The sequence below is a fragment of the Ochotona curzoniae genome, unplaced genomic scaffold (genome assembly GCF_017591425.1).
Source record: "Ochotona curzoniae isolate NIBS_2020 unplaced genomic scaffold, NIBS_Ocur_1.0 contig_4838, whole genome shotgun sequence".
NCBI lineage: Eukaryota > Metazoa > Chordata > Mammalia > Lagomorpha > Ochotonidae > Ochotona > Ochotona curzoniae.
In genome coordinates this window covers 311,951-598,578 of record NW_024466399.1, presented here as the reverse complement: position 1 = coordinate 598,578, position 286,628 = coordinate 311,951, and the positions used below count along the sequence as shown (strand labels likewise).

The following is a 286,628-nucleotide window of genomic DNA, read 5'->3' as shown; positions in this document are numbered from 1 at the left end:
GCGCAACGGGCCGATACTATGCCGATCTGAAGCCAGGAGCCTCTTCAGGGTCTCCCATGTGGGTGCAGGGTCCCAAAGCTTTGGGCCGTCCTCAACTGCTTTCCCAGGCCACAGGCAGGGAGCTGGAAGGGAAGCGGGGCTGCCGGGATTAGAACCGGCGCCCATATGGGATCCCGGGCGTGCAAGGCGAGGGCCTTTAACCACTTGCGCCACCGCGCCGGGCCAAGAAATAAATCTTTTAAAAATAATTTAAAGTGAAGTAAAAATAAATAAAAATGTTTTTAACGTCAAAAATACTTTAAAATACTATAATAGAGTCAGCAACCTTAAGTTATATGATGATGGAATAGAAAAGGAAAGAATACAAAAATATTTGCATAACACATACATACAAACATAATCATAATAAAATAAGGAAGAAATATTCATGACAATTATAGTCCCAGCTAGATTCATCACGACCTATTTGAGCTATTCAACCTGTAGTCTCCTTACCTAAACTAAACTCCTCAATTAGCATCGCTGTCAACCTGGTAAGTGACCGAATCTTCAAGTTTTGGGCATTAGTAGCCATATCTGAATAGAATTGTAGTTTTTGTTGGCTTAATCATGGGTCATGTGTGATGGTTCATTTTAGACGTCAATCTGAATGGATTATGGGAGACTGAGAAAACTGGTGTGTGAGTCAGAAAGACCCTGGCTCCTTGCAGGCAGGCCCCATCCCATGAGCTGGGTCCAAGGGAACCTCAGAGGGGCCCTAGCTTCTTTGTTTCTTGACAATCTTTACATAGTTAATTAGGGTTAAAAAGGTTCAAGGGCTACAGGAAAGTGGGTAAGACTATTATTTCCATGTTGTTTCCTTCATGTATCTGAGGTAAAGGGGGATATTAAGGAAGAAGGCCCCACCCAGTTTCCCAACTACCCCAGGTCCCGGATGTGGGGCATGCTCTGAGATACTTGCTCAAATGGTTTTGATAGTTCACCAGTTATGAATTGCTGCCAATCTCACCACTCCACGCACGATAAGGTCATTAAAGAATCCATTGATTGACATAGTCCATCATAGAGTCTCCATTTGCCCAGTATTTTGCTGCCAACATATAGCTGAGGTGGTTGATTGACTTGTTCTGTCTTTTGTCTTTTCTTGGTTAGAGTTTTGAGTCTGGCATTTCGATTGGGGAGATCGCCAAAGAAACTTTATCTGAGGTGATCCCAGACCAGATTCTTGTGTGTACTAGCAAGTACAGGGCCTGGCACAGTCCATCACCCCATCAACTGGTGGTTGCAATTGCTGGGTCAGATCTGTTTCCAGCCCTGGAACCAAAGGGTGTTGCAGTCCAGCCTGGTTCTGCCCAGCACACACTCGGCCCTCACATAAACCAGTGGGAGCTGCAGCCTAGTCAGAGTGACCCACAATAACTCCCACCAGGCCTGCCCTGGTTTGCCAGTCTGTGTAGCAGACTAGTCCAATCTGTCCCACATCCCATTCGGCTCTCGTACATGTCAATGGGTATTAAAGCTTAGATCCATCTAACCAGCTCAACTATCCAGCCCTCACGGATGTTGTTGGGTGCCTCTCTGTCTAGCCACCCCAGCACCTGTACTGGTTTTCATGCCCTCCCATGGAAGTGGTAACCCAAGAGGGAGGAGCCAAGTATTTCCCTCCCAGGTCACTCCCACTCCCAGATTATGCACTCTCCAGGTGGTTCTGTGGTTTGATTTGACAGAATTAGCCCCCAGTGCCAGCTTCTGCCAGCTGATGCTGTGGCTAAGCCCCAACAATCCTCACCCACTCTAATTTTGTTTGTACCAGTAGGAATAATCAGCCGAGCCTGGCTTTTCCCTGATCTAGTCCACATGAGGCCCACAGTGTTGTAGCCCTGCTTAGTCTGCTCATGCTCTCCAGTGGGAGTAGATGTCCAGTAAGGGAAACCACCCCCCCATATTCCCCCTACTTGAGGCCCTGGCTTCTTACAAGCAGGCCCCATCCCATGTGCTGGGTCCCAGAGAACCTACACAAGTAGCAACTGAGCCAGCTGTGCCAGGACACCATGTACTGCCTCCCAGACAACCTTGTCTTGTTCCTACAGTGCACTCTCACCCAGCTGGTACTGTAAATGAATCTTGTAAAGGACATCCCACTGGTCTATCAAGCCAGCTGCTACAAGATGATGGGGAATAGGCTACACCCAGTGAACTCCATCTGCTGGGACCTATTGCCACATGAACTTTACTGTGAAGTGAGTTCGTTGATCAGACGCCATGCTGCGAGAACACCATGCTTGTGAATAAGGCATTCCGCAATCCCACAGATGGTACATTTTACGGAAGCAAGCCTGAAAAAACAAAAAACAAACAAACCAGAAGCAAGGCTGGCAGGGAAAACAAATCCAGATCCTGGGTAAATGTCTATTCACAGTAGAATGCAACACTGCAGCTTCCGTAATGGAAGCTATTTGATCAGGTAGCTGACTGATCTTCCTAGGGCACTGTTCCATATCAGGGGCTCAATACTGAGCTCTGCTTCTTAGGCATATCAGGTGCCCAGCAGTGGTTGTAGCCAGGCCAGCCTGGGTTGCAGGGGCAGAGTTTCCTGTTGCTGAGCCCATGGATCATCTCCCTTGCAACCCACATGGCCACAACGTTCATAAGCCCATTGGACAAAGATAACAGCTGCTTAGGTCAAAAGGCCAAGTTACCCACAGAAAGGGTCAGCCTATCCACTGTTCGTTAACATTCTCAGCAGGTGGCCCTGGGTCAGATGAAGCCCTCAGGCCGCCTGGCCACACACTCTGTGGTCTTGGAGGTGTGGGCTTACAGGCAGTCTTGGGGATGGCACAGGTAAGGGCAAGCAGAACGTAAGGGTTCATGTCCAGGTGAGAAATGACTACTGAGGGACATCTATGGACAAGGACACTGTACTTGCAGGTAGGCGAGGGGGTTGAGATCAAGCAGCTGGGAGGGGAAACCTGAGCTGTGGGAGTTAGCATCCACCATCACCAAATACCACCCACTGGCACACACTGAAGTTAAGGCTGGAGCGTTACCTGGCAGGGTTAGATCACAGGACCCACCCGTTAGAGTGGGAACAGGGGACAGATCATGCTAAGCTGGGCCATGACACTAGCCAGCCCATGAGAGAATCAGGTCTGGGTAGACTCTATGGGGGGTTGTATGGGTTCACCCCTGTGGAACAGCAATCTCTGCTGGCACAGGCAAAATCTGTGACTGGGAACAGGTCTGGTTGGGGAGCTAAGGGGATGCTCTGGCTGGGTTGGGGTTCCCATTGGTGGGCACAAGAGCCAAAATGGGGACAGCGGACCAGGCTGGACATGGCTGTAGTCTCTCTCAGCATGGATGTAAACAGCATCTGAGGAACACCCAACTCGGGTAGACTCTAGCACCATGTGGTAGCTGTGTCTGGGCATGGATCAGGTGTGGCTGGGCTGCAACACTCAACAGTATCAATTGGAATGGGTATGGGCCATGTGGGCAATGCCACTATTCCTGCCAGGACAAGAGGTGGACTAAGTCATCCCGGGCCAAGGACCCACTGGTATGTGCGAGATCTGCCACTGGGAGGAGACCTGGTAGAGGAACTTGGCGGAACTCCTTTGTTCTGAGACTGTCCCTGCAGGTAAATGCGAAAAACAAGGCAAAGGACCTTCCACATCAGGCCAGGTTACAGTACCTGCCAGCATATGTGTGCGTCAGGTCTGGGGGTAGGCCAGCTAGCCCAGTTTATAACATCTACTGGCAGATCTGAGAACCAGGATGAGGTGCAGGATAGGCCAAATAGGGCTGCTACACCAGCCAGTTCACATTAGGGCTGGGACTAGGGGCTGACTGGGCTGGGCTAGGCCAAAGCACCAACCAGCATGAGCTGGAACTGGGGGAAGGCTGGCCAAAGACAGACTGCAACACCTGCTGGTGGATGCCGAGGTGAGGTGAGCCATGCCAGTCTGGGCACGATGGGTGTCTCGTCCATGACCCCTGGGGTCTGGGGGTCCAGCAGGGCCCAGATTCTTGGGTCTGCCTGCATGGTGGGTGTCAGGTGACTGGCAGATGAGCCATGCCAGACTGAGCACAATAGATACCAGGTTCATGAGCCCTGGGGTGAGGGTTCAGTGGGGCCTGGGTCAGGTGGCTACGGAACCCATGACACTAGGAGAAGCTCACTGGTCACCCAATGTCATGCTTGTAAGGACCTGCTGTGTTTGCATGCAGGGGGCCTGGAGTCCCGTGTCCAAGAATGGAGGTCCTCCTGTGGAGTGCATGTGTCTCCTCAGAGCAATGGACAGCAGGCCCTGATTCACATAGAGGATATGGCAGTCCATTGGGGCATGCAGAGGACATCTGATGCCGTAGCAGAGAAAAGAGGGAAAAGTAGATAGCTCAACTACTCCAACCAAGTGTTGACTGCGAACATCTGGTTGAATGGAGACTAATGCCGACTATGTCAGCCAACGGAAGTTGGAAGAGTTTCTTCATCCTTGGATTGGTGAGATTGAGACACTTCAGTACTATCCAAACCATTTGGGAAGAACCCTTAGAGCGTGCACTACATTGAGACCCTGAGTTGGTATCAGGTGGCTGTTCCCCGTCCCCAGGTACTGGGGTGGTTGGAGGGCTGGGTATGGCTTCTCCACTTACCTCCCCCTTCCTCCCAGATACAGGAAGAAGAAATAGAAAATTTGGAAACAATTATTATACCCACTTTTTTCCTAACCTTTAATCCTTCTCATCTTGATCAACTATGTAAATAACATCAAATATTAAAATTCAATATTTGTATAAAAAAGAAATCAAAATCACACTATACCAAATTTTAGCCATTAGAATCGAAGAGAAATATAAAGTTACTGCCAGTGAAATATGGATAGTTTCTTATTTCATTTGTGTTGCTACTGTAAAATGCCTGAAATCACATAATTTATGAAGAATACAAATTGGGGCCAGTGTTCTGGCGCAGCAAGTTAAGCCACCCCATATATGAACATCGTTTGTGTCCTGGCTGCTCTGCTTCCTGATCATATCTGGGAGACAGAGGAAGATGGCACAAGTATGTGGGCACCTAAACCCACACGGGAGACTCAGACAGAGTTCCGGGTTCCTGCCTTTCTTTTTTTTTTTTTTTTTAAGATTTATTTTATTATTTTTATTGGAAAGGCAGATATACAGAGAGGAGAGAGAGAGGAAGATCTTCCATCCAATGATTCACTCCCCAAGTGAGCACAACGGCCGGTGCTATGCCGATCTGAAGCCAGGAGCCTCTTCCAGGTCTCCCACACGAGTGCAGGGTCCCAAAGCTTTGGGCCGTCCTCCACTGCTTTCCCAGGCCACAGGTAGGGAGCTGGATGGGAAGCGGGGCTGCCGGGATTAGAACCGGCGCCCAAATGGGATCCCGGGGCGTGCAAGGCGAGGACCTTAACCACTGTGCCATCACACTGGGCCCCAACTCTGCCTTTCAAATAGAAAATATAACTTCAAAGAAAAAGTAAAAATCTTCTGTATGTAGAGCACTCTTGAGTGAATCCACAAAGAAGATACACACAGCTTCTCATATTTTGCCCATTCAGTCTGTTCATATACCTCTAACACATACTTTCTCGTTACCAATTGTACAATCATGACCCTTGCAAGACCCTAATTTTCTTTTTTTTTTTTAAGATTTATTTATTTTTATTGCAAAGTCAGATATATAGACAGGAGGAGAGACAGAGAAGAAGATCTTCCGTCCAATGATTCACTCCCCAAGTGAGCGCAATGGCTGATGTTGCGCTGATCCAAAGCCAGGATCCAGGAACCTCTTCCGGGTCTCCCACACAGTGCAGGATGCCAAAGCATTGGGCCGTCCTCGACTGCCTTCCCAGAGTACAAGCAGGGAGCTGGATGGGAAGTGGGGCTGCCGGGATTAGAACCAGCATGCATATGGGATCCTGGCGCGTTCAAGGCGAGGACTTTAGCCACCAGGCCACACTGCCGGTTCTGACCCTAATTTTCCAATCAAATCATTGTCCATAGTCCAAGAATATAAGTATATAATTGCACATCTGGCCATTTTTTCTTCTAAGCACAATGATCAGTCTGGTGTTGTTTGGAGTTGTTCCGCCCTCCCGCAGGGACTCCCTACGGGGGCTCTAATGCTACAGCTCCCTGCTTGTGGACACACTGTCACACTGTACGGCACCACCTGCGGGCTGGAGTTCAGTCTTCCTCTGTCAACTTACAGGAAAACACCCATGAGTCTGCAGGTACAGGCTGACAGACAAACGGTAGAGCTTCCCAGAATGGTTAGCAGAGCTTCAGGGTCGCTTCTGCTCACTTAAGGGTTCCAGGTCAGCTGGGGACTTACACAGTGTATAACCACTTTCATTCGGTGACAGAGCGCTGGATCAGAAAACACTGAATCACCAAGTGCTCAAGTCTTGTGGAAATTTGATGATGCATGGCTAAATGGTCGTGGTCAAATGTGTGTCTCGGTATTAAGCCAAATGCTGCTTCACAAAAAGAGAATATTTATATTCAGAGGGTGGCAGGGCCTTGTTCTCCTGAGCCTACGCTGTGGCACACCTGTAGGGCCTGCCGATCAGCCTCCTTTTCGGCCACTGGCACTTGGAGCACTGGAGAATCCACTGGGTCATACAGCTCGATGACAAGACACCTTGCATAGCAGCCTGCACCTGCTCAAATCCCCCTTAAAACTAGCAGGTTTTTTGAACCTATGAGTACAATTCTTTTTACCTTACCCAAAAGGCAGAGAAACAGAGGGATGGCCAGAGAGCCATCTTCCATCCACTGGTAACTAATGTCCACCATAGCCAGGGCTAGGTTAGGCTGAATCCTGGAGCTCAGAATTGAGTTTGTGCCTCCCACGTGGATAGCAGGGATCCAAGTAGCTGAGCCATCATCTTCCACTTCCTAGGGTATGGGCTAGCAGGAAAGTGGATTAAAATGGAAAAACCAAGACTGAAACCAGACACTCTAAAATGGGATGTGATGCCCCAAGTTATACCTAACACCCAGACTAAAACAGCATTTTCATTCTTTTGGCAAATGGCCTGGAGTAGCATCCCCCAAAGACAAAAATGTGGGATACCTTCAAATTTCAGAGAGCCACTCTTGGATAAAGGAGGGTCCAGAAGCCACACTCATTCTTCACCTTAGAAGAGCTATATCTCTGATCAGGGAAAAGCAGGCTGGGCTGACTATTCCTACTGGTGCAAGCATAGATCAGAGTTGGTTGGGCTTTGCCCTGCAGCATCAGCTGGCAGAGGCTGGCACTGAGGGCTAATTCTGTCAAGTTAAACTGCAGAACACCCTGAGAGTGCAAGATCCGGGAGTGGGAGATGCCTGGGAGGGGAAAAGTGGGCACCTCCCTCTTGGGTTACCACTTCCACTGGAGAACATGAAAACCAGGACTAGGGCAGCTGTGGCTACACAGAACAGCACCCACCAGCATGTGTGTGGCCTGGAGAGTGGGGCTGGTTGGGTTGACCTAGGTTTCAATGCCCACTGACATGTATGAGAGCTGAATGGGATGTGGGAAAAACTGACCAGTCTGCTGTACATACTGGCAAGCACAGGAACCAGGGCAGGGGTTGCACCTGGTGGGGGTTACTGTGGGTGGCTCTGACTAGGCTGCAGCTCCCACTGGTTTGCATGAGGGCTGAGTGTGTGGTGGGCAGGATAAGGCTGGACTGCAACACTCGTTGGTTCGTGTGGAAGACAGGGCTGGAAACAGAACTGACCCAAAAATTGCAACCACCAGCATGCACAAAATCAGGACTGGGATCACCTCAGACAGAATTTCTTTGGGGATCCCTCCAACTGAACTGCTGATCTCAAAACCCCAACCATGAAGAGAAGTGCAGGTTCCATGGTCCGACCAGGGAGAGCATGCGTCAAAGCTGAGCCTCCTCAGAGGCTCAGACAGAGCAGTGGACAGCATATCCAGGTGCACACAGAGGATATGGCAGTCCATCAGAACCTGCAGAGGAGACCTAGTGTCACAACGGAGGAAGGAAGAAGACAAAACAAATCGATCATCTACCCCAGGTATGTGTTGGCAGTGAAGATCTGGGCAGATGGAGACTCTAAGGGGCATTATGACAGCCAGTGGATTCTGGAGAGATTTTATGGTGCTTGGAATGATGAGATTGGCAGCAATTCAGAAGTGTCAAACTGTCAAAACCACTTGAGCAGTGCCCTCGGAGCATGCCCTACATCAGGGACCCTGAATAGGATGGGAGGCTGGGTGGGGCTTCTCCCTTTATCTCCTCCCTTACTCCCTTTACAGGAGTATGAACAAATCTTACCAAGTTGCTGGGAAACAAACATTATGCACCATTCAGGAAATTCTGAATGAAAACACTGATTTTGAAGTCACACTGTGAAATTTGTGTCCAAAATCTTTGTTTAAAATAGATTGATTTCTTTACTTAGTACGTATTCGAAAGCCAGCATTACAGGGAGAATCAGAGGGAGGCAGTTCTTCCATCCGCTCCTTCACTCCAGCATCAGCGCCAAAGTAGAGCGACGTGCAGGTACCAGCTTCACCCTCCATACCACCACTCTGACCCCTGTGGCAAATATCTTAAAATTGGGGGCCTGGCATGGTAGTCTAATGACTAAAGCCCTCACTTTGCATGTGCCCGGATCACATATGGGTGCTGGTGTCTGTCCTGGCTGCTCCGCTTCCCATCCAGCTCTCTGCCTGTGCCCTGGGAAAGCAGTCAAGGATGGCCCAAAGCCTTGGGACCCTGCACCTGCATGGGAGACCTGGAAGTTTGTCCTGGCTCCTGGAGAGAGATCGGCTCAGTTTTGGCCATTGTGGCCAGTTTGGGAGTGAACCAGTAGATGGAAGAGCTTTCTGTCTCTCCTTTTCTCTGTAAATCTGACTTTCCAACAAGAAATAAATCTTTTTAAAAAATCTTAAAATTGAGTATATTTTGCAGCCATCAATTTGATCCAAGGGATTATAAATAAGGTCATCGGTCATTTCCCTAGAGATTCCTACTAAGTGATAATGATTGTAAGACTGTCACAGACATCACTTAATGAAACACCAAATCAAGGCGACCATCGGCGATGGATACTGAATGATTAGGAGAAAAGCAGCTGGGGAAACTTACAACGGATGGAGACTGACCACACCTAAATCCAATGATTGATCCTCACAACATAAGAGAACATTCAATATTACAACATCTCTTGTACATAGTTCCACTACCAAAATAAAGTTTCGAGAATAAAAAGAGAAACCTGAATATGATCATGCCTCTAGGCCTGTGATGGCTTGACGGGGATTCGTCTCTAAAACCCTGCAGCTGCTTGAGCTCCTAAATCTTACACATTAATGGACTAATGCTCGTGGCCAATGGATTAGGACAGAGGCTTGACCCAATTATTGAGCCCTAAGCTGAGGCCTTTGGAAAGCACCCTCGCCCAATCGTGGTGGCATTACCTGCAGAGGCACGTCAGAGCGAGGGAGAGAGCTTCCCGTGGGACTCTTGGCTTCCTACGCCTGTGTTCCACTTGCAGCAGCCAGACCAAAGTTACCTCATCTTAAAGGTAACCTTCAGCCTGGGAGCTGGATGACAACTTCTTTCTATCTGAGAAAGTGTCCCTATGGGACACAGGTAGGAGCGTTACCTGCTATACCACAATGCCCATCCAATGTAAAGAGTGAATTGACCAATAACAATACAAACGACAGGGGAGAGAACTGAAACGCAGCAGACTTTTACATGACAGAATCTGATTGTATTCATGTAAACTATCTCATTGGCAAAGATTTTAATTGTAATCCCTAAAGTAACACTGAGAAATACAGAGAAAATGGGGGACCAGCGCAATGGCTTAGCTGCCTAATCCTTCACCACCAAGTACCGGGATGCCATATGAGCACAGGTTTGTGTCCCAGCTGCTCCACTTCCCATCCAGCTCCGATTACGGCCTGGAAAAGCAACAAAGAATGACCCAGGTCCTTGGGCCACTGCAGCTGTGTGGGAAATCTGGAAGACGCTCCTGGCTTTGGATCAGCTCAGCTCCAATTGTTGTGGCCATTCGTGGAGTGAACTAGCGGATGAAAAGTCTTTCTCTATCTCTTTCTTTCTGTAGATCTGCCTTTCCAAGGAAAATAAATAATAGGGGCCCAGTGGCGTGGCCTGGTGGCTAAAAGTCTTCGCCTTGAACGCACCAGGATCCCATATGGGCACCAGTTCTAATCCCGGCAGCTCCACTTCCCATCCAACTCCCTGCTTGTGGCTTGGGAAAGCAGTCAAAGACGGCCCAAGCTTTGGGACCCTGCACCCATGTGGGAGACCCGGAGGAAGTTCCTGGCTCCTGGCTTTGGATCGGCATAGCATTGGCCGTTGCACTCACTTGGAGAGTGAATCATCGGATGGAAGATCTTCCTCTCTGTCTCTCCTCCTCTCTGTATATCTGGCTTTGTAATAAAAATTAAAAAAAAAAAAAGAAAATAAATAATAAGGCTTTTTAAAAGAAGAACTATACAGAAGATAAGAAAGAAATTTTATTTTTAAAGAATTATTGCTTTGAAAGACTTTGAAAGAGCAACAAAGAGAAAGGGCAAGCCAGGGAGCGTTCCCACCTGATGGCTCACTTCCCAGATGGCCATAACGGCTAGGGTTGGCCTAGGTTAACAGACTTGGACCATCTGCTGCTGCTTATCCAGGCATATGAGCAGTGAACTGGATTAGAAGTGGAGCAACAGGGCCCAGTGTGATGACCTAGAGGTTAAAGTCCTCCCCTTGAACGCCCTGGGATTCCATATGGGTGCCAGTTCTGTTCCTGGCAGCTCCGCTTCCCATCCAGCTCCCTGCTTGTGGCCTGGGAAAGCAGTTGAGCACAGCCCAAAGCCTTGGGACCCTGCACCCACGTGAGAGACCCGGAAGAGCTCCTGGCTCCTATCTTCAGATCAGCTCAGCTCCGGCTGTTGCGCTCACTTGGGGGGTGAATCATCGGACGGAAGATCTTCCTCTCTGTCTCTCCTCCTCTCTATGTCTGCCTTTCCTATAAAAATACATAAATAAATAAAAAATGTGGAGCAGCCAGGACTTGAACTGATGCCCATACAGAATGCTGATAGCACATATGGCAGCTTTACCAGCTATACCTCGGTGCCAAGTACCCCTGTTCAACTTCTAACTCAGCTCCTTGCCAATAGACAAGCAGCAAATGATTGACTAGGTGCTTGGAGCCCAGCGCCCACATGGGAGACACGGGAGAAGCTCCTGGCTCCTGGCTTCAGGAGTGAACCAGGGAAGAAAAGATCTCTGTCTCTTTTTCTGTCTCCCTCTGTAACTCTGCCTTTCAAACAAATAAATCTTAAATAATAAAGATTTTTTTTTAAAGAAAGTATATATGAAATTTCTTTCTCAACATCAGTTCAAATTCAAGATTCTTTAGTACACCATCAAACCAGCTCTTTCGCCTGTTTTTAAAGAAATTAGGGTATTAGAAATTTAATTTTATAATTAATTAATTTTTATATAAAATTTTATTTTGACATTCTTTACATAGTTAATTAGGGTAAGAAGGTTCAAGGGCTACAGGAAAGTGGATAATATTAGTATGTTTTCCATATTGTTACCTTCATGTTTAAAGGGGGGTATTAAGGGAGAAGGCCCACCCAATTTCCCACCCTCCCCAGGTCCCGGATGTAGGGCATGCTCTGAGGTTCTTGCTCAAGTGGTTTTGATAGTTCACCAGTTCTGAATTGCTGCCAATCTTGCCATTCCAAGCACTATGAGGGCTTTGAAAAATCCACTGATTGACATAGTCCATCATAGCTGAGATGGTTGGTTGACCTGTTCTGTCTTCTCTCTTTTCTTAGTTAGGGTTCTGAGTCCAGCATTTAGATTAGGAAGATCTCCAAAGAAACTTCTTGTATGTGCTAACAAGTACAGGGCCTGGCACCGTCCATCGCTCCAATCAGCTGGTGGTTGCAATTGCTGGGTTGGTTCTGTTTTCACTCCCGACTTCCACTGGAACCAATGGGTGTTGCAGTCCAGCCTGGTTCTGCCCAGCACATACTTGGCCCTCACATAAACCAGTGGGAGCTGCAGTCTAGTTGGAGCGACCCACAATAACCTCCACCAGGCCCACCCCCTACCCTGGTTTGCCAGTAAGTGTAGCAGTAATCCAGTCTGTCCCACACCCCATTCCACCCCAGCCGCTATCTTAGTTTTATGTCCTCCTGTGGAAGTGGCAGCCCAAGAGGGATGAGCCCACTATTTCCCTCCCAGGCCTCTCCCACTCCCAGATCCCAGCTGATGCTGCATCTAAGCCCAAACAACCCTCGCCCACTTTAATTTTGTTTGCACCAGTAGGAATAATCCGCCCAGCCTGGCTTTTCCCTGATCTAGTCCACATGAGGCGCACAGGTGTGGTAGCTCTGCCTAGTCTGGTGTGCCCCCATCCCAGCCCATGCTCTCCTGTGGAAGTAGCTGTCCTGCAAAGGAACCCTCCCTTATTCCCCTGCCGGCTCTGCCCACTTCCTTTCTTGTTCTGAGGCTGGTTGGGCGCTGCGGTACCTTCCGGTACAGGCAGCCTCACCTCGGCATTCCATAATGTGCACTAGTCTTTGTTGCGACCGAACCTGGGTCGACCCACACTGGTGCCTGGATTTGCCAGTGGATGACGTGGATAGATTCAGCCTGGTCTTGCCCCCACGTCTGCCAATTGTATGCCAGTGGGTATCTTTCCATGGCCTTTTCTGGGCTGTTTCCTATCATGTTTCTTGCGTTTACCTGCCGGGTCTGTGTCCTGCCAGAGGAGTTGCCCAGGCTCCTCCATCAGAACCTTTCCCAATGCCAGGTTTCACGCTTACCAGTGGGTCCATGAGCCAACCCTACTCAGTCCACCTCCTGTTTTAGCAGGAACTGTGGCTTTTCCTGACTGGCCTTCAACCCAATCTGGTTCTTGCTGTTGGATGTTCCAGCCCAGCCATGGCTTGTCCATACCCACATATGGCTCACACATGGCTCAGTAGGGGTTTGAGACCCTGCCTAGTCCATCCCACAGCTGCCCTGGTCCTCCAGAACACCAGGGGGTGTTGGGGTCCGGCCTGGTTTGGTGCATCCAGTCCCAGTCCACACTTGTGCCAAGGGAGACTGCAACTGTATCCAGATCAGAACGCAGCCCCCCTTCCAGGCCACGCACCTCTTGGTGGGAACCTCAACCCAGCTAGGGTTGTCTCCTTTGCTCCCTCAACTGGGTCTGTTCCCAGCCATAGATCACTTGCCTGCCAATGGATGCTCTGACTCAGCTTGGCACGGCCCCTCTCCTGTCCTGAACGCTGCCTTAGACACTGTGGCTTCGTGTCCCTGGCTCCCGCAGACCAGTAGGTACAAGAGCCTAGCTCGGCATGACCTCTGCTCCCTCCTGGTTTCTAGTTTTACTTGTGGGCTAAGGTTTGCTCAGTCGGGCCTGATCTACTCTGTTCCATTACCAGTTGACACATTGGCCAGCTGTTGGAGCTACTTTGCCCAGCTTGTCCGACTCAGGCCCGGGAAGCAGCTCGGCAAATGGCGGCTGTGCACATGGCAGCTGTCCGGGATCCAGGCATGAGACACCCCATCCTGAGACCCACCAGCTGCCAGGAGGCTGCTGGAAGCTTAAATAACCCAGGCCCAAGGTCGTGCCCCTCCCAAATCCCATTCACTGCCCCATGAAGGCGGCGGGTGGGTCCCAGACCTGCCCAGTCCCGGAGGCCTCCCCCCTCAGTCTACTCACCCCAAAGGAAGCAGCCCCCAGAACCCAGCAGGCCCGGGAAACAGCTCAGCACATGGTGGCTGTGCCCATGGCGGCTGTCCGGGATCCAGGCATGAGACGCCCCGTCCTGAGACCCACCATAATTAATTAATTTTTTTAAAGATTTGTTTTATTTTTTAATTGCAAAGTCAGATATACAGAGAGGAGGAGAGACAGAAAAGAAGATCATCCATCTGATGATTCACTCTCCAAACAGCCACAACGGCCAGTGCTGCACTGATCTGAAGCCAGGATCCTGGAGCTTCTTCCAGGTCTCCCACACAGGTTCAGGGTCCCAAGACTTTGTTCCATCCTCAACTGCTTTCCCAGGCCACAAGCAGGGAGCTGGCAGGGAAGTGGAGCTGCTGGGATTAGAACTGGTGCCCATATGGGATCCCGGCACGCTCAAGGCGAGGACTTCTCCTGTTAGGTCACTGCACCAGGTAGAATTAATTAATTTTTAAAAGATCTATTTATTTTTATTGAAAAGGCAGATATGCAGAGAGAAGGAAAGACAGAGAGAAAGAGCTCCCATTTGTTGATTCACTCCCAACAGGCCACAAGGGCCGGAGCTACACCCATCCAAAGCCAGGAGCCCAGAGTCTCTTCCGGGTCTCCTACATGGGTACAGGGTCCCACGTCTTTGGGCCGTCCTCGACTGCTTTCCCAGGCCACAAGCAGGGAGCTGGATGGGAAGCAGGGTGGCTGGGATTAGAAGCGTTACCTGTATGGATCCCTGGCACTTGCAGGTTGAGGACTTTAGCCATTAGGCTACCACGAGGGAGCCATAATTACATTTATAATCCAGTTAAGTCAGTCCTTTTTATGCTACTAAAGAAAATAGGGGGCCTGGTACAACGGCTCAGAGGCTAAATCCTCCCCTTGCAAGCACTGGGATCCCTTATGAGTGTTCTGAGCCTGGTTTGTGCCAATTCTGTGTTAACTACACCAGTGTGCCAGCGTAGCTGCCTAGTCTAATACATATTTTAAGATATATGGGGAAGGTGGGCAATGTCAGGCTGGGACATGCCACCCCAACCTCCCATGGAGTGGGGTGCTGTGGTTACCCTACAGCCCATCAGATGGGAACCAGCAGTCTCCCTACTAGGCCCAGTCCCCATTCTGGAGCTTATACTTTCTCAGGGGTTACTGCAGTCCAGCCTGACATGATTTGCCCCTGTTCTGGCACTTGCTAGCAGATGCAAAGCCCAGCCAGTTGGAACTTATCCTGGTCCTTGCGTGCGTCAGCGATACAAGGGCCTGGCTTAGCCTGCCACTCCCCAAAACCCAGCTCATATTCAGACAGGTGGCTACTGCAGTCCTGCCCAGCCCAGTCTCCCCCCAGTCCTGATTTTCATGTTCATCAGTGGGAAGAGTGGCCCAGCAGGGGCATTCCAGCTCTACCCCCACCAGGTTCACTCCTGGCTTGGAGTCTTGTGTGGGCGGGTCGGCGCTGTGACCCAGTCTGTGGCCCATCTTGCCTCAGCATTTGCTATCATGTGCTACAGACCGGTTTGGCCAGGCCTATCCTCAATCCCACCTTATCTGGCAGGTGCCGCAACTTAGCCCAGCTCACCAAACCCCCAGTCCTGGGCCTAATGTGAACTGGTAGTTATTGTGGCCCAACCCAGCCTGCCTGCACTCTGTCCTACCAGTGGGTGCTATCAACTGGCCCAGCCCTGCCTACTTTCATCCTAGCTCTCTCTAGTGGATGCTGCAGCCCAGTCCCATCCAGTCCACCCCCCAGACCCAGCTGTCATGTGAATCTGTCGGTGCCACAACCTAGCCCAACCCATCCCATGCCCATTTTGACTCTCAGATGCCAGCAGGTGCTGGAGCATGGTCCGATCTGGCTCATTCCCAGACCCAGCCACAAACATGCCAAGGGATGTTTTTTTTTTAAAGATTTATTTTTTTTTTATTTTTATTATTGGAAAGGCAGATATACAGAGAGGAGAGACAGAGAGGAAGATCTTCTGTCCAATAATTCACTCTCCAAGTGAGCGCAACGGCCGATGCTAAGCCGATCCAAAGCCAGGAGCCTCCTCTGGGTCCCCCTCGCGGGTGCAGGGTCCCAAAGCTTTGGGCTGTCCTCGGCTGCTTTCCTGGGCCACAGGCAGGGGACTGGATGGGAAGTGGGGCTGCCGGGATAAGATCCGGTGCCCATATGGGATCCCGGGCGTGCAAGGTGAGGACCTTAACCACTGTGCCACCGCACCAGGCCCAATACCTAGGGATGTTGTAGCCGTGTTCAGCCCGGTCTGCCTCCATTCCTAGGTCTTTTACTCACCAGTGTGATACACAGCCCAGCCAGAGGTGTCTCCTTAACTCCCTGTTCAGGACTGCTCCTAGCCACTAATCTTGCACATGCCGGCTGGTTGTTCTGACACGGTCTGCTATGGTCAACCCCCCATCTTGGTCCTTGCCACTGGATGCTACAGCCTGGCCTGGCCTTGCCTGGCCCACCCTAGTTCCAACATTCACCAGCAGATAATGCAACCCAGCCCTGCCCACTCCATCCCTGGCTTTCATGAAAACTGGTAGATGTGTTAGCCTAGCTCAGCATGGCCCACACCCCATCCTGAATCCCGCACATGCCACTGTGCTATGGTTTGGCCAGCCCACACACTTACTGACAAGCCTTGCCTGGCCTAACCCACACCCAGCATGACTCACACACTCACACACATCCAAACGGGGGAGTACCCCGAATTCCCCTACCAGGCCTACTCCCAGACTCAGAGCTCAAGTGTACCAGAGGGTGCTAGGACTTTACCCAACATAATTTGCCCCCCGAACCCCCAGTCTTGGCCTTTGTGTGTGCTGGTGGATGTTGCAAACCGACCCACTCCACACCCAATGCTTGAGTGTGTCTGCAAGTACAGCAGCCTGGACCAGTGTGGCCTGCTCCCAACCCCAGTTCCCATGAGTGTTGGAGGGGTCTATGGACATGTCTGGCTTGGCCCATCACCACCTCCATCTCAAGTAAACCAGCAGGTATTGCAGTCCCACAGAGGTGAGCTCACAAATTCCTTATGAAACCTTCCCGCAGATCTGGTCCTCTCACTTGCTGGTTAATGTCATGGCCCAGCGTAATGTGGCCCACTCTCTGCCTCCACATTCACTGGCGAGTTCTGTTGCCTAGCCTTACTAGGCAGGCCTCCCAAGCCATAACTTTTGTGTGCACCGGTGGGCAATGATCAATACCTACTAGCACAGCTCAGGTCTCCCATGAGGATAAGCATATGGTTCTGACTTCGAAAGTTCTTCCGGTTTCCCTCCTCCCATCCGCCCAGTCTCAGTTCCCCTTATTCAGCTGCAAGTGCATTGGGCTGGATGATGGAAGTCCCCCAGGAGTCACTCCTCACCTGTCACATACTCTCAGTGTTAGCCACACATCCCTATACCGCCTTCCCTGAGCAATTGGCAGCCCCCATGCCTGTGAGTGCACTGGGTCCTATGCCTGGTCCTCCAGCAGGTGGTATGCCAGCCCCAGGCCCTGCCCACCTGCCCCTAGACCCAAGTGCACATGCCAGCCTGAGACCCTCCCAACCTGCCCCCGGACCCAAGTGCACATGCCAGCCCCAGGCCCTGCCCACCTGCCCCCGGACCCAAATGCACCTGCCAGCCCCAGGCCCTGCCCACCTGCCCCCGGACCCAAGTGCACCTGCCAGCCCCAGGCCCTGCCCACCTGCCCCCGGACCCAAGTGCACCTGCCAGCCCCAGGCCCTGCCCACCTGCTCCCAGACCCAAGTGCACCTGCCAGCCCCAGGCCCTGTCCACCTGCTCCCGGACCCAAGTGCACCTGCCAGCCCCAGGCCCTGCCCACCTGCCCCTGGACCCAAGTGCACCTGCCAGCCCCAGGCCCTGCCCACCTGCCCCTGGACCCAAGTGCACCTGCCAGCCCCAGGCCCTACCCACCTGCCCCCGGACCCAAGTGCACACGCCGGTCCCCAGGTCTGGTCCTTATCCTTTTTCCTTTACTTACAAAAAAAAAAAAAAAAAAACCCGAAAACTTATTCATTTATCTATTTGTTTATTTGAAAGCTGGATTGACAGAGAGAAAGACACAGAAAAGAGAGCTTTCATTCACTGGTTCACTCCCCCTAATTGCCGTAATATCTCTTAGTGAGTCAGACTGAATCCAGGATCCAGAACTCCATCCAAGCTTCCCCACAGGTGGCAGGTCCCAATCACTTGGCCCATAGCCACCTCCTCCTCCTCCTTCTTCTTCTTTCTCTTCCCCTTTCCTTCCTCTTCCTCCTTGTCCTTTTTTCATAGCTTGCATCTTTCCCAGGCACATTATCTGGAAATTAAATTAGAAATAGAACTGGGGATTCAAACCTGTGCTCCAACTTGGTTTGCCAGTATGGTAAGTAGCGTCTTAGCCTACTCTGCCATAAAACCAGCTTGCTATTATTTCTTTTCAAAACAAGTAACCGATTTGTAAACTGCTGACCTGGGGAGACATTGTCCCCATAATCTTTTCACAAACACATCCATGAACTCTGTTAGATGATGGCCACCGACCGCCCGCCCGCTTGGTGGAATAATATCGGCAAGTTGTTCAGAGTTGAGATGGAAGCTTTATTGGAAAATCCGCTCCTGGGCCCCCTTCGCGCAGAGGGGAAGGAAGAGGGAAGCGAAAAGGACGTCTGAGGTACGTGTGGAGGAGTTTTATACCCATCTAGACACGTGGGAAGGCAAAGGGGCTGTCTGTGCCCCAACTATGCAAGGAATGTCCATTCAGGTGTGCCATTGGTCACCTGGAATCCCGCCAGGTAGGTGACATAACTGGCTCCTGTGGCCCCTCCTCCTGTTCCAGGCTGGAGCCTAAGAGATGTGGGGGCGGGGCAGACCAGACCCTAGTCTCCAGTGCCCTGGGCAGCCATCAAATTCGTCATGTTGCTGCTTTAATTGTAGTTGTTGTTCTAGAGGCTCTTTTCATTGATGCTGAGGTGGGCATTGTGGCACAGAAAATGAAGCTGGCTGGCACTTGCAACACGCACATCCGTTTATCCAGTCCCAGTGTTGCTGCTTCTGACCCAGGCTTCTCCTCATGCATGCTGGCAGTCAGTGAATGATGGCCCCATGGCGTAGCCGCCTGCCACTCCTGTGAAAGACCCAGATGGAGCTCCTGGCTCCTGCTGTCAGCCTGTCCCAACCCTGACTCCTGGGGGAACTTGTACATAGAGCCAATGGATGGGAGATCTCTCTCTCTTTCTCTTTCTCTCTCTCTCTCTGTTTCTTTATCTCTCTGTCTCTCTCTCTCTCTTGTTTTGCCTTCCAAGAAGATGGAAAAGACATATAAAGTAATTGAAGCCTTAACCTTCCCCAAACGTGACATTGGAGCCCTATTGTTGCAGGAATTTTGACTCCGAGTATGGCAGCAACCTCAAATTCTTGTCTCGCAGGAAAGAAGAATTTTCATGCGGACACAGTTTAGTTTTAAAGCAGGATTTATTAGAAAGGCTGAGAAGAGAAGACTCCCGTCCTAGCGATGGGAGGGGGTTTTGAGATAGAAAAGACCCTTACCTCCTGCCATAGTGGCAGGAGGAAAAGGACCCCAGCGCTCTGCCATAGTGGCAGGAAAATAAGAACCCTAGTCCTCTGCCATAGTGGCAGGAAGAGAAGAAGAACCCAAAAACCCTAGTCCTCTGCCATAGTGGCAGGAGAAGAATAAGCAAAACCCGTATCAATGGTGGGGAATGCACCTTTTAAAGGTTTCCCTCAAAGATGTTTCTCCATGAACAAAGAAAATTCCTAGTTTCCATGGTACCTGGCCTTGGGACAAAAGGCCACAGAGGTGCCAGACATAGGACATTCCAGGCCTTAGGCAGACGTGTATTACTTCTTCCTGCTCTCCTTTTAATGATAAAGAGATCTGCCTGAGGCCTTCCCACAGTGGTCGGAGGTAATGGCCGATACTTCTGGTGGGGAATTGATATGCTAATAGCACCCCTATCCCTTGGAAGAGATGTGCATCTGGTGAGTTCAAGACATGGTGGGGAAATTCTTTTACTCGGGGACCCAGAATACCCTAACTGCCTACTACCCACTCTAACTCCTCTCTCACTATTAGACTGATTGCATCACAAGATAGTAAAAGTTTATCTTGGTGCAAAATATTTTGCATAGTTTTCTCATGTATGCATTTCCCATGAACTTTTTTGAAGTTCTTTCACGTCTATTAACAAATCCCAAAGTACAGGAAGCATAAAGTGGCTAAACTGAATGGAGAAAATGTCAATTCTACAATTATATAGTGCTGGGGTCCGTGTGATGGGTGTGGAAGACAGGAAGGGGTGAAGGGTATTGTTCCATTGCAGGCAGGGCCACAAGGAACTTCCCGCTGTGTGGCAGGGCCCGGATGTCTCTACAACACCTGAATGCAGCTCCAACTCCCTTTGCATGGACACCTGACAACCCCGCTGAGATTTCTGTAATCTATTTGGGCATTGTCTGCCTCTGCGGAGTTACTGTTTGATATCAATGTGAGCTTGGAAGCTGATGTGGCTGATACCGTTTTTACCCAAAAAGCCTTTCATTATTGCTGTCACGGCTGCCCCCATTGACATTATGCTGATCAAGGATGCTAACTCCCCCTTTGACCATATGCTGATCAAGGGTGCTCTGTCCCCAGGTGTAGTGGGAACCTATTCTTTCCCTCCTTCTTTGATCTTTAGGCCCTGTCTTCTGAGATACATTTCCTCCCTTAGCTGATTCAAGACTAAGCTGTAGAATGAGGATTGTAGTAGGAATGTGTTACTGATTGATATGCGCCTTCTATGAGAACTTCCTGACCAGGGCGCCAGGATGGATAACAAATTGCAGAATTATCCTTAGAAACACCCACTTGACCATGAGGTAAAAAGCCTGAGCCAGAGTTTGACTAGTTCTGTATAAATAAAGTGGACAGCTTTATTGCATTATCCACAATGATCTTGGAATTGTAGTGGTCGTCTCTCTCTTTGCGCCTCATCCACGCACCCTTCTCGAGTTCCGAACTCAGCTGGAGCTGGACTCTGGCAATATAGCTGGAGGCCACAATATACCACCTTCAATAACTGATAAAATAACTACATAGGGAAATAGTAAGAAAACAGAGTGCTTATAAACACTGTAAGTCAACTATTTGCAATAGGCATATGCAAAGTACTCTACCTGTCAATGGCAGACTGCACCTTTTATCAAGGACGCATGGAATATTTTCCAGGTGGCATCGTATTGTTAAACTATAAAACGGGTCTTAGTAAATTCAGTCATGCGCAGTATCTTCTCTGAATATGCACATGAAATCAGAAATAAATAACAGGAAGGAAAAGTGAATGTCACCAGTGTTTGAAAATATCACACTGTTTGTTTTTTTAGTTTTATTTCTTTACTTGAGGAGGAGAGAAGGAGGAAAACATCGCCATGCACTGAGTCATTCCCCATATGCCCACGATGGCCAGGGCTGGACTCTAGCCAAAGCTAAATGCTGGGAACTCAACCCAGATCTCCTACATGGATGGCAAAAGCCCAATTACTTGAGCCATAACTGCTACCTTCAATCAGAAAAGAAGTCTTTTCCACAGATGGTGTGTCTGAGAAACTGGGTAGCCAAAGTCAAACGTATAAAGTTGAAGGTTTCCATTGCCTTATAACTTACACAAAGATGAAATGAAAATGGATCCAACACTGCATTTGAGAGCTAAAATTATAAAAATGTTTAGGAGAAAATGAAGGGACAAACCTTCACCCTCTTGGTTTTGGTGGTGATTTCTCTGATACAACTCCCACGTACAGTGAGCAAAAGAAAATTGGGGAGAGCTGGCACTGTGACTGAGCAGCTAAGCCACCACCTGTGATGCCAGATCTCATATGAGCTCCGGCTGCTCCTTTTCCAATCCAGTGCCTCACTGAGGCACCCAAAAGAGCAGTGCAAGACAACTCCGGGCTTGGGCCCCCAACACCCATGTAGGAGACATGGATAAAGTTCTAGTCTCCGGGAACAGCCCTAACCATTGTGGCCATTTGGAAGGCGTGAATCAGCCATTCAATCTCTCTCTCTCTTTCTCTCTCTTTTCTCTGCCTTTCAAATAAAATAAATCTTAAAGAAAAAAATAGGAGGCATGGGCCCAGCACGATGGCCTAGCAGCTGAAGTCCTCACCTTGAACGCGCTGGGATTCCATATGGGCACCAGCTCTAATCCCAAAAGTCCCACTTTCCCATCCAGCTCTCTGCTTGTGGCCTGGGAAAGCAGTTGAGCACGGCCCAAAGCCTTGGGATCATGCATCCGTGCGGGAGACCCAGAAGAAGCGCCAGGCTCCTGGCTTCAGACTGGCTCAGCACTGGCCATTGTGGCCACTTGCGGAGTGAATCAACAGATGGAAAATCTTCCTGTTTGTGTCTCCTCCTCTCTGCAGATCTGACTTTGCAATAAAAATAAATAAATCTTTAAAAAAAAAAAATCAGAGGCCACTGTCATGGCTCTTTCAGCGAATCTTCTACCTGCAAATGCCCACATCCCATATGGATGCGGGTTCATGTCCTAGCTGCTCCACTTCATATCCAACGCCCTGGTTGTGGCCTCAGAAGGGCAGCAGGGGATCGCATAAAGCCTTGGGACCCTGCACGTGTATGGGGGTTCCAACGCAGCTGCTGACTTCAGATTGACTCAACTCTACTTGTTGCAGCCATTTGGAGAGCGAACCAGTGGATGAAGAACACTTCTCTCTGCCGCTCCCTCTCTGTGAAAATCTATCTTTCCAACAGAAATGAATAATTCTTAAAAAAAAAAAATTTATCTAAAGAAAGATGAACAAATGACCAAAATACACTTAGGGATATTCACTAGCTCTAATCGTTAGGCACCTGCACATCAAAACCACGTGAGTTATCACCTTTCCCACATTAACGAGGTCACTGTAAGGACTTATTCCAATATCCCACCCTGGACCCTGCGCCATTCCTTCTTCCTCACAGCTCACAGAATTCGCGCCAGTCCAGCCATCCACCAATCAGACGTAACCTGGCATTCCACCTGAGAATCCCACCCCCAATCTCCCAGCCCCTTCCCCAACCCCGCCCACTCACCAATCATCCCCAGGCATTCACCTGCAGGCACCAATCCCCTGGGGCCTTGACCTCAATCCCTCCGAATCCCCGCCCCCCACACCTGGCAGACAAAAAAGGCCCCCAGGTGCGGTTCGCTCTCTTGCTCTCTCTCCTTGGTTCCTCTCCCCTGCTCTTCCTCTCTCTCCTCCTTCTTACCTCCCTTCCCTCCCCTTCCCTGTTCCTGCCCCACTCGGTTCTCTCTGTCTGTCTGTCTCTCTCTCTCTCTCCCCTTCCTTGCTCTCCCCCCTCCCCCTCCTCCCCCTTTCCCCTTCTCCTTCCCCTATTCCTGCCCCGCTGGAATAAACTTCCTCGTTGCGTCTGGTGTTTTCAGCTCACGGTAAAGAACCAGGTTGCGAGAATTAGCTGCGCGTAAAGTATCGTAATACCCTATGACCTAGAACTAGAACTCTTACATTCTTTTAAATAACTAACAGTCACTATTTTAAACGGGGGTGCAGCCGGTGGAGTAGTGAGGTTCCTGCTTCAGTCACCTGCGTCCCTTAGCAGGGCATCCGGGTTGCATTCTCGGCTCTAGCTTCTACCTGTAGCTTCGTGCTGATATGGACCCTGGGATGCAGTATCAACAGCTCCAGGGACTGGGTCTCGGCTACACGTGTGGGAGACCCGGACCAAGTCCCAGATTCAGCCTTCGCATAGTTCCAGCCATTACAGACATCTGAGGAGTGCATCAGTGGATGGGAGTTCTCTTTCTAATCTATCTCTCTGTCTCTCAAAGAAAAAAAAACTAGCTTTTACTACAACAATGAAACAAAAAGGAGGAGGTGCAAGTGTTAGCAAGGATGTAGGGAAATTGGAAATTTTCTTGCGCTGTCCCTGAAAATGTTACAACAATCATGGAAAACAGCACAGCGGTATTTTAATATGAAGGGTGGTTTTTTTCTGTTTGAATCACAAATTTATTTGAAGCTTCCATGATGATCTTGTGAAATATCGAGCCAAATAGTGACTGCAGTGAAGCAAAGGAACATATTCATAATATGAAGGCTTGAATGAAGCCAACATTAGTTACAGTTCCGGTAAGGAAGGAGCTCGTCACACCACCTAGAGGTCACACAGGGAAACACAGTCAGTGAGGAGAAAGTGGGAAACCAAAGCCAAAGCCTTCTGTAGGATTTCCGTGGAAAGGAGAGGCAGGGGAAGCAGGATTTCCCCAGGAGCAAGGGCGTAGATTGTTCTTTGAGGCCTGGCCATTGGTTCTGGGGTTAGGTGGAGGAATAGGACCCAGGAACTTGAGGGTGTGCTGAGAGGTGGTTGGACTGTGGGATCTGCATGGGCTGCCCTTTATATGAGAAGCATATGGGCAAGCGCCTCTGGCATCTTTAGGAAGATTGGGCTTTCCGGCATCAAGAATACCTTGTCATTCAAGGTTAAAAAAATTTTTAAGATTTATTTTTTAATTTTTATTTTATTACAAAGTCAGTTTTACAGAGAGGAGAGATAGAGAGGAAGATCTTCCTCTGAGCCAATCCAAAACCAGGAGCCTTTTCCAGGTCTCCCACGCAGGTGCAGGGTCCCAAAACTTTGGCCGTCCTCGACTGCTTTCCCGGGCCACAAGCAGGGAGCTGGATGGGAAGTGGAGCAGCCGGGGTTAGAACCGGTGCCCATATGGGATCCAGGCGGGTTCTAGGCAAGGACTTTAGCCGTTAGAATTCTAAGAACTTCTCAGCGTTAGGGCACATTAGTTGCTCACAGGGAAAGCAGGGATTACTTCATTTTGAATCACGTCTATTCTTGCTTGATTTTAAAAAAAAGTATGTCGCTCTTCCTATGCAATTATGGTGCTTCGTCCCGAGGCGATGTTTTTCAGGTGTGTGGTTATCAGGAATTGTGAAGTCTGGCCCAACCTGCTTTTCTCGCTGTAGGTTCTGCTCCTTACAGCTGCCCTGAGCTGCAGCCACTTTCATCTCTGAAGCTGAGCTCACGCAGCCCTCACGGTCCAACTCTCTTGCCCCCTTCTCCTTGGAGACTTGAAAAGTCCTACCCCCACAGCCTGTGCGTAGCTAATGGTAAATTCTTTAGATTCCCTGTCTTTGTTCAACTTCTTCTGTTATAAGAAAAAAATCTGAAATTAAGTAACTTAGAAAGAAAAGAGTGTTGGGGCTGGTGGAACGGTGTAGGAAGTTAAGCCTCTGCCTGCAGTGCCAGCGCCTTGTGTGGGTGCGAGTTCAAATCCTGGCTACTCTGCTTCTAATCTAGCAAGCAGAAGTCCGTGTGTCCTTGCCCAGATGGGAGACCTGGAGGAAGCGGCTGGCTTTAAACCAGCCTAGCTCTGGCCATTGGAGCTATTTGGGAAGTGAGCCAATAGTTAAAAAGATTTCTGTTTCTCTCTCTCTTCAATTCTGTCTTTGAAATAAAATAAATCTTTAAAAAGATAATAAATAAAAGAGATTTGTTGAAGTGATGTGTGTGGCAGAGCAATTCCAGAGAGGTACCAAAGATACCTACACTAAACCCACCTAAGTGGTGAATAGTCAGGTGGCTGTTGAGTCCTAGGTAAGCTGGAACTCTTGCAAGCCCTGCAACACACTGATGCCTTCATAAGTGCCCACGTCCAAGGATGCCATCGTGTTTCATCTGGGACCAAGCGAGTGGTGACGCATGGTTATTTGGATATGAAAGTCCATGTTGGGAATGGTGTGGCCTGTGGCATTGGCATCCTGTAAGGGCACTGGTTCAAGTCCTGGGTATTCCACTTCCTGATCCAGCTCCCTGCTTACAGGGAGTCAACTGAGGATGACTCAAGACCTTGGGTCCCTGAACCCACGTGAGAGACCCAGAGGTCGCTGCTGGCTCATAGCTTCGCGTCAGCTCAGCTCTGGCCATTGCAGACATTTGGGAAGTAAATCAACAGATGGAAGATTCTCTCTCTCTCTCCTCTCTGCAACTGACTCTCAAAAGAAAATATAATAACTCTTTGACAATAATAATAACATATTAAATAAAACGGCATGTTGAGGTGCCATAGAATTCCCAGACAGCTTCCAGTCCCCAGCTTATTATGTAAGGGGTCGGGGGCAGGAGGAGCGCCCTCTTGTGTCCATGCCTGACTTGGTTGAGCGTGCTGCTCAGGCTTTTCCCCCCCTCTCTCTTTTGGCTTACCCACTATCCCAACCGTACACACTGTGGCTTTCCTGAGCACAGGTGTTTTTCTTGTGCCACGTTAAGATGCCTCTGCCTATGATTGGCATTGCCAAGTGATTTCAGATGCTCAGCCTGGCTTCACAGGGTGGCACATCTGAGACTCACTTTCCAGTAGGGTACACCTCCTAAATAAAGATTCTATCGCCTTAGCACGTACCCACTGCAGGCCAAGCCTCCGGTGCGTGAGCCTCCGGTGCGTAAGCCTCTGGCTTGCAAACCCCATCCAAATCACAACTCTGCTGTGTATATGTGCTTTAAACTTCTCTTGTTACTTTTGGCACTTTAGTTGTGATTCCCCAAGCCCTAGCAAATGCTCTGTTTTTCAATAACTTGTCGGTGTGGTATCTTCGAAGTCACCAAACGCTAAAGTCTGAAAACCACCTGTTCTCTGAGCTGGCTCCTGGGCTCTGCACAGACCGGCCTGGTCCCATCCCACAGCCTCTGTGCTCCGAGCAGAGAGACCTAGGATTCCTTGAATTCACTTCCACCGTTGTGTTTAACAGCACTAAATGCACTAGCCACAGGAACCCGGCAAGAAAGACACAAAAAGAGTTCTAGGAGGCATGTAAGAGAGTGAAATCAAACTTTCCAGAATTGAAGAAAATCTTTGTAAAGTGTATATCTGATCAAGGGTTGAAATTCAGTACATGTGGGCTGGCCTTGTGGTACAGCAGAGAAAGCTCCTACTGTAACACATTACCCCATGCAGGCACTGGCTCAAGTCCAGGCTCCACTTGCCGTCCAGCTCCCTGCCTGTGGCCTGGGAAGGCAGTGAGGACGGCCCTAAGCCTTGGGACCCCGCACCCATGTGGGAGACCTGGAGGAGGTTCCTGGCTCCTGGCTTCGGATCGGCTCAGCTGCGGCTGTTGCAGTCACTTGGGGAGTGAATCATCAGACGGAAGATCTTCCTCTCTGTCTCTCCTCCACTCTATATATCTGATTTTGCAATTTAAAAAAAAAAAGAAAAATAAGTCTTTAAAGAAAGGAGCAGCTGAGACATGAATCAGCTTGCATTTAACCTTACTACAGAACTATATTTTTCAAAAATATTGCTAGATTACATAGTAGCTGCATATGTCGTTTTGAGCTGTAACATGTTGGTACATGTGTATGCTGTAAATGACCACAGCATTCAAAATCGGATCTTCTAGGAGCTTTGAAACACACAGAACATTATTTTTGATTATACTCACCCTGCTGCATAATACCAAAACTGACCCCCTTATTTCACTTGCCAATTCCTACCCTCCCCAGCCTGTTGTAGTTGCTGTTTTACTGGCAACTTCTTATTTCTTGATTTATTTATTATAAATTTCTTTTAGTCTTGATGTTGTTTGCATAGTTATACTTCAAATAAGATAAATCATTTTTAAAAATGTAACTTTGTAATTGACACTTAATACTTTTATTTGAGGGATATCATAAATTGATACATGTATATAATATACAATGAACAAGTCAGAATAATCAGTATTTGTCTTTTAAATAGTATATATATATTTAAAGAATATGCGTTCTATGTGTTGGGGACCTCCAAACTTCTCAAATTATTTTGAAATCAGTAACTGGCCCCTGTGGCTATGGTGACCCTACTGTGCTACAGAACATTGGAACACTGCCCTTTCTGAGTGTCTCACGCAGCAAAGAGGAGCTGGCATTACCAGGGCAGCCTGCATCCCTGCCTCTGCTACAGCCCTGCCTATATTGCGCGAATTCTCGAGAACCAGTGCCGGACCAGTGCCGGGCAGAATTAACCAGCATGGCTTCTGGCTCCCATGCGGTGCAGGGTCCCAAGGCTTTGGGCCGTCCTTCACTGCTTTCCCAGGCCACAAGCAGGGAGCTGGATGGGAAGTGGAGCTGCCAGGATTAGAACCGGCGCCCATATGGGATCCCTGGCGCATTCAAGGCGAGGACTTGAGCCACTAGACGACGCCACTGGGCCCTGGAGTACCTGGTTTTGATACCTAGCTCTTGTTCCTGACTCCAGCTTCCTGATAATGTAGACCCTGAAAGGCAGTGGTGAGAGCAAAAGTGGCTGAGTTTGCATCAGCAATAGGATACATCTGCATGGAGTGCTCAGTTCCTGGCTTTGTCCCTGACCACTGCGGTCTCTCTCTGCCCCCTCAAAGACAATTTACATTAGCAAAAAGAAGGGGCTGCCCAGGAAAGTGTTATCCTGCTGGGAGAAAAGCAGCAAATAGCTGGCAGGCGTCCTGGGCCTGGTTAATGCCAAATTTGTGTATGCAAAATTCTTTCTTTCTTTCTTTCTTTCTTTCTTTCTCTCTCTCTTTCTTTCTTTCTTTCTTTCTCTGTCTGTCTCTTTCTTTCCTTTTCAGATATGTAAGGAAGGTAGGGAATGCTGGGCCAAAACACCCCAGGGCAGGAACATGCAGAATGCTTGGCGAAGTGGGTTGGGGGTCTAAATTAGAGTGGGTGTTCGAGGGCAGGTTTGATAGGGAAGGGGCTACTTCTGGGGTCTTCCATGGACCAGGTTACTGTACTTGCTGCTGGAAGGCAAGGGAGCTGAGACAGAGTGATTTAGAGGCAGAAAACCAGAAGGCATGTCTGGGTCAGGCCAAGGCACTCACCCACATGGGAGACTCACTGCCCGTTGGCGTTCACAAGTGCTGGGGTGGGACATGTCACGCTGGGCTGAAGCTCATATCAGAATGCGCAAAAACCGGATCTGGGGGCAGCTTCTATAAGGGAATTTTAGGCCTGTCTCTGTGGACCTGCAGCACCCTCCTGTTTTTGCACATGGCTTGAGGCAAGCTGGGCCACATATCTCACCTGCCAAAACCTACCTGACACATGCAGGAGCTGGGGTTGGAAGGAGGCGGGGTGAGGCCAGGCCGCAGCACCCTTTTGCACATGCAAAGGCCAGGTCTAAAGGCAGACCATGACAGGCAGGGCTGTTATACCTGCCAGCATTTGTGGGAACTAGGGCTGGGACCAGGCCTGGGAAGAGAACCTGGGGAACTTCACTGCTTGGCTGCAGCTCCCATTGAGGCACAAAGAGTCAGGGCTGGGGGAAGGCAAGGATGCAGCACGTATGTGCTGGGCCTGGGGATGGGCCAGGTGGGCCAGGTCATAGCACCTGCTGGTACATACAAGAGCTGGGACAGAGTGTATGCCATGCCCAGTTGGGCTAGGCTGCAACACCTGCCAGTGACAGCAGGTGGACCCACCAGCACATGCAAGACCCAAGACCTGGTAGGGGAACTCTGGGGATCCCCCTGCTGTGCTACACCTCCTAATGATATGTGTGAGAGCCAGGACTGAGGGCACACCAAGCTGGGCAAGGCCGTAGCACCCACTGACGTGCATGCCAGCAGGGTCTGTGGATGGGCCAGACTGGGTTAGGCTGCAGTACCTGCTGCCACTCCAAGAGCCAGAATGGGTGTTAGACATGCTGGACTAGGCCACGGCACCTGCTGGATCACGTGAGAGCTGGGTCCGAGGATGGGCTGGGCTGTAGCATCTATTGTAAGAGTCAGATGAGGAAGTGCATGTGCACCATCTGGTCCACCTGGATCGTGAGCATGGCCGAGCAGTTGCTGTGGGCAACTCAGGGGTGGGTACAGCCCTCATGGGGCACCATGGGATGGTTGGACTCCTTCAACGCTGCCACCCAGGGACCTGCTAGTGAGGACTGCAACACAGAGGACACTCCTGATGCGCTTGGGCCTTTTTCTCATTGAACAAACCTTAAGGCTAACAGCTGTGAAACTGGGGAAGGCAGGCCAGAATTGAACAGTAAGGTATTGGAGAGTGGTAGCTGATTGAGAAACTGTAAGGAGGCAGACCCAGAGATGCGTGGAAAACACTAAGATATTTGGAATCCAGAGCTTTTGTGAAGACTTGGCAGAGGTGGCAGACACTTTGGACAAGATGACTGAGTCAACTTGTGCAGGCACAGAACCTGGCACCAGACCCTCACTCTGGAGAAGGCCTTCCGGGGTTGCCACTCGGAGGAGCAAAGCTGAAAAGTGTGTTTGCCAAGCATGACCTGGAGAAGATGGCACCCATGGGCATGAACCCTCTGTCAGGTGCCAGCTGGGGTGCAGCCTGGCACCGTGGCATTAGGAAGGCTAGACAGCTACAGACTCCGTGGCCACACCATTGGACTCGCCCAGGCGGAAGTGGCTGTAGAGCCCTCAGAAGTCGGTTCACGGGTCATTGAGGAACTGTTCCTATGGCTTCTGTCCAAATATGTTTACAAAAATGGGACTCTGATGACTTTCAATCCAAAATCCTTGTAACTGTCTTTTCAACGAAACATTCTTTCCTGGTGGACCTTGTCACGGAACTTGTATAGTATCCTGGTTTTTTGTTTGTTTGGGAGTTGTTTTAACATGTGGGTACCAAGAAGATAAAACTTGGTAATTGTAAGCTTAGATCATTTGGGTTGATATATATATACATGTTTTAGTTCCTTGCCAAAAAAAAAAAAAAAAAAAAAAGCTGAAATGGGTGCAGGCCATTTAGACTAGGCCACAGCACCCACCAGTGTGTGCCAGGACTCAGGGTTGGCCATGTCAGTCTGGGCATAACACCCACCGAAACATGCAAAATTGGGGGCTAGGAATGAGCCTGGTAAGGGAACTTGGGGACTCTCCTGCACAGCACAGCTCCCGTGGGTGAACATGAGAGCCAAGGCAAGGAGCAGGATAGACCAGGCTGGGCTGCAGCAGCCACTATTGTATGTGTGAGCCAGGTCTGGGAGCATCCGGGCAAGATCGGCCCACCACACACACTGCCATGAGCGAGAGCCAAAACAGGTACTGTTCAAGCCAGGTGGGACTGCAGCATCCACCCGTTCACATGAGGGCTGGGAGAGAGTTAGCCTGGGCTATGCCACTATACCTACTGGTGAAAGCTGGGCTGAGGCATACTGGGCTAAGCCAGGGTGTGGCACCTGCTGACAAACGCAGAGACTGTGAGCGGGCCATCTCAATCTGGGCCTGGTGGGGGAACTTTGGGCACTTCCCAAATGGGCCAGCGCCTCCACTGTTGAGCGTGAGAGTTGGGACTGGGGGTGGACCAGACTGAACAAGGCAGCAGCACCTGTCAGTACCCATGAGGGCCAGGTCTTGGGGCAGGGTGGGCTGAGCTAAGTCACAGCACCCATGGGCGTGCTCGAGAGCCTGATGGGATGCAGGCTAGGCTGAAGCAGAGGTTGGTATGTGCAAAGCCGTGGCTGCGGTGCTGACCTGGTAGAGTTTACTGGGGATCACCCCAACCAGGCAGCAGTACCCACCGGTGTGCGTGAGGACTGGATCTGTGCTAGGCTGGCTGGACTGGGCCACAGCACCCATTGCTTTGTGGGAGATATGGAACTGGTACAAAACTGACCAGGTGGCTTATAATCACTGTTTTGTATGTTGGCTGGGGCATGTGACAGATCGCAAACTGACGCTACAAGACTGGCTGGCACATAGTTTGTGATCACCCCAGGCAAGGTCTTTGGAGGGGACTCCCAAATTAGGCTACTGGACTCAGACTCTGAGCATAGGGAAAATCGCAGGACGTGTGTGGTCTCATCTCGGAGTGCCTGCATCGGACCAAGCCTCCTTAGTTGTGGATGCCTGTGCTGTGGACAGCATGCCAGACGCATCCGTGACAGCCATTTCATCTAGACCAGCAGGGGGCAGTAACGCCTCAGCAGAGGACTCAAAGCAGGTTAGCTAATTCGGACGCAGGTTGCAGTCTGTGGGTGGAAACACTAAGGTGAACTCCGGCAACCAACGCAACCTTGGAAAGATTTTCTCAACCCTGAAGGAAAGAAACCAACAATTTGTCAGAACTATCAACCCACTCAAGTAACACCCTCGGAACACTCTTCCCCCATATCGGGGTCGCTAAGGCATCATCAAATGACTGTCCCCCAGCCTCGGGCACTGGTGGAGTTTGACAGTGATTAACAGGCCCTCCTATTCCTCCCCTGAAGGCACATGAGAAAAATGAATGAATGAAAAAAAAAAGGAACAACTGTCCCCCCCATCCCCCACCCTCCTCCGTACCTGGCCCTCCACACCTTAACCAAAGCCCCACATGGGTATGTATCCCTCTCAACTCTGGAAACAATATTTTAAAAACAAGAAAGGAAGAAAGAAAGAAAGGAAGAAAGAAAGAAAGAAAGAAAGAAAGGAAGGAAGGAAGGAAGGAAGGAAGGAAGGAAGGAAGAAAGAAAGAAAGAAAGAAAGAAAGAAAGAAAGAAAGAAAGAAAGAAAGAAAGAAAGAAAGAAAAAGAGAAACAAAGAAAGGAAAGAGTAGGGGGCTGGGCACTGTGGCTTCCCAGTTTCTGTCAATGGTGCCGGCATCCCATGTGGATTCCTGTTTGGGTCCCACCTGCTCTACTTCCAATGCCGCTCCCTGCTAGTAAGCCTGGGGAAGTAGTGAAGGATGGCCTGGGGCCTTGGGCCCCGGCACCCACATGGGAGACCTGGAAACCTCCAGTCCTGTTGCCTCGGACTGGTCCCGTTCCAACAATTGTGGCCATCCGAGGAGTGATCTGATAGATGGAAAATCCCTCTCTCCTGTAAATCTGCCTTTCAAAGGGAAAAGAAACAGAAGCAGACACAGGGAAAGAACAAAGGAAGAAGAAAGAGAGAACAAGAGAACGAGAGAAAGAAAGAGAGAGAGAAAGAAAGGAAGAAAGAAAGACGGAAGGAAGGAAGGAAAGAAACAGGGAGGGAGGGAGGAAGAGAGCTCAGCGTGGTGGCCTAGCAGCTAAAGTCTTTGCCTTGAACACTCCAGGATCCCATATAAGCACAGGTTCGTGTCCTGGCAGCTCCACTTCCCATCCAGCTCCCTGCTTGTGGCCTGGGAAAGCAGTCAAGGATGGTCCAAAGTCTTGGGACCTTGCACCCATATGGGAGACCTGGAGGAAGTTCCTGGCTCCTGGCTCCAGATTGGCTCAGCACCGGCCGTTGTGCTCACTTGGGGAGTGAATCATTGAATGGAAGATCTTTCTCTTTGTCTCTCCTCCTCTCTGTATATCTGACTTTGCAATAAAAATAAAATAAATCTTTTAAAAAAGAGGAAAAGAAAAGCTAAATTGGATAAAGATGATCAGGGTTGTGAAAGTTATTATTACTGTGCTATCAGTAACAGTATTATTTACTAGAAAGGCAGAGACATAGTGGGACAAACAGATGCAAATAGAAAGACAGGCACAATGAGAAGGCTCATGCTCCCCAGTTCACTTCGGATATGCCCGAGATGGCCAGGACCGGGCAGGGATTGGAGCCAGAAGCAAGGAATCCATGCTGGGTCTCCCACACTATCGCTTCTGCTTCCCAGGGGCTATACCGGTAGGATCCTGGGAATCTAATCAGATACTCTGACATGGTGCATCGATCAACACCCTTTATTGTAAAGATCTATTTATTTTTATTTGAAAGGCAGATTTACAGAGAGAACAAGAGACAAATCTTTCATGCACCGGTTCAAATGACCCCAACAGCCAGAGCTGAACTGATCTACAGCCAGGAGCTTCTTCCAGCTCTCCCATGTTAGGTGTAAAGGCCCAAGGGCCAGCCTCTGCTGCCCTCCCAGGCTATAAGCAGGGAGCCGAGCGGCAAGTGGAGTGACTGCAACGTGAGCCGCTGCCCACATGGGATGCTGGTGCTTCAGGTGGAGGGTTAGGTTGCTAAGCCACTGTGCCAGCCCCTAAACCAAGCTCTTAATCACAAGGCTAAACTCTCATGCCAGAAAGTGATTTGTAAATAGATAATAGGGTTTCTGCTTTGGATATAATTATAGTTGTACAACAATGCAATAGTAACTAATGCTATTGCATCACATACAAGTGATGCAAATTTAAATTTTCATGTTAAATGCATTTTACTACTTTAAAACATATTTTTATTAAAAAAAAATTTATTTGGAAGGCAGGGTCAGAGAGAGAGAGAGAGAGAGAGAGAGAGCGCAAGGGCTTCTGCCCATTGGTTCACTCGCCAAGGCTCAAGAGAGCCAGGGCTGGTCAGACCAAGTGCAGGAGCCTAGAATGGATTCCTTTAGGTCACCGTGGCGGAGGCCCAGTGCTTTAGCACTGCCCCCCAGGGCGTGCATTAGCAGGAAGTTGGACCGGAAGTGAAGGCAGACGTCAATCCCAGATGCTCCGACATGGGTCGTGGGCACCTCCACCAGGGCTCTAGTCGGCTGTGTCTCAGTAGCTGTCCCTGTCATTCTTACCGAGTAGGGAATAGAAGGTCATATCAGAGAAGTCATCACGGGTTACCGTAATGGCATAGCAGACGGGTTAGCTTCAAGCACAGAAATGCGTTTTCTCACCGTTGTGAAGGCCTCAAGTCCAAGGTAAAGACACCTTCCGGGTGGATGTGTCCAGCGGCCCCTTTTCCTGCAGAGCCTGCATGTTTCTGCTGTCCCGGACATGACCGCTTCTCCGTGTGTCCTGGAGGAAAGAGAGCCCTCTCAGGACTCAGGAGCACCAGTTCCATCGGAGTAGACACAGCCTTTAGCACCCCACTGCCTGTGTAACCTCGTTGCTTCCCCAGAGGCCCTAGCTCCTTCCCCGGGGCACTTGGCTGGCTGTCAGGACGTCACCGTCTTCATTTTGCAGGTGCGTGACACAACGCAGTCCCTAATATGTATCCTAGCTTTAAAGAGTTGTGCAATGTTGTTATAATTGTTGATTGTGCTGCAATGAATGTGGGAGTGCACGTTGCTCGCTCGTGTGTATGCAGCAGTTCTGTGGGATATTCCCAGGAGTGGGATTGCTGGGTCATAGGGTAGGTGAATTTGCAGGTGCCTCAGTATGCTCCAAACCAACTTGCATAGTGGCTGCACCAGTCTGCAGTCCCACCAGCAGTGGAGTAGCGTATCCTTCCCAGACATCCTTGCCAGCAGGTGTTAATACTAGTTTTCTCACTGGGGTTAAATGGAACCCTAGTGCAGTTTGTATTTGAATTTCCCTTATTGCTAGGGAGCTTAAGCATTTTTTCATGCCTGTTAGCCACTGGGATTTGTTCCTTTGAGAAATGTCTGCTCTGGCCCGGCGCCATGGCCTAGTGGTTAAGGTCCCTGCCTTGAACGCGCCAGTATCCCACATGGGCACTGCTTCGTGTCCCAGCTGCTCCACTTCCCATCCAGCTCCCTGCTTGTGGCCTGGGAAAGCAGTCAAGGACGGCCCAAAGCCTTGGGACCCTGCACCCATGTGGGAGACCCGGAAGAGCTTCCTGGCTCCTGGCTTCGGATCGGCATAGCATCGGCTGTTGCGCTCACTTGGGGAGTGAATCATCGGATGGAAGATCTTCCTCTCTGTCTCTCCCCTCTGTATATCTGACTTTGTAATAAAAATAAACAGATCTTTATAAAAAAAAAAAAAAGAGGTTGACTTTTTCCCCTGAGTTCATTTTGTTCTCTTGTCAAAGATGAGATGGCTGTGCATACGTGGGCTTTCTTCTGGGATTACTGCATAAAGAAATTGTGATACATCGACCCTGTGGAATACTATCCAGCTGTTAAAAAGAGTGAAATGCTACTGTTTACAACCAAATAGTCACAGCTGGAGACCATTATGCTCAGTGAAATGAGCCAATCCCAAAAGAACAAATATTCTATGTTTGCCCTACTATAAGACAACCTCCATTGAGAATGCAAAAGAAAAACTAAGGGAACAAACATATACTTGTTTCTTTTTCATTTTTTTATTATATTTTTGACAATCCTTGTTGGGGCACTGACAATTTCCTGCCCTGTGATTGGCCCTTTGCCCTGATTGGTGCGCCTTGGTGATCTTTAAGCTGATTGGGCAGGACTGACATATGAGCCGGAGGCTGGGCAGGGGAGGAGCTTGAGCGTAACGGAATTAACGGCCAAAACAGTTTTTAACGGAAGATCGGAATAAAGCACCTCTGAGACTCTCTCCAGTGTCGGGTGATTTCTTCCGCGGGACGGGAGACACCAATAAATCCTTACATAGTTAATTGGGGTAAGAAGGTTCAAGGGCTATAGGAAAGTGGGTAAGACTATTATTTCCATATTGTTTCCTTCATGTATCTTAGATAAAGGGGGATATTAAGGAAGAAGGCCCACCCAGTCTCCCACCCCAGGTCCCGGATGTGGGGTATGCTCTGAGATTCTTGCTCAAGTGGTTTTGATAGTTCACCAGTTATGAATCGCTGCCAATCTCACCACTCCAAGCACGATGAAGTCATTGAAGAATCCATTGATTGACATAGTCCATCACAGAGTCTCCATTTGCCCAGTTTTTCACTGCCAAAATACAGCTGAGGTGGTTGGTTGACCTGTTCTGTCCTCTGTCTTTTCTTGGTTAGGGTTCTGAGTCCAGCATTTCAACTGGGGAGATCGCCAAAGAAACTTCGTCTGAGGTGTTCCCAGACCAGGTTCTTGTATGTACTAGCAGGCACAGGGCCCAGTACAGTCTATTGCCCTGATCAGCTGGTGGTTGCAATTGCTGGGTTGGTTCTGTTTTCAGTCCCAACTTCCACTGGAACCAATGGGTGTTGCAGTCCAGCCTGGTTCTGCCCAGCACACACTCGGCCCTCACATAAACCAGTGGGAGTTGCAGCCTAGTCAGAGCCACACACAATAACCCCCACCAGGCCCGCCTCCTTCCCTGGTTTGCCAGTCTGTGTAGCAGACTGGTCCAGTCTATCCCACATTCCATTTGACTCTTGTACATGTCAATGGGTATAACAAACATATACTTGTAATCTCAAAAAGGATGTAATGGAGACCAGAGTACCAGGAATCAAAGAAATTCGACGGAATTAATCTCTACAACTGAATAAAAGTAGATCCCCAATAAAACTTCTAAACATACCTAGACAACAGAATATTAAACTTTGTAACATTGCGCATGCCAACAGTGTCATGACCCATGTAGAGAGCAGAGAGCTGGGGTGTGTATCACACATAATATACATGTATAATGCTAATTCTACTTTTAAAAGATTTATCTGCAAGACAGAGTTATAGATAGGTGGATAGAGACAGAAAGAGATGTATTTTCATCTGCTGGTTCTCTCCTCATGAGCTATAATAGTAGAGGCAGGGTCCAACTGGAGCCAGGAGCAAAATACACCATGCAGATCTCCCAGGTGGGTATAGCAGGGGTCCAAGTATATGGGTCTTTTTTCATTGCCTTCTCCAGCGCTCCACAGCTAGATTGGAAATGGAGTAGCCAGGACTTGAACCGGCACTCCGATTCGGGTTGAACCAGAGCTGTGATGGGGATCCAGCACTGCAGATTGGATCCAGTTGGGACTTGGAGTGGGCCAGGCTAGGCAGTGCTCCAGCAAGGATCAGCACATATGTGCACTGGGTCTGTAGACGAGCCACGCTGGGTCAGCCCATAGCACCTGCCAGCTCATGCAGGAGCTAGGGTGAGATATGGGCCGTGATGGTCTAGACAGCCACATCCAGCAGTGAGAGTTGGGACTCAGGCCAGGCCAGACAAGGCTACAGCATCTGCTGGCAAGTGCTGTGACTGGGGGCAGGCCATGCCAAGTTATGTCCAAGCACCTGCAAGCATGCCCAAGGTCCAGGGCAGGCTCTATCAGGCTGGGCCGCACATATATCAGTACACATATGTCAGGCTGCAGCATCTGTTAGCAAGTGCCGAGACTGAGTGTAGGACCCACAGATACATGTAAACTCCAGGGCTGGGAGTGACTCTGATAGAGGAACTTAGGGAACTCCCCTATTAGGCCACAGCTCCTGTTGGTGAACGTGAGAGCTGAGGTTCGGAGCAGCCCAGGTCTGGCCAGACAACAGTATCCCTTAGCCAGTTAGATTAGGCTGCCATACCCACTGGCACATGCAAAAGCCACAATGGGTGCAGGTCAGCCAGGCTTTATCAGAATAATTACTGGTGAGAACCAGGGCTTGGTGCAAGTAATGTCAAGCTGGACCACAGTATGCCTTGGCAAGTGCAGGATCCGGGACTGGAGATAGGGCCTGGTAGGGGAACTGTGGCCATGCCCCTGTCGGCTGCAGCTCCTGAGCCAGGGCTGGGGGCAGGCCAGGTTGGTTAGGGCATAGATGAGGGCCGGGTCTGGAGGTGAGGCAGGCTGAGCTAAGCCATAGCACTCAGGGTTGCGCGCAAGAGCAAGGTGAGACACAGCACAAAGCAGACTAACACACAGCATACGTCAGCACATGCCCAGATCAGGGCTGGGGACAGGCCAGGGAGGCCAGGCCAGGGAGGCCATGATACCCACTGGTTTGTGTGAAAACCAGTCTGTGGGAGATAGGGATGCAGGCAGAACTGAGCAGGTAGCTGTATCCACCAGTATACCCACTGACTGGTGCAGGTGACGCACTGAACCTGGCACTGCACTGTTGACTCGTGCAAGAGTAAGTCAGATCGGGCCCGGTGCGGTGGCACAAGTGGTTAAGGTCCTCGCCTTGCACGCCCGGGATCCCATATGGGCGCCGGTTCTAATCCCGGCAGCCCCGCTTCCCTTCCAGCTCCCTGCCTGTGGCCTGGGAAAGCAGTCAAGGATGGCCCAAAGCTTTGGGACCCTGCATCCGCTTGGGGGACCCGGAAGAGGCTCCTGGCTTCGGATCGGCATAGCATCGGCCGTTGCACTCACTTGGGGAGTGAATCATCAAACAGAAGATCTTCCTCTCTGTCTCTCCTCTCTGTATATCTGCCTTTCCAATAAGCAAAAATAATAAAAATAAATCTTTAAAAAAAAGAGAGAGTAAGTCAGATCATCCTAGGAAGGGTTTCTTGAGGGACTCCCCAGCTAGACCACTGGACTCAAATCTTGGCCAAAGAGGAATCCACAAGGTATGGGTCTGACCTTGGAGTACACGTATCAAGGGTGGGCCTCCTCAGCTCCTGATGCCTGGGAAAGCATATACACATGTGCATGGCAGACATGGCAGCCAGCCCATCTAGCCAAGCAGTGGATAGCAGCTGCCCAATCAGAGGATGGAAGATTGAAGCAGTTGCTCTCCAGGCCAAGCTAGCAGCAAGTGTCTGGGTGTGTAGAGACTATTAACAAACAGACCTTGGAAGGATTCTTTCAACACTGCATCAATGAAACTGACAACATCTCAGAACTATCCAATCTGCTCAAATACCACCCTCAGAGCATGCTTCCCCACCTTGGCCTCTTTAAGGCATCCGTGACTGTCTCCCCTCCCCGGGTGCTGGTGTAGCTCCAGAAGTTCAGCTTCGCATCAAGCTGGTATGCACCCGGGAGGCAGTGTTACTGAGCATCCAGTCCTTGTTTTAACAGTGCTGAATCAACCTGGAAAGTGTACAATCTGGGAGTGAGAGACCTGGGAGGGAAATAGTGGGTTTCCCCCTCTTGGGTTACCACTCCCACGGGAGGGCACGAGAACTAGGACAGGGGCTGGGGTGGCTAGACAGAGAGGCACTCAACCACACCCATGAAGGTTTGACTGTTGAGCTGGTTAGGTGGATCCAAGCTTCAATGCCATTTGCCATGTACGAGAGCCAGGGGGGATGTGGGACAGATTGGACTGGTCTGCCACACAGACTGGCAAACCAGGGTAGGGGGTGGGCCTGGTGGGGGTTATTGGGGGTCGCTCTCACCAGGATGCAGCTCCCACTGGTTTAGGTGAGGGCCAAGTATGCACTGGGCAGAACCATTCTACTCTGCAAGGTCTGTCTGGGGCCTTTTGCTGCAAGTTCACCAATTTTGTCCCCCAAATGAGCCAGATGCAGACTCTTAGAAGCTCAGGAGCCGTTACTCACCAGCCTGGTGGACTGTCCCCTATCAGCACAAGTGGGATAGGAGAGACAGCCCGGCAGGCTGCAGTTGCCAACATTGGCACCATGTGGTGAAGAGGAAACTGGCAGGAATTCTCATCCTGTCCCCCCCCCCCAAGGCTGGACACTCTCCCCCGGGGGTTGGTCTGGGGGTCTTGTCAGATGCACCGGAACCCCCCAAGCTCTGAACTGGTCAACTGCTGATACAAGTGCTGATAAACACACAGAAGACCTGTGTCTGGGTCTGGGCAGTCAGGAGAAACTTTGTAGCTGAGTGCTAATCTGAGGATAAAGGGGAGGTTGACTACAACAGCCAGGCACCGTAAGACTGTTACTATCTTACTGTGTCTCCATAATCTTTCTTGTTCTTTATGAGTCCTGTGTCAAACAGGATGTGACTTTCAAAGGCTCTGCCAAACAAAGAAAAATTCGATCCCATCCCAGAAGGAGAGATTTTTCTTGAGCTATATGCTCTGACCTTGCAAGGGTCAAGTTATGCACATGTTAGAATATTGTAGAGGGTCCAGCTTGGCCGTCACCATTTCCTGTTGTCTGGGTTGCTGAGCATGCGACTAATGGCAAGTTAGGGGCAGTCAGGTGCAAATCGCACTGTAGGTCTGACAGCAGCGCATTTTATCCCTCTGGAAATCAACGTGGTTCTTTGAGAAACCTGAGAAAAGTTTCACAGGCAGCTACAAAGTATTAACTTAGCTTGGATCCGAAAGAGGTGAAGATTATCCAGTGTTTCATTCATCAGAATGAAGCCCATCCTTTTTACTCTATTACAATGAATTCAAGTCTTCTGGCCAGGTTACTTTGCCACTTCAGCTAGCTTTGCCAAGGCCAGTCTCTGGAATTCTCTAATAAATGTTATTATCTCCTGAATGTAACAGACGCTTCAGTTAGTTACAAGATCAGTTGTTAGCTTTTGTTCAGCAGGAATATCAAGAGGAAAAGAGAGATGTATTTGGCATGGGTACAGCAGCGAGTCGTGCTCGAGCAGCAGGACCCCCACCCCCACACGAAATGGCACATCTGGATTGACACATCTGGCCTCCTGGCTTTGCCCTAGCTTCAGACTTGCTGATTGAGACTGAATAATAAACCAGAAAATGGAAGGACTACCTGCCCCTGTATCTTTCTTTACCTTGAAAATAAATAAATAAATGAGATGAAATGAAAGACATCTCAGTGGCTCTCATTTGCTGTTACTGACCGAATAATGGACATCAAATAGAAACGGTCCTAATTCTGGGGATCTTCAAATATTTCCTTACATGGTAAAGATTTGTGAATGGTAAGCAAAGGGTTTTGATTAGGAAGAGCATGGAATAATCGGGTTGGGCCCTAAGTACAATCACAGAAGGACAGATTTGACTCACCAAGCAGGCTAAGGATGATGTGTCTCTGCCAAGGCGATTCAGTCCAGGGAATTAATTTTGGAGGGACTCTGGGGCTACAACAGAATAAACTTCTAAGGCCTCGCAATTTCTTAGGATCAGAAGTCAAGGCATGGGTCCAGCACAGTAGCCTACTGGCTAAAGTCCTTGCCTTGCATGCACCAGGATGCCATATGGGCGCCGGTTCTAATCCCGGCAGCTCCACTTCCCAGCCAGCTCCCTGCTTGTGGCCTGGGAAAGCAGTCGAGGATGGCCCAAAGCTTTGGGACCCTGCACCTGTGTGGGAGATCTGGAAGAAGCTCCTGGCTCCTGGCTTTGGATCAGCATAGCACCGACCGTTCCGCTCACTTGGGAGTGACTTTCCAATAAAAATAAATAAATCTTTTTTAAATGTTTTTTTAAAAAGTCAAGGAAGGCATAGCTTTATTGGATCTGGTACTTCAGAGCTTTATAAAGCTGTAATTAATGTGTTGACCAGGCTATGGTCACATCTGGAGGCTAACTGGGAATGGATCTACTTGCAGGCTCATTAAGAGGCTGACAGTCCTTGAGGCTGGATGACAAGGCCCCGATCCTTTACCGGCTGGCAGTAATTAATGCCAAATCTCACTTGCATTGTCACATCACTTTCTCCTTTTGTATTCTTTATTAGGACACTAGTCATTGGATTTAAGACCTACCATATTTCGGAATAAACTTAATTGTATCAGCAAAAGCCCTTTCTCCAACAAAATATCATTTTCACAGGTTCTGGGTTGCTGTATCTTTTGAGGTATCCTTCAACCCACTATAAGTAATGTATATAAGCTACATATGGGTGATGACATATATATCTTTCTACATGATTCATGCAATGTGTCCTTTCTGAGCCTTTATTTTATACATATGTGCATACATTAACATAAATATACATATATGAATATATAAGGATGTCTGCGTAACTCTTAATTCTTACTGTGCAGAATTTAAAGATAATGATAAAATCTACCTGAGTCTTGCTTTTTATTGTCATTATGTGAGAGCAATTTTAAACACGGTCAGTGTTACACTGCTTCTCCTCTCAAAATGTATTTTGATGGTCTCGGTTCTAAATAACAATTGCAGATACTGTTCAGTATTAACAAAATTTTGTTCCAAATTAACTTGCTTTATTTCTTACTACTTACTTACCATTAACTTTTTCTTAGAATTTCAGAAATTCTATAGGTATGATAAAGATTCAAAGTTAGACTGCCTTGGGTCTTGCGTAGTGGCCTATCAGCTAAAGTCCTCGCCTTGAACACACCCCGGGATCTCATATGGGCGCCGGTTCTAATCCTGGCTGCCCCACTTCCCATCCAGTTCCCTGCTTGTGGCCTGGGAAAGCAGTCGAGGACGGCCCAAAGCATTGGGACCCTGCACCCATGTGGGAGACCTGGAGGAAGTTCCTGGCTCCTGGCTTTGGATTGGCATAGCATCGGCCTTTGCGCTCACTTGGGGAGTGAATCATCGGACAGAAGATCTTCCTCTCTGTCTCTCCTCCTCTCTGTATATCTGACTTTCCAATAAATAAATAAATCTTAAAAAAAAAAAAAAACTGGACAGTTTTCCCAGCAAAGCGTGGACAGCAAGTAACTGGGTGAATTGGCTCTAAGGTTGACTGTCAGCCAACGGACCTTAGCAGGATTTCCTCCTCCTTGGAGCAACAGAGTCAACAGCATTTCAGAGCTAAAGAAGCCCTTTTAGCAGTGCCCTCAGAATATGCTCCACCCTGGGGACCTTGGAATATCGGTGGCTGACCCCCACCCTAGGGCAGTGATGTGGCTGGGCTGGTGGGAGCGTCCCTCTCCCCATTTTCCCCGGATACATGAACAAAAGGAGATTGAAAATGGTTGTCTTACTGATTTTCCTCCATTCCTCTGCCCTCCCCACTCTCATCAGTGGTCCACATGAGCATGCATCCTTAACTATGCAAACATCACCAAAACTTATAAAAACTATAAATTTGTTAGGAGAAAAAGACCAAGTGTGATACCTGAACTGTAGTCTTGTTAATCTTTCAAGCCATGAGCCAAATAAGCTTTTTTTTTTTTTTTTAATTGGAAAGTCAGATATACAGAGAGGAGGAGAGATAGAGAGGAAGATCTGCCATCCGATGATTCACTCCCCAAGTGAGCGCAACGGCCAGTGCTGCTCCGATCCAAGGCCAGAAGCCAGGAACCTCCTCCAGGTGTCCCACGCTGGTGCAGGATCCCAAAGCCTTGGGCCATCCTCGACAGCTTTCCCAGGCCACAAGCAGGGATCTGGATGGGAAGTGGAGCAGCCGGGATTAGAAGCAGTGCCCATATGGGATTCTGGCGCATTCAAGGTGAGGACTTTAGCCGCTTGGCCACGCCGCCGGGCCCCAAATAAGCTTTTTAAATCTGTTAAAATCTATTTTTACTTGAGATCCAGATTTTACAGAGAAAAAGAGAGACACAGAGAGATCTTCCATCTGCAGGCTCCTCCGCAAATGCCTGCAACAGCTAGAACTGAGCTGACCCAAAGCCAGGAGCTCCTTCCAGGCCTCACAGGATTGCAGGACTTGAGCCATCCTCTGCTGCTTTCCCAGGCCTTAAACAGGGAGCTGGACCAGAAGTGGAGTGGTCAGGACAAGGACTATAGCACCCATATAGGTGCTGGCCTGTCAGGTGGAGGATTAGTTTGCTAGGCCACTGTGTTAACCCCAAGCCAAGTAAACTTCAAAAATTTTTTTTCGCTTAAAAAATTTTAAAAGATCTATTTATTTTACTTGAAAGTCAGAGTCCTGGACAGAGAGAGAGAAAGAGAGAGACAAAGAGAGTGACTTTATCTGCTGGTTCTCACCAGATGACTGCAGAGGCCAGAGTAGCAGAGAGCCTGGTGCCTCCTCTAGGTCTCCCATGAGTGTATAGTGGCCCAAAGCCTTGAGCCATCCTCTACTGCCTTCCCAGGCCACTGGTAGGGACATGGATTGGAAGTGAAGCAGCCAAGAATCCTACAGGTGCCCATATGCAATGTCAGGACTGCAGACAGAGGATCGGCATACTATGCCATCGCACTTCTCTCTCTCTCTCTCTCTCTCTCTCTCTCTCTCTCTCTCTCTCTCTCTCTCTTCTCCTTTAGTAGCTCACTCTCCAAATGCAAGCAACAAGCATGGCTAGGCTAGGCTAGGCCTGCCCAAAGCCAGGAGCTCCTCATTCTGAGTCTCCCACGTGAGCGGCAGCGAGCCAGAAACTCGAGTTAACAAATGCTGCCTGCCACGGTGGGGAGGAATCAGGGCAAAATTTGCAAACCCGGGTTAATCTAGCATGATACAAGGCTTCCTACTCTGGACCCAAATAAATGTCTATAATCTCTAACTGACTGGGTATTTTGTTACAGAAGCAGGCCGTAGGCTAAGGACCACTTGAAATAATGGCAGCAGACTTCAGAATTGTGATTGATAAACGAATCTGCCTTTATGTGGGAAAACAAATGTCAAATTCTTACTCTTGGAATGGTAACAGATGTGGCTTCAGAAAACCCACGACATACGGCCTCAAGGCCTAACATTTAGTGTCTTTGACAAACTACATTTTCCTGTAGGAGGATTTTAAAACTTCAGCGTGCCTCTGGCTCTGTACTCATACTCGCTTAACGTGAAGTCTCACTCTAATTCACTGTTGTCAGGAAGACACTGCTACTACTTATTTTCAAATAATAACTAAGGATTTTAAAAAACGTGGGCGACTGGTAATTTCCATGAAATAACGATGGTACTATATAACATAAACAAGCCATTCATCAATACAGGACACATTTATCTTCGATGGCTTACGCCTAGTTTTTATTGAATAAACATGTGATTTTGTGATCTCTCAAAGTAGTAAAAAGAGCAACCTTCTTTTTAATGTCATCTTAGGTGAATTTCTAAGTCATGTGACCGACCTCAAAGTTTATCCACTTAGCAGGCCAACATCCCCACTTGCAATGCCACGAATAACCGCCAGGCAGTGACCAAAGACGCGTCACTGGCACCTTTACGCGGAGTCTTGGAAGTCTCCCTCACCAAGGTGCACCGCACAGACAAGAAAAGGCAAGGACCCGGAGCCTGGGTCCTCTCCCCTCGGGACACTGGCTCAGCGCAGGGGCCTGGGTGGCCGACCCGATGGATGGAGCGAGGGCAGCAGGGAAGGCTCCATCCACCGTTGAGGGCCAGCATTTACGTCCAGGGAGGCCGGGCAGAGAGAGGACCTCGGCGCTAAGGGCACCCCGGGCACGTCCCGGTCCCCTGAGCGGCGGGAGCCCCGCTCCTGGCAAGTCAGCTCCGTCCATTTTGGTTGACGGAGGCGGGGAGGTTGGGATCTGGCCTGCGTCACTTGGCCCGCTCAGCAGGGCGGTCCCTTGGCCCAACGATATAAGAATCTAGCGCGGGACGATTGGGACCAAGTTTTTCTGCCTCCCGGAAGCTAGGATGTCAAAGGGGCCTGAGTTTGCACAGCAGTTGGGACAAAATGGAGGACGTCTTCTCCCGCTGCGGCCATGTCGGGAGGGCGATGGGGGCCTGTCCTCTAGGGGGGAGAGGTGGAGGAGGAGGTGTCCCCACGGCCCTCGGAACGGTCAGAAGAGCCCTTAACCCGCGGCCAGGGGCTTCAGGGGACGGAACAGGGAGCATCCTGAGGAATCTTCTGGCAGTTTGTGGGAGCCGCGTTTGTGGCCCGGCCGTTCCAAGTCTGGACAAGTGCCACTGCCGGCCGTGTCAGCCCCTCAGTCTGTCCCGGGGCACCCCGACCCTCAGAAGCCGAGCCTCGGACCACAGACGCCGGGCTGCCGACCCTGGCGGCCCCCGTGAGCGGCTGTGAGGGCGGCCGGCCGACGCGGACCGGAGGCGCAGGGCCGGGCGGGCGGCCCGGGCCGACGGACAGACTTTCGGACCCCGTAGGGGAGGAAGGGGGCGGGGCGCGGTCCTGAAAGACGGCCGCTTCAGCCAATGACGGTGCCCGGCCCGCCTCGGCCCGCCTTCCCGGTTCCCCAATGAACGCGTGAGCGGCGTCGCCTCCGGTGCAGTCTCGAGGCTAACCCCGGCAGTTGTGCGAGTTGGCGAAGGCGGCGCCGGACCGCAGCCGGGACCGGGTAAGGTTTCCGTTCCTCGCCGGGAACCTCCTCGGGACGCGGGCTGAGTCCTCTCCCCGGCTGCGGGCTGCGTCCTCTCCCCGGCTGCGGGCTGCGTCCTCGCCCCGGCTTCGGGCGTTGCGCTCCGGCCGCGAGGGCTTCGGGCGTTGCGCTCCGGCCGCGAGCTGCGTCCTCTCCCCGGCTGCGGGCTGCGTCCTCGCCCCGGCTGCGGGCGTTGCGCTCCGGCCGCGAGCTGCGTCCTCTCCCCGGCCTCGGGCGTTGCGCTCCGGCCGCGAGCTGCGTCCTCTCCCCGGCCTCGGGCGTTGCGCTCCGGCCGCGAGCGGCGGGGTTCGCCCGGCGGCCACCGGCCGTTGAGTCTGGCCTGCGGCGGTGGAGGTGGGGACGCCGGCCGGGGGTCGCCCTTCTCGGGGCTGCGCGCCCAGGCCGGCGGGACGGCGAGGACTGCTCTCTCTCTCTGTGGTCCGTCCTGTCCCCCTCGGGTTTCTTCCTCCGCGTTGCATTTCTCAACTTATTTGAGCGAGTTTCTAATGGCGGACTTGGAGAACTTCGCTGGTTTGTTGGGGAGAGAGGGCCCATGACCACTGCTGGGGCAGATACGTGGCCGGCGGTGTTGGGAGCCTTCCTCATCATTGACTTTGGGTCCAGAGGACAGAGAGGGTGCTGATCCGGCGAATTTAGCAAGAAATCCGCATCCTGGCTGGCATCGAAGCTACTCTGCCCTTCTCCCCGCCTCCCCAGGCTGGCTCACACACCCACTTCCATCCAGTGGTTGGAAGAAACAGATTCCGCGTTCTCTCCTCGTTGCACTACCTGTAGTTTTTTGGGCTTTTGAACATTGTGTCTCCTCGGCCTTGACGTTGGAGGATAGAACCGCTCTTAAGAAACTCCCTAACCTGTTACCCTTTTGCCTCCTCCCTCTGGCGGTGAGGAGTTGCTGCTGAGTCCGGTTGGTTGTAACTTAATCGTCTTCCACTAGAACCGGGATTCTCCTCCACCGATCTGGTGAAACTTGAGCAGAGATAAGAAAGCTTCTTCCTCGTGAGTCTCCCCGCTTGCTCTGCTTCTCCCTTTATTACACGTACTGCGACAGCGGGGGAGCGGGGATGTGGCTGCGGGATTAAATCATAGGAATTCGTGGGAAGTCGGTGGGAACAGGTGTTGGCAAAACTTAACCTGAGCTCCATTTCAAGTGCTTTGTATATAACGTTTTTTTTTTCCAGTGCAAAAAAAAAAATTGCTAGATAACACATTGTTTCAAGGTTGAGTAAGAGCAGACTTTTTTTTTTTTTTTTTACTTTTAACGTGATTGCCTTACTTTTGGGGAAAACTTTTTTATGTACCTTTCTAACCAGCCTTACTAGTTTGTCATTCCTGATGGTAAGATTGACACCTATTCTATTTGTAGTGACAGCTGATACTGCCACTGTTAGTAATTTTTTATTCCTCCTGAAGTGTCATCTATGTGTTCATTTTTATACAATACAAATGCGAATTTTTTAAAAGATCGATTTCTTTTTACTGCAAAGTCAGATTTACAGCGAGGAAGATCTTCCGTCCAATGATTCATCCCCGAAGTGACTGCAGTGGTCAGAGCTGAGCCGATCCGAAGCCAGGAGTCAGGAACCTCTGCCAGATCTCCCATGGGTGCAGGTCCCAAGACTTTGGACTATCCTCGACTGCTTTCCCAGGCCACAAGCAAGGAACTGAACCGGTACCCTTGTGGGATCTCAGTGGGTTCAAGGTGAGGAGTTTTAGCTGCTAGGCCACAGCGCTGGGCTCTAAATGCTAATTTTTGTCGGTTACTTAGTTAAAGATTTTCACAGTAGTCTTTAAATCTGTAATATGTATTTAGCAGAATTACAGAGAGATTTCCTGTCTGGTTCACTTACCAGTTGGGAGCGTCTAGGAGCTTCCTGCAGTCTCGCATTGTGAGCACAGAGACCCATACACTTGGGCCCTGTTCCACTGCTTTTCTTTTTTTTTTTCTAAATGAGTTTTTTAAGTGTTTGTTTATTATTTTTTAAAGACTTATTTATTTATTGAAAAGTCAGATCTACAGAGAGGAGAAGAGACAGAGAGGAAGATCTTCGGGCCAATGATTCACTCCCCAAGTGAGCGCAACGGCCGATGCTATGCCGATCCGAAGCCGGGAGCCTCTTCCAGTTCTCCCACACGGGTGCAGGGTCCCAAGTTTGGGCCGTCCTCGACTGCTTTCCCAGGCCACAGGCAGGGAGCTGGATGGGAAGCGGGGCTGCCGGGATTAGAACCGGCGCCCATATGGGATCCTGGTGTGTTCAAGGCGAGGACTTTAGCTGCTAGGCCACCATGCCACCAGGCCCTGTTCCACTGCTTTTCGCAGGCCGTTAGCAGGGAGCTGGATGAGGAGTGGAGCAGCTGGGGAAGAACCTCAGTGTTCTCTGCTTTTGTGATTTCTGCCTTATTTGCTTGGCTGGGGGCTGTGTGAACTCCAGGCCTGACAGTCTGTGTGACACCCGACAGGGCACCTGGCAGGTCACACAGGCAGAGCACTCCTCAGGAAGGAGGCCCCTGGTGTTAGATAAGACCCACTGCCCTACAGCCATCAGTTTGTACGTTTTGAAAGCTGCTTGCTTCTAACCCACCAATAGAAGCCTGCCAACTTGGTCTTTTTGAAAGTTAACAGTTAAACTGACCAATCATGACTGTATAATTGTGTGGAATTGGCCTGAAATGTATAAAACTCTGAGCTGTTGAACCTCAGGCCCTCCTTTTTTTCCCCCTGGACCTTCTGCCCCTTCTGCTGCAGTTTTTCTTGCTTTGGCCACCTTGGTGGCTGCAGTGGCTGCTACGGCTCCCCCGTCCTGCTGGGCTGGGAGCCTAGGTTAGTTTTAAATAAACTTCCTTTATGCATTTGCATTGACTTCAGACTCCTGATGATTTTCTGGGGACCGCCAACTCCCAGCACAGCACTGGAACAGGAGCGCCTTTGGAATTCTGTAGGATATTGGGTTTTGCTCCTTTGATAGAACAGTTTTCCATCGCTCATCAAAAGGAACCTTGTGGGCCCTGTGCGGTAGCTTAGTTGCTAAAGTCCTCGCCTTGCACACCCCAGAATTCCATAGGGGCACTTTTCAATTCCCAGCAGCTCCACTATTCATCCAGCTCCATGCCTGGGGCCCCGGGAAAGCAGAGGACAGCCCAAAGCCTTTGAGGCCCTGCACCCGTGTGGGAAACCCGGAAGAGGTTCCTGGCTCCTGGCTTCTGATTGGCTCAGCTCCACCTGTCCCACCTATTTGAGGGAGGGAACCAGTGGACAGAAGATCTTTTTCTCTGTCTCTCCTTCTTTCTGTATATCTGCCTTTTGAATAAAAAATAAGTATTTGTTTAACAAGCCTTGTGATTCTCTCCCGTGCTAGAATTCCTGCCTTCCCACTGTCTGCCAATTTACTTGCTGTTTTTCTTCTACTTCCTACCCAGCATGCCTCGTTAGTTAAGCTTAGGACAGGGTCTCAATTGTAGATGAAGGAGCTGAGTGTGTGAGGACAGGAGGCTTATCAGGAGCTGAGAACACCTAGTGCAACGGTTTATCCTGGAACAACCTAGTCCCAATTGTTTCCCTCCATCCTAGGTTAGGAAGGGGGCCTCCCCAACCCCAAGGCCATCCCCCCATCTCCCTTCCTTCAGGTTGGCTCAGTGGCTCTTCCCTTTGGGCCCTCTTCAAGTTTAATTAACATAGGAAAACTAGCCCTGGAGACTCCAAGTTCCACCCAAGACAGTGATTAACAAAAGCTTGCATATCCTGGCCTTTGTAATAAGTGCTATGCTGCACTGGTTTTTTGGGATATGAAAGTGTGTGGCATCCTAAAAGCCTTGATGATGGCCACTGTGTAGTTTAATAAAATAATTTCTCCATTAAATCTTCTCATTGTCTAATCGATCAGCGCTGACAGTAGATTTCTATGTCTAGCTTTTAGGAGTGGATATTGTATCATGTGAGCAATTTTTAAAAAGATTTATTTATGTTTGTTACCAAATCACATATACAGAGAGGAGGAGAGACAGAGAGGAAGATCTTCCATCCGATGATTCACTCCCCAAGTGAGAGCTATGGTCAGTGCTGCTACGATTCAAAGCCAGGATCTTCCTCCAAGTCTCTCACATGGGTGCAGGGTCCCAAGGCTTTGGGCCGTACTCAACTGCTTTCCCAGGCCACAAGCAGGGAGCTGGATGGGAAGTGGAGCTGCCAGGATTAGAACCGGCGCCCATATGGGATCCCCGCACATTGAAGGCGAGGACTTTAGTCACTAGGCCACCGCGCCGGGCCCCGTGAGCAATTTTTGTAGGATATCTGAAGTGGTGATAGTTCGTGTTCACTGGTAGAAATTGAATGACAGGGTGTGTGTTTCCTCAGCCGTATGATGTGCCTGCACAGGAAGTGACAGCTAGTGCAGGCTAAAGACGGACAGGCCAGAATTTCCCTCGGCTGTTACTCCTTACAAAAGGCATCTCCTTACTATTATGGAAAATATTCTCTGTACTTTATAAATGAGTAATATCTTCCCAAGATAAGAATATGAACATTAAAGAAGAGTCTAGGTCGTCTGGCCCAGTAGTTAAGACACTTCGTTTGCAGTCGTGGCGTCCTGCCTCTGGCTGCTGAGGGCAGCTGCTTGTGGCCCTTGGGTGACGGCACTTGTGGCTCTAGTGATGCGTTCATGCCAGTCATAGGGAAGACCTGGGTGACCCCCGGCTCCTGGCCTGCTGCCTGGGCCTTAGGACAACCAGCAGGGGAAATATGTGGTCACCCTTTCTTTGTGCCTCTCACTTTTTTTAATTTGGAAGTCAGAGTTAGAAGGATAGAAAGAGAAATATAGAGACATTGTCCATTTTCTGGTTTGTTCCCCAAATGGCTACAACTTTTGGGCCCAGACAAGCCAGAGCCAGGAGCTTCATGTGGGTCTCCTATGTGGGTGCGGGTGCCCAGCACTGGGACCATGTTCTGCCTTCCCGGTCCCTGTAGGCAGCTGAGTCACTGCATCAGAAATGGAAAAGCACATACAAAACCAGTGCCTGTGTCAGATACCTGCATGGCTGATAACTGCTCACTTCCTGGTGCCACAGGATCAGCTGACGCTAACATTTAAAAATACATGTAATGGGCCCGGCGCAGTGACCTAGCGGCTGAAGTCCTCACCTTGCACGCCCGGGATTCCATGTGGGCACCGGTTCTAATCCCGGCGGCCCCACTTCCCATCCAGCTCCCTGCCTGTGGCCTGGGAAAGCAGTTGAGGACGGCCCAAAGCTTTGGGACCCTGCACCCGCGTGGGAGACCCAGAAGAGGCTATGGGTTCCTGGCTTCGGATTGGCTCAGCTCCAGCTGTTGCAGCCACTTTGGGAGTGAAGCAAAGGATAGAAGATCTTTGGCTCTCCTTCCCTTTGTAAATCTTCTGATACACACCCTGATAACGGCTCAGGTGTTTGGGGCCTGCTGCCCACTGGGGAGACCTGAGGACTCCTGACTCTTGTTTTCAGCCTGGCCTGGTGCTGGCCATCTGGGGAATAAGCCAGCAGCCAGATCTCTTTGTGTCTTTCCCTCTCTGTCACTCTTTCAAAATGAGAACAAATCTATAAAAAAAAGCTATTAATGTGCGATTAGAAAACAGGAAGCGTGAGTAAGCATTTTACCTTTGTGCTCTGCTCTAGGGAGATGCTTGGTTCACTCGACTGGAAACTCAAGGCTTGGTCCCTTTAGGCCTCCTCTTTCTGATTCTCAGTTCCAGAGGCTGACGCCCAAGAAGGAAGATCCTCAGCCTTGAAGTAAGTTTCTGCATGGCAAGGGATGCATGTAGTATGCATTCTGTTGGTGCCTGGGGAACCCAGGCCAATAGTCATGTCTGGATTAATGACAGAGACACACTGAGAGATGTGTCATTAGGCAGTCGGTTGTGCTAGCAGCACGGGGTGCAGTTAAACAAGCTTAGTTGCCGTAGCCTGTTAATGGAATTGAGAGAGAATGCACGTGAACATGAGGTGCTTGTCCACAGCTGGCCTCACAGGGCGTTCTGTTACTCAGTGCTTGTTTTTTCTAGAAGGTGAAGACGGACACCAAAATTACCACAAAAAGTGTCTGTCAGAGCCAATCCAATCTGACGCTAGGAGCCAGGAGCCTGGAGCTCTGTCCGGGTCTCCCACACGGGTCAGGGTCCCAAGGCTTTGGGCGGTCCTCCACTGCTTTCCCAGGCCACAAGCAGGGAGCTGGATGGGGAGTAGAGCAGCTGGAACTGGAATTGGATTCAGTGTCACATCTCAGCAGTACAGTGAGCCGTACTTTAAGGTGGTCCTTGGATTCTTTGTGTATGTGTGTATGACTTTATAAATTTTTATTTTTATTGCAAAAGCAGAATTAGAGCGAGGAAAAGCAGAGATCTTGCATCTGCTGGTTAATTGCCCTGATGTCCCCCACAGCTGGAGTTGAGCCACTCTGAAGCCAGGAGCCAGGAACTTCTCCCATATGAATGCAGGAGCCCCAGCTCTTAAGCTCCCTCTGCTGCCTTCTCAGGCCATTAGCAGGAAGTTAGATTGCAAGTGGAGCAGCTGGGACTCGTGGACGCAGGCCATGAAGAGGCTTAACTTGCTAAGCCGCAGCGCTGGCCCCACATTCTTTTTTTCTTAATGAAATCGCCTTTGTTGAATGTTGGTTTTATTATTTTAGTTTATGCTGTTCTGAGTAGGGGTGAACTAATTGAATTTATTTTCCACATTAATTGCATAAAATATAGTAACTAAAAATATCCTGCAGTTTGATCTTACGAGTTTGAATGAAGTAACCGTGGACACTTGAGCATGTTTCCTCTGAATCTTGAAGACTTAGGCTGGTGCTGTGGCATTGTGGTGTAAGTCTCCACCTGTAACGCTGGCTTTCAAGTAAAATTAATCTATAAGAAATCTTGAAGACTTTTTTAAAAATGGTTATTTGAAAGGCAGATTCACAGAAAGATTTCCATCTACTGGTTCACTCCCCAAATGGCTGCAGCAGCTGGAATTGAACAGATCTGAAGCTAGGAGCCAGGAGCTTTTTCCGGGTCTCCTGTGGGGCTCCCAAGTTCCAAGAACCTGGCCCATGCTCTGCTGCCTTCCCAGGCCGAAGCCAGGGACCTGTGGAACGGCTAGGTCCTGAATCAGCATCTACAGGGGATGCCTGCGCTTGCACGTGGTCGATTAGTCAATCATTGTGCCAGGCCCTCAAAAATGTTTTTATCTCTACATTTTTATTTCCTTTTTAAAAATTAGAGAAAGATCTCCAATCTGCTGGTTCACTCCCATGTGACCACAACAGCTAGCACTGTGCACCAGGACCCCAGAATGCCACCTGGTTTCTTCCATACGGTGGCAGGATTCCAAATATTTGAGCCATCATCTCTTGTCAGCCAGTGTGCGTTAATAAGAAGCTGGATCACAAGTGGAGAGACTCGACTCGAATGGCGGCTGAAACTCCTGGCCCTGACCCGCCTAGAGGTTCTTCTCCTACAATGTTAATTTTCCTACGAACTCTAGTGATCTTGGCATCTGCTTCTGAGTGTTGTGTTCTGAGTCACGTCTGGCACAGTGACTGGGATGCTGCTTGGGATGCGTGGGCCTGGAGTGCCTGGCTTGCATCCTGCTCTTCCTTGGATTCCAGCTTTGCTGATGCAGACCTGGGAGGTGGAGGCACCAGCTCAGGTGGGAGCTGCAGTGTGTGCCTGGGTCCCCAGCGCCTGGTGCATCTCCAGCTGTGGTGGGCATTTGCGCAGTGAACCCACAGTTGCTAATTGCTTTCTTTCTGTGTCTTTCAATTAAATGCTAATTAACTGTTTGCATTTTTAGGTTTCTTAAATACTGTGTCTGGTGGATCCTCTCAAACATTATATATTAATGTATGGTAAGTACATAAAAATATTGCATTGGGAAGAGTGATGGTGAATTGAGGACCTCGGTAACAGCATTGTGGGCAGCCAATTAAGCCAGCACTTGGGGTTCCTGCCTCACTGAGGCTTATCTGAGGCTTAGGCTTCACTTTCCTCACCTATCAGGTTGGAGTAAATTAAAGCATTAAAGCAAATGCTATAAATCGAATAGGCTTTTTTTTTTTTAAGTACTATTAGAGATCACATAAAGAGTTTTCATTAATCTTCAAAGAAATTTTAAAAATGAGGAGTATCAGTGTTTTCTCTAAAAGTTAAGTAATAGATTACATTCAAATTTTTTTTTTTATAAATCTTTTTTAAAGATTTATTTTTATTATTATTTTTTCATTGGAAAGGTGGATATACAGAGAGGAGAGACAGAGAGGAAGATCTTCCGTCCGATGATTCACTCCCCAAGTGAGCGCAACGGCCGATACTATGCCGATCCGAAGCCAGGAGCCTCTTCCGGGTCTCCCACACGGGTGCAGGGTCCCAGAGCTTTGGGCCGTCCTCGACTGCTTTCCTGGGCCACAGGCAGGGAGCTGGATGGGAAGCGGGGCTGCCGGGATTAGAACCGGCGCCCATATGGGATCCCGGGCGTGCAAGGCGAGGACCTTTAACCACTTGCGCTACCGCGCCGGGCCCTACATTCAAATTTTTAAAGTTTATTTATATCTTTGTAGTAAAATACCAAAAACTGTATACTAGAATATTTTTTTGTTTTCCTGCCTCTCACAGACTGCTGCTGTGCTGGGAAGCACGGCCATGGCATCCGGTCTCCTGGACGCAGGAAGTGCATTTGGTGGCTCGGCTAATTCTTTAGTTAGCAGATGCTCGTCAGTGGAAGACAACGATGATGATGTTGTGTTTGTTGAATCTGTACAACCTCCCTCCATTTCTGCTGCAGCAGTAGCTGATGAAAGAGACTGTATATTTACATCATCAAAAAATGAACATCCGCAAGACAATTATTCCATAAACGTTCCTTCCTCAAGAAATTTTGCCTCTGTAAAGAGAAATATTTGTGAGACAATTGTCATTGAGGATGAAGAGGACTTACTAGAAACACCTGAAGGGAAAGAGAAACAGTCTTGCAGTTTTACTGAATGGGATATATCTGGAGCTAAAAACAGAACCCAAGATTCGGATTCCTCCACTTCCAGACTTTCAAGAAGTAAGGTAAATGCAGGAATGGGTGATAGTGCTGGCCCTACTGAAGCGACTCTGTTCCATCTGACCTAATGTTACTGCCTTAGAAACAGGTGTGTGGTCTGTGAATGCTGGGCGAGATATAAACTTAATGATTACCCGTATGTCACATCACTGCAGAACACCAACTTGGGCGATGTCTCTGACGGACTGCAGTCAAGTCATTTCGGTGTTAACATACAAACATACACCCCGACTTTAACTTCACAGACCAAGACTGGAGTAGGATCTTTTAATCCTGCTAGGATGCATGTGGCAGGAGATGTGTTTCAGAATGGGGAGTCTGCCTCTCACCACAATCCTGGTAAGCAGTAAGTGAAACCATTTCCCTTTTGTCTCAAGAAAATATGAGTATTTTCTGGACTCATCACTTTTATGTATATGTGAGATATTTAATAGCCCTTGCTATTCCTATTAAGAGAGAATATTTTATTTAATAAAACCTTGTCTGCATAGTCTCCAAAAGTGGGGGAATTTATTTTGCCCAGTGATTTGCATCTAGCGTTTTTTTCATTGGAAACTCCCAGAGCTATTCTCAGTAGCCTTGTTTACGCTAATGTTAACATTATAAGATTAAAGAATAACCCTTGAGTTAAAATAATAAATGTGAAAATCATTGAATTTTATTTCATACATAAATATGTAGCTTGATATTTTCAAATTTTCTTCTTCTATAAAGAAGTTACAGAGGGTAAGGGAGAGAGAGACGGAATTTCCCATGTGCTGACTCACTGCCCAAATGGCCATCCAGGATGCTGCTGCTGCAAGTGGAGGATTAGCCTACTATGCCACTTCACTGCCTCTAACTTTTGCTTTCTAAAGATTTACTTTTGGATTGTTTACCTGATTTTGGTTGTAAGACAGCAACTTAATGCTTGATTTTAAAATTGAAAATTCTTGCCTTAAAATCACAGAACTCTATTTTAAAACTGTCTGTAGATACTTTTGTTCTGGTAAATTATAACAAGTAAAATATTAGTAGTTGCCTCTTACAGCTTTCTCGACTTCGGTGTGATTTTGAGGTGGCTTTTGTTGTTATTACACCATTACATGGATAGGTCTTTAAACTCATGCTTGGGATTCCACCTCTTCTATCGGAGTGCGTGTGATTGACTTGAGTCTCAACTTCTGACTCGGCTCCCTACTGCTGTGCCTGCGAGGCGACAGGAACAGCCCAGGGACTTGGACCCCTGCTACCCACTTTGAAACATCAAGTCAAGTTTAGGGATCCTGGTATTACCATGATGGAAGATAAAAGATATTTATCTCTCCCTCTTCTTTTTTTAAAGATTTATTTATCTTTATTACAAAGTTAGATGTACATAGAGGAGGAGAGACAGAGAGGAAAAAGATCTTCCATCCGTTGACTCACTCCCCAAGTGGCTGCAACAGCCAATGCTGTGCCAACCCAAAGCCAGGAGCCTGGAGCCTCCGCTAGGTCTCCCGCGCAGGTGCTGGATCCCAAAGCTCTGGGCCATCCTCAACTGCTTTCCCAGGCCACAAGCAAGGAGCTGGATGGGAAGTGGGGCTTCCGGGATTAGAACCAGTGCCCACATGGAATTTCACCTTGATCCAGATGAAGCCATTAGACTACTGCACCAGGCCCTATCTCTCTCTCTCCTAAAAGCGTGATCATGCTAAAGCTTAAATGAAATGATGATTAAAAAAAAAAGTTATTTATTTGTATTAGAAAGTAAGATAGACAGAGAGGAGGGGAGACAGAGGAGAATGATCTTGTGTCCACTGGTTCACGCCCCAAGCGGCCACAATGACCAAAACTGAGCCTATCCAAAGCCGCCTATGCCAGGGGCTTCTTCCAGGGGCTCCCAGGCAGGTGCAGGGTCCCAAGACTTTGGATATCTTTCACTGCTCTCCCAGGCAGCAAGCAGAGAGCTGGATCAGAAGTGGAGCAGCCAGGACATGGTTTGCCACCCATATCTGATCCCGGTGCTTTTAAGGCAAGGATTAACCAATTAAACCATTGAACTGAGGCCTCTTTGTTTTTGTTTTAAGATTTATTTTTATTGGAAAGGCAGATTTATGGAGAAACAGAGAGAAAAATATCTTCCATCAGTTGGTTCACTTCCCAGATGGCCATAATGGCCAGAGCTAGGCTGGTCAGGGGCCAAGTGCCTGTTCTGAGACTCCCGCACAGGTGCAGGGTGCCAAGGCCTTGGACGCCCTTTCACTGCTTTCCCAGGCTGCAAGCAGGGACTGGATTGGAAGTGAAGCAGTCAGGACACATATGGGATGCTCAGGACGGTGGAATGTTAGCCTGTTGAGCCATGCCGCCCCCCACTTCTGAGATTTTATTAAAAATATAATTTTAGAACTTTTTTTAATATTCAGTTTGGTGTACATTTGTTTTATTTAATCCAAATACTGGTATTTTGCGGGCCCAGCGACGTGGCTTAGAGGCTGAAGTCCTCACCTTGAATCCACCGGGATCACATATGGATGCCGGTTCTAATCCCAGCAGCTCCACTTCCCATCCAGCTCCCTTCTTGTGGCCTGGGAAAGCAGTCAAGGACGGTCCAAGGCCTTGGGACCCTGCACCCATGTGGGAGACCCGGAAAAGGTTTCTGGCTCTTGGCTTCAGATCGGCGCAGCACTGGCTGTTGTGCTCACTTGGGGAGTGAATCATCGGATGGAAGATCTTCCTCTCTGTCTCTCCTCCTCTCTGTATATCTGACTTTGTAATAAAAAGGAATAAATCTTTATTAAAAATAACAAATATTGGTATTTTGCATTATTTTAAAAGCGTAAGATTTGAATGAGGTGCCCATTCCTTCTCCTTTTTTTTTTTTTTTAAAGATTTATTTTTATTATTTTTTTATTGGAAAGGCGGATATACAGAGAGGAGAGACAGAGAGGAAGATCTTCCGTCCGATGATTCACTCCCCAAGTGAGCGCAACGGGCCGATGCTATGCCGATCCAAAGCCAGGAGCCTCTTCCGGGTCTCCCGTGTGGGTGCAGGGTCCCAAAGCTTTGGGCCGTCCTCGACTGCTTTCCCAGGCCACAAGCAGGGAGCTGGAAGGGAAGCGGGGCTGCCGGGATTAGAACCGGCGCCCATATGGGATCCCGGGCGTGCAAGGCGAGGACCTTTAACCACTTGTGCCACCGCGCCGGGCCCTCCTTCTCCTTTTTTTTAAAAAGCATTCCCATGGTTTTTCATTTTTAGAAACTCTATACAGTAAATATCTGACTTTTTTGTTATTTCCAGAAAGTATTACTCAGTGATTGTATTCTCAAGTTTCCCTGTAAAAAATCCACAGATTATTTGTTTGTTTACATCCACAGATGATAACTATATTAGCAAATCTGGGGAAGGTTGTATTTGTCAGTTCAGCTGTTGCCTGGGACCCAGGTTCCACCTGGGGTGTGGAGGACTGAGGCCCCCTGCCGTCCTGCTTCCTGCCCCACACAGGGAAACCCTGCAGGACTTCCTGGCTCCTGGCTTCAGGCTGCCCCTGTGTTGGCTACTAAGGGTCTTTTAGGAGGACTCTCCTCTCTTTCTGTTCTTCTGCCTTTCCAATAAATAAAAATGAAGAAATACTTATAAAAATTAAGCTTTAATGAATGTTCAAAGCATGTATGTTATAGGAATTATCCATTGTGATGACATGAATGACATATTTACTGAAAAATAGCTTATTTTAAGATTTATTCATTTTTATTACAAAGTCAGATATACTCCCCAAGTGGCTGCAATGGCTGGTGCTGTGTCGATCCGGAGCCAGGAGCCAGAAGCCAGGAACTTCCTTCTGGGTCTAACATGCAGGTGCAGGGTCCCAAAGCATTGGGCCATCCTCCACTGCTTTCCCAGGCCACAAGGAGGGAGCTGGATGGGAAGTGGAGCTGCCAGGATTAGAACCAGCATCCATATGGGATCCCGGTGTGTTCAAGGCGAGGACTTTGGCTGCTAGGTCACACTGCTGGGCCCAGGTGGTGAATAATCTTGAACTGAAAAATTAAGGCATAGTAGGTGAAAAATTACCAGTTTCTGTACAGTTTTTGCATGACTTACACACTTGCCAAAAATTATAAAATCTGGCCTTACATAGATCTATCATTGGAGAAGGTAGCACTATTTTACTATTCTGTTTAAGCAGTTATGCATACACTTTTGAGTAGCAACAAAATTACACAATATTTAAGATGTTTTAGAAAGTGCAGTGTTAAGCATGCAGTTGCAGAAACTTTTGTAGTTTATTGAAAACCCACTTGAATGGATTTCTTACTTTTGTATGCTTCAGTAACATGGAACACTGACTATTTGGCAAACACTAGCTCGCTTAGTTCTTCAGACCTTCCAAATGTCCGTAGTTGTTGGCAGAAGTTCTGCTTTCTGTGCGTGCGCTCTCGGTGCCAGCCACAGGCGTTGGGGCGTGAGCCAGCAGAGCAGCTCTGCGTGCGCCTCCCGCCTCTCCAATAAATACATGAGGCTCAGAACATGCTCCTTTTAACCATTTCCTGAATGTGAGTTACTTGTTGCTTGTTTCGAAGTGCTGTTCTTATGTGCTTGCATAAGCATGAATTTCATGAGCTCTTTAAAGCGTTTTTATATTCTACAAAATATTTATACATTTTTAAGATCATCCCTGTTTATGGGTTACTTTGTATATTTATAAAAAATACGTAGCATATGATGAAACAAATTCCTGGCTGGAATTAAGACTGACAGCCGTGCTTATATTTCTCTTACACTCTACTTGCAAGGCCTTTGTCAATAATCCAGAATGAACACAGATTTTGATCTACAGATGCCCTGAATAGCCAAGGCCGGATAACGTGAAACCAGAAGGCAGGGGTTCAGTCCGGCTGTCCCCTGCGGGTTGCAGGATTGTAGTCACTGAATCATCACTGCTGCTTCTTCCCAGGGACTTCATTAGGGAGTCAGCTGGAAATGTGTGTCAGCCCATTGACTGGGATGAGGGACTTCCGTGTCTTTACCGCCAGGTTAAACACCTGCTCCATGAGCAGATGCTTTTCCATATGAAAATTTGGTGTCAATAGGAATGAAACTTTAAGCAATATTCTGTTCTAGGTACTACTCTGCCAGTTTCGCTCAGATTATGGATAAAGTACTGTTACCACAAGTATTTGAAAAACAGTTTTGAGGCCTGGCACCATAATCTAGTGATTAAATCCTGGCCTTGCACGCCCAGGATCCCACCTGGGCACTGTTCGTGTCCTGGCTGCTCCACTTCCTGTCCAGCTCCCTGCTGTGGCCTGGAAAGCAGTTGAGGCCCAAAGCCTTGGGACTCTGCATCTGTTTGGGAGACCTGGAAGAAGCTCCTGGCTTTGGATTGGCTCAGCTCTGGCCATTGTAGCCACTTGGGGAGTGAACCATCAGACGGAAGATCTTCCTCTCTGTCTCTCCTCCTCTCTGTATTTCTGCCTCTCCAATAAAAATAAACCTTTAAACAAAAAACAATCTATACATTTTAATTGTAGATGGCACAACTGATGAAAGCATGAGTGAATAGAAGATTTATTACAGAAGATTATATGGACTGGATGATATAAAGCCAATAGGCTGATAGATACAAAAGAGTGTATAGGATGGGGCCCAGCACGGTGGCACAGTGGTTAAGGTCCTCGCCTTGCACACCCGGGATCCCATATGGGCGCCGGTTCTAATCCCGGCAGCCCCGCTTCCCATCCAGCTCCCTGCTTGTGGCCTGGGAAAGCAGTGGAGGACGGCCCGAGGCTTTGGGACCCTGCACCCGCGTGGGAGACCTGGAGGAAGTTCCTGGCTCCGGATCGACACAGCACCGGCCATTGCGCTCACTTGGGCAGTGAATCATATTTGTGGACCTAGGTTTGATAGCAGCTCTGGGTCCCAGCCACCTTTGGCCAACGCAGACCCTGGCAGCCGCAGTCACAGTGCGTGTAACGGCAGTCCTGCTACTCACATGGAACACTTGGAGTGGTTTTTATTTTTAAAAACTCTTTGTTTTTTTCAAGATTTATTTATTTTTATTGGAGAGTCAGTTCTGCAAAGATAAGGAAAGATAGAAAGATCTTCCATCCACTGGCTCACTCCCCAACTGGCCACACTGGCGGGAGCTTCTCGGTCTCCCACACTGTCACAGGGTCCCAAGGCTTTGGGCCGTCCTCGACTGCTCTCCCAGGCCACAAGCCGGGAGCTGCATGGGAAGTGGAGCTGCCAGGACATGAACCGACACCCAAATGGGATTCTGGCACATGCAGGAAAAGGACTTTGGCCACTAGGCTACCATGCCAGGCTCTCCAAACTCCTGGTTTAAGCTAATTTTCTACATGAACTATTGCAGGCATTTGAGTTATGAACCAATAGATATCACTTTATTATCTCGTAAAAAAATGTAGCCTATATATATATAAATCCCAATCAGAACAAACTAAAGATCATTACAGAAATCATGGAAATTTGAAGCAGTCCAAATGTCTGTGAATGATAAAATGAAGTACTCAACAGCAGTGAAAAAGGGTAGTATCCGTACACTTTGGGTAGAGCCTGCGGACAGCGTGGAGTTGAGGAAGCGTACAGAAGGACTCCACATCTGTGAGGTTGGAAGTGAGACAAAACGGAACAGACCTCTTGCAAGAGGTTCAGCTTCCACTGGCAGTGTTGGCATCCCATAGAGGGTGCCAAGTTCTCATCCACTCTGCTTCCAGTCTAGTTTCCTGCTCGTGTTTCTAGAAAAAGCAGATGATCGCCTGAGTGACTGAATAATAACAGGTTCTAATAATAGTTCTAGTAATAATAATAGTTCTAAGGTGGATCTTGGAAATTTTTTTTTTCTTGAATCTATTTGAAAGTCGGAGATAGAAAGTTCACACCCAGTACCAACCGGGTTGAACCTAGATAAATCTGGGAACCCGACACTCAGTGCAGGTGTCCCACGTGGTGGCAGAGATCAAAGAACTGAGACATTTCCTCTTGCCTCCTAGATTTTTCCTGCGTTAGCACGATGCTGATTCAGACAACCCAGACACTTCCGGGTAGGAACTGGCATCGTAATCCTCGTATCAAACACCTTTTCTGAGGTGTGTGTGTCTCCTCTCTTTAAATCTGACTCTCCAATAATAGTAAATAAACGTTATAATTTTAACCCAGAAGAAGCTCCTGGCTTGGGATTGGCTCAGCTCCAACCATTGCTGCCACTTCCTCTATGTCTTTCCTCTAAATCTTAAAAAAAAAAAAAAAAAAAAGATATTTAATGTGGAAACATTAATAGCCTCATAAAAATTTTTGGCAACTTTAAAATTAGTAAAAATGCTCTCAGTGAAAAGAGGAAATATCTGCTTTATTGTGTTTGGACCAAAGCTAACATGAAAAAATATATAGATTTCTATAATTATACATTATACGTATATTAAACATTCCATCTTTTTAAGTGTGAATAGGTCCATGAAGCTGTGAAATGCTTTTAGATCTTCTGTATTAAAAGCAATGGCAGGGTCCCAGCGGTGTGGCCTAGCAGCTAAAGTCCTTACCTTGAACGCGCCGGGATCCCATATGGGCACAGGTTCTAATCCCGGCATCTCCACTTCCCATCCAGCTCCCTGCTTGTGGCCTGGGAAAGCAGTCGAGGATGGCCCAAGGCCTTGGTACCCTGCACCCACATGGGAGTCCTGGAGGAGGTTCCTGGATCCTGGCTTTGGATTAGCATAGCATTGACCATTGCAGCCACTTGGGGAGTGAATCATCAGACAGAAGATCTTCCTCTCTGTCTCCCCTCTCTGTATATCCGCCTTTCCAATAAATAAATAATAAAAATAAATCTTAAAAAAAATAGCAATGGTAGATTTTATATACATTTGCTGTTTTCTGCTATTTATTAAATACAGTTTTGTACAATGATACAAAGAAAGTTTAATCATAGAATATAACTTTCTATTTACTTGTGGATGAATGTATGCTTTTTGTTTTCTTTGGGGGTAGTTATTTTAGTTGAAAAGGAAGATTTATACAGAGAAGGAGAGACAGAAAGAAACCTTTTATCCCCTGGTTCACTCCCCAAGTAGCCACAATAGTCAGAACTGAGCCAATCTGAAGCCAGGAGCCAGGAGCTTCTTCTGAACCCCCACGTGGGTGCAAGGTCCCAAGATTTGGTCATTCCACTGTGTTTCAGTGCCACAAGCAAGGAGCTGGATGGGAAGTAGAGTAGCTGGGACAAAAACTGGTGTCCATATGGGATCCCAGTGTGTGCAAGGCCAGGATTTAGCCACTGAGCCATCACACCAGGTCACTTTTTATTTTCTTTCAAATAATTTTGTATTCTTCTGGAATAGTTCCAAAGAAGGAAGAAAGGGATATTTTTGTTTGATTGGTTTGTGTATGAGTGTGTGTGTGTAAGATTTATTGTTATCGAATGTCAGATCAGATTATGGAGAGAAGGAGAATCAGAAAGAAAGTTCTTTCATCCACTGGCTCACCCCCCAAATGGCTGCAATGTCCACAGTTAAGCTGATCTGAAGGTACGAGCCAGGACTTTCTTCTGGTCACCCCGCAGGTGCAAGGTGCCAATGCTTTGGCATCCTCTGCTGCCTATCCATGCCACAAGCAGGAAGCAGGATGGGAAGTGCATCAGCCAGGGCTCAGTGGGATCCTGGCATTTACAAAGTGAGCATTCAGCCATTGAGGTGTTGCACTGGACCCAGAGACACGCATTTATTAAACACTCTTTCTGAATACTTGCTGAGAAAATCAATTTACTTAAATGTACTTGAGCATGTTCCTGAATGCATTCAGGAGAATTAAAAAAGTATTTTTTTTGTCATTTGTTTCTATTTTGCCTATAAATAAAATAATCTGAAGTAGGACAAAGAAGGTTAGACGTAGTAGCTGGTAATTCAGTAATAAATATAATTAAATGTTTTAGTGCAGATGGTATGTTACCAGGTCTTTGGGTTACTGACAGAACAAGGCGTCTTGGTAAAGATAAAAGCTATTGGGGAAAGAAGACAAAATAATTCTGTACCTTAGGCCTTGTTTCTGAAGGTTCCTCCATCCTGAGACTTGGTTAGAAGTATACGCAGGATTCCTACATGATCGCCTATGCACTGTGCATGCTACTGCTCATTCCATTTTGAAGCTAACGCTATAGCAATGTATGAGGATTGTACTTTTAAATCGGTGTCTGTAATGTTATATTTTCATTGACTGGGGTTGGTTGTAGAACAATTTAAAGCGTAAATGTCTAAAGTTTCTAGAAGGGAAGTATACTAATGTCTATGGCCTTTTTTAAAGTTTTTTTTCTTAAGATTTATGAATTTTTTATTGGAAAGTTAGATTTACAGAGAGGAGGACAGGTGGAGAGAAAGATCTGTCCAAGTTCACTCTCCAAGTGGTGCACTGAGCTGATCTGTAGCTGGAAGCCAGGAGCTTCTTCCAGGTCTCCAATATGGGCTCAGGGTCCCAAGGCTTTGGGCCGTCCTCCACTGCTCTCCCAGGTCACAAACAGGCAGCTGGATGGGTAGCAGGTCCGCTGGGACACAAACAGATACGCATATGGGATCCAGACGTGTGCAAGGGGAGGATTTAGCCACTACACTGCCGTGCTGTGGCCCTCTGCAATCATTTTGAGACACAAACCACAAGTCGAAAAAAATGGTGAACTAAGGCGTTGGATGCCCGTTCAAGTCCTGGGTACTCCACTTTGGATCGCACTCCTTGCCAGTGGCATGGGATAAGCATCCACTTATAATTGTCCAAGCTTCTGGACCCCCAGCACCTTTGTCGCAGTGTCAGGATCAGGCTGGGGTAGTGACCATTCAGGCAGTACAATAGCAGATCAAGGATCTCTCTCTCACCCTACCTTCCTAAAGAAACGAATGTAGTATATTTGTGGTGTCTGGGACTCGGAGACACATGTGGAGTTTGGCGTTGCACCGTTTCCGAAGCTGCCGTCTTGTTGTTGGTTTAGTGGGGTGTTGAGTCGTTTAAGATACACCTGGGGTTGGGATTGTTCCTCCAGGCTGTCTGACCTTAACCATGCTGAAGATAGCCAAGTGCCTTGTTGGTCTCTTAACTCTTAAATGAAAAGTGAAGCTATTTTTCTGTTATATTTTTGAGTTGCTCCATGACTTTTTCTTGTGTGTTTCATTTTTAAGATTCATGGATCTCCCAATCAGCCTCATTTCCATGTAATCAGAAACAGCCAGGGGTGGATTCTTTATCACCAGTGGCCTTACTTGCTAAACAGAATTTCCTGCCGTCAGCCCAACAACTTAATGCACCAGCTAAAATTATTTGTGCAAACTGCAAAATTGCTTTGCAGAAGGGACAGACAGCTTACCAGCGAAAAGGATCAGCTCACCTCTTTTGTTCTACCACCTGCCTTTCATCCTTCTCTCACAAACCGTGTCGAAAGTCACGAAAAGTTATGTGTAAAAAGTAAGCAGTACATTTCATCATTTCTGCACGTGGTCAAGTGTGAGCAGCATAAATCAGTGTTCTTAACTGTAACTGGGAGCTGGAAAAGTTCATGGGTAGAATTGCTAACAGATATGTCTTGAAGTATTTGAGCTTAAGTTATCAGAATAGGATCTGTTGCCTCCCCGGTACCTCGTTGTGGCGCGGAAGCAGACCACTGGTGTGGGAGCCAGTAGCCCCTTCTGCGACACTGCTCTGACTCCCCCACAACCTTTCCTATCGTGTGTCTTAGCTACCAGCATTTTAAGAAATATAGCAGAGTCCTTTTACTTCTGAATTTAGTCCTTACATATTAAGTAGGAATTTGTGGCAATGAAGCCAGAAGTAGATTTTGCTTCATTCAAACTGTAGTTGGTTACTATGATTAAATATTAAGGCAGTGAAAAAATGTAGATCATTGTTCTCATACTGACTTAAAATTCAGTTACTCAAGACACTGTATACGACTTATGTTTCAGAAATGGACCTACGACGAACGCTGCTATTGTTATTCCCGTGGAATCAAGCCAATGCTTTGGAGAATTTTCTGGTCCGTCCTCTTTGTCTCCCTACGAAGATGGCCAAGATCCCAGAAAAGGAGTTTTTAATAAGTCGAGATGTACAATCTGTAGCAAATTAACAGAGGTCTGGATTCGCGTCTATGTTATTACTGTGTACACTAATGCATAATTTTAAGTTCAAATATCTAAGTCTACATAATACAAGGGTCCAGGATCGTTTTAAATTTTGGCTTTGAAAGGAATGCTCAAATATGGTAGTAGGGCTTTTCTTTTAAGATTGGTTTGTTTATTTGAAAGTACAGTTACAAAGAGAGAGACAGAGCTTCCATCAACTGCTTCACTCCCTGAATGGCCACAGTGGCCAGAGCTGCGCCAACCCAAAGCCAGTAACCTGGAGTATCTTCCAGGTCTCCCACATGGATTTAGGAGCCCAAGCACTTGGGCCATCTGCTACTGTTGCTTTCCCAGGCACACTAGCAGGGAGCTGGGTCAGAAGTGGAGCAACCAGGACTTGAAACTCTGGTGCCCTCATGGGATGTCAGCTTTAGCTACTCTGCCACAGTGTTGGCAGTAGTTCTAAGGTATATTTAGTTCTTAATAGTAATGCTAAATTAACATGTGATTTCAGGCAGGACATAAGAAACAACAGATCCTGAAGAGAGTGAATATATGCTGTTGGCTTAATTTGGTGATATTGTAATCTTTGCAGCTGCTACTAGAGGGAGAAACAGGAATACAGACAGTCCTTCCTTTCCACAGTCCTTGTTACCTAGATTTTATATTGGTTACCCCCAGAGTCTTACAAGTCAACTTCATGATTTTATCTTAGTTATCACATTGAAGAGCTCTTTTATTGTGGATACGCACATACCATTCTGGGTAATATTGACTTCTTTGGAATCTCACCAATCTTCAAGGGCATTACATTTTGTCTTATTTAATTTTAAGTGATTTGAAAGAGAGGCTTGTGGCCCGGCGGCGTGACCTAGCGGCTAAAGTCCTCACCTTGAACGCACCGGGATCCCATATGGGTGCCGGTTCTAATCCCAGCAGCTCCACTTCCCATCCAGCTCCCTGCCCTGCTTGTGGCCTGGGAAAGCAGTCGAGGACGGCCCAAAGCCTTGGGACTCTGCACCCACACGGGAGACCTGGAGGAAGAGGTTCCTGGCACCTGGCTTCAGATCGGCATAGCATCGGCCGTTGTGCTCACTTGGGCAGTGAATCATCGGACGGAAGATCTTCCTCCCTCTCTGTCTCTCCTCTCTGTATATCTGCCTTTCCAATAAAAATAAATAAATCTTGAAAGAAAGAGAGAGAAAGAGAGGCTTACCAGAAGAGGGAACAAGGAAAAAGTGATCTTCCATACACTGGTTCACTTCCCAAATACATGACTGCTCTGTCCAGGGCTGGGCCAGGCTGAAGCCAGAGCCTGAATTTCCAGGCAGGCCTTCTGCCTGAATAGCAGGGGGTCAGCCATTGGCCCATTTGCTGCTTTCCCAGGAGCGTTACCAGGGGGCTGGATGAGGAGTCAAACAGCCAACAGTTGACTTGCTCTCCTAGGAGACGCTGATGTCACAGCTGGCAGCTAAGCCCATTGGTCCACTGTATCAGCTCCAGAGAATGGACTGCGAGGCTACAAATTTCCGCTTCATCTCTTTTAAGCAGTTCATAACAGAACTTCCAGTTCATTTCTTCTGTTCTTAAATGTGTTTTCTCCATTGAGATGCTATTGGGAAACCTGGTTTCTTGTACAGAGCAGTGACTGACTGCTTTACTCGTCTGGTTCATTTCGTTAGTAAGTTCTGATTTTTATTCTAGATTCGCCATGAAGTCAGCGTTAATAATATAACGCATAAGCTGTGCAGCAACGACTGCTTTGATAAGTACAGACTGGCCAATGGTCTCCTGATGAACTGCTGTGAGCAGTGTGGAGAGTATTTGCCCAGGAAAGCTTCAGGAACCAGCATCCTAACTATCCGAGATCAGCAGAAAAAATTTTGCTGCCAAAGTTGTGTTAACGAATACCAGCAGGTAATTCTTTTTTATTACCTTGAATTGACTGAGCACACAATAGCCTTACCCTGTAGACTTGCCACAATGTCTTGGGACCTTGTTCAGCTAGTTCCGTTTTGTCATTCTGTCGTTTAGCCGGCTTGTCTGTTGCTGTAAATAATTTTTGTTGTGAATGTTGACTCTTTGCCCAAGTTAGGAATTTTTCTTTACCCTTTTGCACTCCCACTAGCAACCTGATAGTTCTGATTTTGGTGTCGTGCTGCCATGATGCTCATTGTGGTTCTAGTCAATGTCCCTGGTAACTAATGTTTCGTCATTCAAAAAATTTACATTTTCAAATTGTTGGCCCACTTCTAAAAACTACAGTTTAATACTTAGTTGCAGAAATTCTCGTTATGTTCTGGATATATATCTTTTGTAAATAAATGTCTTTAGAAAGTTTTTTCTCAGAATTCCTTTTCTCAATGTTTTTGAAAATGCAACATTTTTTATTTTGAAAATTGTGTTTCATTGCTTGCTTCTTTTAAAATTTGTTGGAGAACCAGAACTTTGATCTGTCGGTTCACTCCTCAGATGCTTCCCACAGGTGAGACTAGGAGAAAAGCTGGCAGGAACCTAGGTCTCTCGGGGGGCTTTAAGGAACCCACTCATTACGGGCTAAGAGAGCTAACTTGGGAATCTGACCCAAGACTCCACTGTACTACAGCGGTGTCTTAGCTACTAGGCTAAGCATCTGCACCTGTTTGGTTCTTTTCAAATGTTAGGTTCAGAGGCATAATGATGAGAAGAGAGCTTGCGTTGGCTAGTGCATACCTCAGATGCCTGCAGCAGTAAACAGCCAGGGCGGAGCCAGGAGAAACCAGGATCCTGGACCTGCATCGGGTATGGAAAGAATCCGTCATGTGCCCAGGCATGCCAGCAGAAGGCTGAGGGATGCTGCAGAGGCTTGATCCCAACCACTGTAGTGGGCCATGCTGGCATCCCAATTGGTTTTTTGTTTTTTTGGTTTTTTTTTTTAAGATTGATTTATTTTTGGAAAGGCAGATATACAGAGAGGAGGAGACGGAGAGGAAGATCTTCCGTCCGATGGTTCACTGACCAAGTGACCGCAACAGCTGGAGCTGAGCCAATCCAAAGCTAGGAGCTAGGAGCTCTTTTGGGTCTCCCACACAGGTGCAGGGTCCCATGGCTTTAGGCCGTCCTCACTGCTTTCCCAGGCCACAAGCAGGGAGCTTGTGGGGCAAGGGAAGCAGGGAAGTGGGGCAGCTGGGAAAAGAATTAGCAGCCATATGGGATGACGGCGCGTGCAAGGTGAGGACTTTAACTGCTACGCTGTCGTGCCGGGCCCCCAATTGGTTCTTAACCCCCTGCATCCATAACACCTACTATAAGGCTCATGTTCTCTTTTTCTTTTTTCTTTTTTTCTTTTGTTTTTATTGGAAAGGCAGATATGCAGAGAGACAGAGACAAAGATCTGCCATCCACTGGTTCACTCTCCAAGTCACTGCAACAGCTGGAGCTGAGCCAATCCGAAGCTAGAAACCAGGAGCTTCTTCTGGGTCTCCCACGCAGGTACAGGGTCACAAGACTTTGGTCATCCTCTGTTGTGGAGCTGGTTTGGAAATGGAGCAACCGGGGCATGAACCAGCACCCACATGAGATCCCATCAGAAGTGGAATTGTGGAGTAGTCCAGACTCACCAGGCACTGATGAAGCGGGCTCATAGCCCAGGCAGTAGTTTAATCTGGGTCACAGCACTGGCCCCATTGTCACAGATTATCAAATCATCTACCAATTGTGATGAATAAAGTGTTAATGAATACCTGAATTAGGAGATTTCTCCATTTTTTTATGTGTGTCTCTGCCTAGCCAGACACACAAATTGCAGAGATTGTTACAGAAATTTCATCTTGGGCCCCACGTGGTAGCCTAGCAAGTCCTCACCTTGAACGTGCTGGGATGCTATATAGGCCCTGATTCTAATCCTGGTGTCCCCCGCTTCCCATCTGGCTCCCTGCTTGTCGCCTGGGAAAGCAGTGGAGGATGGCCCAAAGCCTTGGGACCCTGCACCAGCTCCGGAGGCCCAGAAGAAGCTCCAGGCTCCTGGCTTCAGATTGACTCAGTTCCAACCACAGCGGCTACCTGGGGAGTGCATCAGTGGACAGAAGATTTTCCTCTCTGTCTCTTCTCCTCTCTATATATCTCACTTTCCAATAAAAATAAATTAATTACGGCCCGGCACGGTGGCGCAAGTGGTTAAGGTCCTCGCCTTGCACGCCCGGGATCCCATATGGGCGCCGGTTCTAATCCCAGCAGCTCCACTTCCCATCCAGCTCCCTGCCTGTGGCCCGGGAAAGCAGTCGAGGACGGCCCAAAGCTTTGGGACCCTGCACCTGCGTGGGAGACCCGGAAGAGGCTCCTGGCTTCAGATCGGCATGGCATCGACCGTTGCGCTCACTTGGGGAGTGAATCATTGGACGGAAGATCTTCCTCTCTGTCTCTCCTCTCTGTATATCCGCCTTTCTAATGAAAAAATAATAAAAAATAAATCTTTTTAAAAAAAAAAAAACATAAATAAATTAATTAAAAAAAAATTTCATCTTTGCTGTTAAATGTCAAAGATTTTTTTTTTAGCTTTGTTTATTTAAAGGGAGGAGTAACAAATTCAGTTATTCCATCGTCTGGTTTAGTACCCACAACAGCCAGTGCTGAGCCGGACTGAAACCAAATTTTGGAATTCAGTTCCTGACTTTGACGCAGGTGGAAGGGCCCAGGTACTTGGGCCATTGTTTCCTGTCTTCCCTTACACAGAGCACAGAAATAGGAAGGATTGAGTCATTCAGATTTAATTAACATCTCTGCAATTCAGCACAAACTTAAAATACCTTCATCACTACAAAAATAAATTCCGTACTATTGATAATTACTCCCCATTTCTTCCCTCCAGTCCTCACTACAGAAAGTCGTAGGCAGCTGTTGATCCGCCTCTGCGAATTTGCCCAGTCTGAGTAGTTTCATAACTAGAACCGTATGATATGTGGCACTTTGTAAATGCATGTATCACCGTTTACAAGCTTTCATCTTGGGGCCAGCACGGTGGCACTGCAGGCTGGTCCTCTCTGGCTCCAGCATCCCATATGGGCTCTGGTTCGTGTCCCAGCTGCCCCACTTCCCATCCAGCTCCCTGCTATGGCCTGAAAAGTCAGCAGAGGAACGGCCGCTTGGGAGACCAGCAGAAGCTCTTGACTTCCAGCCTCAGATCAGCTGAGCTGTGGTTGTTGAAACCATTTGAGGAGTGAACAAGCAAATGAAAGATCCCTCTCTGCCTCTCTCTGTAAAATCTGCCTTTTGGGCCTGGCGGCGTGGCCTAACGGCTATCTTGAACGCGCCAGGGATCCCATATGGGTGCCGGTTCTAATCCCAGCAGCTCCACTTCCCATCCAACTCCCTGCTTGTGGACTGGGGAGGCAGTCAAGGACGGCCCAAGGCTTTGGGACCCTGCACCCTTGTCGGATACCGGGAGGAGGTTCCTGGCTCCTGGCTTTGGATCTGCATAGCATCGGCTGTTGTGCTCACTTGGGGAGTGAATCATTGGACGGAAGATCTTCCTCTCTGTCTCTTCTCCTCTCTGTATATCTGACTTTCCAATAAATAAGTAAATCTTAAAAAAAAAATCTGCCTTTCAAATAAAAATAGACCAATCTTTAAAAATAAATAAAATAATATCAGTATAACATCCCGCTGTATGGACAATGAATTATTTCAACCTTTTTGACCATTATTAGTGATGTTGCAATGAACATTTTTATATAAGTCTCTGTGTGACTATGTGTTCTAATTCCTCTGGAGTATATATTCCTCTTTGAGTGGAATGCATTGATGTTGTGAGTTGATGTTTTTGATTTTTTTATTTTTTTTTCAAACTGTATTTACTTTGAGAGGCACAGTGACAAATCTTCCATACCCTAGTTTGCTCCTCCAGTGCTTTCTGCAGCCAGGGCTGGGCTGGAGTAAAGCCAGGAATTCCATCTGAGTCTTCAGGTGGGTAACGGTGACCCAAGTCCTTGGGCTCATTCACTGCTGTCCCAAGGGGGCAGAGGGAACGAGGAGGAGCTGGGCCGTCTGCGTCCCGATTCAGGATGTGGCATCCACAGCCACAGCTTCACCCTGTGTGGCCATCGCGCTGGCCCCTCACTTGTTCCTGTTTGCTGATGTGTCCGTTGAGTATTTATATGTGCCTTTTAACGTTCTTCTGTCTCCTTGAAAGGCAAAGAGAGACAGGGGCAGGATCTTGTACCAGTTATTTCATTTCACAGATAGCCATGATAACCGTAGCTGGCCCCAGGAAGGAGTCGAGCACAAGCTCAGGGCCAGCACAGGTTCAGCTGCTCCCTGGGATATGGGTCTTGCAGCCACCCGGGAAGTGAACCAGCAGATGGAAGACCTCTCTGTCTCTTCCTTTCTCCATACATTTTTCAAATAAATAAATGACTCTTAGGGAAAAAAATAGCTTTGAATTTCTCGTTGGATGTCAGGGACCCCAGTGCTTGAGCCATGGTTTGTTGCTTCCCTAAGTGTTCATTAACAGAAAACTAGAAGTTTGAGACCCGAACTCAGGCACTCTAAGTAATATGACAATATTTTAACTATTACGCAAACAACTACCCCATGTGAATTCATTTTTTTTTAGCAATCACAGAATGAAATTGTAATCTATCTTATTTCTTCTCAGATGGTGGAAACAAAACCAAAACTGTTCTCAGCATCAGATAACAGAAAAAGGAATGCTGTTGGAGATGAAGAAGAAGAGGGAAAATCATATGGATCTTCAAATATGCTTTTGGAAGCATCAAGGGAAATCATAGCAGAGAAAAGGGAAAAGACCTGCGAGCCACAGGCCTCGGCGGCGTGCAGCACCGGTCCGTTTCTACTCCTGCCGAGTGTGGCTCCAACCTCCCTGTTAACCAGGGTGGGTAGGATCCAAGAGCAGCTGGAAGACTCGGTCACAGCAGGCTTGCTCTGTGCAGACTCGGTCACGGCAGGCTTGCTCTGTGCAGACTCGGTCACGGCAGGCTTGCTCTGTGCAGACCCCGGCACGTGGCCTCGAGTTTTAAGTGCTAAACAACGAGATACTCTTGTTGAAAATGATCTGCCTCAAGTAAGAAATTTTAACTTTCCAAAAGATAATACAGGGAGGAAGTTTTCAGAAACCTACTATACACGAATTCTTCCGAATGGTGAGAAAACCACTAGACCCTGGTTGCTTTATTCAACCTCAAAGGATTCTGTCTTTTGTCTACATTGCAAACTCTTTGGGGAAGGAAAAAATAGGCTGAGAAATGAACATGGATGCAAGGACTGGCAGCATTTATCACATATTCTGAGTAAACATGAAGAAAGCGAGATGCACATCAATAATAGTGTTAAGTATTCACAATTAAAATCTGACTTAAGAAAAGGTAAGACTGTTGAAGCTCAGGAACCCAGCTTATGTGGGGATGAAACGGGTGACGGTGTGCTGCTGGTGTGTATGTAAACATACTTGATTTCTGATGACAAACACTGAGAAAAAGGTTGTATGGTGACAGTAAATATTGCGAGCTATTCAGAAATACTTGGAACATTTCATTAACAGTACACTTAAAAGCAAGTCATTAGTAAAGAATATTCCAGATTTACTGGTCAATATTGCAGATTGTACCAAAGGCAACTTTTCTCTATCACTTCATGCCTTTTTATTTTGAAAAAAAAAAAAAGAAAAGAAAAGGGCAGAGTGAGCTTGTGGCTGTGGCTTCCCGCTCACGGTGGCTTTGGGAACCAGGGATTGGCCAGGCTGAAGCCAGGAACCTGAGTCTGCACCTGGGCCTCCCGCACGTTAACCTGGAGCAAGGAGAGGGGCCGGGGTTTCAGACCAGCACATCCAAAAAAAAGCAGCCACCTGCATGCCACGATATCTGTCCCATACCTTGTGAAAAATGGTCATTTAAAAACTGCCACTTGGCGGATTTGGTTAGTACCACATTGAAACAGGCAGGAATGACATACCAACTTGAATAAGACATTTAGGTAAACGAGGCTAGCCAACTTTATCAAGAAAAAGCAGTTCAAGGACAGAAATGGGATCTGAACAGAAAGGTTAAACCAAATACATGAGGTTTCTTTAGTGCTTTTTACAAAGCAGCGTTGCTATACTGAACAAGGTGGTTAACTTGCATTTGGTGGTTTTAATCTTTTTGTTTTAATTTATAAGTGTTTCAGTTCGAATTGTATGAGAACTATAGCGATAAAGAATATATTCATATATTTTTATGTTGGTACAAATATAATAAATATTTAAATAAAAAAATGTTAAGTTACCCTCCGAGTATTTTTTTTTTAAGATTTATTTGTTATTACAAAATAAGATATACAGAGAGGAGAGACAGCGAGGAAGACCTTCCGTCTGATGATTCACTCTCAAAGTGACCGCAACAGCCAGTGCTGCGCCGATCCAAAGCCAGGAGCCAGGAACTTCCTCCAGGTCTCCCATGTGGGTACAGGGTCCCAAAGCTTTGGGCCGTCCTCGACTGCTTTCCCAGGCCACAAGCAGGGAGTTGGATGGGAAGTGGAGCTGCTGGGATTAGAACTGGTGCCAGTATGGTATCCCTGGCGCATTCAAGGCGAGGACTTTAGCCACTAGGCCATGCCACTGGGCCCAAACCAATGAATTTTAAGGTAGCACAGCATGAAAAGTGGATTGCTACAAAAATATAAACATGTGTGTCACCTGGCAGGAATGCAAAAGATTTTCACAAAGCTCATGACAAATGTGTTACAAAAAAACTATTCATGCTCCCACAATTTTTTTTTTAAGATCTGTTTATTTGTATTGGAAAGGCGGAGAGACAGAGAGGAGGATCTTGTATTGCAATGATTCACTCCCCATGAGGATGCAAGGGTTGAAGCTGAGCCGATCCGATCTGAATCCAGGAGGAAGAAACTTCTGGGTCTCCCCCATGCAGGTGCAGGGTCCCAGGGCTTTGGGCCATCTTTAACTGCTTTCCCAGGCCACAGAGAGCTGGATGGGAAGTGGAGCAACTGGAATATAAACTGGCACCTGCATGGAATCCCAGGCTTGTGCAAGGTGAGGACTTTAGCCACTAGGCCCTGCATTATTTTTCTTAAAAAATTATTTTTCTTGAGCAAAGGCAGACCTTGGTTCCACACAATGCCACCATCGTGCATTGGGAGGGACCCAGGGGAGTCCAACGTTGGGGCCTGCTGGGAGCACCCAAACCAGGTTTGACTCAATGCTTGGGGTCCTAGCCACTGCCACAGCTGCCATTTGTGAACGAGTCCTGATCTTTCAGATGCCCAACGCATAAATTGGCACTGTTCTCTGCCCACTAGCTGCCCCGGGGCCAGCTCGGGGGTCTTGGGGTATGGTATTGCTGCGTTAGGGATGTCCGTGAATGAGGCCACTGTGCGTGTTGGTGAGGAATCAATCCTGAGGGACTCCCAACAACAGGGTAACTTTACTTGCAGGTAAGTGAGGGGATGAGACCTGGTGGTCTGGAGGAGGGGAGGCTGGACTATCTGTATAGGTCAGATTGATGCACCAGCCTACGTGTGAGTCCGGTGTAGGGCTTGTTATCACCGAACAATGCTGACCACCGCATGCCAGTCCACACAACAGCTAGGGCTGGGGATCTGTCCAGCAAAGCTAGATCCCGGTACGTGACAGAGTGTCAGATCAGGTGACACATCAGGCAGAGCCTAACCAGCACACAAGAGAGACCTGCCCAGACTGTTCTTGGTCCCTGTACCCATGAGTGATGGTAGGTTGCATGGTCACACCTAGCTCAGCTCATCACCACCCCAACTCTTGAGCTAACCAGCAGGTCTTGTATTTCCACAGGGTTGGACAGCACCTGCATGTGCATCCTAAAGCAGGGTGTTCCCGGACTTCAATGTTCACCATCTCATACAAAGCCAAGATGGAAGGGGAGACTATGCCAGACACTGGCCTGAAACCCGCTGGCATGTATGAGATCGGGGTTTGGGAGTGGGTCAAGTTGGGGAACTTAGAAAACCCCTAGTGGGTCATAACTCTAATGATCACATGGTCCAGGCCTGCGGGTTGGGCAATCTGGGCAAAGTAGCTACAACTTTTGGCTAATGTGTGAGTTGGTTATGGAAAAGGGGCAGACTGGAAAGGACCAAGCAAACCTTAGTTCAGAAGCAAGAACAGAAATCAGGCTGGAGCACAGGTCATGCCAAACTAGGCTCTTACACCTACTGATTTGCATGAGCCAGGAATAGACTGAGCAGGGGCAGGCAGGTCATGCCAGGCTACAGCATCTAAGGCAAAGAACAAAACAACTGAGGGGCTATAGCAAGCTGGGTCAGAGCAACCACTGGGCGTGTGCACAATCTATGGCTGGGAACAGGACTGGTTGGGGAGCTTGACACCCTGGCTAGGTTGGGGTTCCCACTGGTGAGTGTGGGGACTGGAGTGGGAGCTGTGTTCTGCTCTGGATATGGCTGCAATGTTCCTAAGCACAATATGGATCGGGGCTGGATGCACCGAGCTTAGCTAGACTCTGCACCATCTTGGTGCTCTGGAGGACCAGGGTAGATGTAGAACAGACTAGGCTAGGTCTCTTCCCCTACTGAGCCATGTGTGAGCCCTATGTGGGTATGGACAAGCCATGGCTGGGCTGAAACATCCAACAGGAAGAACCAGAATGGGTTGAAGGCCAGTCAAGAAAGGCATCTGTTCCTGCCAGGACTGAAACTGGACTAGGTAGGGCTGGTCCAAACACCTACCCGTGTACATAAATGTAACACTGGGAGAGGTTCTAATGGAGGAGCTTTGGGAAACTCCATGATAGGGAGCAGCCCAGCCCAGGCCACGGAATGGTACTGACCGGCATACATTTGGCACAGGTCAGGGACAGAGCAGGCTGAATAGTTCACATCATCCCCTGGCAAATCTGAGCACGAGAATGGAGTGTGGGGTTGGGCCAGGCTCGGTCACAGTACACACCAGTACACATTATGGCTGGGCTCGGCTAGGCTGTAACCCCCACCACTGGGAGCTGGAATTAGCAGTGGGCCAGACCAGCCCAGGTCAGGGCTACAGCACCCACTGGCAAATGCCAAAGCAAGGAGGGCATGGCAAACCTGGCTGTAGCACCCAACCAGCACACATGAAAACCGGGGGGAGGGGTGAAAGGGCAAAATGGTTGGGGTAATGTGGAAGGCTCCCCTTGCTGGACAGCCACGCCCGTTGGAGAGCATGAGTTGGAATGGGGGCAGATCAGACCAGGCAGGGCTACAGCACCTGTGGGCCTCATGTGAGCTAAATCAGGAGAAAGCTAGTACATAAGTTAGAGTGAGGTTGGGCTTTGCTGCAGCATCAGCTGGCAGAGGCTGGCACTGAGGGCTAATTCTGTCAAGTTAAACTGCAGAACACCCTGAGAGTGCAAGATCCAGGAGTGGGAGTGGACCCATTAGTGAAATAGTGGGCACCTCCCTCTTGGGTTACCACTCCCACTGGAGAACATTAAAACCAGGACTGGGGCAGCGGTGGCTACACAGAACAGTACCCACCAGCATGTGTGTGGCCTGGAGAGTGGGGCTGGTTGGGTTGACCTAGGTTTCAATGCCCACTGACATGTATGAGAGCTGAATGGGATGTGGGACAAACTGACCAGTCTGCTGTACATACTGGCAAGCACAGGAACCAGGGCAGGGGTTGCACCTGGTGGGGGTTACTGTGGATGGCTCTGACTAGGCTGCAGCTCCCACTGGTTTGCATGAGGGCTGAGTGTGTGTGTGGTGGGCAGGATGAGGCTGGGTTCCAACACTCGTTGGTTCATGTGGAAAACAAGGCTGGAAACAGAAATGACCCCCAAAAAATGCACAAAATCAGGACTGGGATCACCTCAGACAAAATTTCTTCAGGGATCCCTCCAACTGAACTGCTGATCTCAAAACCCCAACCATCAAGAGAAGTGCAGGTCCCATGGTCCGACCACGGAGAGCATGTGTCAAAGCTGAGCCTCCTCAGAGGCTCAGACAGAGCAGTGGACAGCATATCCAGGTGCACACAGAGGATATGGCAGTCCATCAGAACCTGCAGAGGAGACCTAGTGTCACAACGGAGGAAGGAAGACAGAACAAATCGATCATCTACCCCAGGTATGTGTTGGCAGTGAAGATCTGGGCAGATGGAGACTCTAAGGGGCATTATGACAGCCAGTGGATTCTGGAGAGATTTCATTGTGCTTGGAATGACGAGACTGGCAGCAATTCAGAAGTGCTGAATTATCAAAGCCACATCAGCAGTGCCCTTGGAGGATACCCCAGGTTGTGAACCCTGAGACGAGGTTGGAGGCTGGGTGGAGCTTCTCCCTTTATCCTTTATCTCCCAAATACACAAAGAAAAAAAAAAAAGGAGAAAATGTGGAAACAATGGTCTTACTCACTTTCCTGTAGCCCTTGACTCTTTGTGTCCTAATTAACTATGTAAAGATTATCAAAATAAAATAATAATTAAAAAAATATTTTGGGGGGCTTAGCACAATATACTAGTGGGTAAAGTCCTTGTCTTGCATGCACCAGGATCCCATAAAAATGCCAGTTCTTGTCCCAGCTATTCACTTGTATTTAACTACTTGCTTATGGGCTGGGAAAGCAGTTGAAGATGGCCTTACCCTATTCTGCCATCTTGATTCTCCCTATGTCACAAAATTAATTTCTTTCCTTTTCAGTGTTTTTTTTTTTTTAAATTGTTTGTTTCTGTTTTCTATTTTTTCAACTTTCTACTGCCAAACCAGAAATCAAATCCCGTTTTAATTATTTTGATTTTTTTCATTTTTTAAAATATTTTTGACAGTCTTTACATAGTTAATTAGGGTAAGAAGGTTCAAGGGCTATAGGAAAGTGGGTAAGATTATTATTTCCTTATTGTTTCCTTCATGTGTCTGAGGTAAAGAGGGATATTGAGGAAGAAGGCCCACCCAGTTTCCCACCCGCCCCAGGTCCCGGATGTGGGGCATGCTCTGAGATACTTGCTCAAGTGGTTTTGATAGTTCACCAGTTATGAATCGCTACCAATCTCACCACTCCAAGCACTATGAGGTCATTAAAGAATCCATTGATTGACATAGTCCATCATAGAGTCTCCGTTTGCCCGGTATTTCGCTGCCAACATATAGCTGAGGTGGTTGATTGACTTGTTCTGTCTTTTGTCTTTTCATGGTTAGGGTTCTGAGTCCGGCATTTTGATTGGGGAGATCCCCAAAGGAACTTTGTCTGAGGTGAACCCAGACCAGATTCTTGTATGTACTAGCGAGTACAGGGCCCAGCACAGTCCATTGCCCCAATCAGCTGGTGGTTGTGATCGCTGGGTTGGTTCTGTTTTCAGCTCCGACTTCCACTGGAACCAATGGGTGTTGCAGTCCAGCCTGGTTCTGCCCAGCACACACTCGGCCCTCACATAAACCAATGGGAGCTGCAGCCTAGTCAGAGTGACCCACAAAACCCCTATCAGGTTTGCCAGCATGTGTAGCAGACTAGTCCAGTCTGTCCAACATTCCATTCGTCTTTCATACATGTCAGTGGGTATTAAAGCCTAGTTCCATCTAACCAGCTCAACTATCCAGCTCTCACGGATGTTGTTGGGTGTCTCTCTATCTAGCCACCCCAGCCCCTGTCCTAGTTTTCATGCCCTCCCATGGAAGTGGTAACCCAAGAAGGAGGAGTCCACTATTTCCCTCCCAGGTCACTCCCACTCCCAGATTATGCACTCTCCAGGTAGTTTTGTGGTTTGACTTGGCAGAATTAGCCCCTAGTGCCAGCTTCTGCCAGCTGATGCTGTGGCTAAGCCCCAACAACCCTCACCCACTCTAATTCTGTTTGCACCAGTAGGAATAATCAGTCCAGCCTGGCTTTTCCCTGATCTTGTCCACATGAGGCCCACAGGTGTTGTAGCCCTGCTTAGTCTGGTCTGCCCCCATCCCAGCGCATGCTCTTCAGTGGGAGTAGCTAGCTGTTCAGCAAAAGAACCACACCTTATTCCCATGCCAGCTCTGTCCCCTCCCTTCCTGGTTCTCACGTGTGCTGGTTGGGTGCTGAGGTCACTTCTGGCACAGGCAACCTCATTTTGGCATCCATATTGTGCACTGGTTTTTGTCACGACTGAACCTGGCTCGACCCACATTCTGTTCCAGTGCTCGGATTTGCCGGTGGATGACGTGAACTGATGCAGCCTGGTCTGCCCCCGACCCATGGCAAATGTATGCCAGTGGGTAACTTTCCATGGCCTGTTCTGGGCTGTTTCCTATCATGTTTCTTGCACTTACCACTTACCTGCCAGGTCTGTGTCCTGCCAGAGGAGTTGCCCAGGCTCCTCCATCAGAACCTCTCCCAATGGCAGATTTTGCACATACCATTCGGTTTATGAGCCAGCCCTACTCAGTCCACCTCCTGTCCTAGCAGGTACAGTGGCTTTTCCTGACTGGCCTTCAACCCATTCCGGTTCTTCCTGTTGGATGTTTCAGCCCAGCCATGGCTCGTCCATACCCACATATGGCTCAGACATGGCTCAGTAGTTTAGACCTAGCCTAGTCCATCTCACATCTACCCTGGTCCTCCAGGACACCAGAGGGTGTTGGAGTCTGGCCTGGCTGAGTGCATCCAGTCCCATTCCACACTTGTCCCAAGGGAGACTACAACTGTATCCTGATCAGAACGCAACCCCCATTCCAGCCCAGTTAGGGTGTCCCCTTAGCTCCCCAGTCAGGTCTGTTCCAAGCCATAGATCACGCGCATGCCAGTGGTTGCTCTGACCAGAGAAGGTCTCCCCTAGAAGCCGCTGAACTTATCTGGACCAATAAGATGCTAGACTCTATGCTAGGTATATGCTTGCAATGATGGAATCTCATCTGAACTTGAGCTGTGGTTATGCAGCAACTTGGAGGAATCCACCATGTGCGAAGGGTTATGGGAGAGGTGGGGGGAATCCCATTGCCTATAAAACTGTATCACATAATACAATGTTATTAACAATAAAAAAGGATTTATTTATTTTTATTACAGAGTCAGAAATACAGAAAGGAGAAGAGGCAGAGAGGAACATCTTCTGTCCGATCATTCACTCCCCAAGTTAGTGTAACGGCGGAAGCTGGGAACCAGGAACCTCTTCCGGGTCTCCCACATGGGTACAGGGTCCCAAAGCATTGGGCCGTCCTGACTGCTTTCCCAGGCCACAAGCAGGGAGCTGGATGGGAAGTGAAGCTGCCAGGATTAGAACTGGCACCTATATGGGATCCTGGTGTGTTCAAGGCAGGACTTTAGCCGCCAGGTCACACCCCTGGGCCCATTCATTGGGAATCTTTAGGATTGATTCACATCCCAGAAGTACAGTGGGTTCAACCTGGAGCTGCATAAGCAGCGATTCAAAGAACCAAACCCCAGAGCTCCTGCCAGGCGGCCAGCAGGCAGAACCTGGCGTCAAATGGCTGCACTGGCTGCCCGTTGACAGCTCACCATGTGTACGTGGTGGCTGGAGTCAGGGATCCCAGCATAGAGAAGCCCTGGCCTGAGGCCCACCAGCAGCAAGGAGGCTGCAGGAAGTTTAAACTGCCAGGCCCAAGGTCGTGCCCCTCCCCAATCCCATCCACTGCTCAGTGATGATGGCGGGTGGGCCCTGGCCCTGCCCAGTCATGGAAACCTCCCCCCCTTGGTTTACTCACCCTGAAGGGAGCAACCTGCGAGCCCAGGGACAGCTTACCACATGCACGCGGTTGCTGGAGCCACAGATCCCAGCATGAAGATGCCCTGTCCTGAGACCCCCAGAAATCAAATCCTATAGATTGTTGGTAAAGATTATTTTCCTTCAATTAAACTTCTTGTTGCCATTCCCTCTATTGCTTAGGACCAAGTCAAAACATATCTTCCCTGCCCTTTGACCGTAATATTCCATCTCTGCTCTTTCTCCTTGGTTTCTCTTTCTGTGAGCTGCAGACTATCCACCATTCCAGATTCAGCTTCTTCAAAAAGGCAATCTTCTGCTTTAATACTTCCATCGCCTCAGTGTTAGCTGTTAGGGATTCCATGAAAAAAAAAAACTGCCACAATTAAACACTAAATATTTATTTCTTCACAGTGTTGCAAGTGTCAAGCCCTGTTTATAACGATGTTAATATCAGTTATGGCCCAGACTCATCACCTCATTAATGTCAGTTACTTCTACATAGCGACTGTTTCCACATGCTCTCATCTTCTTTGGTATCGGAAATTAGAGGCTTCTACATGTGAAGTGTGAGGGCTGAAGTAGAAGGGGATTCAAAGCAGGGAGGTCATAGTTCTTAGTAACTGGTGGCTACCCAGTGGTAATGGGTTGGTTTAGAACGTTTGTATTTAGGATATATTTTGAATGTAGTAGAGCTAATGGGATTTCCCTTAGTTTGATGGTTTGAGGATGTGAACCATTCATGAAGGGAGCCGAGGGGAATAGGATATGGCTTCTGGTCAAGAAGCTTGCTTTGATTATATTCAGTAGCCTATTTCAGTTCCTTTTTGCTTTCACTGGTGGAGTGGCAGCAGCCAAAATGAAGTTCAATGCCTTTGTGACTTCAAACTGAAGCAAGAACGGAAAAACTCATTTCAATGTCATTTCCACAGCTGTAGGAAGATTATGCCTATGTGTCTTTGCAAAAAGCTGAGACAGAAGCACAACATGCAATCCATGCCTACCAAAGGGGTGACGAAGTACAAGCTGTGCGTGGACACATCACAGGCCAGCCAGTTGGCAATCCAGGTTTATAGGAAGAAATACATCACCAGCAGTGAACAGATACACAGAGAGAAGGCCAATGGCCAAAGGCCAATGGTGGCTACCCATGTGAGCAGTCATGCAACAAGGTGGCTACCAGTAGGCTACAACTGGATGAAGACCAGGAACACATTCTTTTTTTAAAATTTTTTTCTTTTCAAAGGATTTTATTTATTTTTTATAGCCCAATTGCAGAGAGAGAAAGAGGGAGAGAGATAGAGAGAAAAGACTGAGAGAGCTTCTATCTGCTGGTTCAATCTTCTATTGTCTACAAGGGCTGCCTGACCAAAATCAGGAAGCAGGAACTGCTCCTGGGTCTCCCCAGGTGGATGCAGAGGCCCAAGTGCTTGAGCCAGCTTCCTCTGCTTTTCCAAGTGCCTTAACAGAAAGCTTGATTGGAAGTGGAGCAGTTGGGACTCAAAACCTTGTCTATATGGGATGCTGGACTACAAGTGGAAGCTTAAGCTACCTTGCCATGGTGTTCCCCTGAACTGGGAATTTTCATCCAAAGAGGGAGGGGGCAGCGGTCTTAATATTGTGAGGGACCAGGAGGAATGTCACATGGTCCATCCTTTAGCTCCTTTCCTGTAAGATGTGGTGGAAAACCATGCACTTCCGAAGAGGAGTACAGCTACAATTTTGCTTTTTCTAAAATGAAACATGTTGAACTTCTAAACAATGTTTCTTCTATCAATAGTTCATGGATTTTTTGTATTGCAGAGTATTTCTGTATTGCCTTTATTATTTGTTCATTATTCAATTGGAGGAGATTTGGTTTGTTTCCTTTTTGTTGATTGTAAATAAAGCCTCTATGAACATTTGTATAGAAGTTTTCAAAATTCAATTTAAAGACTGAGAGACAGAGACACCCCACTCATTGGTGCATTCCCCAGACCCCCACATCGGTCAGCTAGTGCTGGGCCAGGCTGGAGTGGCAACCGGAAACTCAGTGCAGGCCTCTCTTGTGGCTATCAGAAACCCATCATGGAAATTATAATTGCTGCCCCGAATCTATTAGCAGAAGCTGGTGTCGGGAGTCAAAGCATGATATGGAAGATGTGGCATATTCATATTAATTAAAAAAAAAACTTATTTGTTCACTGTCCAGCAGCGATTGATTTGGTGCACGAAGCCTATAATAACATTCGTGGCGTGGACCTCCGTGATGGTCACATAGCCAGAAGCTTATTGCCAGGATCAGACTTGTAAAAGACAGGCCGGCATGGTGTCCTAGTGGCTAACGTCCTTGCCTTGCATGTGCCAGGATCCCATATGGGCCCCGCTTGGGAAGTGAATTGTCAGATGGAAGACCTCTCTGTCACTCCTTGAAGGGTGTCAAGTAGACATCGGGGGAGGGGGCTCCGATCCCTTTACATTTCAACAGCCAGAGACAGATCCCAAATGCATAATCAGCAAGTCCTTTATCTCACCCTGTGGACCAGGAAGTTTCCTGTCCATTCATCTCCATATCAACATCTCCCAGGCCTTCCAGAAGAGCTTCAATTAGCTTTTTGGCAAAAGATTCAACATGTCTTCCCACATATTTGAAAGGGAGAGTTATGGAGAAGGTGAGAGAGAGAGGCCTCCCATCTGCTGGTTCACTGTCCAAGTGGCTGCAGTGGCCAGAGCTTGGGGCAGCTGAAAGTAGCTGGGAACTTCATCCAGGTCTCCCACCTGAATGCAGGGGTATGGGCATTCAGCTCAACCTTTGCTGCTTCCCTAGATGCACTCAAAGGGAACTGGACAGGAAGCAGAGCAGGTGGGACTTGAACTGTTGGCCACAGGAGAAGTTGGTTTTGCTGGGGGTGCCCGGACCTGCTGAGCCACAATGCAGTGGGTAGACGTGGGCATCTCACCCATATGGATATTTTTCCTGAGTGTGCTGTTTCACTCAGATTTAGAATGGGGTTACTGTTGTCAAGCATGGAAAGGTTCAGCTGTATGAGAAACTGCAACGTTTTGCAATGTCATCATGAGTTCTTTGTCATATGTAGAAAATTCACAGCATGCCAGGACACGAATGGGACACGGTGGAATGGTTGAGATGAACACTGGCCTGCAAATCGCAAATGTTTACTTCTTGTGTCTTCATAGAAAATGTTTGGTGATCTTTGCTGTAAGTTTTTGGCGAATGGAAGTTCATGATCTGGTCGTATTAATTTTATAAGCAATTTTGCTCTCTCTCAAGTCAATAATCATCAGCACAATTCTTTTTTTTTTAATTTTTATTTAAATTTTTTTTTTAATTTTGACAATCCTTATATATTTAATTAGGGTAAAAAAGGTTCAAGGGCTATAGGGAAGTGGGCAAGACCATCACTTCCATACCGCTTCCTTCATGTATCTGAGGTAAAGGGGGATATAGAGGAAGAAGCCCCACCCAGTTTCCCACTCACCCTAAGTCCCGGGTGTGGGGCATGCTCTGAGATACTCAATCAAGTGGTTCCAATAGTTCACCATTCCAGCACAATTCTTTTATAGAATTGGATAACCTAGGACCCAGCCCTGAGTCCATCCTAAGCCAGTAGTCAGGAATTGCCTCTGGGTCTCCCATATGGGTGCCCTAGGCTAACGTCCTTGCCTTGCATGCACAGGGTTCCCATATGGGTGCTGTTTCATGTCCCAGCTGCTCCACTTCCCATCTCCCTGCGTGTGGCCTGGGAAAGCAGTGGAGGATGGCCCAAAGCCTTAGGACCCTGCGCCCACATGGGAGACCTGGAAGAGGCTCCTGGCTTCGGATCAGCTCAACTCTTGCCGTTGCAGCCACTCTGGGAGTGTGCAAGTGGATGGCAGATGTTTTTTTCCCTTCTCTCTGTAAATCTGCCTTTCCAATAAAAATAAAGAATTTTTTTAAAAAGCTGGATTACTCAGCAGCTGCATTAAAAAACCCTGCTGTTGATACAGGAAAGGCTTTTACATTAACTGGGAAATACGCTATTGAATAGCACATATTAAATACAAAAATGCTCACGTTTTGCCGTAGTCTGTGATCATTGGTGTTGATGCTTAAGGGCCTAGACGTGATCCTGAAGTCTTGGCACGCCGCGCTGCCTTCGGCATACGCCCCGCCCCGGAAGTGCGTCGGGAAGCCGGGAGCGAGGCTGCAGGGCGCCGCGCCGAGGCCTGGCGACGCGCAGCCCGTGCGCACGCGCACACGGCGCCCCGGCGCGGCCCGGGAGGAGGGGCGGGGCCCGGGCCGGCGTCTCGCCTTCCAACTGCAGCTGGCGGCGGCGCCATTTTGAACGTGCGGCTCCCGCGGGCGTGAGTCACCGGAGGTCGTCTCGGTCCTCTCCTCGCTCGCGTGCCCAGCTCTATGTAGAGTCGTCCACGCCCCGAGAGCGAGGCCCGCCACCGGTATCTGAGGCGAACGCGTTGAGATGATGCTAAGGGGCAACCTGAAGCAAGTGCGCATTGAGAAAAACCCTGCCCGCCTTCGCGCCCTCGAGTCGGCGGCGGGAGAGACGGAGCTCGCGCCGGCCATGGCGCTGACGCTGGCCGGGGAGTCGGCGCCGGCCTCCGCCGCGGCCGCCGACGACCACCCCGAGGAGGAGGTGGGCTTCACCATCGACATCAAGAGCTTCCTCAAGCCGGGCGAGAAGACGTACACGCAGCGCTGTCGCCTGTTCGTGGGCAACCTGCCCACCGACATCACGGAGGAGGACTTCAAGCGTCTGTTCGAGCGCTATGGCGAGCCCAGCGAGGTCTTCATCAACCGCGACCGCGGCTTCGGTTTCATCCGCCTGGTAAGGCTGGCGGGCGGCCGAACAAAGGGGCGGCCGACGGCTCGGACCCCATCTTGGGTCTGGCCGCATGTTCCCCCGTGGGCGTGGGGGGCCAGCGTCCCGATCGGCTCCCTGCAAGGCTTTCCTGGGTCGGGAACCCCATTCTCTGCCCTTCCCGGCCCGGCCCCGCGGGGGTCCCTCTGCAGGCAGAGCTCGCCCCTGCTTCTCCGGGTCGAGGGAAGATGGTCTCCTGCCACCGGGGGCTTTGTGCCTCCTGCCCGCTGCTCGTCCACGCGGGGAGCGGACGCCGTGCCCCGTGGTTTTTGCAGTGTGTGAGCCTTGAGGAGGGGGTTCACACTCAGCAGCCAAGGCCAGCTCTGTTGGGGTTCCTCGGCGCGAATTCATCATTGTCGTCAACGCTGCAGGGGCATCCTTCCCCAGCCGTCCTCTCTCGCTCAGAGCGGGCCTGTTCTCTGTGGTTTTGGTGGTCGTTGCGCACAGGCAGCTTTTCTTACCGTCCCTTGAACTTTCTTTTTTTTTTTTTTTAAAGATTTATTTTTATTATTTTTTCATTGGAAAGGCGGATATACAGAGAGGAGAGACAGAGAGGAAGATCTTCCGTCCGATGATTCACTCCCCAAGTGAGCCGCAACGGGCCGATGCTATGCCGATCCGAAGCCAGGAGCCTCTTCCGGGTCTCCCACACGGGTGCAGGTTCCCAAAGCCTTGGGCCGTCCTCCACTGCTTTCCCGGGCCACAGGCAGGGAGCTGGAAGGGAAGCAGGGCTGCCGGGATTAGAACCAGCGCCTATATGGGATCCCGGGCGTGCAAGGGGAGGACCTTTAACACTTGCGCCACCGCGCCGGGCTTTCAAAATCGAATTTGGGCTGTGTGTGGACAGCGCCAAGTCTTTCATAGGAGAGACGGTTGTGATTTTGTTTTTGTTTTTTTTTTTTAACAGACCCACCTCTGAACGTCCAACTGGGGTTAGTGAAACATAAGGACTTCTCCTTAAAATTCAAGTGAAATAATCACTGCACTTTGAAGACGTAATTACAGATAATGTACTTAGTACAGCTTGTAGAACTAGAGAAAACTTGTGTACATGCAAAAATTATCTTAAGGAAATTAGGTTTTTCACAGTGAAGGAACTTTGGGTAAACTTGCCAAAAGGATGTTATGTAACATGCCCATCATGCTTGGCCCCTGGCACCATCTTACTCCGTGCTGAAATGGGTATTTCTGCAGGCACAAGAATGAAGGGGCCGTACGGACCTCTTTAAAAAGCCTTTTGCTTGAAAACAAACCGGAGAACAAACCCATTGAGGAGAGGAAGGCTTTTCCTTATCTTTCAGGCTGCTGCGGTGACACTTGCCTTGGTTGGCACACCCCGGGTGTCCTGTGGAGCTTGCTGTCAAGATGGAATGGTTTTTCCTTTGTAAACATGGCTGGATGAAGTTGTGTGATGTGTTATGTATCCATTCTTTAAATAGGCATGTGACAGAGACCACTGGTAGTGTTGGATAGCACGGCTCAATTGTGGTTAAAAAAAAAAAAACAAACCGGTGACACTAGCAAATGAGAGATGAGAAAGGCCGCCCCCCTGTCTTGTGCTCCCCCCCATTCGCACTCCAAATGCTCTGTGTAGCAATGTTACAAGTTTGTTACAAAATTTGACTATCTGGGGGAATATTGCAGTTTGATTTCAGCTCTGAACCAGGTCAATTTTAAAATGCATCAAATATTTTTTTACTTAGACAACTCGATACATACTTGATCTAAATATAAATATTGGTATAGTGGCTTCAGTGACTGGATGTATTATGCTTGCTTTAAAATATCAGTGTAATTTTATCTGATTTACATTTTTGGAAAGAACTTTGGATAAGCTTTTAAATGCAGTACATTTTCTTAATAGTTGTGGGTTTTCTGCTTAATTCATGGGGTGAAATAAATTGATACTGTGTGGAGTCAGTAATAGTTATGTATTGGTTGGGAAAAGATACTAAGTGGCTGTTCATGTAAGATCCTAATGGGAGGTGGTACAGTGGCTCAGGAGGCTAGTCCTTCACCAGTGGGTGTCAGGCCACCAGTTCTAGTGCCCGTTGCTCCACTTTCAGCACGGCTCTCTGCTTGTGGCCTGGGAGGAACAGTGGGGGATGACCCACTTCCTTGGGACACTGCACCCACATGGGCAATCTGGGGGACCCTATTGGCTCCTGACTTCAGGTCAGCTTAGCTCCAGCTGTTGCAGCTACTTGGCGAGTGGACCAGTGGATGAAAGATCTTTCTCTGTGTTTCTCCTTCTCTCTGTAAATCTGCCTTTCAATAAAAATAAACTGTTTATTTTTAAAGATTTATTTGTTTTTATTGGAAAGGCAGATATAGAGAGAGAAGGAGAGACAGAGAGAAAGATCTTCTGTCCACTGGTTCACTCGTCAAGTGACCATAACAGCCAGAGCTGAGCTGATTTGAAGCCAGGAGCTTCTTCCAGGTCTCCCAAGCAGGTGCAGGGTCCCAAGGCTTTGGGCCGTGCTTTATTGGGACACAGGTAGGGATGGGAAGTGGAACAGCTGGGAGAGAAACTGAGCTGGTGCCTTCATGGGATCCTGGCACCTGCAGGGTGAGGATTTGGCCACTGAGACAGGACTGAGACTTTTTTTTTAAGATCACAGTTCATATTGTGAACTTCTGTTAAATTAAGGATAAAGTAGCCTGCGTGTGCATTTTCAACACATTTTACTATGGACTTTAGATTAAAGTTAAACTAACTGAAAAGTTGTACTTTTCTTTTAGAGATCTATTTCTTTTATTTGAAAGGCGGATTGCGGAGAGCAGGACAGACAGGATCCTCCTCTCACTTGGTCACCCTCCATTGACCTCAGTGACTGCAGCTGAGTCCATCCCAAGCCAGGAGTCAGGAACTTCCCCTGGGTCTCCCATGTGGGTGCCAAGGCCCTGAGCCGTCCTCCAGTGCTTTCCAAGGCCACGGGCAGGGAGCTGGATCAGAAGTGGAGCAGTCAAGACTGGAGGCGCCCATATGGGAAGCGGTTGAATACATTTTAAAATTAGTTCAATATAGTTAAACCGGTCTCAGTTTGTGTTGAATTATTTTCTGCTTTTGGTTTACTAAACTGTGTATCTGTAAGGGTAATTCACAAAGAGGTGGTCCATGTCCAGCCGTTTCAGATCTCTTAGTCTGTGTAGGCCGCTGAAATTGTGGACCCTGGGTCTCTAACATCTTCTCATTTAATCTGTTCACTGAGAATCTACAAGTGGCCTGGGAAAGCAGCGGAGCCTGACCCCAGTCCTTGGACCCCTGAACCCCAGTGGAGACTTGAAAGAAGCCCCAGGCTCCTGGTGTGAGATTGTTTTCAGTTGCAGCTATTGTGGCCATTTGGGGAAAGAAGCAGCATGTTGATTTCCTTTTGTTATTTTTACATATTTTTGTCTTTGTGAGAAGCAGAGACGGAAGTGTTCTGCTTGCCTCTGCACTCCCAAGGTGCCTGCAACAGCAGCTTGGGTCTGGCAAACCAACCCAGAGCCTAGGACTCTGTTGAGGTATGCTGTGGCCCATGGGGAGCCAAGCCTCTGTGCCACCAGGGGCTGCCTTCCTGATGCATTATCAGGAAGCTGGAGTGGAAGCAGAGTGACCTAGAACTGGTGTGAGTTTGGAAATCAGAGTTACGGAGAGAGAAGGGGAGAGACAGCAGGCTGCATATGGGATCCCGGTGTGTGCAAGGCAAGGACCTTAACTGACACGCTATCATGCTGGGCCCAAAATTTAATATATCTTTAACATTTTTTCATGTCATTAGATTCTCTTGTTAACATGGAACATTTCACAATATGGATATATTGATAGTTATTTAATACATTTTTATTAATTGACTTGAAGCTTAATTACGGTTGTAGCAACAGATTTTATTTGAATTCTTTTTCATTCTGTGGTTCTTTAGGCTCATGATTTTCCCTTCCACTCTGTCTTGTCCCCTCCTTCCCAGTGGATTTCGTTGTATTCATTAACTTAGCAGCTTTGTAGTGGGCAATTTTAATTAGCTGGATAATAAAACATTTTCGGGGTTTTTTGTAAGATTTATTTTATTTTTATTACAAAGTCAGATATATAGAGAGAGGAGGAGAGACAGAAAGGAAGTTCTTCCATCCAACGATTCTCTCCCCTAGTGTCCGCAATGGCTGGTGTTGCACCATTCCGAAGCCATGAGCCAGGAGCTTCCTCTGGGTATCCCACACGGTTGCAGTGTCCCAAGGCTTTGAGCTGTCCCCAACTGCTTTCCCAGGCCACATGCAGAGAGGTGGATGGGAAGTTGAGCTTCCACGATTAGAACTGGCGCCCATATGGGATGACGGCGCATTCAAGGTGAGGACTTGGGCTGCTAGGCCACTGTGCCAGGTCCAAATGCATGCATCATTTGTTTAGTTCAAACTCTTGTGATTTATAGAGCGTTGTCATCTAACTATACCTCATCTATTTCAAGTTTTACTTGACAGTGTTTTTTCAGATTTGAGTAAGAGAGAGAAGTCATAAGCGAACACATGCTTTCGGCCATTAGTTCACCCCTTAGTTACCCAAAACAGCTGCAGGTGGGACCTCAGCCGCTGCCTCCCCAGCGTCCACATGAGTGGGAGGTTTAATCAGGAGCTGGAGCTGGGGACCGGGTGTGGAGCTATAGACATTTGAAGCATGAGACCAAATACCCACCCTGTACTAAGAACTTTTTTTGTTTCATTTTTAAAAATTTATTTTTTTTTTGGGCCCAGCACCATGGCGCAGTGGTTAAGGTCCTCGCCTTGCACGCCCGGGATCCCATATGGGCGCCGGTTCTAATCCCGGCAGCCCCACTTCCCTTCCAGCTCCCTGCCTGTGGCCCGGGAAAGCAGTCGAGGATAGCCCAAAGCCTTGGGACCCTGCACCCACATGGGAGACCTGGAAGAGGTTCCTGGCTCCTGGCTTTGGATGGACTCAGCTCCAGCCGTTGCAGCCGCTTGGAGAGTGAACCATCGGACGGAAGATCTTCCTCTCCGTTTCTCCTCCTCTCTGTATATCTGACTTTGTAATAAAAATAAATACATCTTTAAAAAAATGATATGAAAGAAAAAGGGGAAGTCTAGATTCATTAAAAAAAAAAAAAACAAGAAAACCAGGAGCCTCCTCTGGCTCTCCCACATGGTGCCAGGCCAAGGGCAGAGCTGGAAGCTGAGCAGCCATGGCTAGAATAGTATGGGATTCTGGAGGCAGAGGATCGGCCTGTTGAGTCCCTGCGCTGGCTCCCCAGAGTCTTAGGAGTCCCAGCCGGAAATCTTCCTTGCAGGGTTGTTGCATTGTATGATGTATTGCCTAGGAAAGTGCTCTTCTTTATAGGTGTTTAAATAGTATGCTGTGCTACTACTCGGAGTTAAGGGTAATAAAGGCACGATTTTGAATATATCTGGAAGTGTTAACTTATTTTATCTTTGCAAAATATAGTGGTATAGATGAATATTCACAAGGTGTCCTGAGCACTTTAGGGATTGTGTAAGGAACTTCTTGACCTCGAACCATTTTTCTTAAGGTAGTATACTTGTGGTTAACCAACATGTGCCTCTGAAGCTTCTCTCCTCCCTGGAGAGTGCCCACAACGCAGTGGGAAAGTATGTGACTATTAAGTTTATGTGTTGTTGTCATTTACATGCTGGTAGTAGATATCAAGTTTGAATTCCAGTGGGGGGAAGTTACCTGTGATCTCGGCATTGGATGTATTTTCTAGTTGCAGATGTCCGTGTGCTTTGTTTATTCTGTTGCAAGTCAGAGGTAGAGAGGACGGAGGTCTGCTGTTGGCCGTAGGCTGGGAAGTGCAGCGGCTGGGATCTGAATCCCTGTGGCTGTATGGGACGACTGGGCTGCAGGTGGAGACTTGGCCGTGTGCTCAACTTCCATCAGTATCAGGGAGAGGCATCCATGTTGTGGCACAGTGGCTTAACCCATTCTTTACAGTGTGGCATCCTGTGTGAGTGTGATGATTCCAGTCTTAGCTGCTCCCATCTGCTCTAGCTTTCTGCTGTGCCTGGGAGGGAAGTGGGAGTAGATCAAGCACTTGGGCCTAGCCACCACTGTGGGATTCCCACACGGGAGCCTGACCCAGACCTGGCTTTGTGTGGCGATATAGGTGGTAAAACGAGTTTGGAATATTCACCCCACCTGCATCTCTCTTTCTGCCCTTCAAACAAATAAATAAACAGATAAATCTTTTTTTTTTTTAAGATTTATTTTATTTTGATTACAAAGTCAGATGTACATAGAGGAGGAGAGACAGAGAGGAAGGTCTTCCTTCCACTGATTCATTCCCCAAGTGAGTGCAACGGCCGGTGCTGTGCGGATCTGGAGCCAGGACCCAGGAACCCCTTCCAGGTCTCCCACGCAGGTGCAGGGTCCCGAGGCTTTGGGCTGTCCTCAACTGCTTTCCCAGGCCACAACTCCTTTCCCAGGGAGCTGGATGGGAAGTGGAGCAGTTGGGACATGAACTGGCACATTCAAGGCACATCCCGGCACATTCAAGGAGAGATTTAGCTGCTAGGCTGCCACCCCTGGGGTGGGACCTGGGGTGGGACTTTTAATAAAAAGATGTTGTGACAGACCATTAGTCATTTCCTAAAGTCACTTAGCTCTCAGTAGAAGCAAACGACTATTTTATATTTTTGTGCTGCTGTCATATTTACAAAATGTTTTTTCCTCCTGAAAAGGAATCCAGAACACTGGCTGAGATTGCCAAAGCAGAGCTGGACGGCACCATTTTGAAGAGCCGGCCTCTCCGAATTCGGTTTGCTACACACGGAGCAGCCCTGACTGTCAAGAATCTTTCTCCGGTTGTTTCCAACGAGCTTCTCGAACAAGCGTTTTCCCAGTTTGGTCCAGTTGAGAAAGCTGTTGTGGTCGTGGACGACCGTGGAAGAGCTACTGGAAAAGGTTTTGTAGAATTCGCTGCAAAACCGCCTGCGCGGAAGGCTTTGGAGAGATGTGGAGACGGGGCGTTCCTGCTGACCACGTAAGTGTTAAGCTCTGGGCCTCCCCTGCCTGGCCACACACGCACTTGCCTCTGCTGTAGAATTCTACCTTTCCTTGCACTTCATACTGTTTTGGCGTATGGTAACTATGTATCGAGTGACTATTCAATATAAATAAGGAATTTTTGTGTAATGCTAGAGTCAGCTTTCTTCAAATATTCATAATTAAAATTTCAGCAATGTTTTATGATTTTCACTTAAGGGACATTGATAAATCTTGTTATTTAAAAATGCACTAAAATTTTGTTTTCTTTGTGGCAGAGAGGGACATAGAGCAGCCAGGACACACACTCGCACCGTGTGCGAAGCCTGTGCTGCAGGGTAGAGGGCATTAGTCACTTGAGCCAGAACAGAAATTTTCATCAGCTTTATTTATTTAAACATCTTGTGTGTATAAATTTCCATGTACCTTAATAAATGTCCTACTGTGCACTAGTCAGGAACACTTCTGTCATCCACTTACTCAAATATTTGATTATATTTAATTTTCCTTATCTGAGATAGCTAGTGATCTGTATACTACTGTAGATTACCTTTTGTTAACTAGTATTAAAGAAAGTATTTGTTGTTTTGTGTCTGGTTTATACATTTTTATTTTTCTAGATTCACTTACTTGAAAGGCAGGGTTGGGTAAAGGGAGGGTATACCTTCCTCTGAACAGGTTCAGTCCAGGTCTTCCACATGGCGGCAGCAGCCAAGGACGTGGGCTGCATCCTTTGCTTTTGGGTGCATTCATTAGCGGGAAGCTGGCCAGAGGGTTGGAGTAGCCAGCTAGGATTCAAAGCTAGGCTTAACCCACTGTGCTGCAATACTGCTGGCTGTGTGATTTGTTTTGCGTAACATAGTATTTTTGAATGGTATCATTCAAAGATTGGTATCATTCTGAGAACCGTATTTTGTTTTTGTGGCTGAGTCTGATTCCATTGTGTAGACATAATAGTTTGCCCAATGGTTTATATATGTAAATACTATTTTAGTTATTTTCAACTATTGGCTGTTGTGACTAAAGCTATTTGAACATTTGTAGAAGGCTCCTTGTGAGTATTATGTTTTTGTCTAGTTTGGGTAAATTACTGTGTGTTGAACTTTATAAGAAACTACCAAATTGATTTTCCAAAGTAGCTATGCCAGGAGTTGCTGAGAGATATTTAGTTGCTCCATATTCTCACCACATTTGATGTTTTTAGTCTCATAGTGGTGTAACTTTTACTCTCCTGGTGACTGATTTTTTTTTTTTTTTTTATAAATGCTTGATACTATTTGCTCAATTTTAAATTTTGGGTGCTTTCGATTTCTCACTGAAAAATCTATGTGCATGTATCTATTTCCTAGTCTGTAGCTTGCTTTTTAACTGTCTGAGTTAGAGCAGTTTTAGTTTGTTTTGTCTGCACTCACTGGCAAGGTACCGTGGCCTAGCCCTAGTGGTCACATCGATTCTGGCTCTCATTGATAGGTCCTGCAGCCTAGCCCAGCCTGGTCCACCCTCAGACCAGGCTGTTACGTGAACTGGTAGGAGCCATGGCCTAGCCTGGCTTGTCCCTCATCTGCTTTGACTTTTGTGAGGACCAGTGGGTGCTGCAGCCATGCTCAGCCCTGGCTCTCACACTGCTCAGGGTGCAGCTGCAGCCTAGCAGGGAGTCCCCAGAGTTCCCCCACCAGGCCTGTTCCCAGCCCTGGGTCTTGCACATGCTGATGGGTACTTAAGTCCTACTTCAGTCTAGCCAGGAATGGCCCACCTGCAGTCTCAGCTGTCACTGGCTGGTGTGCAGCCTAGCCCAGGTGGGTGTGGTCCATTCCCTGTCCTGGCTCTTTGCACACCAGCAGGTGCTGCAGTCCTGCTTGACCTGGGCTGTCTTCAGTCCTGGCCTTTGTATGTGTCAGTATGTGCTGAAGCTTGGCCCAGCCAACCTCCCTCCCATCCCTGGCTCATGTGTGTTCCACCGTTCAGGCTGAGTGAGCCCATCACCACCCCGAGTTCTCCATGCAAAACAGCAGGTGCTGCATTCCCACAGAGGTGAACCCACAATTGCTCTACAGAATCTGACCCCAGGGCCCGGCGCGGTGGCACAAGTGGTTAAAGGTCCTTGCCTTGCACGCCTGGGATCCCATATGGGCACCGGTTCTAATCCCGGCAGCCCCACTTCCCTTCCAGCTCCCTGCCTGTGGCCTGGGAAAGCAGTCGAGGACGGCCCAAAGCTTTGGGAACCTGCACCCGCGTGGGAGACCCAGAGGAGGCTCCTGGTTTCAGATCGGCATAGCATCGGCCCGTTGCGCTCACTTGGGGAGTGAATCATCGGATGGAGGATCTTCCTCTCTGTCTCTCCTCTCTGTGTATCTGCCTTTCCAATAAAAAAAATAATAATAGAAATAAATCTTTAAAAAAAAAAAAAGAAAATATGACATGAATTTACCCAAACTTATATTACTTAAAAAAAAAAAAAAGAATCTGATCCCACATCTGATTCTGTCTGTTTGGTGGGTGCTGCTGCCCCAGCATTCATGGATGGTACTGCAGCCTAGCCCAGCCAGGCATAAGCCCGCCCCCAGTCCCGTGTCCCCCCCCCCCCCCAGCTGTTATGTGACTCATTGGAGGGCAGACGGTGCTGTTTAGCCCAGCCCAGGTGTTCCATGTGGATGGGTGCCTTGGCCTGTCCCAGACATGTCCTCCGGTACCCCTCTATAACCCACTCTGTCTTCGCTTCCTTGCTTTTCTGTGAGAGCAGTGGTCCAGTTTCTGGAAGACCCCAGAAGTCATTCTTCCCTTGTCAAACAAGACCTCAGCTACTCCCACTCCACTCCCCAGACCCCCTTTCTTGGGCCATCTGTAACCACCTACCCAACCTGGGGGCTGGATGGCATGTCCTAGCCTGGAGTTGCCCACCTTCCCCATGTATCTTTAAAATAAAGCAGCTGTGCTAGCACCCTGGTGCGGTGTGCACAAATGTGGTGTTAACCACGCTGTTGGCTGCTTTGCTCCTAGCAGTGTGAAACTTGCTGAGGTGCCTACAGCTGGGATGGGGGGAGTTTTAGTTTTATTAAGTACCTTTCTTCAATTTTATTTCAGTTTTTGCTTTTTTTGTCTTGGCTGAAATTTTGCCTAACTTAAGTTTTCTACCTTTTTTTTTTAGCTTCGTTTTGGGGAAAATTTTATACTTGCGTGTTTATAAAAGTGATTCATCTTAAGGATGAAGTGTACTGAAAATCTATTTTTTTCATGTAGATAGCTAGTTTTAGCATATTAATAGAAAATATGATTTCTGATATTGCCTTTGCATATTTGTCAACTATCTGGGGGAAAAAAATCAGTCACCCTACATTGTGTTACATTGATGATTATATTTCCAATTACAGTTAAAATTATGTAACTCGAAAACTTTGAAATGAGATACTATGCTTCCAGTTTGGTTTACATATGTGTTTGAAAGGGAGAGGCGCCTTTTAGCTGCTGGTTCAGGGCTCAGATGGCCACAGTGGCCAGAGCTAGGCCGTGCGGGGCTGGTCGTTAGGGCTCGAACCACATGGGTTCAAGGACCCAAACACTTGAGTAGAAGTGGGACTGCTGGCACTTGAATTGGTGTCATTGTGGGATGTCAGACAGGGGCTTAACATGCTGTTCCACAATGCTGGCCTCTTTTTTATTGTTTTTTTTGCTGTTAAAGATTCTTCATATTTTTTGTTTGGTGCTGTTAGTTTTGGGAGGGATCATTCAGATACTTTCATGTTTGGATAATTGAATTTTTTACGGTGCTTCCAGAAGTTAGTTTTGGTTGTGTTTAAAGTGTTTTCACTTTGTTTTTGTTTAATCACTCACACTACAGCTACTGTTTTACAGCACAGCCAGCTTGTTCCTTGTCAGACTTGACCTTCCCTTTGTGAAGAGATTGCTCTGCCCAAGTTGTCACAGGCCTTACTTCTCAGTCATGTTACCTTCTCTCCTTCTTGCTGATCTAGTCCCATTGTTTTCTCCAGGGAACTTTTGTTTTTATTTGAAAGGCAGATTCACAGAGAAGAGACAGATCTTCCATGAGCTGATTCACACCGCAGATGACCGCAGTGGCTAGAAGTGGGCCAGTCTAAAGCCAGGAGCCTGGAGCTTCTGGGTCTCCCATGGTGGATGCAGGGGCCTGGGGACTTGGACCCTCTTCTGCAGCTTTCCCTGGCACATTTCCAGGAAGGGAAGTGGAGTTGTTGGGAGTAGAACTCGTGTCCCTATGGGATGATGGCTCTGCAGGTGGAGGCTTAACCCTGGTGTCAGCCCCATGAGATGTCTTTTATAAGGGCATTTACTTACCCTGTTGAGGAGGTCTCTAGCTGGTGACCTGAGTACCTCCCAAAGGTCCCAGTACCATCATGTTTAGGTTTAATTATATTAAGTTTACTATGATTAGTTTTTATTTTGAAAGAACATAGATAATGTAACTTATTTTGAACGTTTAGTGTGCCTCAATTCCTTGTTATATTTAACATTGTATTTTCAAATTATCTTTCGTTTTTATTAATTTGGTAGAAAAATGATTTATTGCTTTTCTATGTTATACTCTTTAAAAATTTCTTTAAAGAGTTCCTTTTTTTTTTTTTAAAGATTTATTTTATTATTTTTATTGGAAAGGTGGACATACAGAGAGGAGAGACAGAGAGGAAGATCTTCCGTCCAATGATTCACTCCCTAGTGAGCGCAACGGCCGATGCTATGCTGATCCAAAGCCAGGAGCCTCTTGCGGGTCTCCCACGCGGGTGCAGGGTCCCAAAGCTTTGGGCCGTCCTCCACTGCTTTCCCAGGCCACAGGCAGGGAACTGGAAGGGAAGCGGGGCTGCCGGGATTAGAATGGGCGCCCATATGGGATCCCGGGCTTGCAAGGCGAGGACATTAACCACTGCGCCACCACGCCGGGCCCAAGAGTTCCTTTTTGTTAAAGATTTGTTTTTATTGGAAAGTCAGATTTTCAGAAAGGAGGAGAGACAGAGAAGATCTTTTCATCTGCTGGTTCACTCCCCCAGTGGCCGCAATGGCCAGAGCTGAGCTGATCCTAGGCCAGGAGCCTGGAGCTTCCTCTGGGTCTCCCATGTTGGTATTGGGGTCCACGCACTTACACTGTCTTCTGCAGGGAGTTGAGTGGGAAGTGGAGCTGCCGGGACTCAAACCTCTGCTGACATTGCAGGCAAAGGCTTAATGTGCTAGGCCATGGTGACGGCCCCACGCTCGCTTCTGTGCTTCTAGTTCCGGAGGGTGATTTGCGCCTTTGATCTTTAAGAATGGCAACTAAATACTGTCTACAAAAGATTTATTTTTATTTGAAAGGCAGATTTTACAGGAGAAGGAGAGACAGGTCTTCCATCTGCTGGTTCATTCCATAGGTAGTTTTAGTGGCTTAGACTGAGCCCTCCTGTGCTGCTCTCCCAAGCCATTAGCAGGAATTTGGAATGAAAATGGAACAGCCAGGACATGAACTCATGCCCATGTGGGATGTCAGTGCCACAGGCATAGGATCAGCTTGCATCGCACTGATGCCTATATGCTTAAATTTTCAAAATCAGCAGTTAAATACAGAAGCAAATATTTGGCTTTTTAGCTTAGTCTCTTGTTAGGGTCCCCATATCACATTTCTGCCCCTGGCTCTTGTGATTCCGGTCTCCTACCAAAACAGAATTGGGAGGAGAGTGGGGATGGCTCCAATGCTTCTTGTCATCCTTGTGGTCCAGCCACCCGTGGGAGTCCTTTAGGGGAATAAACCAGCACATGGGAACTGTGTCTCTCTGCCTTTGGAAATAAACCAGACTATAAGTTTTTTGAAAAAGAAATGGTTGGCTTAGCGGTATAACATTGCTGCTTGGGCCGCCCACATTACATGCCACAGTGCATGGTTCTACTGCTTGCTTTCTGGCCAGCTTCCTGCTAATGCTTTCCCTTGGGGGCGGCAGGTCACGGCTCACCATGTGGGAGACCTGGGTGAAATTTAGAGCTGGTTTGGGGCTGGTCTGATGTTGGCTGTGTTGGCCATTTGGGGAGTAAAACAGCAGATGAAAGGTTTTTAAAGATATTTAAAAGTCAGTTTTTCAGATAAGATGAAGGAGATAAAGAAGGTGCAGTTAAAGTGCTAGCTAGCATCCCTTACTGTAGTACCTTGGTTCTGAGGTGGATTCTGGCTCCTGAATTCTGCTTGTTTCTAATGCAGACTACAGGAGGCAGTGACGGCTCAAGTCATTGGTTCCTGTTACTCACATGGGAGACTGAATTGTTTCCAGCTCACAGCTCCCATCTGTTGGCAGGGCCTCACTGCTTGGGCCATGGTTTTGTGCCTCCTAGGGTCATTAGCAGGAAGCTGGTGTTGGAAGCAGAGCCATGATTCGAACTCCGGTACTCGCAGGTGGCGTGTGGATATCCCAAGTGGGGTGGTGACCACTGATTAACTTAAAGCCGTAACCTTTCCAAAGGCAATTGTGAAAATTCTGGCGGACAGAAGGAGATTGGTGGTTGTGGCTGGTGTAAAGCATGGAGAAGGGGGCTGCATACATAAAACTTGGCTTAAGTACCCATTTTTTTTTTTTTAAAGATTTATTTTTATTATTTTTTTTTATTGGAAAGGCGGATGTACAGAGAGGAGAGACAGAGAGGAAGATCTTCCGTCCGATGATTCAACTCCCCAAGTGAGCGCAACGGGCCGATACTATGCCAATCCAAAGCCAGGAGCCTCCTCCGGGTCTCCCACGCGGGTGCAGGTTCCCAAAGCTTTGGGCCATCCTCGACTGCTTTCCCAGGCCACTGGCAGGGAGCTGGAAGGGAAGCGAGGCTGCCGGGATTAGAACCGGCGCCCATATGGGATCCCGGGGGTGCAAGGCGAGGACCTTAACCACTTGCGCCACCGCGCCGGGCCCAGTACCCATTTTTTTTAAAGATTTATTTTATTTATTTATTTTTTTGGAAAGACAGATACACAGAGGGAAAAAAAAAACACAGAATGATCTTCTATTCACTGGTTTACTCCCCAAGTAACTGCAATGGCAAGAGCTGAGCTGATCTGGAGCCAGGAGCCAGGAGCTTTTTCTGGGTCTCCCACCCAGATGCAGGGTCCCAAAGCTTTGAGCTGTCCTCTACTGCTTTCCCAGGTTACAAACAGAATGCTGGATGGAAAGAGGGGCTGCTGGGGTTAGAACTGGCATCCATATGGGTTCCCCGCAGATGGCACGGCAAGGACTTTAGTCACTAGGCTACTGCACTGGGTCATACTCCTTCTTTTTTGTCATACTTTGGTTTTTTTTTAATATTATTATTTTTATTTTTATTTTTTATACTTTTCGTCATACTTTGTGTTAACGTTAGTAGTCACACTGTTTCATAATTGTCAATTAATTTATCCCTTTGTTTTTCTGGCTTTACCTATATCTGCTTCAGTAAATGGTTACTGACTGATTTTTGAGTACATACAAAATACTTTTGAAATAGCTTGTTAAAATACTTTATTAAAGGGGCCCAGCGCGGTGATCTAGCAGCTCAAGTCCTCACCTTGAATGCACCAGGATCCCATATGGGCGCTGGTTCTAATCCCAGCAGCTCCACTTCCCATCCAGTTCCCTGCTGTGGCCCGGGAAAGCAGTCGAGGACGGCCCAAAGCTTTGGGACCCTGCACCCGCGTGGGAGACCTGGAAGAGGCTCCTGGCTTCAGATCTGCGCAGCACTGGCCGTTGCGCTCACTTGGGGAGTTGAATCATTGGACGGAAGGTCCTCCTCTCTGTCTCTCCTCCTCGCTGTATATCTGACTTTGCAGTAAAAATAAATAAATCTTTAAAAAAAATACTTTATTAGGGCCTGGCGGATAGCTTAGTGGCTAAAGTCCTTGCCTCACATGTGTTGGGACCCCATATGGGTACCAGTTCTAGTCCTGGCAGCTCTACTTGCCATCCATCTTCCTGCTTGTGGCCTGGGTAAGCAGTCGAGGTGGCCCAAAGCTTTGTGTCCTGAACTTGTGTGGGAGATCTAGAAGGGGCTCCTGGCTCCAGATCAGTTCAACTCTAGATGTTGCAGTTGCTTAGAGAGTGAATCAGTGGGCAGATCTTCCTGCCTGTCTCTCCTCCTCTGTCAAATAAAAATAAATTTTTTAAAAAATTAAAAAAATAAAATACTTTATCATAAAGTGGGGTGTTGATTCTAGGAATTGTGTTAATTCTTGCTCTTTTGTGTCCAGGACTCCTCGCCCTGTGATTGTAGAGCCTATGGAGCAGTTTGATGATGAAGATGGCTTGCCAGAAAAGCTAATGCAGAAAACGCAACAATATCATAAGTAAGATTTTACTGATAAAGATGCTTTAGATGTTTGCTGTGACTTATTTCATTATTTCGCTTGTGTTATCAAGTATTGTTGGATTATCAGGTGTCGCTGTCCCGCAGCGACGGACTTGGTGCACGGAGCCGATAATAACACGCGTGGACCCTGACTGATGGTCAAAGCCAAAGTTTATTAGGGGCATCAGACTTTATACACTGAGAGTCCGTATGGGGTAGGGGAGGAAGTATCGAGCTCCCAACAGATATACAAAAGGTAGGCATTTGGTTGTTTTCATGCAAATACTGCCCAATGAACTGCAATCCTGTGCTGCTGGCCTTCCAGGGACACAATGTCCTCCTACAAATCCCCCTTCTGTGTTTTATAAAATTATGCCTGAAAGCTGTAGTTGGGGGAACATGTCCTTGGAAGGGCAGAAGCATGGGGAGAAATGTTACATATCATAAAAAGATGACTCCACCAGGGACCACACACCCTAACTGCCTATCATCCCATCTAGCTCCTCAATATCCTTTTTCCCAGGAGAATGAACCCTGGCTGCTGTCAGGAATATGGGCGACAACCGCTCTGACTTCTTTATGCTGAGAGGGGACAGAGAGGGAGCCACAGCAGCCAGGCATTCTCCAGGGAGTGCATCTGGGGTCCCTGGTAAGAGGTAGAAAAATAACAGCTATAGTTTTCTCCCAAGCTAACATAGTTGCACAGGAACAGTAAACAGTTAACATCCATCATATGTAACAGCTGAGTATAAACTTAACATCATAGTTTCTATACAGTTAGTATTAACAGTTGATGAAAGTTTTGGGGAGAATCTCAATTTACAATTTAAACCTTGCCATTTATATAATTCAAAAGTGTGATTTTACAGATTTCTATGCATTTAGGATAATCGAAACAGTTTTGTGATTCTACCAAATCATAGAAAAGCGTTAGGCAGGTGAGCAGGGAAATCTCCAACAACCTAGTGAATGAGGAAGAATTTAACTGCAAATCCCATTAGTCTCTATCTAAAATAATTTTGGGGCTCACAAGCCTGAAGGCCGTGGCAGCAGTGATCGGGGTAACCAAGGCGTTAGTTTAATTTCTCTTGAATTGTGGCTTGAGACTTACTCTGAATTACTGTTCACTTTTGTTATAGTTTACCATGACAGTTTTTTTCCCTATTACAAATTTGAAATAAAATGCCCTTTAGGAATTAGAGCACTAGAATTAAAACAGCGTTACAAGAAGTGGACTTTAAAGACAGTGTTGATGTATGTGATTTGGTTATCCTGACAAACTTGGTAAGGTGATAGTCCGAATTTTTATTATAGTTCGGCTAACGGGAAATGCTCTTGAAACATTTGAGGCAAGTTGAAATTCAATTTTGTTCCTCAAACTCTACATTGTTTCAGTGGATTCTTTGGGTGAAAATGAAGAATTTTTTTTTTCGTGTAATATTTTATTTATTTGAATGAGTTTCAGAGAAAGAGGGAGAGAAAAGTCCTCCGTTGGCTGGTTCATTCTCTAAGTGGTTGCAGCAGCCAGGGCTTGGCCAGGCTGAAGTCATGAGTGTTTTCTGGGTCTGTTTTGTGGGTTCAGGGCCCGAGTACGTGGGTCACACTCTCCTGCTCTCCCAGGGTGCACTGGAGGGAGATGGCCTCTTAGTGAAGCAGCTGAGACATGAACCGTCACCCACATGGATGCTGTCATCCCGGGCTTGGCTTTACCCAGTTAGAGCAGGCTAGTTGTGTGTGTGTGTGTGTGTGTGTGTCTTAATTATTTTTATCATTTAAAAAAGAGATTTAATTAATTAATTGTATTGGGAAGTCAGATTTTACAAAGAAAAGGACAGACAGATGGATCTTCCATCCACTGATTCATTCCTCAGATGGCCCCAGCAGCTGGAGCTGAGCTGATCTGAAGCCAGGAGCTTCTTCTTGGGATCCTGGCCCGTGCAAGGCAAGGACTTTATCCACTAGGTTACTGCACCGGGTCCAGTTCTATCACTTAATAGTTGAGCATGCTTGGATTGTCTCTCAAACCCAGACCTGCATTGCAGTATTGTCATGAGATAATTCATGGAGAGAAATTCTCAAGAAGTGCTACTAGTTGTTACTGTAATTTACTGTTGCTTTGCATTTGAAGCATGCATTTCTGTATTTTTTAATGTAAATGTAGGGAAAGAGAGCAGCCACCACGTTTTGCTCAACCTGGAACGTTTGAGTTTGAATATGCGTCTCGATGGAAGGCCCTGGATGAAATGGAGAAACAGCAGCGTGAACAGGTGGATAGAAACATCCGCGAAGCCAAAGAGAAGCTAGAGGCAGAGATGGAGGCAGCTCGGCATGAACACCAGCTGATGCTAATGAGGCAAGGTAAGAACGGGCTTAGGTGTGTATGTGGTGTGGATTTTTTTTCCTATGAGATTTATTTGTGTCTCACTTATGTGTTTCTTAATTTAATCTTTTTAGACATACAATTGGAGTTCAGCCTTTTGGTAGTCAAAATCTCTTTTACAAGAAAACTTCCTTAAAGCACAACTCAATAAATCATAAATTTTTCATATACAGCTAGTATTGTTAGGTGCTTGAAGGTGTGGTGTTAAATTTGGTAGTGAGAAATACACAGTTCTGCTAGCAGAAAGAAGCAAATGTGGGTATGGCAGTTCTTGGTGGATAGATGTGTCGTAGAATCAATCACATGCTAAGATTTTGGTGGGCAGAAGAGGACAGATGCTGTCCCTCTCGATACTTGATTTGAAAGGCAGAGTGCAGGTTCCTTCCCAAATGCCTGTTAGCAGCTAGCTAAGCCAAAGCGGAGCTCCCTCTGGATCTCCCACACAGGTGCAGGGTCCCAATGCTTTGGGCTGGAGTTATTTATTTGTAAGGTAGAGATGGAGAACAATACTGTTGATCTATCGATCTTCCTTCTGTTGGTTCACTTCCCTAATGGCTGTGGTGACCTGGTGGGGTGTCCAGGCTAAAGCCATGACCCAGGACCTGCCTCAGGTCTCATAGGTGGACTTAGTCCATTGCACTATGATACTTGTCCCTGATGTTTTCTTGGTTTTGGTTTGAGTTTTTTGATTGTTGTGTTGTTTTTTTACAACCTGAGATTATTTCGCAATAGGCATTTTGACTCACCAGTTGAGATGCGGTGGGGATTCTACGTCACCGTGTTGAAGCACCTAGGTTCCAGCTGTGGGCTTGATACGTTTTTCTAATGATGCACACCCAGGGAGGTGGCAGGTGACTCGCGTGGCTGCCTGCCTGCCTGTGCTTTGGTGGGGACCCGAGTTGAGCTGCTGTCACCCAGCCTCTTCCAGCCCTGCGTGTTGTGGCTCTTTCTAAACAGTACTTACTGGTGGAAATCTTTCGCAAATAAATAACAAAACGAGATTTTGTAAATAAAGTGTTTGGTTTAAAATGAAGTAAAATTTCTCTCCTGATTGCTCCTTCATAAGCTGTTGACGGTGCACCAGGAAGCTCATCGTGTGGGAGGGATATTCGGATTTTAGGCAGTTTACCATTAGTCCTTGTGTTTGGTTCTTCAGTTTCTTCTGATGTTGCCCAAGGTTTATTTCTGGAGTTTGCATTTATTGCCAAAAAAAAAAAACAAAAACATTGTTTAGAAATTTTATGAACAGAAAATGAGTTAATATAGCTTACTTAAATATGTGTTACCATTTTAATTATAGCAGTTGCTACCCATTTTAATGTTTTTCTATATATATGAAGAAAAAAACCCAGAAGGCATATTTTTAAATGATGTAGCATGTAAGCGTTGTAAAATGATTTTTACATAGAAAGAGAAATATGCAAGTGTGAGTATACAACTGAGTATATTGCCAAAAGCAGAGACTGTATTACTGTCAAAGGGAAGTTAAAATTACTAATGTGTGATTAATATTTTGTAGATCTGATGAGACGTCAAGAAGAACTTAGGCGCTTGGAAGAACTTCGAAACCAAGAGCTGCAAAAACGGAAACAGATACAGTTGAGGTAGAAGAGCTTACTATATTACGGGCATGAATGTACATAGTTTTCATTGGATATATTACTGATAAAATATGCCATTCTGCACCATTAAAAAGTTATGCAAGTTGGAAAACTCACAGATATACTCGAGAAAAAATGCTCAGGGTTATGCACAGTCAGAAACTCCCAAATCTGCCATCATCCTGTTAGGCTTTTTCAGCCAGTAAAGGGCCCTTGATTGTTTACTCTGTGAAGTTAAATAATGGACAAAGACTTTAAGCCATGTAACCCAAGCCTAGTTGTGTGCTGTAGTTTGTTTTTTGGTTTAGTGTAGTTATTTTAAGGTTGCTTGATTTACTAATGGTTTAGAGTAAAATAGAATAAGATAAAGTAAGAATGCCCTGGCCTCTTGTGTGTCACTGATTTGACACATGGAACGGATTTATTTAAATGTTATTTTTGCATGGCATTATGACTCACAGTGATGAATTTTTTGCTTCAAAATTTCTCAGGCATGAGGAGGAGCATCGTCGTCGCGAGGAGGAAATGATCCGCCACAGGGAACAGGAGGAGCTGAGACGGCAGCAAGAGGGATTTAAACCCAACTATATGGAAAATGTAAGTACAGCACTGAAGTGATCAGAACAGACGGTGGCTCTGAAATTCTGTAGATTTTACTTTCTAATTTTTCTGAATTTAGCTTTCTATAGGAACTGAATTAAAATTAGTTTCTAAGGATAACCATGACATTATCTTTTCATTATTTTAGTTTATCTTTATAAAACACGTATTGTTAAATTAGAAGTCTACAGACATCATCTCTGCCTGATTTTACCTTACAAGGATATAAAGTGTTTTCCTGTGGAAGATCTAAGACAGCGGGAGGAGTGTGTGGCTGGAACTGTTGTAAGCACACGGCTGATGGTTTTATTTTTCAAAGTATACTTAATTTCTTAAATTACTTTGCATGAAGTACTCCACATTACATGATTTCATTCCGGATTATGCAGCATATATCTGAAAGAGGAGAATGCATTCTTTTGTTTTGTTCAGGCCTTCTGAATTTGTAACACTGCATAGGTAGAGCTTAGATCTGCATAGATCTCTTACCCCCCCTCCCCCCCTTTAAATTTTTGTTATCTGACATGTCTAGTTTTTAAAGCCCATATATTTTTCTGTTCCTTTCTGTTTTTTTTTTTTTTCCTTTCTTTGATTACAGCCCATAGCAGCATCGTGTAGGCCATGTCATGTGTTGGATGTTACTGACTGCATCCTTGCACACAGGGTAGTGGTCATTTGTGAGGCACACTGAGAGAGAGCAGACTCGCCTCCATTGCCTCCTGCCTGGTGCCTGCGCTGGGGCCACCCACAGTCCAGGTCTTTTGGCAGAGGGCAGTAGTCCATTTCCTTCAGCTGAATGCGAGAGTTGAAGCTGGGAATCCAAACTTGACGCATGAAAGGATGTGACCATCTTAGTGCTGAGGCTGATTGCCCACTCCAACCTTGCCACAATGAAGAATTCTTTCCTTGAGCCCTCTTTTAGCTGCAAAAGGGCTTAATCTGACGTGTATTTTGCTTTCATTGGCAGGATAGTAGAGCAGACAAGACTGCCTCAGATGTGTTAAAAAGGTGCTAGTTCTTAGTGCTAATTACTAGGATTGCATTGTTCACTTTCCAGGAATGAAATCTTAAGCTCTGGAAAATACTTACTACAATCTCTGTCATGTTCAAAAGCCAGTATGCTTTAATAAGAATTTATTTAAGCTTCTTACTGCGTTTCTGAGGCTCAGTGTATAAATATTAATTCAAATCAGAGGAGTTTTTTTTTAAACCTTAAATGGGTTCTTTTTTGTTTTGTTTTGTTTTAAAGCCAGAGTGCCAGAGATCACTGGTGTGTTCCTCAAAATTGTCGCAACAATTAGATTGTGATAAGGCCAAATTGAAGAGCCAGGAGTGGCAGGGGCTGCTGTCCCACGCACGTTAGCAGGCTTTGCCACAGCATTGGCCCCTAGGTTTCTTTTTTAAAGAAAGTAATGTAATTGGGGAAAAAAAAAAAAGAAATGTAGTTGAAAGGCAGAATTAGAGGGAAGGATTGAAGAATCAATAGATCTTTCCACCCCTGGTTTAATCCCCATTATGGCTGCAGCAGCTGGGGCTGGTCCAGGGCAGAGCCACGGAATTCTGCCTTGGTTTCCCATGTCAGTGACAGGGGACCAAGTCCCCAGAGTCTTAGCAGGGAGCTGAATCTGGAGTGATCAGCTCATTGGTGCTTGCGAGAGACTGAAGCCGCGTTAATTAGTGGAGTGGTTTAGTAGTCTAAAATTGATTGGAAATCATTTTTAGCATAGTGTTATAGCCATTTTGGGGTTTCCTTGGTTTTGTAACAGTAACTTACTGAATAGTTGTCTTAGGTTTCGTGTAAATCTGTTGGATTTGTCAACAGTAGGATAGTGAAGGAGGCTACCAAGGAGGTGTAATCTAAAAACGGCCCACATTCACTTTGAAATGTCCATTCTCCCTGTGATGACATCGCAAGCCTTTTGTGTTATGTTCCTTACAGGATTAGGAAGTCCCCTTGTTCTTTTGTTTACTTGAGTGTGTTGCAGTATGTGTCCATAGTAAAATATGATGGAGTAACTTTTTTTTTGGCCTTGTTTTTTTCCTGGCATACGTTATACACTTCTGGAGTGGATTTTTACCAATTTATAAAAATTGCATATACCGAAATTACTATTTATAGGTCTGGACAAAATGATAACATATCAAGTCTTGTGTTAAGTTGGATGTTTAATAAATTTCAGCTATAGGCTCTTTGTACTTTGAGATGATTTACGATCTGAAGAACTTAATACCATGCCTTTTACTTTTCATGCATTTAATATAGGTAAAAATGATGCGTAGATATTTTAGTTTTATTTTTCTTTCTTTACATAGTTGGAAGCATTGTAATTTGAAATTGAATTGTTTCAAATTATTTAAAATATTTTACATTTAAAATTCAACTTAATAAAGCTGAAGTTTCACAAATAACGATTGAACTTTGAGAGTAGATCAATTATATGAAGAGAAATACTCATTCAGTATGTTGGCATTTCAAAACATATTCACAACATATATTCCTAGGAAGGTACTTTTTACGGTACTTAACTATTAAGCTACCTCATTTTCAAATAGTTATCAAAGTAAATATTTAATATAAACATAATAGAAAAATTTGACTAGAGCAGAAATTGGAAGGCATGTGCATGTTTTCATGCTCTCCCATCACAGGGATATGAATGGAGTTCTTGTTTTGAAAGGATTACTGAAAGAATTAATCGTGTCTGTGACTCAGAATCACTTAAAGTACTTGCTCTCTGGTCTTTTCCGTGTGAAGGTATTGAACTTGGATACTTCCGTGTTTTGTTCCGTGTTGTAGTAGCTGCGATAGGACACAAAGTAAAGCTCTTCATTTACTGGTAGAGCATCTCTTTTAAACAATGTTCAAGGAGCTATGATGATTTGTGTAACAGAACCAAACAAAAATTAAGTCTGTTTTACTGTAGTTTTTTTTTTACTGTAGTTTTTTTGTGATTAGAAGTTACATGAGTAGGCATACGGTTTCTATACTGATTTTTGTGTCTGTTTTGTTTCCTAGCTCTATAATGTTTCTTACTTAACATAAACTGACGAATACCTGAAAGAAATACTACTGCAGACTCTATGTTAACATGAAAACCAAATAAGAAAATACTGATTAGGAATATGCTTGAGGCAGTTGTATCTATTACTCTTCATTTTCTTGAAAGCTGTCTTAAAAAAATTAAATAATGTTAATCTTTGTTTATTTTTTTAATTTCCTGAAGCTTTGAAAGTAGATCTTCTTATGTGCTTTCTCTTTATTCACTTCTGTATAAAGGGAGGATTCCAGTGGTAAGTGTGCAGCTTGCCCACGTGACACGTCTTCTAGGATGCTACATCGTTTCTTTCTTATCTTCCTGTTAGAAATACTAGAAATATTTCAGTATAACTGAGTATAAAGCTTTGAAGTAAAATGAATGTCAGTGTTCGTATTTTTTATGTGTTAAGTAATTTTTCAATGTAACAGTATGAGGAATAGTACTCATGTTCGCTCATATTTTGTCAGCATTCGGGTTGATAACTTTATGATACACCTGGAGTATATTTTTCAGTCTCAGGGCATGTCTGAGCTTCATCAGTTTGAATTTGTCATTGCTTCATGCTGTAGTTTTCCTTTGATATCAAACTGATAATTACTATATATACCAGTTTTTACTTTTACAGAATAACATACTCTTGACTGCTGTGGAATACTGTGCCTTAATTCTATTGTGGTTTGTATTTGCCATCGTGTGGGGTGTGGATTTGACTCTGCTTTATAATTAGTATTATTATAATACTCTGCTTATCACTATTTTATAGTTTTTGAACATATTACGAGTGTTTGTTATGAAAACAATGAGAACTTTAGAAATGGTACTGTGACTATTTCCCTATTAGATTTCTTCACTTACTATAGATTATGTAAATTGCAGTGTATCAGTCTTAGTTTTTTCAGCCAGTTTGCATTGTAGTAAATGAAAGATTTTTAATTAGCATATTTTGTTAATGATGTTTTCTGCTAGTCAGTTTTGCTTCTTGGGAAAATACTGGCATCATACAGATAATTAAATATTTTTGTGGCTTCAGGAATTTGCAGTGCTTTAATGAAATTACACCAGTTGTTAAGGTTAGATGTTGCTTAGTTTCTAAGCCTCGTAAGTTTTCTATGTAAATATTTGTTGGCTTCTCAGAAAAGAAGGAATAGATGCTTAGATGTGCTCCAGATATGCTGCACCAAGCTAAGTCTGCGCATGTGTCTGACTGGACATTGAAGTGTTGTGCTTCCACATGATTTATTATTTTTTTTGAAAGAGTTGTTCATTCAGACAGCAGAGTTTTGGATGCAGAGCCTGATCTCCTGCGCTCTGGCTGCAGTCTAGGACTGGGCCGAGCCCGACCTGCAGCCCGAGCACGATCTGGCTCTCCCTTGTTGGGAGGGGCCACCTTCTGTTGCTTTTGAAGGCGCAGTAGCAAGCAGCTGAGTCAGAAATGGAGCTTCTAGGCTAAATGGAGCTAAAGTGATACAGGAACTGGGATTGCAGTAACGTGCTGCACAGTGCTGGCTCCTTGATGATTGTTAACAGTGCTTTGGATATTCCATTGCTTGTATATAATAAACTCTTTTAAAAAAATCAATTTCTTACATCCTGAGACAAAAACTTTATTCAGTTGTTTTTCATTTTTCAGGTATGTTCCGTTATTGTCACATAGGAATTATGAAGTATGCCAGAAACTCTCGGGAAATGGGCTAACGTGCTGTGTCTTTTCTAAGGGCAGCAATCATTCAAATAATACATAACAAACTGCACAATTTATGATGTTTAAAGATTTATTTGAAAGAATGTCAAGTAGCAAGAGAAGGATGTAGAGTTTGATCTTTAATACGCTGTTCACTTCCTAAATGACTGTAATTGCTATGGCTGGGCTAGGCCGAATGTGGACGCCCGAGCTCCATGCAGGCTTCCCACGTGGTTGTGCCATCATCTGCCTGCTTTGCACCATTAGCAGATCTGGATCGTTTGTGTCCTTTGTACATGGCAAATGCGGTCACTTCAAGCTTGCAACATACCTGTGGAACTTAAAGAAAAGGGCCTCCAAAAAGGGCCTATTGCATTTTTAAAAAATTTGAGTTAGACAAGCCTGTAGTCATATGTACACATACAGAGTCCTTACATTGAAGGATCCAGAGCCATAGCTGGAGCCAGGGATTGAACCTGGGTACTTCTTGGAATGCAGACTTATTAACCTGCTGGATCCTTGCTCTGCCCCAAGTATTTGGAGTAGTAGATCTGACTTAGGTTCATGGGATCTGCGATCTAAAATCCCTTCCACTCTGCTTAGGTGGCTTTTGTTTGCTTCTGTTACCAGAGTTTGAAAATCAATGATCTTATGTCGAAATGACAGTAAAAGTCATTCATGCTTTTAAGCGTCTTAGTATGAATAGAAGACGACTGTGGTTTAAATACCACAACATTAATGTGACTAGTACCCTGTGAAATTTGGGTGCTATGGTAGAATTTGTGTGGCAACTTTGATTTGGCCTTTCAGAGTATATATTTGGAGGAGATGGTGTTTCATTCAAGTAGTACATTACTTTTGGTTTTGTAATTATTTCATTTTAGACCAGTGGACTTGAATAGTTTATCTCGTTGTGATTCTTTGTTTTTGCTGCTTTTGTCCTACAGGGCTGAATGGAGAAATGTATGACAGAATTGTGTGAGAGAATGTATGTTGAGCAGCCAAAAATATTTAATAATTTTATCTTTTACACTCAATATGTTTCCTCTAACGCCTGATCTAGAGCCGGTCTAGCCAGACTCATGGTGTTTGAATTGCAATGCGAATTTATTAACTTCTATGTTCTTTTCCAGTGTGTAGAAGGCTCCCTAAGCACAGCACATCATATCCTAGAGGCAAGGTTCCTGAGGAATTCAAGTTAGTGACCGCAAGGCTCATTGGTAGTTATGGCTCCAAGTCAGAGAAGTGAATGGGGAGAACTGGTAAAGGCTTACTGCCCCACACAGCTCTCTGGAGTTGCCGGGTCTGTCAGGTTCCCGTCAATAGAGGTGTAAAGTATTACTCTGAAGGGTTCTCTCCTCCTGTTGAGCACTGCCAAATCCGGTCTGTTATTGAACCAGCTACTCATTTGTCATTCTCTTTTCCTACTTCCTCCATGGGCGTTTCTTAGAAAAAATTAACAGTATAGCTTCTGCAATTCTATCGTGTTCTGAATTCCAAAGAAAAATTCTGATCGATAATGAAACGTTGCTAATTGGTACTGGAGAGGGAAACGATCTTTTGTAAATAAATGAATGAATGAACAGGTATGATAGAAACTTGTTTTTTAAATGATGTGTGGATGTTTGAGAGAAATTGGTAATTAATACAATGTAGTAAACCTTTTCTATTTGCTGCAGCAAATAATTTGTGTTACAGTAGATTTTTCCGAGGAAGGTAGGGGGGAATGGTCTAAACACCTGAGGTCATCAAACAAAGGGCAGAATTTACAAAAGATTTTAATTTTCTCCTAAAAATCTTGTGAAAGTAGTAAGGGATTTACTTGCTATATGATTTTCTACTAGATTTAGCTTTGACCTGCTAAGCTGGTTACGTACTGCTGCGATACTGCTCGCCCAGTCCCCTGGTTTGGATGCGTTGGTCAAAGCCAGAAAGGATAATGAAACTTCCCTGGATAATGTTTGGTTCTGACCAGATAGGATTGTCAGTACATTTTCATTTATTTTTTTAACTAAAATAAATTTTTTTTAAGATTTAATTATTTTTATTGCAAAGTCAGATATAGGCAAAGAGGAGGAGAGACATAGAGGAAGATCTTCTGTCCACTGATTCACCCCCGAAGTGACCGCAAGGGGCAGTAGTGCACCAATCCAAAGCCAGGAGCCAGGAGCTTTTCTGGGTCTCCCACGCAGGTGCAGGTGCAGGGTCCCAAGGATTTGGGCCATCCTCGACTGCTTTCCCAGGCCACAAGCAGGGAGCTGGATGGGAAGTGGAGCAGCCGGGATTAGAAGCAGTGCCCATATGGGACCCCAGCACGTTCAAGGTTTAGCTGCTAGACCACAGTGCCAGGCCCTAACTAAAATAATTTAATTGATTATTATAAGCCAGAGACTTTCCTGAATGCTTAGATGATACTTAGAACTTGATTTCCTTTTTTTTTTTTTTACTTGAAAATGTATTTATTTGAAATGCAGAGTTATAGAGGGAGCGAGAGAAAGAGAAAGAAAGAAAAAGAAAAAGAACCAACGAACGAACCAATATTCCATTCCTTTGTTCATTATCCGGATGTCCCCTGACTGGGGCCAGGCCGAGCCCAGGAGCCCTGAACTCCATCTGAATCACCCAGTTAAGTGCCACACTCCAAGTACTGGGACTGTGCTGATTGCCCAAGATGTGTTAGCAGGAGGCTGAACTGAAAGTGAGACAGTCGGTGCTTGAGCCGGCACTCCTCCAGGGCAGTGCTCTTACAGGCTGTGACGTTCCCCGTTTGACAAAACATGGGCGTTGAGTCCAGTAGAAGTGGGTGGTGATGTCTACACCTGTACCTGGGGATATTAATATAATATTCATATAATAATTAATATAGCAATAATATTAGGCCAATGTAAGAATGCTTTTCAATATCTTGATTGAAACTGATGAGTGAATAAGGATACTATTTTAAATTACTTTTTTGTTGTAGGCACAATTGGACTTTTTGAAGTAAACTGTGATGTATGATCATCCTAATCATGTGTTATGATTAAAAGTGGTACTTTTTTGCATAATCATTCATGAAAACATTTATTTTCTGAGTGAATTTAGGTAGGAATAATTGTTTTTTATACTTTACCAGAGGGTACTTGATTATACTTGGTTATTAAGTACCTACCAGATTGTGCTGAAATTGCTCTCTCCTTCTCCGCGTATGCTACTTTCTGAAGTGTTTGAGGTCTACAGTTGTATATTGCAGTTTTATATTAAAATATTGTAGTCATTCAGATGCTAAATCAGAGAAATAATGTTAATTTTCAGATGCCAGCACAGATCAGTTATACAGTATTCAGTATGGTTTGTATGCCACCACACTTTGCTGTTAATTGAATACTATAAACTGTATTTCAAATATTTCACATTTTAGAAAATTGTTGGCATTGAGGTATAGGTGCTGTTGTCTTTTTATAGACTTCCTAATAAAATCACAAAATCAAGAGTAATTTTTACAAACCAACAGTTATTTGCAGATAACAAGTTTTTTGTGCTTAGTTCTCACACCTAACGTTTGAGTGTGCGGATCGTGCTTGAGTGTTCCTTCGTGGTGCCAGGCTTATAGGAAGATGCGCACGTTTCCTTTGGGGAAGAAGGCGTTGCTCGTTTCCCGGGTGGAGGACACAGAGCATGTTAGCCAGGTGTCGGTACAGGGATTAGATAAAGAACATTGAGAATTGAGAGAAAGACGTTTCCTCTTAGGAGCATTGGATAGTACAGAATAATCTCATTTTGGTGCTTTCTTCTTTAAAAAATGATTCTGGAGGTTTTTTCAATTGAAATGGTAAGTTTTGGTAATGTTTTTCCTTTTTTGAGGAATTAGAAGAGAGTTAAGATTGGCAAGTGGAAGTAATTAAACACATGTTTTTGAGTTAATGTATGTTATATAATTGATACGATTTTGTCAATATTAGTTGAATTAGTAAAATGTATTAGGAAGGCATACAAATATGTTAATTCAGTTTTGTCATTTTAAGATTGGTTGCTTCTTAGTGTCTTCTACAATTTCTGTTAGGGCATATTCTGTTGTTAGTTCTATAGTATCACTTCAAATGTCAAAATTTTATGCTTAAATCAATAGGAAATGAGGATTTCGGTGTCCATGCTATCTTGAATGACTACTGAACAATAGGACATAGGAAGTGAGTTTTTACGCTCTATGTATGTTATATGGATGAAATGCATTTATTTAAGTTAGACTGTTGATGTCTGTTAAATTTCAAACCTTTTTGAAAATTTGAAATATTGAAAATATATGGGTAAGTTTGCTTGCTTTTCTTACTATTTTCTGTATTTTATACCTTATTTTAAATCTGGCCTTTTCTGGTTATAAAAACTCAGCCATAGTTTTATAAGATAATTTCTTTATTTGGTATACCATTATGTCATCTAATTCCTGATTTGAAGCAGCTGATATTGTTCCAGCTGCTGCTGTTAGAACTGCAAAGGATTGTTTTGTTTTGTTCTTTCCTTTTGTCCTTTCCTCTCTCCCCCCACTTTTGCTCCCTCCCACCTTCCCTCAGTCCAGTTTCAGAGAAAGAGCTTTCGTTTACCTCTTTACTTCCCCAAATGCCTGCAATAGCTTTGCCTGAGCTGGCGATTTAATCAGAATGGAATCTAGGTCTCCCATGTGGGTGGTAGAAACTCAGCTGCCTTAGCTATCACCGCTTCTTCACAGTGGCTGTGTTGTTAGCAGGAAAGAGGGATCTGCAGGTGAGGCAAGGATTGGAAACCAGGTACTCCACTCTGGACATGGTCATCTTTCGTTACTGTGAGGCCCAATAGCTGGTCCTAACATGCATTTCAAATAACTGCTTTTTAAAAAATAGTACGTATCTTTAAAAATCACTAGTTATTGAATATGTTTCTTTTTATTATCATCTATGCAGATGAAATACATAATTTATTAATTTCAAAGCTGGTAAACTGTTGATGATTTATCTCATCACAGTCAGAAAAACATTTCTCTGTAAATTTGGTTGGTAATTCTGTACAGACTGGCACTTAGGCCTTGCCTCTTTCTTTCCCCATAGCTTGCCTCTGTTGATGGGACCAATTTGGAATTGCTTTTTGGGCAGTGTGTATTTTTTTTTAATACTTATTTTTATTGGAAAGTCAAATATACAGAGAGGAAAGACGATGAGAAAGATCTTCCGTCCATTGATTCACCCCCTAAGTGGCCGCAATGGCTGGAGCTGAGCCAATCCAGAGCCAGGAAGCAGGAGTCTCCTCCAAGTCTCCCACATGAGTGCAGGGTCCCAATACTTGGGGTCATCCTCCACTTTCACAGTCTGTAAGCGGTGAGTCGGGTGGGAAGTGTTGTAGCCAGGACATAAGCTAGAGTCCATATGGGATCCTGGCGCTTGCAAAGGGAGGATTAGGCAATTGACCCTTCACGCTGGATACCAAAGCACTTTTTTCAGAATTTACCATAGCAGTTGAAAAGGACATTTTTCAGTCATTTATTTATTTCTATTTGAAAGGCAGATTTTACAGAGAAGGAAAAACAGAGAGGAATTTTTCCATCTTCTAGTTTACTCCCCAAATAGCCAGAGTTGAGATGGTCCAAAGCTGGGGGCCAGGAGTTCCCTGGTCTCCCAAGTAGGTAGGTACAGAGTCCCGAGGACTTGGTCTGTCTTATGCTGTCTTCCCAACTTATAAGCAGCGAGCTAGATCACACGTGGAACCTCTGGGGTTCAATTCTTATGAGATATCAGCCCTGCAGGCAGGATTAGTGGGTTTTGCCAACATGCCAGTCCCGAAAAATGATATTAAACACACACACACGCGCGCACACGCACAGTTTTGAAAGGCAGAGTTACAGAGAGGCAGGGAAAGTGAGACCTTGTGTCTGCTCCTTCACCCTCCACGTGACTGCAGTGCTCAGGGCCTGCATAAGCCAAAGCCAGAAGTCTGGAACTGTATCCAGGTGTCACACCTACATGGCACTTGGGACATGTTCCACTGCTTTCCCAAGTGCAGTGTCAGAATATCAGTGTATCAGAAGAGGAGCAATCAGTGGGACTCAAAACGACACTCATGGAGCAGGATATTATAGGTGGTGGCTCAACGTGCTAGACCGCAGTGCTATACGCAGTGATGACAATTTTAAAGATGTCTTCTTGTATATACGTTAAAAATAAAATTATTGACCTGTTTAAAAAAAATTATGAGCGTGGGACTAAAGTCCATGCTTTGCATGCGCTGGGTTCTTATATGGGTGCTAGTTCCCTAGTTTGTATCCCGCCTGCTCGACTTCTCTTCAGTTCCCTGCTTGTGGCCTGGGGAAGCAGTAGAGGCTGGCCCAAGGCCTTGGGATCCTGCACCTGCATGTGAGGCCTGGAAGAGGCTCCTCTCTCCTGGCTTTGGATTGGTGCAGCTCTGGCCGTTGTAGCTACTTGCGGAGTGACTCACTGGATGGAAGATCTTCTTCTCCTCTTTGTACTTTCAAATAAAATAAATAATTCTTAAAAAAAAAAATATAGATTGTCAGAATGTCTTGGATCTAGTGATGTGAGGTTGCAGGTTAATCTGCCACATTCAGTGCCGGTGTCCTGTATGGGCACTGCTTTGGGTCCTGGCTCTTTTACTTGGGTTCCTGCTCCCACGTGGGAGACGCATGTGCAGTTGTTAACTCCTGGCTTTTGGCCTGGCACAACCTTAGCCTTTGCAGCCATTTGGGGAGTGAATCAAAGCATGCAAGTTTCTGTCTGTGTGTGTTTCTCTTACCCCTGTCTGTAACTCTGCATTTAAAGCAAAAAGGAAATCTTTGAAAACAAAACAAAAGCATGCCTTAGGTTAATGAGCACACGGAGACCTGTTACTTCTATTAGTGAGTCAATATTTAAAGAACATTTTTTGATGTTATTACTAAATCTTACCGTAATGCTAAGATGTGATTCATCTACTGAATTTTTTACTAAAGCTAACTTGTTTAAAAGCAGTTGATTAAGGAAAGTTGAGGTTCGGGGATTTCCCATATCTCATTGTCTGTATGTACGTATAACTTTACCCGCTATAAAGATCCTACGTATGGTCCTATATCTACCTATCAGAACCCTTAAACACTGCATGCATGGTGTTAACATATTCTGTAAAGTTTGGCAGCACTTGTACCATTCTAAATATCCTATATGTTCTGTTCATTTTTTCCACCCTCCTAACTCCTGGAATCCATTGGTTCTTCTCTGATTCCTTCATATTCCCTTTTCCAGAGTGTCTGTCTGGCACCTTTTCCTTAGCAGTATTCCTTTCCTTTTCTTCATGTCTGTTCATGGATTGACAGCTCACTTTTTGGTCCTGAATAGTATCGGCTGTCTAGATGTGCTGAGGGTTATCTGTTCTCCAGGACATCTTAGTGTTTCTAACCTTCATGGGGTTTCCGGGTGGATTGAAACATTTAGTTTCTTTAGGTAAAGAACAAGGAACAGTATTCCTGGATTATATGGTGAAGGTGTGTGTGTTTTTACAAGGTTCCTCTGGCAGTCTCATTTCCTCTTGTGCTGAGTGAGTTTCTGCTGACAATGTTTGAGTTTTTACCATTTAAATATGCATGTAATCATGTATTGTTTATTTAATTTGTAACACCCTAATTAGTGTAATAATACCAAAGTTTAACAATCATCAACCTCAAAGTTTTCTGAAGGTATTTTTTAAGTCATGTAATTCAAGTTGAGGGAAAAATGTTAGATTTTGCTAGGGCTCTGTTTAAAGTGTACTAAGTGTTTTCCCTTCTGTAGTTTTTACAAATCATTTTGAAAATTTTGTTTGTTGAAAAGAGTAAGTTTCGGGCCCAGCACGATAGCAGAGTGGTTGAAATCCTCGCCTTGCACTTGCCGGGATCCCATATGGGTGCCAGTGCTAGTCCTGGTAGCCCTGCTTCCCATCCAGCTCCCTGTTTGTGGCCTGGGAAAGCAGTCGAGGACGGCCCAAAGCCTTGGGACCTTGCACCCACATGGGAGACCTGGAAAAAGCTCCTGGCTCCAGGCTCCTGGGTTCGGATCAATGCGGCTCTGGCCAATAGAGCAGCTGGAGGAGTGAATTAGCAGGAGGAAGATCTTCCTCTGTCTCTCCTCCTCTCTGTATATCTGCCTTTCCAATAAAAATAAATTTCAAAAAAAAGAAAAGAAAAGGTTAAGTTTCTCTTGCTTAGCTTGGACAGTTTGCATGTAATTAAATGATTTTTATTACCGAAAGTAATTTTTAAAAATTTTTTCATTACTTTTCTCCAAAAAAAAAGGTTAGTTTGCTGATACACACACCTTCCAGTAGTTTAGCACTTTTCCTTTTAAACTCAGAGAGGCTTTTTTTTTTTACTGATTTAGTGTCATTAATTCTTTATTGCATTCTCTTTGTGTTTGTTAGCCAGTGTTCCTGGATGGTGAATTCAGACCCTTTCCTATGGAGCTTTGGCTCTCTTTCTGCCAAAACAAAAACCAAAACCAAACAAACAAACAAAAAGAGAGGTAACTTAATAGTGCCAAGTATTTAATTTAGTTATTTGGCAGATTTAGTGATGTGTAATGATGAAATGAATCTTGGGATTTACTAGAATTTACTTTCTAAGAAAATATACAGAGACACTCAAAGTTTGTGTTTTTTTTTTTTCCTGTTGCTTTTGCTTTATTATTTTTGCAAAAAATAGAATAACAGAACAATCCTGGTATTTTTCCTAAGTGAGTACAGCAGTCAGGGCCGAGCCAGAGTCAACTCGGGAACTGGGAACTCCATCCTGGCCTCCTAGGAGGTTGTTAGGGAATTTAGTTCTTTTGTTTCCTTTTTTTTTTGTTTTTAAACATTTAATACACACAGTGGAGGAGAGACAGAGAGGAAGTTCTTCCATCTGATGATTCACTCCCCAAGTAGCCGCAACAGCCGGAGCCAGGCCGATCCAGATCCAGGAGCTCCTTTTGGGTCTCCCACACAGGTGCAGAGGCCCAAGGCTTTGGGCTGTCCTCGACTGCTTTCCCAGGCCACAGGCAGGGAGCTGAATGAGAAGTGGAGCTGCCAGGATTAGAACCGGCACCCATGTGGGATCCTGGCACGTTCAAGGCAAGGACTTTAGCTGCTAGGCCGCTGCGCGGGGCCCAGACTTTAGTTCTTGAGTGTTGGTCTCTGCTTCCTAGTAGAGAACAGTGTGGAAAGTAAAGCAGGCAAGCCTCGAACCTGCACTCTGGTACAGTTAGGAGTATCCCAAGTTTTGCCTTAGCCCACTATGCTATCAACACTGTCCCTGGGATTTCATGTAGATAGTAGGTATAAACAGTCTATCATTGGTTTTGTTATTTTCTGTCTTAAGACATGGAACCTTCCTTAGGTACATAGAGATGTCTAGATAAACCTTGGATGTTTCTTCAGGTATAAACATGAGGTGTTTATCAAAGAAGATTGATTATGGTTGTTATGACTGCATTCACTCAAACAAGAATTTTGATCAAAACGTGAGAATGTGTCTTAGGTCATGAGATACTGTTGCATTTAATAAAGCTAAAGACATTGTTTAGTTCAGTATATTTTATGATTCCCTAATTGTAACTAGACTTTATTGATGTCCTTCCTGAGTACTAGATAATTCGTCTAAATTAAGCTTTTTTAAAAAAAGTCCAATGCAAGGTACTTAACATTACAGATAGATATGTGAAGTGTTAAGTAGGCTAAAAAAGGATAGCTCTTTTCCACATAAAATGTCAGTTGGCCAGAGAGGAAGAATTACTTTGAGATAATGGCTTGGCTGATTTTATATTTGAGCCAGTTTTTTTTTGTATTTTTTTGTTTGTTTCAGAGAGTAGTACCTTTGTTTTTTAAAATACTGATTTAGTGTTAAGAGAGATTCCTCCCGTCCAATGGTTTACTCCTCAGTTTGCCACAGCGACCTTGGATGGGACAGGCGGAAGTCAAGGTGCAGGGTGTTCATCTGGTTGTCGCATGTGTGTGATCGGAGCCACGGTCTCTGGCTCAGTTTCCCCTGTTTTTCCCAGGCCAGGACGCTCCATCAGATTGAGAGCAGCTGAGACAAACACTGGTGTCGGTATGGGATGTTGAATTTGCCAGTGGTTGCTTAACCCATTTTGCCACAGTCAGCTTCTATTTATGTTATATTGGAAGTAACGTTAGAAATTTAAGCAAAATTTAAAGAAATGGTTTTATACAGGGAAGAGTGTGGGCTTTGTTTGCATTTTTGCACGTTTCTAATACTTTTTCCCATTACAGTAAAAATATTATTTTACAGATTTGCTTAATTTACTGTTGTATAGAAATGGTTGGCTTTCCATATCTACTTCTATGTTTCGTCTGTTGCAAAAAGCTCTCAGAATACATCAGGTCTGCTTTTATAACTTATTTGAATCAGTGAGTAGCTTGACATTGCAATAGCATTTCAGTGATGCTGTCTTTAAAATTTTTCATTAAAATAAGTCAGCTTTGGGCTTTGAGTCTATTCCTATGAAATGAGAGTTCGTTGATTTATGGAACCAGGGCAGAGGGCATGCCTGGTAGGGGTTACAGCGGGTCACTCTGACTAGGTTGCAGCTCCAGTTGGCTTGTGTGAAGGCCGAGTGTGCGGTGGGCAGGGTTGGGCTGGACTGCAACACCCATTGGATTCTGTAGAAGACAGGGCTGGAGACAGAATTAACGCAGCAATTGCACCGCCAGTATATGCGTAGGCTGATTTTGGTGATGGATTGTGCCAGACCCTGTATTGGCAAACACATAAGAATCAGGTCTGGGATCACGTAAGATGAGGTTTCTTTTGTGATTCCCCCTCAACTAAACCACTGAACTCAGAACTCCAACCATGGAGAAAACTGCAGGTTCCATGGTCTGACTGTGGAGCACATGTGTCAAAGCTGGGCCTCCTCAGTGGCTTAGATGGAGCAGTGGACAGCATGTCCAGATGAGGTTTGTTTGGGGATTCCCCAACTCAACCACTGACTCAGAACTCCAGCCATGGAGAAAACTGTAGGTTCCATGGTCCAACCATGGATTGCTTTTATCAGAGCTGGGTCTCCTCTCTGGCTAAAATGAAACAGTCGACAGCACAGCAAATTGTACATGGAGCATGCAGAGGACACCTGATGTCATAACAGAGGATGGAGGACAGAACAAATTGATCAACTACCCCAGCCAAGTGTTAGTAGTCAATATGTGGGCAAACGTAGACTCTAAGGTGGGCTGGGTCAGTTCCTGGAATGATTCCATCATGTGTGTGGAGTGGCGAGATTGGCAGCAATTCAGAGCTACCAGAACCATTCGAGCCGGACCCTTGGAGCGAGCCCCACATCAGGGACACTGGCCTGGTTGTCAGGCTAGGTTTTGCTTCTCCCATTATCTCCCCGCTGTTCCCAGATACAGGAAGAGAATGGTTTCATCCACTTTTCTCTAGCTCTTGCCTCTTCACACCCTAATCAACTAGGTAAACATCATCAAAAGATAAATAAAAATAACTTTCATTAAAATAAGTCTACTTTATGCTCTGAATCATATTCCTGTGAAATATGAATCCATTAATTTAAAGAGATAGTCCAAAAGTTATTGTATGATACAGAATAAAAGATCTGCATTTCTTTTTACTGGTATCATTAGGACATGTTCGCCAAAAGTCATACCAGCAGTCAAGATTGTTGGATATTGGCGTTGCAAGTAAAAGTCTTTGTTCTGTGAAAAAAAAAGGGGTGGCTGACTTAACATGTATCTCAATCACAGGAATATGCTTTTTTTTTTTCCTTTTATTTATTTAAGTGGCAGTGATAGGGAAAGAGACAATTCAATACAACGATTTCCTTTCCGTGTGTCAGTGCCTGGGTGGTGAGAAGCAAGGAGCCTGGAACTCCATCTAGGTCCTCTACGTGGGTGACAGGGATGCAGCTACTTGTGCCATATTCCAATACTTTGCAGCCGCACTAGCAGGGCACTGTATCAGAAGTCCAACAGCGAGGATTCCATGTGGCACACTCTTGGGATGCCAGCATAATAGGCACCAACTCTGTATGAGGGCAGCAAAGGAATGCTTATCGCTAAGGCCTCGCCTTGCACATGCTGGGATCACATATGGATACCAGTTTTAATCCTGGAGGCTCCGCTTCCCATCCAGCTCTCTGCTTGTGGCCTGGGAAAGCAGAGCAGGGTCCGAGGCCTTGAGACCGTGTACCCACATGGGGGACATGGCAAGTATTTCTTTTTTTTAAAATATTTTATTGTGAAGTCTGATCAAAGTATTGAAATATTTTTTAAAATTTATTTATTTGTTGGAAAGGAAATGTGAGAGAGAAGATGGAGATCTTCCACCATTTGTTCATTCCTCCAATTATAACTGCCAAGGCTTGAACAGGCAGAAGTGAGGAGCCAGGAACTGCATTTTGGCTTCATATGGATTGTTGCTGGAGTAGACACCGCCAGGGGAGGTGGGCATCCGGCAGTGGCTTAGCCCTCTGCCCTGTAGTGACCTCTTCCTAGACTCGAGAATGCCATGGTTACTAATCAAAATTGAGTGCAAGTGTGCCTTGGTTTGTGCTAAAACACATGAGTTTCTGCTTTTGTAGTGTTGAATGCAGTCAGTGCTGAGAAGGAAAGCCTTCTTGAGGTCGTGACTGTGAGTTAAAGCATGGGATGACATATTTCATGAACTGCGTTGGTAGGGCCACTGTTAGCCACTACGGTTTGGTACATGCTTCTGGCAGTCAGCCATGCTTTGCTTGCTTTCTCCATCATCAAAATATTTAGCTACTCTTAAATTATGATCATTGTTTTCATGTAAAGTCATAGAATCACTGTAAAAAGAAAGTTAAAACACTAGGGCTCATTAAGCTTTCATTCTTTTCGTTGTTAAAGATTTTTCTAATTTATTTGAAAGTTGAAGTTACTGAGAGATACAGGTCTTGTATTTGCTGGCTCACTCCCTGAATGACTTGAAAGGCTGGAGCCGGGCCCATCTAAAGCCCGGAGTTGGCATGGCTGGTTCTGATTACCTCCGTGGGGTCAGGGGTCCAGGTACTTCAGCCGTCCTCAGCTGCTTCCTCAGGTGTGTTTCTCGGAGCTGGAGCACAAGTGGAGCCGCCAGGACCTGTCCCAGTTCCCATTTAGAATGCTGCCATTGAAGGTGAAGGCTACTTTACTCACTACACCACAGCGCCAGCCCCCACTCTTGAAACTCTTAGTGAGAGATGGTTGTGAGAGTAGGAATTTTATGAACTCCAGCAGAGTTTTATAGGTCAGTTCAACACTTGCCACATTTATGACCTTGCATAAGTTATTTAATATCTTTTCACCTAGATTTTTCATCTTAAAAGAGGCAACATGGCACGGGTGATGGTGCTTCAGGTTAATTCTTTGCCCTGTGGTGCTGGTGTCCAGTTTGGTTGCTGGTTCATGTCCTTGCTGCTTCACTTTTGATCAGCTCCCTGTTTATGCCTGGTATGGCAGTGGAGGAAGGCTTAAAGTCCTTGCCACCCTGCACGTATATGGGAGATCCCGAAGCTCCTGGCTCCCAGCTTTGGATCAGTTTTTGGCTTTGCAGCAATTTTGGAAATGAAGTAGCAGATTGAAGACCTCCTGTGTCTGTCTCTGTTCAAAAAGTGTGCCTTTTGGGCCTGACGTGGTAGCCTAGTGGCTAAAATCCCCACCTTGCATACGCCAGGATCCTGTATGGGAGCTGGTTCATCTTTTCACCTCCCTGCTTCCCACCCAGCTCCCTGCCTGTGGCCTGGGAAAGCAGCAGAGGACGGCCCAAAGCCTTGGGACCCTGCACCCGTGTGGGAGACCCTCAAGAGGCTCTTGGCTTGGCTCCAGCCCTTGGGGACGCTTGGATTGTGAACCAGTGGACAGAAGGTCTTCCTGTCTGTCTGTGTTCCTATCTGTATATCTGGCTTTCCAATAAAAATAAATAAATCTTAAACAAATGAAAATAAAATTTAAAAATACGCTAAACTAGCAGGAGAGCAGTCTGATAGTGTTGTATCAATTTTTTGAAATGGAGTTTTCATTGTAGTTGATACTTGGTGTGTAGATTTTAAATTGTTATTTGAAAAGCAGATTTACAGAAGAGAGGTGATGATGTCTTCCATCTGCTGGTTCATTGCCCTGAAAGGCAGAGCTGGGGCAGTGGGTGCAGTGGTTCCAGCGCTGGGCTCATCTGCTGGTTCATTGCCCTGAAAGGCAGAGCTGGTACAGTGGTTCCAGCGCTGGGCTCATCTGCTGGTTCATTGCCCTGAAAGGCAGAGCTGGGGCGGGGGATACAGTGGTCCCAGCGCCGGGTTCATCTGCTGCTGCTCTCCCGGGGACATTGGCGGGGAGTCGCATCAGAAGGGCAGCAGTGACTCCACAGACAAGGCTAACCTAGTACACCCTGGCCTAGCCCCATGATGTAGTTTGTTGCTTTGGAGTCTTCTCAGATGTTGGTTACAAATAAGTTATTATAACTTAAATCACTACTCTGAAATTTTGTGAACAAATGAGCGAAAGCTTTTATGTAGCAGCTAAAATTTAAGAAACATTAGAATGTACTTTATATTTTATGTTTGCTTTTTGTGGTAAGCTTCGCATTACTATTTATTTATTTTGATACTTAATTGCTAAATGATAATGAGAAATAATACTCTTATTTCTGTTTACAATCCCCTTAAATGTCATCTCTGATTCTTTTACATAATTACAACTCAGTACATTACTAGGAAAATGAAAACTTATTCTGCTTCTAAAATGATAACTGGTAAGAAATAATTATCCATTTTCAAACTACTGTTGTTATTTAAGAATAAACTAGTATGAAATAGTAATTTCATACAATGGTAAACTCAAATATTGAGCGAGTGTACGTATTTTTAGGAGAAAATGCTATTACGTATAACGTGAATTACAACTTTAATGTTATAGTAATCTGAGACATCTGATTTTTGCATCTAAAGAAACTCTAGAACTCAAACTAGTAGTGTAAAGTATCAAAAGTGTAAAATTCTTCCTTTCCTTAGACCCTGAACTGTGTCACATTAATAAGCGTTCCCAGGAAGTTGTATTAATGTTAAATGGTTTTAATAAATAATAAGATTCTTAGCTTTGTAGTAAACTAAATATGTTGTTTTAGGAAATGCTACTCAATGTTGAAATTATTAACAAATGATAAAAAGGTTTATTTATGTCTTGTAGTTAGGCATTCTTGAGCTCATATAGAAATTTTGAAAATTGATATCTCAACAATGAGTCTGTAATACCTACCCTGTGTTAGTGGCTAGACATTGTATTTCTAACCTCCAGAATTAAAGCAAACCCAAAGCTAAAAATTTTGGCTTACTAAATATTCAAGATCATAAAATCTCTGTATTTTACTTTATGGTGCTGAAATGTAACTTTTTTTAATTGAAGTGTGTATTATAAATGATAACCTATAGTATTTTTGCTTGTACAGAATATTTTTTGCTTTGACTTTCAGGTAGAAAAAGAAATTGCAGCTTGAATTAGTTCATTGAGTAGTAAGTTAAATCTGCTCTCCCAAATCCTCATCAAGTGGTTTTAGAATGTGAGGGATTTTTTTTTTCTTTTTGTTTGTAATTCAGTGATAGTGTTTGTAAACAAGCCGAGTTTTACGAAGAGAGAAATTTAGTTTTAAGAATGGCTTTTCCAACGTGTGCCTTGGTTTGACCTGACTGGATTGGAGTTAGCTGGGAGCTGGCATTGTGTGGCTTCTACCGCCTGTGGTGCCGGCTACCTACTGGTGCTGCTGGGAAATCATACGACGGAGCTTCTGGCATTGGTCTGACCTTTGGCCATTTGGGGAGTAGACCAGCAAATGGAAGATCTTTCTTTCTCTGGGTCTTCCTCTCTCCCTGTAACTCTGCTTCTCAAAAAATGAGTAATTTAATAACTATAGAGAAGAAGAAGGAAAAGGAAGAGATTGTTCTCCCATCTGCTTGTTTACTCCTTGGATGGCAGGGACCTGGCCACTGGATGCGTCACCTCTTGGGCTATACAGTGCAGGTCTGCGGGAAGCTGGAGCTATTAGTGTGATGCTGGAACTGCCAGCAAACCCAGATACCCCAACCTGTGGTAGAGATGCCTCAGTCGGCAAGATGCCTGTCCCGCTTTGAGTTTGCTTCATATTTTGTAAATAATTTGATGGCATGTTTCTTGATGATGCTTTGTTGTGTTATACCTTCTTCTATGGTAGTACATATTCCTTAGTAACTACTTTTGGGCAACTTTTTAATTTTATTATTATTATTTTTTTTTATTGGAAAGGCAGATGTACAGAGAGGAGGAGAAACAAAAATCTTCCACCCGATGATCCACTGTCCAAATGGCCGCAGTGGCCAGTGCTGTGCTAATCCAGAGCCAGGAGCCAGGAACTTCTTTGCTGGTCTCCCCATGTGGGTTCACGGTCCCAAGGCTTGACTGCTTTCCCAGGCCAGGGAAAGCAGGGAGCTGGATGGGAAGCGGGGCTGCCGAGATTAGAACCGGCGCCCATATGGGATCCCGGGGCGTTCAAGGCGAGGACCTTAACCATTCCAGCATCGCGCTGGGCCCCTTTATTTAGTTTTGATGATGTTTACGTAGTTGATTAGGGAGGGAAGTATTGAAAGTTGGGGGAGGGGGAAGACAAGGGGAGAAACCACACCCAGCCTTCCAACTGCCTCAATATGCAGAGATGTGGAATGCCCACCTGATGTCCCAGGTTCCCCGATGTGGAGCATGTTCCAGGGTTCTGTTGAAGCGATTTTGACAGTTCTGAAATGCTGTCAGTCTCATTGATCCAAGGATGAGGAAATCCTTCCAAGGTCCACTGGCTGCATTGGTGCACCCGAAAGTCTCCATTTGCCCAGAAGTTTGCTGTCAAGCTTTGCTGGGGTAGTTGAATAATTTGTTCTGCCCTCCTCCTCCGCTGTGGTATTAAGCTGTCCTCCACAGTCTCCAATGAACTGCCAAGGCCTCCGCGTGCATCTGGGAATGCTGTCCATTGCATCACCGAGGAGGCCTGTTTCAGACACATCACTCCACTGTCGGGTCACAGATTGTGCCACTGTCCCTGTGGTTGGAGTTCTGAGTCTAGTAGTTCAGTTGGGGAACCCTCAGAGAAACCTCATCTGAGGTGATCCCAGACCTGACTCTTGTGTCTGGCATAGTCTGGCCTTCCAGTTGGCCTCGTATGAGAGGGTGAATGTTGCAACCCGGCCCACCCCACGCCCCATTCAGGATGTACATTTGGGACAGCTGCCTTGACCAGTCCAGACTGTCGTGGGTTCCTTTACCTCTAAGTGATGTCAGGCTCCTTGGTCACACCTAGTTTAGTCCATCACCCCTTCAACACTTGTGCTAACCAGTGCGACTAGTATTTCCACGGGGTTTGGCCCACACATCCCCCACAGAATCTGTGCCCGAATGTGGTTCTCTTATGTGCTACTTAATGTCATGGCCCTGTCTAATATGACCCCACTCCTGATCCATCAACATGTCAGGTAGTAGGATATGATCCTGCTGGACAAGCCCCGAGCCTTAGCTTTTGTATGGACTGGTGTTCAGTGATTATAAGTACTACACAGTATTTAAAGGAGTTTGGTATATCAGTCTTATCCAGAAAGATCATCTGGTTCCTCTCCTCCAACCTAGTAAGTCTCATCAGCCTCGCTAACCTTCAAAGGAAAAGTCACTCTGTCGTTGGGATTCTTTAGGATTGATTGACACCCCAGAAGCACAGTGGGCCTGACCTGGAGATGCCTAAGCAGCAATTCAGAGCCAAAACCCCACAGCAGGCCGCCGGGACAGGTCACCGCACGGACGCGGTGGCTGGAGACAATCCCGGTTGGCACCCTCCAGCAGCTGAGTTTAGAACTTTTGTAAAACCCATATATGAAGAGTTCTTTAAAATTCACTGAAAGTATGTTATGAATAAAGTATGCATGATTTTCCAGGGTTTTTGTACTTAAATAAACTTAGATTCTAGTTCCATTTCATTGAACTGTTTCTATATCCTTATACACTTCTGTCATACTGGCTTTTTTATTTTCTGGATTTCCAGTTGTTGGTACTTTCACGAGTATTTTAGTAAATGAAATTTTACTTAATTTTAGATCTTGTTAAGATTGCTTTTTAAAAAGTTTAACGAAATTGCTTTCTTTGGATTTAAACTGCTACTTTTCTCAGAATGCCTTTGACAATTTAACACAGCACAAAAACAGTCATATCAAAGGGTAATTTCATTTTGTTATCTTTGAGTGTTTTCACTTATAGGTTTTATTCAAATTAATTTTTTGTACTAGTAAATGAAGTGTTTCTTAAAAAGCAGTTTCTGTTTTGAAACATCCAGTGTTTGTATTGTTTGCATAACTTTTTAGTTTCAGTTAAGTTCACGAGTACCTTCTTCCGGAACCGGCCAGCTGTGTAACACTTTCCCTTGAGATTATCAAGGACAGCAGTTTCTTATTTAAAAGTAATATTTTCTGGAACATCAGTAATGGTTTGCATAGTGAAAAATTCTTGTGGCCCTTGTGGAGTAACGCTTGAGTAACTGAAATAAAATTCAGAATGACTTATTATAGTGATATTTGCATATGATTTTAATTTTAGCTTGGTGATCTAAAGCTCTTTATGTTGAATGTGTAAATACATTTTATATAAATATGGTAACAGCCATTTCCTTTTAAAGACTTCAGTGACCCTGGAGGACAAAGTAACTCAAGTGGTGGTAACGCTTAGATGCTCCTTTGCTGGATGTCTGGGCTGTGTCTCTGAACTGCCGGAATGAAAATGTTAAACTGGGTCTTGGGGGGAAGATTTTGTGTAATTTGACTTACTGATTATCCTTCTTGCAGTAAACAGAGGAACTTGTGGTGCTTAAACCTGAGAGTTCAAAGTTACTTTTCAGTGTTTTGGGAGTAAATGGTGTTGGAAATTTGCAAATCAATTAAGGTTGTTTGCCGATTCATTCTTTTCTTTTTGATTTTTAGATGAGCAGTGTAAAATGATAAGATCGATAGGTTGATTGTGACAACTATGTTTACTTGCAGAGAGAACAGGAAATGAGAATGGGTGATATGGGTCCCCGAGGAGCAATAAACATGGGAGGTAGGGATATGATTAAAAAAGGCTTCTGTAACTTCTTTGTAATTCCTTGGGGAAATGTATATGCTGTTTGTGTTGTCTCTTCATGTCAGAAGGAACTAGAATAACACTTGGAAAGATAAAATCTCTCTTATTTATTACATTAGGCTACAGTGTAATCACTAGGATGCAAATTCTGAAGCCTGACAGATGGTTTGGATTTTAATTAAAGCAATCTGCAGAGCAGATTTGGATGTGGCCTGAGCCTGTGTATTCATTGCATACCACTCTGCTGTGTGTTCAAAAATAAATTTTGTCATCCAGTTGGCATTTCAGAGTCCACAGTGTTGACCATTACACAGTAGGGCCCTCCAAATTCACTTTTCTACCATGAAAATTTGGATAGTTTCTTGTGTTTTAAAATTTCTGTTTTGCACTGTTCCTTTTGTGTAACCTTGAAGCTAGCTCTTCTTCGGTACCTAGTAGAGAATTCATAGCAGTGTATAACTTAGAGACTTACGTCATTTGCTGATGAGCAAGATGTGTCTTACTAACACACTTAGAGTAGATGCAAAGTTCTTCAAGATAGTACCTATGAAATCAAGTTTAATGTCCGTTGGCTAGTGTAGCCAAGGTGTTAGGAAACAAAGTTAAAAAAAAAATGGAGTATCATAGGCTTCATTAAATTTCGATCTAAAACTTTGAATAATGAATTACATTTTATACTTGATTAAATTCTCCTATTGAACCTGTCATGAAGTTATATAGCTCAAATATGCATCATGTATAGTAGATTACCTTAGCACCCAACAGGACCAACATGCACATCCCTTTAATACTCTTAGAATATGTGTCTTATGAAATGAAATGTAATGTGCAGAAGGAACACTTTTCTTGATTCCCTAAAAAAAAAAAACTGATGGTAGATTTTGACATTACATTGCTGTTTACTTAGAGTATGAACATTTCTATTATATAAAGGAAATATGAAACATGACTATTGTCCACAAAAAAGCTAGTTTTGAGATTTGTATCTGTTTTAAGTACGTAATGAAATGAGTACATCGTTCTAGGTTATGAGCAATAGTTGAGTGTGTAACAGTGATGGTGGTACAGGATTTATGTTAATTTCCATGTAAGTTTTGAGAAAATAGTTGGCCCATGTGATTTTAAGGATTGTAAACAGAGTTTATTGAAAGGTCATTATAATTATCAGCTTGTTAATAGCACCAGAAAAAAAAAACCCTTTGAACTTTAAAAGATTTTGGATTGTACAGAAACCTCGTAATTGTTATTTTCTTAAGTAATAATCAGAAGAAATATGAGTATCTTGAATTTCTTATTTTGTTAATAATTCAATGGAAACAAATTTTTATATTTTATTCATTAGGAAATCACATTTACATTTTAGCACTTTGCTCTGCACTTCATTTCATTTAGTCTTCCTGTAGTCTTCATTCAATATGAAATTTCATTGACTCTGAGCATATCATAGTGGTTTACTGGAGCTAATTTTCACTACCAGTTAGGTTCCTGCTAGGCAGATAAAACTGCCATATCACAATATAATGATGGAATATGGCAACGTATATACTGGCATGTCAGCAGCATGTGCAGGTGGTGTGAAACATAGATCATATATCTTGATTTTCAGGTAACCACATGATGCTCACGTTTCTGAGACCTTAACTTTAGTATACTTACACTGAATATAAAGCCTGTGTTGGAAATATGACTTCGATTTTGTTTCACTAGCCACCATCATTTTAGTCATAATTCACAAAGTGTGACAGTGTGGCCTGTTATGGAGGGATGTGGGGATTTATTCTGAACGTACTCCGTTTGCATAATGTTGAGAGTAGATGCTTCTTAGTACCACCTTCCCCATTCCTTATTCCTAGACTATTCAAGTTATTGAAAATCCCTATATTGGAGGAACAGAAATGACCTTGGGTAAACTGTAGATTTTTTTCAGTAGGAAGAATTTTATAAGAAGGTAATTCTTTACTAAGAAGTTTTTAGTTTCTAGGGAGGATTGTGCTCAAAGAGCAGTTGCATATTTCAGAACAGTTCATGGAAAATGGAGTTAAGAGATAGATAAGTTTGTACAAAAGAAGATTTTAAATACATGTATATTTTTTCATTTCCCGTGAATGTTTTGTAGAACCCGCTGGCTTTTCTGATATGCACTGAGTTCCTTTATCTGGCTGTTCCTTGCCACGTGGCGGTCAGCTACATGGAGCGCAGTGCAGGAGGCCTGAAAGTATAAGCTTCACCTCCTTTTCATATTGTATATCTGAGAGGTTACATGTCAGGGAATTGACCTCTGTAATGCACAAGAGGGAAGCTCCTGGATTAGGGCTGTCTTTGTTGAGTTTTAGCAATAAACAAGAACGTGCACTCATAGGAAAGTAGTTTTATATACATTACCTAAACATTTTATATTTCAGACCATCATGTCTGTGTAACTATAGCTTAAACACTGTTGCAGTTAATAAGATAGTTTAGAGTATATTTTTGAGGAACTGATGAAGTGCTTCTGATTTTCCATTCTTAGAATTTTGGCAGCATATTTTTGTTTTCAGTTTTCATGATAAGCATTTTGATATTTTTAAATTCGGTTTCTGTATTCCAATATAAAGTTAAATAATTTATAATTTTGGAAGGTTCCATTACAAAGTATAAAATTTATACTTTATAAATTTTTGAAGTTGATAAAAATTCATGATTTTGGAAGGTTGTAGTATAAAGAGGTTCGTTACTATGATTTTCATGTATTTGCACAGAGTAGTCTCCCCTCTCCCAGCTTAACTTAATTTACATTCTATTTTCAGGCAGAACTTGAACATTAAGTGGTTTTCAAAGTGCTAATTCTTTGTTGGATAAACTGGTGAAATTTAGTCATCATTGTTAGGGATTGTTTGTTTTAAAGGCAGACTGTCACAAATGATGGTGATGTTTTATAGCTTTCAGTCTTAAGTGGCATAAAATAAATGATACTTGCCTTAAGTATATTTGTTTTGTGCATGAAAATGTGAGAGTATACATATAGATGTGTTGCAGAATCAATAATTGAGTGTCCCATTAATAAGCCAAATGATTTTGATAGTAGTTTTATTATATAGAGTGTGTAAGTGTTGCTAAGATTTTGATGTTTACCAAATTAAGCTAGGACAGCTCTAAGTATAGATTGTTTTACATAGATGCGTTTAGCCCAGCACCTGCTGGTAACCAAGGTCCTCCTCCAATGATGGGTATGAATATGAACAACAGAGGAACGATACCTGGCCCCCCGATGGGTCCTGGTCCTGCCATGGGACCAGAAGGAGCTACAAATATGGGAACTCCAATGATGCCAGATAATGGAGCAGTGGTAATGTATCATGCACATTATTTTAATTATATTGAATAATATACATTTGTACTCCAAAGATAACTTCACACTTCAGTTAGTAAGCTTTTTTTTTCTTTTGACAGTAGATATCAGCAGCCAGTCAATAAAAAATGATTTTGTGAGATCATGTGTTTTGTAGTCTAATAGTATTACCATCCATGACCTGTGTTTGTACCTCAGTTATAGGAAATACATGTGTATTAGTTACTTTCAATAATACTAGCTTCTAAGCAACTTTTGTTAGCATTCAGTGTGATGCTTTCTTTCGCTTTCCATATGCATTGTACTTGTAAAAATTGATTTTCAGTGAGCAATTTTAATAAAAACATAATTTGGCAAGATTTTATTTCAGATAATCTTACCTGTAATTGGCAAAGTTTAATGAGTATTCTAAACTTTAAACATTGCTTTCTTTCCTAGCATTATGAATTCCATTTCTAAGTAGACTTAAGGTAGAAGGATTGTCCTGACCTGAGAGTGTGAAGGTATCTTTGTGTGAGTTAAATATTTGAAAAAAGTTTTTCAGTGATGGTTTTTATTATACTTGAGTATCAGCAGTTTGCTGTCTTTAATCATTTAAAGTCCACCCAATTTACATGAAGCTTGGATATTGGTACAGCATTTTTTCATTTGGCTTTTGTTAATTATCTCAAGACATCAGAAAGGAAAATAATGTGTGTATTTTGAAAGGCTTCATTTGGAACTGTTAGCACATCTTAAGACACTGAGATGTTCACAGTCATAACTGGTGAATGCATTTTTTTCCATCTTAAAATCGATGGTGTCAAATACAAACTAATAACAATTTGGAAAAATTCGACTTAGTAGTAGTTGGCTTTTTTTTTTTTTAATGTTGTACGGAGACAAGAGGCACTGCAGAAAAACTACCGTGAACAGGTGATGCATCGTGCACTTAATAGTGTATTTATTTTCTAAAATAGAGGCATATTTTTATAGTAAAATGTTTGAAAGTTTCGAGAAACAAGCTACTTTGGCTCACTTTTTTCTACCATACGATTGTCAGTAGTAACAGAAGTCTCATTAATCGTTCCATTTTTCTATCTTTCCCTCAAAATTGTAAACTACTTGAATTATTACCCTTGTTCTTTTTCCCCATAACAGTTTACTAGTAAGCGAGTTCTTTGTGCCACCCTTCTCAGCAGCTGTTATGGTGCAACCCTTGGGATTAATGTGTGTGGTTATTGTCAGAATTTTGAGATATGCATGATTCAGATGCTTAATTATTTATGTTACTAATTTTGAAATGTCAGTTTTCTCAGACTAATATTGCAGTGAAAACACTTTCTGTTTCTATCGGAAGTATCATTCTTTGTATGTTTGTACTAGTTAGTGCTTTCTGCTTTAAGAACATTGATTTTTAGCTGAGATTTTTAGAATGTTTACTTTTTAAAACTGTGGTGCTACTTCCCAGTTTGAGTTGAAGACATGTTTCCTTGCTCAGTTTCATGCACTATAAACATTTGGTCACTGTTGAAGTACAGAGTAGGCTTAAGTGGCATTGGATAATGTCCTTAAGTCAGTTCTGGTTTCATGAAATTGGGACATAGCCTTAGTGATATCTAAGTCTTCAGATGCTGCCTTTTTTTTTTTTTTTTTTTTTTTTACATAGTTACTAATTAAATTGCTCCTTTCTTCCTTCTATGTGTGATCCTGATTCTGCTGGACTTTCTGCTGAACTTGATGACACCACCACTTGGGATTTTGCCAATTGTTCTTGTCACTTATATTTGGCGTGTTCCAAATGGACTTCATATTTACTTTGTGGTATTCTAGCACAATGATAGATTCCCCCAGGGGCCACCGTCTCAGATGGGTTCACCTATGGGGAGTAGAACAGGTTCTGAAACTCCTCAGGCACCACTGAGTGGTGTAGGTCCTGTGAGTGCTGGTCCCGGTGGCTTTGGTAGAGGAAGTCAAGGGGCCAACTTTGAAGGCCCCAACAAGCGCCGTAGATACTAAGCATTCTTTCGTTCCTGGCTGTATTGGAAAAAACAATCCAGTGGTATGCCTTTCACCTATGACCTGTCACCTGGAAGAAATGGTTTTTTTGTACATGTTAGTAGGCTTAACATTTTTGTTTTGTAAAACTTGAGGTTTTTTTGTATTCTTTATTCATATGCTTTGTAGAAGAATGGTAATGTTGGTGCACATCATTGTGAATGTTCAAAATGTGTTTGTGACTAACAAAATACAAATATGCCATAGTACTGTGAAATCTTAATAAAGAAATCATTTTGCATAATTAAAAATGTTATTAGTGGTGTTCTTATGGTTTTAATAAACTTTGCTATGTAACCATAATATTTTAGTTGCTCTAATCTTAGCCATTTCAAAAGTGAAAATGATTCTGCCTTTTTAGTTCATTTGAGTAACCCTAAACGTTAAAACTTAATAGAAGCTATTGTCAATAATGGGTAGATGCAGTAGTATATTGGGGGTGGCCGGTGGGTAGTGGGGTTTAATTTGTGTAAACCATTGATGTTCTGTGAAATCAGATTTCGCTGCCTACATTTCTTGTAGTTTCTGAATAGTTAATATACTCTTGAGACTTACATTAAGGATATCTTTGTTCTGTTCTGATTTTTCCAAATAAATCTTTTGAATCTTGAAAAAGTCTGAAGGCAAATCTCTTGCTTGTAAAACACTATTTAGTTATAGTCTTATCTGCTATCAGTTATCACCATCCAGGTAGTGTTTGCTTCAAAATCAAACAATAGTGTGTTAACATTACTTGGTACTTGAGAATTTGCACTTTGGTTTATGGTAGATAAAACATTTCTTGAGGTGGTTGTCTGGTTGGTTGGTTGGTTGGTTGGTTGGTTGGTTGGTTGGGTTAAAGACTTGACAGACAATCTGGTGTTCTAACAGCTCCCGCATAATTTATTAAGTCTGCCCAGTTAAAGTTTGACTAATGTGCTTGGACTGTTTGCCCCCTGGGAGTAAAGGTAAAGTGGTCATTTTAATTTTATTCTTTGAAGGATTTATTTATTTGAGTTAGAAGGGGAGAGATTTTCCAGCCTCTTGTGTACTCCCCAAGTGGCTGCAATGGCTAGGGCTAGACCAGGCCAAAACCAGGAGTCATGATGTTTTTCCATCTCTGCCTTACCAACAAAGGCATTAGCAGGGAGCTGCATCAGGAGTGGAATAGCCAGGGTTGGAACCACTTGTGTGAGATGCTGCCATTGCAGGAGGTGGTCTTAAATGGCTGTGTGATGTCTGCTTCCAAAAGTGGTGATTTTTTAAAAAATAAATCTTTATTATTTACAGAGAGAAGGATAGATAGGTCTTATACCTCCTGGTTCTCACTCGCCAAGTGGCTGCATCACCCAGAGCTAAATGGATCCAGACCCAGGAGCCTCCTCTGGATCTCCTCTAAGGCTGCAGGGTCCCAAGGCTTTGGCTGTCCAAGGCCACAAGCAGGGAGCTGGATGGGAAGTGGAGCAGCTAGGACATGAACTGGTCTACATATGGGGTCCTGGAACTTGATGGGGGACAATTTGCCAATTGAGTCATTGTGTCTCAAAGTGGTGATTTTCAACGCAGAGGATTAATTTTTACAATGACTTGGGTCATGGGACTCTGATTACATTCTCTTGCTATGGGATATTTTTTGTGAATTTTGGTTTTCAATAGTAAGGGGAAATTGATTATCACATTATATTCCATAACAAAATCATCTATGGCAGTATTAAAAAAATTTATGTCATGAGCATGTTTATTTAAAGTCTAAGCAATCATTTAATTTAATATTATGCTATATATCTATTGAGATTGTCAGTCCCTGATGATATATTACTTCTCATAATTATATTTCAGTGTGTTGTTATACTTTTCTGGGAAGTTATTCCAGTAAACAATTCCTTTTATTTTTCCATGTGTCAGTTTTTGCTGGCAGACCTATTCTGGAGAGGAAATAGCTTACCTTTAATTAATTTTTATTTGATTGGAAGTTTCATTAAAACTCTTGCGGATTTGAAAGTGGTTGATTGTCAGGCATAATTGAAATTATTCTCTTATACCAGTGAAGTTTTTTCATACATTGTTTTATTCATTATTACTTAGATGTAAATGGAATTATTTTCTAAAATTTACTGCATTCACAGGCTTTTGTTTTTAACAGTTCTATGAAAACGTGGTTGGAGATGCAAAGCAATAGTCAGATCTTCTCGTGTTTCTCATTACAATGATGGAAAATCAGATTTTTAAAAACTTATGACATTGGATGGTGGGAGTTTTAACATTAACTAACTCATAAGTAATATCAGTTGTATTTAAATCTACGTTGCCCATCATCTGTATTTCATTCATGTAATCCTTAATTTTTAGCATTGTATTTCGCTTCAAAGCTCTGTTAGGATTGGGAGAGACTTGATTTTTTGATGTTCCTGCCAAGTTAAGTTTAGTCAGGGCTTTGAAATGCAGTACGATTCATTCAAGAGCACTTGAATGCCAGCGCAGAGATATCCTCATCTCCTGGATAACGGGTAGTGTTGGCTCTGGCTCCGAGAACAGAGCCCTCTGCAGCTTTTCCCTGCGGCCAGAACAGCCCTGCTGTTGACCAACAGTCTTGACCAAGTTTGTCCTGGGAACAGTCCCCTTCTGAGTGAACTCCTAGTCATTGCTTTTGAGTATTTTTGTATGGTTAAACAACATTGTGAATGGTTTGAATTAGTATTTTTCTTTGTAGATTAGTTCCCTAGGAAAGATTCTCGGATGTCATTTGCTTAAAAGAGAAAGATACAAAACTAAATTTAAATAGTGTTCTCAGTACGAAATTGTCAATGTATGCTTTTTTGTAAAAAGGTATTATGAAACATTTTTAATATTATGATATTGTATTTTCTTTTGTGTCATGATTTTAAGTACCAGGCTTAAAGTCTATAAAATTCAGGTTTCATGTGCTATTTGCAATTCCTATGCATCTAATAAAGGAACACGTATTTTTCTTTACTGCTATATTATACTAGTGTATTTTGTTAGGCTTTTCATTCTCTTTATAAGTGAATACTTTCGGGATTTTGTTTTTTAAATATATGCAATTGTTAGAGAATTTGACTTTCATAAATTTCAGTTTGGTGGGTGCTTTGGATTTTTCTACCGAAAATTAGTGCCGAGAATTTAATGGAGAACATTCCCTATTTGTTCTTACTCCTAACGTATCAGTACTGCTAGAGGAAACCCGTTACTGGAGTTCCATGTGATGAAAGGGAATTAAAACTGACTTCTGTGACACTAGGCCTTTAGCGTTCATTCTGAAACAACCATGTGGTGTGTTTCAGGAACAGTTGATTTGTAAATTCTGTAATATCAGTATTAGTAAATCACAGCTTCAATGGGATACACAATGCAGATTCTGAATGAGAATGCATATGGACCATAATGAGAAGAAAGTTTATGAAAGAAGGATCAAGTGCGTGGTAACCAGCTTTAAGCAAGTTGACATTTAGGGACTAATGACAGTGGTCAATAGTAAAAAGGGATGCCAGTTAGCCAAGGCAGAGGCATTTTGCCTGTGGGTATCTAAATGTATCCTGTGTGCCTGATTGGGGCACCTGCTGCGTTAGGCTGGTCTGGCAGGCGAGGCAGTAGAGCAGTGATGTCCGTTCTGTCCTGATCACTTGTCAGTGTTCTGTTTATAGTTAGCCTTCGGTATGAGTGGACTTTGGAGGTAGAGGTGGGAGACTCGAATAAGGAGCAGGTTCCAGACATCTAAAAACATTTTTACGTCCGTTTTCTACTGAAGAATATTGATGCAATCACTGCTAATTAAAAAGTCCATCCCAAGTTACATAGTCCTGTGTAAGTTCATTTCATCCTAAGCAAATAAATCGGAAATGATCTTATGCTTTGTGAGCTCGTGGTTTCTGTGTCAGCTGTCTTCATTCCTGAAATTTGAAAGACAATAGACTTACTCTGTGTTCGGTTTGCCAAGCTTTGTTCACTTCTGTTAAATGAGTTATGTGTATGTACTGTTTCTCAGGTAAATATTCTTTTTTTTTAAATTACATAAAAGATAAAAATTTAATTTTAATCTCTTCTCAGGTTATAAAACATATTGTATTTATCTGTGTTTGCCATCAGAATTCCCAATTATGCATGATTATTTTCCTGAGTCTAAGAAAAATATGATCTAGTTTCTCCAAAGGTATTATGTAAATTCTGCAGAACTGAGAGTATGTCAAACTTAAGGGCTCATTAGGGAGTCACTTTTTGTGCTGCCCCAATGCTGCCTAAGGTAATGCATGAGACTGGCTCTGTAATGTGATTTTCCCTGAGTGCCTGTGGAACACATCAAGTAAATAGTCTTTTAAGAATATATCCTTTAATAATCCTCTGGGGCAAGTAATGAAAAATTGATTAGAGATTCTTCGTTTAAACTTTGGACATGTGTGATTGTATTTTAAAAGCTGTTATTAAAATCACATCTATGGTAATGACTTAGGTTTGAAATGTGTAAGAATATTTATAGCCTTATCAGACAGCTCTGTTATCTTGATCTTTTGGGTTTTTGTAGTCCCCTTTTCTGGAAAGCCTTGTCTAAGTTATAAACATCTTCGTAGTTTTCTCTTGCTGAAGCTTACCTGATTATCTTTTATTACATTTTTGTTTACATGATGAACAAGCAGAACTATTTTTGTGTTAAATGGTGTTTTCCCCTTCTGAGTAACAGAAGCTCTTTCCAGTTTGATAACACTACAGCTTTTAAATTAACAGTCAGTGTTTGTACATGCGTATATTGCAAACTTCTTTTTCAAGTGTCTGGCTTGGAGACCTGGATCACAGGTTCCCTACCGAGTCCGCTCTGCTGCAGCAAATACCACGTTTTGTTGGCTGTGCTTTATTTTAGAAAGAATATTAGTTCAGAATTGTTCTTTTTGTAGAAAAAGAGGTAGTTTTCTGCTTGTTCATGTAAATAACATTTAAATTCTGTTGTATATTATGTGAGTCACAAAATTGGAGGCTTAAAATTGATAGGATTAGGTTATGTTGCCTTGAGGTATACTTGGTTTTGAATACATAATTTTCTCCTTTTGAAATTTCCTTGTATTCAAAAATAAGTCAGCAAGAATCTTTTAATGTTATTTGGTAGAGGCTCCTGCTTTGCATTTATTGTAATATAAGTGAAACTTTATTCTCAAACTCTTTTTATTAATAGTAATTTGTTGGTGGCATAGAAGACTTTGAAATTGGTGTTGATTTTTAAATCATGTAACCAGAAGTTATGTGTCTGAGCTGCTGCTGTCCGGGGCCTTGATTTGCTGTAGTCGTATTTGTTTTCTCTGCCTGGATCTCCTAAGAATCTTCCTTGCTTTATCTTCTCACATGCAAAACATTATTGTGTATTTGTCAGCCATGCTGGGCTTTGGGGAGTGAATAAGATTTTGGATATGTTTCTGGGTCTTAGAAGATCTGTGTAACTAGAGTCCTATGGCTGTTACTATTTATATTTTTTGTACAAGTACTATGTGTTTTATATTTACATGTTTAATTTCTATAAGTGTTTTATTTTCATGCGTGAACATGAAGAAAGTACTCCAGTGTACATTTGGCCTGAGTTATTTTTGTCCTCAGTTTATTTTGTCATAATTACGTGATGTCTAACAGTATGAAAGTTGGGACATTCTTTATGTCTATGTATGTTACCAGGCATTTGTTTCAAATAAGAAATAAACTGAATCTCAGAGTTCTCTGGTTAGCTTGAGCTCTTCGCTGTTGGAGGCAAGGATATCAGTGTGCTCCGTATTACTCTAGTTGATTCCAAGTTCATATATCCATTAAGGTAAGTTAGGTGTGAATACTTAGCAAACTGAAAGTGGTCATTGGAGTAATTGCAGAACGATTTTGTCTTAGTTATGTAGACTTATGTGAAGCCATGTCATTCCAAGTTTTCACTACAGTTCGTTGTAGCAAGGTCTGTTGTGGGGTGCACTGTCCCTGGGCACTTTGTAAATGCTCAGGATTTAACAGTGGAAATAAATTTGGAATTTCTTTTAGATTTGTTTATCCTGTGGTCTTTTTTTTGCATAATTTATCCATTAACTTATTTATGGCAGCCCCAGCAACAGAGAGATCTGTTTGCTGGCTAGCTTCTCAAATGGCTACAACACCGAGGACTGAACAAGGCTGAAGCCTCAATACTTGAATTGTCTTTCCTGGTGCACTAGCAGGAGCCTGGAGCAGAATAATAGCAATTGAAACTCACACTGACATTGCAGTCTCGGATGCCGCCATTGCAGACAGCAGCGTAGTCAGCTGTGGGTGCCACAGTGGGATGCTCTCATTAACCATCATCCTAGGCACATTGCCAAGAGCTGGACTAGACGCGCAGCAAGTGTAACTTTAAGGATTCAGAGGTTGCCCACTCACCACAACTTACTTCCCTGTTAAAGAGTCCCAGTATTATGTTATTAGGAAGCCACAAAAATTTATTCATTTGATCTGTGGCTAGCATTTAGATTTATACTTGATGGTCACTTGAGGGAAAATGAGACTTGATCTTTTCTGGTATTAATGCATTTGAAAGGCAGAGTTGCAGAGAAGGAAGGAGAGACCAGGGGAGGGGGCTTTCTGTCCACTGTTTCGCTCCCCTAGTGGCCACATCAGCTAGGGCAAGGCCAGGCGGAAGCCAGATGGTAGCTTCTTTTGGGTCTCCGACGTGCACAGCAGAAGCCCAGGTGCCTGGGCCATCTTCTGCTGATTTTCCCGGCAAACTAGTAGGAGCTGGACTAGAAGTACAGCAGCTGAGACTCAAATGGACACCGCTTTGGGATGTTGGGATTGCAGGCAGCAACCTAACCCTCAACACCACTCACTGGCTAGTGGCTAAATTCTCACCTCTCTTGCGCCAAAATCCAGTTCATGTCCCGGTGGCTGCACTTCCCATCCAGCTCCCTGCTTGGGGCCTGGGAAAGCAGTCGAGGACACCCCAAAGCTTTGGGACCCTGCACCTGCTTGGGAGACCTGGAAGAGGCTCCTGGCTCCTGGCTTCAGATCAGCTTAGCTCCAGCCTCTGTGGCCACTTGGGGAGTGAATGAATGGAAGATCTTTCTGTGTCTCTTATCTGTATACCTGCCTTTCCAATAAAATATTTGTGTAAAAAATATGTGTTTATTTGAATGAATTAACATGAGAGAAGGATAGAGATCTTCCATCTGCTAGTATTAAAACTACCTCATAAGCGCATTTCTGGAGGTAAAGAATAAGCCGATTGTTGGAAATTCTTTGGAAATGACATGGTTTTAAGCTTGGGAAGATGTAATACTAATAAAGACGATGTATATTCAAGCTACTTCGGATTTTTCTCATGCTAGTGAATCTTATTTGACATTTAAGAGAGGTAAGTTACATTAGGGTGTACAAGTTTATATTAAATTTTTTTTTTACCTGTCAATGATAAAAATATTTGATAGGTTAACATACATTTCATAATCTGAATTCCTTTGAATTTAATTGTTACAGTGTTTCAATCATAGATGTATTGCTGCAGTTGCTATGTTGATAGTAATTTTTTTGCAGTTTGGGCACTGGTACTGAACCGAGCTTAGTGGGCAAATCCTTTGCTGTCATGACAGTTGCGTTCTTGATCTAGAGAAACTAAGTAAAATGCAAATGTAGCTGAATTGTCTTACTATTGTGATGATGGGGTAGAGAACATTAAAGCCGTGTTTTCAGCAAGGAAGTAGAAAAAGCCCAGCTAAGTTAATGAAGGAAGAAAATACTGGTCTAGTGTATGCTGAATAAACGGATTGTGCTGCCATAATTCTTCTGAAGCGGTGCCGACGCCATGTGACTTTGAATTTTTGAGGTGAGAGTTCCGATACTTAATTTAAAAAATTTTATTGTAATTCATTTGTCACCTCAGTGTTAAGCCTATGGGAAACAGCTTGGGTTTGTGCGACCTAACTTAGAAACTACAGCATCTCCATTAGATGTGCCAAGGTTTGATATGAAGCAAAGTAAAATGTCTCAATTTTATGTTATATTTGAAGTTAAACTATATTAAGATACAGCAGGTCTAATAAAAGGTCCAGTGATACTGGCTACATGTCTTGCTTCCTTTGTTCTCCTCTTGTTTTAATGTCACTCGGGACATTTGAAATGTTACCTATGGCTCACGTTATTTTTGTTTAGGGCAGCAAAGAATGACTTTGTCAAACTTAACTTTTCCCTTCATGGTATCAGAATCCCATTATATAGAAAGTAACGATGGAACTTATTTTTACTGTTTAAGATGAATAACAGAATATTTAACTTCAGTATTTGTCAAGTAGTGTGTATTTTTAAGTGTTGGTGTGAGGGAGTTTCGTGATACTTGTCTGAGAGCAGGGAAGAAATTTGAGCACCTTGTTCTCTGGATTGTTTTTGATGCAAATTCTTTCACTTCTGTTACTTTGCTGTAGTAATTATCTATTTAGTATAAGTTTTAATTGGATGTATTAAGTTTTGAAAGAACTGTCCTAAATTGCTTAGTTGTTCATTGTACACGAAAGAGTAGGGACCTTTTTGGATGCTCAGCTCCTACTCTTGGGCCACTTGGAAAGTGAACCAGAGGACGGAAGATCTTTCTCTCTGTCGGCTCTGTAAATCTGACTTTATAAGAAGAATGTATCAATCTTTAAAAAAAAAAAAGAAAAAAGTAAAGTTTTGAGGGAGAAACAGCTCCCATCTAGGAGTTCACTGCTAGCCTGGGCCTCTGGGGTCAGGTGCTCAATTGGAGTCAGGATCCAAAGCTGGGAATGGAACCAGGTATTCCAGTGTGGGATACGGGGACCTCACTCGTATCCCAGCTGCTCCAGTGTATTCTTCCCAGAACAGTGTAGGTCTTAGTGATCATGTCTGTTCTGATTTCCTTACAAGTCCTTGCTGAATGCTTGCTGAATGAATGAATGACCTCACTCAGGAGACAGGCTAGGTTATCACTAATGAGCAGACACCATTGTGTAGAATAAGGTGCCTGCTCTCTGGGCATTTGACAATGGGTGCAGGTAGGGCTGGATGATCCAGTGTTGCTATAAAGGTCTGAACGTGTTTTGACTACCAAAAAGATAATCAGACACCTGTTTTGGGGGACCTGGAAGAGTTCACCGGGACAAGTGGGTATGTGCCATTTGTAAGGTTTTTAGTAGACCATGAAAAGGATTCGAGGCTAGCAGGCTGGTCTGATGACAGGGCTGTTGAGAATAAGCTGGTCTTTGTAGATGAGCTGAAGCTGACTAAGCTGACGAAGCCTTAATTAATACAGAGCAGAGAAGCAAAATTCAGGTAAGCGTGTAGCTGATTTAAATTTTAGATCTTTATTGTTTAGCCAACTGGTAGTTAAGTCAGTTACAGTAAGTGACTGAAGTCACACGTTGGAAGTCAACATCTCTCCCCTGGTACTGAAAGTGTATTTAGTGGAACTGAGAGTTGTTCACATTCCAGGTGAGAGTGATTCAGAGAGAGAATGAATTTACTGGTGACTAGTGAGTGCAGGAGAGAGAGAGAGGCTAACGCTGAGAGGTGCTAGTTCAGATGATAGCTGGTGAATACTGGGACATTGGCGGTAAGTATGCCTGGGTTGTGGTGACACGGTTTGTAGGAGAGGCAGGTATGAGCCACTGGATTTTCAAAAGTTGCGGTTTTTCAGTGCAAATGGATGATTTGTTAGGATTTTAAAACTTGGCAAAGCTCTTTGCTAAATGCATTCTTTTGCAACTGCATTAATGATAATAGCTGTGAAAATCTCCCTAATGCTTCTGGTTCTGCATCTGCTCTTGTACTTTATTTCTAACAAAATAAAACAGGTGTCAGATTCAGGTCTCTCGCTTCCCACTGCAGTGACTTCCATCTGAATTCACGCACAACCATGGTATCAACTGCATAGCTTCATTTAGTTTGGTCTTTGTCCACCTGGTCACCCTACGTGCCTCCCTGTCTCGCCTTGCTCACCCAACTCTAGAGTGGTTCATCTGACTGCAATATTTTTGGGGTGAGGTCCTGGATTCAGTGTCACCAAGGAGTCTCAAGGGAATTTTGGGCGGGGAAAAAAAAATGACCCAGTTCATAGAGTGGAGTTTCTAGCACCATTAAGACGTGTGTGAGTAAGAATGCCTGATTTTAAAAAATAGATAAATTGGATATTTGTCCAGCCTGTCTGTGCATGTAATAATGAAGGAAAAAGTAGGCTTAATCCTATGTTCTTTCAATCCTCATAGGAGACAAGATAAATTGGAAGAGATTATTTAGACCCATTATATTACAGGGTCATAGAAGAGCCAGCCAAGAGTGCGAGCAGCTCAGTTTTCGATTGAATTGGGCAGAACAACATCCTGTGTGTAGAGATTGGCAGAACAAGTGAGGCTGGAAAGTGATGAATGAGGTTGGCATTAGAGGTGCAGATAAAGTTCTAGCAACTGGGATAACGTTCAAAACATAATTTTGTCTATATTTTGGTTTCACCACGTATACTCTGGTGTTGGTGAATCCAGCCACAGAAACGGAAGTTTAAACACCCACTCCAGGACAATGGCACTTTTTTTCTATGTGGGTGTTAAATGAAGGCTAATGGTGTTCAACTATACCTGCTTTTTCCCTCTTACGTCTTTACTTTGGTATTCATCAAAGAGATTATTAGAAGCAACAAGTAGGGAGAATGTTGGATGTTAGGAATGCATGGTCAGGAAATAACTCGGAAGGTCCCATTTAACACAACAACTTGTAGTCACTGTTGATTTAATTGTCCAGAAATTATGCGATCATATGTACTTGTACAGACATTGGTAGTCTGATTGTTCATTCTGGCATCCATGTAATTGAGATTTCCAGGGAAATTGTTCATTAAAAATCGTTTATTGTGAAAGGAACACATAAGTCTTAGAGGTTTGTGTGTGATGTGGTATAATAATATGTAGTAAATGGAAAACCACATGTACTTTGTAGTTTAAATAAATGTTCTTAGCATTTTTAAGCATTTCTGTTAATTTCTGGGTGTGGAATTTTGGGTCTGCCAAGCTCAGGTATTTTGAGAAGTTCATAGGATTCACCAGGGTCCGTTCTGAGCCATGCTGCCCGAGGTCAGCATTTTTTGACATGGCCTTTGCACGAGGAGCCATGCTGTCCGAGGTCAGCATTTTTTGACACGGCCTTTGCATGAGTATCATTTTTCATTTGGATACACAGTGGTGATTTGTGGGACGGACATCACATTGACACCTGGATTGATGTTAAAGTGATTTGAAATATTTTGAATCTGATATTAATACCTTTCTAAGTTACATAGGAAAATACTGCATTTTGTTTTGTCTTTGTTAAATACACCACATATATTAAATTTAGTATTTTGAGCTCTGTATTTTTAAAGTAAATATGAGTTGGAAGAGAGAGAATGTCACTGAGCCCTGCAAGAAAGTTTTCTATTTTTGCTATTTTCTCTCCTTGCCCTCAGAAATGATGAAAAGTGCAGTGTACGTTGCAGTATTTGGAAAGAAGTTTCTGAATGTCCAGTGAAGTTTACATCGTGATTGAGTTTTTGTTGATAATGTGCTGTACTAGTATGTATCATAAGTATGGCTGAGGCACAAGTAGACAGCACTCGAATGTATGTTTTTCCTATTGTGTATTCAAAATATACCTGGGAAGTGGAATTAAATTTTTATTTTGTTCTAAAAAGGGTATCTTGTCATTTGCCATAAAATCATTGTAATTGGAGAACATCTTGATAAATCAAATTAGATAGAAACCACATATTCTATTGTAATGCAGACTTGAAAAAAAGTGCTTCTGAATGTAGAACAATGGTTAATTTGGGATGGAATTAAAGCTGCGAGAATTAAGCTAGAAGCAGTGATATATTTATTTATTTATGCAAGATTTAGAGAAAAAGATTGAGATTGTCCACCAGCTGGCCCACAGCCTGGATGGCCAACAGGGCCAGGCTGAAGCCTGAAGTCAGAGCTTTCATCTCGGTCTCCCATACGGTTGCAGTGGCCCAGCATGTGGGGCATCTTCCACTGTCCTGCTAATGGCAGAGAGCTGGATCAGAAGTGGAGCAGCCGAGACTCAAAACTGGTACCCGTATGGAATGCTAGCTAGCATGGGCCCGGGATGACATGCACAGCACAGTGGGGATGAGAAGAAGTCACGGTACCTTGTATGTTTTGTAAACACATGGAGGAGAGGAGAAGCCAGGGTCCAGGCCTGGAGTGCTTGGGAAAGGAGAATGTGTGGCACTCCCTTTTTCAGTATATATTATATGCATGAATTAACCTGTCACACCATGCCAGTAAGTATTTCTTGAATATTGCTCATTTAACAAAAATGTCTATTTGAAAGAGTGAGCACACCAATGGATCATTCCCCAAATGTCCAAATCAGGGTTGTCAAACCAATACCAAAAGCCTGGAACTTCATCTTGATTTGCTGCCGGAGTGAGAGGAGCTCAAAGTCTTGGTCCATTCTCCATTGCACTTTAGGTTTATTAGCCAGGAGCTGTATTGGAAGCAGAAGAGCCAGGGCATGCACTGACAGTCCTCTAAGTGCTATGGGGATTGCTGTTGCCTCCTTAGCTGCTACTGTCACACCTGACCTTGATTTTTTTTTTTTCTTTTCAGTGCTTAAACACAATATTTCAGGAGATAGAAAGGCGAATTCACTCGAATTGGTTATCACAGAGTGAATGTCCAAATATATTTGGAAACAAATATATTTTGAAATTCGTTTATGAGGGAATCTCAAAAAAGTGTATGGAAGCCCTAGAGTAGAAAAGTATTCTGTATGAATTTCAAAATGCATTCTATCAGAATAAACTTACAGCTTTTAAGTCAGGTTTTCTCAAACATGAGGAACCCTCATGATATGTACAGGGTAAATAATAGTGCTGTATTTAGTGAAGCAGAGACTGGGAGTCGGAGAAAGAATCCCTGTTCTCTTGCTCATGCCACGTTGGGCCAGTGTTGACACCAGGAGCCAGGAACACCGTCGAGTCATCCTTGTGAATGGTACAGCTTCTTACAAGGCACATGAACAGGGAGCTAGAACTCCCGGACCGCAAGCCGCCATTACGTAGGCTTACTGTTATAGAAAGTGCCCCCCCCCTTAATATCTGTATTCCACCTCAGTTGTGGCTTTTTGAAATTATTTATTTTTGTTAGAAAGATAGAGAAGAAGAGACAGAGAGGATGATCTTCCATCCAAGTTGCTGCAACAACCAGAGCTGAGCTGATCTGAAGCTGGGGTCCAAGGCTTTCGGCCGTCCTTTACTTCCTTCCCAGAGTATAAGCAGGAAGCTGGATGGGAAGTGTGGCCGCTGGGACATGAATTGGCATGTGTATGGAATCCTGGTGCATGAAAGGCAAAAACTTTACCACTAGGCTATGGTGCCAAACCCTAGACTCTTGTTTTCTTTAAAGATTTACCGTATTTTTATGTGAAAGGCAAAGCTACAGAGAGGAAAGACTGAGATCCTTCTGCTGGTTTACTCCCCACATGGCTGCAATGGCTACAGCTAAACCGATCTGAAACCAGGAGCCTGGGTCATTTTCAGAGCTCCCACAGGGACTAGAGCCATCCCTAAGGACTTGAGCTCTGTGACTTTCCACTAGCAGGGAACTGCATTGCCACCATGTGGGATGTTGGTGCCGTAAGTAAAGGCTTAACTTAGTATGCCACAGCACCAGTCCCAGGAACAGTGTTTGAGCCTAGTCAGGTGTCTGAGCTGTCTGCTTCAAAGTTTTGATGAGATTTACGGACTTGGTTGTAGATGGGGGAACAGCAGATCAAAACCATGTTCATGTCTCTCTTGGGGTCCAAAGCACTTGGTCCATTTTCTGCTGGTTTTCTCAGGACACCTTAATTTTTTATGTTATCATCAGCTTCGTTTTTAAGTTCCTGTGTCTTTTACTTACTTATTCATTGATTGATTGCCTTTTGATCTGGACTGGTTGCTGTCCGTAACAGCTGGAGCAGTAGCGCATCTGTAGGACTCAGTTCTCTGGCTGCACTCCGCTCCCATGAGCTCTCAGTGAGCACTTGACATTCATTGTGATAGCTGCGGTTTCCTCTTTGTCTCAGAGTTAGTTTCTTTTGTGTAGCACATGTGAACACAAAATAGCCTGGATGCCGGTGTAGGCGGAAGTTAGTAGTTTTTTTTTTTTTTTAAAGCAACATCATCACATTATTAAGCAGATTCAGTTGAGCATCTCTATTTATAAAATCTAAACTCTGACAGGCTTTTAAATTTGATGATTTTTGAAAACCTTAAGTTTTAAGTTCCATATTGGCCTTCATGTCGTAGTCAAAATGCAGTAACACTAAAACACTGTAAGAAGAATAAAGGGAAAAGAAAACAAAATTGTGTAAACTACCCTTAGGGCTTTTGCATGAGCTCTAGATGAAAATGAGTTTCATCTTTAGACCTGGTCTCATGCCCGCCATAACATCCCAAATGAGAATCTTTTGTTCCCAAATGTTTAGGGAAGGGATGAAATGGCCAGTGTGGATGCTTAGCCACTGTACCATGGAACTCCATATAAAGTCACTCAAGCCAACACGGTCAGTAAGACTGTGCACAAGATATTGTATAGGCTGCATGAGTGTGAGATATTAATACTGTACAGAGTATAGCTAGAGTGCTCCATTGGAAATAGGAATATCTTAATTATGTAGTGGATGTGGCTAAGACAGAATATAAGCTCTATTTGGTGGATATTTGAGGCAGGCAGTGTGCGGTGGCAGCAGGTGCTCCTGGCCTGGCAGCTGCACGCTGCTGTAGGGAAGCAGGCAGAAGAGCTCGCCGGAACAGTGAACGGTGATCGCATCAGTGAGTCAGGAAACGCTAGAAACTATCTGCATTACACATGTGGGAGAGGCGAAGGAAAGGCCAGCACACCGGATGCCATGGCATCTTCTCCGTGCTGCTGTTTGGGATGTTAGAAGTACTTAGCTGTTCTCTGAGGACCAGTGCAGTGTGGCATGTTTCTGGGTGTGGCTGCAATCATTGAGAATCCACTGGGAGCGAAAGCTGGAGCTGATGCATGTAAAGGAAGGCAGTGGAAACCCAAAGAGGCCAGAAGACTCATCACAAATCCAATTTCTCCAAAAGAAACCAGTAGATGTTTGCCAAGAGTGAAGACCTATATGCATTCCAAATAAACTACTAGTGATCCGGGAGATGCATTCGAAGCAACATGCACTTGCAGGCAGGAGAGCAGCTGATATGGAATGGTGATTTGGGAATGGACAAATCCAAACATAATTAACTGGTGACAACTTGGTTGAAGGTGAGGGCTTATTTGGAAGAAAAAAGGCAAAAATGGCTTTTTCTAATAAAATTTTAGTGCTATTACATAAGGAGATACATGACTTAAGAATCTTGATACTTAGGGTTTTTGTATAGAAAGTGCTACTGGATAGGAACAAAATTTTATTTTATTTTTAAAGATTTATTTTTATTATAAAGCTAGATATACAGAGAGGAGGAGAGACAGAGAGGAAGATCTTCCGTCCGATGATTCACTCCCCAAGTGACCGCAGCAACGGCCGATGCTATGCCGATCCAAAGCCAGTAACCATGAACCTCTTCCAGGTCTCCCATGTGGGTGCAGGGTCCCAATGTTTTGGGCCGTCCTTAGCTGCCTTCCCAGGCCACAAGCAGGAAGCTGGATGGGAAGTGGAGCAGCCAGGATTAGAACCAGCATCCATATGGGATCCAGTGTATGTAAAAGGCATCATTTAGATGGATCTAAACCTCATTCAGTGTCATTCCAGTTTTTTGAGATATAGAATTAGTGCGTTTTTATTTTTGATATTAACATATAATAAATATCAGCTACCTTTCAAAATATATGCATAATTGGCAACATGCTTTTGCATTGTTTAATAATGCAGGAGTAGGTGTTTGGCTAATGCTTAAGGCAGCCGTGTCCCACTTAGCGATGCCCGGGTTCAGTTCCCTGCACCTGCCACTGTGGATCCTGGGAGGTCGTGGGGATGTCTCCACTAGCGTTTCATGCCTTTCGTGTGGGAGCCCTGGGAGCGGACACAGCCGCGGCAAGGTAGGCATGTGCAGGTTGAACCAACAGATGAGATTGACCTGTCTCTGATTCTCGAGAGAAAATACTGATAATGCCAGAGACACAGATATTACAATTAAGGATGTTACATATTGAAAGCAGTTGCTCTCCGCTCTTTACCGGACCCCCAGTGCAGCTGTGGTTTCTATTCTCGTATGAATCCTTTGAGAAGTTTCTATGTAGTCACGGGTTTATTTATGTGTGTTCTTACACCCTCTGAGGAGGCATGTGTTGTACACATTCCAGCAGTCATGCTGCAAATGATTCTAAGTGCATACAGAAGAGAAATTCTTCATTGTTTTTATCACCTACTTTTTGCCCATATTCAGGCAATGTTTAAAAAATTTGGCAGGGGGCAGGAAGTTTGCAGAGGGCCCGGCACGGTAGCGTATTGGCTAAAGTCATATTATGTTAATATTTATATGTTATATTAATGTATTAAATATTAAGTGAGGCTGAATAGGCCTATTCATGTCAAATGAATATCACCTACTGATAATTATAAGACACATGTGACAGTGATTACAAAAAAATGGTGGTCCCAGGCCTGGCACGGTAGCCTAGTGTCTAAAAGTCCTTGCCTTGAACGCGTCGGGGTCCCCAATGGGCACAGGTTCCAATCCCGGCAGCCCCGCTTCCCATCCAGCTCCCTGCCTGTGGCCTGGGAAAGCAGTTGGACTGCCCCAGGCCTTGGGACCCTGAACCGGCGTGGGAGACCCAGAAGAATCTCCTGCTCCTGGCTTCTGATCAGCTCAGCTATAGCTGTTGTGACTACTTGGGCCCGGGGCAGTTGGGCCGTGAGGCCCTGTTTTCCCAGTTGTATTAGCAGAAGCCTAGATTGTTTTCCCAGTTGTATTAGCAGAAGCCTAGATTGTAAGTTGAAAAGCTGGGATTCTAAAATACAGTTCGGGCTAAGCCAGGGCCAAGCCGTCAGCTGGAATTACAAATTGCTATCTGGCTTGGGTATCACGGGACTCACCTCTGCCTCGGTACCTCGCTGTGCTACCATGAAGCCTCATGCGTTCTCTGGCAAGAAACCAGACTGGGAGCCAGGAGGAGAATCCTACCCAGGTGCTATTACGTAGCATGTAGTAGCGTTGTAACCTGTCCCAGTATGTGCAGAAGATGACATTTTGAATATTGGTGATGGACAATGTGAGAACTGTGAAAATGAGCTCAAAGATTGAGCATTCTGCAGTGACAGAAGATAAGGGGCTCCATTTCAGATTGTTTTCCTTTTCAAAAATTGTGTCAGTTTTTTTGGGATAGGAATGGATATTAGATACATAGCTGTATGCAAGTAGCTAACTTTAATGGATTTGTTAAATATCAGGCACAGAAAAAACTGCAAAATCTTCGAAAAAAAAATTTTTTTTTTAAGTTTATGTATTTGAAAAAGTGACTGAGATCTTCCGTCAGTCCCAAGTGGCTGCAGTGGCCAGGGCTGTGCTTCGGCCAAAGCCAGGAGCCAGGGGCTGTTTCTAGGACCCCCACATGGGGGTGAGGCCTAGGCACTGGACTCATTTCCTGGCCGTGAGTTGAAGTGGTACAGTTGGTTCTCGAATCTGTGCCCATGGGCAATGTTGGTGTCACAAGTGTTGCCTTTACGTGCATTGCCAAAACACTGGTCCCTTGGGTAATTTCTGTTGTTTGTATTGTAATTTACCTTTGAATATTAAATTGTATTTGATGCTGAGAGTATGAGATTCTTTGAAATTTATAATCCAAAAAGGATGGATGCTCTAACTTTAAACATTTCAAAAGAATTTAGCATGCTGTTGAAGAATTGTTACTCAGTGAAGTAGGTAATAATTTTATGAAGACTTCATAGTAAAGGTAATGATTTTTCAAAAATCAAAGTTGTGTCACTTAGGGAAGCAATTAAATATGTACATTGGACGTAAATTTATGTCAAAATAGGATTAAAAGATTTCAAAGGGTTGAAATCTGCATTTAGTTTTTTTTTTTCAATTTAAAGATAGATTTATTTTTACTGAAAAAGCAGATTTAGAGAGAGAAAGATCTTCCATACCCTTGTTCACTCCCCAGATGGGTACAAAGGCCAGAGCTGAGCCCATCCCAAGCCAGGAGACAGGAGCTTCTTTGGGTCTCTCCCGTGGGTGTGGAGTCCCAAGGCTTTGGGTCGTCCTCCACTGCTTTCCCAGGCCACAAGCAGGGAGCTGGATGGGAAACGGGGCAGCTGGGACGTGAACAGGTGCCCATATGGAATGCTGCTGCTTAGAGGTGAAGGATTAGCCAATTGAGCCATCGCACCAGCCCCCTGTAGTTTTTCAGAATGCATGTTTTCTGTGAACTTATGATGACTTGGTCTATCTAAGCACATGGAATGGGTACAGTATATGCTTAAAAACAGCTGCTTCGTTATTGAGTTATTTCATCTTAGTTTCAATATTTGGCATAGTTTGGGCTCATTATTTCCTTCAAACATAACGAAGAATAAACCTTTGTGTTCCCCCATGTAGACACTCATTGAGTAGCTACTGTGGCAAGATACGGAGGCTCTTCCAGGCACTGCAGTAACAATCTGGAATATTCATTTTCATTTGGGGGAAACGGATGCCTCCATTTCATTTGAACTGATGTTTGATTAAAAGGAGAAAGGTAGACATGTTGCAGGTGATAGAATTCCTGGAAGGAGGAGGCAGGTGGTGAGAGCTAGATGGAAAGTGAAACTCAGCAGAGGTGTGTTGCAACTTGGAGAACTCTTACATACTCCACAAAGTGTATCACTGCCTGTACTTTATATATTAAGAGAGTCAGGATTTTGTCCTTCGCTTCCTCTCAACTTATTTCCTCCTCCTTGGAACAGAGAATCCAAGATGTCGTGCAATGCTAGTGTCAATAGCTAACTTTATTTTTTCTATGTACATGAAATTAAAAAAAAAAAATTAGAATGAAAGAGCAAGAAATACCTTCACCTGCTGGTTCACTCTGCTGGCCACACACGCTAGGGCAGTGTCAAGCTGAAGGAGTCAGCTGGTGGGTGCTGGCATTCCCAGGCAGGTGGCAGAGGTACAGCTGCTGCTGCTTCTCCCAGCTTCTGGCCGAGTTGAGTCAGAAGTGGGATAGCTGGTGTCTGAGCTGTGACCTGGGAGGGATGCCTGTGATGAGGGTGGCACAATAAAGTGTGTGGATGAAGCGCATATTCTCACCCACTGCTTCAAGTTTCTTCAGTGGCCAGGGCGCCCAGGTGGCGATTGAGGCCAGGAGCTGGACCATCGCCTCTGCCTCCCAGCGTCTTACTAGGACGCCGGAGTTAACAGACAGAGTTGCTATGGAAATAATGTACTTTGTGTGTATGGTGTGTATCTGTAAAAAAAAAAAAATTTTTTTAAAGATTTATTTATTTTTATCTGAAACATTTTCAGAGGAGAGAGATCTTCAACCACTGGTTCACTCCCCACCTGGCCACGTTGGCCAGAACTAGGCCAGTCTGAAGCCAGGAGTCACAGGTTTCTTTCTGGGTCTTCCACAAGGCTTCTACATGGCTCCTGGAAAGGCGGATTTACAGAGGAGAGACAGAAAGACCTTCCTTCCACTTGTTCATTCCCCAAATGGTCACAACGGCTGGAGCTGAGCCACTCCAAAGCCCAGAGCTCTTCTTTAATTCCTGTGCAGGTGCAGGGTCCCAAGGCTTTAGGCCATCCTCTACTGCTTTCTCTCTTAATTTTGCTCTGAGCCGTAAGTGGGTAGTTGGATGGGAAGAGGAGCAGTGAGGACATGAACTGGCACCTGTATGGCATCCCGGTGCATGCAAGGTGAGGATTTAACTGATGAGCCATTGTGCTCAGCCCTGGCATGGGTATTTTTTAACTGTGTCTTACTCTTAAAGATATGTTTGCCTTTCCTTGAACTTTATACAAGTGGGATGTTAAAATATATGTATTTCAATTTTTCTTTGGGTCGGTACAATAGCCTAAAAGCTAAAATCCTTGCCTCGCATGCACCAGGATCCCGTATGGGCGCCATTTCTAATCCTGACAGCCCCGTTTCCCTTCCAGCTCCCTGCTTGTGGCCTGGAAAAGCAGTTGAGGACGGCCCAAAGCTTTGGGACCCTGCACCCATGTGGGAGACCCAGAAGAGTCTGCAGGCTCCTGGCTTTGAATTAACGCAGCTCCAGCTGTTGCATCCGCTTGGAGAGTGAATCAGTGAATGGAAATTCTTTCTCTCTCTCTCTCCTCCTTTCTATATATCTTGACTTTCCAATTAAAAAAGAAAAACTTCAAGATAAAAATAAATTTTTCTTTTGTTCAGTAATTTTTAAGAGATTTATTTGTTAATAAAAGGGAAAGATCTTCTATCTGCTGTTGCAGTGGGTCGTGTTGGACCAGGTTGAAAAAAAGAGCTTGGAGCTTCCTCTAGGATTTCCGTAGGGTGTCGTGGACACAGGCACTTGAGCCATATTCTGCTCTGCTTTCCCCAGGCCGTTAGCCGGAACTTGATTCAAAATGGGAATAGCTGGGACTCGATTCCCCTTTGGGATGCTGCTGTTTTACATGTGCTTGCTTACCTTGTTAGACCACAATGTTGGCACCTCGCTCTACTGTTTCTGATGGCTCGGTAAGCTAATCCTCTCCCATGCAAGCGCTAGGATCACATATGGGTGCTGGTTTGTGTCCTGGCGGATCACTTCCCATCCAGCTCCCTGCTTTACGGAATGGGAAAGCAGTCGAGGACGGCCTGAACCCTTGTGATTCGGTTGCCAATGTGGGAGACCAGGAAGAAGCTCCAGGCTCGATTGTCTCAGCTCCCCCCATTGCCGTCATTTGAATAGTGAACCAGAGGATGGAAGATCTTTCTCCATCTCTCCTTCACTATATACCTGCCTTTCTAATGAAAATAATAAGTCTAAAACATGTACACATTTTATTTTTTAGGCCAGAATTTTTCTCAATTAAATGAAGTTTTAAAAAGATTTATTTCATATTTTTTAAATTGGAGAGTTAGATATACAGAGAGGAGAGACAGATAGAATTATCCCCAACTGGCCACAACTGCCAGAGCGGAGCAGATCCAAAGCCAAGAGCCAGGAGCCTCTTCTGGGTCTCCCACGCAGGAACAGTATCCCAAAGTTTGGGCCGCCCTTGACTGCTTTCCCAGGCCACAAGCAGGGAGCTGGATGGGAAGTGGAGCAGCCGGGACACGAACTGGCGCCCACATGGGAATCCCAGCGCTTGCAAGAGGAGGATTTGAGTTCCTAGGCTACCGTGCGGGGCCCTTGTCTGTTGACAGGTTGGGATTGTTTCCAGATTTGGGAATATTGTGACTAAAGATGCTTGTGCACATTGTATATGTCATGTTTCTTCTTTTGAAAGTGTCTGGGGTCAGAAGTGTAGGGTAAGTGTGTGTCAGTTATTTCGGTCTCTGGTGGATTTCTGTTGCTGCGTCCTTGTCAACCTGTCAGTCATGCTAATTTTACCCATTATAGAGTCTGTGGCGCTCTCTCATTTTGGTTTAATTAGGATTTTCCCGTTTTCATTGGACATTGAATACCTTTTCATATCCTTTGCTACTCATTTTGGTGCTGTAATCACCCTGCATTTATTAATGTTCTGGTTTCGTCAGTTTCATTGGTGTCTTGGATCTGTGAGTGAGTGATGGAGATTGAGTGTGAGCAGTAATGGTTTCACTAGAATTCTGAAAAGCCAATTGATGTAAAATCCAGATGTGAACATTTACACTATGTGTTTTTGTTTCTTGAAAAATAACTGGAAAACTCTGTTTTCCTGGCTATTTTTGTCAAATTTTCTTGGGAAAATTTTGACTTTTCAATTTTATTGACCTAATTTTTTCCCTTTCTTTGTCACTCAGTCTCACACTATTTCCCTGCCTGAATATCACTAGGAACACATCACAGATTTCAGGGAAGACAGAATTATAAGCTAAGTTTTGGCGCAAAAGTTTTTGAAATCTATAGATCTTTTAAATGTGATTAACATTTTTGTGAGTTTTTTGAAAGTACTGGTTGCAACATTTTGGCCAAAATGAAACTGATCTATTCCATTTTCCTTCAACTCTTTGACGTACTGTGCTTTTCAAGCTTCTTTTCCATGTTATTATTAATATCCTGTTTGAGTTTTTGCACATTCTGTTGCACTTTCAACAACTCAGCTTCATTGTACATTGGATCAAATATTTTCTGCATGGCTCCCTTAGAATCTACTTCTGCTTGTATTTATCTGTTATATGAATGTTCATAGATACTTCTCAGTTGAACAGAGTATCTTTAAAGCTGGTAGAACATTGTACAGGGTGACATAGTTGAATATTCCTTTACTAATGAGGCTGTAATGCACTTTATCACCAAGGTATGTGACACCAAGCAGTTATTTTTCACTCTTAACGTAAGGATATTGCTAATAGACTTCTTTACCTTAAAAATGTTATTGGATAAGAGAGTGACAGAAAGGGTATAAATTCGAGTTCTCCCACCTGGCAGGAATCAGGAGCTTTTTCCAAGTCTTCCATGGCAGGTGTGGCCCATGGATTTGGGTCGGTATCTTCTGCTTTCCTGGGCGCATCAGCAGGGAGCTGGATCAGAAGTGGAGCATTGGAGATTCAAACCATTGCCCAGAGGGGAGGCTGGGGCTGCAGGTCGTTAACCTGTTCACCACACCGTGCTGTTTACAGGCGTAAACTTTTATCCCATGTCACAGAAAAGACCTAAGTAATACTGGTACCTAGTTTTAGGGTTCTGCTTTTTTTTTTTTTTTTGGTACACCTTAACTTTACTAAATGAACCAAAAGATTAAGAATGTAGTTGGTTTAAAGTTGGTTTAGAAGTGGACCCCTAAAATATCTGTAGCACAATGTTGGTTGCAGGTAGAAATTCATAAGATAAGCATGTTACTTTCTGGATACCATGATTCAAAGTTCAGAATACTTTTTAAAAGTTTATGGAAAATAGAATTGCAAGATACTCAATCTGCTGCTCCCCCCCCCAAAAAAAAGGAAATCTTTGCAGTTTTTTCATTATCTGCGTTTTCCATGAACTTTGAATATCGCTTGTGTTTAAGGCTCTCATGCAGGTGTCCACTCATTGAGGAGTATTTGGTTATTATTGATCTTCTTAAAGCACTAGTACAATTTTATATATGTAGGAGTGCTTTTCAAGAAATTTATGGAATATGTATATTATGAAACGAAGTTACATTGCAAGGTATTCAACACCAAAATAAGCTTAAAACATTTTAGATTTTTTGTTTTTATTTGAAAATGAGCCAGGAGCATCTTCTGGGTCCCCAGGTCTTGGGCCATCCTCTGTTGGCTTCCCATCTGGATCAGATGTGGAGCAGCCAGGAAAGGAATCTGTGCCCATGTGGGTTGCCGAAGCTACCGGGTGGAGGAGTAACATACTGTACCACCATTCTGACCCCACTTACACATTTTTTCAACTGATTTTCGTTATATCTGAAAAGTAGAAAAAGAACTTTCCTGACCATTCCCCAAAGTCAGGGCTGGGACAGGGCAAAGTCAGACCTCAAGTTTGTCTTGTTCTCCCATATTTGAACCATCATTGGGTGCCTCTCGGGGTGTGTATTAGCAGGGACTCAGAACCGGGAGAGAGCTGAACTGCAGGCATTGAAGAATGGGATAGAGACACTGCAAGTGGAGTCTTAGCTGTTACGAACACCCATGTTGGAAATCAGGTTTTACAAAGCTAAATTCGATTTTATTGTATTTCTAGGGTGGTGCACGAAAGCAGGGCTGAAGCGACGCATGCTCACCAGCTTCCAGAGAAATTTTAAAGAGCCTGAAAAGCAAGAGAGCTGAACACATGTATTCAGGTCAGTTGGCATCTGTTCCTTATTTTGTCAAAGCTCAAGTACTGATTTCCGTTTGCCATTCTTGCCGATTCCAAATCTCTTGATCATCCCAGGGTTTTCCTAGAGCCCTGCAGATGAGTGTGTGTGGCACTGCCAGTCACCAGGGCTTGCCCTGCCAGGTCACTGCCAAGCAAGGTTAGCTGGGTTCTTGTCCACTCCAACTTGGTGCCCTCTTTCCTGACTACTGTCTTTAGTGAAAAGCGGATTAAGCAGAGAAATGGCCTATGAAAATTGTCTTTTTTTACAGTGAGAAAAAATGATCTATGATTTTTCAATGATTCTCCGATTTTCAAATTTTAGCATCATGTCTTTGAAAGGTACAGCAGCACTGGCCGTATTTCTCTCTGCTGTTTGCTGGTTTGGAAGGACTCGCAATTTCTTTTCTGGAACATTCATATTGTGATTCCAGTGGAAACATTGACATCTTAGAAGACTCAGAAAATATTATTTTCAGGATATATATGTATGTATAAAAAAGATTTCTTTTTATTTTACTTTTTGATAAGGCAAATTTATACAAAGGAGAGACCCCCCTAGAGAAAGAGATTTCTTCCATCCCGCAGTTCACTCCCCCCGGGGGTTTTAATGGCTGGAGCTGAGCCGATGTGAAGCCAGGAGCCAGGAGGTTCTTCTTGGTCTCCCCTGTGGGTGCAGGGTCCCAAGGCCGTGGGTCATTCTCAGCTACTTCTCCAGTCTTTAAGTAGTGAAGCTGGGTGGGAAGTAGAGCAGCCTGACCAGGAATGAGTGCACCTATGGGTCCTGGGGCTTGAAGTAGAGGACCGGCCTCTTCATCCTCGGCCCGTTGTGTTGCTTTTCTAACATTTTATTTGATGAAGGTAAGTGTTTTCATATTGCTGCATTGGACTTTTGGGACACGTGGGTCTGAGTCTGGCACAAGAGTCCCAGCGCGTCTAACACCGCCCCCCCCCAACCTGGTATTTTTATATACTTTTGTTTCAGAAGCTCTGATGTTTCTGTAGCTTAGAGAAATTTCATCTTTTAAGAATATTTGGGTTCACACAATGCAGTGCTTCTTAAACTGTGATCCCTAGCCTAGCATCGTCATCTGGGAACTTGCTGACGAAACACACCCTCCGACCCCACCTGTGGCCTGGTGGTAATAAAAGCTCTGGGGTGGGAGTTTTATTTTAATGATTAGTTACTTAAAAGAATTACAGAGGGCCCAGCACAGTGGCCAAGTGGCTAAAGTTCTTGCCATGAGCGTGCCAGGAATCCATACAGGCGCCAGTTCTAATCCCAGCAGCTCCACTTTCCATCCAGCTCCCTGCTTGTGGCCTGGGAAAGCAGTCAAGGACGGCCCAAAGCCTTGGGACCCTGCACCCACGTGAGAGATCTGGAGGAAGTTCCTGGCTCCTGGCTTCGGATCAGCCTAGCTCTGGCCGTTGAGGCCACTTGAGGAGTGAATCAGTGGAAGGAAGGTCTTCCTTTATGTTTCTCTGTGTCTACCTGACTGCAAAATAAATAAATATCTTTAAAAAAAAAAAAACAATTATAAAGGGCAGGTCAGCTTTTCTGTCCGTTCATTATACATAACGTCCCAACAGTAGGTCTGGGCCAGTGAGACCTAGGAGCCAGGAGCAGCTGCTGGTCTCCCGCAATGATGGCAGGGTCCCGACCTTTTATTTTCTGATGCCTTCTCATATTAGAGGATTTTTTTTTTTAAATCTTTTTCTGTCCTGGTAATTTGGAATAGTCCCATAGATGGGGAAAGTTGTCATTGTTGGGAAAGTCACATTTATATGAAAGTCCACAGCCTGAACCTAAGTGATCTGTTGTTAGAGTCAGTTCTGGGTCTCTGCCGGACTGAGGGAGCCGAGTGTGCCCCGTTGGCCCGGGGCAGTGGTCCCACCCCTTCAGGTTCGGAACGCAGCTGGGCTGCCCTTAGCGCTCCAGGCCATGAGAGATGCTCTCGGCCAGAGTTCTGTGGGCTTCATGTGCAAAACTGGACAAGGAATTTGAACAAGATTATTTCAGAAAACTTTGGGCAGTGAAATTAGGGAGGTGTCAATTCCAACTGTGAGTGGTGGTCGTCAGGCTGTAAGCTGGGTGTTGAGGGACCTGCAGTGATTGTGGATCGGGATAAAGGGGTATGTGTGTGCTGTGCTGGGACCTGGAGCCTGGCCTGGCATTTCTCAGTGTACTGGTGTCCTAGCTTTCAAGGGTACACGTTAGCAGGGGGTTGGAACTAGAAGAGCTCAACTCCAGCCACTTAAATACGGGACTTACATAAGGGGGGGCAGTGTACAGCTTGGTTTAAGGCAAATATAGGCAGAGCGAGGATGTGACGCAGGTACTTGGCTTAGATGCATCTGTGCCAGGCTTCAGTCTCCACGGTGCTCAGCGTGACCAACAGAACGGAGAGACAATTTCCAATTTTGGTTTGCATTTCAAAAACTCCCGTGCCACTTTCTTTAAAAATGGACATATTGCACTTAGAAAGATTCAGACACTGACCCGCAGACTTCCAGGCTGGTGGATCCAAATGGAGTTCTTTCTACTTCCAGAAAGTGGGCATCCCAGGTGTGGCATAAGACTGGAACCCAACTCTGGAGAATAGCTGCTTTGACAAAGCTCTGCTTGGCCGGGAGATGCCCCGTCTTGTGCACTGCATGTCCAAGTTCCTCTGTGAAACTCGGGGGATGTTGCTTTAGAACTGCCCTTGCTGTCCCAGGAGTCAGGCTCAAGGCTTTTTCAGAGTGTGTCTTATTCACATGCAGAAACAACAGCGCGGAGTCGCCATCCGGCAGTCTTCATAGCAGCCAGGAACAGCCCCGGAGGAGACCCTCGCTGGTTCTCCACTCCTCATTATCCCGAAGAAACCAGAACTTTCAGCACTTCCTCTTACTAGTGCACTCAACAAAGTTCTCTGGGTGTCAAGAAGCTGTGTTCAGAGCAGAATAAGTTTCAGTTGTATTTCTCTCAGGTAGGCACACTCTGAGTTTTCATCAACCTTTTACTTTGGGTGAAGGACAGCGAACTGTGCTCGTGTGGCGGCAGTAGAGCAAGAGCAGTCAGTGATAACATGTCAGCTTTGTTGGCCTTCCATAGCTTCCAAACTCTTAAAGGACCCGGAGATTTTCTTATTTCTATCTTGGCTCTGTTTTCGTAGTTGATTCTCAGTGTTATGACTCGTCTCCTCTAATTTCCAGCTTAACCCTCTGAAAGCAATGAAATGTAGTACTATTATATGATTATATCCTATGGTTCAGGTCACACTGGAGTTGTGACGTTTGAGAGAAGTGTGTTTTATTGAGAAAACCTGCAGGAAAAGCAGTCTGATGACGCACAGTAGGAGCGATCGTCTGACGAGCCTCCACGGTGCAGTCCGTCACCTGTTTACCGTGTGCAGCAATCATGTATGTTAGCGGTAGCTCAGTGGAGCAGCGGGCGCCTGGCTGTGCCTGTCAGCTACAGCAGCACTAACTCGCACAGCAGGACTCTGTGACACCGAAGGTGAACCCGGGATCTGCCTAGCCGGGAGCGTGCAAGGGAGTTTCAGCAGGCCCTGACTCACGTGCTTCTCAGGACCCTGCCACTTTTCTGAGAACTGCTTACAAAGTTACTCCCACCAGGGCCATGTGTGCAACACATCAGAGTTCCCACCATCACCATGTCCGATGGGCTAGTCATCTCGGGGCTGCAGCCCATACTGTGACAGGACTAAGCATGCCTCTCACTTTAATCCAATGCTTTACACTTGGACTTTTTTCTTTCTTTTTTAAAAGATTTATTTTTCTTTTTATTAGAAAGGAAGATTGGAAAGGCAGAGTGGAAGCTCTTCTGTCTGTTGGTTCATTCCCCGAGTGGCCATAACCAGTGGCCAGAGCCAAGCTGATCCGTAACCAGGAGCCAGGAGCCTCTTCTGGGTCTCCCACGTGGGTGCAGGGTCCCAAGGCTTTGGGCTGTCTTTCATTGCTTTCCCAGGCCACAGGCAGGGAGCTGGATGGGAAGCAGGACCGCCAGGACACAAATCAGTGCTCATATGGGATCCCAGCACATGCAAGGTGAGGATTTAGCCACTAGGTTATTGTGCCAGGCCCTGACATTTTTTTCTTTATAAACAAAAAGTTCACCGGGGCCAGTAGAAAATCGCAAGTTTAAAAAAATTGCCTTAACTTTCTTAAATAATCTTAATATATACCATTTCACTTTGTGGAAAAAAAATTAATATGCAGTCTGGACACACTGTTGTAAATTCACAATACTGGCACCAACACTTAACATCTGTATTTTTTCATGTGTCAGAATCACCGTGCCCCCTCTTGGAAAATGTAATCTAGATGACAGGTTTAAAATGAAAGAGGTTCACAGACAGAACTGGACATTTTTAAGGCAGCCAGTGGAACCCCAGACTGCTTCCAGAGTTGAGGCTAAGCGTGCAGACGCCTTCATCCAGTCCTTCCTCGTGCTCACTGCAGCTGCACTCGGTACGCGCCTATCAGCAGCTTGACCTGGGGGAAGAGAAGCAGCATGGAGTCAGCTCCAGGCGGGACGGTCTACACAGTGCTTAGTACACGACGGGGACTCTAACACAGACTGCACATGTGATGACTTAGGTTACTCTATTAAATAACTTTATCAAATAATATTTCAGCCCGGTTTCCTGTCACACAGAGAAGTCGGTGCCCAGCGTACGTATCGGGCACTCCAATGGGAGAGCTCTGCTCGCCAGACTGGAGGTCCAAGCACAGAGCTTGGCAGCTCTGCCCTCTGGGCAGGCACTCTGCAACTGGCACACAAGTTGTTTCTACTGAAACCGGAAACTGGCACAAGCATTTGAGAAAAAAAACAATAAGTACGAGGGAAGGATGGTCACCTTGGCTGCGGGAGCCTCGGTCAGTCGCAGGAAGAGCTTGTTGGGGCCTGCGACAGGGCTGAAGGAGTAGACAAAGTGACTGTCCTGCAGTGGGAGAGAGAAAACCAGGCAGTATCTTTAGATAAAACTCTACATCTGCAGACAGCAGAGCTGGACTGTAGTAACACTGGTCAACAGGTACCAGAAACCACCAAGACTCAAACAGAATAAAAGCAAATGACACACTGTATTTAGAAAAGTCAGTAGGTTAGCAATTTTTTTTCTTGATTTGTTAAATCTAGGTAATCTTTGGGTAGGAACACATGCAGTTACAGTTCAGACCAAGGAAGGAATTTTAAAAGTGGCAAGAGAAATGTGTCAAAATATTTGACAATTATTTTTTAAATGTACTTATCTGGCTACCTAGTGCTGCATAAGCATAGGTTAACAAAAAGAAGTGAACACTTTAAATTTATGAACACTTTAAATTTTTCAGGAAAATCTATGCGAATACTCCTTTATTGCCAACAACTGGCTTACTGGGCTGTTCACCAAATGTTAGTGAAAATTAAATCACCTATGTTCTTCAATAGAAGACTTACTTTGTAAATCTCAGCTATGGAAGATCTTACCAGAAAAACAGGAAGTTGAAATTTATCATTCAACACTACAGCTTGTACGCTGCATGGCCCGCAGAGCCGAGCAATAACTTCCTTACCCAGGAAGTTGGCATGAAAGATAAAGAGCAGAACACCAGAGCCTGTGGGAGGAAGTGGGAGAGGATTACAATGGACTCCTGGGAGCCCAGGGGACAGGCTGAGCCACCCGTCCACTGGAGCGCGGGCACTGCTTGGGGTGCTGACCCTCCTTCATCTGAGGGGCAGGGCCTTGGCCTGCTGCTTCGCTTCCGATCTGACTTTCTGCTGACTTTTTTCCTAAGAGGCAGCACTGATGGCCCAAAGTGCTTGCTTTTGGTTAGGCCCAGATGGGTCCTAGCTTCAGCTTGGCCTGGCTTTAGCAGTTCACAGGCATTTAGATAGTAAAATAAAATAAAATTGATCCCTTTGTACTCAAGAGTCACACCACTGAGAGTAAAGTAGCCAGTAGCTGGTTAGTGGCAGGCATTCTGGCCTTCGTTAATGCCAAAATTGTGCAACACTAGCAGTACGCCAGCATAGTTGCTGGTTACTTTTTTCTTGGCTATGCCACACCACAGCCCAGCCAGGGGGCTACAGACTGCCTGCAAAGGGGGCATGACGGGCACTGGCATGTACTGCAGTGGGGATGCATGTCTGACAGTGGAAGAACAACTTGTGGAGTCCTTCACAAGCCACTGCACTCACAAATAGGCAAGTGAGTGGTTTAGAGGGGGGGAAACCAGAGGACAGGATCAAGTCAAGACCCCCACCTAGACTGGGAGACCTGAGCTGGGCAACAGCATCGCCCATCGCCCACTGACGCATGCATGCACAAGATGGGCTAGGCTTCGGCACCTGCTCCTGAGTGTCACGGCAGGGGTAGGCTGTGTCAGGCTGGGCCAAGCACCCACCAGAACCAGTGGAGAGGACCAGATCTGGGAGCAGTTTCTGTAGGTTACCTGTGGCTTGCCTGTGTGCCCCAGTACTCACTGGCTTACATGGAGAGATGGGGTCACTGATGGGAACCTACCAGATGCTTGTGGGAGGGGGGCTGGGAAGTAGTCGGGCGGGGCCAGGTTCCCATACCCATTGGCCCATGCAAAGACTGAGCTTGAAGGTGACCATCTAAGCGAGGCTCCAGCACCTGCTGGCATGTGCGACACAGGGCTGGGAGCAGGCCTAGGAGGGGAACATGGGGAACTCTCCTGCTGGGCGGCACAAAAGCCAGGAGTTGCAGACAAGCCAGGCAAGGAGAGCCTGTAGTTAGTGTTTGTGTGAGCCATGTCTACAAACAGGCTAAGTTGCTGTACCTCCTGGCACGCACAAGACCCAGATTGGGTGCGGGCCAGCAGAACTAGGGCACAGCACCAGCTGGCAAGTGCTGGGACTAGGTGTGATTTTGTCAGGCTGGAATGCAGTGCCCCCTGGCCGCTACCTCCCAGGCTAGGCTGTACCTATGGCTGCTGAGCGCAAGAGCCAGGGCTGAGGGCCACAGCACTTGTCAGCATACATGAGGGTTGAGCCTGTGGGAAGGTCAGGCTGAGCACCCCTGGGTGTGCACCAGAGCCAGATGGGATACAGGCTGAGCTGGGCTGGCCACAGTAGAGGCTGGCAGCAGCCTTGATGGATTAGGCCACGGTAACTGATGGTAAGTGTGAGGACCAGGTCTGTGGCTGTCCGGCTGGGATGACAAGCAAACTTGTATCCTTTGTGTTGGCTGCTGTAGCTGAAAGACCAAACCTGACCTTGCACACAAGACTCGAGTGTGAGGTGACCCCTGGAGGGGTATCCTGGGAGGCTCCCAGCTAGACTGCTACACTAGGACCCCGGGCACTGAGAAAATCACAGAATGTGTGGTCCAAGCTCGGAGCGCATGTGTCAGCACTGGGCCTCCTCAGATGCACACGGAGGACACCAAGGAACAGACCGATGGTCCTGATCCTGGCCCACTGTCTCAACGGCAGAAGTCAGGAAAACCCGCTGGATAAGGATGCCTGCAAGATTACATAGGAATACAATTTCCAGGACATGCAGCCATGGCGCATGTGCAAGAAAAAAAATCACATAGTCCAGTTGTGGGGGGCAGAACAGCTGCCGCTGGCGCTCCCAGGTGGAAGCACTGAGGATTCTGTATGCAAACAGTCCATATAGTGAGGTGCTGATTAGGCTGGATTTCCTGTTATTTCAGAGTCGGAGCTGGCTTCCCGCCTGCAGCCTGCGTTGCACTGACCTATGCAGGCCTGTGCTAAAGAGGTCCAGCCCGCACAGGAGCTGCCAAGCTAAACTTTCTAATTTTTCTAATAGCCAAGATCTAAGAATCTTGAAGCAAAATTTGCATAAAATGCCTTTTCTTTCTTTTTAAAAGCTCTGTGCTCACCCTTCCTGATCGCTCCCTAGACAGTCAGCACTATGCCAGGCAAAAACCACAAGCTTTATCCTGGTAACACGTGCTTCTTAATAGGTGTTAACAGAGATTTAATAGATATTTCTTTTCCTACCAGTTCTGCTATTTGTTATTTTCTTAATTATTTGGAAAAAGACAGAGATCTCCTCAACCTGCTACCTCTCTCTCTCTCTCCAGATGCTTGCCAGGGCTGGAGCAGCCCGGGTCTGTAGGTGCATCTGGGGTCTCCCATATGGGTGGCAGGGAGCCGAGTACCTGGGCCAGCACTGCTGCCTCCTGGGGTGCCCACGGGTAGGCAGTGCCACAGGACGGGGGCGTTCCAGGCCACAGCTTAATCCTACCATGACACCTGACCCTGTTGATTTCTTTATTACTACTGGAAAGGAAGATTTATAGAGAGGAGATACACAGAGATTTTCTGTCCACTGAGTCATTCCCCAAGTGGCTACAAGAGCCACTGAGCCATTGTGCTGGGCCTGATATAATTGTTACAGTTACTTCCTTGGGTTTTATATTTTTAAGATTTATTTATCTTTCTTATTAGAAAGTCAGATATACAGAAGAGACAGAAAAAGATCTTCCATCCACCAATTCACTCCCTATGTAGCCACAATGGCCTGAGCTGAGCCAATCTGAAGCCAGAAGCCAGGAGCCTATTTGGGGTCTCCCAGGCAGGTGCAGGATCCCAAGGCATTGGGTCATCCTCGACTGCTTTCCCAGGCTACAAGCAGGGAGCTGGGTGGGAAGCGGGGCTGCCAGGATTAGAACCAGTGTCCATATGGGATCCTGGCGCATGCAAGGCAAGGACTTCAACTGCCAGGCTACCTCACCAGGGGCCCCAAATAGCTACATCTTGGCCTTACATGCATCAGGATCCCATATGAGCTCCCGTTGAAGTCCCGGTGGCTCTACTTCCCATCCAGTTCCCTGCTTATGGCCTGGGAAAGTAGTAGAGAATGACCCAAAGCCTGTGTCCTGCACCCACTTGGGAGACCAGGAGGAAGCCTCCAGTTCCTGGCTTCAGATCAGCTCAGCTCTGTCCGTTGTGGCCACTTGGGGATTGAGTCAGTGGACAGGAGATCTTCCTCTCTGTCTTTCCTTCTCTGTAAATCTGCCTTTCCAATAAAAATAAATATATGTGTCGAGGCTTACCTTCTGGTATGTTCTGTGGAGGTTTATAATGGAAATCGGTGGAAAAGTCTGGCCCTTCACAGAGCCGGTGACAGGCTATTGGGAAAACAGGTTCTAGCAGAACGAGGCGATCCTCAAAATAATCCTTTATGGTCTCTTCAGCCACTCTTGAAAGTCTGAGAGAACATGACAGAAATTGTTAATAACGCTGCAAGCCCGCAGTTATCATTTAGACTGCCAGATACAAGTGAGGCCTTCCCATGTCAACCAGAGGAACCATGGGGCCGGGGCTGGCTAAGCCGCCACTTGACCTCAGCACCCCAGACTGGAGTGGCAGGTGGGAGTGCCAGGCTGGGGTGCGGGGGAAGGCAAGGCTGGGGTGTGGGGGGTTCCGGGGGAGTTGGTGGCTCCTGGCTTTGGCCTGGCCCAGCCCTGTCTGGCTGCCGTGGCCGTCTGGGAAGGGAACCAACAGACCACTGACCAGCTCTCCTCTGAAACTGTGTCTGCCTTCTAGGTCTCTTGTCTAAAATTGGAATACTTATTCACTGTCTTGCAGGCATGAAGCGACCCCAGGGAAGGGTCACGCCTGCCCAGAGCTCATCCTGTGGACAGGACGCGCTGTGACGGACTGGGTCTGAGAGATGATGCCAAAAGGAAAGTGTGTCAGTGACTAAAAGATACCAAATTACCGGGTGTCATGAGGCATGAACGTAACTCAGAGAATGAACTTGCATAAACTATAGTACATCCACACAATGAAATGTCAGCATCACAGAGATGAGCTGTGTATGAAGCCGTGAGAAGACATGGGAAGAACCCGTGCCCTTCACTAACTGGAAGAAGCCATTTGCAGCCGTGGAATGATGCCTCACGCCCGTCACTCTGGAAGAGGCTTTTCAAAAGCAAACAAGGACAGGGGTTGCTAGGACGCAGGGGGCCGGGGGGAACTGAGGAAGTGCAGCGGATTCCTTACACTGCAGCAGTGAACACACACTTCAGTGCACACTTGTCTAAAACCACAGAACACAACACCAAGAGTGACCGTATGCCTTGAAGACTGCCACTGTGCCCAGGGACACCGGGACGGGGGCCAGCCGTGTGCGCACCGAGGGGCACTTGGGAAATCTCTGGACCTTCCTTTACTTCAAGACGAGAAGACACCAAAGGCACAGCAGACTACGTGGTTGAAGGACATATTCCCAGATATGCTAGTGGTAGCTTCGAAATTTTCTGAGATTTTAATAATTAAAAAAAAAAAATTAGTAAAATGTCACTTACTAAAAGCTCATGATCTTCTTGTCCCAAAGGGGGGACATGGACCATTCTAAGTGTGTGTTCAAATAAATAGATACATCATCACTGTGACTTAACCATGGCAGTCATTTCACACTTACGTCTCCAAGTGACTCTTGAGCAAATCATACACAAGCACGTTGTTGCTTTGCTTAGCAAAATGCAAAGCACTGTTTTGATGCTTTGATAAAATATTGCAGTCTGCTCCACATTCAATTACAAGTCGTACAATATCGGAATTTCCCCTTTTACAGGCCTAGGTTTGTGGAAAGGAAAAAGAATAGTTATTTAACTGGTTATTTACATACCAAGTGGAACCGCATACTCCAGGCAGTTCTCTGCGAAGGGGGACAGAGGCACAGAACGCTGGGGTGAGGCTTGTGCAAGTGTCAGAACCTGCAGAGTCCCACAGTTCAGTGAATGGCAGGTCCTGTGAGGGCGCTACATTCAGTCAAGGTCAGTGACTAACCTTGAAGAAATGGGCAATCTCAAAAAGGATCCTTCAGTCCCAAGATGAGCCTGAGGCCTTCCCGAAGCCCCTCTGCTGCCCAGTGGCTGCTTCTGCCCTCAGCATCGCAGCCCTGCCTCCGGGGGGCCCTGTCTAGGCCAGCCCCACTGCACAGGTGCTTAGCCCCTTGTGCTATTCAGGTAGACCTTGGCCCCATAGAGAAACCCATAGCAAAATCAGTTTTAGAAGTAAGCTCGGGGCCCAGCGGCGTGGCCTAGTGGCTAAAGTCCTCGCCTTGAACGCGCCGGGATCCTACACGCGTGCCAGTTCTAATCCCGGCAGCTCCACTTCCCATCCAGCTCCCTGCTTGTGGCCTGGGAAAGCAGTCGAGGACGGCCCAAAGCCCTGGGACCCTGCACCCGTGTGGGAGAGACCCGGAAGAGGTTCCTGGTTCCCGGCTTTGGATTGGCGCAGCACTGGCCATTGTGGTCACTTGGGGAGTGAATCATCGAATGGAGGATCTTCCCTTCTGTCTCTCCTCCTCTCTGTATATCTGACTTTGTAATGAAAATAAACAAAAAAACAAAAAATAAACAAAAAAATGAAAAAAAGTAAGCTCAGTCTCCTACTAGGTAAAACCAACATTTTCATGAACCAAAGATAAGACAAGCACAAAGCAGTGAGTGAGGCTCAGATTCCAAGTGTGGCCAGAGGCCCAGGGGCACGTGGCTGGACCTGCAGAACAGGACGGAAGAGCAGACTGAGGGCCAGACTGACGGCTCACCTGCTGACACAAAAGCGACCTGGGAGCGACGCTCCCGGCAAGGCTAAGGGGCAGCTAGCCGTGTGGGAGGAGATGGAAGGGACACGGACCCTCTCTCTCAGGGTTCTGAGAACTGCCAGGCAAGTGGAAGCAGGACCGAGCTGTGCCCCAGGAAGGCTGCAAGCATCAGAACGGTGTGTCTTTGACTTTGTAGTGGGGATGCCGGCTAGGGCGTGCAGGAGAGCAACAGGTGCATTCCTGGCTCTGGGCTGCAGGAGGGAGTCGGTGATGGCAGCTGCTGAGGGTCCCGTCACCTCCTGTCATTTGAGGCAGAACAAAGCAGCACAAAGGAACTCCCTGTCTCCCACATCAATCACAGGCCTTTAGGGGACCGGTGGCACGGGGGCTCTTTTCCGGCTTGCAGCCCCCGACCGGCCAGGGCCACTTTTTGCTGCCGTACCTACTGCACCCTGACCTGTATGTCCTTCGGGCTCATCAGGCTTTGCTCAGGGGTACCGCTGTGTCAGCACTCGGGGTGACACTGCCCGCATCGAGCTCCTGAGGGCGCTGCCCACTGCTGCAGCCCAGAGGCTGCCCCATCCTCCACGGGTCTGGTGGGGCAGGTGCCCACTTCCAGCCAGGACGGATGGCCAAGGCAGCGCTTACCTTCATGAGTGCGGTCTCACCGTTGCTCTGCTGGACATTCACAAAAGCACCAGCTTCTAGGAGGATCGCCACTGTCGTCAGAAAGTTCTATTTAAAGAAGATGAACAAGGAACAACTATTAGCCCAATTTTTAGAAATGTATTTGAAATTTTTGTTCATCAGGAAAGATATTCAGTGGATTTCTTTTCCAAGGAGTAGCTAGCCAGCGTTCCTGAGCCCTCGCCCTGCACTGCATAGAAACAGTGCAGGAGGTCCACCAAGGGTTAACTCTCGGTCTCACCACAGAGCCCTTAAGAAATATTTTCAAGCACAGACCAAAAGGAATACTTAAATTCAGTCAGAACAAATACTGAAATTATCTGAGATTGAAATTAATGTGGACCACAAGACGGCCTTTTCCGTATAATTATTTCCAAGCAGATGAATCGCATTTCTGCAAATCCAAGTGCTACGCACTTATGCAGCACAGGCTAGCACACTGTCACAGATGGACTGGGGCAGGCATGTGGCAATCACATGGCACGGGAGCCTGGGACCCCCGGGCCACGGCTGACCTTCTCCGCGGCGTGGATGAGCGCGGTGGTCCCGTTCTTCTGCCGCCCGTTCACTTTGGCCCCTTTGGTGATGAGGAGTCTCAGGAGGTCGTCCTGTCCCCCTGCTGCAGCAAGCATGACCAGTGTCATCCCACTGGAATCCTGGGGAGGTTTCATCAAAAAGAAAACTTGTTCATCTTCAGAACAATTTTAAAGTCAAGTCTTTTCACCTAAGATGCCTCAATCTAAAATCACTAAAGTGTAATATTCCAGGATTTCGGTCTAAACACGTATGACCTGCTTTAAAGGCACAAAGAGTAAAAGTTTATGAGGCAGGGCCCAGCGCGGTGGCGCAAGTGGTTAAAGGTCCTCGCCTTGCACGCCCGGGATCCCATATGGGCGCCGGTTCCAGCTCCCTGCCTGTGGCCTGGGAAAGCAGTCAAGGACAGCCCAAAGCTTTGGGACCCTGCACCCAAGTGGGAGACCCGGAAGAGGCTCCTGGCTTCAGACCGGCATAGTATCGGCCCGTTGCGCTCACTTGGGGAGTGAATCATCGGACGGAAGATCTTCCTCTCTGTCTCTCCTCTCTGTATATCCGCCTTTCCAATGAAAAAATAATAAAAATAAATCTTTAAAAAAAAAAAAAAAGTTTATGAGGCAAAGGATGAAATTCTCCAACTATAAACCTAAAGGCAGTAACTTCACAATGATCAGAATCACGTGGATTTCATTCGGTGCAGAAACAGCAGAGGGTGTGAGTGTCCAGGCCGAGAAGTCACCAAGCAGTGGGGGAAAGACCACGAAGATCAAAGCAGGCAGGCCCAGCGCCATGGCCTAGCGGCTAAGTCCTTGCCTTGACCATGCCCAGATCCCATATGGGTGGAGGTACTAATCCCGGCAGCTCCACTTCCCATCCAGCTCCCTGCTTGTGGCCTGGGAAAGCGGTCAAGGACGGCCTAAAGCCTTGGGACCCTGTACCCAGGTGGGAGACCTGGAGGAGGAAGCTCTGACTCCTGGCCTCACATTGGCTCAGCTCCTGCCGCTGCAGCCACTGGGGAGTAAACCAGCGGACAGAAGATTTTTCTCTATACTTATCTGCCTTTGCCATAAAAATAAAAACCAAGTCCAGAGTGTAATGCTTTCTACACAAGACACACTTTAGTCATAATGAAAATCATCAACAGATGTAACCACCTAAAACTAAAAATCCTCTGAGCGATGTAAGGCTGAGAACATACATTTAGGAAGGTTTACTATGCGTTTCTATTTAAAAAATAGTACCGTGATGAAGAGAAATCTCTTAAAAAAAACAGGAAGTTGCGGTAAGTGGGCTGTTGACGAAGAGGCACAAATAGGTACGTGGAAACGGAGACCCCGTTAACGCTGCAGATCCCGGACTCCACCCTGTGGTCGTCCTGGGGGTTCAGTACCACACTTCTAATAAAACCTCCTCCCTTTCATGGGGTTTTTACCAAGGCGTACTACCTCTTGGTCCAGATCATATTCTTCACTGGAATTAAGTGCAACCTTTACAGTAATGTAATCCCCATTTTTGACAGCGTCTCTCAGCAAATCTAAAACAAAAGGGAAAACCAGTTAGGTTTTAGCTATGTAACTGGCCCTGAGCCTGGGATTCCTAAGCTTTGCAAGCTACTCACTGCTTGGAATTGCATCTGCTATGGCGAAGCTCTCGTCTCCCCCGTCAAGGTGCCTTTGGAAATCTTCCAGCTTCATCCACTCCAGCTGCAAGTCCACGCCCAGGCTCTGATGCCGGCCGTCTGCAAGACACAAGCTGTTCAGGACACAGGGTTTGCATGAATGGGTCTTCCCTCCCCAGGTTCTGAGGCGGCTGAGGTTGGGCCGGGGGGAAACCGGCAGTCTGGAACACGGTGCAGTTCCCACAGACACGCAGGAAACCATCGCCTCTGCTTCCCAGAAGGCACGGCAGCAGGAAGATGGAGTCCAAGGAGGTGAAGCTGGGACTTGACCCGACGAACATCGATATGAGATGCATGTGTCCCAAGAAGAATCTTTTTCTCTTTTTTTTTCTTACAAAGTCAGATATACAGAGAGGAGAAAAGACACAGATTTTGCATCCAATGACTCACCCCCCAAGTGACCACAACAGCTGGAGCTGAACCAATCCGAAGCCAGGAGCCGGGAGCCTCTTCCAGGTCTCTAGGTTTTGGGTCGTCCTCGACTGCTTTCCCAGGCCACAAGTAGGGAGCTGGATGGGAAGCAGGACTGCCAGGATTAGAACCAGCGTCCACATGGGATCCCAGCACATTCAAGGAGAGGACTTTAACCACTAGGCCATGGCGTTGGGTCCGTGAAGAATGTTAAAGGTAACCACAACAGCCAAACTCAATTGCTATAGTATGTTTGATACACCAAATTCTGATTATTACTGAATTAACTAACAGTGGCTTTTCTTGAGTTGTCCACACATATTTTAGTATTAGAATTCTAATTGTAGGGCCCAGCGCGATAGTGTAGTGGTTAAAGTCCTCACCTTGCACGTGCCAGGATCCCATATGGGCACCGGTTCTAATCCAGGAAGCACCACTTCCCTTCCAGCTCCCTGCTTGTGGCCTGGGAAGGCAGTCGAGGACGGCCCAAAGCCTTGGGTCTCACCAGCCACGTGGGAGACCCGGACGAGCTTCTGGCTCCTGGCTTTGGATTGCCTCAGCTCCAGCCATTGCGGCCCTCGGGGAGTGGACCAGTGGACACAAGATATTTTTCTCTGTCTCTCCTCCTCTCTGTAAATCTGACTTTACAATCAAAATAAATAAGTCTTAAAAAAAAAAAAAGGCTGGCTATAAATAAAGCTGTATGTAATCTGGTTTGAAACCGTCTGAAATGTATTAAGAGTAGTACGCTGGAGAAGCAGGTACAGAATCAGGGATCTTCATGGTTGCGGATGAAATGACAGGAAATCAGAAAATGTTTGATCTAGTTATATACCACAGAATGACTGAAGTCTTCAAAATAAAAAAAAAAAAAGTTAGTTGTTGAGAAGAGTCTAAGGAAAGTCCTTCCACTTCATTCTTTTCATCTGGAGGTCAGAGTGGCAGGCGGCTGGCACCCTGAAGCAGCCGTGCGAGGCCGGGGGACTCACCTGGGTTCTCGTCCGAGTGGAGCACGCTGTCCAGCAGCTCCTGGTCCCCCTCGGCGGCGATGTGTGCCCACGTGTCGCACTCCTCCCGTGCGCTCCTCCTGTCTTTCACCGTCTGTCTGCCCTCCCTGCTTGGCTGCTCTTCCGTGCTTTTCCAATCTGCCGCTGTGTCTTTGTTTCGGTTAGCTTCAGGAACATCGTTTTTTTCCTCTGAAGTTTTTTTAAGCAAATCAATTGTGTTTCTTATTTCCTTAACTGCTAGTGAAAAGATTAAATTGATGACAAGTAATAAGAATAAATAAATCTTTTAAAAAAATGTTACTACAATTACATACAAGTGCCAGGAAAAAGACTCAAGGAAAATGATCCGTCCCAGATAACCCCTACTTCCGACAGAACGCGCACGCCTGCAGAGCAGCGCGAAAGTCTGCCTCTTTTAGCTCCCACTAACGGTTCACTTTTCCCAATTTTAATTATTCTCTCAAACTAAAAAGGACGAAGAACAAAAGAACAGGCGGAAAAAATATGAAGTGAACAATGTCAATTGTTACATACAAGGAATTCACATGAGCCTGGCTCAATCCAAGTGGCAGGAGCTCTCCAATGGACGAGGCTCCCCAGCTCTGTACCCACAGTTAGGGACCTGGACGCCAATGGCGAAGGCCAGTGCTCACACTTACTCTTCGGGCCCTTTGGCTCTCTTCGGGTTCTTTCTTCCTTATCTGAATCATAACTTTTTTGATATTTTTCTTTGGGTTCATTTTTTGGGGGCTCTTTCTCCTGAAAAACATGTACGTAAGATCTAAAACAAGAATGGATGAAGAATACTTGTTGAATTCTTAGAGTAATACATTTTAAAAGTTGCTGTAAACTGTAATGGTGGAAAATGGAAGGGGGAGGGAGGGAAAGTATCATCATGGGCTTAAAACTGTTTATATGAAATACATAAAATCAGTTCTCTTTACAAATTTAAAGTTCGGGGCCCGCACCATAGCAAAGGAAGTTATGCCTCCATGCGCAGCACTGACATTCCACATGGGTGCTGGTTCGATTCCCACTGCTCCACTTCTGATCCAGCTTCCTGCTAAGGGTCATGCTCCCACCCCTGGGGGAGACCCCAAGGAAGCTCATGGCTCTTGGCTTCAGACCAGCACAGCTCCGCCCAATTCTGCCTTTTGGGGAATGAACTTGCAGATGGAAAGTCTTTATCTCTCTGTAAATCTGCCTTTCCAATAAAAAATAAAATCTTTTTTAAAAATGTTTATCAAAAACATTATAAAAACTGGCAAAAACTTTACAAAACATTTCTCTTTTGCTTACAAATCAAGCATGAGTATTTTTATTTCTCCGAGTTCCCCCGTTCAATCCTTTCAACTGCCAGCAGCCTCGAGTGTGCTGCTCTACAGCATTCCATTTCCTGTTCAGCTTCCTGCTAATGTGTCCGGGGCAGCAGCAGCGCTGGCTCCAGGGCTCAAGCCCCTGCCATCCCTGAGACCTAAATGGCCCCATCGTGGTGGGCATCTGGGAAAGGAACCAACAGATGGGGCATCTCTCTTCTGCTGTTCAAGCAGATGAACTTAATAAACATTTTTAAAAAGTTAAAGCTATAGTATACTGTGTAGACACTATTATTTATGTCAAGAATACAAGCAGGGTGAGAAAAGCTGGCAAAATAAGCGGATACATGCGTACGATGTTACACGTTATCCGAGTACCTAAGAATCAAATCCTCACTTTTGTTCATAAATTAGCCATCCATTTTCTCATAAGTTACCAAAATTAGCTGAAGACTCAGAAATAAGCTGGGAGGCCACTTTGTGTCTGCGCCCCTCGCCCCTCAGCCCACTCACCTGCTCCCCCGACTCCGGGGCCCTGAGGCCGCTCTCCGTCGCAGCGGGCCACGAGGGCTGCGTCTGGGCACCCGTGGGTGTCAGTCTGTCTAACTCTGCGGTGCCTTTGCCCTGGTCTTGACTGCCTTGCCTTTGCTTTTTAGGGCCAGCCTTCTTCTCTGAGCCAACACCCTTCTTCTCTGGCTTTCCGCTCTCCTTCGGGTCCTCCGTCTTCCTTGGCTGTCTTTTCTTCTTCCTGCCTTTGCGCTCAGCATCCTCCTCCGCACTGAAAGTACCGTCCCCCTCTTTCTCCGAGACGCCCTCTTGCTCTGCGCCCTGCTCCGCCGGATCTTGGGCTCCTCTCGGGTCTTTCTCATCCCTGTTTTCAGGCAGTAATTCTTCCGGACTCTGCTCGTGGGAAGAATCATGCAGCACACTGAACTCGGACTCCAACGGAGAGTCAGCAGATTTCTCTTTTCTCACTTTTCTATTTTCTTTCGGATCTTCTCTTACTTTAGTCTTTAAATCTTTCAATTCGCCTTTTTTAGCTTTTTTTAATTCCTTCAGTTCATCTTTTTTTGGCTTTTTGGAGTCCTTTAATTCTTCTTTGCCTTCCAAGATTCTTTTCTTTGTCCTTAAATCAATAACTAACCTCTCGGGAGAGCTCTCGGGGTCCGTGCTGGGCTGCTCCTTCACCTTCCCGGTCTTGGCTTTTTTCTTTTTCACATCCTCCAGGTTTTTTTCTTCTCTCGGCCTCGGCTTTTTCTTCTTCCTCGGAGAAGTCTCTTCTTTCGTCTCGCTTTGCTGATCACTGTCAGAGTTTGCCTCAAATATGTCCTTATTTAGTGACAGTCTCTACAAGACACAAAAAGTTGAAAAGTTCACTCACAGTCATTCTGAAGGCCTTGGGAAGCCTTCAGTGCGGTTTGCGGGGTTTCCCTCCAAACAGGCTCTCGCCTGCTTAGGACTTCCCTAAGTTGAAGCGGTGTCGCACGCGGGGCTCTGGCTGCGTGCATACTTGGTGGGAGAGTCGCGGACCAGTTTAGAAAGTAAACAGGGCCGAGGTGCCAGTGCCTGAACCCTGACCGAAGCAGGATGAGCAGGGGCGCCTTCCTGCATGGCTGCTCATAAGTGGTTTCGAATTTCATCATTTCCAAAGATACTGAGAATAATTTTAACTTGATTACTAACGAAGTAGCTAACAAATCAAAAGCAGGGTTTTTTTGTTTTGCTTTGTCTTAAGACACTGGTTCTTAAACTTTGCTGTTTTATCTCGCAAACATGCATGGGACAAGACTGTATGCCAATCTTACTTCTCCAACTGATTTGAATATTACTGATTTGTGTCAAATAAGTTCTAATATTTGCTATGAAAAATATATTTCTATTGTAGAATTTAAAATGAAACTTAAAGAATAAAATAGCTGTGTGACCATATCATAACACATTCTATTAAAAAAAAAAAAGCTCAGAATAAATCCCAAGTGGAAATGCAAAAACAAAACAAAAAATTGACTTATTTCCCCAAGTCTTCTCAGGAGTGGGAAGCACAGAGGGAAACCTGTGGATTCTTTCTGCATCTTACTTCAAAAGAGGTAGGTTTGTTTTAGTGTAAAACATCTGGAAGCCCTTGCATGTTTTTTTCCCATTATGCTCATTTTCTATGAATTTCTTAAAACATGCTCACATTAACTGTGTGCCTCCACAAGGCAAAGGAAATGAACAATGCAATTTTCATTTTGCTCAGAATTGCTCAGAAAGAGCACAGCTCCTCTGAAGGTGAAGAGCTCACCATGAGCTTTATCTGTGCTAGACTCCTGTCCGCTTCAGTGCTTAGGCTCAGAGTCCACAGTATTGTACATACTGCCATACTTGAAAAGGGGCGGAATCTGGGCCCAGCGCCATAGCATATTGGTTAAGGTCCTCGCCTTGAACACACTGGGATCCCATATGGGCGCCGGTTCTAATCCCAGCAGCTCCACTTCCCATCCAGCTCCCTGCTTGTGGCCTGGGAAAGCAGTCAAAGACAGCCCAACACCTTGAGACCCTGCACCCATGTGGGAGGCCTGGAAAGAAGTTCCTGGCTCCTGGCTTCAGATCAGCGCAGCACCGGCCATTGTGGTCACTTGGGGAGTGAATCATCGTTCGGAGGATCTTCCTCTCTGTCTCTCCTCCTCTCTGTACATCTGCCTTTCCAATAAAATAAATAACTCTTAAAAAAACAAAAAATTAAAAAAAAAAAAAGCAACAGAATCCATGAGAGCTCGTCTACAACAGAGGGGCTGGCACTGAAGCCCGCCACAGCAGCTGCGCTGTCCTTTGCAATCCCAGCATCCCCCTGGGCGCTGGCTGAGTCCCAGCTCGCTGCTCAGCACCTGGACAGCAGCAGAGGACGACCCCACCGAGGAGACCCCAGGCTGCACATTCACAGGGCCTCCGGGCTCCTGGCCAGCCCAGCCCCAGCTGCTGGGCTCACTGAGGGAGGGAACTGGTGGACAGTTCTTTCTCACTTGCTCTTTCTCTAACTCCACCTTTTAAATAAATAGATCTTTACAAAAAAATACCATTTTAGGTCATGTAAATTAAGACTCCATATTGTTAATGTTGAAAGTATAAAAAGCTTATCCAATGCCAAGGACAGCTGAGCAGACATCCGGAAGTGAAGTGGCAGGTATCTCCCTAACGTAAAGGTGCCGGGCCAGCAGTTAAGACGGCAGCGTCCCCCACCACAGTGTCTGGGGCCAGTCCTGCACCTGGTCCCTGAATCTAACTGCCTGTCCGTGCATCCCCCAAAATCCAGCTGCTTACATGGAATTTACACTAATAATATTAATGCATTATTTGTAAATTATGTATGTAGTTTCTGACGTGAAGCCTACAATAAGCTCATGGACTTAAGAACAAAACAGGGGTAAGAGACCGCCCGTGGTACCTGAATGTCCTTCCGGACGGCTTTGGCCTTGCTCTCCGTGTTCTTCCTCCTGAACTCAAGCAGCACCTCCTTGCAGTCCTCCAGGTGGACCTCGGGCTCCCACGTGTCATCCTCCGACGCGTAGCCCTTCCAGCGGACTTTGTACAGGACCCTGCCCTGTGGCACCAAGCAGAAACAGGCCACACGTTACAGAGCATGAAAATCAGTGAACGGCGTCAAGGCCCTGAGAGCTGCTGCGTGGGAAGCAGTCCTCCTCCGATCCACAAAGGTGCAGCAAAAAGCTCGTGCAAACGGTACTAAAAGATGTTCTGTTACCAATAAAATTGAAATTCTTTTTTTTTTTTTTCAGAACGCACATGGTGCCTGATCCATTTGGGGCTTGCTCATATAATGCAAACGTGCTACTGGAAAAGCAATCAAAAACAGTAAGGCCAAATAAGTCAGCCAAAGTACATGCTGACTTTTTTCCTTCACCCGCTACACTAAACACATACTTTATGTTTCAAAATACTAGATATTGTAATTTTTAACTAATTTTCTCATATCAAACACTTGGTTTAATATTTTTCAAAACATAGGTGGGTCTCAGGACGGGGCGTCTCATGCCTGGATCCCGGACAGCCGCCACATGCACAGCCACCATGTGCTGAGCTGTTTCCCGGGTCTGCTGGGTTCCGGGGGCTGCTTCCTTCAGGGTGAGTAGACCAAGGGGGGAGGCCTCTGGGACTGGGCAGGTCCGGGACCCACCCGCAGCCTTCATGGGGTGGTGAATGGGATTTGGGAGGGGCGCAACCTTGGGCCTGGGTTATTTAAGCTTCCAGCAGCCTCCTGACAGCTGGAGGGTCTCAGGATGGGGCGTCTCATGCCTGGATCCCGGACAGCCGCCATGTGCACAGGCACCATGTGCTGAGCTTTTCCCGGATGGCCAGTGTGCCATTTGGGGCCAGGTTCTGCCTGCTGGCTGCCCGGCCAGGGAGCTCTGGGGATTTGGTTCTTTGAGTTGCTGCTTAATTAGCTCCAGGTTGAACCCACTGTGCTTCTTGGACCTGAAACAGGCAGTAACTCTTCCTTAGCAAAACTTGTAATCACTAATAATGCTGAGCACCAAATACCAGTCATGCAGAAGCTATGGCTTGGGGCTTGTCCTGCAAAAGTAGCTCCAACAGCTGGCCAGTGTGTCAACTTGTAATGGAACAGAGTAGATTAGGCACGACTGAGCAAACCTTAGCCCACAAGTAAAACTAGAAACCAGGAGGGAGCAGAGGTCATGCCGAGCTAGGCTCTTGTACCTGCTGGTCTGTGGGAGCCAGGGACGCTAAGCCACAGTGTCTAAGGCAGCGTTTGGGACAGGGGAGGGGCTGTGCCAAGCTGAGTCAGAACATCCATTGGCAGGCACGTTATCTATGCCTGGTAACAGACCCAGTTGGGGAGCAAAGGGGACAACCCTAGTTGGGTTGAGGTTCCCACCAAAAGGCGAGTGGCCTGGAAGGGGGGCTGCGTTCTGATCTGGAAACAGTTGTAGTCTCCCTTGGCACAAGTGTGGACTGGGATTGGATGCACCGAACCGGGCCGGACCCCAACACCCCCTGGTGTTCTGGAGGACCAGGGCAGATGTGGGATGGACTAGGCAGGGTCTCAAACCCCTACTGAGCCATGTGTGAGCCATACGTGGGTATGGACAAACCATGGCTGGGCTGGAACATCCAACAGCAAGAACCAGATTGGGTGGAAGGCCAGTCAGGAAAAGCCACAGTTCCTGCTATGACAGGAGGTAGACTGAGTAGGGTTGGCTCATGGACCCACTGGTAAGCGTGAAACCTAGCATTGGGAGAGGTTCTGATGGAGGAGCCTGGGCAACTCCTCTGGCAGGACACAGACCCAGCAGGTAAACGCAAGAAACATGATAGGAAACAGCCCTGAAAAGGCCATGGAAAGCTACCCACTGGCATACAATTGGCAGACGTGGGGGCAAGACCAGGCTGAATCTATCCACGTCATCCACTGGCAAATCCAGGCACCAGTGTGGGTCGACCCAGGGTCGGTCACAACAAAGACTAGTGCACATTATGGAATGCCGAGGTGAGGTTGCCTGTACCAGAAGGGACCGCAGCGCCCAACCAGCCTCAGAACAAGAAAGGAAGTGGGCAGAGCCGGCAGGGGAATAAGGGAGGGTTCCTTTGCAGGACAGCTACTTCCGCAGGAGAGCATGGGCTGGGATGGGGGCAGACCAGACTAGGCAGAGCTACCGCACCTGTGCGCCTCATGCGGACTAGATCAGGGAAAAGCCGGGCTGGGCGGATTATTCCTACTGGTGCAAACAAAATTAAAGTGGGTGAGGGTTGTTTGGGCTTAGACGCAGCATCAGCTGGAATCTGGGAGTGGGAGAGGCCTGGGAGGGAAACAGTGGGCTCATCCCTCTTGGGCTGCCACTTCCACAGGAGGACATAAAACTAAGATAGCGGCTGGGGTGGAATGGGGTGTGGGACAGACTGGATTACTGCTACACTTACTGGCAAACCAGGGTAGGGGGCGGGCTTGGTGGGGGTTATTGTGGGTCGCTCCAACTAGGCTGCAGCTCCCACTGGTTTATGTGAGGGCCAAGTATGTGCTGGGCAGAACCAGGCTGGACTGCAACACCCATTGGTTCCAGTGGAAGTCGGCAGTGAAAACAGAACCAACCCAGCAATTGCAACCACCAGCTGATTGGAGCGATGGACGGTGCCAGGCCCTGTACTTGTTAGCACATACAAAAAGTTTCTTTGGAGATCTTCCTAATCTAAATGCTGGACTAATCTAAATGCAGAACCCTAACTAAGAAAAGAGAGAAGACAGAACAGGTCAACCAACCATCTAAGCTATGATGGACTATGTCAACCAGTGGATTTTTCAAAGCCCTCATAGTGCTTGGAGTGGCAAGATTGACAGCAATTCATAACTGTTGCAATATCAAAACCACTTGAGCAAGAACCTCAGAGCATGCCCTACATCCGGGACCTTGGGAGGGTGGGAAATTGGGTGGGCCTTCTCCCTTAAATACCCCCCTTGAAACATGAAGGTAACAATATGGAAAAAATACTAGTATTATCCACTTTCCTGTAGCCCTTGAACCTTCTTACCCTAATTAACTATGTAAAGAATGTCAAAATAAAATTTTATAAAAATTTTAAAAATAAATAAATAAAATAAAACAATATAACCTCCCTTTGCCATAAAAAAAATATATATATATTTTTCAAAACATGATTTCCAGTGATTAAAGATTATTCACGGACCCGTTGCGGTGGCGCAGTGCATGCCCGGGATCCCATATGGGCGCCGGTTCTAACCCCAGCAGCTCCACTTCCCATCCAGCTCCCTGCTTGTGGCCTGGGAAAGCAGTCAAGGATGGCCCAAAGCTTTGGGACCCTGCACCCGCGTGGGAGACCTGGAAGAGGTTCCTGGTTCCTGGCTTTGGATCGGCATAGCATCGGCTGTTGTGCCTCACTTGGGGAGTGAATCATTGGACCAAAGATCTTCCTCTCTGCCTCTCCTCCTCTCTGTATATCTGCCTTTCCAATAAAAATAAAATAAATCTTAAAAAAAAAATTATTCATTGAATCACAGAAATACAAAACCTGTTAACCAAAGGTAGTTTCATTTCCAACTTTTAAAAAATGTTTCTTTAGGGCGCAGCGTGGTAGCCTAGCAGAAAAAGTTCTCGCCTTGCATGCACTGGGCTCCCATATGGGCACCGGCTCTAATCCCGGCGGCCCCACTTCCCATCCAGCTCCCTGCTTGTGGCCTGGGAAAGTAGTCGAGGACCCTGGTACCCTGTACCCCTGTGCGAGACCCAGAAGAGGCACTGGGCTCCTGGCTTTGGATTGTTGTGGCTCCAGCTGCTGCAGTTGCTTGGGGAGTGAATCATCGGATGGAAGATCTTCCTCTCTGTCTCTCCTCCTCTCTGTATATCTGACTTTCCAACTAAAAAAAAGTTTGTTTATTCAAAGTCCTTCCACCCACTGGGTACTCCCCTGACGTCCACACTAGCTGTGCTAGGCCTGGGCAACGCCAGGAGCCCAGCATGTGAACATGGTCCCCTCCAGGTGCTGCAGCCATCATGTGCCCCTCCCAGGTGCGTTGGCAAGGAGCTGGAAGCCAGAGGCAGTAACAGGACTGGACCCCGGCCACTAGGCTCCGGGATACAGTGTCGCACCCCGCTCTACCACAGTGCCTAACCCCATCCTTTTGTTATTTTTAATAAATTGTAAAGATAAATGAAGGCACTGCGGCTGGCACTGTGACACAGCACGTCAAGCTGCCACCTGTGGTGCTGGCATCCCATGAGGGCCGCTTTGAGTTCCAGCTTCTCCATTCCCAGCCAGCTCCCTGTGAGTGCACCTAGGAAAACAGATGACGGCCCAAGTGTGTGAGCCCCTGCACCCATGCCTGGGAATAGCTCCTGGCTCCCCAGCCTTGGACCTGCCCAGCTCTGGCCACTGCAGACATTTGGGGAGTGAACCAGCAGATGCAAGATCTATCACTCTCCGCCCCCATCCTCTCGTCACAATGGAACAAAGCCTGTGACTAGCCCAGATTAAATTCCCAAAGTAGCAGTCAGTGGTGTTTTAAACAATGCTGCTCTGCCAGGGCTTTGCAGCTCAGGTGGGCTGCCACGCTCTCCCCAGAGTCCATGCTGTAGACTAGGGCCAGGGGGCCTACTAGGAGGCCTGCTTCCTGATCACCTCGTGAGCCGAGAATCGTTTTACATTTACATTTTTAAACGGTTGAAAACATTTCATCTACAACATGCTTTGCAATTCTGACTGAATATCTGCCTTGGGCTGGCACTGTAGCACACGGGTTCAGTTCCACCCGTGGGGTCAGTGTCGCACAGGTCCCCGGTGAGATCCAGCGGCTCCTCTTCCCGTCCCGACCCTGCACATACGCCTGGGACATGGAGATACAGACTCCTGGTTCTGCCTAGCCCCAGCCCCTCTGGGAACTGAAGCTAGGGATGAAACATGGAGCTCTCCCTCTCTGTAACTCCACCTTTCATAAAACATGTAAATCTTTTTTTTTTAAAGATATATTTATTTATTGGAAAGTCAGATATACAGAGAGGAGGAGAGACAGAGAGGAAGATCTTCCATCCGATGATTCACTCCCCAAGTGAGCGCAACGGCCGATGCTATGCCAATCCGAAGCCAGGAGCCAGGAACCTCTTCCAGGTCTCCCACGCGGGTGGCAGGGTCCCAAGGCCTTGGGCCGTCCTCGACTGCTTTCCCAAGCCACAAGCAGGGAGCTGGATGGAAAGTGGAGCTGCCGGGATTAGAACCAGTACCCATATGGGATCCCAGCATGTTCAAGGCAAGGACTTTAGCCGCTAGGCCACGCCACCAGGCCCAACTCACCCTCATTTTATGCTCTTATGTGGAAGATGAGCTTCACGAGTCTAAATGATGAGAACCAGCGTGTTTGCTGGGCTGGCAAGGGGCGCTGTGGACAGACCTACGGACAGGTGGGCTCCTGCCCATGTGCTGCTGCTCTGGCAAGAGCACCATCCCTGTAGGATTTGGCCACTTGCCCAGCTAACAGTTGGATTTCTGTTTTATGAAGTGTCGTGTGTTGATTTTTGGAGGTGAGCTATGATGTGTGTTTTGCTGGGATTTTTATTGTGGTCAATGAGACACAAAACATCCCAATGTGCAGTGGCTGTGCAGTGCCCAGCTCTGTGGCATGTGCACGGGGTCTATAGTAGCATGCTTGTGGCCCTGGCATGCCACGGGGCTGGAGCTGGGGCATGGCAGGTGACATCCAATGATGTTGTAGTCGTGTCCTGTGCAGAGCTTTTTCATTTTCCTGAACAGAAACTGCATGCCCTTTTTTTTTTTTAAGATTTATTTATTTTTAATTATAAAGCCAGATACACAGAGAGGAGGAGAGACAAGAGGACAAGATATACAGAGAGGAAGATCTTCTGTCCGATGATTCACTCCCCAAGTGAGCACAACGGCCGATCCTAAGCCGGGAACCAGGAACTTCTTCCAGGTCTCCCACATGGGTGCAGGGTCCCAAGGCTTTGGGCCGTCCTCGACTGCTTTCCCAGGCCACAAGCAGGGAGCTGGATGGGAAGTAGAGCTGTCGGGATTAGAACCGGCGCCCACATGTGATCCCGGCGCATTCAAGGCAAGGACTTTAGCTGCTAGGCCACACCGCCGGGCCCAAACCATGTAAATCTTGAAACAAACTCTGCAATATATTAGCTCATTTAATCTTCACAGCCACCCCGTGAAGCTAATACATGGCCCATCTTGAAGACGAGGGCACTAAAGCTCCTGGATGAAGTCCCTAATCCGAGAGCACACAGCTGCACAATTCACGTGAAATTCGAGGCCAGAGCCTTGTGCAGGGCCTGGGCTCCTCATCTGCTCCTGCACAGACTGAGGCAGCACGTTGTGGAGAATTCCCAAGAGGAAAGGCTGCCGAGGAAAGCCAAGAAGCTTTGCTAAAAACCGCCATCTCTCCACCCCGCTTGTGCAAGGCCTGATAGATGCACCACTCCGTCATTTGCCAGAAGCCTGCCAGCCCCTGCTCGGTCCCCAACTACTCAGAGTGACACTCTGTTCCTGCTGTCAGTGGTGTCATTCAAGTTCACGTGGAATTACAAGAGGCCCTGAAGAGTCAAAAATCACCTTGAAAAGAACAGAATCAGCCGGTGTCAGCAGTGGGTTAAGCCGCTGCCTTAAAACAATGGCAGCAGCACATGTGAGCGAGGGTTCAAGTCTCAGCTGTTCCACTTTAAAATATATATATATATTTTTTATTTGAAAGGCAGAGCGAGAGAGACAGGACAGGAGGAATGCACCTTTCCTCGTTGGCTCACTCCTCACACAGCCACAGCAGCCGGAGGGCCAGCCCAAAGGGAGGAGTCAGGTGCTTCATCCAGGTTCCCCCCTCGGGTGCACTTGAGCCATGTGGCGCACGATTGGAAGTGAAGCAGCTGGGGCTCCAACTGGTGCCCACAGGAGATGCCAGCACAACAAGCATGGGATTGGCCCGGCTGGTCCACTGCTGATTTAATCCCCTACTAGTACGCCTGGAAGGCAACAAAAAATGGCCCAAGGACCTGAGTTCAGCTTCCGGGTAATGCGGACCAGGGAGACAGTGACGACAGCGAGTATGGCTCCAGCTAGATGCCTACCACTGACGAGGGAGGCTTGGTGGAGTTTCGGGGTCCCAGCTTCTGTCCAGCCCAGCTTTTGCAGGTATGGGGGGAGAGGGTGTGAGACAACAGGTGGGAGCTCTTCATCTCTTAAATAAATATGAAAATAAGCTAAAACCTTAAGCTCAAGAGTAGGTATTTTTCTTCCCCCCCGCCCAAAAACCTGTAAATATAACTTAACTTTTGTGCATCAGCATTGCCAACAGAATGAAAAAGAGAACCAAGAGAATGGGAGAAAATATTCACAAATCAAATCTGGTTAAGAATCTAGAGTAAATAAACAATTCTACAACAACAATTCTACAACTCACCAACAAAACAGTTCATTTGGGCCCAGCACGATAGCAAAGTCCTTGCCTTGCATGGGATGGGATCCTACATGCGTGCTGGTTCTAATCCTGGCAGCCCCACTTCCCATCCAGCTCCCTGCCTGTGGCCTGGGAAAGCAGTCGAGGACAGCCCTAAAGCCTTGGGACCCTGCACCCGTGTGGGAGACCCGGAAGAGGTTCCTGGATCCTGGCTTTGGATCGGCATAGCATCAGCCTTTGTGCTCACTTGGGGAGTGAATCATCGGACAGAAGATCTTCCTCTCTGTCTCTCCTCCTCTCTGTATATCTGACTTTCCAATAAATAAATAAATCTTTAAAAAAAAAACAGCATAGAAAGAAAACTACAATTTTTAAAGTTTCTACAACAGTGTGTTAAAATCAAAGAATAAAAAAAGGTGAGTGAGCAATGCTGTTTAAGAAGCCTATACGACCGGGGAGAGTAACCTTCGTGGTACGCAGTGCCGTCTAAAGAAAGGAACCGTGCCTGGTCGTGATGGAAACATCCGATGAGTTATCCCAGAGAACGTGTTAACTTTTTATCAATTACAGGTCAGGAAACAGACGACCTTCGAGTGTGGGCATAAAAACAGGGGGAGGAGCCAGCACGGTGGCACATCTTCTCACACCGTTGCTTCAAGTCCCAGCTGCTCTGCTTCTGATGCAGCTTCCTGCCAATGTGCCTGGGAAGGCAGCGGAAGATGGCCAGGCAGGCCCAGCCACCCACGTGGGTAACGAGGAAGGTGTCTTTGGCTCCAGACCTGCTCAGGACTTGGCCATTTGTGAAACAACAGCTCTAGGATTTTCTCTCTGTCTTCTTCCCCTCCCACGCCTTCCAATAAATTAACAAATCTTCAATGTCGTTTTCTTTTTTTTTTTTTTTTTCTTTTTTTTTTATTATTATTATTATTATTTTATTACATTGCATCATGAGAATGTCGTTTTCTTTTTTAAAGATCCATTTGTTTTCATTGTAAAATCAGAGACACAGAAAAGGAAAAACAGATTTGCCATCTGCTGCTTCACTCCCCACATGGCCACAATGGCCAGAGCTGAACCAATCCAAAGCTAGGAGCCAGGAGTCTCCCTCAGATCTCCCATGGGGGTGCAGGGTCCCAAGGCCATCTTATACTGCTTTCCTAGGTCACAATCAGAGAGCTGGAAGGGAAGTGGAGCAGCTGGGGTACAAACCAACGTCATATGGGTTCCTGGCACATGGCTACTGCGCTGGGCACAACAAATCTCTCTTTTTTAAAATATCTTCATAATTAGGGCCAGGGCTGTGGCACAGTGGATTAGGCGGTCATCTGTAATGCTGGCACCCCATATGGGTGCTAATTTAATTCCCAGCTCCTTGCTAATGTAGGTGCCTGGAAAAGCAGCCAAAGATGACCCAAGTGCCTGGACCTCTGCCACTCACATGGGAGACAAAGATGGAGTTGCATCCCTGGCTGGTGCAGCTGTTTAGGGAATGAAACAGCAAATGAAAAACACCTCTCCCACTTTCAAATACACAAATCTTTAAAAAAAAAAAAATTCCTCAAAAACAATAAATACAGTGTTAAGTCTGTTATCCAATGAAAATACACATGTATTTATGTTTATGCATTCATGAAAAATACAAATTAGGGAGGGCATACCTAGCAGCTGAAATAGTGGTTACGGTAACCCTTTCTCACAGGTGCCTGTGTCTGAGCCAGGCACGGTTCCTGTCTCCGGTGATGCCAACCCTGCAAGCAGTTCTGACTTCCACACTGAACGAAGGCTCTGGCCTGGTCCAGCTGCAGCCACTGCTGGCATTTAAGGAGTCAACTAACAAGTGAGAGCTCACTCTTGCTCTGTCTTTCTTTCATTTTATTTATTTATTTCACCTCGGGACCCTGCACCTGCCGGGGAGATACAGAAGAAGCTCCTGGTTCCTGGCTTCGGCTCCGCTCCAGCCATTGCGGCCACTTGGGGAGTAAGTTAGCGGACAGAAGATCTTTGTCTCTCCTCCTCTCTGTATATTTGACTTTCCAATAAAAATAAGCAAATCTTTTTTTTTAGAAAAATTAGTACACTCACTTTCAGAAACAATTTCCACCACAGGTTGAAGAGAAAACATATCACGACAATACAATCCCACTACCGCACTGTGAGTATGGAAGCAGTCTAGGTCTTCCCAGGGCAGCAGGGGTCCAAGTACGGGACCATTTTCTGCTGTCTTCTCGGGCACATTAGCACGGAGCTGGTCTGTAAACAAAACAGCCATGACTCAACTGGTGTTGCAAGCAGCGGCTTCACCCACAGAACTTAAATGTTAGCAACCAATTTTGAGCTTTAACAAAACAATGGCATGCCCCGAACAACACACACCTGCAGCTCAATTAAATGCCCATTTTGGACTCCTGCCTGAGCGGCTTGCCTCACTCCTGACCCTCCCGTGGCTCCCTCTGGCCAAGTTCACAGAGGACACCCACACAACTGAAAACCTCTCCCCACCTCTTTGCATTTGTATGCTACCTTTGAATTCTTCCGGATCTTTCTCAGAGAGAAATCTCATTCAAATCAACCAATCAATCAATCTTTTAAAAAAGATATCATCCGGGCCGGCGGCGTAGCCTAGCGGCTGAAGTCCTCACCTTGAACACACTGGGATCCCATATGAGCGCCAGTTCTAATCCCAGCAGCTCTACTTCCCATCCAGCTCCCGGCTTGTGGCCTGGGAAAGCAGTCGAGGACGGCCCAAAGCCATGGGACCCTGCACCCGTGTGGGAGACCCGGAAGAAATTCCTGGATCCTGGCTTTGGATCGGCATAGCATCGGCTGTTGCACTCACTTGGGGAGTGAATCATCGGATGGAAGATCTTCCTCTCTGTCTCTCTTCCTCTCTGTATATCTGACTTTCCTATAAAAATAAACAAATCTTAAAAAAAAAATCATCCTCCTAATTAAATACTCCCTGTTTTCTAAATTAACTTACACAACAGCACTTAGTTTAGTTAAACACAGGCAATAGAAAACAAGCAAGCAAAGATTGGTTCCTGGGACTGGCCCAACGGTTTAAGACACTGCCTGTAATGCTGGCATCCCATTTTGGAATCCCAGCTACTTCGCTGCAGATCCAGCTACCTGCCTGGGAAAGGCAGTGGGGGATAGTCCCGGCACTGTGAATCAGTGGGTAGACGATGCTCTGTGTCGCTCTGACTTAAAAACATTCATTAGTAAACCTTCTAAACAAAATGACATACAGACTGTCCACCTGGGCCGAGGTACCTGCCCCCTTAAGTACAGAAACCTTTGCCACGGTTCACGCTGCCTCCTCTCTCCTCCCTCCGCTGCAGCTCACTCGTGCAATAAGCCGATCCACACTAAGCAACTACCACATGCCAAGCACTGGAAGAAGTACCAGGCTGATGCCCTCAACAGAGGTCTGCACCGATTCAATAACAAGGGTGGCGGAGAGAAGGCGCCTCCCTCGGCGGGCAGCGCAGGATTTCACGGGAGAAGGACAAGGACGACCAAGGCAGCTGTGAGGTGCAACTCACGCAGGCAGACAGGACACTGGGCCAGTTCTGCAAGGCCCTCGGGGCTGAGACCGGGCTGAGCGGGAGTTCCGTCGGGGCTGAGGAGCACGAACGCAGGGCCAGGAAGGGAGCAGGCGGAGCGGCTCCGTGTGTGCCTGCGCCCCAGCACGAGCCCTTCTGCAGCCGCCCGCAGCCTCCTGCAGCCTCGCGGTGCCCAGTGCACGGCCCTGGCTGCACAGCCGCCCAGCTGCAGCGCTCCCGCCCGCCGCCCCGGGACCCGCCCGCACGTACGCCCTCGGTCTTCATGTCCAGGATCTTCTCCACTTCGAAAACATCCTCCTCGTCCTCCTCGCTCTCTGCCAAGGTCTCCGCTCCTCCCGGGAGTCCGTCCCTCTCCGCGCCCGCCGAGCCAACTCCTTCCTCTTCCCCAAACGCCACGTTGCTGGAGGCGTCTGCCACGGGAGCTGCGCTCAGGTCTGCGCCTTCTGCAGCCGGCGCTGCGGCCGCCATGGCCGGGGCCTCGCAAACCGCCGAGGAAAACCGACTGCGACACACACCGCGGGGCCGGCGCGAACTCCGCCGGGCCACAGGCCACTTGGGCGGCGTCACGGGGCCGTGAGGAAAGTGACCAATGGCGAGCTCGAGAACCCGGAGTGACGCGCACAGGAGCCAATCACGTAAAGGCGGGCGCAGCGGAGTCTCGCAGCGCCTTCGGGAAACGGGACGCCCAGAGCGGAAAGACGCGGTGTGGGGGAGGGACTGAGGGCTGGTCCCGGCAGCTCTGCCTGCTGGGTGCGCGCTTTGTGGCTCGGCCCGCCAGGCCGGTGCGCGGAGCGTGGGGTCGCCTGGGGAGCCGAGGGAGGAGGGCCGAGCCTGGGGAGCCGAGGGAGGAGGATGGCCGGAGCGTGAGGGACCGAGCCTGAGGAGCTGAGGGAGGAGGGCCGAACCTGGGGAGCCGAGGGAGGAGGGCCGGAGCGTGGGGAGCCGAGGGAGAAGGGCCGAGTCTGGGGAGCCGAGGGAGGAGGGCCGGAGCGTGGGATCGCCTAGGGAGCCGAGGGAAGAGGGCCGAGCCTGGGGAGCCGAGGGAGGAGGGCCGAGCCTGGGGAGCCGAGGGAGGAGGGCCGGAGCGTGGGATCGCCTGGGGAGCCGAGGGAGGAGGGCCGAGCCTGGAGAACTGAGGAGAGGCCCTGGAAAGGGACCCGGTCAGCTGGGCAAATGGGTGCCCAGGAATGCTTGACTGTTGTTTACTGTTGTTTGGTTCACTGGTGTGGATGATCTGATCATGTAGAAGTCATCTGGCAGCTCCATTTTAATGAGATTTTTAAAAAATTAATTATCATTTTATGATACAGTTCCAGAGGCCCTGGGATTTCCCTTATTTCCAGCCAATAGCCTCCTCCCTCACTGAGTTCCCCTATGTCGTTACCATAGTAGGGTTCCCCCATACACAGTCGTGTGTCCATCATTCTGTGCATGGACAATGGGAGAGTCCAGCATCCTATTGTCAAGATGCAGTAAACAGCTTTATCGGGAGTCCATCTTTGGAAGTGGAGGTGCGTACTGCATTGTATCCTCACATCTGGATATGATAGTCTCCATTACACAGTTACTATGCATCCCCTTAAATCAAAACCCATGAAACATGATCAACAACAGGAAGAAAAATAATTAACAACACCATGAAGTTAAATAACATGCTACTGAATGACTAACATGTTGCTGAAGAAATGAAAAAGAACCTTCTTGAAGAAAGTGATGCTATTACATGATCTGTGAGTCATGGAAGAATGTAATGAGAAGAAAGTGAAACAAAAAAGATCAAAATCCATGTGATAACACTTTCCGTTGATGTCTACTGTAGGCAACAAATAGATGGGTTTTGTTTTTTAATCCAGTCTACTAATGATGTTTGATTGATGAGTTTAAGCTGTTTACATTCAGGATTAATACAAACAGGTGGTAATTTGGTTCTGTCATTTTAGCAATGGGTTGTTCATTGATTTAATCTTCTATTTCACTGAAATGTTCTTTACATTTGCCTTTGAGTTAACTTTTCTTTACTGTGGAAGAATTTTATTTCCTTTTCAAAGACAAAGGAAAGCTTTACTGGATATGTTATCCTGGACTGACAATTTTTTGCTTTTAGAATCTGGAACATGTCACTCTAATCTCTTCTGACCTGTAGAGTTTCCTCTGAGAGATCTTCTGTGAGTTTAATTGACATTCTTTTGTATGTCGATTGATTTTTTTTTTTCACGTACACATTTGAGGATCTTTTCCTTATGTTCGATAAGGAAGAGCTTGATGATCATGTGTTGTGAATATCGCTTTTGATCAAGCCTGTAGGGAGTTCTGTGTCCCTCCTGGATCTTGTTTCCCAATTCTTTCTCTAGACAAGGAAATTTTTCCTTTATTATTTCATTAAATATGTTTGTAAAAGCAGTTTCTCTTTCTGCACCTTCTTGGACTCCCGTAAGTCTTACATTAAACCTCTTAATAGTGTCTTTCGATTCTTGAATACTTTTTTTGGCCTGATCCAGCTCTGCTTCCAGCTTTTAGTTTGCTTCCCCTTGATGACAGAAAATATCTTCTAATTATGAGATTCTTTCTTCTGCTTGCTTCATTCTATTTTGGAGACTCTCCACTGTCCTTTTAATTGGCTCCACTGGATTCTTCACTTCTGATATATCAGGTTTCATTTGATTCATTTCCAGTGTGACATATTCCTTAAATTCCTTGAATGCCTGCTTTCCGTGCTTCTCATTGTTGATAAGAAGTTTTATAACATTTGTTTTGAATTCTGTATCCCCCATTTTCTCAATGTCTTCCTCACTTAACTCTGAGGTTGACAAAGGATTTTGTTCCTTTGCAACAGAGTCTTGAGTAATATTCATTGTGCCTCTGTCTCTTTTTTTTTTTTTGCTCTTGGTCATTGTACTTCCGGTTATCAGATTCTTCTCCTTGGAGCAGGTTTCTAAGCTCTGTCACCCACAGGTCTACAGTTTGATTTTACTTATTGCAGTTGGTACATGGCTTTTTGTTTGCAGTCACTTGTGTCATTCTCTCCAGCGAATTCCAGGTCTGGGTTCTTTTCTCTCTCTTTTTTTTAAGATTTATTTTATTTTTATAGGAAAGTCAGATATACAGACAGGAGGAGAGACAGAGAGGAAGATCTTCCGTCCGATTATTCACTCCCCAAGTGAGCACAACGGCCGGTGCTGCACCAATCCAAAGCCACGAGCCAGGAACTTCCTCCAGGTCACCCACGTGGGTGCAGGGTCCCAAGTGAGTGCTTTCCCAGTCCATAAGCAGGGAGCTGAATGGGAAGCAGAGCTACCGGGATTAGAACCAGTGCCCATATGTGATCCTGGCACGTTTTCAAGGCAAGGACTTTAGCCACTAGGTCACTGAAACAGGCCCCAGGTCTGGGTTCTTATGTTAGATTTCCACCATGGTTTCTCTAGCCTCAGCTCCTGGCTCACCAGTCTCCACCTCCTGTGATTCCATGCTGAGGCTGCACCGTTGTCTGCACAACCTTTCTCCCACTTCTGGTTGGAGTAGGGAGACACCTGGTGTCCTACATAGCTAGTTTTTGTTGGTGGTGCTGATCTTGCCGGAACTTGTTGACCGTTAGGTCTGAGGGCCACACGGGCCTGTTTTTACCCAAACAATGCCACAGTCGGCATTATTTTCCTGTGGAACCAGTGCAATGCAGTGAGCTGGGTGAGTTCTCGCTGAGCTCAGCACATGCACAGCTCACTATTGTCTCCTGCAGTCTTAAATTCTTTGCCACCCTGCCAGAAATCATGCCTGATGTGCCACTATTAGAGTTCTTGATCTGCTGGCCGTCAGGTCTGAGGGCTACCCAGACCTGTCTTGAGTGGAACCTGTATAATGCCACGTTATTACAGTTCACTGAGCCAGAAATGAGTTCACTCCTGGCTCTGAGCATGTGCAGTACTGTCCATGGCCCTTGCCTCCTTAAAAAAAAAATGTTGCCCAATAGGCTCTAGTGGGTGGACTGGGCTGTGAAATCCACCCTGTTCCAGCACTGTCCGTCTCGGATCTGCCACGCTTTCTCTGTGATGGCTACCCAGGGCACCGGAGATGAGGGGCTGGATCTGCTCCAGACACAGCATGACTCCCAGGCTTTAGTCCAGAACAGGAGGGTCCACAGGAGCCAGTTAAGTCACCGGCCTGGTGGGATTCCTGCTGAACAATGGCACATCTGAATGGACATTCCTTACATAATTGGGGCATAGACAGCCCCTTTGGCAGCCCATGTGTCTAGAGGAGTATAAAACTCCTGGACATGTATCTCAGCTGCCCTTTTCGCCTCCATCTTCCTTCCACTCTGCGTGAAGGGGGCCCAGGAGTGGGTTTTGCAATAAAGCTTCTGTTACAACTATGGAAAACTTGCTGATATTATCCCACCAGCGGGCGGGTGGTCAGTGGTCATCATCTAACACTCTGCTCCTGGTCAAATCAAACAGACCAGCAAGACAGGCAGTTCTTTGTCTGGGTTCACCTCCAGAGCTCCTGGTAAATGTCCCTTCCCACCTGGTTGCTGGTGGCATTCTGGTTCCTGGTGGAGTTTAGATCGTGGCTCGCTGAATGCCGCTGGGGTATCAGTCACTGCAGCACCACACTGCCGGAGTCCAGCTCCAGCTGAGTTTGGAACTCGCGAAGGGTGCGTGGATGAGGCGCAAAGAAAGAGAGAGAGAAAGAAAGAAAGAGACGGACCACTAGTAACTCTTCATCATCATAATGGACTACGCACAAAAGCTGTCCGCTTTATTTATACAAAATCAGTCAAACTCTGGCTCAGACTTTTTATGTCATGGTCAAGTGGGTGTTTCCAAAGATAACTCTGCCATTTGTTGCACCTAAGGCTAGAATGTTAACCACCTGGTGCCTGGCACCTGGCGCCTGGCTAGGAAAAGGTTCTCAATAGATGGTGCATATCAGTCACTAACACATTCCTACCACAATTACTTTACAGCTTGGTCTTGAGATAGTCAAGGAAGGAAGGGCCCTAAAAGATCAAAGAAAGAGGGAAAGAATAGATTCCCACTACACCTGAAGACAGAACACCTTTGATTAGCATAGGATCAAAAGGGGAGTTAGCACCCTTGATTAGCATATTGCCACAGGATGCAGCCCTAACAGCGACAATAGCTCTTTGGCTAAAAACGGCACCAGCAACATTAGCTTCTAAGTTCCTATTGATATTTAACAGTAACTCCGCAGAGGCAGGCAATGCCTAAATAAATTACAGAAATCTCAATGGGGTTGTCCATGCAAAGGGAGGCAGAGCTGCATTCAGGTGTTGTAGAGACATCCGCTGGGCCTTGCCACACAGCGGGAAGTTCCTTGCGGCCTTGCCTGCAATAGAACGATACTCTTCACACCTTCCTGTCTTCCACACCCATCACACGGACCCCAGCACCACACCATTGTATCCACTGCTTTCCTGTGTCTGTCAGTCTCCAGGTGCCCCTCTGCTGCTGTTCTGTCCTCTTCTATCTCCTGGAATGTGTCCTCTCTGCTTACACTGGCTAATATTTCTCCCTCTGTTTAAATATGTGCTTACCCTATTCTGCCATCTTGATTCCCCAATGAGATTTTTATAATATTAGGATACCCATTGGACCAATAAAATATTTCTGTCCTAAGGATGTGATAAAAGGTTTTATGTTAGCGAAGTGCTGCTAGGAAAACCCACTCGGGAGAATTTTTCCTCATTTTCAATTTCAGACTAGCACCTAAGGTCTTACGTGCCTGGAAATCTTTAAGGCAGTGAACTTGTCATTTCAGTTTCTTTGCGTGTGGATTTAATTTACAAGATGGACCTCTCAATTCTGTCACAAGCTATTCCCTTCTGATGCATAACCTGCCGGAGTTGCCAAAGGCTGGCTAAAGGTTGACTGGTTATGGAAAGGGGCGAACTAGGCAGGGTCGAGCAAACCTTAACTCACAAGCAAGAACAGAAATCAGGATGGAGTACAGGTCATGCTGAGCTAGGCTCTTACACTGGCTGGTTTGCATGAGCCAGGAAGGCCAGGACACAGCATCTAAGACAAAGGCCAAGACAGGTGAGGGGCTGTGCCAAGATGGGTCAGAGCAACCACTGGCACGCACGCAATCTGTGGCTGGGAGCAGGCCTGGTTTGGGAGCTAAGAGAACACCCTGGCTGGGTTGAGGTTCCCACTGGTGAGTGTGGGGGCTGCAAATGGGTCTGGATATGGCTATAGTGCCCCTAGGCACAAGTGTGGACAGGGGCTGGGTGCTCCAAGTTGGGTTAGACCCCAGCACCATCTGGTGCTCTGGGGAACCAGGGTAGATGTAGAATAGACTAGGCTAGGTCTCTGCCTCTACTGAGCCATGTATGAGCAGTGTCTGGGTATGGACGGGCCTTGGCTGGGCTGAAACGTCCAACAGCAAGAACCGGAATGGGTTGAAGGCCAATCAGGAAAGATCTTTGTTCCTGCCAGGACAGGAGGTGGACTAACTAGGGCTGGCCCATGGACCCACCAGTATGTGCAAGATCTGGCATTGGGAGAGGTTCTGATGGAGGAGCCTGGGCAACCCTTCCGGCAGGACACAGTCCCTGCAGGTGAGAGCAAGAACCACAATAGGGAGCATACCAAGCCAGGGAAAGGTACCCACCATCATGCATTTGGCACAGGTTGGGGATGGACCAGGCTAAACCAGTTCACATCACCTGCACCAGAATCCAAGCACCAGAACAGAATGTGGGCCAGGCCAGGTTCGAATGTAGCACATACCAGTACACATTAGGGCTAGAATGGGGGTGCTGGCTGGGCTGGGCTAGGTTGTAACCCCCACCAATGGGAGCTGGAATTGATTGTGGGCCAGGCCAAACTACAGCACCCACTGGCAAATGCTGAGGCGAGGGGGGCCAAGCCAGACTGGACCGCAGTACCCAACCAGCAGATGTGAGAACCAGTGGGGGAGGGAGCTAAACCGGTAGGGGGAATGTGGAGTGTTCTCTTGCTGGACAGCCACTCCCACTGGAGAGTGTGAGTTGGGATGGGGGCAGACCAGACCAGGCAGGGTTACAACACCTGTGGGCCTCATGTGAGCTACATCAGGGAAAAGCGAAGCTAGGCTGACTGCTCCGACTGGTATATGCATAAGTTGGAGGAGGGTTGGTTGGTTGGGCTTTGCTCCACAGCATCGGCTGGCACTGGGGGCTTCATCTGTCAAGTTAAACTCCAAAAACTTAAACTCTCCACCTGGAGAGTGCATAATCTGGGAATGGTAGTGGCCCATAATGGAAAAATTGGGCACCTCCCTCTTGGGTTACCACTCCCACTGGAGAGCATGAAAACCAAGACAGGGGCAGGCGTATATAGACAGAACAGCACTCACCATATGTGTGTGGGCTGGAAAGCGGCGCTGGATGGGTTGAACTAGGCTTCAATGCCCACTGACATGTATAAGAACTGAATAGGATGTGGGATAGACTGGACCAGTCTGCTGTACATACTGGCAAGCACAGGAACCAGGATAGGGTGCAGGCCTGGTGGGTGTTATTGGAAGTCACCCCAACTAGGCTGCAGCTCCAACTGGTTTGCGTGAGGACTGAATATGGAGTGGACAGGATCAGGCTGGTGTGCAACACCCATTGGTTTGTTGGAAGACAGGGCTAGAAACAGAACTGACCCAGCAAATGTAACCACCAGCATATGCATAAGCTGACTGGGGCAAAGGACGGTGTCAGACCCTGTATTGGCAAGCATACACAAGAATCAGGTCTGGGATCACCTCAGACAAAGTATCTTTGGGGATCTCTCCAACTGAACTGCTGATCTCAGAATCCCAACCATGAAGAGACTATGTCAGCCAGTGGATTCTGAAGAGATTTCATTGCGATTGGAATGATGAGCTTGGCAGCAATTCAGACCTGTTGAACTATCAAAACTGCTTGAGCAGGACCTCATGCCACTTCCAATGGAGCCTGTGTGAGAAATCACCGGGCCGAGGCGGAAGCTTCAAGGAAGGATGCCTCCTGGACTCGGCTGCATCTCTAGTGGTCTTGGCGTTCCTGGCTGTACTCTCTTTGCTCTTATCTTTATGGCTGGAATAATACTATTTATGTGCAGCAAAGGCTCAATGTTCCTTTATAGTTCTATGAAGCCTTCTGACAGGAGACTGGACAAGGACAGCAAGCAGTGTGAGATAAAAACTATCAAGTCACTAGCTTTAATAAACCTACCTGGGACTATTTTTGAGAATTCCTAAAAAGAAGATTATAGTAGAAATCTATAGCTTAAAAAGCCATACAGGAAGAAAAACTGGAAATATAGGCAAGTTAATATTAAAACCAGTGTAAGGCACAAAACACAATGAGAGCTAACTGCTTAATGATTATAAGTGCAAATAGTGCCAAACTGCGTCCACCAAGAAATAGCAACTGCAGGCTGTCACCAGGCTATTAGAGAACAATCTTTGCTCAACACACCTGCTTACCTCCCTGGAATAACTGCTTGTAGAAATGTAACCACATGTATAAACAAAGAAAATGTCTCTTTGCAATAACTATTGTATATAAGCTGATGCCTTGCTTTTGCAAAATGCACTCAGATACAATTTCCTTGAGTTGTGTCTGTTTGTCACTCGCCGAATCCTTGCCCACTGTTCCCGGGGTTCTGTTCCCGTCGAACGGATTGCTCCTGGCCGAGCCAGTCCATCGCAAGGACCCTTGGAGCATGCTTCACATCAGAGACCTGGGATGGGTGGGAGGCTGGGTGGGGCTTCTCCCTCTGCCTATCCTCTTACCCCAGACACAGAAAAGTAATAATATTAATCTGGAAACAATGGTCTTACCTACTTTCCTGTAACCCTTGATTCTTTGTGTCCTAATCAACTATGTAAAGATTATCAAAATAAAAGAATTTGGGCCCAGCACGGTGGCCTAGCGGCTAAAGTTCTTGTCTTGAATGCACCGGGATCCCATATGGGCTCCGGTTCTAATCCCGGCGGCCCCGCGTCCCATCCAGCTCCCTGCCTGTGTCCTGGGAAAGCAGTCGGGGACGGCCCTAAGCCTTGGGTTCCTGCACCCACGTGGGAGACCCAGGAGAGCTCCTGGCAGTACTGGCCATTGTGCTCACTTGGGGAGTGAATCATTGGATGGAAGATCTTTCTGTCTCTCCTCCTCTCTGTATATATGACTTTACAATAAAAATAAAATAAATCTTAAAAAAAAAAAGAATTTAAAAAAAATGCTGGGTTGAAGTGGTCTTTCAATGATCATATTGATTCAATTTTTAAAATTCAGACTTCTATGATCTTAACCTTCAACGGTAAACATCCCTCTCTGAGCCTACTACTCCAAGCATGGAGTATAAGCCCTTAGCCTCAGCCGGGGAAAGCTGCAGCCAATCAGGTAGGGTGTGGGGGCTCAATTCTCCACTTGTGCGGTGCGGTAGAGGTAGTTCCCGCAGGGCCACCGGAGTCTCAGGTCTTCTGGAAGGTCTGAGCAGTTTCTCTTGGTTTGGGGGAGCTTTAAAGTCCTCTGTTTTGGGCCCAGCATGGTAGCCTAGTGACTAAAATCCTCACCTTGCATGCGCCAGGATCCCATATAGGCACCAGTTCTAATCCCAGCAGCCCTGCTCCCCATCCAGCTCCCTGCTTGTGGCCTGGGAAAGCAGTGGAGAACAGCCCAAAATCTTGGGACCCTGCACCTACGTGGGTGACCCAGAAGAAATTTCTGGCTCTTGGCTTCAGATCAGCTCAGCTCTGGCTAGTGGAGCCACCTGGTAAATGAACCAGTGGACTGAAGATCTTTTTACTTCTTCTCTCTGTATATCTAACTTTCTAATGAAAATAAAATAAATCTCAAAAAAGAAAAAGCCCTCTTTTTGGTGTTTGTCATTGACCATCAGTACAATTATCAGTGTTTGGTACTGCCTGACTATATGTAGTTGTTTGTCTAGTCCAGGCATGTCTTCAGTGTGGGACTTTCTGTGGAATAATAATATATAACAATATATAATGTGATATTCCTTGCAGCCTCATTCCAAATCACCGCGGTTTCGCTGAGGAATCGTGATCCTACAGTGCATCTGTACAGTGCCTCGGGACCAGGATGCAAGGAGCCATAGGGCACCTGCTGGGCATTCTGCTTACACATACCAATTCCAACAACACGCAATATTGCCTTTTTAAAAGATGTATTTCTTTTCATTGCAAATGCAGATTTATGAGAGGAGAGAAAGTTTCTGAGGAGTGACTCAAGCTTCGGCCCTGAAGGCCCCTGCGATTTTGGACTCAGTACCCTCACAAATATTTGTTTCCTTAAGATTCGCATGCTCCTGGCCCGGCAAAGTGGCCTAGTGGCTAAAGTCCTCGCCTTGAACGCCAGGAATCCCATATGGTTGCCTGTTCTAATCCCGGCAGCTCCACTTCCCATCCAGCTCCCTGCTTGTGGCCTGGGAAAGCAGTTGGGGACGGCACAAAGCCTTGGGACCCTGCACCCATGTGGGAGACCCGGAAGAAGTTCCTGCATCCTGGCTTTGGATCAGCATAGCATCGGCTGTTGAGCTTACTTGGGGAGTGAGTCATCAGATGGAAGATCTTCCTCTCTGTCTCTCCTCTTCTCTGTATATTTCACTTTGCAATAAAAATAAATAAATCTTAAAAAAAAAAAAAGAGAGATTTGCATGCTCCGCTGTCTTCCTTGGGGATGGGAGGCTCAATGGGCCTCCAGGGACCTCCCCATCCTGGAGGTTAGGCTTTTTGATCCACTGGGTGTCTGTAGCCAGGCAGCCCCTGTGCCAAAGGTGCTGGCCTAAGTCCCTCGGGCTGCCTGGGGGCGCACCCTCGTGATTAGTGGGTCTTGATTTACAGGGGAATGACGGGATCACACAGGTGGCAGTGGGAGATGAGCTGTGGTTTTTATAGCCAGGTTAGGAATTACAGCTGAGGGACTTGCATTGACAAGTCCACGACAGGTGTATGAGACTGACACCAAAGTGATTTGGAGGGGAGCACAGGAGTGAGAGGAGTGAGTCTGATAGCAGAATCTGGAGAGGGGAGCAATGTGGGTTCATCCTTGTGGAACTGCCATCTCTGCTTGCTAGCCCAAGAACTCAGATGGGGTCATGCTTTGCTGCGGAGCTTAGGGGTCACCCCAGCTGAGTTGGGGTTTCCACTGGTGACAATGAGTGTAGGATTGAGTGCAGCAGGCATGGCTGTATATGGCTACAGACTGCACTGGTGCGGGTGTGCCCTGGGACGGTGGAGTGACAGATTGATCTTGACTTCAGCCCCCACTGGTACTCATGAGAGCTAGTTTGGGTGTAGAGCAGGCCAGACTAGGTCTGGACTCCCGCTGAACCACGTGAAAGCTGTGTCTGGGCGCAGACTAGGTAGCATTGGGCTTTAACAACTGTTGGGGTCCGTGCAGTGGATGTGGGGGGACGCGAAGGTGTGAAGAGTATTGTTCCACTGGAGGCAGGGCCCCGCAGATGTCTCTACAACCACCTGAATGCAACTCCACCTTCCTTTGCATGGACACCGGACCACCCTGCGGAAGAACTCTAATCCATCCAGGCATTGTTTGCTACTGTGGAGTTGGCTTTTTTACTCAATGTGAGCTTGGAGGTTAATGTCAATAATAATGTCTTGCAAAAGGGCCTTCTATTATTCCTACTGTCTTGGCTGTCCCCATTGACCTTATGCTAATCAAGAGACCTGTATTTAGGCTTTCATTCTTTCCTTGATCTTTAGGTTCTCCTTTTCTTTGTGATACAAAATTAAGTTGTAGAATAAGAATTGTAGTAGGAAATTCCAATGTTTTTAGGTAAAACAAATGGCAGAATTATCCTTAGAAACATCCACTTGACCATTGATGTAAAAAGTCTGAGCCAGAGTTTGACTGATTCTGTATAAAGCGGACAGCTTTCCCGCATTGTCCATTGTGATCATGAAATTGTAGTGGTCCGTTTCTTTCCTCTTTACACATCCACACACCCTTCTCGAGTTCTGAACTCAGCTGGAGCTGGACTCCGGCAAAGAACCAACAACAAGAACCAGAATGGGTGTGGCCAGTTGAGCAAGGCCACTGTTCTCACCAGGATAGGAAATGGACAAAGTCAACCTGGGCCAATGACCCATTGGTGTGAGCCAGAGCTGCTACTGGGAGGAGACTCGATGGAGGAGCTTGGGAAACTCCTTCATTGGGACGCAGCCCGTGCAGGAGAGTGCAAGAAGCAAGGCAAGGAGCAACCCAGACCATGCCAGGTTACAGTACCCACTGGGATACATGTGTGTCAGGTCTGGGGACAGACCAGTCTGGGCCAGCACATAACATCCATTGGCACATCTGAGAACCAGGGCAGGGTGCAGGAGGAGCCAGGTCGGGCCGCAACACCAGCCAGTTCACATTATATTTGGGACAGCAAGGAGGCTGGGCTGGAATAGGCCGTGGTATCTACCAACAGGAGCTGGAACAGGGGGCAGACTAGACCAGGCCAGGCTGCTCAGTAAGACTGTGGATGCTGAGGGTGAGGCAAGTCATGTGAGCCTGGGCCCATCGGGATAAAGGAATCCCCAGGGACAGGGGTTCTGACAGGGCTTGGGGAGCTTGGCTCAGGTCATGAGGCCCACATGTGTGGTGGGAATGGGTTCCTGAGTCCCAGGGATACGGGTACTGGTGGGGTGTGGGTAGATCCTGGGGCCCACCTTCTAGGTGTATGTTGGGTTCCTGAGCCCCAGGGGTGGGGGATCTGGCGGGGCTCAGGACACCTGGCCTGGGTCCTGGGGACTAACTATAAGGTGGGGGCAAGTTTATGAGCCCCAGGGGATCTGGCAGGGCTTGGGTCTCCTGTCCCGTGCCCTGGGGCCCAGCTACTAGGTAGATGTTGAGTTTATGAGCCCCAGGGGACAGGGATTCAGTGATACTTGGGACACCTGGCCCAGCCACTTGGACTCGCCTGCAAGAATATGCCCTACTAAATAAAAAGGTGGAGCAGTGGACACAGGCCCTGTTATAAAAAGAGAATATGGCAGCATATTTGGTGCTGTAGCAGAACAGAACAAACTGAACAACTACCCCAAACAAACGATGACAGCAAAAAATCTCAGTGCATGGAGCCAATGGACACCGGGAGGGTGACATCATCCTCGGATTGGTGAAATTGGCAGCATTTCAGAACTATCCAAACCACTTGGACAGAACCCTCGGCATGTGCACACATTGAGACTCTGGGTTGATACGAGGCAGCGGTTCCTCATCGTTGAGTACTGGGACGTGTGGAAAGTCGTGGGTGGTTTTTTCCTTTGTTTCTCCCCTTTCTCTGGGAACAACAAGAAGCAATAGCCAATTTGGAAGCAATGAATTCACCCAATTTTCCCTCAACCTTGATCCTTCCCATCCTGATCAACCATGTAATCATTATTAAAAAAAAAAAAAAAAAGATTTCTGTGCTGTTTAGTTTCAAATTTGGTTGGCAGCCAATCTGCTGTAACTTCGTGACCTTGTTCCCATCAATCCACTGTAATCTCATGGCACCATGCCTGACTGCCACATCCACCAATCCCTCGCGACCCCTGACGCCCACCCCTGGTACTCCCGCCTGTGTGCCATCCTTCCCCCACCCTCCTTCGGCTTGCTCCCCATTTCCCGTGGAGCCCCCTCAGTCCACCATGGCAGGAGACATCTCTGCCTCCATTCCTGTTCTGGGGCTCTCATTCCCATTGGAATAAAACCTTCTGTGTGATCCGCTGCATCTGGTGTTTGGGCTCATGGCAGCAAACCAAAAAGAGCTAAGCTGAAAAGAACTAACGGAATCTGTGTCTGTGACAGCCCAGGCAATAGAAAATGGTGAACGTAAGACTGCAACACTTTTGGGACGTGTCCATTACTTGACCTTTGCCATAACCTTGAGTTCCTAGCAAGTCCTGAAAGAGAATTGAGAGTGCGTATCTCATTCCAGGATGAGATCTTGCTTTTCACTTGCAGCTCAGGCAGAAAACTGATTGACCCAAATTTTTCTGTAAATAGAATTGGAAGGTCCTATTTGCCTAGTTCTGCCATTTGATGTGACTCTTACTGATGGAATAAAGTGCATGATGCTTAAACTGGGTATCTGTGTTCCACTACAGTTGATTGGATCATTTGTGTTGTGCACTGATGTAAGCTTGGTTGATTGAATAATTCACATCATGCGCAGTGCCTTCTTAGGTTGGTAGAATGATAGCAGCTTAAGAACCTCTAAACACAGCTGATCGGAGCTTCTCCCCTTTTCCACGTGTGGTGGGATGGACAGTCCACTGGTTGGTGCCAGTGAGTGAATAGACTCCCAAGCTTCTAAGAATTTGCCTCTGACTCATTTCTGGAATAGATTTGGTCAACTCGCAACATCTCTACGTGAATTTGCCATTAAGACAAACAACAATAAACATTTAAGAGAAAAGAGAATGATCTAGAAGGTCATTTTAATTAAGGGAAAGATAGCTGAGGAGCTGAATGTTGAGTGACTCACAGTGTCACCAGAGTACAGACTATTGGGGAGTACCATCCTCACAATCAAAGCCCACCCATCACCGCCGTCCCACCAAGAGTAACGCAACCCGACTGTGGACCTCCTGTTGACAAAAATGTTGGTTCTGAATCTATGCCCTTCCGATCTAATGTCCCTTTGAAAGGACACAGGGAGCAGAGGAAAGGGAAACAGATCAATCTAGAATGTAGGAAGTTCTGCACAACAGTTGAACCTACCCCTGCTGTCGGCAACTTGCCTTGTATCTAGGCAAGTGTTACACTGCCGGGAGGAAAACAGCCTGTAGCTGGCAGGCATTCTAGGCCTGGTTGATGCCAAATTTGTGTTAACTATAGCAGTATGCCAGTTTAGTTGCTTATTCTACATTTTTCAAAAGGTAAGTGGGGAAGGCAGGGAACTCCCAGCTGGAATCCACCATCCCAACCCTGCTTGGCATGGTCTGCCCTCAGTCCCAGCCTTTGCATGTGCCAACAGATGCCCAGCCTTCTCCAAGCCCCAGTTCCCACAAGTGTCATATTGGCTCCTGTCAGTTCTGTGCTCCAGCCAGGCTCAGCCTGTCCCCACCCCCATTCTCTGCATAAACAGGTGGGTGCAGCCGTCCCACAGAGGCAAGCCCACAATTCTCCTACAGGATCCGCCCTCAGATCCAGTTCTGTCATGTTCTGGTGGGTGCTGCAGCCCTACCTGACACTTACCAACAGGTACTGCAGCCTAGCTCAGACAGACATGTCCCCAGGTCCGGTTTTCAGATGTGCCAACAAGTAGCGAATGCTATTCAGCCCAGCCTAGGTCTCTCATGCGGGTGGGTGTCTTGGGCTCACCTCTGGGTTTTCCCCCTTTAAACCACTCTGCCTCGGCTCCCTCACCTACCTGCAAGTGCAGTGACACGGTCTGTGGAAGACCCCCAGAAGTCATTTCTCCACTATTAAACATGCTCTCAGCCACTCCTACTCCGGTTTGTGCCCAGAGCCCCTAATCCGATATGTTCCCCAGGGGATCTGTAACCCACCTGCCTACCCCAGGGTTGGGATGGTGGGTTCCAGCTGAGAGTTCCCTGCTTTTCCTACTTACCTTTTAAAAACATAGAAAAGCAATTAAGTTGGCATACTGCTATAGTTAACAGACATTTGGCATTAACCAAGCCCAGAGCGCAAAACCCAGAGCCGGGAATGGGGCTGGTGGGGAACTCTGGGGACTCCCCTGCTAGGCTCCAGCTCCCACTGGCAAAAGCAAAGACCATGGCTGTGGGCAGTGAGGTTTCCTGGAGGACTTTCCCAGCTAGACTGCTACACTAGGACCCCGGCCACTGGGAGAATCACAAAACGTGTGGTCCAACCTTGGAGTGCATGTGTCAGGACTGGGCCTCCTCAGTTGCTGACGCCTGTGCAGTGGACACCGTGTCCAGATGCACAAGGCAGAAATGACAGCCAGCTCAGCTAGGCTGGCAGGGGATATCAACTCCCTTGTCAGAGAATGGAAAGCAGAACAGGTTGAGCTACTTTCCTGGCCAAGCTTTGTGGCAAGTCTCTGTCTTTGGATGCTCTAAGGTGAAATTTGTCACCCATAGACCTTGGAAAGATCTTCTCAACCCTGTAGCAACAAAACCAGCAACTTCCCAGAACTATCATATCCACTGAAGTGGCACCCTCAGAACACTGTTCCCCACATCGGGGCTCTCAAAGGCGTCATCAAAAGACCATCCCACCCCTGGGTGCTGATGAACTCTGACAGCACGGAGCTCCTCCTGTTCCACAGGAGGGAAAAAAGAGAACATTTGTCCCACCACCTTCCTCAGGACCTGACCCTGTCCATCCTAATCAGAGGCCCGCATGGGCATGCATCCCCCTCGGCTATATTTTTAATAATAATAATTTTTTAAAACAGAACCATTGAATATGTTTCAAGTCCAAAGAGGGGAAAGAAGATGTATCACATATACTCAAGGCAGAAACACTTTTCCATTCCAAAGTACTTAAGGGCCCAGGGTGGTAGTCTAGCGGCTAAGTCCTTGCCTTGAATTTGCCCAGGATCCCATATGGGCACTGGTTCTAATCCTGCAGCCCTGCTTCCCATCCAGCTCCCTGCCTGTGGCCTGGGAAAGCAGTGGAGGACGACCCAAAGCCTTGGGACCCTGCACCTGCGTGGGAGACCCGGAAGAGGCTCCTGGCTCCTGGCTTTAGATCAGCTTGGCTCCGACCGCTGCGCTCACTTGGGGAATGAATCATCAGACAGATCTTCCTCTCTGTCTCTTTTCCTCTCTGTATATCTGCCTTTCCAATAAAAATAAATCTTTTTTAGAAAGTACTTAAAATAAAAACACAAAGCCTTGGAAGTGAAGATGCCCACCTGCCACATTCAAGTGCTCGGACTCGGCTCTGGCTGCTGACCCCAGCTGCCCACCCAGGGAGCCACTTGCAGTCAGTTGAGATGGCTCAGCTAGAGTGTTCCTTCCACTCGTAGGAGAAACTGAGTCGGCCTCCTGACTTTGACCTCTGGGTGGTGAACCAGCAAATGGAAAGTATACTGTCTGTTTCTCAAATGCAAAAATAATAATTTAAAGAGAATCAGAGCCTCTATCACCAAAGGTAGCCAGGTTGGAACATGATAGATTAGGCAAAACCCATGCAGCCAATAGATACCTAATATTTAAAGTTTTAAAAAGTCTGAAAGGCAGAGAAAGAATTCTACATATTAGATCACTGTCCCAAAAGCCTAGGACAGCCAGGAGCCCAGAGTTCAGTCCAGTTCTCCCAGGTGGCTGGCAGGGAGCTCGCAGGGTGTACTTCAGGGAGCTAGCACTGGAAGTGAGACTCTGGGACCAGAATCTGGGCAGGCACCAATGTGAGATGTGGACATTCCAAGCAGGATCTTCACTTCCCATCCAGCTCCCTGCTTGTGGCCTGGGAAAGCAGTGGAGGACGGCCCAGAGCACTGGGACCCTGCACCCATGTGGAGAGACCCGGAGGAGGCTCCTGGCTCCTGGATTTGGATTGGCTCAGTTCTGGCCGTTGTGGCCGCTGGGGAGTGAACCAATGGATGGAAGATCTTTGTCTCTCCTTCTCTCTGTAAATCTGCCTTTCAGTAAAAATAATCTTTAAAAAAAAAAAAAATATATATATATATATATATATATATATGTAAACTGGTATCCCCGCAGTAAGGAGCTTTTGTAAAACACAGCTTTACCAACTGGGAGTTATAGGAAGGTGCTTGTAAACATCTGTGAAAACCTGAGACTAAAAACAGAAATTCAGAGCAAAGCTCTGTTGTGAGGCCGACACCCTACACTGAAGTGCAGATTCCAGTCCAGCTCCCTGCCAGTGCATCCTAGGAGGAGCATCGATGGTGGATGATGGTTCAGGTGCCTGGGCCGCTGGCCCCTGTTTTAACATGTAGGCTCTGCTGCAGGTGGAATTAGACTTGCTGAGGGCACACACCTTCCCCACTGCCGAGCCAGGCAGAAGCACTTTCCTCCTGGTTTCTTGTTCTTCAGGGTTATGAGAATCTGCAATCAGGGGGCGAGCAGGGACACAGCAAAGTGGCCGAGATGTCTGCATCTCCTGCTCTTGCTTCCTGCTAGCGCGCACGCTGGGACATGGCAGTGATGGCTCAGGTCGTCGTGTTTCTGCCATCCACTTGGGAGCCCTGACTTGAGGTGCAAGCTTCTGGCTTCGCCAGGCTGTTACAGGCATTTCAAGACTGAACTGGCACCGGTGGCGCTCTCTGCTTTTCCCTTCCAACCACATAAAATAAATAATACAAAATCAAAAAGGAGCCCTGTTATTGCATTTATTTTTCTGTAAGACCCAAGCAGATGTCTCTTAGGCTACTTTTTCCTGTGTCTATTTGTTCAAAGGAAAATTTCCAACTACAGGTCAAAGCTCGGCCCCTGTTTCCTTTTTCAGGTTCGTGGGGCATACTTTGAACGCTAGAAAACAGAACTTGAAAAAGGCAACTGATGGCAGCTGGGAAGCTGGGACAGGCACGGACGGGATGGTGGGGAGCGCTAAAGCTGCAAGGAGTGCAAGAGGAAACCAGGGTTTTCCACAGAGGTGGGCTAAGGGTCTGGAAGCAGTCGGGTTGAGGGGAAGATGCAGTGATCTTACACCTTCCACACGATGAACCCCCAAGCAGTGCACAGAATTCAAGTGCGAAATGAGAAAGCTTCCGGAAGATGATTGCAGAACCTGTCGGTAGCCCTGGAGCTGGTGAGAAGATGTATTGGCCACAGCCAGACTGAAAGCGTTGCTGGGACCCCCGGCTTCTTTCTCTAAGTAGCCGGAAGTGGATGAAGGGATGTGAAGGGTTAGGTTAGGGTTAAATCCAGAAGGCATTCGTCACTTCCTTCCTGCCTGATCCATCAGTCCGGCTAGGTCTGTCTCCATGAGCCCCCAGGACGCGGGCAGGAACTGAACCCAGCATTACCCACATGTATTTCCCAATAAAGGGCAATCAGGCGTGGTAGCCTAGTCCTTATTTCCTTGCCATGGGCACCAGTTTGTGTCCCTGCGACCCGCTTCCCATCCAGCTCCCTGCTTGTGGCCTGGGAAGGCGGTAGAAGACGGCCCAAAGCCTTGGGACCCTGGACCTGCGTGGAGACTTGGAAGAGGCTCCTGGTTCCTGGTTTCAGATTGGCTCAGCTGCAGCTGCAGCTATCACGGCCGCCTGAAAAATGAATCAACAGACAGAAGGGCTTCCATTTTGTCTCTCCTCCTATGAGTATCTGACTTTCCCATAAAAATAAGTTCATCTCAAAAACAAAGCAAACAAACAAACAAAAAACAAAAATACAAAAAACCAGACACAGAGGGAAAAAGAAGCTGACACAGCATTTTTTCATTTTATTCTTTCTTGCTAATTGATTCAAATGATCCATTCTGATTGCTATGCTGAATAAAATCATGTAAGACTAATTATAAGCTCTCAATTGCATATGATTATTTTGCATACAGACGCATGGAAAAGAATGAAAACACAGTGGCACCGGCTTCAGCCTTGGCTTTGGCTAAGAGCTCTATGGAGCGGAGAGGCTGGGTCACCCGGCTCGATCCCCAGGAGCTGCTTGGTGGCCGATTCCCAGTCTTTGCCCAGTTCAAGCCGCTGGCAGATGGACGAATATTGTCCTTCCATTCTTTTCACCCATTCATTTGCTTTCTTTATTTTCTCAGTATATCTCCAAAGGATTTTCCTAGTTAAAAAAAAAAAATGTCCATCAATTTCACAGGATGACTGTGTGAAATGTGATGTGATACCAATTCTACAATATTTTATTAGACAAAATAATTCTGCCAAAAATTCACACACACACACACACACACACACACACACACACACACACACACACGTGACCCGTTATAGGCTCCTGACTGCTGGGTTTGACCGTGGCTCAGCTTCAGCCATCTCTGCCATTTACGTAGTAAATGCCTCCTTAAAAAAATGTAGGACCTGGCCCGGTGGCGTGGCCTAGCAGCTAAAGTCCTCGCCTTGAACGTGCCGGGATCCCATATGGGTGCTGGTTCTAATCCCGGCAGCTCCACTTCCCATCCAGCTCCCTGCCTGTGGCCTGGGAAAGCAGTTGGGGATGGCACAAAGCCTTGGGACCCTGCACCCGTGTGGGATTCCCAGAAGAGGTTCCTGGATCCTGGCTTCAGATTGGCATAGCATCGGCTGTTGCGCTCACTTGGGGAATGAATCATCGGGCGGAAGATCTTCCTCTCTATCTCTCCTCCTCTCTGTCTCTCCTCCTCTCTGTATATCTGACTTTCCAATAAATAAAAAATGTACGACCTGGCTGCTGCACTTGGAGGCCAACTCCCTGCTCAGGCATTGGGGAAATCAGCAGAAGACAAACCGGGTGTTCCGGCTCATGGCACCCACATGAGGCCCGAATGAAGCTCCCGGCTCCTGATGTTGGCCCAGCCCAGCTGTGGCCATTGTGGCCATTTGGGGAATACAACAGCAAATGGGAGAGTGCCTCTCTCTGTAATTTTGATTTCTGACTTTCCCATAAATTAAATGCATAAGCATACATCTTTGGATAAAACCAGCAAAACATCATCCATTACAAGGAACTTATCTATCGTAGTCTCTCCCTCTATCAACAGGTAATGTTTTTCTGTTAGTTTTCTCCTTACCAGGTCTTTAAAAGAACATTAGCAAATCACATACAAACAAGTGGGTAGCAGTATTTTGAAGAAGTGTGTGTGTGTGTGTGTGTGTGTGTGTGTGTGTATGTGGCTGAAGGGGAAATTCATCTTGCCACGGGGTCAGAGTCTGCAGGGAAAAGAGACTGTGCCCACATAGAACCCTTAAAAAAGGCTCTCAAACAGCCCATAGCCTCCCTGGAGACCTTGGAGCCACAGCATTCCCTGACCAGACGGTCCTGAGACTACTTGCAGGGTCCTCCTGGCTTGTCCTCCCGAGTTTGAACTGGGCTAACACATCACTAGGTCTGCAGGGTCACCCGATGTGTGGGGTACGCTTGGGCTTGTTGGTGGGTGACGTGGGGTATGTAAGTGGGCACTCCAAGATTGCCAGTGGTCAAACAAGGATTCAGTGTGACCCTGGCACCCGCAGGCGACTATGAAGTTGCAGCTGTCGAGGCAGGAGAGCAGACACATTTACTTAGTCGTTTGCTAGTCTGCTTGATAACTGCCAAATACTCAGACCTATGGAATGTGGGTTGCCCCAGGCCCTGCAACTGTTCATGTTGAGGATCTCTGAAAGGCAGGCGGGATGAACGCACTGTTACGAAGAGGTGCTAACCAGGAGCTGGGAGACTGGGGCTGCAGTGCAAGACACAGGGAGACTCTCAGGACCTGTTTCCTTAGTGGCCTTTGGCAAGAAAACTGGGTCAGCCCTGCCTGCTGCAGGAGACTGGGTAAGGTGCTCCCCAAATTTCCTTTACAAGGCTTATTGACAAAATGCGGACTGTACAGGTCAGGTGCTTCTTGGTGTGACAAAAGCTACCTGGAGGTGGAAGATGCATCCAACGTCCTCCAGGACTTGACAACGATTCCCTCATGTTCCAACATGGTGCAAAAAAACTGCAGGACCAACAACGTGGCAATCAGGTTCAGGAGGTTTTCTCTTCCACTGACACCTGAAAGGCAAGGAATTCATCAAGGCTGCTGGAAACACTACATCTCAAATGGTGCCCAACGACCGTGAAAGAATATGCTATTATTATTAAGCCAGATCCTAACATTTGTAACACACTTCAAGGTTCCTAATTAGCTTCCTATTCAATTTAAATTACCTCATTTAAGTTACTATTTAAAACTAAAAACGAGGATGATGGAGCTGTGCCTATCATAGTCGCATGTCTGAGTATCCCTTCTCTGCCACCTGCAACATCCAGAGGGGCGTGAAATTAGATGAAAGACACTCAGGTGTCAGTGTGGGTTAAGACCTGGTTGGGGGCCTGGCGCCGTGGCCTAATGGCTAAAGTCCTCTCCTTGAATGCCCCGAAATCCCATATGGGTGCCGGTTCTAATCCCAGCAGCTCCACTTCCCATCCAGCTCCCTGCTGTGGCCTGGGAAAGCAGTCGAGGACGGCCCAAGGCCTTGGAACTCTGTCCACGTGTGGGAGACCCGGAAGAAGTTCCTGGATCCTGGCTTTGGATCAGCATAGCATCGGCCGTTGAGCTTACTTGGGGAGTGAGTCATCAGACGGAAGATCTTCCTCTCTGTCTCTCCTCCTCTCTGTATATTTCACTTTGCAATAAAAATAAATAGATCTTAAAAAAAAAAAAAAAGACCTGATTGGGACACCATAGCATCCCATCTTGTTCAAGTCTAATGTTCAAACCCCAGCTCTTCTGCCAATGCCAGGTTTCTCTAATATAGACCCTGAGGAGCAGTGGCTAGGGGCTCAGGTGCCACCCCAGTGAGTGACCCAGATGGAGTTCCTGCCTCCTGATGCCAGCCTGGCCAAGCCCCAGCTGCTGCCGGCATTTGAGGAGCGAACCAGCAGATGGAAGACATTTCTCTCTTTGAAATAAACACAAAAACAATCAAAATCAAAAGCCACACAAGTCTTTTTAAGAAGATGCCCACAATCTATGGCCAGGGTGCCTTTCTTGCCATCACCCTGCTTTTTAAGTAAAATGCAAAAAAAGAGAGAAAAAAACCCCAAATCCCTTCCACTCTGTATTGTATATTGCATGATATAGCATCCAGACACCCTGGATTTGCCATCCACTTTTGTCCCGTGTGAAGCTTTTTGTTTTATTAGGGTAGACCTATTTTGGCATTTCCTTTTGTCCCGTGGTATAGTTCCTGTTCATTTGTTTCTTTTGTTTTGTGTGGTGTGGTTCTTGATTAAGGAGTACTGCCATCGGCAGCAGGCACTTGGGTCTCTGCATCCATGCAGGACACCTGCGCACTGAGTCGCAGCTCCAGGTTTCAGCCTAACCTAGTCCTGCCTTGTTACAGCCACCTGGGGAGTAACCTAGCAGCTGGAAGTTTTCTCTCGGAGAGAAAAGGTCTTCATGATCTTTTCAAGAGTGCAGAAACAAGTCCAGGACAGCATGTCTAGGTTGCTGTAACTTGAAGGCCCAGCTCTGGCCTTCCCAGCTGTTCTTTCTCTCCGGCTTCCTTCCATCACAGCCTGCAAATGTGCACATTAAGGACAGAGACAGTCCAGGAGCTGAGGGAGTGCGGGGGTAGATTCAGGTGCATCTCAGAGCCCCCTGCACTATGGCCTTCTCCTTTTACGGCTTTTTCTTCCTCCAGATTTATTTATCTGAAAGTCTGCCGGAGTCCAGCTCCAGCCGAGTTCGGAGCTCGGAAGGGTGCGTGGAGTCGGCGATAAGGAAAGACACAGACACAGACACTTGGTGCATTCTCACCACCGCTCAAGAAAAAACTGTCCTTTTTATTTACTCAAAACCCCTCTCAAGCTTCTGCACAAGCAACTAATTGTTCTATTTTTTAATTCAAGACTAAGGGGGCATGTACAGACATTTGATCATTCCGTCTGTACTTCAGGGCTAAGCAGGTGCCCCTAAAGATAATTCTGCAAAATACTGTATTCATATTCTTCAAAGCAAGCCATTATTCATTCTTCAGTAGTAGCCAGGGAGTAACAGCCAGGACTCCAAGGCCAAGGACATGCGATTACCTGCTAATCAGTAGTGCATTCCTGCCACATTTCTACTTCTACAATTTATCCATCATTTAATGGGAAAATAGGTTACAAGGGAAAAACCTAAAATCTAAAACAGAAACTTCAAATGTTAAATCCCCCTACAACTATAGACTCCTACAACCTCATAAACAATAAAGCAATAATCAGAAGCATTTTTCTTTAATAAAAGCATCCTTAATTCCTCTAGCTAAAAATTATAAAAGCAGCTAAAACAATTATATTTCCTACACTCCTAAAAATTGCAAAGACAAGCTAGCCTTTGAGATAACAATAACTATATTTATTGCCATAGCAGTTTCAGCTCTCACTCCCATCAGTTGCATTAGTATTTAAGACATATATATCAAGCCCCTTCCCAGATGGTGTGCTGTGTGTCTGGGCCAGGTTCTGAGGCAATAGTTAGCACACAATAAGGTGTCCAGAAATGGCATGGGCTTAATTGTGCTTCTGTGTGTAAACTGTCAAAGGCCCACTCACCAAGACATTATCAGCGACATTAACTCTTTTTTTTTTTAAAGATTTATTTTTATTATTTTTTATTGGAAAGGTGGATATACAGAGAGGAGATACAGAGAGGAAGATCTTCCATCCGATGATTCACTCCCCAAGTGAGCCGCAACGGGTCGATACTATGCCGATCCGAAGCCAGGAGCCTCTTCCGGGTCTCCCACGCGGGTGCAGGTTCCCAAAGCTTTGGGCCGTCCTCTGCTGCTTTCCCAGGCCACAGGCAGGGAGCTGGAAGGGAAGCGGGGCTGCCGGGATTAGAACCGGCGCCCGTATGGGATCCCGGGCGTGCAAGGCGAGGACTTAACCACTTGCGCCACCGCGCCGGGCCCCAGCGACATTAACTCTTAAGCTCACATCGGTTGCAAAAACCTGCAAAAACTGTCTCACAGGGGCAAACAACAATGTCTCAACAGAATACAGAATTCTTAGTGGGGTGCTTGAGTGTCCATGCAGCCAGGGGGTGAAACAGCATCAAGGTGGTCGGAGAGACTTCTGCTGGGCCTTGCCTAACAGCTGGAAGCTCCCCCGGGCCTTGCCACACAGGGGAGCTGTTCTCTTCACACCCTTGTGTCTTCCACACCCACTGCACGGACCCCAGCAAAAGGCAGCATGAGAAAAAACAGAGAGGAGCTCTTCCATCTGCTGGCTTACTTCCCAAATGCTCACAAAAGCCAGGGCTGGGCCAGGCTGAAACCAGGAGCTGGACACTCCATCTGGGTCTCCCAGGTGGGTCACAGAAACCCAAGTACTTGGGGCCATTTTTTGTTGCCAGCTGCACTGGCAGAGAGCTCAATGTGAGAGGAGCTGGATGCTTCGTACTCTGTCCCACATGGTTAGCTTAACCATTGGACGCTGACACCCTCCTCTTTTCAGGGTTTTCACACTTACTAACTTCCCAGCTTGACCTCTGACCCTCCATCCTCGTGCCATGCAGGCTGTAGCCCAGGTGCCTCGTGAGACGGTCTCACGGGCCGGGCGAGGGCTGGGTCGTGTGCAACCAGCCTACTTCACTTCCTTCCCCTTTAGCACTGAGTCCCCTCCCGGTTCCTGCCTGCTTCTGGCTGCATCTCAACGAGTGGGCTTTAAGTGTTTTGTCTGTAGTTCATAGCTGTTATTTGCAGAGAGGTAATATGTTCTTCCATCGCTGTTCAAATCAGCACCCTCTCCTCGCGCCAGCTGCCATCATTCCTGTTAGCCCAAGGCAGGTCAGAAAGTCTAGGCACCTGCTAACTCACCTGGGGATCTGAGCATCCTGACCTTTCAGAAGCAACGTGCAGGTAGATACTGCTGCTCCCCCCTCCTTCGTGAACACTGAATCATTATGTCACGATGCCTACTTTTGAAAAACTCAGTCTTGAGGTAGGGATTTGACACAGCGGTTAGGCTGCTCCCACCCCACGTCAGAGCTTTGCCTCTGCTCCCAACTTCCTGTTGTTGCTCACCCGGCAGGCTGCAGGTGGTAACTCAAGTACTTGGGTTCCACCCACGTGGGAGACAGACTGAGTACCAGGCTGCGTGGCTTTGGCATGGCTGGGCCCAGGCTGTGGCAGGCATTCAGGCAGTGGGCCAGGAGGATGCAGGGGCTCAAGCACTGGCTGGTCCTCCACTGATTTCTCAGGTGCATCAGCAGGGAACTGCATTGCAAGAGGAACAGCCAAGGCTTAACTGGCCCCAATATGGAATTCCAGTGTTGCAGCTGGAGGGTTAACCTCTCACACCACAAGATCAGCTCTACCACGGGCTGGCTTAAGATGCCCAGGATTTCCTCATTCCACCCCTCTGTGGTCCTGACACACAGAACTGTTCCAGCAGAGGCCAGATCTATGCTTATCAAAGCTCTTCTCTCGGGCCCGGCGCGATGGTGCAGTGGTTAAGGTCCTTGCCTTGCACGCCAGGGATCCCATATGGGCGCCGGTTCTAATCCCAGCAGCCCTGCTTCCCTTCCAGCTCCCTGCCTGTGGCCTGGGAAAGCAGTCGAGGACGGCCCAAAGCTTTGGGACCCTGCACCCGCGTGGGAGACCCAGAGGAGGCTCCTGGTTTTGGATTGGCGCAGCACTGGCCGTTGCGGTCACTTGGGGAGTGAATCATCGGACGGAAGATCTTCCTGTCTCTCCTCTCTGTATATCTGCCTTTCCAATAAAAATAAAATAAATCTTTAAAAAAAAAAAGTTCTTCTCTCTTCCTGAGTACAAAACTGGAGAAAGTGAATTAATTTCTTCTCCTCTTCCTCTCTTGGTAGGGCCCGTGACTGGTTCTTGCCACGTTTGCTTCCTGTTGTCTAGTCTGCGGATGATGCGAATGAAATCTTCTTTCTTGGTTGCTTTCGCCAGGTGAACTTGCAAGCCACATGATGTGTGTGGCAGAACCACAGTGTGGAAGCAGCCTGGGTTCTACACGAGGAACCTCCCTGCTGACCAGTAACTGATCCGGCAGGTGACGTTGGATGGCATGGAGTTACTAAGCCTTGTGTGCTGTTTTTACAGCAGTTAGCACTGCTCGTGGCAGCAATCTGACGTGTATGACACCAGAATTACTGGGGAACATACGACTGGCAACTAATCTCCTGTCTCCATTGATATTTAACAAATATAATCCCACTCGTATACAACATTTTTAATTGCTCTGTTAATTCACTAGTTTTTAGGAACATACCCATGAGTGAATGGAAGATGCAACGACTATTTTAACGTCAGTGAATGGAAAAAAATGAGACTTACCTAATGAGCCAATGCCTTTTTGCTCAAGGAAGCCGCATAAGGCATTCACTTTAACGTTTAGCATAACTCCTAGCTCGGGTGTAAGTTTCCAGAAGCCATCCTAAGAAATTAAGAAACAAAATGAAGTTCCATCACGGAAATGTTGTGACAAAAGGGGTGAAGTGGTACACAAGCTTCCATTTATCTGAATTTCAGTCATTACGAGCTTTGTAAATGTTTTAGTACCTAGGTATCCAAGCCCCCGTACAACAGCACTAGAGTCTGGAATCCCAGTGTCACAAGATGCTAAGCGGCTACATGTACAAGTCTAGAAACATTCTAAATCTCTCACAAGGTTTTTCAAACTTCTAAATGGCATAATTTCTTCTTTTAAAAGCTTCTTTTCTGAGGTATGACTGACATATAAACCTGTTGTGTTTGGACATGTTTATGGCTGTGAACCACCCCATGACTGCAACCAATAGCGTGAATTTATCTGTCGCTTCTAGAAATTTCCTCCTGGTTTTTTAGCACTGGACATAATAAAGCCTGCTGCCTGAGTTTTTAAGTGCATGAAGCAGTACTGTTAATGACATACTCTGGTCACCTGCTTGATTCATTTGGTTCAACATTAGGTAGTCTGAAATCTGATGAAGAGCTTTTTTTCTCTCCAAATACCAAGGAGTTACATTAAAGCTGCTCTTCCACCTTCCCTGTGCCCGCCTTGCCTACGTTGTGCAGGGCATGTGAGAATGCAGCATCTGGACATGGCCCAGATCCTAACTTTGAAGGGGACAGCCCCTAGGCTCTGCGGGAACTAACACAGGGAGCAGTGACATCTGCCGACGAGGACAGAGAGACAGCGAGAGGAGGAGCGACTTGGTCACACAGCACAGGTGGTTGAAGCAGGCCTGAGGTCCCGGCAGCTTGGTGGCAGGGCCCGCCCTCTCTGCCAGGGGCACAGCTGCTCTGTGGCTTTCCTCTCCAGGCTCGCACAGGACAGCTGGGCAGTTAGGACCTTCCTGCCTTAACCTGTAAACCCTTCTCCCCATCATGTGGAAGAGGAGACAGGCTCAGGTCACCACGGAGTGCTGGGGCTGGGAACCCAGGACTCATCCTTACATTCTTGGGCTCAGCACAGTCCCTTCTACTTCATTAAACCAAGTTCCACCAGGGCAGTTACAAGGGCAAGATGGATGTTTCTTAGACAATGGAATGATAAGCTCTAGGACATCGTTGTTACGGGGGGAATAGAAGCTCTATTCCCAAATCGCTTGGGAAAACATGCCCAGAGAAGCCTTTCAGCATGCAGGTTTTACTTCCCACCAGGAATTGCATACGAATTGCAGTTCCATCAATTTTAGCAGCTACGATGTGAAGGTTATTCCTTGTGACCTGTTCAGGGCCGCTGTCGGCTGAGGAATATTACAATGCACCAAAACAAGGAGCTGGTTCAATGCCTAAGGGGCAAGTGCCACTCAGTGTCAAACACATCGCTTCTATCAGCTAGCTGCTTTGGGTTTTGGCATTTGTGGGGAGGAAAATTCTCTTGAGGAAGACTGCAGTGTGCCTCACCGCCTGGCATGCGTCCCTTATTTTAGTACTGACTGGCACCGACAGTTCCGATGACCAGCTAAGGTGAGCGGCGGGCACGTTTCAGCCAAGGGACAAAGAGACCATGCATTTACAGGGCAGACGGGTACCTTGGTTTGTAGACTGAAGAGCTTCCTGCAGGTCACAGCACCCATCCAGCTCTGATGACTGTCCACGGCCTGCCCTCCTCCTGCGGCCTTAAAGGGCTGGGTTTTCCTTTTGCTTCCTTTGATTGCACTGTATGGAGCCATTGGCAAGTTACTGTCTTTGACAGCTGAATCTGGCTGCATTAACATCTCGCTTGGAAGCTGATCACTTTGCTGGGAACCATCTACTTCGACAGAATCCTCAAAACTCAAGAGAGCACCGCGTTTGAATTGCACAGCAGAACCTAATCTGACTTTAGCTGACTTTAATCTGGCAGGAGCATTGCCAAGGGTATCCCTGAGAGGTTGCCTTTGAAAGAAGCTTCTTGAACTCAACTTCACATTAGCCGTGGAATCATGGGATTGGTAGGCTATGCTGGGACCAGTGGTAGAGGATCTGGGAGGAGACGGGGAGGGAGCCTTCTGACAAAGGACACCAACGGAGCTAAAGCTTAGCCCTGGCTGGGGTGCAGGTAGAGCTGAGAATTCAGCCCCAAGCGTGTCCCAAGAGGTCCCTGCTGTGAGGACCTGGGGCAACTGGCTGGGATGAGACCCCATCTCTTGGTCGTTGCTAGCAAGGCTTAATTTTGTTTGGCAGGAAGCACAAGAACTAAAGGCCCCAGGTAGTGCTGGGGAAAGCGGCATGAAAGCTGGGCTAGGGGGTCGAGGAGGGAAGGTGGGAAAAGCAGAGGGAGGAATGACCTCAGATAGTGGTGGGGGAGGAGGGATGGGTGCTGGGCTACGGGACAGACGACGAGGGGCGATGAGAGCAGCAGAGGAAGGAATGACCTCACGTAGTGGTGCAGGAGGAGAGATGGGTGCTGGGCTAAGGGATGGAGTAAGGAAGGTGAGAGAAGCAGAGAAAGGAATGCCCCCAGGTAGTGGTGGGGGAGGACGGATGGGTGCTGGGCTACGGGGTGGAGGAGGGCAGGTGAGGGAGACGGCGGCTCCGGCATCGGCAGACAGAGGAAAGCTATTGGCAATCACTTTTGGTGGTGGCGTGGCTTCTCCGAAATACGTCACACTGTCCTCTTCAGTAGCAAAAATCGTATGTCCTAAACCCAATGGCATTTCCATTTCTTCACATTCTTCGAGTGTGCAAAGATAAGAGCGACATTCATCGAATGCGGGACGTTCATAGCGACATGCACCGAGTGTGAGACCGTCATCAACATCAAACAGAGCAGAATATTCTACCTGCACTGCGTCCTCTGCAGGGGATGCTGAAGAAAGATCCTGCAGATAAAAACAACATAAAGAAGATCAACACTCCTCCCAAGAGAGGGCTCAGTCCCAGAATCGTCACGTGCATGCGAGGACAGGAGCGCTGAGAAAAGCACCCGAGAGCTTCTGCATCCAACACGAGGCAGAGAAGGCTGCTGAGCCCTGCAAGGAAGTGCCAGCAGCCATCACCTCCAGAGACCGGGCTATGGTCTCCCCTCAGAGCCGGGTACACCCCCACTTCACAGGGAGAAAGTGAGGACAGAGGTGACCCAACCCAGAGGTTGCATTGAATAGAATCACAGTGTGTATATGAGTCTGAAAATGAGCTAATCAAAATACACACTGCCAGTCTTTTCCTCCGTTTTCTGGAAATATTAATAAGAAAGGAAAGGAAAGGAAACTTCCGAAGATTGAAAACAAATGAATATTTTTGCACCAGAGTATGAGAAACACGTAAAGCCAAAATGGGATGAGGATGCTGTTGCTAATATTGCCTGAATCCAAATGGAAAGAATGTTCCTGGGAAAAGAACATCCAAGCTAAATCCAGTTTGATACTGACAACAGGTCTTTGAGACAGTGTGGAAATAATTAGCCTCAGATTTTAGCTACAAGAGCTGTTTTCAAAAGACAAGTAGGGACAAGCACTGGGCCCAGTGGTTAAAATGCTGCCTGAGAAGCCTGGGTTGGAGCCTTGCTCCGCTTCCAACCCATGTGCACCCGTGTGGGAGACCTGGAAGAGGCTCTAGGCTCCTGGCTTTGGATTGGCGCAGCACTGGCCGTTGTGCTCACTTGGGGAGTGAATCATTGGACTGAAGATCTTCCTCTCTGTCTCTCCTCCTCTCTGTATATCTGACTTTGTAATAAAAATAAATAAATCTTAAAAAAAAAAAGAGAGACCACCAATGGGGAACCTTTTACCTCTAGGTTCCCAGCCAATTGAGAGGGGTCAGGAACCCTTAAAACTCCAAGACCCTTCCTCACCCCCTGGTGTGTCTCTCCCTCTCTCCTCGCCAGGGACACCCCAGCTCCTGGCTGTCTTTCTCTCAGGGGGCGCGTTCCTCTTCCCTCTTCTTTCCATGTACCTGGTCCCTTCACCAGTCAAACTTCTCTGTCTGCAACCAGTTCTGGCTTCCTATTTCTATATTAAGCCGAGGAAAAAACCCCTTGAGCTTTTCTTTCCTTCTTTCCTAAATAAATCCTGCCTTGCATACTAGAGCTGTCTTTGCTTTGAGACAAGAAATGAGGTTGCTGCCGTGTTTTATGTCGAATTCCCCACAGTGCTGAGAACCCACAGATGGGTCCTCCAGCACCCAGGTCCTTGTCACCCCAAGGGAGTCCTGGATGAAGGGAGCACCAGGCATTGGTCTGGCCCAGCCCAGCTATTGCATTCATTTAGGTTATAATCCAGAGGTTGGGAGATGGTCTTTCTGCATTTCAAATTCAATTTAAAAAAAAAAAAGAATTTTTCCAAGGAGTAGTTTCAGGGCCGGTGAACTGGTATATCAGACTAAGCTTCTGCCTTGGAGCACTTGCATTCCATATGGGCACCGGTTTGGGTCCTGGCTGAGCCACTTCAATCCTGCTCCCTGCTAATGGCCTGGGAAAGCAGCAGAGGATGGAGCAAGTGTTTACCAGAGAGGAGTCAGGTGAGATAATATGCAATTAAGGTCTCTCTGGTCCATGGTAAAACGAACCATTTAAAAATGTAACATCGTGGGCCCAGTGCGGTAGCCTCGTGGCTAAAGTCCTCACCTTGCATGTAGCAGGATCCCATACAGACGCCAGTTTTTATCCCAGCCGTTGAGGCTACTTGGGGAGTGAACCAGCAGATGCAAGGCCTTTCTCTCTGTCTGTCCTCCTCTCTCTGTAAATTTGACTTTCTAAGAAAAATAAAAATCTTAAAAAATGTATTTACTTGAAAGAATTATAGAGAAAGCGAGAACCTTCCGTCTGATGATTCATTCCTCAAATGGCTGTGGTGACCAGGGCTGGGCTAGACAAAGCCAGGAGCCTAGAGTTTTTTGGGTCCTCCAGTGGGTGCTGGGTCCCAATTCTAAGCAGGATAACAACAACAACAACAACAAAAAATGCGAAACAAAATAAAGTCTTAGTTGCATAACATATCCAATGACCGGGCACAGCACTGTGGCCAGGGGGATTAAATGCAGCTTGCGACAACACGCCATATCAAGAGTGCTCGGAAGACTCCTGGCCACTCTGTTTCTGATCTGGTTCTCTGCTTTGGAAAGCATCAAAAAATGGTCCCAAACTCAGGCCTCTGCCGCCTGCGTGGGAGACCCCTTGGCTCCTGACTTTGCTCTGGTCCAGACCTACTGTGGTGGCCTTTTAGAAAGCGAACCAGGGGTTGGAGCATTCTTTTTCTCTCTCTTGTTCTGTCCCTCAAATAAAATAAATATTAGGAAGATCTGTGTGAGAAGAGGAAACTATTAAAATACACATGGGAATTGGGAACTATTTTCATAACTCATAAGGGACTCGTTTTTCCATGGCAAACTTTTCTAAAACAAATAAGGAGACGTAGGAAGACGAGAGAGGACGTGGGGAAGCTTTGCAGGTGTAGGGCTGTAGCTGCGATCCTGCGGAGAACCTGTGCGATCAGTTGATATGGAAATTCACAGGCCGGAAATTCCCTAAACCTCAGGCATAGCTGCTTCAGGTGGAGGGGTGGGAACCCTCATAGGCTCAAGTCAACTCCCTCTAGTTGCTGATATGTAAATTACATTCTGTCTCAAACCGTCCTCCCTTATGCCTCTCTCTGACACTAGGATGGAGCGGATTGGTTGAGTTATGCGTCAATGGCCAATGAGATCTGAATGGGATAGACCGGATCGGTCCACTGCACATGCCGGCAGGCACCGGAACTAGAGCTGGGGTGCTGAGTCAGTGAGGGTTATTGACTGGCAGGGCTGCAGGCACCCTGTGGTCCCTAAGGGCCGAGCCTGTGGTGGGCAGGGTTGGGCTTGGCCGCAGCACCCAATGGTCTGCAGATAAAGCAAGTCAGAACAAACTGATCAACTACCCCAGTGAAGCTTGACAGCAAGTTTCTGGGTGAATGGGGATTACGGCAGCCAGCTGACCTTGGAAGGATTTCCTCATCTTTGGAACAACTCTATCAACAGCATCTCAGAACTATCGGAACCACTCTCCGAAAATGCTCTCTACCAAGAGGACCCTGGGATGACATCAGGTGGGTGGCTGTTCCCCATCTCCGGGTGCTGAGGAGGTTGGGAGGCTGGGTGTGGCTTCTCTCCTTTTATATCCCCATCAGGTACATGGAGGAGAAAAAAAATGTGTAAACAATGGTCTCACCCTCTTTGCCCTGATGCTTGACCCTTCCCACCCTGATCAACTATGTAAACATCATCATCAAAAAAAAAAAAAAAAAAAGTCTGATGCTGGTCCCTACCTTGGTAGCCTAGTGGCTCAAGGTCTTGCCTTGCATGTTCCAGGATCCCACACGGGTGTCAGTTTGTATCCTGGCTCTCTGTTTTGGGCCTGGGAAAGCAGTAGAGAATGGCCCAAAGTTTTGGGACCCTGCACCTGTATGAGATACCCAGAAGAAGCTCCTGGCTTCTGACTGACTGCACATCAGCTCAGCTCTAGCTGTTGCAGCCTCTTGGGGAGTGAACTAGCAGACAGAAGATTCTTCTCTCTGTCTCTCCTTCTGACTTTCTGATTAAAAAAATAATAATAAATCTGAAAAAATATCTGTAAACTTTGGCTATTGACCATCACTCATTAGTCCATGTGTACAATTATCAACTCCATATATTAAGTCCATCATTGCAGCAAACAAGGAGATGACTAGTATCTCAATTTTAAAGGAAGATAATGACATGAACAGAGAATATACAGAAAAGGACTTTTTTTTTTTTAATTGGAGTGGTTTGTGGTACAGTAGGCTAAGGTGCTGTCTGCAACTCTCCCATCCCATAGGGGCTCTGGTGTAAGTCCCAGCTGCTCCACCTCCAATCCAGTACCCTGCTAATATGCCTGGGAGTGCAGCATACGACAGCCCCTAGTGCTTGGGTCCTGTCACCGTGTTGGAGTTCTGAGCTCCTGACTCTGTCTGACTTGCCCCCTGAATTGGCAGCCACTTGTGGAGTTCATCAGCAAATGAATGACCTCTCTGGCCTTCTGCTTCTTCTGTAACTTTGCCTTTCAATTAAACAAATAAATCTAATTAGATGATTGTTATAATTACAATAATTGTGATTATATTACAATTAAGATAATTTTAAGATAATTACTATCTTAAAAAAGAGAAAGTGATACATAGGCTCTTAAGAATATGAGACACATTCCCTTTCATTTAAGAAAGAAGTGAAAATGAAAATGTCTCCAATGTGTATCAAATTTTCAAGGATCAACATTTGGTAGTTGGGGGAAGGTGATGAGTGCTTATCTATGATTCCCAACCAGAGTGCTTGGGTTCAATTCCCATTGCCAGCTCCTGGGAACAGTGATGGTGGCTCAAGCAATTGTTTTCCTGACAGTCACATGGGAGACTAGGCTCCAGGCTCCAGGCTCCTGGCTCCTGCCTCCTGCCTCCCGGCTCCTGGCTCCAGGTTCCTGGCTCCTGGTTCCTGGCTCCCAGCTCCTGGCTCCCAGCTCCTGGCTCCAGGCTCCAGGCTCCATGCTCCAGGCTCCTGATTTCAGGCTTCTGGCTCCAGGCTCCTGGCTCCTGGCTCCTGGTTCCTGCCTCCCAGCTCCTGGCTCCTGGCTCTTGGCTCCTGGCTCCAGGCTCCAGGCTCCAGGCTCCTGGTTTCAGGCTTCTGGCTCCAGGCTCCCGGCTCCAGGTTCCTGCCTCCAGGCTCCTGGCTCCAGGCTCTTGGCTCCTGGTTCCTGCCTCCAGGCTCCTGGCTCCAGGCTCCTGGTTTTAGGCTTCTGGCTCCAGGCTCCTGCCTCCAGGCTCCCGGCTCCTGCCTCCAGGCTCCCAGCTCCTACCTCCAGGCTCCTGGCTCCAGGTTCCTGCCTCCAGGCTCTGGATGAGCACCACCTTAGTGGGCAGCTGAGAGAGAACTCTCTACTTCTGTCTCTCACATTTACAAAGATTCTTTTAGCGTGTATCTTTTATTTAATTTGAAAGGCAGTGAGACCTTTCATGACTTGGTTCACTCCCCAAATACCCGCCCCATCTCGGGCTGAGCCACGTCAAAGCCAGGGGCCCCAGGATTCAGTTTGAGTCTCTCCCGTGGGGCGCAAGGGTCCAAGCACTTGCGTCATTGCCTGTAGCCTCTCAGATGTATATTAGCAGGAAGCTAGACAAGAAGCAAAGCTGAGTCAACCTCTAGCCTCTGATCTGGGCTGCAGGCATCCCAAGCAGTGAAATAACTGACACGTCACATGCCCACCCCAACCCCTCCATTAAAAAAAAAATCAAATTATACGATGGGGTAAGCAGAGGACAGAGTAGCAGCCTCTCTTTTAAAAATATTTATTCATTTACTCATTTTCATTGTATTTGAATGGGGAGAGAGAGAGAAAAAAAATATAAGAAATCTTCCAAATGCTGGTTCATGTCCCAATTGCACGCAATAGCCAGGGCTGGGACAGGCCGAAGTCAGGGACCCAGAACCCAGTCCCGGTCTATTGTATGGGCGGCGGGGACCCAAGTCCAGTGCCATCAGCTGCTGCCTCACACAGTGCACCTGAGCAGGAAGGGCCAGGAGTTGAGCCAAGGCTGCGGGAGGAGGCCTGGGCAGACAGAAGGATGGCCACTGCACTGACGCCTGCCCCGACAGCCTCACTTGTTACATTGCTGCTGTCTGTTACTATGATCTGAGACAAGGCAATTTGGTCAGAGCCCATTAAAATTGTCAAGACAAATTGAAGAACAATTAGCATCCAGTCAATCACATGAAATGTGCAATGGCACTTTAAAAAGTTTATGCAAAACAGAATCAAATGATTATTTTGGTGCAAATGATTTTGAAATCCATGTATAGAGGAGGTTTGCAAAAAGTTCATATAGAATGTACATTATGAAACACTGTATGGATTGCAAAATGGTTTGCATAGAAATAAACTTCAATTCCATTTAAAAGTGTTTATTTTTATTGAAAAGGCAGAGATATAGAGAGAAAGATCTTCTATTGCTGGTTAACTCCCCATTGGCTACAATGGTTGGGTGCAAGGCAAGGACTTTAGCAACTAGGCTATTGTGCCAGGCCCTTAAATTTCACTTTCTATAAACTTTAAAGAACTGTTATTTACTCATGCATTAATTCATTTGGAAGGCTGAGAACACGGAGGGAGAGAGACAGACAAGCAGAGACAGAGAAATATTTTTCTAGCCCACTGGCTTAGTCTCCAAATGCCTGCCACAGCAGCCTGGCCCAGGTCGGAACCCAAAACCCAGAACTCAGTCTGGTTGTCCGAAGAACCTCAGCCACCACCTGCTACCTGTCCGGCTGCTCATCAGGAAGAAGTTTGGGAGATTGGGAGTGGAGCTAGGCTGCAACACAGACCCTCTGACAATGGGCTGTGAGCATCCGGAATGGCGTCTTAACCGCTGCATCAAACCCCAAGCCCTTGATAAACTTCCGGAAGTGCTCTCCTGTTATCTGATTGACTAGTTACCTGTATGGCAGCATATCGCTCCACGACCGAAGCATCGTTGCAGTTGCTCCATTTCTGTGCTTTGTAGCTACACTGATGTGTCGTGGCTGCTCAGGAATGCGGCAATGTTTTTACAAAGCTGCATTTTCCATCATAAGGGGAGCAACCGGCAGGTGCAGGAGACAGCACGCTGTTGCAACCGTGGAATGGGAATATGAAAGCTCACGTCTCCTGACGGGGTGACAAGGGCTTACCTGTGCCGCCCTGGGACTTGGCTGCTTCTCCTCCCAGCTCATGTAAGGCAGGAAGTCGACATCTTCTTCGGCAATGAGTGTTGAGATGTTTGGTATATTAGGAAAAGGTGCCCCATCACCGTCCTACATGGACTCAAAATTGGGTTACAATCAAAAAAGACATTCGCAAATTAGTGATTATCGCACGTTCTATAGCCTTGTGGGTGTTGGATTCGCACTGCGTCTCTCTGTAAGCTTGGGTCTTGGGTCCTGGGCCATGAGTTCAAGCAAAGGTGCACAGACAAGCCTCCTTGGTTGAGGGGTGCTGCCGAGAGCTGTGCTGAGTGCTTTCCATGGATTTTTCTGTGAACTAAGGAAGAGAAGAGGGCCTCTGGGAAGGGACAGGGAACTAGGCTTGATCTATTTTTTGAGGGTGTTGGATTAACAAAAGGTCGGAAGTGCCAAACATGCAACCAAATGATAGAATACTTTAAATTTACATCTGCAGCTATTAATAGCATTAAAAACAATATACACTTTTAGGGAGGTTCATCAGAAATCTTGGTGCAGACCACCATGGATGGGAGACCCTTCTGAGTCCTGCTGGTCTTCCCCCCTTTGAAACACAGCCCTTTGAAACACAGAGCGAGAGTAGCTTCCATAACATAGAAACATCAGTAAGCACACATACCCTTTTCTCAACTGCCACAAAGCTGGTAAATTGCGTTATAAGAGAATTTTCTTTGCTGAGCTTAATGATGACAGATTTCAAAGTTTGCTTCTTCATCTAGGGGAGGAAAAAAAAAAAAAAGAAAGCATGACCTGTTTTATTGGCATCTATTAGCTGCGCACGCTCAGAGGATCATTAAATGACGTAAACAGGTATTTTCCTGACTTATAGTGAGTATTTCAATCTGAATTCTAGGTCCAGGGTCCTGTCCAGGATTCTCAGGTAGATGTCTGCAACACAGGGTCAGCTGACTTGGCTCTGCCACAGGAAGAGGAGTTCCTGGACTTTACAAAAAGTGCCCACCAGTGGCCAGAGCCCTCAGTCCACAGAGGAACTCAAGGGGCTGGCTGGCTGTTGAGGATGGTCCCAGGCTGGACCTGGTGAGTTGCCTTCAGAGATCAAAGGGCTGTGAACACAACACTGTGATCCAAGAATGCTCAGGAGACCAGTGAGCATCTGCCATGCCTGTTAGGGCCCCTGGCCAGCCTGGTATCCGGCACCATCTTGGGATTGCATGGAATACCAACATGCTCACTTCATTCACACGAACAGTCTCTGGGTGACCAGCTGGACAGTCAGGCTGAGCTGGATGGCTGAGAGCTTCGGCCAGGGCCCTTCACAGCGAGGAGAGAGTGCTGGGTGCCTCGGGCAGGTCTTTCACAGCCCTGTTCTTGCCTTCACACTAGGCTGGGAATACCAACAGCACGAGCACAGGAGCCGAGATGGCCTCCCATGCAGGCACTCTCTGCATAGTCTCTGAGTCCCATGTCACCCCTCTCTGCATCTCAGAGTTCCCGGGAAAACACCAGGAGTCCCCGGGCACCCACACTCCCTGCATGGATGTCTCAGATGCAGTGCTACAAGCTCCCTGGCCCCTGGTTCTGTTCTCCACGCAACTGTCCTTACCTTCCACCTCCTTGGGTAAACTCATTAAGACTGAGCAAGAACAAGGCATACTGGTTTCTACAAGGAAAAGACCGAACCTCATGATTTGTCTCGTTTTCATGGAGAATGCCGTCTTCATAGTCTCTGATCAGAGCTCGCGCTGTCAGCTTGTGAATCATCTGTGTTTTAGCAGCAAAGGAGAAAGAGATTCAGATGGCTTCTCACCCAAGACTTACAAGCCTCTTTTAAAAACAGCTGGAGTTGACATGTGGCGGGACGCAATATGATGAGTTTTCACACACGTTTTCAGCCACACGGCCACTACCGAAATGAAGATACAGAATCTCCCCTCACCCTCAAAGCTTCCCTCGAGCGCCTTGCAGTCAGCCTGCAGACACAGCCCTGTTTTCTCAACTGCATGTTTTCTGTTGCCTGAGGTTTGCTTTTTTTCTACCAAAGACCATTTTGCCACTCCAATTCATTTTGGCAATTTAAAACTGCTGTTCCGCAATAGGAGAAGCCGGGCTGGGACTGGGGTGTGCAGCCAGGAACGGGGACCACAGCCCCTGTAGGTGAAGACTAGGGTGAGGAACTGACCTCCAGTGGCAACAGCAGTTTTCAGTAATCCCATCCATCCACAGGGGAAGGCTGACCTTCAAGACTATGATTTTACAGAGAACAATCTGTTTCCAGGTAAAAATTCTTTGATCTGCGTCCAGCACTTTAGCATAGCAAGTTGAACTTCCGCCTGCGGCGCCAGCATCCCATGAGTGCTGCGTGGAGTACTGGCTTCTCTACTTCAGATCCAGGTCCCTGCTAACAGCCTGGGGAGGCAGCAGAGGATGGCTCAAGGCCTTGGGCCCCTGCACCCATGTCAGGGACCTGGAAGAAGCTCCTGGCTCCTGGCTTTGGACCAGCTCAGCTCCAGCCATTGTGGCCAGTTGGGGAGCAAATCAGCTGAGTGAACCTCTCTCTGTGTCTCTCCTGTCTCTGCAACTCTGTCTTTCAAATAAATTAAAAAAAAAATCCTTTGAACCCTTAGCTTCAATTTTTGAAGCAATATCAATATTTCGCAAAATTCCATGCATTAAGCCATTGGCAAATATTGTCAATTATATTGATCCACTGTCAAAAAGTAAACTGCATCTCACCTTAGAAACACAGTAATAACCGGGATATGATTTGCTTGGATATGCAAGTAGTCCCATGACTAACAAATTACATGCATGGAATACACAGCTCAGTGTTTTCAAGGTCAAACTGGAGCGTGTGCAGTAGGTCCCAAAGCTCCTTCAGGGACTCCCAAGGCCAGGTTTGTTATTCCCTTGCGATTGTGCGCATGTGTATGTTAACTTGGATGGGAGCATGTCTGCCTGCGGTTGGAGGGACTTTCAGCCTCGGCCTCCTGGCACAGTTAATCACCAGTGGTCAGTGAGCCCAGGAGCCTCCTGCTTGATGACAACTGCGGGAAACCTGACCAATGGGCCCAGAGGGCACCTGGCTTGGGCACATCCACATGTTGGACAGGAAGTCCAGCACTGGGTACCCTTCCAGCCTTGCCCTGGGCCACCCCTGCCCTGGCAGTCTCTGTGTGCGTTTATATCATGCTTGATGACACAAAGACGGGGAGGAAGGGGTTTCCTGGGTTCTGTGAGCTGTAAGAGCATATGACCGAGCCTGGGCAGGCTGTGGATGCCCCAGTATACCACCCAGGGCCTGTGAGTGTCCTGGGGGGCTGAGCCCTCCCCTGCTGGGACACACACACTCCGGGCAGTGAAGACTCAGATGTAGGATACAGAGTGAGGGCAAAGCACTGGTCAACGAGGGCAAAGTCCACGTGATGGAGACCACGGGTGGAGTGAGAAGGAAGGAGCCTGGAGATTTTCATTTCGTAATTAATTTGCTTTTCATTTCAAAACGGAAAACTACATCTTCAACATAGCATGTAGTTGACCCTGACGCAGTAATGCTGTGATGGACATTTATCAATAGTGTGGCTATTGCCTTGACAATGAGCCTTCATTGGGTCATGAGCATCTTTGAAACTCTCCATAGGGCAATTATTCGTACCAGTGCCCATGGGGTCGTTCAGACATGAGGCCCCTGGGCTGTGAGTCAGCTGTGTACTTGGTCCCATCTTTGTATGTACACATGACCAAGCTCTGCGTCATGTACAACAAAGGAAGAATGCACCCACACACGGAAACACACGATTAAGACTTTTGGCCCAAAGTTTAAGTATAGAATCTCACAGTTCCCGTTGTCTTCTGGAGCTCGGTAGTCGACACCATGGCCTGGAATTCCTTCTCTTCAATCAGCGCACACAGAGTTGCCTGCAATGGGAAAGACACAAACTCCTCCTAGGTTTCCATTCCAGCTTCTGCTGAGTCCACAGTGGTTCTCTCGATGACGGTTCCCCCTTCTCACTGACAGAAGCCTCGTGAGCCCCAGGCTAACACCCAGCTGTGTCCCCACAAGGGGAAAATCTGCTACTCAGGAAGAGAAGGAAGAAAGAAAAAAAAGTAGCAAAATGGATTGCTCTTCCCAATAGCACGACTTGTGCACCTGCCTACCTGTGTACAATGGGGAATGAATCCATAGACGAGGAGCCGGTCGTTGTGAAACAAGGAGGGCACCTGGGCGGGGGCCTGCAGGGGCTCAGGGGCATCCAGACTGAGCTGCTGCCACTTGACAGAGACAGAGTGGCAACTTGGAGAATGCAGCCTGGCCATTTGCTCTTCTATCTGTTAATAAAACAGCAATTATTTCTTGTTCAAGGTGACACACATGTTTTTGTTTTATTTTGCATTTGTTTATTTGATTGCTGTTGCCAGCCATATCTGTATGTACTGGCTACATGCCGTACCCAAAATGGCGCCGGCCAGAGAAGCCACATCTTGGTGTTTGGTGCAGAGTCATGTAGCCTTCGCAGTACTGCGCAGGCGCCTAGCGCATGCGCAGTGAGCTGCGGCGCGGCAGGCACGTAAACACTGGGACTGACGAATCCAGTCGCCCAGAACCCTGCGTAATCATGACGCCGACCTATCATCGGCGGAGGCGGGGCCAGACAGCACATAAGAGCAGACAGACTGCCGGGATCTGGGCCTCTTCATGTTGGTGTGCACAATAAATTTTACCGCAGGAGGCTTCACTCGCGTCTGCGTCTTATTGCTGGGCGGTAAGACACGTGGGCGCGACAGATTGCTTTAGCATTTATTTATTTTTAGTGGAAAGGCAGATTTACAGAGAGGAGAGACACAGAGAAAGATCTTCTGTCTGCTGGGTCACTCCCCAAGTGGCCCCAGTTGCCGGAGCTGAGTCGACCTGAAGCCAGGAGCCAGGAGCTTCTTCAGGGTCTCCCACAAGGGTGCAGGGTCCCAAGGCTTTAGGCAGTCCTCGACTGCTTTCCTAGGCCACAAGCAGGGAGCTGGATGGGAAATGCAGCAGCTAGGACACAAAGCTGGTGCCATCTGGGATCCTGGCCCTTTCAAAGGGAAAGGTTTAGCCACTGAGCCATCATGCTGGACCCATGACACGCATGTTTACATTATTATTATTACATTAGGAATTTTACAGATTCTTTTTTTTTCCTCCTTCCTGATAATGGCTCTTTTCCAAAAAGAGCTAGACAAAATGTTACACAACATCACTATTACATGGCTTAAATTTACAAAGCCTCCTGGGTCTATGCCATTAGCTAATGAATTCTCTTTTCTTTTTTTTTTTTTAATTCTTTCATTTTTTTAAACCAGGCCTCTTTGATTGCTGGAGCAGTGGGGACACAGCTGTGCAGTGGACCACATGACAAGACACACACGGCGGACATGACAGATCATGGAGGCCTGCCCACAGAGGGCAGGACAAGTTGGACCACACTCCTGGCTGAGCTTCGGCAGCAGGTGTCTGGGCAAGCCTGGAGGGATCACCTCTTCCGTGGAACAACGGAATCAACAGCATCTCAGAACTACTGAAGCCACCAAAGCAGCACCCTTGAGACATGCTCCACATCCGGGACCTCAGCATGACACTGAAAGGCCGTCCCACGACCTCAGCTACAGCTGCGGTTAGGCTGCTGGCAGTGGCCTTCTCTTCCTCTCCCTTCTTTCCCCAGAAACAGGAAGAATAGAAAGGAAGATTAGAAACAAGTGTCTGGGCCTGGCGTGGTAGCCTAGTGGTTAAAGTCCTTGCTTTGCACATGCTGAGATCCCATATGGGTGCCGGTTCATGTCCCAGCTGCTCCACTTCTCATCTAGCTCCCTGCTTGTGACCTGGGAAATTAGTTGAAGATGGCCCAAAGCTGTGGGACCCTGCACCCCCGTGGGAGACCTGGAAGAGGCTCCTAGTTTTGGACCTGTTCAGCCCTGGCTGTTGTGGCCACTTGGAGAATGAATCAGCAGAAGAAAGACTTTTCTCTGTTTCTCCTCCTCTCTGTATATCTGACTTTCCAAAAAAATAAATATACCTTTTTTTTTTTAAAAAGATATAGACCAAGTGTGTATTTTTTTAAAAGGATTTATTTAATTTTTATTGCAATTGCAGATATACAGAGAGGAGGAGAGACAGAGAGAAAGATCTTCTGTTCGATGATTCACTCCCCAAGTGGCCGTAATGGCTGGAGCTGTGCTGATCTGAAGCCAGGAGCTTCTTCCAAGTCTCCCACGCCGGCGCAGGGTCCCAAGGCTTAGGGCCGTTCTTGACTGCTTTCCTAGGCCACAAGCAGGGAGCTGGATGGGAAATGGGCCACTGGGATTAGTACCGGTGCCCATATGGGATTCCGGCATGTGCAAGGTGAGGACTTTAGCCACTAGGCTACCACTCTGGACCCTCAACAAATAATCTTAAAAAAAAAAAAGAATGTGCTGCACTTGAGATGCCCACACAGGAGTACCAGTTCAAATCCATGCTAATCCTATTCTGATTCAGCTTCCTGCTGGAGGAAGTCAATGATGGTTCAAGTACTTGGGCATCTGAGCCCATACGGGAGAACTTGAAAAAGCCCTGGGCTCCTGGCTCCTGCCTGGCCACAAGATAGGCATCTATGGCGTGACCCAGCAGATGGAAGATCGCCCTGTCTCTCCTTGCTCTTCATTTAACCCTGGCTTTCAAATAAATAAGCACATTTTAAAAACAGCCAGCCAGCACCAAGAGTGAATAGAGAACGTAAATAGAAATCATGACGATATGTAACTTTATATCCGTTACGATGGCTGCTATTAAACAGACAAAAACAAAAACGTAAGAAGCAGTGCCGATGTGTGGCCAGTGGCAATACGAGATGGAGCAGCTGCTGAGGGAGACAGCATGGCAGCCCTAAGCCACCCACGGGGTGACCACAGGATCCAGCAGTGTCACTTCTCAGCTGCCCGGAAACGAATGCTGAGGTCGGACAGGTCCCTGCATGCCAACCTTCACACCAGCATCATTCGCAACCACCAAAGGGTGGAAGCCACCCGAGGGTCCATCCACCGATGACCAGGTGGTCAACACGTGGTCATGGACCATTATTCAGCCTTAAAGACAAGGAAATTCTGGCGCACAAGCTGAGCCTTGAATACATTATGTTACGTGAATTAAAGCAGTCACCAAAGGGATTTATGTGGATAGGGCATACCTGGAACAGGAAGGCTGCTAGAGCCCTGGAGGGCACAGCAGGTGCCAAGGGAGAGGAGGGGATGGCAGCTACTGTTTAAAGGGAGATGAAAAAGCTCTGCGACAGGACACGACTACAACATCATTGGATGTCACCTGCCATGCCCCAGCTCCAGCCCCGTGGCATGCCAGGGCCACAAGCATGCTACTATAGACCCCGTGCACATGCCACAGAGCTGGGCACTGCACAGCCACTGCACATTGGGATGTTTTGTGTCTCATTGACCACAATAAAAATCCCAGCAAAACACACATCATAGCTCACCTCCAAAAATCAACACACAACACTTCATAAAACAGAAATCCAACTGTTACCTGGGCAACTGGCCAAATCCTACAGGGATGGTGCTCTTGCCAGAGCAGCAGCACATGGGCAGGAGCCCACCTGTCCGTAGGTCTGTCCACAGCGCCCCTTGCCAGCCCAGCAAACACGCTGGTTCTCATCATTTAGACTCGTGAAGCTCATCTTCCACATAAGAGCATAAAATGAGGGTGAGTTGGGCCCGGTGGCGTGGCCTAGCGGCTAAAGTCCTTGCCTTGAACATGCCCGGGATCCCATATGGGTGCTGGTTCTAATCCCGGCAGCTCCACTTCCCATCCAGCTCCCTGCTTGTGGCTTGGGAAAGCAGTCGAGGACGGACCAAGGCCTTGGGACCCTGCACCGGTGTGAGATACCCAGAAGTGGTTCCTGGCTCCTGGCTTCGGATCGGCATAGCATCGGCCGTTGCGCTCACTTGGGGAGTGAATCATCGAATGGAAGATATTCCTCTCTGTCTCTCCTCCTCTCTGTATATCTGACTTTGCAATAAATAAATAAATCTTTAAAAAAAATGAGGGTGATTAAACACGTACCTGTTTCTTCCAACTATGTTTGGAGTTTGAATTAAAATATTCAAACACTCCAGCACCGTACTGGGACAAAGTCCTCAAGATGTGACGATTCGCAGAGGCACTGAAAAAATATCACAGTTTGATGTTCAAAACACTCTAGACACATTTTTATTTTTTATTGGAAAGGCAGATATGCAGAGGGAAGAAAAGACAGAGAGAAAGATCTTCCATCTACTGGTTCACTCGCCAAGTGGCTGCAAGGGCCAGAGCTAAGCCAATCTGAAGCCAGGAGCCAGGAGCTTCTTCTGGGTCTCCCACATGGGTGCAGGGTCCCTCCCAGGTCTTGGGCCATCCTGCACTGCTTTCCCAGGCCACAAGCAGGGAGCTGGATGGGAAGTGGAGCTGCCGGGACACAAACTGGTGCCCATATGGGATCCCAGCGCGTGCACGGCAAGGATTTAATTAGTAGGCTATCTCACTGGGCCCAATAATATTTATGTCTTAAAACTGGATACACACCGAAATGCAGGAAGTATAAAGAAATGATGCTCACTGAAGCAAAGAGAATTCTTGATATTTAAAAGGCATTGGTCCTATCAGGTTTCTGTTGATAATATTTCACTAAGAACTAATTTCTGATTCTCATGTTGTAGCAGAGCAGGTTAAGCCACTATCTGAGCTGCTGGTTTGAATCCCAGGTGCCATACTTTATGATCCAGCTGTTGCTAACACAACTGGGAGCCCAGCAGATGGCCCAAGTGCTTGCATGTCAATACCATCTGGATGGAATTTCAGGCCCCTGGCGTTGGCCTGGCCTAGTCCTACCACTGTAGCCTTGGAGAGCAACAAGCGACTTGCAAGATTCTCTCTCTCTCTCTCTCTGTTTCTGTAGCACTGCCTTTCAAACAAATGCATCTTTGAAAAAAAAAAAAAAGATGAACTGCAGCTAGTCCGCATTGTGGTTTGGCAAATTAAGCCTCCACCTCTGATGCTTGCTTCTCAACATGAACACTGAATCTGTGTCCCAGCTGCTCCACTTCCGATCCAGCTCCCTGAAAAAGAGCCTGGGAAAGCAGTGGAGGCTGACCCGGATGCTTGGGCCCCTGCACCCACAGGGGAGATCCAGCAGAAGCTCCTGGCTTCAGGTCAGCTCAGCTCCAGCTGTTGGGGTCATCTGGGGAATGAACAAGCAGATGCAAGATCCTTCCAGGTGGTCAGGACTTACCCAATTCCACAGGTGAACAGCCTGGTGTGGTGGACACTCCTTTTCACGAGCTGTAAGGTCAGGCTCTCATTCTGGAGGTGCCCGTCAGATATCAGGAGAATGTTCCGTAACCCTTGAGCGGGGTACAGTAAACTTAAGTACCGTAGGGTTTTCCAGAAGTCTGTGTTCCCCATGGTAGGCGTGGCTGACTGGAGGAGACAAAACAAAAGAGCACTCAGTCCTTTTTGGGTGAATTCACCATTAACTGGAACCATTTCCTGAAGTGCGTCTTTTAACGAGGGCTTAGCGATGTGCCATCATTGCGGTAACTATATCCCTTCCGTTTATTTCATATCTTTATCACTTGCCACTTGCTTGTGTATGGCTGTTGCGTGCATGGGAGAAACAGCCCTCAAACCACCCCTGGGTTCACCAGCCTGGACTTGGTGGGAGCCTGGCCATTCTTAGCCTGCTCCATTGGGAGAGAGAATAAACACAGACCCAAGTAAATTGTTCAAGGGACTGGAGCTGGGGCACGGCACGTGACGCCCCTGGCATTCCACAGCGGTGCCAATCAGAGTCCCAAATACTTCTGATGAGCTTCCTGTTGATGTACTCGGGAGAGCAGTGGAGGATGCCCCTGGTGCCCACGCCCCTGCACCCAACTAGGAGATCTGGATGGAATTCCAGCAGGTGAACTATTTTTATCTCTTCCTTTCAAATTATTGCTATTATTATTTTTAGAAAAAATGTCAAAATCATTAATATCAGTTACATACAGACTGGTGATTTGTTTCTACTCTTTAATTTTCAATTTTTCTGTAACAGATTCACATACCATTACTAGTGAAATAAAGAGCCTGCCAACACAGCAGCCCAAAGAGGGAATGGGTCCTAATTTAACCCATTGGACTACTAATTTTTTTTTTTTTAATTTAAACCCCATCTTTCCTCCAACCCCGAGACCACTAACTCTTGATAGAGGAAGACTCAGAGAATGGAGAAAATGTTTTCGCTCACCAAAATGAAGTCCGTCAGCACTTTTTGACTTGTGATGTTCTTAGGATATGAAAATAGCTCCTTGTAACCTACGTAATAACATTACATGAGATGTTCCCATGAAACATTCAGTTTATCACCAAGACGCAAGAATGACAACTTTGCTGCTATCATACAGAAAATGTTAGGGCTGGTGCATGGCTCAGCTGGCTAACCCCCTACCTCCAAGCAGCAGGATCCCATAGGGGTGCTGCTTCCTGTGCTAAGCTATTCTGCCTCCCATCCAGCTCCCTGCTTGTGGCCTGAGAAAGCAGCAGAGGATGGCCCAAAACCTTGGGACTCTGCACTTGCGTGGGAGACAAAGAAGCAGCTCCTGGCTCCTGGCCTTGGATTGGCTCAGCTGTGGCTGTTACAGTGGGATGAACCAGTGGATGGAAGATATTTCTTTGTGTCTCTTCTTCTCTCTATAAATCTGCCTTTCCAATGGAAATCATTTTTTTTTTAAAAAGGAAAATTTTATTAATGGGCATACCTTCCTTTTTAGAAAACCATGCTTGATCATTTTAATGTATAAAAAATTCATTGTATATCTATACATTCTAGAGCATGCCAATCCTGTACTTTATTATGCATGATGCTCTGGGTCGGATCTATGTAGTCACGTGGTTTGAGTCAGTTCAGCTGCTCTGTAGATCGTTTGTGCAAAGTGAGCCATGGGGCCCGGCGCCATGGCCTAGTGGCTAAAGTCCTCGCTTTGAATGCGCTGGGATCCCATTGGGAGCTGGTTCTAATCCCAGCAGCTCCACTTCTCATCTAGCTCCCTGCTTGTGGCCTGGGAAAACAGTCGAGAATGGCCCAGAGCCTTGGGACCCTGCACCCATGTGGGAGACCTGGAGAAGGTTTCTGGCTCCTGGCTTCGGATTGGAGCAACTTTGTGGTCACTTGGGGACTGAATCATCGGATGGAATATCTTCCTCTCTGCCTCTCCTCCTCTCTATATATCTGACTTTGTAATTAAAAATAAATAAATCTTAAAAAAATAAAGAGCCAAGGTGGGTAGCAATGGCAGGAGCAGCTTGGACCTACAAGGGCTGGCATTTTAAATTTTTGTTAAAGTTTTATTAAATTTGTTGGAAAGGTAGATTGTATGGAGGGGACAGAAAGATTTTCCATCGACTGATTCACTCCCCAAGTGAACACAGAGAGGACGGAGCTGAGCTGATCCGAAGCCAGGAGCTTCTTCCAGGTCTCCCACATGGGTGCAGGGTCCCAAGGCTTTGGGCCGTTCTCCACTGCCTTCCCAGGCCACAAGCAGGGAGCTGGATGGGAAGTAGAGCAGCTGGGACATAAAATGGTGCTCTTCTGGGATCCTGGTGCTTGCAAGGTCAAGGATTAGTCAGTGCTGTCATGGCGCTGGGCCCTAGGGCCAGCCTTCATGCATGCCCTTTGCAATCCCCCCACCTGTTGGACTCATGTCCACGTCCCGCTCCATCATAGAGGCTTCAGGCAGCCTACTGGATGGCCTGGAAGACGAAAATAATGATAAGATGGCACGGACTTCTCTCTACTGAAGTGTCCCCTGCTGCTGGCAGAGACGTGTCTGGACACTGGCCTGCAGGACAGCATCGCCTTCCTCCTAACAGTGCCCTGATGCTGAGACAATGCTTCACAGTGCTGATCGCAAATGAGCCATTCTTACTTTGGGGACACCCTGTGAATCAGACCGAGGGTCTTGTGTTCAGCTCAGCTAACAATAACCATTACCATACCATACTAGACTGGGACAGCCCTGATTTTAAACCCTTTACAGGGTTTAAATCAGCTTACTGCACATGGTAGTACAGGAGGGAGAGACAGCCGCAGACGACAGATGAGGACACTCAGGAACCCAAACTTGAAGCACTTGCTCAAGGCAACACACCGAGCTTGAGCGTGGCAGAGCCGGACACGGGCCCAACTTCCCGTGTGCCAGGCCCTTGCTTCTCCTACAGGGTGTGGTCCCAGCAAGGAGGAAGACTTCCGGGCTGGGACTCGGGCATGCTCACCTGTGCCGAACTGGATGATGTTTACTTTCTGCTTCTTGCCTAGCAGGGACAAGGCGTGCAAGGCAATCTTTCGGGCGTTGGTGAATGTCACCCCCTCCATGGAATTGGAACAGTCAAGACAAATAATCACTTCGTTCCTGTCGGCCACGTGTGGGAGGGTGGCAGTGAGGCAGGGTTGAAAGACAAGCATGCATGCCTAAAAGGAGGGAGAGACATGGCAGCACGGCCTAGTAGGACTTCAAATAGCAGAATGGTAGAGCTGGCATTTACAGTGTATAGGGCATAAACCTGAGAGCTCCAGAACCAACGTCAGTGAAGTCACATGGTATCAACATTGGAACACGCTTAGATGCCTCTCTCTGTCTCTACCGCACACACACAGCCAAAGTTCAAGGCCTTGCCCCCCGCCCCCCAACACACACAGCTTGTGGGTGGACAAGCTGGGCTCTGGCTCCCACATCTTTGTTTGGAAATCTCAGGCAGGCTCTTTGCAGAGTCTTCAGGATGCATTCATTTTCAGTCAGTAATTTCCTATGGAAATAACCCGTTTCTTCCCACATGCTTTTCCAATCCTAGGTCTTAATTCTAAGAGAGGAGGAACGTACCTCACTTTCTTTTTCTGGATGTTTTTCCACCCACATCCTTGGGAGGTACGGATCACACAGACCGACGTGAAGGGAGAAGCCGTTGCTCTCCAAGGTGCTGCCTTCCACGGTGCTGACGACCGCCTTGCAGTCAGTGCTCTGCAAAGCAAGCAGTCACATAGCACAGTGACCCACAAGACACAGGCATGCCATCAGTGTGCAAGAAATAAACGCCGTTGCTTGATTCACATAACTCTGTGAGGAGCCAGCAACACAGGAATAAACCCCAACCGCATGAAATGTAGGTTTTAGGTGTCTGAGCAGTGTCATCCATCCCCCCCCCCCCACCGCCCTTGAAATGCTAAGGTTGATTTACACAGTCAAGTTTAGGTGAGTCTCAGGATGGTCTCAACCCTGGGTTCCATGCAGAGACCTGTGTATTCAGCAATGCATATGGCAGAGCGCACACTAGTTAATCAGGACCTAAACCAGCAGTGGGGAACAGTCCAAAGATGTCTTAAAGTTATGCCTTATTTCGAGATTATATCTTTGTAAATGTAAGGAAGCTTTTGAAATGCACTTAAGTGTACAAACAGCGACGACCATGTGGTGACTCCCAAGGTCTCTCTACTCCTATAATCCTGCCCCTTTGCGATGTGACCTTGGAGCTCCTCCCATCAAGAGGTGGTGCCTATGTCACCACTCTTGAATTGGCCATTGGAGGCGGCTGTATGAGTTGCTTTGCCCAGTGGCATACTGGCAGATGAGATGTGATATAAGCAGGGACTTGTGGAATGCCACCAGTTTTCCCGTGATGCCCCTCTGTTGAATGAATGGCCTTCGGTCAACCTGCTGGATGGTGGAAGACACAGCTGCTGCCCCAGCTGACACCAAGGCAGCAGCTGAGTGTCATGATGCCATGTTTGACCAGCTGGTGCCTCCAAGACCCAGAGCTGCCAGGCCAATCCACAGAAGTGTGAGAATAACTGGCACTTGCTGCTTTAAGTCCCAGGCCTTGGCAACTCTTGTTGCCCAAAGCTAACTGGGGTGGTGGCCTTGGCACCCAGGGTGGATCAAACCCATGTGCCTCTCTTTGCTGTATAGCAACGTGCTAAGTTTCCAAAGAGTGGGAAGGAAACTTTAAAAAGTTTTAACTTATACAAGAGATTGAGAACATCGACAAAAATCACAGCAGATGGGAGGCATCTAAAAGTTTAAGGAGCTAGAAAGCTGAAGGAGATGGGGCTGAAGTAGAGGCAGCTACTCCCCAGTGCCCACAGAGGGGGCCACTACAGGTGGCAGTCTCGTTAACCCTCAGCAGCAAAGGGAAGGCTCAGAGGCAGAGGCACAGTTCCTGCAGAAACATGGTCCCAGCCAAGAGATCATGAGCCAAGCTCGCAGGTTCCAGGCTCTTCCCCACTCGGAGTTGCTTAGCACTAGTGCCATGCATCCCCTGTTTTCTCACTAAAGGAGACAGAGGCTCAGCAATTAGAAAACTTCAACCAGGGGTGGGTGTTGTGGCATAGCCTATTAAGCTACCTCCTGTGGTCCCATATCAGAGTGCTGGTTCAGTTCCTGGTTGCTATGCTTCCATTGCGGCTCTCTGCTAATGTGCCTGGGAAAGCAGCTGAAGATGGTCCAAGTGCTTGGCCCCTTGTCACCCATATAGGAGACCCAAATGGAGTTCCTAGCTCTTAGCTTCAGCCCAGTCTAGCCCTGGCTGCTGTGGCCATTTGGGAAGTGGAGCAAAAGATGCAAGATCTTTCTCTGTCCCTCCTTCCCTTCCTCTCTCTCTCTCTATTACTCTGCGTTTCAAAAAAAAAAAAAAATCTTTTAAAAAAATTTCAACCAAATAGCACCTAGACTAGGAGATGCTGGCACAATGGCACAGAACAGTGTAGGGCTATTCCCCAAGGGGAAGGAAAGCGAGTTGGCATTCTAACATGTGAGTCTCCCAGTCACACTTTCTGACCATCCAGAAGGTTCAAATCAATGTTCTTGTGTCTCAGTTCTGACAACAAAAACAGGAAGACGTCCCCAAGACGGATTAGGAAAAGCCTCTACCATGAAGAATACAGACACAAAAAAATCCAGAAGGGAAAAGTGGAACTGAAAATGAGGAAACAGAAAAAAAAAATGTGTATTGTGAATGTTTTCCAAGAAACAAAAGAAAACAGTTTTCCCATGAAACATACAAAGGTGCTATGAAAAAGGAATATTCAAAGGACAGAAAAGAGCTCCGAGAACTAAAATGTATGAGAATCAAAACCACACATTGGGCCTGGTGAGGTGGCATAGCAGCCAAGTCCTTGCCTTGAACACACCATATGGGAGCTGGTCCTAATCCCAGCAGCCCCGCTTCCCATCCAGCTCCCTGCCTGTGGCCTGGGAAAGCAGTCGAGGACAGCTTTGGGACCCTGCACCCGTGTGGGAGACCCAGAAGAAACTCCTGGCTCCTGGCTTCAAATTGGCGCAGCCTCGGCCATTGCAGTCACTTGGGGAGTCAATCATTGGACAGAAGATCTTCCTCTCTGTCTCTCTTCCTTTCTGTATATCTGACTTTGCAATAAAAATAAACAAATCTTTAAAGAATCACACATTTTGTAGAGCGAGGACAATTTAAAATTGGACAGGAAACTCTCCTAGGAAATAGCACAAAAAGGCAATTGATTGGACAGGAGGAGAGGAACGCCAGACAGCGAAGACACCTGATTGGAAGATGCTGCAGTAAGGAAGGAGAGAAAGGAGTGACTCATTTTTAAAAATTCTTATTTCCCAGGACTAGGCAACATGAATTACATACAATGAACTAACGTCGTATATTTAGGAAACTTCAGGATCCTAGGGATAATTCTTGTAGAATCCTCAAAAACCGAGCTCAACAGGCCACAAAGGACAGGGAACATGAATAATTGCACTTGTCAGAAGTAACCCTGGGAGCCACACCTGCCTGGAGAAGGGCGGGTGTTTTTACTCCCTCCCCATATGCGTTCTCAGGAAGTATGTGGAGGTTGTGCTCTGCCAGCCTGGAGGAAGAAAATAAGAAGCATGGAGGAAAAAAAAAAAAAAACAATCAATCAACCAACCAACCAAACAAAACAGCAAAAGGAAGGATAGTACAGGGAAGCCTCGATAGGTTGGCCCAGTGATAACCTGACCAGACCATCGCAGGAGCCAGAGGACGAGGTGGGGGAAGGCAGGGAAATGGGCCATCAGGCACCAACAGTGTGAAAAACAGCGTGTAGAGAGGTTAGCCTCAACTGCCAGATACAGTCCTTGGAAACAGGCTAATGGAAACAGCAACTTTGACAAAAGAATGTCATCATAACACATTTCTTGGTTCAATGGTAAACACTGCTATTAACAATAATTGACAATTTTAGTTACTTGTTTTCGCCTCATTTGAAAGACACAAAGAGAGAGAGAGGTATCTTTCACCTCCTGGTTTACTCCACACATGCTCAGAACAGCCAGGGCTGAGCCAAGCTAAACCCACCCAGGAGCCAGGAACTCCAGCCAGGTCTCCCATCGTGGTGGGAGGAACCCCCATTTGGGCCTTCACCTGCTGCCTGCTTTTATGCACCAAAATAAACTTGTATTTTTTGGAAAATTTGTATTTGAGAGGCAAAGAGACAGAGCTTTGAGCTCTCCAACCGGAGGATAAAAGCTCTTTCTCTGATTTTCAAATACATAAATTAGTGGTGAATTTTACAACTTCACTGTTCTGAACGGAGATCCAAGGCACAGGCTTTTGGCTCAGTGTTGAAGATGTCTTGGTGCATCTGCACCTGCCCATCTCATAGTGCCCGGGCTGAGTCTCCTCTCTGTTTCTAACCCAATTTCCTGCTAATGTACTGTGGAAGGTAGCAGATGAGGTCTCGGTACGTGGGCCTCTGCCATCTACATAAGCAGCACAGGTAAGTTCCTGGCTCTTTGCTTTGGCATGGTCCTTCCCAGGCTGTGGTGGACATTTGGGATTTGGGGAGTGAACCAGTGGGTGGACACTTGCTCTCTGTCTCTGTGTCCATGTTCAAATCTATGTCTACATCTATATGTAGCATTGCCTGTCAATAAATATTTTTTTTTAAAAAAAGAAAGAAAACATTCACTAACCTTTTGTTTTAGTTCATGCGTGTCACTGGAAATGAACTTGATCACATATGGCATCTCGATAGACATAGTCAAAGAGAAGCTACCAAAAGTGAAGACGTTGCTTTAGTCTCTCATGTCTTAGTTCTACCAAGTTGTTTCACATAATTTTATAAGAAAATGTAAGCCATAATGACAAATCAAACAACAGATGGGTTTTAAATATTTCAGGTACTTACCTTTGCTGTGTTCCTATTTCCTTCACACAAATCTTCTCTACTGTGTCCTGTTTAAAGAAAAACACACGTGGCTGAGTGTCTAGTCAAAGTTCCCAGTGGAACCCTGAACTGACGGCAGCACCACACAGGTCGACCTGGGACACGGAACGCTGTTCTTGGAGTGACAGTCCCTTCCAAGGCACACCTGACAGCAGGAATCACGTCTGACCATTATGCACACACACTAAGTGTTTGTAGTGTGTAAACACACACCTCACTCTGCATGCCTGTATTCGTATACACATTTATACACATATGTGCACCTACAACAATAATCAGCAGCTTTCTCTGGGTAATAGAACTGGGATGATCTTAATCCTCTTCTTTTGGCTTATTTGAGTTCGCCATGCTCATCCACTCTTTGTGACGAAGCACACACACAGAACATGAGTGATCGAGTAGTTAAAAAAAACTATGCCCATTGAGCAGATCTGTCTTCCTGTTGATTCATGTCACAGATAGGACACACGTCTAAACACCTAAGTGTCAGGAAAATTGACTTTATGCTACAATAGATGACTTCAGACGTTTTTCCTTCCCCATGCATATAACTGCCTCAAATCTAATCTTAGGTGTACAAACCTGAAGGTTTTCATTCAAGGCCTTGTCCTGTTGCCAGGGAGCCACGGTGGCTGGCATGAAGAAGACAGCCACGGGGCCCTGCAGGGTCAGTTCTGTGATGTAGGTGATTTTGATAAGAACCTTAGCTGCAGGGGGCAGGTTGCCAACACTCACAGTAAAAACATCCTGAAATAGAATCAGATGCAGTGGTTTGCAACTCACACAGGAGTCTAGATCCAGCAGTTTAAGCTTGCCTCCCTTCCTGTCCTTACCCTGCTAGAAGAAAAGACCTCCTAAGCGCCCTGCTGTGTCTGGTATTTTGGTTTATTGGAGCAAACTTATCCCAGAAAGAAGACCTGGGTGCACAGAACAACACTGACAGTGAAGACCGCGACCCATCTGCAGGATATAATAAAGGTTTGAGGGGAGAGAAGATTCCTGTTGGCCACTGAGCTGAAATCTACGTTTCCCATAAAAATAAATAAATCTTTAAAAAAAAGCAGCATCGGTGTAAAAGCCTGGGGTTCATTTGAGAGAGTGCCACTGAACTGTGGGTGACATTTCCATTTCTGAGTAGGACACACACAGATGCAAGATGATGCTCATTCTGATATTACCAGATAATCTATAAATTCATAACATGCTTAGAACTCATCAGCCAAGAGAGCTGAATTCCAAAGACTTGCTCTCTGAGGACAGAGGGGACAACAGGAACTGTGCAGATTCCTACAGATTCTGAGCTTGGCTGACTATGAGCTCCTGATCCAAGAGAAGCTAGGTTCTCTTGCAGGCTGTCCGCCATTGTTTGCTGTGGAGTCCATCAGATAGACCGGCATGGGGCTGCAGTCGGAAGAAAGCTCCTCTCAGCAGAGCAGGTGCATGGGAGGCAGACAGCTGGCAGTGTGGGGTGTGGAAGGTGGCCAGGTGAACAGATGTGTGGAAAGCAGCTGGCTGCTGCTTGGCCTGGAACACTAAGTGCCACTCGCCTGCACCCTCTCCTCTTACGAAGTAAAAGCTTTAAGCTGTCACTTCCAGGTCTGCTGGGAAAGGAACAGAAACAAAATAGGGAACAATATCTTCCCTATGGTCATAGCAACCAGGCACAGCTCCCCTGCTTCAGAGAAGGATGAAGCCAAAACTACCTCCCCAGAGGAAGGGGATAAAACCGTCCTGCGCTCTGGACCCTACATGAAGCAGCACAAAGCTCAGGCATCTGAACAAACAACTGCAGGGCAGGCAGGAAACCCCGACACAGCACTTTCCAGGGTGGGAAAATGTACAGGAGGACCAAGGAGGGAGGCCCCACATTACGGCCCATGAGAACAGGTCCTGCTTAAGAGTGAGGCTGGTGAGCAAATGGAACTCTGGGCTCTGAAACAGCACCAATGATCTGGTCTCTAGCATTTCAAAACCTTCTCCCACTTTCCCCCTTTCTCATGACCAGGCTAGCTATTGGAAGAGTATGAAGTCACACCGGAGCATCCTGGTCCATCAGGTAAGCGCCATGACCTTGGCTGATGGCCTCTCGGTATTCACGCTGGGCTTCTTCCTTCTCTTTAATCTGGAAGACATTTATTATTATTTGCTGATTTATTTGAAATGCAGAGAGACAGAGACAAACAGTACCCCATCTGCTGGGCGTGGGCCAAGGTGAATACGGGAACCAGGAACTCAGTCCAGGTCTCAAGGGCAGAAGGACCCAACTACCTGAGCCATCACTGCCGTCTCATTGCATTAGCAGGACACTGGAGTCAGCAGTGGAGCTGGACCAGAGTCAGGCACGGATATGGGATACAAGTGTCCCATATTAAGTGTTATCTTAATTGCTGCCAATTGGCTGTCCCTAAAGGTTATCTTAAATTTAGTCATTTTTTATTACTTCTGAGTGTGTGCTAATCCTTAAAGAACAAATCGATTGTTAACTCTTTTGGTACGCTTTTTCTTAGAAACTTTCCAAAAGAACTCTCATTTCAGTTTGACTACTTCTCTTTAATATTTTTTTATATTCATTTTGTTTCTTTCAAAGAGAGAACTATGGTCTGCTGGTTCACTCCTCAGTTGCCTGTGACCGGTTGACGGTAGATCAGGTGCAAGCTGGGAGCTGAGGACTCTACATGGTCTCTCCTGCATGGCAGGGACCCAGCTGCCTGTCCCACCCTCACCTGTTGTGCCTGACCCATCACCACCTGCTGTGCCTGACCCACCCCCACCTGCTGTGCCTGACCCATCCCCACCTGCTGTGCCTGACCCATCACCACCTGCTGTGCCTGTCCCACCCCCACCTGCTGTGCCTGACCCACCCCACCTGCTGTGCCTGACCCACCCCCACCTGCTGTGCCTGACCCACCCCCACCTGCTGTGCCTGACCCATCCCCACCTGCTGTGCCTGACCCATCACCACCTGCTGTGCCTGACCCATCACCACCTGCTGCCTCCCAGGTGCACATCAGTAGCAAGCTGGAAGGGCAGTGAGACGAGAACTTGAACGAGGCACTCCAAATGGAATGGAGGAGTCCTAAATGGCCTTTTTAAAGGAATTGTTTATTTTTATTGGAAATACAGATTTACAGAGAGAAGGAGAGACAGAGAGGAAGATCTTCTGTCCACTGGTTCACTCTCCAAGTGACCATAACAGCCAGAGCTGAGCTGATTTGAAGCCAGGAGCTTCCTCCAGGTCTCCCAAGCAGGTGCAGGGTCCCAAGGCTTTGGGCTGTCCTCAACTGCTTTCCCAGGCCACAAGCAGGGCGCTGGATGGGAAGTGGAGCAACTGGGATAAAAACAGGTGCCCATATGGGATCCTGGCATATGCAAGGTGAGGATTTTAGCCACTAGTCTATTGTGCCAGGCCCCTGAGGTGACATTTTAATAGCTGCACCACATACCTGCCCTGGCTTCACCTTTTTAATTTTAAGATTGATTTATTATTTATTTTAAAGGCAGGTTACAGAGAGAGAAGAGACATTACATCCACTGGGTTATTCCCCAAATAGCTGCAATGGCCAGGGCTGTCAGGCTAAGTCAGGAGACAGGATTCCATTTTGTTCTCTCCCATGGGTTGCAGGAGTCCCAGTATCTGACTATCCTCTGTTGCTTTCCCAGGAGCATCAGCAAGAAACTGGACCAGACGTGGAGCACCCATGGCTCGAACTGGCGATCACCGTAGGAGGCAGCTTAACGTGCTATGTCAGAATGTGGCCCTCCACACCCAGCTTGACTTTTATAGCAAGGAGTGCAGATAACAGGTTTTTTCCCCTCAGAAATGTATAAGGGGTTTACTAATTTCCCAATGTGCCTGTTTCAAACTTCTGATATTGAAATCATCTTTTTCTGAAGTGCCTAGGCACAGAATTTGCATGACCCTGACAGCTAAGGCTGGATGGGAAGCAGCTGAGCAGGGAGGCATGCTACAGTACGCACTGACCGTGTGCTGGCTCTGTCTCATGCCAACCCAGCCTCACAGCCAGAGCACTCTGATGAAGATCTGGAAGAGTGGGAGACTGGAAGCAAGGTCAGCCCCAAAGAGCTTGCTGCCCTTACCTCTCCTACTATGTGCTTCCCATTGATGAATGCTTCAAAGCCACACACAGCTGCCTTGTCATCCAAAGGAAAGATGTATTTCGCCTCAATGGGCACATGACTTTGATTTGTGTATGTCTGGAAAAGAACCACCTGCCGAAGAAAAAACCCACATGCTGGATGAGTCTATATGCATGACATAAACATGATTACACATATTTGTTTTAAATGCCTTCAGTTTTTATTACATCCCTTAATTTCCTGGCCCTGGCTTCTACAGCCACACATGACACAGTGGCAGGGCTGCCTCCATGCCCTGTAACCCAGTGCACTGGCTGCAGATTCAGGGCTCTGTGCACACCTGATGGAGACCATGGGAACTCTCACCAACACTGCACACAGCCCCATGTGTGCGCTGAGCCTCGTTCCTCTAAGTGTCAGGTGGCCTGGCAGCTGTTAAGATGCTCCCATTTATCCTGGGGTCATGTCTCACCACCAGGGGTGGGGACTGTCCCACCTGTGGGCCGAAGAAGGCTCACAGAATCATTTAGTCTGGCTCTGCCAAGTCAACCACAGATGGGACTTAATGTGAAATAAATCTATAGCAAGTGAACTCTTGTTTTGTTTTTTTTTTTCCTCAGAGGTTTATTTGAAAATCAGTTATACATATTGGTTACTCAATACCATGTCAACTAATTCCACAAGGTTGTAAATTGTTGCTGATGTTATGTTGGAGCTTTTAATCGATCAGGATGATACTCTGCCGGCTCTACCTTCAGACCAGAGATGGTCTCCCCAAGAAACCGTTGAACTTATCTGGACAATAAGATGCTGGACTCTATGCTTGGCAAATACTTCCAATGAAAGAATCTCAACTGAATTTGAACTGTGGTAGTGCAACAAGGTGGAGAAATCTACCATGGGGGGGGGGGTTGGGGAGGGAAATCCCAGTGCCTATAAAATTGTGTCACATAATGCAATATAATCAATAATAAAAAAAAGAAAGATTAAAAAAAGAGAAAATCAGTTATAGAGCTAGAGAGAAAGAAATTGATAGATAGATAGATAGGAATCTTTTGTCTGCTGTTTCACTCCCCAGGGCTGGGCAAGGCTGAATGAGGAGCCAGGAATTTCATCGATTTCTCTCATGTGGGTACAGGGGCCCAAACACTTGGGCCATCTCCTGCTGCTTTCCCAGGGACATTAATAGAGAGTTGGATAGGAAGTGGAGCAGCCAGGATACAAACAGGTGCTCATATGGGATGCTAGCATCACAAGCGGTAGCTTTGCCTTCTATGTTACAGCTCTGGCCCCAAATCAGTGAATTCCTAAGTTGATACTATCGTATGGTTCACAAATGATGTTGTGCATTTCCCAATAGCCCTTGGCAGAAAAAAGATTGCCAGCCCTGCAGCTCGTGGTAAACTAAAGGATCCTGGGTAGAAAGCGCAGCCGCCAGTGCACAGCAGGGCATCAATTTCGAGTTTTGGGACTGGGAGCTGCAGTTGTTGCCACTTTCTGGTGTCCTAGACAGCGCTGAACTGCCAAGAACTAGCTAGCAAATGTCTAAATGTTACACTCCAAGCATGATTTCGACTGGCCAAACTCTCATGAGGTTGACAAATCCCAAGCGTTGGCATTCTAAGCAGAGATTGGGGAGGTGAAGCAGGGGTCCCAGATGGTCTTTGCCAGGCCAGGTCCACTGGGACAACAGATGGAAGGTGGAGCTCTTCCCCAAAGCCTTTTCTTTGACAAAACCCCGAAGGACACCTGTGCTTGACGAGGATTTGCTAAATTGTCCCACGACAAATGGGGACTCAGTCTAAGTCAACACTTCATCCTGTTCTGCAGGTGACTGTCCCATGCCCAGTCAGCACGCCTGCCTCTGCATGCTGAGCTCTCAGAACTTGAGCTCAAGTCAGTCTCATCCCCTTGGTCTATCCTACTGTGTGACTGAGCACTGACCATGCCAGGAGTTACAGAGAATGGTAACAAAAGCATTTTCATCAGAAACTAACACACTGTGAAGATGACTCAACACTTCACTATTTTTTTCCTGTGAGATAGCGCCATTGTATAAGTCAGCTAAAACAATGAATTCACCCCAAGAAGGGTCAACCTGGGTGAGCCAGGCACAGACAACCCTTGGTGTTCACTGTGTGGCCTTCCCCATTTCAGGGCTACAAATGTCATCCTTCCAGTTGCTCAGAACAAAACCCCGGAGCCATTCCTGACTGCAGCCGCTCTCTCAGGCTCTGTTCCTATCCCCAAGCTTCCTGGGTTCACCTGTAGTCCTTTGCTAGCCTCATCCTGCATCCCACTGTGCAGGTGTTGGGCCTGATCACCATCAGCCCTCACTCAGTCCCCTCAGTAGTCCCTATGCTGCAATATGGCTCCAGATGTTTCCTGCCTCCTTGTTTTTACAAAAGATGTATTTATTTGTTGGAAAGTTAGAGTTACAGAGAGAGAGAAAAGACAGAGAAAGAGAGAGAATCTTCCATCCACTGGTTCTCCCCAAATGGTTGCAATGGCTGGAGCTGGGCTGGTCCAGGCTGAAGCCAGGAGCTTTTTCCATGTCTCTCAACTGGGTGCAGAGGCCCAGGCACTTGGGACATACTGTGCCATTTTTCCAGAGTATTTCCAGGGAGCTCGATCAGAAATGGAGCAGATGGTCTCAAATCAGCACCAGAAGGGGAGGCTGGCACTGCAGCTGACGGCTTCACCATCTACATCACAGTGCTGGGCCCCAGACATCCCCTTGGGATCAAGGCATGACCCATCTCGCTTCGCTCCTGCAGCAGGAACAGCCTACGTCTACCGATCGGGACTGTGGAGGATATAAGCTGACCCCTTGCTTCGGCTTGCATCTCTCGGAAGGGTCACCCAGCGAGAACTGCCAGAGATTCCCAAGGACACTGCCTCGAGCCTCCACTCAGAGTCAGGCAGCAAGTCCCACACCCTAACGTCGGCCTTGGACCCTCTCCCCTTTGTTCTGCTCCCGCCACTGCCCTGCCAGAGTGGCCTGTGTGATGTCACCTGACCGCTCCAGGTCTTTGCCCAATGCCACTCCCTCTGTCTGAATGAGCATCCACTGGATAGCCACACAGCTTAGTTCCCCACTCCTCCAGGTCTGCACTCAGATACTGCCTTCTTGGTGAGGCCTTCCTTGGCTGTCCAAACCCTTCCCTTCCTGATTTTCTTTTTGACTTCGTAACCCGATAGGCACTCAGCTCATTTGTCATGTCCGTCTCCTGTTCCCCTATACAAGCTATGCTCAAGAGGTTGGCTTTTGTGTTGTTCATAAAACTGTCCCTCCTGTGTACTGCCCAGTCAATCACAGTTGATTAAATGGATTTTAGAAATGCATACGGTTTTTTTTAGCTCCTGGAATTGCAATTGGATTCTTACAATTTATACCTATTCAGTTTAACCATCAAAGGACCACAAAGGGCTTACCTGGGCCACGAAGTCTATTATTCTCCCTTTGACGTGAACATTCTCAAGGGGAATCAGATTTCCAGAGGTGTCTTGAAGGCCAGCCTGGGTACTGCTGGGGGCTTTGGTGTCTGGCAACTGGTAATCTGCAGGTTGGGAATGTTAGTGTTAGCTGGTATTTTTACTGTAGCTTGTTCATTTATTTAGTCATTTTCATTCTATTTGCAAGACAAAGAGACAGACGAGAATCTTCTGGGCCTGGCATGACAGCATAGCAGTTAAAGTCTTCGCCTTGAATGCACCAGGATCTCATATGGGCACCGGTTCTAATCCCGGCAGCTCCACTTCCCATTCAGCTCCCTGCTTGTGGCCTGGGAAAGCAGTCGAGAACAGCCCAAAGCCTTGGGACCCTGCATCCACTTGGGAGAACAGGAAGCAGTTCCTGGCTCCTGGCTTCGGATTGGCTCAGCTCTAGCCGTTGCGGCCAATTGGGGAGTGAATCATTGTACGGAAAATCTTCCTTTCTATCTCTCCTCTTCTCTGTAGATCTGCCTATCCGATAAAAATAAATAAATCTTAAAAAAAAAAAAAAGAATCTCCCATCTACTCATTCATTCCCCAATGGCTGTAATGGCTAATTCTGGGTCAGGTGGGACCCAGGAACCAGAAAAACTCAGTGGGTACCAGAAACCTGCTCACTTGAGCTATTGCCATTGCTTTCCTGGGTCTGCGTTAACTGGAGGCTTTGCTCAGGGAGCAGAGCTGGGTACTGAACCCAAGCACTCTGCCATAGATGCAGGTGTCTCCAATGGTGTCTTAATGCCAAATGCCAGCCCCCTCACTACACAAAACATAATTAGAAAGTTTCTGTGACTTGTTCATGATGGCACCATGTGGTAGGGTAGACCTGCAAGCCTCAGCTTCTTGGTTCTAAAGCCGTGTCTGCAGTCTGTTCTGTCTTCCCTGCTTCGTTTGGATGCGGTTTGATTGTGTCCCCCAGAAGGTCAAGTGTGGGAGCTTGTTTCCTGGTGTGCTGACCCTGGGAGGTCACGCAGGCTTTTAAGGTGTGCCTGGTGAGTGGTCTCTGGGGCACTGCCCTTGGAAAGCACCAAGAAGGCTCTTGTGGGAGTCCTGCGCTCACTCCAGAGCAGAGTGTTAAAGGAGTCAACCCAGCCCTGACTCACTCTGACTTCCTGTTTTGAGGTGTGGTCTCTTGCTCAAGCTTCTACCATGAAGTTCTTAGCCTATCAACAAGAAAAAAACAATGTAGCTACCCAAACTTTAGGCTCTACATCTGTGAGTCAGACAAGCTTCCTTTTTGTATAAAGTTAGCCTACCTCAGGAATTTCATTATAGTAACCAAAGTGGCCTAATGCACACCCTCCTGTTATGCTTTTTGCACTTGGACAGCTTACAGTGACTCCACTGGCTTTAAGGTTGGCTGTCTCTGAGAACAAGTTCAACCTAAGTGAGCTAACAAAGTAACAAGGAATTTTAAGATCACTTAACCTTTCTCACATTCTGGTTGTCCCATGTCCAAAACAAAAAAATAAAATGAAATATTCATGTACGAGGTCAGATATTATAAAAAATGAATGTAAGTTTCATGACAAATGTAACAGAATTGTCTTACCTTCAATTTTGGAGCTGTCTGAGAACACAGGAGGTCTGTATTGCTCTAGTTCAATATTGTTAGGAGGCCTAAAGCTCTTTATTTGATCCTCAGGCAGGCAAAATTTAATAATATATTTCATTTTAACCTGATTAGTTTTATATACCACAAATTCGTCATCCTAGCATAAACAGAAAATAGTAAGAGTTAAAGACAACAATCACAACTTGTCATTAGCAGATGTTCTCAAAAGAGCAGGTCAGGTTTGCTAATGCAGATGGCACACATACAATTAATTACATAAATGTAATTATACTGAACATAGCAGAAGCAAAACCTGATGCTGTTCTTTGGGCATTTGGGACTTTGTTGCTTAATATATAAATACCTCAAAATCCGTGTTGAGCGAGGCTGTTCGTGCTACTCCATGCACACTGTGGTAGCCTTCTGGGGCCTCGGTTAAAGAGAAGTCCTTCTGGTCAAATTCTATACACTCCCCGAGGGCCACGTCACAGACAAGCAGGAACCTGGTGCCCTCGGTCTCACCGGGATGTGCATATTTAATAGTTGCACTGCATGTGGAAGGAAATAAACACATATTTCAACTTACAGCTACAGGTCAGTAGCATTTTATAGCAGACCGATCACCCCTTTCTTGAAGTCCCAAATCTGAAGTGTTCTGAAGTCCAAAACATGTTAAGCACTGCGTGGCACCAAGGTAGAGCATGGTACCCAGGCCTCCTGTGATGGGTCACAGTTACAACACAAGTGCGGGGGTCATTGTTATAGCACAGGGGGTGAAGTTTGTAGCTGCGATGCCAGCGTTTCATGTCCGTGCTAGTTGGAGACGTGGCAGTTCTACTACGATCCAGCTCCCTGCTAATGTGCTTGGGAAATCGTGGCAGATGGGAAATTCCTCGGACGTCTGCCTCCATGTGGGAGACTGTGGTGAAGCTCCTGGTTTTGGCCTGACCCCGCCTGGACCTTTGCAGCCATTTGGAGAGTTGGCAAGCAGATGGAAGATCTCACTTCCTCTCTTTGCCCATAACTCTGAGTTTCAAATCAGTAAGATAAACTTTTAAAAACAAACACAAAACAAAATAAGCCACAGGTGTGCTAATCATTGTATACAATGACCTACAGGCTGTTTGCATAAGGTGTATATGAAGCATAAAACATTTTGTGTTTAGGTTTTGGTCTAAGCCCCAAGATATCCCATTGTATATATGTCAATATTTCAAAAGTTGTGAAAACTTGAAAATTAGAACACTTCCTGGCCCCATGAATTTAGGGTTGTATTACTGAAATACCTTCCTGTAAAGCTATCCCAAAATTCACTGTTATTGAGATTGTTGGAAAGATTCAGCTCTGAACTTTATTATGAGCTTGTTTACTTTAAAGTTCAGAGAGTAAACACATATATGGGCCTTGGTTGTGTCAGGTTGTCTTCAAAACACTTGTTCTCAGAGAAAAGTATATTGCTCCTGCCAATTTTGTTTAGATTTCTGGGTTTTTTTTTTTCAAGATTCATTTAAATTTTTTTGAAAGGCAGACTTACAAACAGGGAGAGAGGGGTTGAGTTTTCATCTGCTGGAACATTCTAAAGAGGCATTCATGGCCAGGGCTGTGCCTGAGCCCAGGCTCTCAAAGACCCTGGCTGCAGAGACTGAGCCCACCCCAGCCCTGGGTGAGCTGCATAACCTGGAGCAAGGCCCTCTGAGTCCCACCAGTGACAGAGAACAGTTAGGGCTTTCCTTGGAAAGAACCTCAGCCAAAACACACAGCAAAGCTCTTAGAAGCGTGCATCACGAAGAGGGTTTCAAATGTAATTTCCCTTAACATTCGCTGTCAGACAGCCGGTTACAGGACACTGGGAAACCTGGCGCCTTTCAGTGGTTTGTTGCTTGCATAAGAAACTTCCTCATCGGGGAAAGACAGAGGCAAGAAGAGCAAGGCGCAGCATCGATTCCTTGGGAAGCAAGCAGCCGACTCACCTGAGCGAATCACTGAAGTATATTCCACTTCCAAGATTCCCAATGTCCGTTCTGTGCACACCACGATCTTCAACCACTTTGGGTAAAAGCAAACCCCTAGAAAGAAAAGGGTATTATAATGCCCGAGCAAAAAAAAAAAAAAAAAAACAAAAACTGGGGGGACCTCTTATCACAGCCTTGTAATAATAGAAACAGTTGCTATTTAAAAACCTATTAAGGGCCTGGCACGATGGCCAAGTGATTAAAGTCCTTGCCTTGCATGCGCCGGGATCCCATATGGGTGCCAGTTCTAATCCCGGCAGCTCTACTTCCCTTCCAGCTCCCTGCCTGTGGCCTGGGAAAGCAGTCGAGGACAGCCCAAAGCCTTGGGACCCTGCACCCACGTGGGAGACTGGAAAGACACTCCAGGCTCCTGACTTCGGATTGGCTCAGCTACAGCTGTTGCAGCTCACTTGGGAAGTGAACTATTGGATGGAAGATCTTCCTCTCTGTCTCTCCTCCTTTCTGTATATTTGCCTTTGCAATAAAAATGAATAAATCTTTAGAAGGAAAAAAAAAAAAACCAAGACACCAGCACCCGACATCAGAGTACTTGGGTTTGATAGATGGATCCAGCTTCTGACTACAGCTTATTTTTTTTTTTCTTTAAAAGATTTGTTTAGGGCCCAGCACGGTGGCGCAAGTGGTTAAGGTCCTCGCCTTGCACGCCCGGGATCCCATATGGGCGCTGGTTCTATCCCGGCAGCCCCGCTTCCCTTCCAGCTCCCTGCCTGTGGCCCAGGAAAGCAGTCGAGGACGGCCCAAAGCTTTGGGACCCTGCACCCGCGTGGGAGACCCGGAAGAGGCTCCTGGCCTCGGTTTGGCATAGCATCGGCCATTGCGCTCACTTGGGGAGTGAATCATCGGACGGAAGATCTTCCTCTCTGTCTCTCCTCTCTGTATATACGCCTTTCCAATAAAAAAAAATAATAAAAATAAATCTTTTAAAAAATGATTTGTTTAATCTTTTAAATAAAAGTCTACCAGTGCAGTAGACTGGTGGCTAAAAAAGTCCTCGCCTTTTTCACCCAGGATCTCATATGGGTGCTGGTTTGTGTTGGTGTCTCCACTTCCCATCCAGCTCCCTGCTTGTGGCCTGGGAAAGCCTGTATATCTGACTGTCCAATAAAAATAAATAAGCCTGAACATTTTTATTTAATTATACTGAAATGTCAGATTTATAGAGAGGAAGAGAGACAGAGAGGAAGATCTTCCGTCTGTTGGCTCACTTCCCAAGTGGCCACAACAATTGGCTCTGAGCCGATCCAAAACCAGGACCCACAAGCTTCTTCCACATCTCCCAGGCAGGTGCAGGTGCCTAAGGCTTTGGGCTCATCCTCTACTGTTGCCCAGGCCACAAGCAGTGGGCTGGATGGGAAGTGGAGTAGCTGGGACACGAACTAGTGCTCTGATTGGGTCTCGGCAGGGTGAGGATTTAGTTATTTAACCATCATTCTGGGAACTTAATTCATGTAGTTTTATAATAGGTTTAATACCAATTGTTTAATTCTCTGTCATTATTCTTCACCTTCAAAATTATCATGGTAATGCCAAAAATTTTTTTTAAATATATGTAGTTAAAATCTCTTCTCATTTTTTGTTCAGTTTCTTAAGGATATATTTACTTCTTTCAAAAGCAGAATAGCAGAGAGAGAGAGATAGCTTTAATTTGTTGGTTTATGCCATCTATGGCCATAATAGTCTGTGCCAGACCAACGTCAGGAGCCGGAAACTCCTTCCGGGTCTTCCATGTGATGATAAGGGCCCAGGCACTCAGCCCTCCTCTGCTGCCTTACACGCACAAGCAGGAAGCTGGGTCATAAGCCAAGAAGCCAGGACTTCCAACAGCCCTCTGAGATGGGGTGGCGGAGTTGCAAGTGCAAGTTTAATCTGCTTCTAACTTCTTTCAAAATGTATTGATTAATTTGAAAAGAATTGGCATCCTTCAGATGAACACAAATATCTTTTGAGTCCATCAACAGCATTTTTTGTTTGCTTGTTCTTTTTAAAAAAGATTTATTTATTTGAAAGAGTGACACAGCGAGAGGTAGACAGAGATTTTCCATGTGCTGATTCGCTCCTCAGATGCCTCCAGGAGCCAGGCTGGCTGAGCTGAAGCCAGCTCCTCCATGGGGAGCAGGGATGCAGGTGCTAGAACCATCATCCGCTGCCTCCATCAGCAGGCAGCTGGCTAGCTGGGCTCAAACCACACACCCTGTACGGGCTTAAGCATCTTAAGTGACAGCAGTTTAAGTTTTTTTTCCAGGTGGATCTTGTATTTATTTATTTTTCTTTCTTTATTTTTTTGAAAGTCAGATATACATAGAGGAGGAGAGACAGAGAGGAAGATATTTCATTGGATGATTCACTTCCCAAGTGACCGCAGCGGCCGGTGGTGAGCTGAACTGAAGCCAGGAGCCAGGAACTTCCTGTTCTCCCATGTGGGTGCAGGGTCCTGTGGCTCTGGGCTGTCCTCGATGGCTTTCCCAGGCCACAAGCAGGGAGCTTGATGGGAAGCAGGGCTGCTGGAATTAGAACAGGTGCCCGTATGGGATCCCAGGGCTTTCAAGACGAGGACTTTAGCTGCTAGGCCACACTGCCGGGCCTGTTCGTTTTTTTTAAAGTACTTAGAGGATCAAATTTAATCTTATTCCCCCCTTTACTCATAAGCTTAGTTTTAGCATTAATCTTAAGTCAACAGAAAACTAGAGTTATGTTTTGATTTGGAAACTCACATATAGGTACTCTAATTTCTAGAATTATCTCTTTCAATACTGGGCAGTTCTCAGATTAGTGACACATGAAGAGCCTTGCAATACACAATCACTTGTCGTCATACGATACAGTCTTCCAGGGGCAGTTCATACCCACACAACACAACTTTAAAAAGCAAGAACTACACCATTTAAAGGATATGCTTAGTGATGAGGTGTTTAATTTTCTCTAGAAGTCGGCTGGCTGAGAATTTAGAAAATTCTAGAAAAACTAGGGGAAAACAAAACGTGTCACCCACGGGAGGCTGCTCGTACCGGGACAGGATTCCTATGAGGTTACGGACTGGAGATCCGTGTAACAGGAGCCTCACGTTGCCCAGTTTGCTGAGAAATTCGGTGGTTTCATTCACTCTGCCGACTCGAAACATCTGCAAGATGTTCACACGATGTTTCCTGCAAGAAACAGAAGGAAAACCTTGAGATGACATATTTAGAAGCAAAAGACACACAAGATCATGATTGTCAAGGTAAACGCCTATTGTCAGAAAGCTGAATCAAGAACTTACAACACAGCCTAGAAAGGGTTTCCTACTGAAAACCTTTTACGTGTTGATTTGAGGGACAGAAGGAGAGACCTCTCAAACTCTGGTCCAGGCCCTAAATGCCCGATGCCCGAGGATGGACTGCCACCAGGAGCCAGGAACTCCATCTGGGTCTCTCCATGGGTTTGGCAAGAACTCAGACACTTGGCTCATCTTCTGTTCCCTGGGATATACACTACGAAGAATCTGGAATCAGGAGCCGGAGCTAGAAGGGACCCCAGGTACCCCAATGTGGGAGGCAGGCATCTTATCTACTGGGCCAAACGTCTGTTCTGAAAAACACCAACTTACTGAGCTTACGGTAAAAGAAAACGTTTAAGTTAAGTTTAACATTTTATACATAGGCTAATCCCAAATCTTGTCAAATACATAATATACAGTGTACAGTTCCACTCACATATAAGAATAAAGTGGGAAGGAGCACTTGTTCGGCAGCATATATGCTAAACAACAACAACAACAACAACAAAAACAAAAAACAAAAAACAAAAAAACACCCAGATGGGAGGCTGGCATTGCAGCACGGTTGGTGAAGCCGTGCCACTTGCAATGCGGGCATCCCATGAAGTGCCCGTTTGTGTCCTGTCTGCTGCACTTCGGATCCATCTCCTTGACAAGGGTCTGAGAAAAGCAGCACAAATGCGAAGACAGCACAGTGCTTGGGCCTGGATGATGCCCTGGCTCTGCCTTCAGCCTGCCCCAGTCCTGTGGCCACCTGGGGAGTGGACCAGAAAGATCTCGCTCTCTCCCCCTCCCCCCAACCCTCCACCCCTCCTTCTCTCTGTCTCTCAGCTCTGGTCGTTGCAGTCACCTCGGGAGTGAACCAGCGGATCCAAGTTCTTTCTGCTCTCATTTTCCTGATAAATCTGCCTGGCTGATAAAAATAAACCAATCTTTAAAAAAGTAATAATAATAAAATTAAGAAGGTTCTGAGATGTTTCCTTTTGGCTTACCCGTGATTGTTCTTTAGTATCTCCTTTTTAATGCTAAGAAACTCTTCAGTATTCTGTTCAACGTGCTCAATTTTGCACCTCAAAGCTCGGTATTTGGCAAGAGATGGTGGGTTGGGTTTGGAAAAATTAGTTTCACAGACATTAACCATGTCTCTTATTAGCTGTGGGTGGAAACGGTACACAGACATCAGACTCAATACATATCAAAACATGAATATTTATATTCTATTGATATGTTCTCAAAAAGAATGGGAAAGTCATTTTTTTTCCCCAAAGCTTTACATCAATGTTTGCTGTTTGTACTGTATTAAAGTTAACAAAGTTCGCTATCTGATTGCACAGTATACAATGTTAATAATACAAACACGAATCTAGCATATTATTGTTAACAAGATATAAATACACTATTCACTTTAGTTTTAAATATTTGAAAGGCAGAGTGACAGAGGAGAGATAGGGAGATGTGTTCCACCTGCTGCTTCAGTTGCCCGGGCAGGGCGGAAGCTGGGAGAACCATCGGGGTTCCCTGTAGGCCACGATATTGGTCATCACGGCATTTATTTGTCCTCACCACAACACCAAAGTAGCTTATTATCCTCATTGCTCAAAAAAAAAAAAAGTCAAAAAGTTCATGGAAAATACATCGAAGGAGAGACTATTGACAGATTTCAAAAGCCATTTTGTAGCAAAATAAAATTTAAATCCATTTTCGCTTTTTGAAGAACTATCATGCAGATAAGTGAGAGTTTGAGAACTGAAATCAATTGTTTCAGGTCCGTCGGTGAGCAGGGACAGTGAATAAATGCGATTCAGGATTAGTAGATTTCTGATCTATTTCAGGTTATTGGAGAATGCGCTGTGTTCTGTACTCCGGGTGTGCGGGCCTGAGCTACACAGCCGACCACACACATGACGGGGGAGCTGTGAGATCCTACAGGACATGCAACCTCCCTGTCGTCCAGAGGCTATGACTACCGTGACGTCACGGGACGAGGTGTTGGAGACGCCGGTGTAAACACGCCTTCAGCACCGCCAGCACACGTCACGTCATGACGTCACAGGACGGGGTGTTGCAGATGCTGGTATAAACACGCCTTCAGCACCGCCAGCACACGTCACGTCATGACGTCACAGGACGGGGTGTTGGAGATGCTGGTGTAAACACGCCTTCAGCACCGTCAGCACACGTCACGTCATGACGTCACAGGACGGGGTGTTGCAGATGCTGGTGTAAACACGCCTTCAGCACCGCCAGCACACGTCACGTCATGACGTCACAGGACGGGGTGTTGCAGATGCTGGTGTAAACACGCCTTCAGCACCGCCAGCACACGTCACGTCATGACGTCACAGGACGGGGTGTTGCAGATGCTGGTATAAACACGCCTTCAGCACCGCCAGCACACGTCACGTCATGACGTCACAGGACGGGGTGTTGGAGATGCTGGTATAAACACGCCTTCAGCACCGCCAGCACACGTCACGTCATGACGTCACAGGACGGGGTGTTGCAGATGCTGGTGTAAACACGCCTTCAGCACCGCCAGCACACGTCACGTCATGACGTCACAGGACGGGGTGTTGCAGATGCTGGTGTAAACACGCCTTCAGCACCGCCAGCACACGTCACGTCATGACGTCACAGGACGGGGTGTTGCAGATGCTGGTGTAAACACGCCTTCAGCACCGCCAGCACACGTCACGTCATGACGTCACAGGACGGGGTGTTGGAGATGCTGGTATAAACACGCCTTCAGCACCGCCAGCACACGTCACGTCATGACGTCACAGGACGGGGTGTTGCAGATGCTGGTGTAAACACGCCTTCAGCACCGCCAGCACACGTCACGTCATGACGTCACAGGACGGGGTGTTGCAGATGCTGGTGTAAACACGCCTTCAGCACCGCCAGCACACGTCACGTCAGCAGCACACCATACGGGATGATGAACGGAAGCCTGTTATTGGCTTATTGATTTCTTATACCATATTTTTGTCATTATTTTGCATGCTCAGGTGTCCTGCGAAAGTCTGCCAGTTGTGCTGGCAGTACCTCATCCATCTTGTGTTAACCGTGTGTCCTGAGGGACTGACCTATGTCACCTACGGCTGTGCAAGCATGACGAGAACGCAGACTAACACCTCGAACCTGAAAATCCTAAATCTAAAGTGGACCGAAGCACTGGCATTCCCTACTTGATCTCATAGGATGAGTCCCACTCAAGAAGCAGGTACATAACAATATTATATTAAATTACCCTCTGAAAAAGAAAAAAAAAAGGAAAAAAGAAAAAAAAACAAAGAAATAAATTATCTTCTGGCTATGTACATAAGTTTTATAGGGAACAAATGAATTTTCTGTTTTTACTTGGATCCAATTCTCATGTCTCATTTCATTTATGCAAAAACATTACAAGTATGCATTCACATATATGCAAACCCTGAAAAAAATCTGAAATGTAATACTTCTGGTTCTAAGCATTGTAGATAAGGGATTCTCAACCTGTACATATTTATATAATTATTTGCAAAAATAAACTCTGCAAAGGCAACAAAACAAAATGGTTCCGTGTTATGGAAAGGAGATGGTTGCAGGGGACAGAGTGGATCAGAGATTTCTCTGAGCATATCTTTTTAACATCATTTTGACTTCTGAATCATATAGATATTTTAATCTATTCAAAATACAATTTCAAACTAAAAAGTTTGGAAGGGTTGGCATTGTCGTGTGGCAGGTTAGATGTAATGCCGATATCCTGTAACAAGCAGGCCAGTTTCAATCCTAGCTTCTCGTTAACGTGCCTCGGGAAGCAGTTAAGGATGGTCCAGGGGCTTGGTCCTTGCCACCCGTGTGGCGATCAGGATGGCGTTCCAGGCTTCTCATTTCAGCCTGGCCCAGATTGGCTATTGTAGCCATTTGGGGATCAGTGGATCTGCTTTTTTTTCCATCTTTATCTCTGTGTGTCACCCTGCCTTTTGAATAAGTAAATACATATTAAAAAAATAATCATAAAAAGTAATCTGGGAGACCAGCACCATGGTGTAGTAGGCTAATCTTCCATCTGCAGTGCTGGCATCCCACATGGGTGCTGGTTCAAATCTCTGGCTCCACTTCCAATCCATCTCAGCTACAGTGATTGTGGCCATTTGGGGAGTAAAGTAGCAGATGGAAGATCTGTTTCTCCTTCTCTCCATAACTCAACTCTTCAAATAACAAAATAAAAAAATATATATCAAACTTCAGAAACCGTATTTGACTGAGTGCCATGTTTCCTCTGAGCAACCCCGACCATGAGATTCTATTTCTTAGGAAGGGGTCTTTATCTGCTTGCTTGGTGATTATTTTTGCTAGTTTTGAACTTCTGACTCCTCTGAACATCTGTCCGAAGCCATCATTTGCTGCAAACATGCAGTGTTCCACATCTACAAACTCTGGAACTGCAATTCTCGATTCCCTAACCTGCCCCAGGCCGTTCCCACACAGAAGGGGCCTGAGTGTGACTTCAGCCTTATCAGGAGCTGCAAGGCCAGCGTGCAGCCGCTTCCTCTCTACTGAAAGAGCTCAGGGCAGGTGGCCTACTTCTGATGTGGCCCAGTAATCCACTCCCGTCCCCAGGGCAGCCCATGCGACTCAGGTCCTACCAGAGATGCACACAATTGCAGGAGACTTTCTGAGACAGAAAAGGAAAGAATCCAGATGGGATGCTGGAAACATCTTTAGCTCTACTCTGAGCGTGAGGGAGGCAGGCTGGGAGGGGAAAGGCATTGAGCCAACCCGAGGAGTCAACTGGGCCATCAACTGGGCCATCAACCACCCCACATCTCATTGTCCTAAAGTCCTTGGGGTTGAAGCCCATGGCAGTTTTCTTCTGTAGAAAAAAAATCTTACTTCATCTATTGGTCTGGAAAATTATTTTCACAATGCAGAGATCCTAAACAGATTCCCGCATTTGTATGTGTGAGGAATCTACATTAGAAAACTTCCCCAAGAACCCAAAGGTCCAACATCTTGCAAGACCTAGGTGGTCGCCGACGCTCCTTGCACCTCGCCATGCCATTCAAGGACACCAAGAAAAAGAAAGATGCCAGGAAGCCAGCCAAGAAGCATAAGGACCCTGTGAACAAACGGGGGTGGGGGGGAGGAGGGGTGGACAATGCCAAGAGGAAGTGGTCCAAAGGGAAAGTTCAGGGCAAGCTCGACAATCTGTTTCTGTTTGACAAAGTCACATGGGACAAACTCCACAAGAAAGTCCCAACTACAAGCTCATCATGCCTGCTGTGGTCTTGGAGAGACTCAAGATCTGAGAGTCCCTGGCCAGGGCAGCCCGGCAGGAGCTCCTGAGTAAAGAACTTATTAAACTGGTTGCAAAGCACAGAGCTCAAGAAACACCAGAAATACCAAGAGTAAAGATGCATGAATGGGTCCAATGAATCGTATATTTGGAAAAGTCAAGTTGTATTTTAAAAAAATAAAGAGAGAAAGAAAAGAATTGAGAGCACATTGGACCCTGTGAGTGATGACTCAATCGGCTAACCATCCACCTCCAAGTGCTGGCATCCCATATGGATACTGGTTCGTATCCCAGCTATTCTACTTCCATTCAGCTTCCTGCTTGTGGCCTGAGAAAGCAGTAGAGGATGGCCTAAAGCCTTGGTAGCCTGCACCTAAGTGAAAGACAAAAAAGCTTCTGGCTCCTGGCTTTGGATTGGCTCAGCTCTGGCCGGTGTGACCATTTGGGGAGTGAACCAGTGGACCGAAGATCTTCCTCTCTGTCTCTCCTTCTCTCTGTGTATATCTGCCTTTCCAATAAATAAGTACATATTTTTAAAGATTGGTCTACTCCCAAGCATAGCTTAAATTGAATTTCCTATTTCAGAGTTTTACCTGGCATAGGTCTTCCTCCTTAGCCAAGAGCTTCAGGTTGACTTCTTCGGGGCCTGGGGCTTTGTGAGGTATTAATCTGTAGAATTCAGCAACCACCTTTCGCAAGTGCTGTGCTGTTTCTCCATTCTTCAGTGCAGACTTTGCTAGAAGGAGAATTCCCTCTGCCTTGCTCACCTTTAAGAGAAGTTAAATGTGTTTATTAAAATGAAATCTTGATGGTCGTAAGTGAAGGCACATATATAACCATCTCAAACACAGCTGGCGGGTGCATCACCGCTCTGCGATGTACCATCAGCCGTTGGCAAGCTGAGAACACCTGGACTGCAGACACATCTCACTTGTCCTGATTCCTCCAGAACTGGGCTCGTAGGCAGCCTGTTTCTGTATGTGGTGAATCTGTATACATACATACACAAGAGTACTTCAACATATTCAGTAAAATTGGTCTGGGGAAACACACTGAAAATCTCTTCCCAGTTTTCCCATGAAGCTTTTGAAGAACACCGATTTACACACAGAGAAGGGAAAACCGGTACAGCTATAGGAGATTGGCTTTTTCCATGGGAAATGTGGAAAGCTATCATATCAAATCAAGAACAAAATCCACAGATCACATTACTTATTACACAAGAGCTTCATGCTTGTTACCTAAGGAAACATTTGTTCCCCAAATAAAAGAGTTTAAACCTACAGAGCAAAATTGTACTGCCTTCATATAACATTGCAGATGCACAAGGTGCCTCACAAGGGAGATGCTCTTTCACTAGCAATTGAACACACTAAAGAGTGAAGCACGCTTTCTGGGGGACTGCAAGTGCACCTGCCTTATCCAAAACACTCAGAAGGAGCCAGGGTGGGTGTAGGACAGCTAGGCTAGGTCTTGGAATCTGTTGAACCATGTAAGAGCTGAGTCGGGTGGTGGACCAGGCAGTGCTGTGCTGTAATATTCAATGTTAAGAGCCAGAATGGGTATGGGCCAGTCAGGCAATGTTGCCATACCTGCCAGGACAGGATGTGGGACAAGTCAGGCTGGAAAAAGAACCCACCAACACAGGCAAGATCTCCAACTGGGAGGCGACCTGACAGAGGAGCTATGGGAACTCCTCGGTCAGGATATAGTCCCTGCTGGTGAGTGCAAGAATCTCAGCTGGGAGCAGCCCAGATCAGGCCAGGTTATAGTACCCACCACCATACATGTGGCTCAGGTCTGGGGGTGGGCCAGGCTATGCCAGTTCACAGCACCCACTGGCAGATGTGAGAACCAGGATGGGGTATGTGACAGGCTGGTTGGGCCGCAGCACCAGCCAGTTCACATTAGTGCTGAGACTGGGGACTGAATGGGCTGGGTTAAGATGAAGCATTTATCAGCATGAGAAGGTACAGGCTAGGCTGAACCAGGCCAGACTGGACTACAGAACACACTAGCATATGTAAAACACTGAGGCAGGAGGGAGGGGGGAAGGGGAAGAGCCCAGTAGTGGGGCTACAGGAGCTCCCCTGCTGGGTCAGTGCTCATACTGGTAAGTGTGAGAGCTAGGACTGGGGGCAGACCAGGCTGGGCAGGGATACAAAGCCCACTGGCCTCCATGTGAGCTGGGTTAGGGGGAGAGCCAGGCTTAGCTAAGTGACTAATGCAGGAGCCAGAGTAAATGCAAGTTGACTGAGCTTTGCCTGAGCATCAGCTGGCAAGTGCAGGGAATGGGGGCAAGTCCTGTCCCTCTAGACCACAGAACCACCTGGAAAATGCAAGATCTGGGGCTGGGAGTAGGCCTAGTGGGTAAACTATGGGCACCCCCTGAGGGGCTGCAGCTCCCACCAGTGAGTGTGAGAACCAGGACTGGGGGCAGCACTGACTAGACAGGTGGTGGCATCCACCAGCATGAGAGTGGGCTGAACAGTGCAGTAACTTGGGCTGAATTAGGCTGCAGCACCCAATGGTGTCTATGAAAGTCAAAAGGGATGTGAGACAGACTGGATCAGTCTACTGCACATACTGCCATGCTCAGGAACCATGGCTGAGGGCCTAGTGTGGGTTATTGGGAGTCACTCTGACTGGGCCGTGGTTCTCACTAGCGTGGGTTAGGGCTGCGTGTATGGTGGGCTGCGTGTATGGTGGGCAGGGTTGGCCTGGGCAGGAGCATCCATTGCTTTGCCTATGAGATAGGCCTGGGGACAGGACTGACCATGTCAGCAACTACAAACACCAGTGTATGTGTGGGTTGATGCAGCTGACAGGCTGAGCCAGACTCCACACTGGCTGGCACACACAGGAGTCAGGGCTGGGATCACCTCTGGTGAGGTTGCTTTGGATACCTCCACAACTGGACCACTGGACTCAGAACTCCAACCACAGGATCTGTGCTCTGATCACGGAGTGCAGGTGTCATAACTGGGGCTGCTTGCTTGCTGAAGGCTGTGCACTGGACGGCGTGCCCAGATGCACAGGAGGGTATCTGACAGATCACTGAGGCTTGCAGAGCACAGCCAGTGACATGGCAGGCGATAGAGGGCAGGACAAATGGGACAACTCTGCTGGCCAAGCTTGGATAGCAAGCATCTGGGTGAACTGAGACTCTGAAGTGGACTATGTCAGCCAGTGGAGCTTGGAAGGATTTCCTCAAGCTTGGAGCAATGAAATGAACAACACCTCAGAACTACTGGAACCACTTGCTCAGACCCCTCGGAACACGCTCCACATCAGTGACCCTGGGATGACATTGAGTGGCCGTCCCACATTGCCAGGTTAGATTGCTGGCTAGAATGCGGTTAGGAGGCTGGATGTGACCCTCTAACCCCTCCCCCTAGATATGGGAAGAAGAAAAAGAAAATGGAAACAATTGTCTCACCCACTTTTCCTATTCTGAAACCTTTCCCAGCCTAATCAGTGGTCCCCATGGGCATGCATCCTTGTCAACTATGTAAACATCATAAAAAAAAAAACAGGGCCCGGTGTGGTGGCGCAGTGGTTAAGGTCCTTGTCTTGCACACCCGGGATCCCATATGGGCGCTGGTTCTAATCCCGGCAGCCCCGCTTCCCATCCAGCTCCCTGCCTGTGGCCCAGGAAAGCAGTCGACGACGGCCCAAAGCTTTGGGACCCTGCACCCACATGGGAGACCTGGAAGAGGCTCCTGGCTTCAGATTGGCATAGCATCGGCTGTTGCGCTCACTTGGGGAGTGAATCATCGGATGGAAGATCTTCCTCTCTGTCTCTCCTCTCTGTATATCTGCCTTCCCAATAAAAATAAAACAAATCTTTAAAAAAAAACACGCTCAGAAGATATGAGACTATGACGCACATTAATGCATAGGGCTCTAACTTGGACCAAGACCACCCATGGCCAACAGGCCTAGCTCAAGTGTCTTGGCCTCCTAATTAGCCCACACTGAAGGCTGATTTTTGATCAGCCTGCTGCTGATAATGCCAGACGGGGCTGTCTGGTTTCCTGGGGGAGCTTGGAGCACCTTGCCCAGCATGCATACATAAGCGCTAGAATCCAAGCAGTAGCTTATCCTGTTGTGTCTCTAAGACCCACTGCACTTACATCGTTGAGGCTGATGCTGTTCACGGGCTTGAGCAGCGTGTGCTCTAGGTGGCCCAGAACTTCCGACCACAACAACTCCACCAAGTCGCTCACCTCCGGGCTCAGAGGGCCGGCACCGATGACCTCCTCCAAAAGCAGCTGCAATGGCGACACAAGAATGACTCACAATCAACCAGGCATCGCGTGTGAGTGGATGAAAACACACCTGGGCCAGTGAGCAGAGGTGAGTTGTTGACCTCGGCCTGGTGTGACCGTGTGGATACAGCTGGACTGTGGCCCTCCAGGGTTCCCAGCGTGGTGGCGTTGAGGCCCTCAGATATTTTGCAAGATGCCAGGTCACTGTAATTTCCCTCCCGCCATTTCCTCCATGCACCTTTTCCGAATCTGTGATACCCGTCCCATCATCATCTCTATTCTCCTGCAATTTTTCTGCCTGCCTTTGCCTTTCCCCTCATGAGCTCCAAGTCTGTGACTGCCATTAAGCTCAGGCAGTCAGGGCTGACGATTCTTGCTCATGGCTCCACACCTTTCTATGCGGTCACTTACCCTTTTCCTAAATCCTGCTTTTCTGTCCTCCCAGTCTTTTTAGTGTAAGAAAGAAAACATTCGTCTCAAAACATTAAGTCAGCAACACAAAATAACATGCACAAATCAATCTTACGGCTTGCAGTTTTTCAGATGCTAATTGGGTGGCTTGGAGTGTGAAGTGTTCCCTGAGCAGAAATCCTTGCTTCTTCAGTTCTTCAATGTAATTTGCATAGTATTCGCTTGCATCTGCAGCGGTTTTCTTGACAGCGAACTGTCTTCTAGTCTGTGAATTACAGTACACAGCAACTTATTAACACATCCATTTTAACGGACACCTACTACGTGGTGAAAGACACATTAGATCTGTACTGTGAAGGGGTTTCTTCAATGTTCAGGTCTTGGGTAACAGCCTAAAACCTGGAAGCAGTGAAGAACAGCAGACACAAAAGGCCATCTGAGTCCTTGGAGTCACTCCAATGATCATTTAGAACCCTCATTTTACCCACTATTCTAGCTTTGAAGTCTGGCACGATCATTGCCACTGCTCGGGCTATCGCCTGTCACACTGCAGCATCCAAGTTCAAGTCTCAGATCCTTTGTGTTCAATGTAAAGACCTGCCAATGCACATCGCAGGAGGCAGCAGGTGAGAGCTCAAGGTCATGGGTCTCATCTGTCCGTGTGGGAGAGCTGGATAGAGTTCCTTGCTCCTGACTTCAGCCTGGCCCAGCCTCAGATATTTTGACACTGGGGAGTGAAGCAGTGGACGGAAGATCTCTGTCACTTTGTCTCTCTCTCTCCCTGCCTCTGGGCTTTTTACATACACTGAAAATAAACACACACACAAAATTATTTTTAAGTAGGTAGAGTGTATCATAATTTTGAAATATTTCCATCAAAATGTTTTTTTTTTAATTATTTTTATTCATTTGACAGGCAGAGAGAAAGGGAGAGATGGAAACTGACAGATTTCCATGTGTTGATTAACTCTGCAAATGCGTTCAACAGCCAAAGAAGCCAAGAGCCCGGATCACCATCCAGGACTCCCGTGTGCGCAGAGGAATGGAACTGCTTGGGTTATCCAGGGTGCTCTTAGTAGGCCACTGGGTTGGGAAGAGAAACCAAGACTTGAACTAAGGCATCTGGTTGTGGAATGTGGGTTCCTCAGGACTACGTCGCTCACAACACCAGATGCCTGCCCCAACACAATTCTGTTCAAAGGGCAAGCTTGAAAACTTTCTTCTGCAGAAGGCCTTAAGAAAAGATTACTTCTTTTTTTCTTCTTCTTACTTCTTTTTAAAAAGATTTATTTTATTTTTATTGGAAAGGCAGATATACAGAGAGGAGGAGAGACAGAAAGGAAGATCTTCCATCTGTTGAATCACTCCCCGAGTGACAGCAATGGCCGAAGCTAAGCTGATGTGAAGCCAGGAGCCTGGAGCCTCTTCTGGGTCTGCCACGCAGGTGTAGGATCCTAAGGTTTTTTAGGCCATCCTTGACTGCTTTCCCAGCCACAAGCAGGGAGCTTGGTGGGAAGTGGGGATGCTGGGATTACAACGGGTGGCCATATGGGATCCTGACACGCTCGCAACGTGAGGACTTTAGCTACTAGGCTACCATGCTGGGCCTTCTTTTTATTATTTTATAGTTCAGTTCCACCATAGGCTCTGGGATTTCTCTTCCCTCTTCCTCAAGCTCCCTCCTCCCCCGCCACTGATTTTCCCCATATTATTACACTAGTATAGTCCTTCACAGTCCTAAATCTGTCGTCGTGTTATTTAAGTGTATCCTGAGATTGTAGGTATGGACAATGGCAGAAGATCTAGCACACAGTTGTCAAGGTATATTTAGCAGTTTCACTGGGAGTCCATCTTTGATTTGGAAGTAGAGATGCATACTGCATTGTATCTTCACATCTGGATATGATGGTCCCTATTATACAGTTACAATACCTCCCGTTAGATGAAAAGTCATAAAACAAAATTAACAACAGATGGAAAAATAGGAAATTTACAGTAACATGAAGTTAAATAACATGTTACTGAATGACCAATGAGCAGCTGGAAATGAAAAAGAAAGAAAAAAACGAGGTCATTCCTATAAGGTGACAGGCTCACCTACGGAGAGTCCTAGACTGGCTTGCTAAGGGAAGAAGGCACCCTGGAGGGATGGGAGAAAAATCATAACCTCCCATCACAACGTTCAGCTTGATTTTCACTGTTTTTTTTTTTTTTTAACCCAACTAAATCTAGTGTACATTTTTGGTTCAGACTTAGCAAACCCTGTTTCCTGGATGCATCTGACATCCGGTTAACTTTCTCGCTCTTTGCAGGGACACATGATGGCAACAGAATGTCAGCTGTGATATGACAACACTGCTTAGCTAACAGTGGCCTCTCACAGCTACACTGAGCAGGCACTGAGAGGTGGTGGGAGAACAGGGGAGCCCCACACTTCGGGCTCCCTCCCGGAGATCACCCACGGAACAGGCACTTCCCTTGGCGGCAGCTGCAACCAAAGCTGCTGTTGGGAGAGAAATGGGATCTGTCAGCCACGTGGTCCTGTCTCCACCTGGGCATCCTGGCCTTGAAGCGAGTTGACATCTGGAGAGCGGGCCCAGCAATACACTTCCAATGCTACTGACAAGCGACTGAGTGTTCTGCTTACAAAACCCACTGGTGGATCTCATAACATTTAATTTGAACTGTAGGCCTTAACTGACTTCCTTTGGTCTCATACTTGTGATTGAAACTGTGCTCTTGAGTTAATGTTGACCTAGAGCAAGGGTCATGACCCTTGTACCGCCTCCAGTGCCATTTCCAGGACCCTGAGACCCCAATCCTTGAAGCTTTAGACACATTTAAATATCAGAGCTGTCACAGTAGGTTGCAAAGACACGTGTGCTGCTTCCATCCAAGTGGTGAGTTTTTGGAGTCAAAGTTCTAGCTTTGGGTCTCAGCTGTAACAGATTCTGACTACATGGCAGGTGCTTGCTGCAGCGTGCTAAGGGATTGTTTAGGAAAATGTCCCATAAGTGGTGTGGAACGAGAGCAGAAACCCCATGTCTTCCACTCAGTAAATACTCTCCCTGTCTACGTCGCTCTGGTCTGGGCAACTACCCCTTCTCCCTCCATCACTCCAAAGGGAACCTATTTCTACTCTGCTGAACTACTTACCAGGTGTTATGAGCTGAATGGTGCCCACCTACCCCAGCACTTCAGAATGGGACTGTATATATAAACAGTCTTTAAGAAGTAATGAAGTGTGGCCCGGCTGCGTGGCCTAGCCACTAAAGTCCTCGCCTTGAACGTGTCAGGATCCCATGTGGGTGCCGGTTCTAATCCCAGCGACCCTACTTCCCATCCAGCTCCCTGCTTGTGGCCTGGGAAAGCAGTCAAGGATGGCCCAAAGCCTTGGGACCCTGCACCCGTGTGGGAGACCCGGAAGAGGCTCCAGGCTCCTGGCTTCGGACTGGCCCAGCTTCAGCCATTGCAGCTGCTTGGGGAGTGAGCAATCAGATGGAAAATCTTCCTTTCTGTCTCTCCTCCTCTCTGTATATCTGACTTTGCAATAAAAATAAATAAATCTTAAATTATTTTTAAAAAGAAGGAATTAAGTGGGTCTGGCATTAGCATACAGGAGGCTAAGCCACTGCCTGCTGAGTGCTCACCCGTGAAGCCATTACGCCATAAGAGAGCTGATTCTAGTTCTGGCTGCTCCACTTCTGCTGCAGCTTCCTGCTGATGACCCTGGGAAAGCAGTGGGAGTCAGGCCAATTTCTTGGACTCCCGGATGGAGTTCCAAGTTCCTGGTGTGGTCTGGCCCAGTCCTAGCAATGACCACCATTTGGGGAGTGAAACAGGAGATGCAAGATCCTTCACTGTGTAACCCCGCTTTTCAAATAAATACATTTTTCAAAGTGGCAATTAAGTTAAACAAGGTCAAGAGGCAGGAACTGATCCAACATGACGGGTGTTCTTATGAGAAGACTTTGACAGAGGAGCACGTGAGGAGCCCTGCAGGAAATCAACCCTGCTGCATGCCATCTAGGACCAGCAGCCTGAGACGAACACGCGCCTGTTGTCTGAGCGCTCACAGCCTGTCTGCTTGCTGCACCACCTTGAGCTAACCGCAGATACAAAACAAAGGTGAGCAGGTTGATGGACTGCAGCAGCCGTGAACAGGAACATCACCTGCACGCCGTCAGCCAGCAGGAAGTGTGCACAAATCAGGAACGGAGGGTCCTCAGGGGCCTGAGAGCAGCACAGCTCTACCACCACCACTTCCGGGTCGCCATTGATCCCCACCTGGAAAACAAGGTGTGCGCTCAGGGAAGCAGCGAACACGCACCGCGCAGAGCACCCAGAGGTGCTGATCGGAACCACAGCGCGAGACATGATTATGAAGAGGTACAAGCAGAAAATAAAAAATACAGAGATGCAGTCACTATTAATATTCAATACATTTCCTCTTGTGTTTATACTATAGATATTTATAAAAGAATGTGGGGAATAGAATTAAAGACACTGCAGTGAAATCCAGTTTTGAAATCCTTGCATGCATCTATGTCTGTGTTTATAGTGTGCTTTTCCTGTTTTCTCTATCACAGAAGGAATTGTTATTTTCAAATTAAATACGATTTTCAAATTTTTGGTGCTATTTTCAAATTCGATCAACTATCTCAAAAATACAAATGGAGCATCATTCTGAAGATAAGCGTGGATATTTACGTGATTTTATCAAAGAGGAGCTAATTTTATTTTTAATGCAAATGAACAGGGATTCGAAATGGCATAAATAATTAGTGTCAAACATATGCTTATAAATCCAAGGAATTGAGCAGTTGACGTTGTGGTATCATGGTGGCAATGTCAGCCTTTGAGTCTGGGACACTCTGCTTCAGGTCCAACTTCCTGCTAAGGTGGAAAATGGGCAGGACATGGTCTCTGCATCCCCTAATGGAAACCAGCATAAAGCCCTTGGCTCCTGGCCAGGGCCAGCCTCTACCACTGTGGCCCTTGGCGAGTGAATCAGTAGTTGGGCAATCTCTCTCTCTACATATCTCTGTCACATTATCTTTCAAATCTTATAAGTCTTTAAAAACTTTCTGAGAAACTAATAATGAATAGAAACTAATAATGAATAATTATTTCTGCTAATAATGAGGAGCACTTTTATTTCTTAATCCTATATGAATATTTTGTAGTATTTAAAATGTCTTGTACTAGCATGCAATGCTATGAAAGTAAAAACATTCAGAATAAAAAGCACTGAATTTTAAATGTAGGCATTTTCTTTAGCACCAAAAAATCAGTATATATATTGCAGAATGTATGATATTCAGGATATGCACAATTTTTCAAAACCAGAAAATGAACAAGAAAAATATTCAGAAAAATTCTGTTTTTCTTTTCTGAAAAAAAAAATCAGACTTACTTTTTCCAAGGTGTTATATTTTGCAACTTCAAAATCTTGAGGAAAATGAGAAATTTCAACATTCTCTACATGAAACCTAAAACAGGACAGTCACATGTTAACATTGAAGTAGACGCAGGTTAGACACAGCTTCATAATTTTTTTCTTGTACATCTCCTTGCCTAATTCTTTAAGCCTCCCATGCCTTCTTAGGAATTCTAAGTGTTTTCCTGAGTTCCTTGCCTGGACCCAACACTGAGTCCAGCACTACTCAAGAGCAGAGGCACCTGCCGCCAGCTGCCCCACTGCGTGCTGTCCACTGGGCTCCTACCTAAGGCTTCTGACACGCAGGCCCGACCCGGCCCCTGCCTGGGTCACAGTGAACGCCTCTGTAAAATCAGACTCAGACTTCTCCTAAATCTGCACCTTTGATTTTGGAGTTGTTCTCTTTTTAAAATTACCGATAACAAATACCCTAGCAGCATCGCGTAGTTGTTACAGACTGGGCCGCTAAGGTAACAGGTAAGCCAGCGCCCACACCTTATCACCTGTGACTTTCTCCTTTGAAAACTCAATCTCTCTAATAATTATGTCACATCTCATGAAACTGAGATGACAGAAGAAATCAGCAGTATTCTGGCTGAAGGAAAAAATATTAAATAAAAACTTAATAGAGTTAGACAAGCAAAATAGGCTGACATAACAACAGCCTAGTACTAATGCTAATAATACTGCTTGAATTTGTGAAACATAAACCCTGCAGAGTCCCAAGGTTTGAAGCTGGATTACTCGGTGGGTTCCACAGTGTCTTCTTGCTTCATGACATCATCCAGGGACAGGTCATCCGTTTCCACTTCTAGGATTAAAACAAATGAAGCATCTGTTTACTGCTCAAAAGCTTACTTGAATGAGTTAGCACAACAGATGGAATTAAGCCATTGAATAAACAGCATATCTGTCGCAATATTTAAGAGCTGTTCTTAAATTAGCTATAGCTATTGATAGTCTAAAGACAGCACAAGTGGGGATGGGTATTTGTCACAGCAATGGAGATGCCATTTGGACACTCGCATCCCATTCAGGAGTGTTGATTCTGTGTCCAAATGCAGCTTCCTGCTCCTGGCCACCCTGGGGGTGGCAGGTGATGGCTCAAGTCCCTGGGACTCAGCCTCTCATACGGGAGACTCAGACTGGTTCCAGCTCCTTGGTTCTGCCCAGCCCAGCCTTGGCTGTTCCTGGCATTGGGATCTGCCTGTCTCTCTTTCCATCTCACTGCCTTCCAAGGCCAATGAAAATAAATAAACATTTTTTTAAAAATTTCAAAAATCAAAGGGAAGAAATGTAAGACAGAGCATATAATAATTCTATTTTAATGGGTATACGAGAAGAATTCTAACATAAATCTGTATTTGTAAAATTGACATCTCTATGATTTTTGACTTGTATTTTCTCTTCTGGAGACAATGGAAAACATAGGTAGGAAATGCGTTTCTAACACTAAGGATCAGAATGCATCTGCAGGTATCCACACATCACAAGTGAAGCGATGAGAGAAATGGAAGAACTGTACTGTGAAATTTTAGATTTTTAAACATTTTTTTTTATTAATTTACTTATGTGAGAGAAACAGAGAAAGAGAGCGAATTCCCACCTGCTGGTTCATTCTCCAAGTGCCCACAACGGCCACAGCAGAGCTGAGACCAGGCTAAGTCTACATGGGTTGGGCGGGGGATGCCATTACCCACGGCCTCCAAGGGTCTACACTGACAGGAGCCAGGAACTGGAGCCAGCAATCCAACCCGAGCTCTCTGAAGCACGAAGAACAACACCTGCATTTTAACCACTGCGCTAACATCCTGCTCCCTATGCAAGTGTCTGATGGCTTTCTCATAGAAGAACCATAGCATGATCTATAGTGTTATAATGTGTACAGATAGCATCTGTATAATGTATACGGATAACATCAAGACTTTGAAGATTAGCCGGTTCTATATTAGTATTAGTGTATTAGTGCCGGTTCTGACTTACAGTGGATTATTCTGAAGGCTGAAGCAGTTATCTCAGTGTAAACGAAGCCCACTCGCCTGCCTCTTCCTGTTTTAGCCACCATTTCCTGGGACAGCAAGCTAGCTCAACCTCTGTAGCAGCATTTTTGGACAAATGTTTGTCTAAAGAGACTTCACCTTATCAAACATGTATTATGATACCTTACATAAATCATGCGTTTCTGTAAGTCAGTATTTGTCGGAAAGGCTTAATTATTTTTTTTTTTAAGATTTGAGACACAATGAAAGAGACACACACAAAGACAAACAGAGCTCCTGAAAGTGGAGAGTCCAGAACTTAGTCCAGGTTCCCGCGGGAGCAATGGCCACATCATCTGAGCCTTCCCTGTTCTGTTCCATCCCAGTTACATCTCCAGCTGTGCTGGAGTCGGGACTGGGAGCCAGGCGTGAACCCCAGGTATTCTAACGTGGAATACAGGTGTCTTAACCTTAACAGCTAAGCCAATCACCCACCCCTTCATTTGCTGATTTTTGTACCTGATTCACAAGGTATACATTTTTCTATGTCCAAAGGCTTTCTTCTCGACAGATTCCAAAGTGCAATCTGAGATTATGGGGGAACAAAGTTTCTTTAATGTGGACCACCTTTCGGAAAGAACTTCTTTGGCAAAATGTTAGCCTTTTGTCCTTTATTATTTAGCTATAACTTCTAAAAAATTTACTTCTTAATTTAAAAAAATATTCTTTATTTATTTAGTTATTATTAGAAAGCTTTACAGAGAGGAGGAGAGACAGAAAGATCTTCCATCTACTGGTTCACTTCCCAAATGGCTGTGATGGCTGGAACTAAGCCGATCTGAAGTCAAGAGCCAGGAGGAGCTCTAGGTCTCCCATGTGGGTGCAGGGTCCCAAGGCTTTGGGCTATCCTCGACTGCCTTTTCAGGCCACAGGAAGGGAGCTGAGCAGGAGGTGGAGCAGCTAGGACACGAGCCAGTGTCCACATGGGATCCCAGGGGATGCTAGGCTAGGATTTAGCCACTAGACTACTGCACCAGGGCTAAAAGTTGATTTTTATTTATTTGAAAGGGATAGAGAAAATAAGTGTCACACACACACAGACACACAGACACACACACACACACACACAGACACACACACACACTTTCCATCTGCTGTTTCCCTCCGCAAATGGCTGTAACAGAAGGATGTGGGCCAGGCTGAAGCTGGGGACCAGGAACTGCATCTCAGAGTCCCACATGGGCAGTCCACGTTTCCTACAGCATGCCACAACACATTCTGCTTGTGATGCCTACCGGAACTCCTGGTGTTTTGATCAGGAGGCAGCGTGACGGCCAGGGCTTCGGTAGGCTCATAGTTCTTGACATCCAAGAGTCTCCTTTCTTTGATGCAGTCCCAGATGAACTCGGGACTTGCAATGTGGACGCGCTTCTTTCGGATAGAGTCCAGTTGGTACTGACTTAGGAAATCAGCATTGTCTAAGACGACATGGGTGCACTGAAAACAAAAAGTCAATCTTTATGCAGTGATCAAAAAGGAAATCTAAATAAATTATTTATGTTTACTTTTCACCCATAACAAGTCTTATTATATGATAGTTTCATGTAATAATTTTTCTCAGATTTCTAAAACCTTTAGAAAGAGTGCAATTTCTTCTTACATAACATTTTTTTTTTTTAATCCATGGTTTTTAAAGTGTTTGGACACAAATACTCACTAAGTGCTTAAACATCCCTACGAGTTATTTCTGACTTGTCACTATTGTAAGCAGTGGTCTGTGATGATGAATCTCCTTACTTACACCCCTGTCAACCTGTTCGGTTATTTCCCCCCAGGGTGGAGAGGGAAATCCAAAGATTATTCATTACTTATTCATTTTGTACTATTCATTTAGTTTTGAATACATAGCACAGGACCATTGCAGACTATCTACAAAGCGAAACAGTAATAATGGCATCTTCCATTCTCCACTGTTGTATCAGTATTCCTCAGAGGCACCTGTCGCAACTTGTCCTTCCTGGATCCTTCCAGAACTCTTCTATGCACAGACAATATTCACAGCTGAGTACACACGTGGTAGCATGCCAGCTATACAGGCCTGTAGTGGCTTGTCCACTTATCTGCAGTTCACGCCTCGTAGTCACACAGAAAGCTGTTTTCTTCTTTATAATAGCGAGCATGCATGTTTAAAATGTTTATGTCCCACTGCAAAATGTGCACGCACACACACACACACACACACACACACACACACACACACACACACACACACACTGTCAAAAGACTGCACGCACAAGATGTGATAGTTTGCAAAGCCAAGAGATGGCGTTGGCAGTTCTCTGCCCACAAGGCAGACTGAGAAAGTAGAGCAACTATGCATTATTCATCCACCCGCAGAAACGGTGAACCCAGTGAGTGCGGGAAGCCTGCACAATTCTACTGCAGAGAAACATGGCCATTCCATTTCCGACACTCAGCTTGACCCATGATTCGCTGAACAGGTGAGGCTCACCGTAGGCGAGCCCTAGAGCAACGGCCTCGCAGGGGACAGGCTGGGTCAGCCCATTTCCAGACAGAGGAGCAAATCTCCGGCACAGGCGGACCTGGGGCCGGACACCTTTGGATCTCAAGTTCTACTTCTTTCAAGGAGATGTTAAAAAAAAAAAAAGATTAGCCATAAGTATTTCCAAGGCTTCATCTAACGAAGAATTTATCTAAATTCTCAGATTTACAGTTCAAGAGCGGGAAGGGAGCGTCCTTCAGTGTTTAAATAAACATTACATAGCGCTCAAGCTCCACTCCAAAGACCAGTTTACAGGGTCTGTCCATCTTTCTGTCTCCCCGGAGTTATCCTCACAAGTGTCACTCCAGGGTGGACACGTTGCTAGGTGATGACAGCGGGATTTTTGCCAATGTTGTGCACTGTGGCTTTTCTCCTCTGAGAATAATCTGTCTGAAATTCTATTTATGTCTTTGGCTGTGCTCTAGTAATTTGTCTTCAAGGACATTCTCCTGCAGCCTGGGAGGGGGGCCGGGATGGGCCCTCCTGCCTCTAACGCACTTTTGGCCCAAACAGCCAGCCAGTGGGCACTGCCACAGTTCCTCTTGCTGCCATTCTTCTCTGCTTATTCATAGAACCAAGGCTCTCATCGCCTCAATGCACCATGCTTATCATACAGTAGTTTAATTGACTTGGAAATACCTGGGGATTTAGAACGAGAGAAAACTTTCCACCGTTTTCCTTAATGTCAAACTGTAGCTTTCTCTTTTGTTGACGAGGTAAGTACTTGACTTTCAAACAGAAGGTGCAATTTGAGAAGATTCCCAAAGTCATCCTGCAGGGGACAAAAAGTTTGTTTTTAAAGATTTCTTTTAGATAAATGTAGCAACAATGAATTCAGAATTATTATACATGCGAACTGTGCGGGAAATTATTATATTTGCTAATTCTGAAAGGCAAAGACAAGAGCGGAGGGATATACAAGAGATGGAGGAGATGAGAGGCAGAGAATCTTCTACCTGCCGATTCATGTCCCAAATGGCTACAACAGTTATGGCTGGAGCAAGACAAAGCCAGGAGCCAAGAACTCGCTCCAGATCTTTTTACGAGGGTGGCAGGGATTTAAATAACTGCCATCTTCTGCTGCCTCCCAGGCACACTGCAGGAAAGCCGACTGGAAGCAGTTAAGGCACTTGGCGCCAAGCACTCCGACGTGGGGAGTAGATGTCCCACGAAGCCAGCATCACCTGCTGGGCCAAAATGTCCGCTCGTCTCTTTTAGACATCTTGATGATAGCCAGTCTTAATTTTTTTTTTTAAATAATCTTACTTAGTTGATTAGGGTACAAAGGGTCAAGGGATGCAGGAAAGTGGGTAATAACCATTGTTTCCACACAAATATCATTTTTTTCCCCTCTATCTGGGGTCAGGGGAGAAACAGAGGAAAGAGTCCCACCCAGCCTCCAGCCCATCCCAGGTCCCCTACATGAGGCATGATCTGAGGGTCCTGTTTAAGCTGTTTTGATAGTTCAACAGTTCTGAATTGCTGCCAAGCTAGCCGCTCCAAGCGCAATGAAATCCCTTCAGAATCCACTGGCTGATATAATCTCTTCATGATTGGGGTTCTGAGATCAGCAGTTCAGTTGGAGGGATCTCCAAAGAAACTTCATCTGAGATGATCCCAGACCTGATTCTTGTGTGAGTTTGCCAGTACAGGGTCTGGCACAGTCCATCGCCCCACTCAGCTTATGCGCGTGATGATCGTTGCAATTGCTGGGCCAGTTCTGTTTTCAGCCCTGTCTTCCACACAAACCGATGGGTGTTGCAGTCCAGCCCGATCCTGCCCACTTCACACTCAGCCCTCAGGCAAACCAGTGGGAGCTGCAACCTAGTTGGGGCAACTCCCCATAACCCCCATCAAGCCTGTCCCTTACCCTGGTTCCCATTAATGCCAGTGTATAACACAGAGTTGTTCAGTCTGTCCCACATCCCATTTAGCTCTCGTACTTGTCAATGGGCATTGAAGCCTAGTACAACCCAACCAACCTACTATCCAGCCCACACACATGCTGGTGGGTGCCTTTCTGTCTAGACACCCTGCCCCTGTCCTGGTTTTTATGCTCTCCAGTGGGAGTGGTAACTCAAGAGGTCGGTGCCCACTTTTTCCCTAATGGACCACTCCCACTCCTGGGTTATGCACTCTCCAGGTGGTTCTGGAGTTTAACTTGACAGAATTAACCACCAGTGCCAGCCTCTGCCAGCTGATGCTGCTGCAAAGCCCAACCAACCCTCACCCACTCTAATTTTTGCTTGCACCAGTTGGAACAGTCAGCCCAACCTGGCCCTTCCCTGATCTAGCTCACATGAGGCCCACAGGTGTTGTAGCCCTGCCTGGCCTGGAGAAGAAGAAGAAGAAGAGGAGGAGGAGAAGGAGAGGAGGAAGAAGAAGTTTGCTTATCTGAGAGGCCGAGAGAAACCTCCCATCTGCTGCAGGTTCACTTCCCAGAAACCATCAACAAGCAGGAATTGACTCACAAGTGGGTGGCAAGAGGCCCAATACATTGAGTCATCTGACTCGAGCAGGAATTTAGAATCAGAAGGGTTAGGCTTCAAATCCAGGTCCCGCAGGGCTGGGAACACAGCTCTCCAGCCACAGGGCTCCGGGATTCACCTCCCCTCTACCACTCCTCCCCTTCCTGCCTCCATCCCCTGTCTCTGAGCCCACTGGTATCCTCCTGCTTCTGAGGCCACCCAGTCCTTTCTTACCTTGGTCATGAAGAGCTGTGGCACCCCTTCCCATGCTCCCAGCCTCCCAGCCATGCCGCAGCTCCACCCCTAGCATCTCCATGCCCTGTCACCGTCACCCAGAGGTCCACATTCCCATGGCTTAGCGCCGTCCTGTTGGCTTCTTAAGCTGCTTCAGCGATCCTTAATATCCCCCTAGGTGCTCTCTGCTGGCTTTGTCTCCAGCTGCCACCACCACTACCCCAAACAGCCCCAGTTGGTGTGTCCATGTGGCCCATTTTCCTATCACTGAGTTCTGACTGGCCTGGGCTTCTGAAGCTCAAAAAATCTTGCTCTCTGAAACTTAACATCAAAGAGAGTTTAAATTCTTGTTTGAGGTTGTCTCCAGCATCCACCTGCCCTGCACTTGGTCCCCAACTCTGTCCACCATAGCTTTGTCTTCAAGGCTAGTCCTCAGACCTGCACACGGATCCCTGCAGTATCCATTCCGTGCAGCCCACCAGGGAACTGGCAGGAGCCCACTGCCCCAACTACCTCCCAGTTTGAACTTGCCCGTGTCATCCAATGCTCTGGGCTGTAGAAGCTATGCTTATTTCATTCTGCACTGCATCACCAGGTATGTAGTGACATTGTTCTCCTGGTACACACATTAATCCATAGCTAGACACAGCGGCATTCTACACAAAATTTCTGGGATCGAGTCCTAGCTCCTCCACTTTGAACCGGCTCACAGCTAAAGCGCATGCAAAGGCAGTAGATGAAGACCTAAGTGTTTGGGTTCTGTGGCAGTTGACAGAAAGCAAGGTTTGGACCTGGCAGCGTGGCCTAGTGGCTAAGGTCCTCGCCTTGTACGTGCCTGGGATCCCCTATGGGCGCCGGATCTAATCCCGGCTGCTCCACTTCCCATCCAGCTCCCTGCTTGTGGCCTGGGAAAGCAGTCGAGGACAGCCCAAAGCCTTGGGACCCTGCACCCACGTGGGAGACCCGGAAGAGTCTCCTGGCTTTGGATCGGCATAGCATCGGCCGTTGTGCTCACTTGGGGAGTGAATCATCGGACGGGAGATCTTCCTCTCTGTCTCTCCTCTCTGTATATCCGCCTTTCCAATAAAAACATAATAAAAATAAAATCTTAAAATAAATAATTTTTTTTTAAAGGCAAGCAAAAAGAGCCTGGTAAAATGGCTCAACTGGCTAATCCTCCACCTCCAAGCGCCAGCGTTCAATATAGGTATGGGTTCATGCCCCAGCTGCTCCATTTCCCATCCAGCTCCCTGCCTGTGGCCTGGGAAAGCAGTAGAGGATGTCTCAAAGTCTTGGGACCCTGCACCTATGTGGGAGACCTAGAAGAATTTCCTTGCTCCTGATTTTGGATTGGCTCAGCTTCAGCTGGTGCGGCCACTTAGGGAGTGAACTAGCAGATGAAAAATCTTTTTCTCTGTCCCTCCTTCTCTCTGTTTTTCCAACAACATTAAAAAAAAAATTAGCAAAAGAAAAACCATTCACTATTACATATACACCACGAGGATAACGTTTTTTGCCTACATTTCTGACCAAATGTGTCATTGTTTTCCAGACTTGGCTCTAAATGACCAGAGGCGATGGAATTAAGGAATCATAAAGAACTTGCATTTTTCAGTCTTTACTTTCATTACTCTAGAGTCTAGCTCTCCACCACACTTCAGCACTGCGTGGCTCAGAGGCAGGGAGCACCTCCAGGCCGCCCGCTTACGTGCAGACCCCTGCCCAGTTCCTGGCACCTGATGTTGCCAGGAGGCCGAAAGGCAAACCTTTGATTTGTAATATCTCAGGTCGGGACTGCAATCTTTTCGGTTCCACATGGCAAGCCTGGCCTCCCAGTTCTAGTCACAGTCCTTCCACAGCGGGGCGCGCAGCCTCCTCGTGCGGTCCAGGCCTCCTCTAGAAGGAGCCAGAGCCAACTCGGGATCCGCGGACGGGTTATGCAGGCGTGCAGAAGCTCGGGTCTGCCCCCGGCGCCACCCCAGAGCCTCGCACGGCCCTCCCTCCCCCGCGAGCTTCTCCGCCCGCGGATCCTGGGCAGAGCCGCGGCTGCAGGTTTCCGGACTCTCGGGAAGTCCCTGGCCGTCCCCGCCCAGGAAGATCTCCCCGACTCGCCGCACACTTCTCCCTGCTGTCGCGGTTGTCCCCCCCAGGGCCGACGCTACGTCGGGTGGCGCGGAGGGGATGCTGAGTGGCCCATCTTCCAGGCCTAGAATCCAGCTCACTTCGGATGCCTGGCGTACTTAATGAAATCTGTGCGCACCAGCGAAAGCGCACCTGCACCTTCCAACGCAAACTCTACCCACACGACCTCCCCATTAGGACCACTAAGCGCCTAAAAAAGCTAAGGCTGTTGTTGCCACAGCTACTCCCATAGCACACAGTAGCGCCCCTGGTTTCCCGGAGCTGAGCTGGCCGTCTGGACCCCCGACTCCTCAGGGGAGGGGTGTCATGTCACTGCTGGGTGGATTCTCCATGGCTCTTCTGGTGAAGATATTTCCCGATTGTTCATCAAGAGACTGCTCATTCAACAGGTCCCCCCCCCCCCCAAGCCTAACTTGCAAAGCAGACTGGACACTGGGCACCCAGCAAAGGAGAAACACCGCGTCCTACTGCGTCTTGCTCAGTTCGCGGACACATCAGGGATCTGGGGACTCGAGTCAGCCTCCAGGTGCGATGGGGACCCTCGATCCGCCCTGCATCCGGCAGCTGCCACCCTGCTGAGTCCGGGCCTGGCGTAGCTAGCAGCCCAAAGCAACTGGTGCGCCACCACATCGGCCCAGTGTCGGTCAAAGCTACAGGGAATCCAGGCCCGGGACACCCGGCGGCTCCCACGCACCTGCCAGATTCGCTCCCGGCGTCCCCCAAGTCAGGCGCTGGCTGCTGGAGCCGACGTTTCCGGATTCTGGGCTGTCGGGGCTGCAGACGCCGTCCTGGGGCGCGGCCGGCGGGCGGGGCGAAGCGTGCGCCCCTGCACCCCGCCTGGCTGCGCGCTGCCCCGGCGCTCCTAGCGGGAACTGCCGCTGGTCAGTTCCCGGAAGAACTCGGGACCCGGTCCAGGACTTCACCATCAGCCGGGCTGTCCAAGGATTTCTTTTCATTTAGCTGAGACGGAGAGCGCCATTTAACTGAGAAGTCAGGGAGAATTTCCAGAGGCAGAAAAGCAGCAAAATTTGTGAGGGTTTGGGATCAGAGACTTTCTGAGTTGAAGTTTGTGACAGTACTTGTAGGTATTCCTGTAAATGTGTGGATTCAACCGCAGGGAGTGAACAGATAGAACAGAGAATACGGCGGGGAGGGCGTGGCTTTGAATACTGCCTCGGTCCTGTTTTACGGGGACCTTACCTGGGGGTTCCACCTTTACGACCTACTTTATGACGTTACATGAGAACCCTTTAGGTGCTATTAGTGATAACAGTGGGGGATTTGGGATCTAGTCTTCTCTGGAAACAAGAAACACCTGGCACAATTTTATGACAACCCAGAGGTTTAAAAAAAAAAATACAGCGAACAAGGAAGTGCTTAACTAGGAGAAAGGTAGATCTTTTATGGAGTTTTAACTTACCCTAGCTCTGTTCGCCCAGTCAGTCATCATTCCTGACGTGCACACCTCACTCCAGAGGCAGTAAACTTTGCCCAAAGGTGCTTGTTCCAGTTCTCTCTCTGAGGGTTCCCGGGGGAGCTGGCACAAGGGGTTTGCTACTTCAGAACTTTCAGGAAAGTACCTAAAAGGGAGAGTTCCTTTAAAACACGAAAAGGGAAACAAGTGCATCTGCTACCAGGAGCAAAGCCCAGACCTGCCAACATCTTGGGAGAAAATCCAGGGGAGAGGTTTTTGGAGATGTTTTTGGAGGAGTTTTGAAATGCTCATTTTTACCAGTGTGGCTGGGTTCAAGTCCCGCCTAGGTCCCTGACTACTTGGTATTCTGTTACGCATACAGGAGACCCGGAGCAAGTTACCAACCTTGGACTTAAGTCTGACACAGTCCTGGCTATTTCAGACACTTGTGCAGTGAATCAATGCATGGCAGATCCTTGCTTGTCTTTCTCTTTTTGCCTTTTAGGTACACGTAAAAAAATTTT

General features: G+C 46.7%; 4 protein-coding genes, 1 long non-coding RNA gene and 1 pseudogene across 11 annotated transcripts; 4 read left to right on the top strand and 2 right to left on the bottom strand.

The window, feature by feature from the left end:
- The first annotated feature begins 29,583 nt into the window (after positions 1-29,583).
- Positions 29,584-30,303, top strand: LOC121161738 (annotated as a pseudogene).
- Positions 30,304-46,432: 16,129 nt separating this feature from the next.
- On the top strand, positions 46,433-54,324 carry LOC121161730. 2 transcript variants are annotated; one of them, XR_005884713.1, is made up of 3 exons: positions 46,433-47,369; positions 51,974-52,087; positions 54,134-54,324. It is a non-coding gene; the product is annotated as an uncharacterized LOC121161730 (long non-coding RNA). The 2 variants fall into 2 exon arrangements; XR_005884712.1 differs by lacking the exon at positions 46,433-47,369 and adding an exon at positions 47,992-48,032.
- Positions 54,325-54,978: 654 nt separating this feature from the next.
- Positions 54,979-86,428, top strand: ZMYM5 (zinc finger MYM-type containing 5). Its single transcript, XM_040988341.1, has 7 exons — positions 54,979-55,392; positions 55,543-55,726; positions 65,528-65,810; positions 66,308-66,473; positions 68,168-68,380; positions 73,095-73,520; positions 86,198-86,428. Exons 1-7 carry the CDS (start codon positions 54,979-54,981, stop codon positions 86,426-86,428), a joined length of 1,917 nt encoding a protein of 638 aa, XP_040844275.1.
- PSPC1 (paraspeckle component 1) lies at positions 86,397-170,716 on the top strand. 5 transcript variants are annotated; one of them, XM_040988347.1, is made up of 9 exons: positions 86,398-86,929; positions 93,650-93,951; positions 102,151-102,246; positions 104,410-104,606; positions 106,148-106,232; positions 106,721-106,826; positions 130,562-130,619; positions 133,799-133,968; positions 135,784-136,623. In XM_040988347.1, exons 1-9 carry the CDS (start codon positions 86,564-86,566, stop codon positions 135,967-135,969), a joined length of 1,566 nt encoding a protein of 521 aa, XP_040844281.1. In that variant the 5' UTR covers positions 86,398-86,563; the 3' UTR covers positions 135,970-136,623. The 5 variants fall into 5 exon arrangements, 3 of the variants coding, with proteins under 3 accessions (XP_040844282.1, XP_040844281.1, XP_040844284.1); XR_005884716.1 differs by lacking the exons at positions 130,562-130,619; positions 133,799-133,968; positions 135,784-136,623 and adding exons at positions 159,766-159,865; positions 169,450-170,716; XR_005884715.1 differs by lacking the exon at positions 130,562-130,619.
- On the bottom strand, positions 164,234-192,061 carry MPHOSPH8 (M-phase phosphoprotein 8). Of its 2 annotated transcripts, none has more exons than XM_040988345.1 (14): positions 191,797-192,061; positions 180,473-180,628; positions 177,526-178,395; positions 176,392-176,491; positions 175,715-175,969; positions 174,255-174,374; positions 174,082-174,170; positions 172,618-172,758; positions 172,064-172,150; positions 170,288-170,442; positions 168,915-169,069; positions 165,353-165,480; positions 164,742-164,825; positions 164,234-164,376 (listed from the first exon to the last, which is right to left on the bottom strand). In XM_040988345.1, exons 1-14 carry the CDS (start codon positions 192,013-192,015, stop codon positions 164,335-164,337), a joined length of 2,601 nt encoding a protein of 866 aa, XP_040844279.1. In that variant the 5' UTR covers positions 192,016-192,061; the 3' UTR covers positions 164,234-164,334. The 2 variants fall into 2 exon arrangements, with proteins under 2 accessions (XP_040844279.1, XP_040844280.1); XM_040988346.1 differs by having other exon boundaries at positions 177,562-178,395.
- Positions 192,062-210,871: 18,810 nt separating this feature from the next.
- On the bottom strand, positions 210,872-285,441 carry LOC121161742 (protein mono-ADP-ribosyltransferase PARP4-like). Its single transcript, XM_040988344.1, has 34 exons — positions 285,385-285,441; positions 280,486-280,618; positions 278,579-278,780; positions 276,049-276,115; positions 275,281-275,356; positions 274,038-274,151; positions 269,980-270,129; positions 269,319-269,456; positions 265,776-265,949; positions 260,891-261,051; positions 259,651-259,788; positions 256,583-256,678; positions 254,977-255,160; positions 254,610-254,769; positions 252,998-253,122; positions 249,563-249,694; positions 247,500-247,586; positions 246,047-246,211; positions 245,426-245,472; positions 245,211-245,289; positions 241,119-241,256; positions 240,514-240,709; positions 238,490-238,557; positions 237,491-237,678; positions 236,287-236,386; positions 232,359-232,529; positions 232,038-232,118; positions 229,884-229,964; positions 228,862-228,957; positions 228,192-228,314; positions 220,094-221,365; positions 218,412-218,511; positions 213,006-213,138; positions 210,872-211,224 (listed from the first exon to the last, which is right to left on the bottom strand). The coding sequence occupies exons 2-34, from the start codon at positions 280,615-280,617 to the stop codon at positions 211,026-211,028; spliced, it is 5,373 nt and encodes a 1,790-aa protein (XP_040844278.1). The 5' UTR covers position 280,618; positions 285,385-285,441; the 3' UTR covers positions 210,872-211,025.
- Positions 285,442-286,628: the final 1,187 nt, after the last annotated feature.

What these genes read in the sequence shown, in the direction of transcription:
- MPHOSPH8 (XM_040988345.1), bottom strand. Translation starts at nt 192,015, where the DNA reads ATGGCGGCCGCAGCGCCGGCTGCAGAAGGCGCAGACCTGAGCGCAGCT. An exon ending in TGGACATGAAGACCGAGGGC is followed by an intron (nt 180,629 to 191,796) that starts GTACGTGCGGGC and finishes TTGGTGCCACAG; the next exon opens with GGCAGGGTCCTGTACAAAGT. An exon ending in GCGAGGGGCGCAGACACAAA is followed by an intron (nt 176,492 to 177,525) that starts GTGGCCTCCCAG and finishes CATGTTTTTCAG; the next exon opens with GAGAAAGAGCCCCCAAAAAA.
- ZMYM5 (XM_040988341.1), top strand. Translation starts at nt 54,979, where the DNA reads ATGGCATCCGGTCTCCTGGACGCAGGAAGTGCATTTGGTGGCTCGGCT. An exon ending in TGCCTCTCACCACAATCCTG is followed by an intron (nt 55,727 to 65,527) that starts GTAAGCAGTAAG and finishes TTCATTTTTAAG; the next exon opens with ATTCATGGATCTCCCAATCA. An exon ending in CGAAAAGTTATGTGTAAAAA is followed by an intron (nt 65,811 to 66,307) that starts GTAAGCAGTACA and finishes CTTATGTTTCAG; the next exon opens with AAATGGACCTACGACGAACG.
- PSPC1 (XM_040988347.1), top strand. Translation starts at nt 86,564, where the DNA reads ATGATGCTAAGGGGCAACCTGAAGCAAGTGCGCATTGAGAAAAACCCT. An exon ending in GCTGATGCTAATGAGGCAAG is followed by an intron (nt 104,607 to 106,147) that starts GTAAGAACGGGC and finishes AATATTTTGTAG; the next exon opens with ATCTGATGAGACGTCAAGAA. An exon ending in TGCCAGATAATGGAGCAGTG is followed by an intron (nt 133,969 to 135,783) that starts GTAATGTATCAT and finishes GTGGTATTCTAG; the next exon opens with CACAATGATAGATTCCCCCA.
- LOC121161742 (XM_040988344.1), bottom strand. Translation starts at nt 280,617, where the DNA reads ATGACTTTGGGAATCTTCTCAAATTGCACCTTCTGTTTGAAAGTCAAG. An exon ending in CGCATGAACTAAAACAAAAG is followed by an intron (nt 241,257 to 245,210) that starts GTTAGTGAATGT and finishes CTTGCTTTGCAG; the next exon opens with AGCACTGACTGCAAGGCGGT. An exon ending in AAAAGGCATTGGCTCATTAG is followed by an intron (nt 213,139 to 218,411) that starts GTAAGTCTCATT and finishes CTTGCCTTTCAG; the next exon opens with GTGTCAGTGGAAGAGAAAAC.